Below are 250,755 nucleotides of genomic sequence, written 5' to 3' on the forward strand. Positions count from 1 at the left end.
TAATTTTAAGAGTTTTTAATTAGGTAATTAAATTTAGTCTGTTACAGATAGGCCAAGTAGATGCATAGACAGAATGTGTACTGTAACATATATACGCATGTGAAGATGAAGTATAGGGAAAAATGTGCTCGTGTTGCTATGAAGGCGTTATGTAATTTGAGAATGTTTTAGGAGTATGAGTCCCTCTCCAAACCCATAAAGATAAAAAAGAAATACACATGATCTGAAATTAAATGTGTGTCTAAAAAAATTAAAAACTATCATTTGAAGCCTCAATTGGAGTTTTATTTTGAAAGTCACAACCGGATGTTGTCGTGTTTACTGTGGCTAACTTGACGTTGCAGCAGTAAGCACCTAGCATACTGGCTATATGTGTAAACCTGGTTAATGGCACTTTTAAACTTAATTTTTGACTGCTTTTGCGATTACTTTGCTCGCTAGTATGACAACTCAGAGGAACGACAATACCTCTTGAGTCGATGAATTGTCGTGTCAAGATTAATTGATTTTTTTAAATTTAGTTTTTTCGCGTGGACATCACCTCTGCCTGGAGGAAATACAACTGGCTAGGTAGGTAACTGCTGATTTTGTGGTTTGAAGAGAGACCAAAATACAGTCTTCATCGATATATAAAGAAAATATTCCTCTTGGGGACTTGCATAAATATGTTTAGGAAGATAAAGGAGTTCAGTTATCAGGTTGAAATATATATATTTTTGACAGTAGCGCGACTGTTTCTTTGGACCAAAGCTGCCTGTTAACTTTCTCACCACCATCCTGTGTTTCGGTTAATTTAATGAAATGCTGCTGTTACGGAGCCCTGTCTTCAATAATGCTGCAGTACCATTGTGGCGAATAAATCATAATAATGTCGAGGTTGTCATATAGTAACCAGTATAAGCAAAAAAAAAAAAAAAAAAAATCATATATAGGTTCTGTAAAGTTGGAAAGATATTCACAGATTCAAACTTCCCGGATTCATAACTCATTAAAACACAAACGACGTCTCTCTTTTTTTTACCGTAGTAAGGTAGACAACGAGCTACAACCTAATTTTCACCGTCCTCCGAGCAAATATAATGGTCTCTCTGTACAGCCGGCTGTGAGTGCGCAGGGACCGTCTAAAAAGTGCAGCGCCGAAAAGAGATACTACAAAAATATTAAATAACTTCACTCTTGTACAGTGCAGTGTCCCCAAATTCACATCACACATCAGTGGTCTCCTGCTGGTCATACTACAACACTTATTTTATTTTTTTTGGGGGGGTGGGGGGCTTAAGTCAGAGCTGCTATTTTACACCAACCTGCAACAGAAGAGGCAGCAGGACAATTGGCCAGAATGCAATGCAGCAACAAGACAGCTTGCAAGGGGTAACGGGCAGTCTGGGGAAAGTGGGGAAATCGTGAAGTAAAATTAAAGAAAAAAGGGGGTGAACTCCTCTTTGCTAAATGTAACGGAAATAACCGAACATTTAAATGAAAGTAGTCTCAAGCTAACGGTCATTTTCATTATCCCAATCCCAAAATTTGAGAAACAGCAAACGGTTTGTTTGGCATCTTTCCTTCATGAATGACTTGAAAGATTAATGCATCAAATTATAGAGCTGAAACTGTGAGTTGCAGAATTGATTAATCAACAGAAAATTAATCTGTTTTTTTTGGTCACCTGTAATTAATAAATCATTTTCTTTGTGTTTTGGACTCACGATGAAGGATCAAACAAAGAATTTGAAGACGTCACTCTGGCCTGTAGAAAATTATACTGGGCATTTTGTCACTATTTTGTGACATTTTACATAAAAAAATATTACTTTTATAACTGAGAAAACAATCAGCAGGTTAATTGATAACGAAAACAAAATAAAAGTAGCTGCGCCCCTAATCAGTTATCTAATGAAAATTGCTGTCGATCAACTAATGGATTAATTTAACTGGTGCTTCTCCATCGCTGTATCCTGGGAGTCACCTCCATCATAGAGGTGAACAACACTGATATTAAAGCCCTTTCAGGCAGATTTCTGATTTTTTTATTTTAGGCTTTATAAATAAAATTTACTTCTATCTGATGTTGTAAGTTTCTCTCTCTGCTGCTTGCAGCTCCAGCCTGTAGTGCCAGAGGGGATGGATCCTCTGGGTGCTCGCTCTCAGTTTGTGGACATCCAAACGCTCTCGACGTGGCAGCAGCAGCTCGGGGAGGATGGTGAGGAGACGCCGCTGGACCAGAGCGACAGCCTGCTCAGCCAGCAAGCCTTCCCCTCGCCCTTCCCCTTCAGGCCAGACATCAACCGCAAGATCATCCTCTTGTGAGTCACACATGTGTTTCTTCACATTGTTGCTGTTGGGTGAAAACCACCTTTCTTTGAATTAACATCTTTTTCAGGATCTCACAATGTCGGTCTCAGTTTAAGTTTAACTGACTCATATTTTTGAGTTCGCCTCCTGCGTTCGGAAAGGGCTTGATAACGAAAGGCACGGTAGGATTTTCTCCACCAGAGAATCAAATAATCTTTTAAAGGAAGATACAACATATGGATAACCAAAACTTCAGTTACAGCGTTTTCACCTGGCTTCAACAGGTCAAAACATCTGTATTACAAATACCAACACACAATGTAAAATAAGGTTTGACCCAAGTGCCGGTAAGCCAAAACACTGGGCCGGTATTAATGTTTTTGGATATCTAATATGATGAAGTTCTTTCCTCAACGCAACTATGGAAAAACTGCATATTTTATAAATGTATTCAACCAATAAGATATGTCTTCATTAAAAAAGGTTTAATGTTTCCCATAGTTCTTCTGTGATACTCTGCTGAAAAAGCTGCTCACCACAGATTAATTTTGTGGGTTTTTGTGGAAAGTTTTGGGGTGCGTTCAAATTTAAATGCTGTTTCTTGCCCAATACTTTACTTCATCACCATAATTGTTCTAACTTTGGCATTTCTGTTGCATTTGTGCCTACATGTTGATGTTTTGGCTTTTTTTTTCTTTGTTTTTATTTAAACCTTCCCCCCCATCTTGTGGAATTATGGGATCCCCCTACTCAAGAAGTGTGAATTGACTTTAGTCCTGTTGGCACTTTCAGCCTTTCATCAGAATTAAACCCATGCAGTTAACGCTCATCAGACAATCATACAGTCGTCCTTTATAATGTGAAATAAATGTCTGAATGAACTAATCACATGTCCCAATCTCTGGCAAATTTTATTTGCACCTGTCAAAAACACAAAGTGGAGATGTTTCCAAACTAAGTCTCTACTCATGTTTCCCCGAGTTTTTATTTGTTTTCCTGGGATCAGACATCCCATCCAGATGTCGCTTTGAGTCAGAAGAGTTACAGATGCTGCAAAATGCTTCACGGATTGTTGTGACAGGAAAATCCATGAGACTGTGACTCTAACGCTTGAACTTGAAATTGCTGCTGATCGAAGCGGCTTGTCAAACTTGATGTTTCAGGAAAGAGGGATTTTTTCCTCAAGCCAAGCGCGCCTTTGATAAATCCTCTTTTCATACAGAGTATAGGATTAGATTTTTCACTTACTGAAGAGCCCTGTGAATAATCTCAGTCAGCCAGGTTTGTGTGCAGTTACATAGTAGTTATGAGCCGAAGGCAACTGGACTTGTTGTTCTTTTGACAAATACATCAGGTTTCAATAAAGCCAAATGTTAGAAGAAGAATTAGTCTCACGCGGAGGTCATGCTCTGTACTTTCATTACATTAGAAAAACATTTTCAGCCCACTTAAAGTCCTGATGTCTGTCTGTGAAAGGTTGGTTTATGGTGTCAGTGCAGTGAGCTCCTTTTTTGAATCATTGCTTTGTAATTTAAAACTTGAATCACCTGGTTCCACTGAACTGTTTGAAGAAGATTTGTTTACTCATTTAGTTATAAAATGATCCAGACTGGGCAATGATGTTTCACTGATGAGACTGAATTTGTCTGCTGTTTTTTTTTTTTTTACTTATTTCAAATTAGCTCAATAGAATATAAATAAATTCAGAGCGGCCCCGTGCTGAAACCGGTCAAATACCACATTTGATCTGACCGCTACACTACATGTTTTGTTTTTTGTTTTCGTGCCCCACTGCAGCACTGAAATCCCCCAAATCTTGGCATTTATTCAACCTACATGAAACTTGCATGGAAGCTTGAGGTAGAATTTGTCAGCTTTGCTATGAATAGAAATATTGTTAATTTACACCATTCACAGCACAGACACAGAAATGGTTGTGACAGTGTTTATTGTTACTCTACACATGCATGTGTTTTGGTCATCACTGTCAGTCATCACTGCCATTTTATAGTAGTATCAGATGTGAGTTACATCCTAGAAAATACAGGAGCAGTAATAAAAAAACTCAGGTATTTATAGTAGTTTTGAGTCTGTAGTGTGAACACCGCCTGTGTCTCTGCACGTACTGGGCTAGTCCAGAGTCCAGATCACCTTATAAATGCTCTTTGTGGAGGAACACATGACCATCCGGTGCCCAACTCGGCAACAGTTTCTCTGTAAGAGCCTTGTTGTTGTAGCGGCCCTCCCGTGCTCAGCCATCAGGAGCAAGCACATTCCTGCTGCACTAACACGACCAGAGAGCGCTCCACTCTGGTACCTTTTGGCTTGTGACCACTTCGTCACACATTTTCCCTTTTTACCTTGTATTTTGTTTGGTTTTGTTTGTTTTTTTTATTGGTGTGCTATCTTGGCCAGGTCTCCCTCGAAAAAGAGATTTTAATCTCAAGGGACTTTCTGGTTAAATAAAAAAATAAAATAAAAAATAGATTGTTGCATTTGAATATATTTTAGAAGAGATAAAACTATTCAGTATTTCTCACGAAAATGAATGTCATTTTATGAAACTGGACAGTTTTTTCTTCTTTCCTATCCTGGTAGTCATTTTACTGCGACCCCCACTTACCTAGAGGATGATGGTAGACATCGGAAACAGGATAGCAATGTCATAGTTTCCACTGAACCCAATGAAAATGTTACAGGAACGACATGCATTTACTTAAACGTGAGTGGGAGCGGCCAGTCTACATCATCATTAAAGGATGAAATTAGACGATTGAAAATATGAGAGGCTGTTATTGTCTTCCAGTAAAACCCATACCCCCCGAATACCGAACCAAATAAAGTGAAGTTTCCTTTTAGTTTTTATCTTGCACGCCTAATTGCTCTTTCTTGTTCTGTCTTTTTTTAAACTAGTCACACAGTTGGATACATACGTTTAATTTAGATGTCAATAACACTAAACAAAACTGACACTTCTAATCCAAATCTGATCTAAACGTAATGGACTGAAGCTTGATCATCCAGAACTGTATTTTTGTGTTTGTTGACTTTTGACATTTGTTTGAGGCATGTAAGAAGGCTTTTTTTTCCAGTTCATAGCTTCTACAGTACACGAGATGAAGGCTGCTTCACAGGTACAAATTCTTGGCCAAAGACTTGTTTGTTTATTTATCTGGTTTTCATTTTTGCTTCTGTTGATAACAGTATTTTTAATACTAATAGTAATTTTCTTCTAAAATTTCAGTCACAGTAATATCCTTCATCTGTAATTTTGGTAAAGAATAGTTGTACAACAAGTTACAAGGATCAGTTACTGTTACTACAACTAGGAGTGGGTGACATCACCTTAAAATTATGTATGTATGATATTGCAGGGTATTTTTGCAACGGCAGTTTATTTATTTTATACAACTTATTAATTGTATTATTGATTTACTGTATTATATTACTATATAGTGTTTGTCTTTATGCTTGTTTCAGACCTCACATCAGCTGTTGCGCTTGCTGGTATTCAACTAGGTATTTCTGCTTAAGATGATGAAGTTTCCTGTTTCCGTTTTGCTGTTACCATCTTCTTAAATCTTCTTACTGCTACATTTTACCATGGTTTGTTGTAGATCCGACCTTTTACAACCAAACCACTGCCACACTACCAAAATGCTCCTCCTCAGCAGAGCTGGCAGCATCACTTTCAAACATGCTTGTTGCTGCTTTAGTCATGACATAAATATCAACGTGTCACATTTTTTATCACATTAAAAATGATACCACTATTATCATGAACAATATGAGATAGCACACCCGTAATTGTAATTCATACACAAGTAATGCAAAGAATTCAGTTCCTACGATAAATGGAGGAGAGACAGACTGGAATGTTTTTGTTGACATAACCCAGCTTATATGAAGCTACTTGTCTGGCCAATTACTCGCACGTTGCCATTTTACTTCACAAGGATTTGTAACCGAACGATTTTGACCGATTCAGTAAAACTGGATCTGAGAGGCTTTGACTTGCCAACACGGTCTGTTTCTCAGTAAGAATTAGTTTCTGGCAGCATGGATGGCTAAAAGGGAGGATGGCTAATTTCAGCCCTTGAGGCTGAACTTGTCTTGTGACCAAATGCTTTCAACACATGCTTGAGTAGTTCCTCATTGTTCTTTCCAAACAAACCCTGGAGGGCTTCAGAGTGAAGAAATGACTTTACTGAAGCAAAAAAAAAGAAGCTTTTTACTTTGGCTACATTGCTAAATCTTCAAGGTTGTTTGGATAAATGTGCGCAGACTAATGGGTATGTGTGTGGCCACCCAATCACTGTTCCAGTGTTTTGAGGTAAGATTAAACTTGAATGACCCATTGTGCTGATATTTGGGGATTCACTGCAATAAATACTGAAGTAGGTATAAAACATTAATAAGAATATAGCAAACGGAGAGTGTTTTAGACAATGAATACTAGAAAAAAAGTGAATAAAGCAATTTGAGAGTGCTCACCAGCAGCAATATAACAAAAATAGTATGACAAAAACATAATTTAGTGTCTCTTTGAGATGAAATAAAATCAAAAAAATAGTTGTGATTTGTGAAGTGTACATAGTCCAGCCACCCCAGTTTTGGACAATCTAATTCAAAAATATATATATGAAAAGTTGTGGCTAGTCTGAAGCATATTATGCATACAGTACTCATTACTCAGAAGCATATTATGCATATGTGACTCGGGAAGGGGGCCAGAGGGGGGCAGCAAGGGCTCCCCCTTGGCGGCACCCCTGCACATAATGACTGCTGATGGATTTTTCTCCATGCTAAATGTGTGTGTGTGTGTGTGTGTAAGGTTGCCAACATCCACTAGTAGAAATACAGAACGGCCGCAAATGGATAATGGCGGGGTTGTTTTGTTGAAGCGTGTTTAGTAATAGTAACGTGTGTTTGGTTGTGTGAGGGACAGCTTAAACATTAAACAAATATTCACCGGTGCTTACGAGTGTCTTCGGGTTCACTTTCACCACATTTTCAAATTGAAACTCAGAGAAAAGGCCGTTTAATCAGCATTACTGGATCAACACTGGATATCTTAGATCATTGGCAACATTAAATGTGTGGCTTCACAGAGTAAGAAAGATTAAGAAAGCTTGCATTGACATAATTGCTGATCACTTTGAATCTTATTTCAGAAATCTGTTGGGAAACATCAAGGGGCATGCAGAAGGTTGAAACTGTATATTGTATATGTACCAGACATTTCTATTCAATACTTTACTCATGTGCCACAATAACGTAATGTTTTTGAGTTAAAATATCTTCATTTGGGGGCTTTTCCAAGTAAATATTGATATATGTGATTGTTTGCGATTAAATCAGCATATATATATATTTCTGCCACCCCTTAAAGTCTCCATGCCACCCTCTTGCCATCCCATGAATATTTCTCTAGAGCCGCCCCTGTTTGTGCCTACAGGTTTATGTTTATACATATCATATCGTTCATACATGTATAAATCTATTTGAAATTTTAGTAATTTTGAGTAACTTCTTCTTTCTTTCCACAACAGCACTGGTGATGTTGCCTTGCTGAACTGCACCTCCATCGTGAACACCAGCAACGAGTCGCTAAACGACAAGAACCCGGTGTCTGACAGCATCCATCAGCTGGCAGGGCCTGAGCTGCGAGACGAACTGCTCAAACTCAAAGGTAGAGTTGAGGGGGAAAAGCGGGAAAGATGAGCTCCAACTCCCAAGAAAAGTTTGATTTGAGCTTGCCTGCCCAGTGATGCTGCAAGCTCAAGTCTGGAGGCAGAAGACATAAATGTCAGTGGGAGAACACACAATACGAATGTGCATTCACTGGTGGTTTTTACATAGACATAACCAGCACATGAGGATCAGCTGAATTTAATAAAAAGGGTCGTAACTGCCATCGCTACTCTGATATACAGTATATCATCTCTTAGAAAGGCTCGATAGCTGCTCTCATGAAGAAATACAAAGTGAAGCACCGAGATAAAACTCAAATACAATTTCTCTAAAACTCCACCAGTAAAACATCAGTAATACATATTGTCTTTGGAAGAGAGTACATCATACCAGAAAGGAATCAAATTGACTTGTGTTGACAGTTGAAGAATTCTCAACACAAGGTACAAATTCCTTTTTATTTCCGAAACTTTCAACCGCATCTCGTGGTCTTCCTCGGTCGATGGAGTAGCTCACTGGTCATGGAGATGGTTTACTTGTTATCAGGTGACCTATGTATTTTATTTCAGTGGTTTTATATACAAAAATGTATATTTTTCCTCTTCTAGTTGTATCAGTGCATCCAGATAGTTTTGGTTTTATCTGCTGAGGTTTTGAGATTTTGGTTTTTAAGGTTTCTGCTGCCACACAAATACAAAGAGGTGAAAGCTATTTTGTTTGTGGTGTACAAAGCATTAAAAATTACAATGTAACAGTGGTTACTCAAAATAATCCACAGAACGCACTGTGAACATCTTTCATCCGGAACTACTTTCTACCGTTGAAATTGTCCCTATAAAAGTGATTTTTCATGGTGTGTTCTATTATCTAGAGTAACCAGCACATCGTTTCTGGAAAGAGATGTTGCTGTTGTAAATTGTATCACTGTGAGCACCAAAAATATGTCATTCACTGAAATTATATTGGGGCTGGCGACATGCTGCAAGTTTTAAAGGCATATATCTCAAGAGCTTGGCACTCTGAGAACACTGGAAATAGCTGCATGACTAGATACCAAATGTGTTCTTGTAATTTGAATAACTTTAAAAGCCTAGTATCCATACTTGAAAAGTCAAATTTGAAAAGAAAAAAGAAATCTGGATTTTATTTTTGATAATGCAGCAGTTGTAGAAGCCATAACGCACACATATTGATGGGTCAGTGCTTGGCCAACATCCTTTACAGCCATAACCATTTTTTTAATTGTAAGATTTCTTCTCAATCAACTTCATACTAAATGGTAAATCAGTTTTATTTGCATGTTTGTGTGCAGGATGTCGGACAGGGGAGGCGAAGCTGACCAAAGGCTTCAACCTGGCAGCGAGGTTCATCATCCACACAGTGGGACCAAAATACAAAACCAAGTACAAGACGGCGGCGGAGAGCTCACTGTACAGCTGCTACAGGAACATCATGCAGCTGGCCGCGTAAGGACCATCAAATCATCCAGTCATCAGTCAGTTAAACCAGGCATTATTGATTTAATCAAAGACATGTATAAACACACAGCCCTTCTCACAACTCCTAATTGTGTGTTCATCTGGCAAAGCAACATGTTAGATAAGTGATGTGAAATCCATTAATGCCTTGTAGAGTACAGCTGTCATGACAGAATTTTTCAGATTTCATCTTTTTCTTCTTTCCCCTCATATATTATAATTTTGTTTTATAAACAATACTTCTGCCCGACGGGTGCAAATAAACAATGATTTAATGAAAGCCACTCAGAGCTTCCCAGTTCTTCACAAAAACACAAGTTTGAAAGACTGTAGGAATAAACATCTCTAAAACACTGTTTGGAGCAAAGCTGCATCTGTCTTTGGGGCTGATAATAAAACCTGAAACCTAGCTAAATAAATTAACTCATTAAAGTTGTAATAATGTAAAAGGCAGTAATTCAGAAGTGAAAAATATAGGATCTGCACATTCAAAACTTTACAGCCTCTGCCCCAGACCACAACATAAAAGCTACTGAAGCCTCTCGCACCAGCTATGATTTGTTGTGATTTGTTATCTCGTATTTGCTTGACAGAGTGGAAGTTTTTGTGATATTATGGCTTTCTAATATAATAAGTACTTTATCATTTGGTATGCAATGGTATGTGTCACTGGTGTGCACGGTAAATGTGGCGAACAGTATGTGAGATTGTTCTTCTTGTCGCCTCAGAGAGCAGTCGATGGCGTCTGTTGGCCTCTGTGTGGTTAGCACAACCAAAAGAGGTTACCCACTGGAGGATGCTACGCACATCGCTTTCAGTAAGACACACACACACTATCTCACAGAAGAAAAGACACACACACAGCTTTTTATCAGCGAGGTACAGACATACACAGCTTGTGGTAAAATGCACAGTGACTTATCATGTCATATCTTGTTTTATATCTTATGTTTTGGATTTGATTTACTTGTAGTATTTGTTTTTATTGTAAAGCACGTTGTAACTTTGTTTTGAAAGGTGCTAAATAAGTAAAGTTGTTATTATATATCACACTCATTTTTGGTACAAACACACACATACTCTCAGATATTTGTCTTGGAACCTAAGTAATAACACAGCACTTAACTTCAGTCCCACAAAGACACACACATATGACTCGTGGCTCCAAATTAGGTCAACAAATTATACAGGCAGGCACACATTTAATTATAACACACACTGCAGTCCTTTATGGCTGGAATTCAACTTAATTGACATGTTCACTTAATCTCACATGATAATGTGATGAGATCATAATCTAATAATGGAAGCAACTAAAACATCCATTTTTCAGATGCACCCAAACACGTTACACATCCAGTGACCTAAACCACCTCTGGAGGTGATGCATCAGGCCACATAAACAATATGTTCAGTAAACATGTAGGGGCTGCTTCCTCAAAACGTTTCTGTATTTGCAAAGAAACACCTGTCAGTATAATGCAATATAATTCAACAGCACCACAAACTGCAGCCTCCAAAATGACCATAAAGTTGAATCAACATCTCTCTACAACAGTTTCAACAAAAACTGAACATTATAGCCTTCATGATGGTAGGAGTTGTTGCAGGACTGTATTAGACTGTCTTAGGTAGTTTATGAATACATACTGTATGTGTTTATTATCTTTCCAGTTTCCAAAGTATTTGTCCAAGTAATGCTGACAAGATTAGTCGATAACTTAAGCCACAGAAAAACACACATTTTCATGATCAATTAATAGTTTATGCCACTTAATAATCGTAAAAGCCAAACATTCAGGGGCACCTTTTTCTTTAATGTGCGGATTTGCAACTTTATATCTGTGAAAATCTTTGGGTTTTGGACTGTTGGAAAGGCAAAACAAGCAATTTGGAGAAATCGTCTGGGGTGTTTTTGTAGTTAATCAATCAAAAATCCTAATTTCTAATGTTGTTAAGTCTATGGCATGTCTTAATATGTAAGGTAACACCAGTGTGTGTGTGTGTGTGTGTGTGTGTTTATAGGAACAGTGCGCAGGTTCCTGGAGAATCATGGAAACAGCATAGAGGCGGTGGTGTTCACAGTGACAGACACAGAAGAGGTTTGTACGACTCTAGTCTGTGCTAATTTCACAGTAATAGTCACAGTATGGGTAACTGAAAAGTATATTCAGAAAAAAGCCAACTTGAAAGGAATTTATCGTTTGTGTCCAAATTCATCTTGAAATGAGTGAAAGGTGGGTTCACAGTGTGTTTGTGTCAGTCAGTGTCAGTGTCATGATTTCTGGGTAGTGATGTTAATCGGAATGTAAAAAAAAAAACATGCCCAGTATGTTTACCACTTATATTTACACTTTGTCTGCTGTTTGAGGGCACCTTCCTGATGAAATGTATAATGATGAGAAGCGCCCAAATGCACCATTAGTTTTGGTCAGTCTGGTCTTTGGGTCTTCTGAAGGACCCACCTTAATGGGCTGCATCCTTCAGACAAGTCAGCCCCTTAATTGGGACAGTGTTACAGTGTCAGTATACTCAAAGTGAACAAGTTCATATGACATGTCATCAAACCAGGTTTATAGCTGTTCCGAACAGTCTCGCTCAAAGGCAGGATGAAAAGCCTGCTGCCATAGAGTGAAGCAAGATAATGGAGTACACTTTTGTACTAGAGTTCCTCTAAGGCATTCATAGAGTTTCGCTCATTTGTACTGACGAGAAGTGACAGAAATAGTTGTGTAAAGAATGACAGAAGAGAGAAGTTCAAACCCTGCTTACTTTCTCATCTCTGTACACCTGGCCAATCGCTGCATGAAGAGGGCGTGCTTGTCAGACTGTTGGTTTTGGAAAGTTACAGAAATTGTGGCGGGAGGGGTTTTAGACACTGTTCGACACTTTTATTCTAGCTCAAGGCCAGTTCAGAAAGTTAAATACTGGTTATCACGAAAGACTGAACCCACACGTTCTTCTTATTTAAGGTCAGTCTTCCTTATGCTGCCCTGCTGTCTAATAAGCCAGTACGTATATTTTTGGGCATTTATATGAATACGAATGTGATGAATGTGTGTGTTCTTTCAGACGGTGTACAAGAAGTTACTGCCTCTGTACTACCCTCGCTCTGAGGAAGAGGAGAGGGCCTGCCTGCCTCTCATTCCAGCTGACATTGGCAACTCTGAGGGTGAACCCGTTGTCCCAGAGAGACAGATCCGCATCGCCGAGAAACCAGGCACCCTGGAAGGTATACAAGTTCAACACAAATCTTTTTTATATAATGTGATGAAATGTTTCCCGGCATTAGAAAGGACACACAATGTGCTTCACTTTCATGTCAGCAATCTATTTATAAGAGTAGGCATCATTTCTTTCTAGTGGTTGATGTTTAATTTTGGAATCAGACTATCTTCTTATTTCAGGAAGAAATAGTCCAAGATCAACTGATACAGTCAGTAAAATAAACACACACAGGCACAATTTAATATTTTATTCCTCTCCATTTCTGTCCTCACTCATCTGACACTGAGGAAAAGCAACCATTTATTGTTTTTTCCCCTCTAGTTTAATTTTGACCTCAGACAGATGTTATTTCAGTTTGAGGTACTTCTAAATTATCTGAGAAAGTGTCAACTGCACAATAAAGACAGAGCACCAATTTTTAATAGGTTTTATTTAAGGTGAAGCTTTTCACGTTTACAGTGTTTCTGTTTTTAATTTTGAAACAATGGAAACAAAATCACCCCCAGCTTTGATCTGTCATGGTGGACAGTCTATTATTTAAGGGTAGAGAGTTAATTAGTTGTTCGGTCAACAAACAACACAGTCATATAGCCAAGCGGCCATTTGGACAACCAGTCAGTGCCACAGTTGATTAGTCAACCACTCAGCAACGTGTCAGCCAAAAGTGAAGGTCTGGACAAGGATTAAATTCTGGTGAGGACAATGTGTTCGAGCTCAGTCAGTCAGTGAGCCAGTCAAAGGGCATGGAAGAGCAGTGTAGCAGTTTCGGTTTATTTCATTTATATAGCATTTTAAAAAGGAAAGAGGTTTTGCACCAAAGTGCTTCACAAAGACAGACATATGTATGTATACACATACAAGCATAAAGGCATATATGTGCATAACAGATGTTGTGGAAAGCAGGTTTTGTAACCGGGTCAGTGGAACATCTGGCTGCCTGGACCCTTTAGCCCACACTAGTACTTTCACGCACTCACACACACCTACTCGTTCAGCGAGCCATGCCTTTCTGGAGGACTTCATATTTTCCACAGAGTATCATCTGCGTATTACAAAGCGTTTAAGCTGGCAACCAGCAGGCCTGACTAACACAGAGCAGGTGTTTTTTGGTTGTTCAGAAGAAGCACAGAAAGTGAAAAAGCCTATTGGATTTTTGATGAGCTTCAAAGGAGAACATGTTTTCAGTACTCAAAACTTAATTTAGTCCATTTTAGTCTTATTTAGCGTGTTTTTAGACATGAGAGAAATCTATGAAGTCAGGTCATATGAAGGAGGTTTCATCGATGCATGTTAAAAGCTAGGAAACAAAAGTAGGACATCGGGCATGAATTTGATTCATTATTATTACTTTAAAACCTTGAAGCCCGCTTATTTCAGATGTCAGCATCATCTACTGCTCATGTGACAGGGTGAAGATAGGACTTTTGTTTGTTGTTGATGATGTTGTTTTAGGGAAAGTAGTGTGAAAAATGTGCAATGAAACCTACCATCAGGGGTGGAGCAGGACTCACTTTCAGTCAGAGTTAAACAATGTAGAGTGGCCCACTGAAATCGGGTGGTCAGGTGAGTTGCTACTGGCATCAAGTGACTACACTGAACTCTAACTCTGAAAAGTTTGCACTTACACTGATCACCTGCACAAAATATATCTGTTACTTGGCTGCAGCCTGCCAAAGGTGTTTATATCCTTTTTAATCAGTATTTTATTGGCATCGCTGCTTTCCTCTCATTTTATTTTCTCTTCAACCCGGTGTGCCAAAGTGCCAACTCGGCGAGACTGTCCAGACTTCAGATCAAGGTAGGGCTGTACCATTTAGGGAGGGGCTGCTCATTTATTCCCCTACTCTAGACTTGATCTGGCCATTAACAAAGAGATTGTGTGTGTTCGTGTAAGGACACAGAGTCCACGAATGCTCAACTTCATCAGCTCAGTCCACACCTGAGTCAACCCAAAGTAACCATCCCAAAATAATAGCAGGCCGCCGTCATTTCTCCCGAACCTTCTAACTTTCACTCCACCATTTCTTTCCCCAAGAAGAGAGAGAGATACAACAAAAGGTCTTGGCCACCAGTATGCTCCAAAATGACAGACAGTTAAAAATGGTCAACATGCCAGTATCCAGTAGAGTTCCATAAACTTGTAGACTCTATATCAAGGTTCACTGAAGCTGTTCTGGAGGCTCAGTGTGGCCCAACAACTTACTAAAACATTGTGTGCTTTTGTTTTTTACTTTTATTTGTCCTCCATCTATTTGTACTCCAAATTTTATTTGACTGAAAAGTTTTTGGTGTAGTCACGCAGGAACTGAGAAAGGGCCAACACTCAGGACTGCATGTACAGTAGTTGGCTCTGTTGCATAGTAAATAAGACATGCAAAAAAGAACAAATAGGGGAAACTGACCTGAATCTAAAAGTAGTCAAAATGTTTAAACTCCCTTTAAGACCTTAAACCCTCATATAAACTGTATTTTATATGACCTATTTAGTTTATCTAACCTAACCTAACTTAAGCTTTTGCTTGCACTTTGTCTAAATGTTAGTTTTTGGTGAAGAGGATTGTGAAAGTAACGCCAGCCCATATGTTAGCAAGTGTTTTCTGTGGTTTCTGCGTTGAGCCAGTCTGATGTCGGCTGTTAGCGTGACGCTTCAAAGGAGCAAGATGTGGCTTTGAGGTGTTGATCCAAAGCAAGCAGGCCGCCTGCTAGTAAAACCCAATAACAACAGGCTGATGTATACACACTGACAGACACACATGCCCATTTGGATGCACTACAATGCGTGGGCATGCATATGACCATACATGTGGTTGCAGAAAAACAAGCAGAGAAACAGACTTGAACCTGAGCCTGAATTCTGTCTTCCGAGTGTATGACCTCACTGGCAGCTTTTTCACAAACACACACACAAATAATGTCACGCTTGCAGATAAATTAGGATCAGTGAAATAAAATAAAGACAGGCAAGCAAGCACATCAGATTTATAACTCGAAAAATTCAAGCATACAGTAAATCTTGGGGGGGGATTATCATTTCAAAGATCTAAATGAAGCCAGATCTAGGATTATTTACTGGTTTCATTCTGTAAGAAGTATACTCAGGGTCTCATAGTATGTGTTGCATGTGGGAGCACTAATGTGTTTCATTGAATATGCTGCAATATCTGTCCTATGTGCATCTAACTTTACCATAACTCTTGCATATGGTTCTACTACCATAATAAATCCATTAAAGCTAGTAAAGTAAATAACCAGCCATCATATGTTTGTTTGTTTGTTTGTTTGTTTGTGTAGATGATTCTGAAGAGGAGAGTCTGGAGTCAGATCTGGGTCAGGTGGGGAATCACGCTTTCGCCCGGATGGAGGGTGATGTGGACAAACAGCGGAAACAGATCCTACAGGGCCAGTTGTCAGATGTGGCCATGCAGAAACAACACCAGAGGAAGTAAGAGTCCAACCAAATTTTATAATAACTGGAACATACTGTAAAAATGCACACTTTTTTATATGATAATATACATTGCTCCAAGTCTTAGTTGGAATCAGTTGAGTTGTGTCCCATGAACACTAGCATTAGCAACATTAGCACTAGAGACACTAGCATTGACATTTCTGCCACTTGACACTTTCTGAAACTTGAATTTCTAAATGAAATAGTTTTGATTTATTTCATGATCACACTTAGTTATTTATTTATTTATTTTTATAGCCATTTGACCATCAAAATGATTTTACGTCCCTACATGTCATAGCAGAGATTTACAGCTCCCACACATTAATTACTAACCCACAGGCAGCTTTCCTGCTTTACAATTTCACCAGATAAACAGTGTTTTTATTTTTGTTTTTATTATTTATGTTGTTACATAATAGTGACGTTTCTGGAGAGGCAACAGTTATAGTATTTCAGATACATGTCCAGCATGTAATCCATATTTTATGCTGCATGTTGCAGCCACTTAGCCATGAACTTGAACCATAAATTAAAGCCATTTCTGTGTTTCCCCCCTTACTGCAGTTACAATCGCTGGCTGTGTCGGGCGAGAGCAGAGGATCTGTCAGACATCGCTGCACTGAAAGCCTTATATCAAACTGGTATGTATTAATGTGTGTGTAGGCAGGGAGAGAGGGAGGTCATATATTGGAACCTTGCATTTTTCAGTGGGAATCTGTCACCTCTGTAATGTAAATGTCAAAGAAAACAGAAACAAAAGAAGGCCATTTACAGTCAAGCCAAGTGTGTGTTGTGTGCAAGGCTGCATACCTGTGTGTGTGTGTGTGTGTGTGTGTGTGTGTGTGTGTGTGTGTGTGTGTGTGTGTGTGTGTGTTGGGTGATCCTTCATCTGGTAAAATGTTTTCTTTCACCTCATTGAACACAGCACTGGTGGGGTACAGTCCTTCATTTTCCCAGTCTTTGTTGGATTAAAAAAGACCAGTAAATGAAATGTCAGCACCTCGATCTCCTTTCTGAGCTGTTATAAGACGCAATTGAATTTCATTACCAGTAGGAGGCATTGTTGTTATGCAGTTTAACCCTATTGTTACTGATTTAGTCATGGGGTTCACAGACCAATTTGCCCATGACCTCAGATTTAAAATGATATTTGAAAACTTCAGTGGCTTTGTTTAACTTGCTTGTCTCAAACCAGGGAAATGTTTAAACCCATATGAACTTACAGACTCTGCTTTTTTCTGATTTAAATCATAAAGATATTTAATTGAAATTAAACCCAATAAATACCATATTAACCACTAATGTAACTAATGTAAGGGGCTAATGTAATAATGCTTTTCTGAAAGCCAATCTCTGTTTTACAGGGAATTGGTTTTCCTTTTTGATATCAGGTGATGTGTGATGATTACCACTTTAAGTTCAAAATAGGCTGTGTGCAGAAAATTTCAAGGTTACGTTATCTTTCATTGCAGATGTAAATAATTCAGTTGAAATGAAATAATGTTTCTTTAGAACCAAAGCATAGGACTGACAAAACTGTTTGACAAAACACAAAAGCATCAAGACAAAAACATCTAATATGTAAGGGTGCAGGAAGACTTGAGTACAACAAAAGACATGAGTATGTTCGAGTAAAGTGCATATAGCAGACTAAAAAGATAATATATAAAGCTATCATAAATGATGACTGTGAATACACTGGCTTACAGCTGGTTTTTACATGAAGAAAATTTGTTTGTTTTTCATGGTCATGCTAGGATTGTATTGTATTCAGGAAAAGGACAAATACGGGATAAAAAACAGTAACTTGGGTACATTGGACACAGAGAACATGCATTAAAAAAATGGTTTAAACTAAACACAGCCCTCAGAAGAATTTCACATGCACCGCAGAATACAAACACAAAATCAAGAACTTCATCAGATACACATGCGAATGGGCTAAACTGCTGTAATGCCGACCACTTCTCCGTGTAATGTTGTCACTTCCTTTGTGGGGACAGGTTTTGATTTGGAAGGGGTGGCAGTACACCAAGTGCTAGAGAGGCAGGATGAGCTTTAGCAGAAGGCCTTTTACAGCCCAACTATTACTAATATTTTTGGAAAACACCAAAGTGATAACCGAGATAATGAGGGACTGTGTCATTATATCATTGCAAATAAAGTAGGGCTGCAACTAACTTTTATTTTCATTATTGATTAATCTAGCTTTTTTATTTTTATGAAGTGATTAATCGTTTAGTCTATAACATATCAGAAAATAGTGAAAAATGCACATCACAAGTTCCCAGGGCCCAATATTATGTTTTCAAATTACTTGTTTTGTCTGACCAATAGTCCACAAACAAAAGATACTCATTTTAGAATCATATATAACAGAGAAAAGCAGCAAATCCTGACATGTGAGAAGCGTGAACCAGAGAATGTTTGCAAACTTCAAGCAAACTTTGCTTGATAAATGACTTAAACGATTAACTGATCATCAAAATTGTTGATTATTGTTCTGATAATCGAATAATCAATTGACTACTCGTTGCAGCTCTAAATTTATATATGTTAATGTTGCAGATGTAAGTTGCCTGCATCTGCATGTTCAGATAAATAACTGTCCAGTTGTGATGTAACATATCAGGGATTTAACTTCTATTTCCGGTTGCTGGTCTAAATATTTTCATTCATCAATTAGTCTGTTATTATTATTATTATTATTATTTTTTTTTTATTTTTTTTTTTTTACAACTAATCCATTATTCATTGACATAAAATGTCAGAACATTGGGGGGGAAAGTTCTCAGAGCACAAAATTACATCTTAACATTTCCAATTAACTAACGAATGAATGTTTGGCACTTTTCCTTTTTATAAATTATTTAAATGAATGATTATCAAAAATTTCGATGATCAGTCATCTGTCAATCTATTAACTGACTAACTGTTTCAGCACTATGACACTGCTTGCCCTTTAGTTGGAAAATAAAAACAAACATTTGATTTGTGAAAATTTTACAGAACATTGTTGCCATGAGCAGTGATAACCATGATCGTGGCTGAACAGAAAAAGAAAAGAGCGGCACCTACAGAAAGTCAAAATGCATCAACAGAAAATGCAGTGAAGAAGATGTCATAATTACACCCTCTTTGTTGAACTGAGAGATGATCTTTGGGGATTTTAGTGGTGAAACACCGCAGCAATGAATGCTCTGCAGTTACCAAGCTGATCAATAGTCATAGTTCATCTGCCTGTGTTTTGTCTGTCTTAAGACTGAACCTGTTTGTGTTTGACCTTTTTAATATTGTGTGTGTGTCCAGGTGTGGATATGTGTGGCAGGACAGTAATGGTTTTGGTTGGACGAAACATCCCAGTGACCCTTATCGACATCGAAAAGGTAACAAAATAAAATGTTTTTTATTGACGTTACAGTCAGTCAGACTGGACTTCATCTGTGTATCTGTGAGCATTTCACATTAATCTGAGATACCAAGTTGTGTGTTTGTCCTTACATTCATGTGTTTGCATGCGTTTTGTGTGCATGTGCATCTGTTTCAGTAGATACGTCTTTGTGCATGTTTTGAGAATCTGTATGTGTCCTTTCATGCGTTCATCTGTATTCACATGTGCTCATGGCTGTGTGCAAACTGTGCAAATGTATTTTGTTTGTGTGCACATATGTTTGTATTCCTCAATACCTATTGCACACAAATACTGTAGACCTATTTAAAACTTCTGTTATCATACCTTAAAATGTACCACCACCTACCAAAAATACAAAAACGTGAACCAAAAGAAAATAAAACTTAGCTTGTGTGTATAAAATAAACACACAAGTGACCAAAAAGTGAAAGATTAAACCAAGTGAACTGAAATTTTAAAAAAGTAAAACTGTAAAAAAAAAAAAAAAAAAAAAAAATAAAAATAGAAAACTTACTATAAAAGTGTATGCACACTGATGTAGTCTCTGTTTGTGTGTGCAGGCCCTGCTGTACTTCATCCATGTGATGGACCACATCACAGTGAAGGAATATGTGATGGTTTACTTCCACACACTGACCGGCGAGCACAACCACCTGGACTCCGACTTCCTCAAGAACCTCTACGACATTGTTGACGCCAAGTCAGTCTGACATTTTACAGTCCTTGTTAAACTGAGCCAATAATTGCTATTCTCTGCTATTATTCCTCTGTCACACACATGACTGAATAAGAATCTCTGGAGACATTAAGTCTAGCCAGGTGCAATATCTTATAGCTAGGGTAGGTAATGTTGGATAAACTATCAAGAGACAGCTAGATTTTGAAAGTATCCAACCAAAAAAAAAATCCCTCCCCCTCCCTTGAGGCCACGCCCCCAACACATTTTCATGCACAATGACTGCATGGGCAGAGTGCATGCAGGTAGGCAGGTAGACAAGCAAGTAGGGAATTAAATTATTGGATGGGCTTATTACAGGCCTGCGACAGCCACAGATGCCGGATATTTTATTTTATTTTTTGATTGCTGTCGGGATGTAAAGACGATTTCAACAAATATAACAAAAAATGCTTCTGAAATACATTACCTACCCTAGCTTTAAAGCTGGAGTGCTCTCACTGCCCCTTCTGGCAGTGAGAGTAATTACACTGTTGACTCGTGCTTATGATGTATGCCAACAGTGAGCTCTCTCCAGGCTCATGTTCAGAAAAAATTACAAAAATACAGAGAAATTTCCACAGTTCCAAGAGAATAATCCATTATTTAGGTAGAGTAAATGTAAAAGCTACATAGCCTACTCCAAATATTTTACCAACCTCAGTCCCTTCTCTCAGCACTCTCCAACAAGGAAAAGCTAAAGCTAGGCCAATTGTTATCCGTGTTTGTCCTCGTCGTCAGTCGCTTTCTTTTTTTAACTGTAATCCTTCCTCTGAACACCGATTTTCTTTTTTTATCTGGAGCGTCAGAAACAGACACGTCTTAGGTTTTACTCCTAGTTGCTGTAGCTTACTCCGTCGCTACGGTTGCTCCAGAGCCACGTAGAGGGAGAGTTGCATCTCAATCTCTCCAATGGACCTTTTTTTAATTAATTTTTTTACAGCAATGCCGGGCAGAGCTCTCAACATGGCCCCCGCTTCCAATTAGCATTGTGTGAACTCGTTTGGCTTGAATGTAATGGACGTTCTTTTAAATGGAAAAGCTTTAAGAAATTATACAAAAAATCCTCCAGATGGAACAAAGGTCTCTCGCGTTTTTGTTGTTTCTGTGTTTATAGTAATAGGACATTAAGTCTAGACAGGTGCAACATCTTGATAAAATGTAAAAGTATATGAGAATCATCTCTTGCTTCCTCAGTGTCAAATCTATAGCTAGATATTATAATGTTTGCCAAATGCAACATCTTCTGTGAGGCTTGGCTGTCATTTGACCCTCGTTTGGCCTCCATTTGGCTCTCTCTCAGTCCTCATCTGATAATGCTGACTTCTGCAGTCGCATTGAAGTTCAGATACATTGTTCATGCTACAGTATGACACCGCCAAGGTTAGTGTTTAGACTTTAGGAAAAGCAGAACGAACTGTGAAACGCTTTTGTTTCACTGGAAATCTGGCGGCCATATTTGGAACAGGAAACCCAAACTTGGAGCGTGTTCTCGGGTTGATGTATTGGCTGTGACTCAGCATTAATCAGAGGGTTCAAAGTTTTGAAAAAGTATCCTTTTTCTGAACTAGCTCTGGATAGGCCTTTCAGAGGAATCACTGACAAAACTAAATGTTACACATTATAGTTGTTTGTGAAAGTGTTTGAGTTGAAGAAAGAAAAGAAGCAACAGCTTACTCACTTAAAATGAACTCACACGCAAGTTTTCTTGTCATATCGTGTCATATATTTGAAGACAAACTTGACAAATATTCCTACTTATCTGAAGAATAACATGTGGATGATAATACATCACTGAGACAGATGCAGCCCAGAAGTTAGACCTGGATCTAAATCAATGATTTTTTTAATTTAAGATTCTGATCATGCTGTGTCATCACATACACAGCATTATCACATCAAGTACTCTTCACATGTAGCCACATGTTGTATCAGTACCAGCCTAACATTGCATCTCTCTGTTTGCAGTCTGCTGTGAGGTTCACCATTGACGAATATATTCATTAAGCTAAATAGGAGCCACATCCTCCACATGAGAACCAGAATTGTTTACAGTTCCACCCAGCCGTCAGAGTAGAACCACAGTTCTGTGTTATCTACTTTAAAGTGATACTTTCAACCCTCACAGACTTGTTTTTAACATTGTTTTAACCTACTTTTAACTTTATTCGAGGACTTAAAATTTTCAACGATATCCAATATGTCAGGCTGAATTGCAGAAAAATATTTTTTAAATGATGCTTGAGATATCTTGTTTGATGCAACGGTGCAGTCATGGATAAATAGCATCTTATGTTTTAGAAGACATCTGACAGCGCAAGAAACACAAGCAGTCAGACGATCGATCAAACCCCGAAGTTAGAGTTATTTGGAAGAGAAAACAATAGTGAGTTGTTACCCAAACAGTGCAATGAGGCATTTTTATATTATAACAGAGAGATAATATAGTATGTATAGTATTTTAGGCTCCCTCACTTTCAGTTTTACCTCCAAATAAAGTGGTTTAGATAATCTAGTTGAACTGTTTTTTATAACCTGTCTGATGATTTCGACGTGTTTAATAAACAGGAATTATCCTTTAGTGTTTAATTCACTGTAAGTATCATATACTGTAGCTTTAATAAAGCATTTAAAGCAAATTTATTGTATGGCACCCTTCAACATCAACACAAAGGCATTAGGGCACAAAACAGAGAATAAAAATTTAATACACTGTCATAGGTTTGAAAAAATATGTATGTATTTTTCTAACTTGGAACCTACTAAAAGAAAAACTTAGAGAGAAACTTCAGAGCTCAATGGGTTGATTAAACCTTTATAGTTCTAGTCTCTTTGTTTCTAGTAACCACGACCAAACAAGCTTCCTGTGTCAGTGGGAAACTCCATGCAGTCATTATGCACCTTTCAACCCCCCACGTTACCCATTACTTTTCTGAGACTGGTCATTCAGTTGGTTTCACCACACCTTTCTTAACTCTTTTCTGACAACCACGTACAAGACTTGTAGGAACATATTCCTGATGTTTGCCGTTCATACAATCAACATTTAATATGAATGAAGACGCCTTTGCTCAGCTTCCCCTTCGATCGGAACAGGGAAACCCCACTCAGTCATAAATAATAACCATGACTGTTTCAGTACACTTTGCTGATTCATCACACAGAGTTGCAGCTCAGGGTGTAATGCTAATCACCTTAAAATGCCAAGATTATTTAAAGTTCTTTCAACCTTGTTATGAGACCATGGACTGGATAGACTGCACTTATGAATTGTTTGATAGCCACCAACCACCTGATTTAAATGTTTAAAAGCTGAAGTTGATGTTTTATTTATTTCTACAGCTTTTGACTTAGATTTTGCACTTGGGCTGCCTGTAGGGAACAACTTGAGTAGAAAAACACAGAACCTATTTCTTCTAAAAGGTTTGTCATTAAGCAGTGAGCTAGGCTCGGTAGCTCTCTATGATTTGGTGAGCTGTCATCTTTTTTTCTTTATTCCATGATTTTTTTTTTTTTTCATTAGGTTTTTCAGTGGATGGTTTACAGCATGGTGGGGCCAGGCAGTCCTAGTGGGAATCGAACCCTTTCCCCTGGTACTTGTGGTGCTTCTTCTACTCTGCAGGGCAAGCAGCACAAAGTTCTTTTCAAATCATGTTTAGGGATCACATTTCATATAAACACAACTTTCATCTGTAAATATTAGTAAAGGCTTACAGTTTCCACTCACACCTCAACTTCTAATTTTGAAGCAATTTTTCTTAGTTTCACTTTTTAAGCAGTTACTGCTCTTTTGGCTTTGCGAGGCAATGTTGATCTACACAGGCAATGGAACCACTAACCCTGGCCTGGCATGTCCAGTGTGTTCAACCCACTGAGCTATTGATTCGCGGCAGATGCATTTTGGCTCCAGACAACCTAACCAGCAGACTAAAGCCAAACATGAACACAAAAGTTTCCAAAACTGTCTGGCTAAGTGGGGAGATGTTTATTACATTCTCCAGGAGACAAATGAGCTTGTGAGGTTGATCATTATTTTTGTCCCCTTAGGGTCCGGCACTGGACCAGAGCAAAATACCCACGTCATGGTTTAGTACTCCTGATTCCCCTCTGAGTTAGTTTGTCAACCAAATGATGAAGTTCCTCCCTATCTTGGCCGACTGTTTTGTGTTATATGAACACAAATGTCATGCAGCTTACCCCAGCTAGACCACCACTATGTGTGTGTGGCATGACAATGCAAACTGTTGCAAATGTGGCGTGTTATTGTCAGTGTACTGCCATGAAATGAACTGCCAAGTCTCCACTACCAGTGCTGAGTAGATTAAATGTGGTAGATTAAAGATGACCTGTCTATTAAAGCTAGTCAGTCACTGAAATGTGAAAATAACGGCTCATATTTGTTTAGATGTTTGTTTGTGATTACAGTTTAGATTACTTCAGGTTTGTTGGTGTCAGAGATTCACCCTGAGGCGCTGCCATGGTTTCACTGTCACGTGGAAATCAGGGACAGTGACTCGCGACTGGCAGAAAGGGCTGGTGGCTCCCATCTTTAAAACAAGGAAGCTGAGAGTGTGCTATCAATTATTAGGGAATCACCGGCGTAGCTGGCTTATACTGATTTGTGACCTCAGGATTGCATTTCTGCTTTTTGCCAATGATGTGGTTTTCTTGCTTCATTGGACTGTGACCTCCAGCACACACTAGGGCGGTTTGCAGCCGAGGGTGAAGTGGTTGGGATGAGGGTCACCACCTCCAGTTCATGGTACTTTGCCAGATAATGGTGGATTGCTCCTTGCTGGTTGGGACTGAGTTGCTCCCCCCAAGTGAAGGAGTTCAAGCGTCTCGGGGTCCTTTTTCATGAGGTGTGTGAGACTGACAGGCAGATTGGTGTGCCATCTGTGGTTTTGGCTGCGTTGATCCAGACTGTTGTACTAAACACAGTTTGTCTGAAGGTGAAGTTCTCAATTTACAAGTCTATTCCAACTCTTACCTCTGGTCATGAGCTCAGTGTATGAGATCATGAAGACAAGTGACTGAAATTAGTTTCCTTTGCAGGCTGTTTGGGTTCACTCTCAGGGACAAGTTTAGGACTTCAGTTAGGTGGTTCTGACATCTGGTTAGTTTTGATCAATGTCGCATAGTACAATACTGTTCTACGGCAGCTGCGGTGACACTGTCCATTAACACATCCGTCCAATTAAAGCAATATTACAGAGACAATTGTAGAGAACTCAGACAAGCATTGACAATATAAAAAATTGGACATCCACATTTGAATTGATATTTTGAGACATCTGGTGTACAAAGTTGACAATCTGATCTGTGTGTGGTGGTGGACAAAAGGGCCAGGAGGAAATCCATGGAAATCCTGCTATTACTTACTATTTGCAATATCCTATCAAGAACCAAAATGTTGGACGAATGTTGCCAATCACAATGTCATGGTGGCACCAAAAGAAACGTCAAGGTAACTGGAAAACTATGGACCATGAATTTTAACGACAATCCATCCAATAATTGTTGAGATATTTAACTTTGGTATAATATATACTATATGATAAACTTTATGGACAGACATCACCATCCTGAAGCCCACCACTAAAGTCATGAATCAGCAGTTGGTTGAATAATAGCACTGTGAACTGATTGTTGGATACACTGACGTGTTGCATTAAATCCCCAAGTGCAGAGTTTGCCTATTTAATAACTGAACATATACAGAATGGATGGTTCGATCAAATGTAGTAATAAGTAATCTTTAAATGGAAATAATTTTTCTTCCCGTGGCAGCTACGGAGCAGCACCTGTGAGGATGATCAGAATTCTGTCAGTTGATCAATGCCAGTGCTCACTGGCATTGGGTTTAAACCCTGTCTCTCTCGTTAAAGGTGTCACTCCTTACTTTATGCCCCAAATATGTTTCATTTTTTATCTTACCTTCACTAACTGAATGATGTGACACAGCAGCCTTTCAACTTGTATCCAGTTCATGGATGTGTAAAAACAGAAATACAGGATTTAATTTGAAAAGAAGGCTAAATAATTTCCTAAAACAGCTGGGAACTGTAGTTTTTAGCAAATGTTAATAATAACAGGAATTTGTGGGGGACTATTTTCAGCTGCGGATTAATACGCATTTGTTGCGCTAGTGAGTATTTAGTGCAGCAGGACAGTGTGTGTGTTGGATTGACTCAAAATAAGCTACAGCGCCCATGTTCATGGGAATGAAGAAACACTGTGGCTGATTGATGTGTTTTTTAATAGTTTTTGGACAATAATGGGCCTCTATGGCGCAGAGGAATAACATACTGTGCATGTATATCAGGGTCTGCCAATAATATTTCTTAAGAAATATTAATATTAAGAAAGAAACAATTTATTGTTGGATTTGTTGAAAAGAAAAATAATAATAAACAATAAACTTTAACATTCACGGTCTGGTAGCTCTCACCTGGGAGTTGATGTGTAGTTACATTTTTATTTAGTTTGGAACAAACATAAGAACTGGATAATTTGCGTTAGCGGCGTCATCATGCACATACTAAAAGTCAAACTTCACACAGAATCTACGCCTGTCTGTGCATACCTTCTCCACACTATTAACGATCTACTGTACAAAGAGTTGTGTACATTGGCCTTGAACAGTGTCCACACACTGCACATGTATAAATGTTGGTGTACTGCATGAGAAGCAGAAGGGGATATGTATGTGTGTCTGTGGTAAATGTTTCCATGCTGATGGATGGGCTGGAACTGATTGTATGTGAAGTTGTGTTTTTTGGAACAGCAACTCGCACCTTTGGACACAACTACAGTGACTTCACACACTTCTTGTCTTCGATTTCAGAGGATTAATCTTCATCTTTGTCATAGTCCTCATTTTCACACAACTTCTGTTCATCTCTGTTGTATTTAAGAAATAGTGAGTCATTCCTTGCTGTAAAATGTTCTTGCTGAGGTTTTCTGTTTTATATATTACAGGTTTAAAAAGAATTTAAAGGCCTTCTACTTTGTACATCCAACATTTCGCTCCAAGGTAAGATTGTCTTATGCACTGATATTTGCAGTGTCAACAGAGCTTACTGTATATTGGGACTAGAGGATCATATCAGTGTATACATTGCTGTTACCAAGTACTAGAAATTTAAATATCAGTAGTAGTAATAGTAGTAGTGCACATTTTCATTCATACATTTCAACTGAATTTGTCACTGTGTGTTTCGGCTCATAACAGCGTAAAGGCAAAATAATTTCTTATATTCCTTGTTACACTCATTTCCATTGAGAGATATCTTCCAACATTTAAAATCTTTTCACCACTTTTGCCACATTTAAACCAATCTTAAACAAATTGGGTAAAACATTTGGGTGACTTTAAAACAAAACTGTCATTCATTTGTTCTTTGATATGTAATAGTGTTTTACTATACTTGGCTGGAATTATTTTTTTTCTAATTGTGTCCTACTTCACATAACCTGCCATGACTCGGTAAATGCATTGTGCAATTGTAACGAAACACATCAGCCCTGCAAAATTTGACTGCTACAGCAACATGATCATTTTAGATAACTCAGTGTTTATACCTTCACTTTTAAACAATTTTGTCCTAACATTCCCAAGATGAGGTATTATTCAGAATCAGCGTGATTGTCCATCACACTGTGTATTTAGATGCTAATCCTGATCCAGATGCAAAATCAAAATGTGTAAATATTTTTCTGTTATTAAAATAACATCTAGCGAATTGTACAGCCTTGGCGGAGATATGCGCTCTCAAAGTGCTTTCTGGTTTATATCTTTTTCTTTGTTGTTTACTGGAATTGCAGTAATTTTTGGTCCAATGGCCAAGTTTCCCCTTGGGGATAATTAAAGGTTCATTAGACTTAATCTAGTTCTGTTGTTTGCTTTAGAAAGTTGTGTTCAGTTTTGTCTTTGTAGGTTATGGCAAGATTAATATCTTGGAAACATAAAATCAAGATCAAATGCCATCTATAACTGATGAAGTGTTCTTTCTTATTTTTCCTCTCCTTCGTCTTTTCGCCGGCTCATTCCAGGTCTCAACGTGGTTCTTCACCACCTTCAGTGTTTCAGGGATGAAGGACAAGGTTCGCTACCTGGACAACCTGCAGCAGCTTTTCACCTGCATCAAACCTGAGCAGATCGACATCCCTCCGTTTGTCCTGGAGTATGACACACGGGTAAGCAGCAAGACACACACAAATACACAGAGAGTTAGATTAACCCATAACGCACACACAGATGCACACAGAGATGCTATAATATATTTCTAAAGGTGCGATTGAAATGAAATTTTCACCAGATGTTGGTAACAACTCATGAAATCCACACATGCAAAGAAATCAAACCATAGATATCCATAAATTAAGTTATGTGTTATAATGTTAAATGACACAGGGAAAAAGTATTGAACACATGAAGAAAGGGAGGTGCAAAAAGGCATGGAAAGCCAAGACAATCAGTAATTAGAAAGCATTCCAGCCCCTTGTCAGTGCAAATGAATATCAGCTGGTTCAGTCCCAACTGATGGCCTATAAAAAGGTGTCTCATTACCAAGGTGTCACAGAAGAAACATCTCATGATGGGCAAAGAGCTCTCTCAAGACCTTCACAACCTTATTGTTGCAAAACATACTGATGGCACTGGTTACAGAAGGATTTAAAAACTTCTGAATGCTCCAGCACTGTTGGGGCCATAATCCGGAATTGGAAAGAACATAATTTCACCATAAACCGGCCACGACCAGGTGCTCCTCGCAATGCTCCTCAGCCTATAACAGGTGGTGTAGCATACAATTTAGCTTGGGATACGAATTGTCTTGAATACCAGCCAGAATATCTAATTACTCTCTGGAAAACATCTTGAATTTGAAACAAATGATCCCGGTTACCCTGTGTTTTAACTTGAAAATGATGCATTTTGCTGCTTTTAAGGAGCTCTGGGGCCAGATGTATCAAACTCTGTGTAGATTCATGACTCAAATATAACTAAAAAGATTGATATAATATCATCACTAATCAATTATTTCAAATTAAGTTTAGAAATGCACATTTTAAAGAACGCTGTGTAGACTACAAAAATAAAAACACAATCAGTGAAATTGGCCAAAACAACCTAAACCAACATTATTTTTATTTATTTTTTCTGTAACAGGGCTCCTAACTAACTTGCGCCTAACTTTTTCATTTTGGTCCACTAGCACATAATTTAGGTGCACCCAATAATACATTTTAAGCATAGCCTTTTTTGTCAGTTCCCATACACATTGGTAATTTTTTAACACACTATATAAATGATGTAATGTATGTTGTAGCAGGAATAAAGGTGGAGATAAATGTTTTTTAATGGACTTAAATTTAGTAAAAGGCAGCTCTTTGGCTATATTATGAGCAGTGTTATTACTGCTTCGGCTTGCTGTAGCCAGGCGCTGAAACGCTGTGGGAAGGGGCGCTGCTCTGCCTGCCACGCACCTGTCACGCACAGGACATGTTACTTGGAGACATTGTGCTTTTTTAACATATCAGTTCGGAACGTCGATGCTCCGACAACAAAAGGTCTGTTCCCAGGCGTGCTTTGGCCGCAGTCTTTGCAATAAATGCATTGCATACCCAATTGGTGTGTGTTAAAAAAATATTTTTATACACTTTTCTTTAAATCAGATCTGCTAAATTTCAGGCGCACCTGTGCGACCAATGAAAATGTTTAGTCACACTTGGTAGATTTCTGTTTGCACCCTGGAGCCCTGTATAAGGTTACTTCTCTCACCTTTATATTTCATGTCCACCGCATCATGTCAACCACAGCATTCTTTAAAAACCACATTCTCACCGCACACTCTTCTTTTATAAATAGTTTATGTAGGGGAAATGCATGGTTTTTGTGCGTTCATTTATACATCTGGCCCCTAATGTTTAAATTTTAGTCAGTGACTGACATGTCCTCACATACTAAATCCAAACACTGAAACATGTTTACACCCAGTGTGTTTTATTCCGAGCGCTATTCATCAGCTGTTTTTGAAGGTAGAAAAGCAGAGCAGAGGGAATGAGGAAAAATAGTCTGTTTATCTCCATTCAATGTTTCTCTTCTTACTGATGTAAACCAGAGAAGGGGGAGGCAGAGTAACAATCCGCTAATAACTTGTTTATTGTGTATATTTGTGTGTGTGTGTGTGTGTGTGTACATTTCTAGAAATGACACCTATTAATCAGTTAGCCTACAAACTCAATTAAAATGAGATCGCCCAGGATCTCTGTGTTTATTTCCCTTTGAGTCAAGGGTATCAATAGCTTTGATGTAACAATTTTAGCGACTTGGACTGCACATGGGCAAATGGAAACAATACTTTTGAAAATCGATGTGCAAATCCACATCTTGGATCCATCTTACTGCTGTTAGTTGGCTTTGGCATGCACCAGAGTAAAATATTACACATAAAGGTGGGGTATGCGATTCTAATCCAATACTCGTCTTTTTGTCCAATTCAGCGAATAACTCCTCACGTTCCGCTAGCTGTCCGTTCAGTGTGTGCGCAAAAAAAAATAAAATCCGGTGTTTGTACACAGCCCTGGCTCTGTAAATGGGAAATAAACAAAGTGGCTCAGACTGGGCCACACAACACCATTCCAGCCATTCCAGCCATGATTTGTGTCAGGTAACGTTAAATGACTTGCTTGTGGACATTCAGCTTACTTTCTAGTTTGCCAAGATATGTTGTTGTGGTGATGTTAGCTACAGTAGCACGAGAGTTGTGAGCATCGCTGTCTGGAGCTGCTGTGCTGGCTCTGGGAAACCGTCTCGTCCTCTCTGGCTGTTAGCTTCGCAGCAGCAACTGTAGAGACAGTTTGCTAACACACAACCTAGCTAACGTTTCATTACTTGCTGTGTCTTCATTCGCTCTATATCATGGTATTTGGCATGGTACTGGATTTCTCCAGAATTGCATACCCCACCTTTAAGATTGAATTTTGGGTTGGATTTTGATATATAAATGTTTTTGACATATACAGGGACACAAGGTAACAACTCAAAAGAGGCGTGTTTCATTTCACGATGCCCATTCATAGTTTTATGCTCACTATGAATGTTACATAAACAAATGAACAGATTAGCTCTGTGTGTAGCAACCTGTTTTAAAATATACTTTGTCTGTTAGACCCTGATTTACATTTCGTAAGTTGGTTCAAGTCCCATAAACTATTTATTTAATACAAAAATATTGTTAGGTATTACATAAGTGGTTAAGATTATAAACATAACATTAAAATTGTCATATTAAGGTGAGATTGCAACTATTAGTATACTATTAGTATTAGCCATAGTAATGTTAGCAGTAAAGCTAGCAGGAAACTGGTCTGACCTCTGTCTGGGTACTATGGAAAAGATATAAATATCACTATAAATTAATAGTAAAACTAGCAGAAGATATAACAACCAGAGCTTTTGATTCAGATATACAGTGCAGTCAGAAATTGTTAGAAAAGGAACGTATTTTTCATATTTCAAGGCATTGGACTTTAAAAGGTTAGAGTGCAGGCTTTAAGGGTATTTAGGGGGTGTTAATATCCATATTGGTCCACATTCCTACAATTTTCATCTGATATGGATGCAAACACCATCAAATTAAAGCGGAGAGTCAGTATTTAAACCTCACAGTCACTGTTTCAGTTCACATCCAAACTGCTGGAGTACAGATACCAAAACAAGACTGTCCTAATACTTACAGACTGCACTGATTAGGGGAAAAATGTGGCAAAATGTGATTATAGATTATTTTAGTAGGAAAATAGTAATAAGTTGTAGTCAGATGCCATGCCTTAGTTTCTCTCTCTGTCTCAGTAGTCTTGAGATGCTACTCTCACTGCCGGTTTATTAGTGTTCTGTATGCCCTCACTTACTCATCAGGAACGTATTTGTAGGTCAACCTCAGTCTCCTGCGGGGAATTTAACAGTCAGTATGTGAACACAATGGGATGGCCTCCTCTAAGGCTGTATTACAGTATTTCCCCTTTTCAGCACTGCAGCCAGCCAATGAACTGGGCAATAACAATCACGTCAACACCTGTATGTTGCTGTTACCCAGAAATAGTTTCCTCTGCTGGGCTGAATTACAGTGCTGGTTGATTCCAGGAAATAATGATTCTTTTTGTTCACTAAAAATTTAGCCTGTTAGGAGAAACACTACAGTATTCACACTACATCAGACACAAGCTGTGAGCACAGATCACAGGTTATGTGAGAAAATATAGAATACATATGATTCTGCCTGACAGAGTGTAATATGATGATTGTAACGACCTTAAAGCAGCTATAATCGACAGCTATTATAAAAATATCAAATGATAATATGTAATGTGAGAGGCGTCGCTTGTAGTGATGAACCTACAGAGCATTATCACCTGAATCTGCAGCTCCCCTCAGCTTTACAGAGCTTTATAGTGAGTTAGCTGTGCAACTTTACTGCTTTGGTTCACTCTCGCCGCCCTCATAGTGTTGTTTTCGGCCGCAGCAGGCAGCTGTTTTCAGCGGAAAAACTCCTAAAAACCCACTGAACACTACCTGCTCAAACCCAAACAGCAGACAGACACAGTTAGCGTCTAGCTGGTGAACATAGTGGAGCATTTACACCACAAAACGTCAATAAACTTCAGCTGATTCAAAATGCCACAGCCAGACTCATAACCAGGTCCAGCCGGAGAGAACACATCTCACCAGTTTTAAAATCACTTAATTGGCTCCCAGTCTGTCTTAGAATAAATTTTAACATTTTTATGATCACTTTTAAGGCTCATAGAGGGTTAGCTCCAGAATACATAGCTGACCGCCTGCCCCCCTACGACCCTAAATGCAACCTGAGATCCTCTGGTTGTTAATAACTGTTTAACTGCTTAATGTCTTTTTTAAATTGTATGTAAAGTGCTTTGTAATTTGCTTTAAAAAGCACTATATAAATAAAGGTAGTATTATTATTATTATTATTATTGTTATTTTTATTTCGTAGCTAAAGTGCCACATATTTCCCTCAGGAGTTGTTAGAAACCAAAAACAGAGCTAAAAGACGAGTGAGTGTTGGACTTAAAATCACCAGGTGGCCAGAAACACAACTCCAAATGAAAATGTTGCTCCATAACTACTAGAATAAGCAACTGTTTAACAAGTTCACCATATCAACTTAAAAGGTGATGATAGGTCGATGTTGTGTTCACAGCTTGTTTACTCTGCCCTGAAGTGGCAAAACTCAATTATCAGTTTTATTTAAATGCGTTATTGCAAGTTTAAAGCTTCTGATGGGGGAAAAAGGTTGAATCTGTATGTTAAGGGCTTGAAAGTTCCTGAGCTTACAACAGCCCTCCATTACAAACACACACACCCTCAGTCCTATGGTATTTCACTATGATATAATACATCACCAGTAACACTGATAAGCAGCGTGAGAGAATAGCAGGTGAGCTTGAGTTACGTCCAAGCTCAGCTAATAATAGTAGCTTTCAAGTAAATTGAAAAGATAAAGACCACATTCAGTTCCACCTTACAGAAGGCCTCCCATTTAAAAAGGTACAAAACCTTGAAGATGATGTTTCATCAAAAAGAAAAAAAAACAGCCCATGCCCACCTCTTGCTTTGTTAGTTGAATAATTAGTTTCTTTCTGAACACTTTTGTCTCAAGTTAATCTGGTTGTCACGGTTACAGTCACTGGCACGGTGCCACAGTTATAACAGGATAGAAGAAGAAATCAAGCAAGAGGAGTAATAATGCAGACAGATCCAGCCAAAATTAACAGAAAACAATAGAGAATTGTTGTCTTTGGCACCTGTGATCATATTCAGATCGGTCACAACAATGCTGAGCCCCCCATCTCCCTCAGGGTCGACCACCACAAATAAATTATCAACCGGTTGGTCATGTTACTGCTGACATTTTTGTTACTGATTGGCCCAGAGGGGTCTTTCCTAAAGGGACATGTTCGCATTTTTCTTGAACAGTTGACTCTGTTACCATAGATTCTCAAATAGTGGCCTTAAAAAGCCAGGCCATTATTCAAAACAGGCTTATATAAGAGACATACCTTTATTTCTACTTTCCCCTTTTTTATAATTATATATTTAGTAGGAAGCCTCCCCGTTTTCCTGATCTGATCTTAAATTTCTGTCAATGCTTGCTGCCAATGCAAACTCACAACTTCCTCCATGTTTACCTTTTTGTCTTAATAAATTCAGTACAATGTACATTTTAGCAGCACGAGTTCCTCTTCTCTACTAGAAATACAGTTCATTCACTTAATTAGTGCTGTTGCAATGTACATTATGAAGGACCATACAGGTAATTCCACCTCTCCTTAATGTTTTTACCCAGCTTGTATTAATGACTGGCCTTTGTTGTTCTATTATTTGGATACCTTTACTGTTTTATTTGAGAATTTATGATATTTCACTCATTTGTATGTCTAGTCCGTTGTTTAATTATTTAGTTTGAAATTGACCACATGATGTACCAACTCTGGCTCCTGTGATCTGTGTTAACCTCGACTTTGTTTCTCCTCATCTCAGGTGAATGGACCCTACCTTCCCTCCCAGTCTTTCAGTCTGTGACAGGAGACCAATCAGACCTCCCTGCCGGGTTGATGAGGTAGTGTCGGCCTATCAAATGGACATTGTGTTGCCCGTATGGTCTGAACGCCTAACCTCCTCTTAAGGCTGTGAACCATAATGAGGAAACTCTCCTTTTGTTTTGTCCCTGCCAAAAGGACAAAATTAACAGTCGCAGCCCACATTTAGCAGCACGTGGCCTGGTGAACAGACATTTCTCACTCACCACAGACTATTTGTGGATCTGGTATGGTTTCTGGATTATGCCTTACACCAAGAGTTCTTATTCAGCAGTTTCCTCAAACATCCCTAAATATGAAGTATCATGTCAAGACTGACAGTTGCTCAAGGCCTTTTCCAATGTGTGGTCATACCAGACGTACTCGCCCATGTCTCAGAATATTGTCAGACTTTTCAAACGCTGGAGTAATACAGGGGAAGATGACATCTGTTTTTTTTTTTTTTGTTTTTTTTTCTGTACCGTGCCATGCAAGATGGCAGAAACTCTCGGTAAAGTAAAGACTAATGCTACGTTTCACTGAGGCGGAAGTTGGAAATTCCCACCCGGTACGATGTAAAAACGACCTCTGCGTTCTCCTGCAGTCACAATCGGAAAACTCCAGGGGAGAAAAATCAACGCCTGGGAGATTTTCTTGGATAGACAAACACTGCTCCTAGTGCAACAGCTAACGTCATTGTATGTTAGCTAGCTAGCTAGGTAGCATAGAACATTAACTTTATAGAACATTAACTTTATATCACAAAGTTATGTTTATCCATTTAGCAATTTAGGGATTAAGGGAATAGTTCGACATTTTGGAAAATACGCTTATTTGCTTTCTTGCCATGAGTTAGATGAGAAGATCGATACCACTCTCATATTTGTACACTAAATATGAAGCTACAGCCAGGGGACGGTTAGCTTAGTTTAGCATAAAGACTGGAAGCAACAGAAACAGCCCCTGAAAAACCACAACTTGTAATTTTTACACTTGGGTTTTTGTACAGATTACACATACAAGATATAGCGTGTTAGTTTGTGTGCTTTAAAAAAGGTGCTAGTAGGTGTATTTTCTTACCTTGAAAACAGAGCCAGGCTAGCTGTTAATATTAGAGTGGTATCCCTCTTTTCATCCAACGCCTGGCAGAAGAGCAAATAACCATATTTCCCCATAATGTTAACCTATTCCTTTAAGCTTTAAATCCACACAAAGTGTCACCTGGGCCTCTGGGAACCTTTGATGGGCATTTTTCACTATTTCTTGAAACTTTATAGATTGAACAATAAACACATTAATTTAAATAAATCAGTACATTAATTGTTAAAGAAAATTGTCGTGGCCATAATCACAAGGCTGCCAGTCAGAAAGTAGTGCCTGTGAGGATAGCTAGCCTTTGTTAAATCAGCCTAGTTGTTAAGCTGAAGGTCCTTGCTGTCTGCAGATGCCTTTTACAGCTTTATGATGACAGTTTTCAACCTGGGCGTCCAGAGATGATATATAGGATTACAAACAATATCCTCCACTGCACTAACTTATTGTCTCATGTATCTGCTTCCAAATTGTTTTACGATGCTAATTTGTCTGCAATGCTTTATCATTTTCAGCTGCTCTGCTTCCTCTGATGTTCACTCTCTTTAGTTGAACTGTTGAGGTTTCACTCATGAGAAGGCATCGCTTTGTTTTAAGGGTACACAAGCCAGAAAGGATGAGAATTGCTGTTTTCTAGCCAGTCTCCCCGTTGCATGATAATGGAAAGTAGAATTAGCTGATTTTTCTTTCACCCTTGCCAGTGGAGCTTGAAATATTTTGCATCTGTTTGTTACAATGAGCATTCTGTTCCTCAGTGATTGATTCCCCATTTTATTTGCACAGTTAGTTTATTTAACTTGGACTACCCTGGAGGGTTTACCTTATCAAGGCAATTGCAAATGTACTGAAATAAACTTTGAAAACATTCCTGTGATTTCCCAAACTTTTAAGCAATCATTATGTAGCAACCCCCATCTTTATGGCACCCCACGGAGTAACACTATCACAATAAATGTAGATTCTGTCTGACTAACGTCTGTCACTGTTGGGATGGGTTTTACCTGCATGTAGTTGTCTCTTCACCCGGTCTTGTGTTTCCACACACCGTCAAAACGTCAGGACTCTTTAAATAATTTAAGCTCTGTTGGCAAGAAACAGCCTCTCACACCAACTTGAGGCTTCTTAAATTGTAACTTACATGTTGAATTTTGTAGCAACGGGGAGATGTGCCTTGTCAGCTGTTCAAGGAAATTTCAGTGATTGCTGTACTCAGTTTTAAATCAATCAATCAATCATCCTGTAAAGAAAATTGAAGTAGATTTTAACAACTTTAATGTCTTTAATCAAATTTTTCTAAAAAGGATTAAGGGGAAAACATCCAGTGGGGTGAGATGATTTCACTTAGATTTGTATTTATAACTAATTAATTTCTTCACCTCATGCTTTTACAAAAATAAAGCTTTAAAGACTGAATGACAGAGTTGTTAAAAATATAAATACAAGAGCATTTGAGTTAATCTGGCGCCACTGACAGTTTTCCTTTCAGGCGTCCCCATTATGAAGAAACAAGCAGAAAATTGGTTTTAGATCAGTGAAGTCGTCAGTAAAGTACAAACTTTATTGTCAGAATGTATATAAATGATGAGCCAAATTTTGACTTGCTGGAATTTTTTTTTTTTTTTTAATGATTTCAAAGTGGCTGTCAACAACTTCTGAGATTTACAGGAAGTGACTTAATTGGTGTCCAACACTTCCTGTACTGATTTTTTTTTTATATGTATATTGATTAAAATGATTTCTCTGTAAAAGGGTTTTTAAGTTTGATAATTGAAGGCTCTGATTGTCCTTTTTAAAGAATAGTTGATCAAGACTGACAGTAAAGTTCATATCTATCATTTGCCACAATTACGGCGCTGTAGAAGACAAATTTTTTGTATCATGCTCTCAAGCATAAGTGTCGTCCACGCTGCAGGGAAGAACAGTTGCAGTTGAACCTGAGGACTTATTTTTACTGACATTCACAAATTGGCACTCTATTTTAAAAAGGTTAAAATCTCCCTTTATTCTTAGCATAAAGCACACTTCAACTCCACCTTGATTGAACAAGTGGATTTTTAGCTAATACTAAGACAAATGAAAAGTCATGTTATGCGTTTAAGAAATATGTTGTCTAAGTAATAAACACTGGAACTGTGCTGAATTTAAGCCAGCCACATAGGAAAAATAAAAATTACCTGCACCTGAAAGGTGATGAATGAAAAATAAGTCTGGTGAAATATTGTGTATGACAATCTAGCTGAATACTCCAAGGCCAAGACAGTCAGCTATTACGTGTTGGGGAGCTTAAGCATTTGCTGCAGCCAAACTTCTGTGGACTGAAAATCTTTCTTCAAACTTTTTACTTGTAGGACGTTTGATGGATACTTTACATTTCAGAGAACCTCCTGTAGCCTTGAGTTCAAGCATTTTAACATTTCAGGGAGGGTGTCTCAAAGGAGAAGCTGTAAAACTATAACCGCTGTCAGCTGCTTTGCCCTGATATGGGTGATGGTTTGACCTGACTTTATGAAAAGGTAAGGAGAAGGGAATTAAGTACTAATTCATGATTGTATTTAATTGATCATAATGGAGAAAATGATGTGGATGTTCCTCGCTTCACAACGCCATAAATACTAAAATTCTAAGTCTAGTTTGGCTACCGATTTTTCCCAGTGGTGAAAGAAGTATTCAGAGCCTTTACTTAAGTAATGACAGAATGAAAGTACTACATTACGAGTAAAAGTCCAGCATTCGTAAGTTTACTTGAAAAAGTACACCAGTATTAAAAGTAAGAGTAGTCATTATACAGGAGAATGGCCCCAGTTAGTTTAGTTATATATTTAGGATTATTACTACTGATGTGTTAATGTGTAAGCAGCATTTTAATGTTGGAGCTGGTCAAAGTGGAGCTAATTATACAATATTACAATACATTTAAAATATTTCCTTCTGAAATGCAGTGGAGTAGAAGTATAAAACAGTATAAAATTGAACTACTTAAGCATTAGTACCTGACAGTACTCGACTAAATGTACTTAGTTACATTCCACCACTTTTTCACTAAAGCTGATTACTAGCTTTAGCCTAAAAATCATGAAAATCTACTTCACTAAATGAGGAAACTGTGCAACAGTGTGGCTCACTGATATGTTTTTAATAGTTTTTGGAAAACAACAGAGCTCTGTGGCACAGAGGAATAAGATATCAGGCTTTGGCTACACAGATGAAACTAGTTGGGAGCAATCCGATGTTGGACGAGATTTGTTGGCAGTAAGTATACAATATCACCAGAATTATCCTTTAAGTGGGATAGGCTATTGTTGCACACAAATTTCTACATTTTGACGAATGAAACAGGATATCGAACCAACATGGTACAAGTTGTATCATGTCATGAGTTGTTTCAGTTAGAAACGATGATATAAGAATTTGTTACAGTTGTCACGCTCATTATATAATATATATCGTCGGCCTCATCACAGATGGGGAAGAGTAAAACTTTCATGCACACTCAGGCTCTCTGGGTTGGCGTCATCCAACAAACTGCCCATGTTGAAATTCATTGGAGCAGAATGATTCAGTTTCTTTTGGCACTGGAGGGCAATTTGAGCAAAGGCACCACCAGTCTGTGTGTTTGCTCTCGGTGGCTCAGGATCTGGAGATTCCCCGCCAGCCGTGTCCTGTTGCACGGCTAATGCAGCCGCAGCCTCTCTCCGCTGCATTTATAAATATTCATAAATAAATAGGGCTGAACATCCGAGTCAGCCAAAACACTGTAAAATGTATCCTCGTCCGTAATATCCTCGGCACTCATATTTTGGGATGCCATTTTCGTTGTTGGAAACGATGCTAGTTTGCAATACAAGTGAGGAGAACAAGTAAGTTTTGTTTTTGAGTCGCATCTAGAGCGCGCCTCCTGGCTACCCAGAGGCGGAAGCTAGAAATCCAAGCTGAAGTAGCCTGTAGTTCTTCCTTGCCTCCAACTACGTCACTGTTACATCAAATGATGGTGCTGGATGCAGGAAGAACTACTACTCAGCCTTCTCAGTCAATATAGCACGCACTGAGGAATTTATTGCTTCAATTGACTGTATTTACCATCAACACTGATTGGGTATCCACATAAAATGCACCGAATTTTCCCTTTAAAACAGACTGTTTAAGAAGGCCAGCTCTGTCCTGGGATGCCCCCCCCCGACCCAGTGGAGGTGGTGGGAGAAAGGGGAAGGATGACTAAGCTATCATCCCTGATGGAGAACATGTCCCACCCCATGCAGGACACTCTGGGGTGGGCAGCTCCTTCAGTGACAGGCTGCTTCACCCACGGTGTGTGAAGGCGCGATACCGCAGGTCCTTCCTTCTGCTGCTGTTGGACTTCACACTGCTCCCAGTAGACCACACACACCGAAACTGACAAATTCACTCTTGTGCAATATCAGTGTATATTAAACTGTGAAATATCACTATTTCCTATGTGCAATAATGTAAATTCAACAGTTGAATCTGTTTACTTATTTATTAAATATCTTGCTTTTTTATTGATGCTTCTTACTCTTGCGCTATTGCCATTGCTGTTGTAACACAGCAAATTTCGCCATTGTGGGATTAATGAATTATCTTATTTTGTCATTATGCCATGCATATATAGTTAAATGGTTTTTACAGATGTTAATTAATCTTTCTAAATTCATGTCTGATGTGTGTTTTCAAAAACACAGGAAAGATGGACACACATAAGTTGCTGAATAAAAAGGATAAACAGCAGGTGTTGCACTCAGTGTTTTTTTTTTTCCCCTAGCAGTCTCACCTTTCCTCCGCAGAAAACAGCATCATGTTCCAGGAAGTGAAGAAGTGGCCCTGTGCTGATTAAAAACCTCTAACCTGCACGTCTGCCCTCCTCTGTCCTCAACACCTCCTGTCTCTTCACCTGCCCACATCCTGCTGACCGCTGTGACTCTCTTTCATCATGTCCCATCTTCAGCTTCTTAATCTCTCTGACTAGATTAAAGTGCTGAGCAGGAGATGAGGATGTAAGGATGCTGCTGTCTGTTCTGTAAATAAAGGGCTGGTGGTGAGTGGAGGAGCAAATCCATCTTTTATGGACCGCCCTCCGTGACAGGCAGGGATTAGCTGGTCAACACAAAGAGGCAGACACAGCAGGAAAACAGGAAATTATCGATGGCCTTTGGCCAGTGTTGAATTATTTTTTTTTTAACTGCACTAAATGACAAAACAACATACTCACCTGCACCAAACAGAACCTGCTGTGGTCAATTCACATCCGCCTCACACAATATTCAGAAGCTCAGCTGCAGAGCTGAGGACTTGGAAGTGACAAAAATGAAGACTTGACGGACTTGAGACTTCAAGGCAAACACATTCAAGTCTCATTGGTCTTTATGTCTGTGATCCACTTGTATTGTTTTGTGCCGGTATTATTATTCATGTATATTCAACATGTATATGCATTTTTGATCATTCTTTAGGAGTTAAAACTGCTCATCATAAAAAGAAATTACTGATGACTATAAACTTCATATGTAGCACTTTTAATGAAACTCATCAATTAAAGTTATGGCCAATTTTTAAGATGAAAAAAAAAAAACCTTCAAGTCTCAAACTTTCTTTAATATTTAATTTTTAGGCCTATTCATGTATAATTTTAGGCAAGCATAAAAAAACGCTGTTAACAGCTTTAAAAAGGAAAATGTCCAAAGGCTGTGTCATTTTAACAGTCAGACTTCAGAAACCTGAAAGACTTGCAACTGACCTGTATTTGTTTGTAGACTTCGGACTTGACTTGGACTTGCCAATATTTGTATGTTAAATATAAGGCTACAGCTGTAGCCTTATATTTAACAATCTGAGCTTTAATGACAGACATGAGCTTTTAGCCACTAGGTCTCAGCATTTCCTTTGAAGCTCAGATTTCAACAGTACTGTTGGCTGCTTGATTACTGAAGCCAGGTCCGATCTCCAGATGATAAAAAAATTAAACACTGTCCATATTAGTAGCCTAATCAGTACCAGTACACAAAGCAAGAGGGGAATGTAGACGTGCATGTGGAAGCTGAGTGATGATGTGACCGGTTTGTGGAGCGTGTGTTCGGTCAAGATCACGGTCGCACCCACAAAAAGTGTGTGGGCGCACTAATGAGACCTCCTAGGGAATGCTGAGTCATTTCCAATGTCATTACCTCTTGTCGTGCTGGTAGGTTTCCCTATTTTATACTAAGATTTGAATGCTGATACTGCTGTTGAGAATGAGTCATTTTCTTTGGTTGTGCATTTTATTTACTGTCACCCATCCAATGTGGTGGTTTGTCCCTTTTAACCACTGGTAACCGCACTCCAAACGTTTGTGACCCCAAGTAAAGTCTGGATTGGTCTAAGATGTCTGGTCTTCGACATAATAAAAGGGAAGAAGAATACACACAAGAGTTAGAAAAAAAACAACTTGTCTACAGAGGCAAATAGCATAAAAACCAGAGGAAAATCTGATGCATAGCACACAGAGGTATCACAAAAGAGCAAGAAGAAACAAGACTAAGAGACTACAGCTATGCTGTTGGCTTTGTGAGGCTGTACTTCGGCATAGCAGTGCTTTAAAATAAATGGTCACATCAACATGCTCACAATGACAATGCTAACATGATCAAAGTTATTACATTTCATCCTGAGGGGACAATTAATGTCTGCACCAAATTTCACGGCAATCCATCCAGTAGTTTAAAGATTTTTCAATAAAAACCGAACATGTCAACCTCATGGTGGCACTATAGGAAAAGTCAGCGGATCACCAGAGTCATTAGTATTCATCCTCTGGGGACCATGGATGTCTGTACCAAATTTCATGACAATCCATCCAACAGTTGTAAGTATTTACAGTTGCAAAATATTTCCGTCTAGACCAAAGTGGTGGACTGATAAAAGCTTGGTTCCCAAGACAGGAGAAAGGTTTTGTAGCAAAAATAGCCCTACGATCCACCCATACACCTCAACTCAACATTAAAGACTTCAGTCCACCTCACCACTCCATAAAACACAAATTACATATGGAAAATAAACAAAAACAGATGTGATTTTAAGCTGCGTCTGGAGCCAATATTTTATCACAGAAAACAATTTCATGGAATATGTGAGTTGGGAGTTCAACTGGCTCCATGCTGTTATCTGTGTGTGTGAATGTGCCTTGGTCAGCTGAGTTGTCCATTCTGTCTTATATCACAGTCCAGATATGTGGCAGGGTTTCAAACTGAGCATGTGCTCGCTTGATTAAAACTGAATTCTGTGTAATGTTGAGGGGGGCAGGACAGGTTCAAAACACAATGAAGAGATGTGGCCACTAAGGGGACAAACTGGGCTGAAGTACAGAGTGGAGTGATTGTATCTGCAGGGGAAACTGAACAGAACGAGGGAAAATGTTCATTGACCCCATTTTTTGGTTAATTTAATGTCATTTAGATTTTATTGTATCTCTGCATCGTCTTGGTTTTATGTTCTTTTGTAAAGCACTATGTAACTTTTTTTGAAAAGTGCTACATAAAAGCTTTATTATCATAGTAAGAGATGTGTTGTGTACAAATGTTGACTGTGTCCTCATGCAAACAAGCACTCACTCAGGATACCCAGGCATGTTGTATCTGAATGCAACACACATACAGTAACAGTATCAATAGCGCAGATAAGCAGTTGTACATCTGTGGTTAGTTGATACTAGCTGAGACACTGAGGCACGTAAAGACCTTATCCCTGTTAATATCTGTTTTTAAGGAATGTGACACTTCAGTTATATTTGGAACATTTAAATACTATATATTTCTTTACTGTACATAAATATTGTAGGCAGCTGTTCCCAAATAACAAACAAGCTTAAAACGCCTACAGATACAGTCAGGGTTCAGACTCTATACGGTCTATGGTTCAAAACTGAATATTAATCATTTTTCTTAACATAGACATGCAGCAGCCCATGCATACAACAAAATAGTCTTTAAATTAAAATTATAAATAACCAACCAACTTCCTTTATGCAGCCATACTAGAATAAATCATAAAGAGCAAAAAACCCATGCACCTGAACAAAAATGACCATCAATAGAAAGGGTTACATGGACACCATGGTGACTGCAACATGCACAACTTCTGTCGAGGATGGTAACTAAGTACATTTACTCAAGTACAGTTTTGAGGTACTTAAGTATTTCCATTATACTTCTACTTCACTACATTTCAGAGGGAAATATTGTACGTTTTACTCCACTACATTTATCTGACAGCTACAATTACTACTTACTTTTCAGATTAAAAAACATTTATGTTTATGAAATACAACACACTGTCACAGATTAAATCAGTAGCTCCCAACTTTGTTAGCTTCTGATCCCTCACAAAGTGTCTGATTGGGGCCTCTTGTCATGTTTCAGACGAGTTGTTAACCAAAGAGATTATGTGCCACCAAAGACACATTTCCTCCCGTGAACTTGTCAGCTGGTTTTATTTAAATAACAGTTTCAGGCCCAAACATGTATAAGAATGCAATATTATACATAAAAAAAGCAAAGATTAAAGAAAAGTCCAAAAAATGAATACATACTTGTGTAGCAGGACTTTGTTTTCTCTGGATTAAACCGGCCAACTGTATATAAAAGTACACCTTGACCAGCTACAACAGTAAAATGTTACACATTGATGATCACTCTTAACCATGTAATAATGTATATCTAATGGGCCATTTTTCTGCAAACGAGTGCTTGTACTTTTGATACATACATTTGCTAATACTTCTTGCATACTTTTACTTAAGTAAGATTTTGAATGCAGGACTTTTACTTGTATTTTTGTGGTATTGCCAGTTTTACTTTGGATCCCAGTGCTTCTTCCACCGCTGCATCGCCAAGGCAAACAACACATTGCCACATAAACATCAGCAGTGGTAGAAGAAGCCCTCTGATATTTTACTTAACTAAAAGTAGCAATGCCACAGTGTAGAAATACTCTGTTGCAAGTAAAAATCCTGTAAAAAAAAAAAAAGTGAAAGTACAATAGTATCAGCATCAAAATATACAAAGTACCAAAAAGTTAAAGTACCCATTATATGCAGAATGGCCCATTTCAGGCATATATATTATTGGATTATAATTGTTGATGCATTAATGTGTAAATCACTTCACTGTTGGTAAAGTTGGAGCTAATTTGAATTACTTTAAATTCTGCTGGGTAACTTGTGAATGTGTAAAGTAACTAAAAGTAAAATGTAGTGGAGTAAAAAAGTGTCATATTTCCCTCTGAATGGCAGTGCAGTAGCAGAAAATGGAAATACTCATTAAAAGTACCTAAAGTACAGTGTTTGAGTAAATGTACTAAATGTACATTTTCTTACCCCGCCTCGTGCACACGCGTAAAGGTGCGCTGCTATGCAACGCGGTCACTGTCGACGTCCTTTTCTGGAAAGACTTTGTCTCCTTCTTGAATGAAATTCTGCAGGTTTTGCGCTCTGGAGTGAAGTTCTCCACAATCTGCTCCAGATTCAACTTCTTAGCTCGGTCACTTTCCGCCTCTCTGGTCTTAGATAAATGAAAGTAGCAGCAGCAGGTAGAAGTTACATCTGGATCATCCACCGTGGGCTTTCAGGCGGACCCATCATGCACCTGTTGGCAATTACTTTGTGGGTGTGTTAGATTTGGGTCACTTAGCTTCCTCGCTGGGTGGTGCAATAAGTAATGATCAATTAATACTGCACTTTTTTGCATTTTTATGTTAACAGTGGATCAAATGACTGTGTGTATTGTGAAAGTGGTCGCTCATATTGACAGAATTATCACCCAACTCTGCAGTTCCCCTCCATAAAGCTGAGGGGGGTTCAGCATCTTTTACCTCATTGTTTTGGTTATACTTTGCAGCTTACTGTTTTGGTTCACTCTCATTATCATCGCGCTCATTAGTGTCCTTTCCAGCTGCAGCAGGCAGCTGGTTTCAATAACAAAAAAACAGCTGTTTCCAACAAAAAAAAGCTCTGATGAACCCACCACTGGTGGAAGAAGTACTCAGATCTTTTACATAAGTTAAAGTAGCAATACCACAGTATTGAAATCCTCTTTACGTAAGTAAAAGTACAAAAGTATTTGCATCAAAATATATTTAAAGCACCAAAAGTAAAAGTACTCATTATGCAGAATAGCCTATTTCAGAATAATGAATATTACATTAATATTAATAATCTGAATCTACAAAGTAACTAGTAACTAAAGCTGTCAGATAAATGTAATGGAGTGAAAAGTACAATATTTGCCTTCAAAATGTAAATATGGAGTAGCAGTATAAAGTAACTGGAAATGGAAATACTCAAGTAAAGCACAAGTACCTCAAAATTATACTCAAGTACAGTATTGGAGTGAATGTACTTAGTTACATCCCACCACTGCTGTACACTACCTGCTTAGCCGGACAAAGTTAGCGACTACCTGGGGAACACAGTGGAGCATTTAGCAGCTAAAGAGTCAGATATTTTTCTCAGGAGGAGACTAAAACAGAGATAAAGTGAATAATGGACTTATATTCATCAGGGGAACACAAGCATAACTGCAAATAATGCTTAAGTTGTTCCGCATTTGCTGGACGTGTAAATAAGCAACATATCAATGTTACAAGGTCACAATATGTCAGTGATGTCAAAAATGTATTAATCAATTAATTAACATCCATGACAAACTTAAGCTGCTGGGGAAGCAATATAAATGTAGATATAAAGTTTACAGGCTTGAAGTAAACACTGAGTGTTTACTTCAAGCACAGCCGATGTTATGTTCAAAGGACGGCAGGCTTTATTTAACTTCTCATTTTTATTAGAAAGTGAGGTGATTCTAGTATTATATGCTGCAGTCTGATAAAGTTTCTAGAACTCCACTGTAATCCAAAAACTATTAACAACATTCAAATAAGCCATGCTGTTTCTTCATCACAGTGAACACAGCCAGGTTAACTTGTCTCTGAAATCATCATTTGTGAGCATGCTAAATTATTCATTGGAGCAAACTCTGTCCACAGTTGTTCAGGTTTTGTTTTCCATTATGTAAATACATGAGTTTTTTTGGGGGGGGCTCAGGGGACAACTGTTATTTTGAAGGTCTTTCACAGCAACAGCTGGGAGCAGGGACAGTGGCGATGCACTGTTCACTTCCCATAAATGACTGATCCAGCGGACATTAACTTTACCAGCTGTAGAACAGGGAAACTGCTGACCGGCTCAAGAACCCTGCAGTAAATGTCATAGTGTTGTGATTTCTCAAATAAACTAATGAAGCCCCTTCTTCCTTCATCAAGAAGAAATGCTCTGAGTGGTTGTTCAGACAGTTACAGACTGCATTCACCACACGGTCCCCCTTTCTTCAAACTCATCCCATATGGGCAGACAATATACATTCACAATACTTACTATACTTCAAACAAGGTTAAAAAGTACATTTGCGTAAAGGGGCGATTTTTACCAGGCAGGAAAGGGTTAAAGGAAGATGCTATTCATTTGCATTATAGGAAATGTAGGATGCAGGGTTGTTGGAGCTTGACCCATATTAGAGACCAAAAGTCAGGATAATTCGGCCTTTGCTGCTTTCGATTTTTCTCTCACAAGTCTGCCAACGTACTTACATTTTCAGGTACTTTACTTACTGCAAAAATTTTCTCATTGGATCAAAGTCCAGTGTGGAGCTTGTTTTGGTTGCAAACCTGCCAGTGAAAACATGCCAATTTAAATTTAATATTAAATGAACTATGCGCTTTACACCCCAATCGGTGATGTCACAACAGGTGTTCTCCAATCAGCTGTCAAAGGCAAAACACCTGCTGCGACATCACTGATTGTGGTGTGGCCACAAGTGAAACATGCAAAAGGTTTCAACCTTTCGAGCTCCCAGGAGTTATCTTCCTTGAAAAAAAAACACTGAAACTCATTTCAACTTCCTGTGCGAAAAGGGAAAAAAATTTAGCAAATGAACTTCAGAATTTCTTATTTATTTCATAATTTCAAAATTTCCAGTTGCCAGAGAAAAAACACAACTCAGCTTTGTCAGGTTAGTCAAGTTTCACTTTAGTGTATTTTCACATGAAAAAGAGAAAAGCAAAAAATATTGTTGAGGTGAAAGGAAACTCACAAACAAAGTGACTGTTAGAGACTGTGAAACCCAGTTGTTGGATTCAAGCCATCTCATATTTCCTGTCTGTTCTTTAAATTGAACCTGAACTCAGCAGATGCAACTGTAATGAAAATAATAACAAGAGGACTCAAATCATTTGGATGTCTTGGTTGCCTGGATGCTTGTGGAAAGTACTCAAGTAGGCCCACTGTACTGTTATTTTATGCTACTATATACTTCTACTCCTCTGCATTTATCTGACAGCTATAGTTACTAGTTACTTTTCAGTTTCAGTAGGTTGATAAAATACAACACACTGGAAAAGATTAAACCAGTGGTTCCCAATCTTTTTGGTTTATGACCTCTTATATGAAAAGCAGGGTCTAGTTGTCAATCCTCGTCAAGTTTCAGATGTCTATGAGTTGTTAGCTGTTCCACCAAAGAGAGAATTCTTGTCTAAACTTCTCACATGGTTTCTTTTCAATAACTTTTCAATAACCGTTCCTCGTTCCCTTCCCATTAATAATCTCACGACTCCTCGGATCAATCTAGTGACCCTTTGGAGGGGATCCAACCCCAAGGTTGGGAACCACTGGACTAAACTACCTGACTGTATATAAAGCAGTAAAAATTAGCTCCACCTCAACCAGTACAACAGAAAAATGCAATCTAATAATGTCATAGTATATCAGTCACTGCGGACATTTTACTGCAGAACAAGTACTTTTACTTATGATACTTTATGTACATTTTGCTGATAATACTTCTGTGAATGCAGGACTTGTACTTAATGGAGTATTTCAACAATGTAGTATTAGTACTTTTACTTAAGTAAAGTGCTTCTTCATCACTGGTCTCAGTTGATGTGAAGTTGATGTAATCGTCTTCTCCACTGTGATCCCATTTGAGGAGTTAGACTGGTGACGCGAGTGACTTATTGCATAAAGGTTTTGTGTTGTGCATTTTGACTTTTAAAAGAAAATTCACTTGTTGAACTTGAAGGTAAAAAGCATTGTTTAAAAAGATCCTCTTTGCCCTCTTTATGTAGCAACAGCCTGATAGTTTAAAGGCAGTCACAACCCTTTATGACCTCTGTTCTTCGCTCTGCAGTCCAGTCACGGTGTGAGAGACATGCTGTCTGACAGAACGCACAGAAAATGTTCTTACTCGCCTGGAAGGGGATCAGACATCCTGAAAGGAGAACGATCTATATGAAAGGAGTATAATGGGAACAATATGTACATTAAAAGTACAGAACAAACTCTTGGCCAACAACTGTTCACAGAGTTTAGAGGAGGACGCAAAGGTTCTTCATCATTTACAGCCAAACACATTCTGCTCTGGCCTCGCTCTGCTGGAAATGTGCAGGATGCACAGCTCGCGTATGTTATGTCACATGAATCTGGTGGTAAGATATACGTAAATCCTCAGGAGACTGACATGCAGGCCTGCCCATCCCTTTATGCTTGGCGCAGGATCTGTGAGGATGTGGGTGTATCTTTTACATAGATTGACGGATAGAAGGCGGTGTGTGTGTGTGTGTGCTGAAGGGGTTTATTGCAAGTCTTTCTGGGAAACAAACCACCGGTGCGTGGAAAGGTACATGAGAACATGCTGAATCCTCAATCTCTTTTATTTTTTCTTTCTCTGTTTCAGCCACAGCCAGCCGCCCTTCGCTCACCCTCCACACACCACCCATCCACCTGTTTCTCGGAACCTTAAAGTCCTCCTATATATGGTACTCCTCTGGGGCAACATGCTGGGGGAAGTGGCTGTTGATGTTTGCACAGCTTGCTTGATTCCTGAGAAGTATGGACAGTTTACACGAGCTGCTCAACTTCTCACACTATTTCTTTTTTTTAAATGTGTTTGTTTCCTTCACAGGTCAAAGTCCAGGCAGTCAGCACATGGAGAGAAAGTTTAATAGGTCTAATGGACCTTCAGGCTGTGATGGATAGTTCTTAGGTGGTGTTGCTTTTAAATCCTTGCACATTTCCATGAGGGGATCCTTAGTGTTTTCATGCAATGTAACACAGATTGTAAGGTGTTAAATCCAAGACATCATATATTCTTTGTTTCTGATTAAACTTTAGTAAAAGTGATCTTAGGAGAGTGAACCTGATCTTCCAACAAGGGTTAAATGGCACTTAAACTCGTCTTGAAGGACTAATTTTTACTGTTTTTTGGACACCCCTGTCCACATACTTTTGTATACTTTTGGTCTGAGGCTTTTTTTTATGGTTTGGAAAAGGCACTTAGCCTTTTTTTTTTTTTTTTTGCCCTCCCAGAAGAGTGGAAGCCGTTATAACAACGCATTAATGCCAATGGTTTTGGAATGAGACGCTCAACCATCAAATAGGACAGTAATGTTCGGGTGTCCACATACTTTTGGCCATGCAGTGTAATAGTAAGTTTAGTAAATTGAGTTGAGTAAACGTAGCTGTGTAAAGAACACCTTTACTCGAGACAAAGATTAGTTTGGACTAATACGTTTTTTATGATTCCAATTAAATTTAACTTAAGCAACTTTTCATGCAGGCAGCTGCAAATGATATTAGTTTTATTTAAAGGGTTAAATCTCAATACCCAGATATCCTATAAGGTTGTGTCAGTAAACTGCACACTCATCTTACCAGCCCAGCTGATCTTTGAGTCTTTATATCACAGACACCAATGGCAGGTTTGTACTTTGCTCTTTAGTTTTCATCTGTCATGTCCTGTGGGCAGAGGAATATACTTTCCATCTCGTGCACAGGGGCGTCGTTGTGTGTGTGTGGTGGGAGGGGGGAGTGATTAGAGGGAGGGCCCTCGAAAAGCCTGGAATGAAAAATTTGTGTTTGTTTGCAATTTTTTATTTCTAAGTAATTAGTGTCATAACTAAATTAAAACTGGCTGAATAAATTGATGGAGAGACTGAACTTTGTACCCCAAAAAAATAGTGAAGGCTCTCTTACAAAAGGAGCAAAACTGTTTAGTCCATCCTGCTCTAAGATTAGTTGTCAATCTGGAAGTAAACGTACAGTGTAGGTTAACGTTACAGTGTGTCAGTTATTAAATGCTGCAGCTTCTTAAGACCAAGCGAAGTCTCTCTGTTGTTTTCCACCGAGTGGCTGCTGATGCTGGAGCACCAAAGTGCTCTGTGAGTCATTTCTTCCCCAAGAAACAGAAATCAGGGTACCAAAAAAGACAAGAAAGAAAGGAAAAAGAAAGAAAGAAAGTAAACTGATGGAAAACTGCTCTTGGCTAATTTCTTTCCAAAGAAAGGTGAGCATCACTAACAATTTAAGAATGGTTTAAGCTAATATCATCAGCAGTTTAGATTGATGTCAGCCAGGAATCTAGCTTGGAGCATATTTGCATATATATTTGCAGAGTCCGCAACGGCCTTCAAAAGACAGTCATGTTAATGCCAGATGATCCACCATCATTTTCAGAGGGTTAAAAGTAAGCCAAGTAAACCAAGAACTGAGGAGGAGAATAATTCCAATTTTAAGATCATGGTGATTAATGAGGCAGATTCTAATTAAAATTCTAATTAGACTGGAGACAGTCAACCAGGATAGCTTGGAGCATATATTTTTGCACAACCTACATTAATCAGCATCATAGCAACAAAGTCATGTAACATTATCCATCAACATTACCTAGCAAAGCATAACATCATAAACCACATGGTTTCAGACACAGCCACAGAGAGTGCTGCAAACATTGCTGCGACAACCCGCTCCTTCAGATTCATCCTTCACAACATCAGGAGGATGCGTCTGTTCCTCGCCCAGGAGGCAGCGCAGGTTCTGGTCCAGGCCCTTGTCATCTCGCGCCTTGACTACTACAACTCGCTCCTGGCTGGTCTGCCTGCCCGCCTGGTCCGAACTCTTCAGCTCGTCCAGAGTGCAGCAGGTCAGCTGTTCTTTAACCTGCCCAGGTTCTCCCACACTACACCGCTCCTCCACATCCGGCTGCTCGAATCCGATTCAAGACACCGGTACTGGTACACTGGTAGAATGGCTCAGGCCCATTCTTCATCCAGGACTTGGTCAAACCATACACCCCAGCCCGTCCACTATGCTCTGCTACTGCCAATCGGCATGCTACTCCCTCACTGCCAGGGGGGCCCAGCTACTTCTCAACAAAATCACAACTGTTTGCTGTCCTGGCTCCGCCATGGTGGAACGAGCTCCCCATTGACATCAGGACAGCAGAAACTCTACACATCTTCCATTGCAGACAGATGTGTGTATTTTTATATATGTACATTAAAAACCTTTCTCTATCTCTTATTATTTCTAAAAGTAGCACTTGAAGCAGTTCAGCATATGTGAAGCTGATGTATTTGCATGATTCTCGCAGTTTTTGGATTATATCCACATGGTTGAAATGCACTTACTGTAAATCACTTTGGATAAAAGCTAAATAAATGTAATGCACACACAGTGAATCTAGAGTTTCAGTTTTTGGGGATTTGCAGCCACACACAGATTAGACAGGTGACTTTTTTAGCTTAAATTGGGGCTTGAAATACATTTTTTGAATACTAGATTTGAATCAAAGGCTCCTAATCTCCACTAGCCAAAACCAAATATAAACCAAATTACAGTCAACTTAACACTGAAAAGTTTGTTTCCACAAGAATAAAGCACAGCAATATAGTAAACATTTGGCTCTGACTTCATAACTCCCATAAGTAATCCTGCAGAGAAACAGCAATTCGTGAATATTCATAGACTCTAGTCTTCCTCTCGGGGGCTAGAGTCAGAGTCTACATGTGGACGCTGGTGTGGTGGTGGGGCTGGTCAAAGCTAAGCTAAGCTGCAGCAGTGAAGGTTGTGGAAATATTCACAGAGCAATGAAACAGCGACAGCATTTGCAGAGCTGGGCACTTACAGCTCACAGTATAGACCTCCAAGTTGGATGGGTTGTCTTAAAAATGTGTTTCAGACAGTGGGGCATGTCATGCCTGAATGTAGCAGCAGCCAGTACCTCCTACCTCCACTGGCTGAGACTCAAAACAATACACCAGTCACAGTTAAACTGTCACCACCACTGATATTGCACATGTATATACTGTATAAATAAACAGATTCGGTATAGGTGTATGTATATTTTTTGAACATTGCACATGTAGCCTATATACACACATACTTATTTATTGTATTGTATATTTTATTCCTATTTTATTTTAATTTATTCATATTTTTAACTACATTCTCCTGTGCTGCTGTGTCAAATTGAATTTCCCCTAAAAAATAAAATAGACAATATACATCTGTAACATGCTTTAAAAAGCCATAACCACGAGGTTTTAATAGAAACCAGTGGGTGTCTGGATGGTGGGCAATCAATGTAAAAGTAATGCAGAGTAAATTCAGTTTGTAGTTAACTACCAGAAGGGTCCTGTAAAGGATTTATACTCTGGGTAGTGAAACAACATGGCATGATAAAAAGGTTATGAGGTGAGCTTCAGCTGACAGGTAACCTGGGACGCTACCAGCTGGACGGGAGGCAAAGAGAAGGAAAAAAAATTGTAATTAATTTCAGACACCTAATCAACAGTTGAATGTTTGTCACACTGACGTTCAGTGCATAAATATGAACAAACCAACTGCTCGCGCTGCACTACACACTGACACTCACTGTCACATCACCAATTCATCCTGCTTATTTATTTTCCGCTCCATGGTTCACAGGCCCACAACGCTGCTTACCGGTCATATATGCAAGAAAATTACTAACAAATGGCTGATAAATTAAAGAAAAAACCTGAAGAATAAGTGTAGAAACATAACAAATACAAATAATTCAGGGCACAGAGCGTTGGAGAATCTCTGTTAAGGAGGTAAGGTACATCGCACTAAAACCTGTTATGTTGATATTTCCTTTAATTTGTCACCTATTCTGTGCGTTCTGCGTTAACTTAATATGCCAAAGATGATCAAAACCGGGACACTGTGCACGTGTAAGATTACTTACATGACAGCATGTTGTTGATGGCATGACATGGAGTAGAAGTTGAGTGGAGATGAATAAAATTGAATGAAACTAAGATATCATGATGGATGATGATGATTTTGGCTATGAAAAGATCAAAGCTCTCAAAGGCGCCGATGGATGTCTTGGAGGTCTGGTTCAGGGCAGAAACAGCTTTGGTTCTGAGTACATCCGCTCGTCCTGCTCAGTCAAAAGGACTCCAGGTGTTACGGCATTTTATCCTCAGCCTGGAGAACTAGACATGAGTAGGCAGGTTTGTCAACATGCTCCCCCGTCTGCACTGCAATTCACTAACTAAACTAAAACGCACACAACACATAATCAGCAAAATCATCATCCCAGAAAACAGATGCTATCAGTGCCACAGCTCATTACTCTTGGATCGTTCGCATGGATGCTGATGAGGTTTCTCGGGGATCTACAGTACATCAGCCTCAATCGAGCCAAGTACTAATTAATCTGCCCTGACCCTCAGTACCCCGCACAGTGGTCCTGAAAACAGGAAGGAACCAGATGATATGAAAGCATTTTTTAACATTAATTACCACACAAATGAGTTCCATTTAACTGGTGGCAACAAACCCCTGCGCTGCGAGGCCAATGTGAATGAGCAGCAGCTGTAGAACATTTTATGCCTGTTTGAGTGTTTCTAAACACAACACCCTGCTGAAATACTCCACATTGTTTCTGTTTCTCACAGCTTTTAGAGTACATTTGCTCACAATAGCATCACAGTTTGATGATTTCTGGAATACAGTCGCTTCTGGTAATGACTAATCATGACAACTTTGTTCTGCCCCACGCAGTCAAACAGCAGTGGGCGTTACACCTCTGTAAATATTGCTGCTAAACAAGGACACAGCTAAACTTTAGTCATCATGGCCTTTGATCTTTGAGAGACACAAAAAAATATGTTTTTCTGTTTAACTTTGCAGAGCAATGTTGTCAATAATGTTCCATTAAAATAGAAAATATAAGTTCCCACAGTAGCTGTAATGCCACTGTAGGTCAAGCTGCGTTCATGCACTCAGGAAATGTAGCTTTGGGAATAAAGAACTATCTGTATTTACCTGTCCTGCTGAACTGTTTGTGAAGCAATGCTGGTGTCCCTCCAGCCTTTAGTACCAATATTTATTGTTAAACCTCAGTGGGAGTCAAACCTCCCACTGAAGTAGCTGACTTAAACATCAGTCAAGCAGAAGTAAGATTAACTGTGCTAAAAAAAATAAAAGTAAAGTGTCAATTTACCCAAATTGCAAAAAACACATTTTTTCTCTTACTTTTAGCAACATGCGTTAACCATCCTGTCTCCTAGAAATCATATTTAGATGCTACCAATTTGTTTGGCCAAATACCTTTTGAAGGAAATTTAACTGTTGACTGAAACATTTTTTCCAGTCCACAAAGTACTAAGTTCTTGTACCGCAGAGATACCTGGCGGAGGTGAACTCGGGTGGATGGTGAAGAGCGCAGGACTTTGACAGAGTTTTCATTGGAACTACTTTCTCCCAAAAACAAAAACCAATAACAAATGTGTTGACAGTGCAGTCTGTAGATTATCTGGAGTAAAGTGAACCTCCATTGTATTGGGATGATAATAGAAAACCTGGACAAATAAAACCAAAACTATCTATATATCTGTATATCTATATAAACGTAAGTAATTACTGATTTTCTACTAATTTGAGTGAACCGATGCTTTAAGTTAAAGCACAGCAGAAGCTCCTCTGTGGTAACAGTTGAATGGACTCATGTGGCTGTAACCATTTCAAATAATTCATCTGCATTTCTTCTTTTCAGCAAAGTTTCTCTAAGCAAAATCAAATAGAAAATTCTTGTGATTACAGACCAATTCTTGCTTTCCCCCACAACAGCATGGCACTCTATCAAAAAATCAGGAATCACACAGTATAGGATATATAGTATATAGTCAGAATCAAGAACTGATATTGAACAAACAAGTGATAAAAGCAAAATGACTACAGTCAAACAATAAAAACTGAGAAAAGTGTGTGACCGATGGATTGAAAGATGGATGGTGACCCCCCCTCCCCCCACACGCTCTCTGCTCTGTGTTAACTGTCCATTGTCTGTCTCTCCCCTGCATACTTGTATCAGTATTTTTCCAGAAAACATGCATTGTTTGACATGGCCAAACACTGAGGGAGGGGTTTGTCTGGTGTGTGTGTGTGTGTGTGTGTGTGTGTGTGGGGGTGCATGTGGTTTTGTTGAAGCCCTGAAACCCCATAATGGAGACCAGTTGTCACTTCACTGTTTCCGCTTCCAAGAACTCAGGAAACGAGATGCTTAACTGTGACTTAGAAAAGGTGACAACTCAGTAAAGAGAAAAGGAAATGAGTTGACAAATATGCATCTACTTTTTACACTTGCTGCTCTGTATTGTTGATTTTTTGTATTTACACGGAGAAGAACAGCCGTTTGGCCTCTCTCGTCGACCTCACAGCAGAAACTGTAACATGTCAACAAATAAAAAGGATCTCTGAGGGAATATGCGTCAGTATGTGTGCTCACATTTATCCTCTCACTTAGTTTTTCAGTGATGCTCTAAATCTTTGTGAGAATAACATTTAAAAGCAAAATGACCCCCTGAACTTCAATGTGAACACAGGAAAATGATCATAAAAACCAGAGTGAACACAGTGTAAATAGCAATAACGTAGTTGATGCATTTACACAGATAAACAGAGAATGAATCGAATGCTGTGTTGTCCAGATGCAGAGATATTAACAATGCCTCCAAAACCATATACAACAACTACCATCACACACAAGGAGGGAGGGAGGAGGTACTCTCAACTGAACTTAGTCGGAGCTGAAAAATCGCCTGCCATGCCCTGCCTCTAAAAATCAACCTGCCCACCAGGAAGAAGATAACCTGCATGCCCGAAATTCTGTCCTGGATGTGAGAGATTGACCTGTCAACCAGGAAAAATCGACCTACTGGCCAGAAATTGTCGCCCTGCCTCCGACAAACCAAACTACAGACCAGGAAGAATTGACCTGCATACAACACACGTCTCCTGATGGTGAAAGATCGACCTGCTGATATCCAGAGCTACTTTAATATTGAAACAGACAAGAAAGCTTCAGACAGGTTGTCGGGATAGACTGGGGTTCAGTGTTTCAAGTAGTCCAACAGGTTCTTTTTTGAAAACTGTTGATAGCGTGTTCTGCGGATTATCCAGAGTAAATGGGACAATGCTGTCAGCACCGCAAAGAAAAACTCCATTCTTTCCCATTGTATTTCAGAAATCTCAGAGACTGAGATCTCAAAACCTGTGCAAATAAAACCAAAACTATCTGCATACATACCACTAGAGGTAAGTGAGACTACAGGTATGTTTTTATGTAATTTGGGTGACTGAAGATCAGTTGAAGAAGGGACAGAGGGAAGGAATAAAGACATTTTGAACCAAGCCATCTGTCAGTCTTGTGATCTCTCAGTACGCCAAGTCATCAAGTCATCAAGAGAGATTTACAGTTCGCGCTTACAGCTTCGATCTGGGATCATGTATCTTATGGGAAACATTTCAATGTTAAATGCTGCTGACCCCAACCTCGACCATGCACCAAACAGACAGCGCTGAAGGGAATCAGGCTGCTGGTGTGTGCGTGGCTTGCAGGGCAGAGGGTCTGGGCCAAAGGTCACTTTCACTTTACAACAGCTGTGTAAATGTGTTCAAAGATGTGTCAGACATTCAGCGAAATAAATGAGCTGCTGAGCAATTAGCTGCTTAACCCTCAGCTGACTGCCCAAGTACTGACTGAACAGGTGTTTGGACTCACTGGTGGGTTACGATACAGCATCAACATTTTTTGCTTTGATGGCATCACCGTGAATCTGCTCAGTTATGACAAAATGCTGGATGATCAAAATACAGAATTATAAAAGCCTGGTGAATCATAATAATTGCATTCAACGTGAGGCTGACTGATCCACATCCATCCGAAACAACAAGGCAGCAGCCTTTCATACACTAATTGTTTTGTTAAAGACTCTGGAGAAATCATGTCAGACTGCAAATTAGCATTTACATTATCTTAGTTGCTTAACCCTAACCATACCATAATCATGCATGAGCCTGCGCAGATGTTATAGAAATAAATAACCGAACAAACATTGCAAGTATGTTTTTCTGACGGTGAGCGCACAATACACAGTGAAAGCAGGTGCTAACATTCTAATAATTTAGAGGAACAGATTGTAAATAAGGAAAAGAAGTGTATCTTGTGACTGACTGTGGTATTAAGGCGATTAAAACCAGAACAGAAGAGAAATCATTGTCATCATGCCTGCCCTCAGACCGCCTCTGACATGATGATTGATTGTGATATTTAATTCATGTCACAGAAATGCCATAACACATCTTATTCAGAGTTACTTTCCCTTCAAATAGCACAATCAAGAACTGGCTCATCCAACTAAGTTGGTATTCTGCAACAAAGGAAATTACCTGTAAGTATTTTATTGTAAGGTGTTTTACACAGTGCTAACAGATAATGCTGCTGCAGTTTAGTCTCTGTTTCCTAATTAAACCAACAACCACGAAATGTAAAGTAGTTATTGACAATAAGAGAGGAATATTTGGAGTGCAGGAGATGATGGTTGCCATGAAGAAGCACAGACACGGGTAAAGCTTACACAGTGAAAGAGACTCTTGCACTTTAACCTCTTAAACTCTGACAGACTCACCAATGGCTCCAACTTTACAAACTCATGTATCATACTATGGTTCCAACACCATATCTATTTTTGGAACAGGTTCTTTGTTTTAGTTTGAAGGACCATGTGGTATAATTTAAAGGGAAATTCTTGAGTTTAAAAGGTTAAATTGGGTATATGTACTGTGCATAATCCTCAGAATATAGCAAATTATAAGTCATAACGATAAAATTGTTTATAAAACTCTTTATATGAACATAGTGGTCTAACTTGAATGTGGCTACCTGAAGAAAAATATGCTACTAAGGTAGGAAATCCTGCTGAATCTTAAAATGTAAAGGCTCTCTAAAAACATGCAAAACCACCAGTATGGCTCCCTAACTATCAGATCATTTGCTTGTGTCACTGCATTAGCTTATTACTTTTTATTCTGAACCTTCTTGCCTCCACATCAAAAGCAATGTTAACAGACTTTTACTGAAAAGATCTGGGTTCAACACTAAAGAAGACATATAGATTATTCCGGAGATCATCGGACAGCTCGTCAAAATGACTCTTACGGTTTTGGGACGTGCCGCGTGAACAAGAAAAAGAAAAAGTTGCATGTTGTGGCTCTGAATAATAGTTTCATAAAAAAACACTTAGAAGGGAGGTGTGACTGGCTGAATCACTGCAGCTTTGCCAGACAGGTAGAAGCACTGAGGGACCAGGTGCTGCTTTGCAAGTTAGAAAAAGAACTGCTGGTTGGGAAAAGAGTGTTTTCAGGTAACTGGTCCAGCTGAAGTGTTGTTAAAGACCGTGAGACCCTGACGCAGGCTTGGTGTACTGCATTTCAAGGATTAAATTCAAATTCAAACAAAGCAGTTACTTTACTGTGTTTCACAATAAGGGGGAATTCTCTAGAGGATGGAAGATGGCAGCTTTATTCACATGAAACCAGAACCCACTGTGGAGAGAGGGGGAGGAGGAGGAGGAGGAGGAGGAGGAATCAAGTGAGGCTTAGATGAAAAACTCAAAGGTTAATATGGTCTGCAGAGCAGCATCAGCACATGGACAGAGGGGAATGGAAAAAGAGGCTGGTGAGGGCAGCCTGCTGCGTCACCTAAGTCCACACAGTGAGTCATTCCCTGCAGATAAGTCAGTGCGTTTTATGAATGGCGGCTCCTGACTCGGGCTAGGGGTATTGCCCAAGCAGAAAAAATGACATAGCCATAGTCAACAAACGTTGACGACCTGCATCAGAGGTTGGATGAGCACACAAGGCCTGTGATGAGGGAAAACGCACACTTTCAACCACACACATAGCAATGTAAATGTAAATGTGTGGAGATGTAAATGTATGGTGAGGCCGAAGGACGATAGGCTTAAATGCTTTGAAGCGCTCCGAAAGTGCCATGTTCACAAAAGCAATGTCCAGGCTTTTATTACCCAATAAATGCTCTGGCAGGGGGAGAGTGTTTTCCACTGCACTCAGATCAGCAAGAACAGGATTTAAAGTTCTGAATGCTGAGCTGACTGATCTCCCCACTAACCGCTTCCCCAGTGATGGAGACGGAAAACATTTCTGGTTAAAGTCACCATCAGGATGCCCACAAGACTTGAAGTCAGGAAGTCAAAACTGTTTGGGTTGGTAAAAGTGGGAACTAAAGCTCTCAGAAAGATATTAATACCACTTTCTTTAAGTGCATACAGAGATTAATTATTCCTTCTAACTGGGTTAAAGCAATTAGGTTAATGTTTCAGTTATGTATAAGCCATTTTACTGTAGCATAAATGTATGGATCTACTGATAGAATATGATCAAGCAAGACCTTAAAGTGTCGGCTCACCCAAATACTGTACAAATGTTTTCTCATTTACCCTCATCACCAATTTCTATTGAATAATAGTGCTCATGAAATCTGTTGACAGAGTTAACAGGGTCAGTTTTTAAATGTAAATGTTTAAAGCTGTGAGCAGCGCGAACAAAACGGCATTCGCCTCCATTGTATTTTGGTGGAGGCAGAAAATCTTCAAAACTAAAGCGAGCACGGCTATTTTCCACTAAATGTGAGTGAGTTTAAATTTGGGTGAACTGACCCTTTAACAGCAAGCTTAGTGAGTTAGCCAGATATCAAGCTATTGCTATATCCATATGGACAGACTATGGGATGATGCCCCCCCCCCCCAGGTTGTTGTGACATTTTAAAAGTGAAGATGTTTAACAGCAGGAATGTTTACCGAGACGCTTGATTGTCCAACAAGAAAAGTTAAGAGTAAAGTGTCGCAGGAGCCGCTTGACCCCTTTCACAGGTCCAGCTTCTGCAGACTATGGTGCCACATTTTGTACTCTACTCTCTTTTATTGAGTCTGTAGTGCATTTGCCTTTATTTTTCCAGCTGCTTTACTGTATTTATTGTATTATTGCTGCACTGTTTCACACTTTAATGTAGTGCGACATGCTGTGCTCCTCATTGTTGTTGTTGTTGCACTGTGGTGCTGGAGGAAGTCAATTTCAGTTCACTGTATACGTGAACAGTATATGAATAGTTTCACAGTAAGAATATACTTGACTTAAAAAAAAAAAATTAAAAAAAAATCACATTCCTAAACCAAACAGACAAGTTTTGTTTAAGCAGTTTTTTTTAGAAATAAAATTGTATTTATATTTGTCCACCTTTCTAATCCTGCTTTGAAAATCTCTTCTGGCCTACTGATGTGGCCTCACTTTAAAAACATTAAGGCCACATAAGAACTATTTTGGACAGAATAAAATACCTAAAGTTGACCTGGAGTTAAGATTTATTTTTTATAAAAAAAAAAAAAAAAAAAAAAAAAAAAAGGTCAAAATAAACTCTTTACCTATTTTAGTTTGGCAGGTCTGGTTTAATGTTGGAAGGTGCGTTTTGAGTTTAAAAAAGGAAAATGCAGAATTACCTGCCAGACAAAACTTTTTTTTACACATAAATCCCTCTAAACGCTAGTTTGAAGACCCAGCTTGACGTGAGATTTCAGTCAACAGAAACAGCTGAAGCAGATATTGCATTTAAATCATCTTTATTCATTATTTCCTCTTCAAACACATTTTCCTGATGTACATTTCCATTCAAAAAGGAAAAACTCAAGTGAGGTAAAAGTGCTGAAAAATGAAATAGTATAATGGTTGTAACCAAACTCATCGTCACAATCACGAAGCTGACAAAAAAGCTCTTTTGCATTAACTATTTCAAACAAAATATATAGTGCGACAAATTTCATATTTTCCCCACTTTTTAAACTTGTATAGCCACAGGCATCTCTTCATACACACATGCAAACACGCACACACACCTTCACACATTAACGTAAACACAAATCTGCTGCAAAAAAAGTTCACAACTCTTCATATAGAAACTGTAGGAGAGCTTCCAGAGGGCCTCCATCACATTCCTATGGCGTAAGACTTGTACTTTAGACAAGCGTAACCACTAAATATCTAATCCACAGCTTGTTCCGCACCCCCTGCAGCAAAGAATACATCTACAGGTGTCATAAAATTAAAAACACGCTGTACTAATACACAAAGGCCCAAACAAGTTGGACGACCAAAGGCAGGGTGAGTGAGAGAAGCAACGGGATCAATAACACTGACAAGTTTACAGCAGAAAAAAAAGTGGGGGCCAGGAAATAAAAAAGGCAAAATACACTTTTTTCCCCCTACATCGCCCATCACAAAAAATTCATACATCGACATACGTACATCAACCCTGACGAAGGAAGTGATTTAGCATGAGCCCTGATGCACCCCACTCTCATCTAGTGGGGGAAGGTAAAGCTTTCATTAACAGGCACACATTTTTCAGTCGTCAGTAAAAAGACACAATAACCGTAAACACATGAAGGTAGGGTGGGCTCAAAAAACGCAGAGGATTTACATTCCAGGCTGCGTTCACCATCGAAAATGCAAGTTTGTGTTTGCTGCATTTTCTTTGACCTCGCTCGAAGCGAGGTCAACAAGGAGCCAAAGAAGAGACTAGTCCTTGCCACCCCCAGAAGACTTCAACCTGCAACTGTGAGCAGCTGCGTAACCGGGCTGCTGGTTTTCAGTGTCTCTCCAAGCTTTGATGAACCAATTTATAATCACTCAGAAGATGAACAAACTGGGGAGTGATTGAGGTTCTGGGCTGCCATTCCCTGAAAGGGATTTTAGCGCTAAAATCAACATTTTGTCCCCTAGCTTTCAAACAAGGCAAAGATCATCTTAGGGTTAAGAGTATGGTGCTAAATCTAGCTGTTAGCACTAAACTAGGAGGGGACAGTCCACTGAGTGATGATAAGGTTTCAGAGCAAATGGACGCACAGATAAAACCCAGTGCTGCTGTCATGCTAAGGCAAGCTGAAGTCTGCTGGCTACCTCCACCTTCAGGCATGATCTACGTCTAATACGAACCTGTTGTTTGGGTGACAAGAGGAGAGACAGAGTTACAATTAATGCAGAGAGGAAAAGACACAAAATGAAGGTGAGTATCAGGAGGGGACGTCTCAATGTCATGGGCAGATTATACCAATTTACCCATCCAGAATTAAAAAACAAAAACAAAAGAAAACCAAAAAAAAAAAAAAACACACCAGACATAAAGCCCTCAAAAACACATTATGTCCCTGAGAACCAGCTCAACTCCCTTCAGCAATTGGCCACATTAGCTTATTTACATTCCTCTCAGGTGGCTGGGTTTGGAGTAAAACAAGGCCTCTTTAAAGTGCTTCTGTTAGTATGGGGTCTCTGCTGGGTGACCTCCAGCCACTGTGCCACAGTATGGCTCGTCAGTGCACTTTAGGTATTGCTTTGGTTTGGATGGGGACAAAACTGTCAGCAAAACAAAGTCAGTCAGCTTGCTGTGGAGCAAGTGGAGCTACAATGCTAGGCAGTCCATTAAATTAGGGGTGTAAATATATAATGTCTGTTTAGAAAATCAGAATGAATCAAAAGTTGGATTTTTTAAAGGCATTCGGGCAATATTGACCTCAACATGGCTGCCAGTGACAACAAGGCCCAAACTATCAGTAAAAGACAAAGAAGGGAATAAAACTAAATGTCTGAGAAGAATGTGCCAGGAATGACTTTAGATGGGTTTCATGGAAAAGTATGGTTTGGACTGAAACTAAGCAGGAAAAAAAAAAAAAAAGAGGGGGGGGGACATTGTAAAATAAAAATACCAAAAACTCAAATTCAAACCAAAATAATGTATGTATTCTCCCATAAACTAGTATCTAATACAGCGATGATGACAGTCTTGTATGAATTAAGTTCCACAGGGTTTAAAGGGGCTGAAAAAAAATATATATATTTTTAATAATAATGCTAACCCTTTCCCTCCTGATCACCATTAAAAAAAAGAAACTTTAAAAAGCTAAATCACTCTCCGAAAAGTCAAGGGCACTTGAGTGATTCAGTTGCTGGTTGTAAAGCAGACTTTGGTCAGTCAGTGTGTGGCACCTCACTTGTTAAAAAAACAAAAACAAAAGACTATGGCAGTTCCCATACCAAAGTTCAGCCGCTGAGCCAGCAGAACATACCCTGACCCCGGGGTGTGATCTGCAGAAGAGGCCAAGCTGGCCTTACCCTAACAATACTCTAACCAGCCAGGAGTTGTCGGACAGCCAGATAAGAGACGTTCCTGTTTATCTGGTATAAACACGAGCTGCAGTGAGACGAGCAGCAGCAGCAGCAAGGCAGGGAACCGGAATAATTGAGGGCTTCTGAGGAACTGAGGGGCGAGAGGAACACAGCAGCTGCCACTTACGAAAGAGGTTTAAGGGCAACTTTTCTCCTCTCAAACCCGGATGCTATGTCAGGAGAGGGAAGAGGATAGATGACAGGTTTAAGTCACAGCTTAGCCATTTGCTAGTAATGCCACACTGCAAGTGTTCAAAACTAACAGCTAATAATAGGCTTGGCTAGAAATAGAAATTCATAGGTTGTTTTTTATTTGAGGGAGGGGGGGGGGGCATGCTGGCGTTTTTTTCTTAACATACCATTCACACTCACTGGTGTCTGTCCTCCCATGACCACAAAAGGGGTTCAAACACTGCGTGGTCGCAGCAGGCGCTGGATAGGAGAGGACCGGAAGTGACTCAGTTCCCACACATGTAAGGTGGCAGGGCTGCTGCTGCTGCTCGCACACCCATCCCCTGTTCCCTGCTTCCGACGACACCTCCCCCGGGAAAAAAGAAAAAGAGGATAATTATAGACGGCCTGTAGTTTGAGAGCCAGTCACTGAGCTGCGTCAGACGAGGATCCCATTTCAGAGGTGCTGTCGAGCCTGCAATATTTGTAAGGGACAACCATGCCGGCACGCCATGTGCTGCTCCTTTTAAGGGAAGGGACAGCCAGCCAGCCAGCCAGCGCTCGCTCCAGGCAACGAGGCCAGCCACATTCTCTCGACGGGCCCATGTCCACTCTGTCCTGTCAGTCAGCCTCCCACAATAGCCAGAGGATTGACATCTGGAGGTCACTGGTGAGGCTTTGGAAGTGACTTTAAAAAAAAAAAAAAAAAAAAAAAAAAAACAAAACAAAACAAAAAAAAAACAGGGGAAACTAAACTCCTCAGACACACAGGAGCCTGTCTTTCTGAGGCCTAAACTGTCTCACTGCAGATTTCCACTCAAAGCCGGTCTCGACAGAAAAGTACAGGGCTGAGTAAACTGGATAGAGGGGGAGGAGAGGAGCTCGTCCTACACTGAAATTCACAGTGGAAAATAAAAATACACACATTTTCTATTGCATTGTTTGCAAATCACAGGCACTGAGGGCATATTAAGGAGATCACAAGAGTCTATGAGAGCTAGTTACATGTCAAAATGAATTAAAACAAATCGACCCCTCTCGCTCCCCCTCCATTTCTGATGTGAACAAAGTTATTAGTGTACCACCTGTCTTCCCTCCCCAGTGAACTAAACTTTAACACTGGTGCTCTGCTTTTTTTTTCTTGGGCCGTCACCTATTATACTACCCATTCCCCAATATTACCATTTTCATTATTTTCCGTTTTTTTCTGCCTTTTCATTTTCTTTTTTTTTTTTCCTTTTTAAATCACAGGAGAAAACCAAATTTAAAGGCTATAAACATTTTCTTCTTCCCTTTCTTCAAAAAAATAGCCCATACTTAAATTATTGGGGAGTAAACCTGGAAGTTAAGGCACAAAACACAACTCCATTAAGAATAAGATTGATAAACAGGGAAACAACCAAACATGATGAGAAAGAAAAATCTAAACACTTAAAAATATCACTTTCTATTCAATGACCTAGACGCCTCTGTAGATAAGGAATGAGAAAGGATTTCAAAAAAAACAAAGCAAAACACTTGTCCACTTAAATATAATTGTGCCTTGAGAGGAACATAGCATTTATTGCCTCAATAATGATTTTTTTTTGGGGGGGGGACGTGTTTTTATTCCTTCTCTCTACTCAAAAGCAGCAGCAGCGGTGCCCTCTTGTACATCCTTCCACTTGTTTTGTCAGTTACATGGCAGCCATGTTGGAATGTTCTGGTTAGACACATAGTAGTTGCTGAAGTTGTGGTCTCGGACATAAGGCGCCGGCTGATAGTAGCAGGTGACGCAGGACGCATCAGGGATAGCGTTCTGCTCCGCCAGCACTCGGAAGGCCATCAGAGAGATGAGGTGGAGGGTCTGCCGCCGCTCGTGGCCCATGAGGCACACTGTGCTCTCGTTGACCACTCGCCGCAGGATCATGAGGTAGTCGTACTTGCTCTTCTCCTCACCTATAAAGTGGCTCTGGAGGTAGGCCTCCACCTTGCGCTGCTGCTCACCGATGTCAGGGAAGTCAATGAAGAAGCGAGAACACATGTACCGCTCCAGGCCCTTGAACTCCTCCTCGCTGGCTGGCCGAAAGTCCCGCACCAGCAGGTTGCAGTATTTCAGCAGGCCGCCACCTCGGATCTCCTCGGGCCGCTTGGTGGCGATGAGCTTGTCCCGCAGGTGGCTCAGTGCCATGCTGAAGTCCCCGTACACGCTCTCCCCACTCACAGTAGGGTGAAAGGCCTGTGACATGGGCGTCTGCGCCAGCTCGTAGTAGGAAAGCATGGAGTCCAGCACAATCTGAAATGAGTCCACACTGAACTCAAACTGCCGGCGTATCGAGTCCACAAACTTCAGCTCCACATTGCGGCCGTTATTGTTGGAGAGGGAGATGAGGCTCCAGCGGTCCTGCTCTGTGTTGACCTTCACCAGCTTCTGGACATAAGCCTCTTTGAGAGTCATGGGTGTAATTTTCTCTTTGTTCACACCCTCAGGCAGAAAGTCCAGCAGGGTACCCAGCACCACGTCCTTAATGAGCCTGAACTCTCCCTCATGGGGCAGGTCCACCCTGAAGATGACGTCCAGATCCTTGTAGCTCCAGCCAATATCCTGGACCAATACGTGGCTGGCTGTGGAGCCATTGAGCCGTATGTCCTTTACTTGGATACCACGCAGCTCCAGGCGGGCGCGCACCCGCGCCACAATGTCTTTCAGCCGTACCTCTAAGGTAGGGAAGTTCCCCCGTCCATGAACAGGCACAACCTCGGTCAGAACTTCATTCAGCCGGCTCACCTGCTCCCAGGTCAAGACACTGACAGAACAACTCTTTGATTCCTCCTTGTTATCCATCTTCTCACAAAGTTAAGATTAACTAAAAAAGGTAGGAGAGAAAAAAAAAGATGTTAATTATAGCTTTCAAATGAGACACAAACCGAGCAAAATCTACAAATCTGACTATTTTTAGCTCATTTTCTTTTACAATACAAAATACTAAAAATCAGATTTGGCTTAATTGTAACAATAACTGTTAAACACAATTCCAATATCAATACAATAAAATTAGAACTATTGGCTTGCTAGCTTTAAAGTAGCTCATGAATCAGTAGCAGCATCATGACCCCCTTCAGCACGAGCGCAGCAGAATGCGAGCACGAGACAGCCTGCTCGCTCTCAGCTACACGCGCAGTAGAGGACAGAGCCCGTGAGGCTTCTAGAACAGCTCACCGCGCGAGCCTGGCTTTTATTCCAGAACCGCTGAGAGACAAACACCAAGCTAGCTTAAAGTTCACTAAAACCGATGGTTTCCTAAATAAATAACCACCTCAGAAATCAACTGTAGCGACACAAATTACCGTTACACACACGTTTCGTTAAAACATCGCCAGTGATTATTTGCTCCAGCTGATTTATAAAATTTACCCGTGACGAATGCAACATATGAGTTTTGCGCTAACCGCTAACTTTACTCGGTGCTAACTGCTAACATAACCCTTTTAAACAAGTACCAGACTGGGCTTTAAAACTAATTAACTTTAATATTACGCCAGCTAGACAACGTTAAGTTCTCAATGCGAGTCCATGTGGCGAGGAATTCAGCAAAGTTACGTACGTTACAGTAAATTTGGACCGATCAAGAAAAAAAAACAACAACTACGTCTTACGCTAAAAAATATCCGAAATGATGTCACGTTTTTGAATCATCAGCTACGACTGGGTAAAATTTTTAATTTAGCGAAGTCTAACTGACATTACTTTCCTAACTGCGGAGTTAATACACAGTCTCCCCTGACAGAAATGGAGAACGAATGAAAAGCAGTTACGCTACATACATTTCCAAAAGCGTGCTTTGAAGGCATTCAACGTCCGAAAAAGAAGATGTCAACTTGGAACTCGTGCAGACACCTCCACATAATCCACTGCCTGAGAGAAACACAACTGCTACGTTACCGTCGAAAAGTCTGTGTTTGAACAACTCTCCTCGCTGAAGACACGCCTGTTTTATAAAGCTGAAGTACGACCCCTGAAACAGATGCACAGCCGTGGCACGACACAGTCCCTCTGACTATTTATCGTGGCTTTTACGATCTAAAAAGTGCAATATTAACAATATATAGCGTTGCGTAGTTAAAGTAAAACACTAACTTTATGTATTTACCCCAAAGTCCAACTTTCATCATCAGCAGATCACAAAGTCGTAAAATCGTCGAGTTTGATTGTACCAATGCGCCGAGCGAAGCGTCTGATTGGTCAGCGAGGTTTTTGCGTTGCCAAGTAACCAGGGCCGTCTCCAGGCAGGCGACGTTCTCTGACTGTTGCTGTGTCACAGTCCAGTTTAAAAGCAGCAGTTATCGGTTGTATTTGTTAACAGTTGAAACTCATTTGAGATTCTACTGATTCAATGGCGCGTTAAAATGCCCTTGTTAGATTCTACTCGTAATTTTGTTGCTTCCAAAATTGTATATATATATATATATATATATATATAAATAAAGATAGTAGAGAAAGTTTCAGTCGTAGTCATCTGGACAATGTTTTCAAATTCAAGACGTTTCGGCTCCTATCCGGAAGTCATTCTCAATTGTGAAATTTATTTATTTATTTATTTTTTTATTTGAATTTGAAAACATTGTCCAGATGACTACGACTGAAAGCTTTTCTACACTCCTGGACGAATGAGGGACTACACCGTCTATAAATAAAGATGTTTAAAAAAAAAAACAACAACAACTCTCACCACACATACTTCAGAGAAAGTTTTTTTTTATGTTTAAATTAGGTATGACCCATGATGTTTATCTTCAACACATGGTGGGCGGTGCATATTCCAGATGATATCAATTTATCATCAATGGTAAATGCACCCATAACACTGAATGCAGTAGTCACTTTATTGTATTGCGGCTCTCTTGTGCACTATGGCTCTTTCTAGCTGTTAAGGCCTTCTGGGATGTACTGTAGTTAGAGATGCACTTTGTAGCTCTATGTCCCGCTACATGCTTGCTGGGCATCCGGCCCAATGGTATTCACTGTACATCTGCACAAAAAATTGTAGCGTTAGCATGCCTTGCAACAAAAACGCATCATATTTTTAATTATGTTTTAATATAGGTTAAGCATGGAAGAAGCTGCATCATCTCTATTATATATGGATAGGGGAGGGAATGGCTTATGGGACACAATGTCGTAATTCCTGGACATCTTGCCCTCTTCTCTTTGTAATATAACAAGATCATTGTTAGACTCACATTATTCAATACTGGTCTCAACCATCTCGGCGGTTGTAATAAAGTAATGTTTATTTAAAAATATATATAAATAAAGGTATATTTATGTGTTGGAGCAAAGTATGTGTTGATGTAAGATCATGTGCACGCATGTGTTCCTATGGACACGCTAGGTGTTAAATAGAAACATAAAATAATTTAACACTTTAACCCTCCCCCTCCCTGCTTCCACCGGTTTGTTTTGTCTGTGCAATAGCAATGTCCTTGTATTGTCACATTGTCTTTCTTCTGTGTTTGTCTGTCATGGAAACTCTATAATAAAATCTTAATGGAAGTTTATTGCGCTTATAATAGTCTACCCTCTCTGATGTCAAATAAGCTCAAAATATTAGAAACACCTCTCAGTACAACACAACTCAAAAGCACCACAAACTATCTTTCTAAATTGATCCTAAAGTTGAACTAACACAGCTTCAAAACCAACCCAAACTGAACATTACAGCATAGCCTGCATAGACGGCAGTAGTTTTCGTTAGGTGTACCTAATAAACTGGCAACTTATTGTATATTTCCATATAACTTCCATGTATCTTTAACACCCTCTGACTAACAACATATCCAGGCTACTAAAAAAACAGCTACACCTTGCATTGATTTTTCTATTAGTCTAGTTCAAGTGATAGGCTATATTGCAGTGATTGATGATCACTTGATTAGAAATATTTGCTACACTGTGGTCACATGACATCTCCCAATTTCTCTCTCAGCTGTTTTATTTTAGATTACTTCTTGGTAGAAAATAGTTCTAATGAAAGCAGTAGCTAAGTGTGGCCTCGGACGTGTGGTCACTGGATATTATCTATTTAACTTGTACCAGAACTATCAAATGGTACTTGGTACTTCACACTTATTTTATCTTATACTTATACCCACCTGGTACTTAATTTATTTTCTGACCTGTTTTTATAGTTTTAGAGTGTATTGTATTATATTTTTTCGCTAGTACTTTCTCCTGTGTGCACTGACGTAAAGGCGAGCTGCTGTAACAAAGACTTTCCCTTCGGGGATCAATAAAGTATTTCTGATTCTGATTCTGAAATCATTATATGTCTGACTCAGACTTGACAAAACATATCTGAAACTCCTCTTTAAGCTGTCATCAAACAGCAGTGTGACTGTGTACGACTGTAATCAGTTGTTAAGTGTGCCATGCAGAGTCCTTTGCATGAGGTTAGGGTTGTAAAAATCCTGTGGTATGTTTTGGAAATGGAAGAACAGGCTGTTGTTTAATAGCAGAGGAAGCAAGAGACTCAGTCCCTCTGCTGATGGTCCTGACAGGCTTTTCTACTTCACAGGAAACGCTGCAGGCAGCTCTGGGTGGATGCCACTGACACAGCAGGGGGAAATCTCCCTCAGATTTCTACGGAAGAAAGTTATTTTTTAAAAAGTTCAGTTCATTTAGTCATTTCACTAGAACACATTAAACATTCCTCTGTAAATCTCTTTCTGCTGCACGCACACCTATTCCACAATGACAAACAGCACAGCTGTATTGTAAAACCTCCCTTTGACACACTCTGGAAGTGAGTTCTTCCCTCGCTAAGCCAGAGGTGTATTATTGTGAACGATGCAAGGAAACCACAAAAGATATATGAGTGTGATGGTTCTTTGGAAAGTAAAACGTGGGAATAGACCTCAGAACTTCCCTGCAACAGTAAGAGCTTTGTTGCCTTGTAAAAGTGATTTTATTTTGAAACAGAATATTTGATAATAGCTTAAAGTTAATGTACAGTACAAAGAAAAGCAGGTTATTGAAGAATTAAAGCGCAACCAGTGGAGTAGAAAGGGTGAAACATGTTCGTGAAAATTGCAAACACATAAAATGGTGTGTATGCGCTCATTAGTAAAAAAATCAACAAATCAAAGCAAGTTTATTGTCACATACACAGTACAACACGCAGTGAAATTTGTTCTCTGCATTTAACCCATCCTAAGTATTAGGAGCAGTAGCACCCGGGGACCAACTCCAGTTCTAAACCAGTGCCTTGGGTCAATGGCACTGACAGGGGAATTAACGTAACATCATTTTTTTGATGGTGGGGGAAACCGGAGCACCCGGAGGAAACCCACGCAAGCACTGGGAGAGCGTGCAAACACCCCCCTCCCCCCCAACCACAGGCACAATCTGATGGCAGCTAGTGGGCATATTGATAAAATCCTGTCACAGTATATGTAATTTCATATTGTGATATCCCAATATTGTCATTGTCATAGCGTACATTTTAAAATGCGAAACTCATTCACTCCCACTTTCTAACCTCAGCCATAGGGTTTACTTGCAGAAGCTGGTTTTGTCAGGTCCAAATGAAAACATGTTTGCAGAAAAAAAAACAATTCAGATTCTACAATGAGTGCAGGATTTTTGGGCCAACTCATCTATTAAGTGAACTCCTACTCCTTTCACCAAGACTTAAAGGTCCAGTGTGGAGGATTTAGTGGCGTCTAGCGGTGAAGTTTGCAACCATTTGAATACCGCTCGCCTCACCCTCCCCTTCCAAACGTGTAGGAGAAACTACGGTGGCCACGAAACTCACACAAAACATAACCGGCCCTATCTAGATCCAGTGTTTGGTTTGTCCGTTCTGAACTACTGCTACTACTGTAGTACAGTAGTACTACATGGCGGTGCAACATGGCGGCCTACGTGGAAGGGGACCCGCTCCCTCTGTAGATAAAAATGGCTTATTCTAAAGTAATGAAAACACAACTATTCTTATTTTCAGGTGATTATACACTAACGAAAACATACTTATAAGTATTATATTCTATTTCTGCCAATAGATCCTTCCAAATGTTACATACTGGACCTTTAAAGGTATAATTTTAAACTCACACCTTATGAAAATGATGAATTGTGCGTAGCATAAGTTTCTGCATCTATCAGTCAGATTGTTCCTGCACCACTATGAATGAGCAAAGATCTGGGTTGAAAGTCACTTATTGTTTGTGGCTCTTTGGAGTTACAAATGGCAGTTATTTATATTATTTCATATCAGAATACATAAAGTTGTGTATTTGGCATTTCTTACACTGAAAACGCACGCACACACACAGACACGCACATATCAGTAAGTGAGTCAGTGATTTAAGATGCAGTTTCTCACAAAAGAGGTGTTTCACTTTTTGCATTAGTGTTGGGAAAATGAGGAGGTGAGATGAAACCACTGATCAACTGTGTGGAGCTTGAGCTATGTCAGCTGTACAGTTGTGGTTATGTGCGTGTGTGTGTGTGTGTGTGTGTGTGTGTTGTGGTGGAGCCCCTAAGTGGGTTGTGCATCAGGTCGGTGGTGAATCAGCAGCAGCAATGATAGGAAACTGGTAGACCAGAGAGGGGATTTACTTTCTTTGCGTGTGTCTGCATCATACTTTCATTAAAACTGATAAGAAACATACATCTTTCATTACGTTATCATAACAAACAGCTGTAGAAACACCTACGAAGGACGGGGAGTCAGATTCGGACTTTTGCTGAGCATTTATGAATAAGCTTTCATCTGAGTAAACAGGAGGAAAGTGCAGAAAGTGTCAGCTGCCGAGGATGGGGGGGCTTTTCTTTATGGCTGCACATCTTATGTGATGAAGGATTTGTATATTTAAATCTCTCTTAGTACAGCTCTGAGATCAGGTCTCAATCATCGTTGTAGCTGAAAAAGCACACGTGCAGTAAACCAGAGCAGCAAATAAGAATTATTCTTTTCAAGGATCCATTAGTCTATAAAATATCAGCAAATATCTAACATCACAGACTTCAGTTTACAGTGATTTAATCCTCACATATGAGAAAGCTAGAACCAGCAAATGTTGGGCACTTTCACTTTCAGTCTGCTAATAACAGATTAACCAGCTAATCATTTCACCACTAAATCCTCTGAGCTGACAGTATTGGCCAGTTATAGCTTATCAATAACATGTCATATTGCCAAATATGTTTCCGATAAGTAACTGAAACGCCCTCAATATGTTTGAGGTAATTTAGAAACAGTGTCACTATCACATACTTTGACCAGTTTATTGATTTCCCACTCACATCTTGGTCACAACTTTAGTAACCAAATTTAAGGGCTCCTTATCAAATATGTTGAATATATATGTATGAATCTTATGTATTCACGGAAAAAGATCAAAAGATCAGTATCAGATTATTTAAACTCGCAAATACCAATGTTGATATTAGCCTCAGAGAACTACCTCCAGTATGGCTCAGGCTTCACAAGTAAAATGACTCAAAGGATATGAGTAGCTATAAATATACATATGATGATACAACATGAAATATATGTTCCCAATAAAACATCAAGTTATTTATAATTTTTCGGAGGTGTAACGTGTCCTCACAGGCCGATTTAGACAGAATCAAATTGTTTATGAATATGCAGTACATGCACTGGATTTTAGAAATGGGTTTCTGCTTATTCCCTGGCCTAGAGAGAGCATTGCTCAGACCAGGCGTTGTGTTAGACTGATGCTAACTGTCAACACGTGGCCTCGGGGTGTTTGGTGAACTGTCTGGATGTATATTGACCTTTGACTTTTTAGACCTCTGAACGCTGACCTGAGTGTGCTGACAGGCACAGAAAGCAACTGTCAGTAGGCTGTTCTGAAAGCAGCAGTGGCACAATCAGATATTAGTGGTAACACTGGTGACCGGCTTCCCACCCACAAATACGTGTGGGTTTGGTGGTAGTGCCACTGTTTACCACTGTGTTTACCTGTGGGACTGACTCAGTGTTGGTGCAGAAAACATATGCATCTAGAGTCTAAGCATTATAAATATAGCACTGTATATATTTAATAAACAGGACATCATCTGGTGAGACACAGCTGTGGCGGTTCAAGTGGAAAAACAGCTGAAAGACTTCTGAATCCAGGGCAGCACTTCAAACACACTTTATAATCCTATGTATAGATGACAAAACAATCTCAGCTTAAGGTCCATTTAGAAACTGGTCTGGAGCTTTCGATCATATTACACGATCTTCATCAGCAGATGGAAATTGCCCAGTTGTCATGGAAATGTTTCCATTTTTTCAGAGCACTTTGAGGATTTCTCGTTGAAGATAAGGATGCGAATCTACAGTTACAATGACAACTGGCAAACTCCATCTGCTGATAAACACCACGTGATATGATCAAAAGCTAAAGCTACAGCTATTTAAACAGATTACTTTGTCAACCGCTGTTTCAGTGGTCAAAAATGAACTTTGGACCTCATCCTAAGCACATTGTGCTGTGTGACTGTGTTGATGTGTTTCGCTGCGTCCTGTACTGTATGTGGTGGATGTATTAAATGATGCTGTTGTGGCGTTTGTGCTCCTCTGTCATGAATAATGGAAGAGAGACCAAACCATTTCTCTATGGACCTCCCAGGGGCACCGTCGTGTTGAAACAGGAAAGGGCCAAACACGAGCTGGAGACAAATGGAGCCCGTGGAGCCTCGTGAAAACCATAAACAGACCCAGACTGAAAGTACACAAAAGTATGTGGACAGTAGTGTAAGTAGCAGTACTGATGGCATCATGTACATTTGCATTTTATGTATTAAATCCCATAAGGAGAAAAAAACAAACGATAACGATAAAAAGATAAAAAAGCAACTTTGAATTTTTCATGTCTGTTTTTGCAAGCAGTCACCAGTGAGAAGACAACACTGCAGAAATTATCACTGTAAATCTGCTGCGATGGCTAAAAAACCTGAAGGTGTTTTAATGGCAGAGGAATGAAATGAGCAAGCCGATCTGGCCAGCTCAATATTTCTAAAAATATTAACAAAGTGTTTATAAATGGCCATAACTGCCCTGCACATGAAATGTGCAAGAAGTACTGTAAGTTGTTCCCAACATGATAGAATGACATGAAGGAAGCACAGGTAGAAACAGGTAGATGTGGGCTGATAAAGAATGAAAATTAAACATATTTTCTTCCTTACTCTACCGCTATGTAGCCATGCAGGTAGGTTTGGTTTTCTTTGTCCAGCTTTTGAGATATATGCTTCTACCCCCAAACAATGGATTTTGTTTGTGCTGCTCAAAGCATGGAAAAGTTACCTTTAAAAAAAAGCACAACAGCAGTGTGTGCTTTCAGAAACAACGTCCCAGTTACAGTGGATAATCCACAGAACACGGTGTCAACAGTTTTCATACGGACTATTTCTTCAGTAGAAAGTAGTTCTGTTCAGGTCTGTTGATTATCTAGATAAACACGGTAACGTTTAAATGCTGTGAGCACCACCAGCTAAAGTCTGTTCTCCTTATGTGTAATGGGGTGGAGGCAGACATCTCAAAACCTCATCCCACAAAACTGAAACATCCTGCATGGCTAGACACCACTGGAGGTTTAGTCAGGACTGTTTGTGTTTAGTAATGTGGAGCGAACTGATCCTTTAATGATTTGGCGAGTGCATTATGAGAGGCAGTGGAGTATTAAGGGGAGGATGGATGGAGCAAAGGACACAAAGATAACTAGAGATTGAGGACGTGGTGGGTTGGGTAGTTAGTTACTGCTGACACAGAAATTGAGTGTGAAGTTACAGACAGTTCATTATGTGTTTCTGATGAAGCACTCCTCTACAGCTGGGGGAGACCAGCTATCTATGAAATGGGCTACACTCTGAGTTACTGTATTACCGGCTCACTGTACTTGGTGAAAGAAATCATCAAGAAAAAGCTAAAATCAAGTAAAACTGTAACACTCCCTCTCTCTCTACAGGACATTTTCCCTGGGAATGAAACAGGCTGGAATGCAACAGTCATTTTAGTTTTATTTGGGAAGTGCTGTTTAGTTTGCTAGAACGTACACTAAGTTTTGCTACACTTGTGAGGACTTTGTATTGACTTGCCAGTGATTCCAAGGATAACTTATTCCTGCAAAAATAAAACTTTTTGCCACTTGGCAGCATTGCATTAAGCTGTAAACACAACATTATAAAGTAAAAAGTGGCTTATATACCCATCCAGGAGACACAAAGTAACATTAGCGTTCATTTGGAGTCATGTTTTTGGTCCAGTAATCACTCTAAACGCTCCACTATGTTCACCAGCTAGTCGCGAACTTTGTCTCTCTGCTGTTGCTGGTGCTGGGCAGGCAGCGTACTAGACACGTCAGTTTCTAGAGTGTGTTTGCTGAAAACAGCTGCCTGCTGCTGCTGAAAATGACGCTGATGAGGCCGGTGAGATTTTCACTCAGGCTTCTCTGTGCTGGACCGTCAGCCGTCCTGGGACCCTTCTCTCTCTCTCCTGGCTGTCGGTGCCTCATTCCAGATGTTTTGGATCCGGATCTTCGTCCTCCAGGAGATTCAGCCTCTCCTCTCATCTCTCTCTCTCCCTCTGCGTGTCTGGTTCTTTCTGCTACCTTTGTGAATAATGAGCTTGAGTTTTGCCTCTCGGAAGTTTGTGTAGTCCGTCCTCTTTCCAGGTCTCCGTGGCGGAGAGGAGCTCGTGTGGCTCAGGCCTCTGGCTTCATGTATGTTACAATCTATCTATAATTGTGTCATCCTGACTGCCCATACTGTAATTTCATTATGTCGGTCTATTCTGAAACACGTGACATCTATTGCATGTATGTCTGTCCGTCCTGGCAGAGGGATCCCTCCTCTGTTGCTCCTCCTGAGGTTTCTTCCATTTTTTCCCTGTTTTTCATATGACACCCTCAATTCCTCATCCGAATTGAGGGTGTCATATGCTGTTCAGATTATAAACCCGCTTGAGGCAAATTTGTGAGCTTTGTGGGCTATAAATACTATAAATTGACTCGACTTGACTTGATTCATTGTTAATATAAAAATACTGATTAGTGATGCAGGGGGTGTCAGAGCTTCCTGAACAGCATAATAAACTGTTATGGATAATTATGGACAAACTTGACACACACACACACTGACAGCCAGTAGTCAGATGTTGGGCAACTGTGGCTGCCAGCAGCTAATGGCAACTCAGCCATGTCAATAAATTGAACAGGCAGACATAATGTCTGAGAAAGATATTAAAGAAAGTAAGAAATATGTGTTTAAATTATACAAACTTGTTAGTTTGCTGTGCGTATTGTTATCAGCACATCTGGTTTGCACATTAGCTAACATCTACTAGACGATGGCACTGGTAGTAGTTAGTACTCTCACGGCACAGGTGGTACAGGTAAAATGACTTGTCGTTGGTTCTAGAGGATTTAACTACCACTGAGCCTTATGGCTGTAGCAGCTACTAACAGGCCACGACATACACTAAATGCAGTGACTGCCGCTCAACAAGAAAAGGATGGAGGTCTCGCTCCACTCGACTGTGTGGTTGAAGTAGTTGGTTTCAGTTCATTCGGGTTAACAAATAGACGCAGACAGAAACTTTGCCCGAAATGCTTCAGGGATGAGGGTTATCATTCATTGTCCATCATCGTCCTAACACTCACATGGCTTCGTATCTCTACTCTCTCTCCCTGGTGTCTGCCCTCACACAGGCTCATATTAGGTAAGACCCGCCTTCTTGAAAGTTGGCAACCAATCTAAAATGACCAATGTGACCGTGACGGTACATGTAAGTACATGTACTTGCATGTTGAACTTGCTAAATGAGCATATTGGCTAATTGTTAGCTAACAGTTTTCTAAGGTAACTGACAAACTGTAATGTTAAAGAACAAGATAAAACACGTGTTTCGGGGGAGAGGTCAGGGCTAAACACACACGTTACTGGTTCACATTAACTTTATTTTTCTTCTTACATTAACACACACACACACACACACACACCCACACCCACACACACAACAATCTAGACTCGTTGTAGTACATAATTTGACCACAGTGCAGACAACTCTCAGCTGGACCTCCACGATGGAACAAGATGTGTTTGCTGTTGCAAATGCAAGGCCTCTGTTGATAGAACAAAATATCCCTGTGTTTGTGTATGAGGTGTTATTTTAGCTGTTTGTGCCAAGCCATCTGCTTCCTGGCTGTGAAAATATCCAGTATGTATGGAACTACACCCTCAGGCACATATAGACACCCTGAATTAAGTATCGCTGAGGTGACACCGGAGTGCTATCATGATGCTCTTGTTTAGGGATGAACGGCAGCAGGTTTGTGAGGTGTGCGGTTTTCTGTGGTTGAGTACATGGTTCAGTCTACCTGAACCGTGCGTGCGTGCTCAAGCTGTTGTGCAGCTGGAGCCCTGCCACCTGCTTCTCTTAGGCGCCGCGCCATCTGAGTGACTCAGTGTATCCAGGCCACGCATGGGTAAGCAGCCCTGGCCATTAGCACATTAAACACACACTGAGACACACAAACACAATTGAATTGCATGTACCTGGATGCACATATTGTACTCATGTAAGCAAACACACACACACACAAGTGCCATTAAAGGTTCCACTATGTCTGCTGACGAGTACATGTGCTAATCTTTTCAGAATGACTGTCGGATGGCTGAAAGCCCTGCGCTTCCTCTGACATCGCTTAGTTGTTGTTGGTTATCAAAGGACACATTACCCCCCTCCATATGCTCATCATTACATGATCAAACCTCATATGAAGGTCAAATTCTGCTCCGTGACTGCATCTGGCTGGTGCACTTTTATGATGCTTACGCTAGCAGTTAAAAAGAAAAAGTTTCCCCTTCTTCCTCTCCTCACCAGTGATTTACTTTGCCCTGCAGAGTCACTTCCCAAATAATTTATTGTATAATAAAAAGAAGTTTTGGGACTGCCTCCAATGTGGAAAGACAGACCAGAATACTTAGTGTTTTTCCTCCCAGTGCAAACAGACTGTTCTGTTCTATGAAACATTTTGGGTAGATTTGATGTTTGGCTCTCATAAGAGGAAGAAATCTCTGCAGCAGAGTCGTTACACATCACCGGGCCAAACCTTATGGAGGGAAATCCCGTCTGTCTGCTGAGCGTAGCCATTGACAGATAGATTGTTTTCTACTGAAACCATAGCAGTCCAGAGAGTGCGAGAGAGAGAGAAATTGGGACAAAATTGGCAAAGGCGGCATGTGACAGAGAAAAAAGCATTTGCAGGTGATGAAATTTGTGGAGTGATTGACTGAAAGTCTGAGAGAAAGTGACACGAGAGAGACGATAAAGCTTTTAATGGTCTCAGTGCAATGTTACCTGTTAAGAGGAGTCGGCCTGTATGTTGGCAGGCTCGCTGTATTTACTTCAGCAACCCCCCCAAACAATCACTTTTTCCAATAACCTCACTGTCTGTCTGGACGACAAAGAGGGATCTGTCCCCAGAACAGATGACTGGAAACAGGACTGTGACTCAGTCATTATAATGTGTTTTTAATCATCAGTTAAATTAAACTGAAGAGAAGTCATGGAATCTAAACAATGAAAAAAATGCTTAAAAATTGAAACGGGCACATGAAAGCAGCATTATTAAGTTATCAATAGATATCAGTAGAATCAATAGATGTGTATTTTGGTATTTTCTATCACCAAAGTAAACCTAGTAACGTCTGTATGACTTTTATTACAGACCGAAGCAGACTGGGGCACAAAAAGTCACTCATGCACCTCATGACGGGTCCTCTAGTTCAACCTGCTTCTAGATACGTGTCGACCTTGTTGCGAGCCGTGCCAGATGCTACGACAGTTTTCAGACATGTTTGATTTTATTGTAGCCAAAACGAAGATGTGCTTACAGTTGGAGCACCTTGGAGACGAGTCTGAGATGGCAGATGAGCAGTTGTTAAATATCGCAATCATCCGCGCCAGTCAAGGATTTCTACAACTGGAATAAATGTCATCTGGGTTCATTGTGTAGTTTAAAAATGTTTTGAAAGTCTTGTAGTCTGCAACAGTGATTTAACTACTTCCAGTTCATGAAAGCTTGCTCTTCTAAATGCTTTGGAAAAAAATCCTCTATTAAAAACAAAACAAAAAAATTAAACACAGTGCAGGTGAGTTTTATTAAACTCAATACAACTGGCTTGTCCCAAATATCAAGATATTTTACCATTTTATACTGACAGGATGTCAGCTGTCAATCAAACTGACTTCGGAATGAAAATTAAACTTCACAAATACAAAACATTTAATCTTAATCAATTTTTCTTTGTTTTCCCAGATTTTTCTGGAGCAGTCTCACCACTATTCATAACTTATTTATATTTTTTATTAGCTGTGAGTAGCTCCTTCATTTCCTTTGTGCGTTGCATTGTGGGAGAATAGTTTCCATCGACAGCGCGCTCAAAAATCGACCTTATTTAGTCTGTCTGGTTTGTGTATACATTTTGTCACTTTTCCACAAACTACAGACTCAAAACCTGCTAAGAATTAGTATGTAGTGTGGATTTGCTCAGCAGCATTGTGCTCAGTGCTGCCATCAATGGCTGCAAGCATTTTGCAACAGTCAGTGTTTCTATATCAGTTACAGCTTTCAGCCACCAGCAATAAGAGGTGATGCTTCTGCACCAGAAAATTGTCATCATTTGTCAGTGTTGCATTCTTTCATTGCCATGCTTTTCTCCAAACATTAACAAAGTAGTTTTAGGGGCGTAAACCTAATCATAGAGGCATTGAATAAAAAAAAAAAGGTCAAACTTTTTTCCTTCCTGCCAATAGTGGCACCAGATGAGAAAACGCTTGTATAGATTAATTTGGAAGCAGACAAGAAATCACCTATTTCGTCGCTTAGCTTGGATGACTCGCTGGCATCAGGGCTAGGCAATACAGTGCAGAAACACCACAGCTAAATAAAATCCGAAACATCCCAATTTAATCGAGACATGAGGCACCCCTGACTCATCACCACATCACTCTCCTTTCACTCTCAGAGCTGCTGATTGTTCATTTCCCCCCGTTCAGATAATTCAGGATTACGATGAACTACTGTCTATTCCCTCTTTGCCTGAGCACACTGAGGCCATTCACTGCTAGCTGCTGCAGGGCCAAATAAAACAAGGGCATGAGTAATTTTATAAACAGAGCAGCTCTGGTTCAGCAGGCTAAAATGTCTGGAAATCAGCCGCGATGCTGTTAACAAAGCGAACGTGTGTTGAAATGACAAGGAATGGAGAGGATTACAGAGGCATGATGACACTGATTGCAAAAATAAAACCATGAATCACCACAGAAACAGTTTGAGTTATTAATGTTCTGCGTACATCACCATCACAGCTCTCATTTAGGGAATTCATAAAAAGAAGCTAATTATCAGAGAGGAAATAACTTCTTGTGTTTTGGTCACATCTAACAAATTGTGGTTAGTTTAAGAAATTTCCTGTGACTGATGGAAACCGTGTGGTTTCTCTGTGACACTTCCTGTGACAATTTTTAGAAGACTGATCGATATGGTTGTTATGTAAGTGCTAAATGCCAGTGATGCTACACAACTATGTGCTGGGGTAGCACAATGCACGTTAAGTTCTGCAGACGTTGTTTCCCTAAACAGAATAGTAAGCTATGTTCACACAATCTATCAACACACTAATGTGTTAGTGTAAAACTGTCCAAAAGTGTAGGACCTCTGATGTAGATTCTTCTTTTTTAAAAATTAGTGCACCAAAATGAGATGAAGCAGCTGCTTCCGGATTTACTTTTGCAACACAGCATTTCAACATCTTGAAAGTGTGGTGTTATGTGAAGACGGTGTGACTATTTAAACAGAACAGTGTTTGTTTTCAACCTGAGTAATGGATACAGTGGTGACAGATGGGAACTTAAGAGTGCATTAGTCTTCTCGGCCCTTCTGGTGGACACATTGCATCCACACCTGTATGTGTCCTGAATCTGAGAGTGAATTAATTGAAATGGGACTGTTACGTGCATTGTATGAGCATTGAATTAAGATGTAGTTTTAACCCCCATAAACTTTTCATAAACAGATTCTAAACTGTTTCTGTCTTGAAGAATTGAAAGTGTTACAGCAATACTCAGTCTCCCCCTTCCACAGCTACTATGGCTTTGACTCAGTCGAAAATGTGCTTGGCATGAGGATGATTTTAAATTTCAGTGGGGAAATCAGGTCACTGCAGCAGCAGAGCGAGTTAAATTCAGCAAAAACAAAAAAGCAAATACAAGAAATTAAACATTATATGGAAAGCAATAAAATTATTTGATATAATACATGCAATAAAACTCAACAGGGCAATTGAAGATAATGTTAACATATGTGTGGTAAGGTAAATGTAAGCTGGTGTCAATATGCACACCGTAAGCAGGCTGTGATAGCTGACAGTGAACAAGCGTGACACACTTTTACTTCTTACAGATGTTACTACCAGATTTCTAATTTTATGACTAGATTAGGAGCATGTGCTGTGCATATGTACATAATGTTATAAGAATGTAAAATAAAACTGTGGAACATTATGAGAAATGTTACTGTAGCCATAACCACGAGAGGCAAGTGGAAAATACAAGTGCAAATACTTACATTTATAGAAACGTGTCAAATTGAATGCCATTTCAATGACCTTCAGGTTTGGCTTGGCAAAGTTCAAGCACTCAGAACCAGCGCTACATGTTCAACCCCATTTTGGTCCAAGTATAAAAACAGTCGAGTGAAAGCATTGAAGGTCTGTTTAGATTCATAATCTTCTTTACTTATTTTTTGAGTATGTCGTTTCTGATTTAAATCCCATTTTGTCAGTTTTATCTAGGTAACGTTCCCGTATGGCTGCTTGTGTTTAGACAACAGTTGTCATTTGCCTTCTTTTGTTGAATGAAAAAAACCAAAACAAAGGTTTTGCAGAAAAGCAGACCTCAAAGTAAGGCATCATAGAAAGTAGCGTTTTGGATTCTGTGGTTAAACTCAGGAATTAAACTGGAACTAGTATAGAAACATTTCAAGACATTGTTTCGGCCCAACCTACAACAAAAGACTCCCGATCTTATCAAAACCAGAAATCCCTCTGAACTCATCTTAAATTTACAGAACTCCATCACAGACTTCTCCTCAAATCTGGCGATAGATGTGCAGCATACCGATGATGTTTCCGTTTCAGTGCCGATCAAAACTCACATTCGACTGGGCTACAGGCAGCCACATAACTGTATTTACTCATGTTTACTCAACACCCCGCGGCTCCCATCAACGTGTCTACCTGTTTAACACTCATGTAACATGCAAAAATACAGCGAGATGTAAAAGTTAATGTGACTGCAGTGTGTGTCTGGTGCAGGAGGAGCAACACTGTACTCCTCCACCTCCTGACGCTAACAAACTGCAGAGACAAACACACAGGCTAAAAGCAACACAGGAATTCTCACACACTCACGTAATGATCAATATTTTGTTCATGATACGCATGAACACTGAACTTATCAGGGACCTGTGTGTACTGGGATCACAGCCTTCCAGTTCACAGCAATCTTTGTAACAGGAAGCATCTGTTCGCTTTCCCTCTGACTATCTCAGACACACACCCACATGTGCCAAGAAAGTTTTCTAAACACAGAAAACCCGAAGGTGACCTTGACTTCCACACTTCAATTGTCCTCCAGGTCAAAGTTCAGTTTCTCTCAAACAGACACACACACACACAACTTGGGTGTGAAGTGTGAAGCTGCACAACAAAGCATGGCACTGGCACATGTACAAGCTAAATATTTGCAGGTATTAAACATATTCTGAAACATTCAAATACTTCCTTAGAACAGTGAATCAGCCCTGTCAGTATTTGTCTAAGCTCCACTGAACACACAGATGTCAAACAAATCAGCCCTGAGAGTCATGAAGGATGTAATTTACTGTTCAAGAACAACAGTGATGAAGCTTCAGTCCCAAATAAACTGCAAAATTATCCCTAGACCGTGACAAGCATCTGCTTTAAAATACTGATGTTTTTTTGTGCTTTGAGTTTGAGTCTTGAGTTTTGAAATGTTGCGGAGTCTCATTTTGACAAGTAAGACAGTTCACTGATGACTCAAACTTATCAACTGGCAACCTGAACCTGGGAATTGTTCGGCTCAGACAGTTTTACATCTTTTCAAGCAGCACGTCAGAAGTTAAATGATAGATATGGTGAACATTTTGTGAAGTGTGTTAGCATGCTAATGTTTACTCATTAGCATTAAACACAAAGTACAGCTGATGGGAATGTCATTAGTTTTGCAGGTATTTGGTCATAAACCAAGACATAAAGTATTGGACAAACCTAACTTTTGACCTGATGATGGCGCTAGAGGAAAAGTGAGGCATCGTCAAAGTCATTTGGATTTATCCACTAGGGACCATGAATGTCTGTACAAAATCTCTTGGCAATCCATAAAGTTGTTGAGATATTTCAGTCTGCCGACCTTGCCATCTCAAGGCAATAAACAACTGACAGATGTCGTACATTTTCCATAGTTAAATCTGAAACTTATAATATAAACAGCAGAAGAAACAGTATGACCCATATAATCGAGGATATTTAAACCTGCAACAAGCTCAACTGCTGCCGACCCAGTCAAAACTGCAAAACCGAAAACTTTAGGTGTTTTGGTCAACATGTTATTAATGATGCATCATGTTTCAGATACTGTAGATGTCCATCCTGTCTGTCCTCAGAATCAGCACCTGACAGCACTTTCTCTGTACAGAGCGTTTGTTTTTATCTCCTTACCTCCACGGGTCGATAGGCTTGAGAGGACACAGACATTACGTGTCAACAAAATAAGAAAACACTGGATTTACAGGCACAAAGCCCCCAGGAACTGTAAAATGCCTGTGGATGTACAGATAATATGCAGCCTCACTCTCTCCACTTTACGCCTTTCCATATAGCCTATTTAGTCTGGACTATTTAAAGTGAAAAAATATGCTATTTTATGTTATTTTCTGCACAATTAATTTGCTTTGGCCAGTTATGTTGAGCAGCTCCTCGAAACGCTTAGCTAAGGTGAAAGCATGCAGGGTACTTAAGTAGAAAACCTTTTATATGTTTATCCTTCAAATTTACCTTATTTTTCATACGTGAACTACAACAGAATAATGCATCCACAAGCACTTGAAGGAAACATAATTTTTTATCAGAGATATTTAAAAAGGTAGAATGATATTTCCACTGTGTTTCACTCTGGCCAGCAGGTCCCGCGCTGATGGGTTCATACCGGCCAAAGTATGAAAGTATGATGGAAAACCTGTGGGGACGATATGGCCTAGAATGATTCATTATTATTAAATAATATTGTTTCCAGTACGTTCCAGCAGTATATAACAATAATTCCAGATGATATAATGAATTTTGAGATCTTCAGGCAGGGGTCCTCTGTCTGTTCCTGAGTCCAGGATGAAAACTAAGGGGGACAGAGCTTTTGCTATCAGGGCCCCGAGGCTCTGGAACAACCTGCCCGAAGAATTTAGGTTGTCTGAGTCAGTGTCTTCGTTTAAGTCTCGTCTCAAAACACATTTTTATCTGAAAGCATATCCTGATTTGACCTGAACTGGCTGTTTATTTGATTGCTTTTGTGTATTTTATTTCTTTATATTTCATCATTCACTCTGGTATTTTATTTCTCTTGTTGTGAAGCACTTTGTACTTTGTTTTGATAAGCGTTCTATAAATAAAGTTTTATTATTATTTATTATTATTATTATTATTCAAATAAATGTGACCTGGACCTGGATAAGTAGCATAAAATGGATGGATGGATTAAGGAATTAAAAATGATTAATTCATTTAAGTCCATCTAAGTTTTTGCTAAAATTGACATTTGCCCATTATGAGACAATGAGCTGTACACCTTTACATCGCATCAATTTTCTGTCATAAATATAAGGAAGATAACTGTTTTGCCAGCTGGTTATGTCACATCCTTGATGCTCATATGGTCTGCATTTAAACCCAAACAGAACAGTCCTGGGAGTCACATATAGTGTCTACAAGTTACACAGAGATCATGGTATTAGGGAAGAGATTAGGTTTGATGTCTGTGGCTTCCTGAGTGGAACCGACGGTCACAAACAGACGTCACTTTCGTTTTGTGGTTGTGAGGGGGGGGAGAAACACTACAGAGATATCAAGCTCATGTTTCTTATAAATAATGCGTAAACACACACACACACGCACTCAAACACACTCCGAGGATGTAGGCTCGCAGCAGCACGGTACGTGACAGAACGACCTGTCAAGCCAAATATTTACCTCCATCAGTCTGTGTAGTGACTAACAGACTTACAGGCCTGCCACATTAAAAAAAAAAACAGTATGCACACAAACATTGTTAAGATCAAACCAAACATGCACACTACAATGTTTAGTCTTGAGATCTCTGGGGGAAATTTAGGTGATTAGTAGATTGTTTGGGAAAGAAATAAGAAAATATCAGTAAAGAAACTTTACATCTTTCCTGAAAATGTCCATTTTTGTTCATACTAGTAGTTGTGTATAGAGGATGCTTTCATCCAGAAAGTGTTATAGTTACTAAATTTAATGCTAAAATACAGACTCCTTATTAAACTTTGGTGCACTATATTCTTTAATTTTGTCCTCAGCTAACTGAAGGTGCAGCCTCTGCTTATCTTTTACAGACAGTGTCGGCAGCACTGTCCTTATTGGTTATTAGGGGGCTTTATTGCAATGCTCCATGGAGTAATACTGTGTGTAAGTAAGTATACAATGCTTGTTGTAGTTTTGTAAGATTAGGTGTTGACTGTTCAGTTTCTTTGCCATTGCCTATCCAAAACTGCTGTCAGCGGTAATTAAGCACCAACTTTTCAGCATTATGTGGGCGGGTCAAAGAAAACAGGCTTCCCCCGGAGTCCACAAGGTGCCTCTTCATGCCAACCATCATGAGGCCTCCACCGTTTAGGCCACGCCACCTCATTTACAACTCCAAAAGCAAAATGACATATGGAAACGAGTAAATGCAAAAGGAAAAAGAAGAAAAAAACAAAACAAAAACAAAACCCAGAACACACAGATGTGCTCGTTTCCATTTTAAGCTTTTCCACTGACACTTCTCAATTTTCACCTCAGATCATTGAGTTTGACTTTACATGTTTAACATGCCATTTAAGTATCAAACTGATTTCCACTGTTTTACGATTGAATCATGAGCTTATTAAAGCTAGCAGAAGAGAAACAGCTCTCAAGAGTCTACAGCCACGCTAGCAGCTCTGTGAGCCTGTGCTGTACAGTGGTGCTTTGAGCTAAATGCTAACATGCTGATGCTAAGCAGGTATGTTTGTGTATATATACTGTATATATGTAATTGCTCATTTTCAAACAACTGACTAGTTGTTAAGTTGTTAAAGTTAAACAATATTATGTATTGAGGAAGCAGGTTCAATGTAAAAAAAAAAAAAAAGAAGAAGACAGACGAATTCTTGGATGAATGAAATTAACCTTATGTAATGTTAATTCCACAGGTGCACTCCAACACCTCAGGATAAGTACAGTGAGTACAAAAAGTTAATTATACCTTGTGTTCACTCGAGTGCGAACATTGTGCGCCGAGGGGGAACCAGAGAATCGTGATGAACGTGAACGGATGCAGACTCAGCGTAAAAGAGTCATCTGTGAATAAACCAAACCTGCCACAAAGAAAGGTGCTTATTAGTATGTGAGCTGCCAACTTGGAAGAAGCTGCTGTGTGTTTGTCCAAATTGTTCAGCGGCTCTCTGCCAGCATCCTGGAGGGATGTGACAGCAGGCTGAGCAGCAGAAACCAGAACACATTTGTTCTTTCCAACATGTCTGAACAGCGCTGCCAGAGGACACCTCTTCAATTCAGAATGACATACAACATTGCATATATATCATATATATTACTGATATACAGGTCAGTGTTTAATCAAGATATTCAAAGTTGTTTTTCTTTAAATTTATAGTTTTGATTCTTTTTATTTGAATCAAGCAGTTTCTGTTGGACCTCATCTGGACTCCAGTCACTAAAGAATCACTGAAATCCCTCAGCGCCCTTATTTGACTCAGATGAGCTGCTGCTGTCAGCCAATCAATGTTATGATTTTCAAATTTAAAGATTCAAATTAATACTAAAACAAGAGTCTGCAGCCACGCTAGCAACTCTGTGAGGCTGTAATTTAGCGCAGCAGCGCTTTAAGCTAAATGCTACTGTTAGCATGCTAAGGCGCTCACAATTACAATGCTGACATGCTGACGCAAAGCAGGTATAATATTTACCATTTTCACCATCCGCCATCAAGTACAGCTGAGGTTGTTGGGAATAACATTAGTTTTGGAAGTATTTACTTCAACTACGGTGTTGGACAAATTAAAAAAAATGTACCTGATGATGGTGCTGGATGAAAAGTCAGGAGATCATCAAAGTGATTACAATTCATCCTGAAGGGGACATGAATGTGTGCACCAAATTTCAAGGCGCTCCATCCAATAATTGTTGAGATATTTCGGTCTGGACCAAAGTGGTGGACCGGCCGACCGACTGGCATTGCCATCCCCAGAACCACGCCATGGCCACAAACATTTTGAGCAAAACAGGAAATAAAACAAACAATAGATAGATAAAAAATTAAGAAAAACATGTCTTCTTTCAGTCGGAGTGTACTTTAAACTAAAGAAAGTGAAATATATGGGACATTTATAGCAAATAAACGTAAATTTCTGACTCTTCAGAAAGACAATTCATCTGCAATCTGAGTGTTTATACGTTCAACAATTTGAGTGTCATTTGTTTTGTTGATGTGTGTTCGGCGTGAAATAGTTTAAACTTCAATGAACTAAAATCTGCTGCCAAAACAAGATTTAAAGCAAACCTCAGTTTCATATAAACCAGATTCATGCTCAACTTCCAGGGTTGTAACACGACGACAAACCTCAACACTGTCCACTGTCGAAGCAACTGCTACTCAAAGCATCATATGATGAATATAAAACAAACAAAACACCGAATATACTTTACATTTCTGATCACTTTTCATAACATCTTTATTGAATTTGTGTCTGAGTTTAAACATATTTACAGATACTTTAATTTTTTTTTTTTGTTCAGTAAAAATACAAATACAGAACACTCAATTTTCAAAATCAACGTCGCTCCCAGCGACTCGATGGCCGCCCAGGTTTCGCCTGGACCTCCTCCCAATCAGAGACAGGTGGTGAAGATGTAAGCATGATGTCAGCGTGATGTCAGAGACTGGGGGACAGAGGCTGAGAGCCGAGACTGTGCTGCATCAACGGAAAGCTGAGGTCGACTGCCACCAGAGTTCAGATGAAAGAGAGGTGGAGATGATACTGGATGGATGGTGGAGAGAAATGTATGCAGGGAATAAAATGTGTTGAATGGGGGACTGGGCAGAGAAATATATCCTGTATGTACACTGATCGAAGCTGTAGAGGAATGTTGTGAGAGGTTCCCCTAAACTTTAAACCAAAAACCGAGGACGACTTGTTTCATTTATTTAAAAAAGGTGCGATTAAATATAAGCTCAGCCCAACATTGACCTGAACTTTGGCCAGGAATCTGGTCGAAGCCGTTCTGCTCTCTTAAACCCAACTAACGTTTTGATATTAAGACATTTTTCTAAAATGTCTGTAACTGCTGGCTACAGTGGTTTGACAAATCAGGACCTACATATTTATGAAATCAGGTGACGCCAATTTCCAAAGATGTTTAAAGTATAAAGCAGATTATCTGATAGTTTTACATTTCTTATTTCATGCTATATTATTGTCATCCAATCGAAAAGACCAAAACCAACAAACCGGAGGAAACGGTGCATTTGTCCGGGACTATTTTCAGATGCAGATTAATCCACATTTAGTGCTCTAGTGAGTATTTGTGGCAGCAGGACGGTGTGTGTGGGAGTGAGTCAAAATAAACTACAGTGTGTGTGTTCCTGATAATGAAGGAGCATGTCAGTCAGTGCACAGTGTGGCTCATTGATGTGTTTTTAATAATTTTTGGACAACAATGGAGCTATATGAGGATTAAGATACATACACAGACAAAACTTGTTATTGGGATCAATTCATTGGTGGTGTTGCTGTTTTCATGGGATTTGTTGACAATAAGAAACGAATATCTCCAACCTTATCCTTTAAATCTTAACTTTTACTGTGTCTTCGTGTTAGGCTGCGAAGGCAACATTTTGTGCTCACTTGAGATGAGCAGCAATTTGAGGCAAAGGGGAAGAGCAACCTAAAACTATGACTTAACATTTCTCAATCAGTCAGTCTCTACAGTCAGTCACACTGAGTAGAAGCTGTTGTTTTAGCAGTAGTGTATCATACTTTGCCTTCTGGATATACAGTATGGCTTCATTGATAGACGAGCAGCTGACCTACTGTCCAACAGGGGCAAACGACAGCAAACTGAGTTTCGGTCAAAAATGAAATGTCTGTGTTTTGTCAGGAGGACACGTGGGGATCTAGTAAGCGGCTGTTAGGTCAGCATATTTATACATTTTTGGAGAACATTTTAGTCATGTGGCTGGGCAGTAAACAAAATGTTAAAGCCTTTCTCTGAGCAGTTATCTTTCGCCCTTGTAGCCTGGTGTCAAGTCTGCTTTTAGGGCATCACAGTTCTGCATGTATCTGCACGTCAGAGGACAGACAATGTTTGTGCAAACAAAAACAATAATAGGGAATTTATATCATAATAATGTATTACAAAACACAAAGCAAAGAACGTGAAAGAGCACAGTATTGGCCAAGGCGTCACATTTGACAATAAGGCTTGAAAAGAGAAACAAACAGACGCACACACAAAAAAATTCTTCCTGGTTTAGTGCAATGCCTACTCTTCAACTTGAACGCCTGCATACAAATCATCTTTAGTAGTAAAACCCCGATCAGTTTCATCTCTTTACCTAAACCAGTCAGTCGATAAGCAGAGTTTGAACACATCAGAGGTTCATGTCACACAAACTGGTAGTCAACAGGCTTATTAATGAGCTCACAGAAAATATCAGAACACATGAAATTCTCTCTCTCTCTCTCACACGCCTTCCCTAGCCCCTTACCTTAACCATCACAACTAAATGCCTAACCTTAACCTAATTGTAACCTGGATGTAGTTTTTGACATTGGTGTTTCAGCAACAACACAAAGTAGTTTGACTGATTTCATACTAAAAACTTGGCTTCTAAAAGAAAATTGTAGTAGTATTATTGGATTATTTAACCTCAACAGGACTCCTGTGGTCCCACTCATTACAACTTTTTTTCTCCTGAAACCATCTGTACGCTTTTTGGTTTCATTTATGTATTATTTGCCTTCACCCAACATCACGTCCTCCCCTCTGCTGCTTACCGTTTCGTGTGGTTCAGCTACAAACTTAACGTGGCCCAGAGAAAAGGTCACAACTGCACTTCAATCATATTTTTAGAGATTACATCACTGTTATGTCCGTACAACATCTAAAAATGTTTTTTTTGTGTGTCTAATGCTGCAGTCATATTTTATATGCATATATAAAATGCAAACAATGACAATTTTCATTAAAATTATTTTTAACATCAAACAGAAACAGGAGCAGATCTGACGCTTGTGCACTGGCCGAACACGCGCAGTATACTCCCATATTCTAGGGGTTGAAATTATGTTTAATGAACGTGTTGAGGTTTGTGTTTGAGTTGCTAAATTTCAGGTTTTCTGCAGCCCCACTTTGGGCTATGAGTCGGTGCAGATTTTAGCATAAAATTCTTGCCCAGTGTCTTTCAGAGAGTTGTAGAGTAGCTGCTTCATACAGCAGGTCACCCTTCAGTCAATGTCCAGCATTCAGTAACTGTCTGTCTCCAGAGTCGAGTTGTTTTGGTTGTTTGCTGACATAATATTTTTTAACAGACTGTACTATCTATTATCTGAGCAACCCGGGCAGTAAATCCTTCACGCTGCTTTGGCTGTAACAGAGAGAGTTGTGTCAGGAGCGATAACTGGAGGCAGAACCAAGCTGCTAACTGAGCAGACAGCGTGGTGTGTGGTGGCTCTGACCTCTCTCAACAAGACCAAGCTCTTGATAAATCGCACCACACGAAGCGAGTTGTATGTTCTGACTATCAAACCCTTACAGAGAGGAGAAATTATAGCGACTCAGCAAAAGATGTGCATTTGAAATTTTACACAAACCAGCCAAAATGTCCTTGATTTGCTCTATTTCAGAATTTCTGACTTTCCACTGACCTCAATTTCTTCACAGATATTAAGACTTTGATGATATGATGTCGGCATTTAGCAGTTGGACAATATGATGAACAGGGTCGAATCAATCTGTATAGTGCATGGTCATGATTGTTTACTAAACAATTAACACAAAGCGGACAAGTTTGCAGCTTTTTCACATATTTCCACATTTTTATCCAAAGATTTTGTGATTCCCAAGCGATTTTTGAGAGATTATCCAAAACATGGACATTATAAAATAAAGGTTTCATACTTTGCCACACTTTTCAGAGTCATGTGGGAACCCTGAGACTAAAGGCCTCCAGGTTTTTAGAATTTTTATTGTGGACAGGAGAGGTAAAAATGGAGCAGAGTGGAGAAGGTACGACAAATTAAAGATAAAGCAGAAAATAAGAGAGGCATTGTGGGGGGAAAAAAGTGGTAAAGACAAATTATGGAGAATTTTAACACCACAATGAGAACAAGCAACTTACAGTTAGGTGGTCCAACTGGTGATTTGGGGTTGAACAGAGAAAATGTGGCATGGGAGCTCAGCAGGGAGACACAGGAGGGTCCTCATTTATTCAGCTCTTTCAGTGCTACACCTCTACTTTCCTCTTCTTCATAGTCTTCCCATACAAAGTGCAGAAATAAATGATTTACAGCAGAGGTATTTTAACCATCACACACACACACACACACACACACACATACACAAGCATGGTTGGGTTCTAGCCTCATCTCACAATGTATGACCTGAAAATGATTTGGAGTGTTTTATGCAAAGCTGGGAAATAAGAACGGAAGAGATGAGAGAAGGGTCGATAAGCTGGGGAGAAACTATGCGATGGTGTGATCAGAAAAAAGGTGAAGAGAGATAATAAAGCAACATCCAAACGAGTAGCAGCAGAATGTTTTATGGGAAAAGTTGTGGCCCGGTGACGTCTCTAACTGGAAGAGAAACTGAAAAGATGTTGAGGTGGGGAGTGGTGAAGATGGGGAGGCCTGCTGCTGTCCCCCTGTAATTACTGTTCCACTTACAATGGTTCACTTTTCTGAAAAAGGATTAGAGGAGGAGTTGGGGGCTGTTGCCACAACCGGCCCTCGCACTGATGATGTGACGAGCTGCAAACAGTTCCAGGTCAAAGTTCTTCGGATGAAGATTAAACAGGAAGTGGAGTGGGGAGGGGTTGGGTCAGAGAGAAGCGAAGGGCTTTGATTCAACCCTGTGTCCCCATTAACGATTTGTCCAAACAAAAAAACACATCCTATCAACAGACCCTGTAAAGTCAAGTCTGTCTTCCTTGAAAAATAACACTTCCATCAGTACAGTGTCAAACCGACTGTGTGATCCTTCACAAAACCCCATATGCACTCTCATTGCCTCAGCTTGAGTCTGTATGGGAGGAAAGTTTGGTCAAATCTCAAATAAACACTAAAAATAATAACAAAAAAACTAAATCAAGCCTCCAATTTTGGAGCTCGATCCTTCAGAGAAAAGAGTCAATTCAAGCCAGTCGTGAGGCTGAGCAGCAAACCCACCATCTTTCTGATTTAAGCAGAGAAGACAGAGAGATCAACAGAGAGAGTCAAAGAGTAAAACGTAGAAGAAGAGAGGGAGACTCAACGACCGAGTCCTCCCCACGCTGCAGTGGTCTGTGCGGGAGACTCTCTCTCCGTCTCCTCTGGTTTATGTCTGCAGTCCAAAAGCAGTTGAGAGTCTGTAGAGCTGAATGTAAGTTTGTCCAGTGTTGGTGGGTGGGTTTTTTGGGCAGGCAGGCGGGCAGACAGGTGGCGCCCCCTGGTGCTGTAGTGGAGGAAGAGGGTCTGACTGTCTACCGCTGAGCCGGCTCGCTGCCAGGCAGGGTGATGTTACCCAGGTGGAGGACAGGAAGTGGGTGAGCCTCAGTGTTGAAGACCCAACTCTCCAACGGCATCAGGTCGTCGCTGGAGAACAACAGGTACAGATATCTGAGGGGGGTGGGTGACAGGAGGGGAGGAAAAGTGTGTGAGGGCGAGAGGGATTGGGTAAGGAAAGTGAAGAAGAAGAAAGAAGTGAATTACATCACTGCCACGCAAAACTGCAAATAATGTCTGCAGGTTTGTTAAAGTAAAGCACGCAGTGTCAGCTTAAAAGGTACAACGAATGCTGTCTTCCCATCAGCTCCTGGAAACTTTGAGCAGCTACTGTTAATTGCTTCTATGTTGTTTGTTTACCTAAATACTTTAATCTTTACTTCCTGGTTCAGACTCTGGTTTGAAACCAGTTTGGTCTCAGAGAAAAAACGATCCAAATAGAGAATACTGCTCCACCTCTGATGCGTAATTGCGACGTGTGTCATTAGTCTAATTAGAGTTGACAGGAGGTGACTTCTCGACATCTGTGAAGCGTTGGACAGGTCACCACTATTGAAACATATACATTTGGATTTTTCACCGTAAAACTTCAACAGAGCTTACTGAAAGTGACGTACAGTTTATGGCTGTGGGAGTCCTTTGTTACCTGTACACAGTTTGCCACGTTTGTGTGTTGCCATAGGAACCAACGGCACAAGGCTTTGTTGTTTCTGCAGCAATCTTGATTTCATTTGCATCTAATCGTAATGCCCATACCATCCTGGTGTCTGGACTTCCGTGAGAAAAGTTATTTGATGTTTTCTGTATCTTGAAATTCTTTACACAGTATATCTCATGTATTCGTACATATACTGCAGATATGGAAGAAATGTGATTCTAAAATCAAGTTTTATACACCTTTAGTTTTGCCCAGCTGGACTAATCTGCAAAAAATCCTGTTTGATGCATTTTTGTGTACAGAAAAATTCAATAAAGTTAAGATTTAGAGTTTTAATTTAAAACCTGATCACTTGGTTTGCAATTTTTGTGAAATGTAATTAACATTAAAATAACACACACTGCCGAAGTAATCAGCTTTTACATTTTAACAATAATCATCAAGCGATCAAGTCTAACTCACGATCCACACAGCAGATCACAAGAAGTTCGGATGCTACATATTTGTGCAGATCGGTGTGACTGGCAGCCAATCAGCAGCCTGTTTGACACAGACTTGCTGTATTGCTTTGATGTGATTGGCTCACTGCCAGCAGGGACAAAGACGGAGAACAGATACGCACCAAAGGCTGCACAACACTGAGGCATTCAAATGTCATCGTTTCAGAGAGTTAGCAGCTAGTGTGGCGGGTGACCTTTAATGACTTTCACAGCAAAGACAAATTTCACTGGTATTTAACACTTTGTGGGTTTTAATTTCAGACAGTTAAAAATGGAGGTCTGATAAGTAGCTTCCTGCTAACACAAGGACTGACAGAGCAGCCAATACAGAGCAGTATGCTGTGTTTCATGATTATCTTTGACCTGCCACACTGTTTGATTGACCGTAACAACTGTGCACACTGAATTTTATCCGGTCAGTTTACATGTGCAGCCAGGAGAAGATAACATTCAAAGAGCTACCAGCAGGGGGAATCAGAGAGCCACATCAGACTTCACTTTTCCCTCTGGCTCACAGTCTGCATTCAGAGACGTTCTCCCTTCATCCATCATCAGAGCCGCCCTTTACATTAATCAGCCTTTATAATACTATGTGGCAAGGAATAGAAATGGAAAGAAATAACAACAGATGCCAGTGTGTTAACTTTCATTATTACCCTAGCAGGAGTAATGCTGACATGCAACAATTAGAAAGTAAGGGTTCTGTGGTCAGGTGACTGGCTCTATAATAACCATAATGAAAATGTAAACAATGAACAAATGATGAAGATAAACTACCTAGTAATATCATTTATAAAGCTTCTTTTAATTCTACCATTTCAGAGGCCTTAAACTGAAATAATGTAAAATGTTTTCACAGAGTGTGTTGGTGCTTCAGTAAATTTACCAGGACCATTTTTTACTTTGTGGAACTATTTCTTCAACAGTGTTTGGTACTGTATGTAAACAAAAGCCTGTGTAGGTAGCCAGCTTAATAAAAAAAATGACCCAAATCCACAGTGTACTGTGATGGGGTAACTGTAATTACCTCTCTATATAGTAGTTTTCATTGTTAGTGGCAGAGTCTGCCATTCCCACGTGGGGCACTCCTGCAGGTAACAGGCTGCACACCTACAACTCCTCAGCAACATAACCAGCTCCTTTCACTGTTCTGTGGAAAACTACTCGCACCGTGTGCAGCATGAAATTAGATCACGGTTTCTCATGTCATGATGGAAAAGCACCTAAGCAATTATTGACTGACTTCTTCTTCTTTTTTCTACAGAAATGTATTTGGCCGCGCTGTAAACAGATAAACCAACTTCTCAACAAGTGTTTGGTGGGGTATTAAACTTGCTGATACCACCAGTAATCACAGTATTGCCAAATCAACCAGGACTGAAATCTTAAGGATTATTACTTTAAACTAGAAGTTGGAAGTCATTTTACTTTTCCTTATTTGTTTAAAAAGGATGCCTGACTGCCTGCCTTGAAGGTCTGTGACAGACATGCTGCTGCTTTTATGTCTGCAAAGGATTTTTTTGCTCATTTATTCTAAAATATTGTATAAAATATGAGAAAGTAATTGTTGCAATCACTTTTCGCCTTTCAATTAGCCAACACACCACCACTTTGCATTAATCATAAAAGTGATTAATTAATCAGCAAACGTACTGATGAATCATAGATAAAATCAATTAATCAACCTATCAAATGTTGGCTTACTTGAGCGTCTCGGCCAGGAAGAAGCTCTGCTGCACGTCGTCGTAGGTCGGGTTGGAGGAGTAGACGTCCTTCACCCCCGAGAAACCTCCGCTCACCCTGCAGTATTTATCAATGGCCTGGAGGAGACAAGGAGAGAGGGAAGGAGGGGAGGGAAGGAAGAGACAGGAGGAGAAGAAAAAGGAAGGGAGAAAAGAAGAGGAATAAGAAAAGAGCAAAGGGAGTGGAAGGAAAAGGGAAGGAAGTTAGGGAGGTTAGTTAAGGAGATAGCAAAAAGATGGCGAGAAAGGGAAGGAAGAAAGAAGATAAAGAGGAATAGTCCAAGTAGTGAGGTAGAAATGGACAGAAATAGAAAAGGAAGACAGAAAAAGGAGGGAAGTTGGAACGAAAAAGATGAGAATGATGGAGGGATCACATGGAGGAAAAACAAAATGAGGAGAAGCAAAAAGAAAAAGGCCAAAGAGAAAAGGTGGGGGGATGAAGAGCACAATTTTAATAAGCTTACAAAAGAATGCTATAATTCATTTCTTTGCTTGTGACAGATTAGAGCGAGTACTGGGGAGACACATACAGGAAACAGCAGCTGTGGAAAACCGGAGGAAAAGAAGATTACCACAAAGGCCTCGCCTTGCCTCCCCTGCATTTACATTTTATTCTCTAAAATTCTTCTTTTCGATCCTCCTACACGAAGCAGCTTCTTAATGAGGGAACACACTCATCTGTTTCGTGTCATGCTGCATATGAGGGAGCTGCTACGTAATGGCAAAATAAAAGTTTTGTGGCAGGCTCTCAGGGGTCATTTTTACAATCTCCTGATCAGATTGTCTATGCACCTTTGTCTGCATTGGAAAAAGTGAGATGTTTCTTTCTAAACATGTCTTTGTTCTCAGTTTTTAGCTGTTCTCATTCCTTTTTACTAGCTGTCTGTGAAGAAAACAATTAGGAAAACAACAGCTTTTGAACATGTAATCTGTTTATGCGTGGATTTTAAGCTCCATTCAGGGCGAGGTTGAACTGATTTCTTTGTACATCAGATACGATTTGGATTTTCTTTAAGTCATAACAAAAAGACACATGTTGTCCAGTCTTTTCAGGACAACTTTTGTAGGTGGTTTGAACTGTGATGTAAATCCCCTCTCTGTCCATTCACTTTGGCTTTCGAGGGGTTTATCTCCGATACTCCAAACACGACAGATGTGATGTCAGTGTTTCAACAACAACAAAAACAATAAAGATGGAGGATAACAGCAGAGCCTGGACCATTTAAATGTTTTGATGCCTGCATTTTCTTCACTGCGATCGCAAAAACATCCAGAATAAGCGACAGTAAACAAAAGCCGGTTACTGGCCTGTTGCATCCAGTGTTGTTAGTCAGAAAAAAAACTCTGTCACCTCTGTGTTACTATGACAACAAACTCTGCTGTGACAGCAAATGAAGAGCTAATTTAACATCTACTGTAAAATAACTAACCTTAGATATCTAAAATGTCTGATAAATCGTGCTCCTCTGTATTCCTGTTTATTTCCCCAAAAGAGTGGCAAATCAAGCAAAAACCAAGAAAATGTCTTCACATAAAATGGCACGTTTTCCTCACAGAGCACCTTGATGATGCCCTACTGCAAATGTCGGGTGCTGTTTTGGATCTGAGGAGTAAAAATGTATCCTCTTCTTTAAAACAACTCCAGTTAGTGAGCAGCTGCAGCGGCAATACCTCATTAAAAATGCAGTGATTGTCCAGCTGGTGATACGGACGTAATACCTGTGTGCTCCATTGATTTACAATGAGGACGTGTTACAGTGAAATTGGTGCCTCCATAAAAATTCTGGCTGCGTTACACTCCTGCTCATACCTTATCGACTTTGACTATTAACGCATGTAATTGAAAGCATTATCTCTGTCCTTGTCTTTCAGTCTCTCTCTCTCTCACACACACACACACACAACACACACACACACATCTTCTCCCTCCATCCTGTCCTCGAGTGACCATTTTGCTGTCAGCAGACTTCCGTCGCAAGGAGTTTGGACAGTAATTCCTGTTATTAACGGGCTGCTGTGACCAATGTGCATTTGTCCTTCTGGATCCACACTGCAGTGTCGCTACAGCCTGTGCAACACACACACACACAAACCAATATCATGCTGAGTACATCCTTCATTATGTCTGGGTGCTTAAAAGATATTTAAAAACAAGTCACATTTGCACTCGAACAAACGCTCAACGAGCGAACTTCAAATCTTCTTACTGGGTTATACCCAGTATATTTGTAACTGTACCCATGAATGTAGAACACACACACACACACACACACACACACACACACCCCCACCACGGCCATCTGTGCTAAATAAATTATCTGATAAAAAGTCTACCTGTACGAGAAGGAGCAGTGCGTCTGCAGCTACTGAGGACACACTTCACATTATAGCAGCTGAGCTTCACCTTCACACACTGACACACATGGGTAAAAGCTGCATACGCAAACAAAAACACACAAGTGACACAGACATGGTCTATGTATGTGCACATACGCACACAAACGCACACACACGTTAAAGCCAGCAGAGTTTTAATGACTGCTGTGAAAAGAGGAAGTGTGATAAACAGGCAGATTTGGTGTACCAGATGGATGCAGCTGGGGTGCAGGGGAGTGTGTGTGTGTGTGTGTGTGTGTGTGTGTGTGTGTGTGTGTGTGTGTGTGTGTGTGTGTGTGGTGGTAGCTTTGAGGCAACATACAGAGAAGATCGCAGGTGCTTGAAAAAGTGTGTGTATGTGTATATGTGGGGAATAAAGAGACCAAGAGTAGCATGTTGAGCTTTCTGTGAACATGGAGAGAGCCTCAGGTGTTACTGTATGTGTGTGTGTGTGTGTGTGTGTGTGTGTGAGAGAAAGAAACGAGTAAGAAATATGAAAATAAATAATATGATACAGAAAGGAAAAGGGGAAGAGATGGAAAAAATGCAAAAGAGAGAAAGAGATCCAAGATGGCCTAAATCCATACTAAATACTAATTCTAGACAGGTTTTGAGTATTCATACTGGAAAAGTAACAAAATAAAAGTATACTTAAACAATATGCCTACTAAAAAACACTCACTTTTGAGTGTGGTGTTGATGGACACTATTCTCCCATAATGCAATACAAAAAAGTAACTTCATGCTGTACCAGAATCAGCTAATGCTAGTACATCTATGTTCAGTAAAAACAAGTGTAAAACAGGAAACTTTGCACTTGTACATAGATGGCAAAATGAAGGAAAAAAATATTTATTTTCTTTATTTTACCTTTTAACAAAAATAATAATAAGAAAATACATCAGCGTTTATGACAAAAGACAGTTTGCAGCATACTAAATCTGCAGAAATTAAAGGTGTTTTTTCTGTTCGACTGTATTTTGTTTTCTCTTCTTAGCTAAATAAGATGACAAGAACAAGATTAAATCGGAACAATATCCAACCCCAGTCAGACACATTCTTTTTATTTAATTTAAAATGTTACTTTAAAAACTTTAACATAGTGACTTCTAAATATCAATGTGGTAAACAAACATAAAACTACATATAAGCTAAATTAAATAAGATCAATACAACATATAAGATCTGTCATCTGCATTAGTATGCATGTATATACTGTATGCAATATTAAATAATACGAGAGGCAAAGATGAGCCCTTCAGCACCAGCTCTCTTTAGTGTCACTCATACTCAGTACAATCACACATCATAAACACACTTGCCAATGTATTTGCTTGGCACGAGTGCATATGCACTTACTCCTACTCAGAAAAACAAAGAAGTAGTTTCACTGCTTCAAGGCAAGAGAAAGACAAAAAGGAGAGTATGAAAATGATGGGAGAGGGGGAGATTTAGACATCGACTGTCGTATAGAAGACGAGCTCTTTAATCCTCCGTCAGGAGTGGAGCAGGGGAGTGAAAAGGAGAGAGAGGGCTTTCATTTCTGTTCTACTTTCATAAAGCATTTCATATTAAAACAAAAGGAGGAATAAATAACTAATAACACCTGAAAGACTCGCGTTCTCACATTCACCTACAGGTACGTGTTTCCACCACATGGAAACACACAAACATATAACAAAAGTGATTCTCTACATTGCTGGTCAATTGCACAAGCAGCCATCAACCATTCACAAGTGTGATTATTAGACAGAAATCTACTTTACTGTTAGGTCAAAACGTCTTATCCCTTATAACACCGCCACAGTCTATATGATACATTGACCTAAAGAGACAATACAAGAAACTGGGAGATACCACTTTTAATTCCCTTCATTTTGCCATCTGGAGCTGAGTGAGACCTGCACGACTCTGGTTTCACTACTTCAAATGAAGCTTTAAACAACCATCTGCCACTGGTTGACATAGGCACTTGGGAAATGGCATGAAACAGCAGCTCTTTATTTTGCTGGTGAGATGCTTTTAGCAGAGAGACATAATGAAGACTCATAATTACACATAGTCAAACCTTCTGACTCAAAAGTCAACGTTAAATCACAGTTTCTACTGCAGTAAAAAGAGCTCAGCTCACAGATTAAATACTTATGACAAAGCAGATAATAGAATATTCAAAAAATATATTTTGAGTTTTGACATTCTCTAAACTAAAACCAAAACGCCCAAATCAAATAAAGAAAAGGTAATTATTGGGAGTAAAAATTTGTACAATTATCTACCAAAATATTAAATGACAAATACTTCCTTTCTAACCAGAAAGCAGAGTTTAATGGTGCAAAGGAAATTAATTTTTTTATCTACAACTAGAATTGCTAAAGGGAAGGTTTGCAGAGCATAAACCTGCAATTGATGCCACCTGCTAAGATCATTTTACCTGACTGCATAAATATGCTTTTAATGCATCAGCTCATGCCACAAAGCATACTGAATGCTCTCATGTTTCAAGGTGCCCCCTGTCAAATTCACCAAAAGCTGAACTTCACTGACTGTACTTTCCTACCCCATTCATCTAGGTAATCATCACAAAAGCACTCTCTGCTTTGAACCTCATTGGTCCTATAAAAACTAGATCCATACTGTATCTTCCACTTTGGAAGATGGACTTTGGATCAGTACGAACATGTGTTATTAAAAAAAAAAAAGATTTTAGAAAGGAAGAATGGAGCTGAAGAAAGTCTGGGCTTAGTGATCTTCAGATTTCCCTTTAATAACACGGTTAAAGATGCAAAAAATACTACTTTTTAAAACGGCTCATCATCATACCTTCAGATTTTTATTTAAACGCTCATTTAATATCCACTGGCTTTGACTATTTGTAACCCCTCTCCCTCTCTGTTTTCAAGAGAAACATTAGAGCAGGAGCTGATGATTCATGGAGTGAACTTTTCCATCAGACTTTCCCCGTTTCATGGCTGTCCTCCATTTAACAATGCCAGCAACTGTGAAAGCTTTAGCTCCTTTTCGTTTTCGCTTATGCTGTACTTGTTTTGTGCTGCAAAGTAAATCCAACAGATGTCTTGCCAGATCCTTCCTGGTCGTTCAATTTGTACAAAGCAGCGCAGAGGTCTGTAAGCCATTAAAATGAACATGGGATTTATTTACTGATGTTAAAATGATGGCCTAAACCATGACTTAGTAGTTTTAAAGTTTATACACATGTATGTTATGTACCTGTGCTGCTTCCCAGCCCCACTGCCGATATTTGGGATCGTGGGTGAACCTCCACATGTACCAGTAGGTCTCGATGACCTCCGGCCGCAGGATGTAGTACTTCTCATTCTGCCGTACAGCCACCGCCTCCAGGCCGCTGTCGAACTTAAATGCCTCCGGGCCGAGCTTCAACACTTGAGGGAGGAAGAGAAAGGTGGAGAAGAGTATAAGAGGAAAAAATAAAAGCGAGGGAGAGGAGAGAACAGAAAAAAGGACAAAGATGAAGAATAGAAAGGAAGATAGGAGAGGAGGGAATTAAAGATGATGAGGAAAGAAAAAAGAAAGGACAAGAGGGAGAGAAGTTTAATGGAAACGGAAAGAAGCAAAGAGGAGGAGGAGGGGTGAGTTGGGGAGGAGAGTTGGAAGTAAAGATGGAAATGAAAGTGATTGGAGACACAAAGGAAAAAAATAGGGAAGGTAAAACAGGGAAAGTATGATTAAGAGAGGAAAAAAGGAGATAATAGATAAACATTATCTTTTGCTCCTTGTTTGTCTTTATGGTTCAGGTGCTGGTGTTTACAGGTCAGAGCTGATATGAATTAGTGCCTGTGTGTGTGTGATAAAGCATTAAAAAAAACCTCCAACCGCATTGATTTTACAGGGTTTTCATCTTTTTACAACATGTGTTTTCTGCCAATTAAGTGTGATAGGCATTCAGAGTCTGACTGTGGAAAATTACTGAGAAGCTGAAGAGGCGGTGACAGGACCGTCTCTGAAAGGATTAAAACACAGTGACACACACACACACACACGCAACACACATGCAATGGTTGCTGTGAATGACTGCTCATTAAGAACTAACAGGCCAACTTTAGACAGCCTGACCAATGCTATCAAACTCCCACCACCTAACCAGAAAGTTTCTCTCTCCCGCCCTCCCTCACGCGCTCTCTCCATCTTCATTTGTTACCACGGCAACCTCTTCTCTTTCTCAGAGCAACCTCACGATTTCTGACAACACACACACACACACACTTGCACATACAATCATGATGCAAGATCACACACTGGTGTTTCTTTGCTGACAACTATTGATCCTCTCGGGAAAACATCCCAAGCAGGTATTTTGAAAGGTCTCCTTCGAATGGATGATACATTTACGCTTCCAGCAATTGAAAAAGTAATACCTGCCAAAAAACCTCTACCAGTCTACGAGTCAAAACAACTATTATTCCGAAGACAGATACAGTGAATTTATTGTCCTTTAGGTAGTAACAGTATTTTATTGCTTGTGATCCTAAAAATCACTGCACCTGCTCCACAGATTACATTTAGTGTTTTTAAAAAACCCCCAAAATAAATCAAATAAAAATGAAAGTCTGGTTCGACATTGAAGCACTAGTTAATTTTGAGCTCAGAGATGTGCCTTTACTGAACATGATAGCAATAATGACTGGCTATCATGGATGAAACGTAAGAAACACCACTGTAATCAGGTTGTTAGTATTAATAGTTATTTCAAAACATATTATTTTACAGACAAATCTGTTCTGTGCTCTAATGCCAGTGTTATTCATACTATAAGTAGATGTGTGTGCCTATGTGTTCGTGTATGCAGGCCCCCCCGCCCTCCTCACCCGTCCTGTCGTAGGACTCGTGGCAGGTGTATGCGATCTCAGCTCCCAGCTGCAGGTAGTGTCCGGCCTTGTCGTCGGGCGAGCCGTCGGCGCCCAACGCAAACATGCCGCCGGCAAAGCAGGCCAGGTGGCCCATCTTCCTCTCCAGGTGGCCATTCTTCCACTCACCAATGAATGTCAGACCGCCATTAGATTTGCGTATCAGGTGGCGTTCGATGGCCTGGAGGGAGGGAGTGTGGAAGTGTGTGTGTGTGTGTGTGTGTGTAGGGGCAGTTGTGGAAACAGTGGATGAGGATATATGAGATGTATGCATTTAGAGGCAAGTGTGGATATTTGTGAGAAGATAAGGTCCAAAAAGTTGGAATGAAGCAGTGAGAATGTGGACAGAGGTTACAATTGGAATATTAAATGTACATATGTGTGTTTTAGTGTATTTGTATGCAGGTAGTGAGGGGGAATGACAGTATTTATTGAAGCAGGAATGCGGACGGAGGATATGAATGGAATATTAAGTGTGTGTGTGTGTGTGTGTGTGTGTGCGTGTGCGAGAGAGAGAGAATGTATTAATGGGGTTAAGTTGTGTGAATAGGGCATTGACATTGAGTGCATGTGTATGTGTTGGGAGGGTCAAACAGAAGAAAACACAACAAAAGTGGTGAGTGCAGAATTTAAAATCCAGCCACATCCCTCAAACTTCGCTCTGTAGCATCTGTTCTGCTCACTCTCTGACACTCTTAATGATTGAAAGACATCTTCATCAGCTACAGACCATTAACATCTGCTTCCTGCTAAATCCATTCTCACTTTATATGAAAACACAGTACAACATCTCTCTTTGGTAAAGACAGTTATTGAAAACTGTCAGCAGGGAGTGATGTTAATCCAATATATCAATGCTGGTTATTAAAAAAGAATAACTGGTAACAATTACTGTTAGATCTGTTATTGTTCTAGGTGGCACATGTTGGACTTGGACTAGAGATCTGAAACTGACGGATTTGTGGCTTTGCAGCTCAGTGATTCTAGCTGGACCCGGTTTTATATCTTTATTTCTTTTTGTCCTTTAATAAAAACAGTGACAGTGAAATGTTGTCCTAACCAACTGCTGTAAATAAAAAGACATGCATGTTTGTGGCATTACTTTCTGAAGGACATTATAATTAGTTTTTTAAATATATAAATAGATTTTTGTTTGTTTTTAAAGGGAGTGTCTCTTTGGTAACTGGTCAGCAGCTGGCATCTAAAGAAATAACTGCAGACACATTTCTGATTGCGCTGTACCTCGATGGCGTCATCATAGGTCTTGCGGGCTTCTGTATCGGTCTTGTCTGACATGAGCCATGCCTTCAGCAGGTACTCGTAAAAACTGTCCCCGAGTCCTCCAACTGAGGTGTGATCTGGAGAGAGGGAGGGAAAAGAAGAGTTAAAGAGCAGTGTGGAGGGAGACGAAGGGACAGAGTGTGACAGAGCAAGAGAGAGAAGGAAAAACTGCGAGAACGAACAAATGAGAAAGCCAAAAGGAATTATTCTTTTTTTTGACTTTGCCTCAAAGTCGCAGGCAGAGCACAACATACGGCATCAAAAGCATCTATCGAAGTCCTGGATGGCTTTTCTTTTCTACACCCACAATATATTGGCAGCAAGTTTTCTCTCATTTCCTGTTTTGTTTACCCTTTCCCTGATGTGCTCACATTTCAATGTCCCCAATCGTCCCCACGAACGTTTACACAGCTTTCATGGCTGTCCTAATTTGCAGGACACCACATAGAGAGGATGGGACGCAGCCAGCACTCATTCTGACCAGACTAAGACAATAACTTCTTTTCTCCAGAGGGAGTTTTGAGCCCAACTGATCTAATTTTCAGTGGCACTTTGGTCTATTTCAGGGGCAATTTCACTGACCTATAAAATATTATTATTATTATCATTATTACAATATTAGCAAAGAAAATAAATTTGTGCATCTAAGATTTGTGACAATTATGACTATATATTGATATATAATGTAAATTCTTAACTTCTCTGAAAATGACTTAAATAGCAAAGCTATTTTATAATTCGATCTTCTGTTAACTTGCTTTTGTGAATGACAACTAAATCATTTTCAGTAGTACAAATTAACGTTTTCCTGGAAGTGCAGGTATTCAGAGTTACTTTGAACTGAACAAATTAAGTAGATTGGTGGTAAAATTCTCCAGTTTATTCAGCTCTGACGTCACTGGGTGAAACTGGAATATTCCTCATCCTCATCGTATAACTATCTCCTCAGCTCTATGTAATCATATTCAATATCTGAGCAGATGCTTTGTGTCTCATCTAAAGAGATTCTTTTCTGTATGTGATTAACATGCCTGTAGGTAAATGGAGGGATACACAAAGACGTGGAACAAGAAAGATGAAGAAGCAATGAATTATTCATCTTTTGTCACACAGAGAGAGCGCAAATCTCGCCAATAACCTTGGAGACATTACTAAGGTTGCTGGTGTGTGTGTTCATCTACATGTGGGTGACTGACTGTATTTACACATCTAGTGACTGAGCACTAGCTGTGTATGAAACTACTTTAAAATAGGCACATTGAGAGACAGCTTGTCACTGATGTGTACCGATTTACATTTGGAAACAAAATTAATTAATCAATGAGTTTAAATCCTATAAAAACTGTTATTCTGAGGTTAGGTAAATAAGTCAGTTTAGTGGAATAAAATCATTTACTGTTGGCCAAACCAAGAGACCTTAATACAGTTATGATGGCAATAGCAAGTCTATGTGTCAGTTATTTTACAGCTTTTTAGGAATCATAGCACTGGCATTTCTCTGCAATAGATGTTGTACTTTCCACATGTTTTATGATATCCATAACAAAACTAGCATGCAGCATCAGCAGCACTAAAGCACTCACAATGACAGACTTTCTCTGCGGTGTTACGGCTTTTATTTGGCAGTTAACAATGCATGAGTACGAAAAGAAATGTTTTCTTCAATGTAGCATAAAGAATGATATTTTAATAATTCCCCTGCTCCAACTATGACACACTATTCACTCCTGGGTGGAAAATATCCACCAGACCTAGATATAAATGCTGGTGTATTTTGCATTAATCTGGATTATTACTGCTCTGCCAGCCCCTGGCAGGTCACCAGCCCTCTTCTGGTGGCTCTGTTCCATCTCAAATTATCATACTTGGTTGGTGAAGTACTGAAAGTGGCATATGGATATTTTTGAATCTGGTAGCTGATCTATACTGTATCTTCTTGAAGGAAAAGTCAACCTATACACGTTTTTTGTCCAAGTGCACAAATCACAGCATTTGCCGAATTTAATTTCTTTTAGGGTAAACACACAAAAGGGAAAGCTCCTACCAGGGTGCTGGAAAAGAGATTCTGACTGACTGTTGAGCCTCACATTCAGGAGGAACAATGAGGATTCAGTCCTGATAGCAGAACAGTGGACCAGCTCTTTGCTCTCGTAAGTGGGCACAAGTGGCTGAAATGATTTTAATCACAGAGTGTCTGGGTTCACCTTTAGTTAAATGGTGAGGAGCTCAGAAATCCCAAACCACTGGTATTTTGCTTAAAAAAGGAGCCATTTAAAGTGCTTCAGACATCTAAACAGGATGCTTTTGGACCCTTCCATGCAGAGGTTTTCTGTGCATGTCCAACTAGGAAGAGACCCAAGGGGAAAACGCTGGATGGATTTCATATTCCATTCAACATGTGAACCAAGGATAATGCTGCAGTATGTGGTTGGGAAGAAAGACATGTGAGCTACTTTATTTAGCCTGCTGCCATAGTGAACAGACCCAGAGAAGAAGCAGAAAATGAATGGACGGAGGGATGAATGCACTGTGCTGAATGCCATTATTATTATTTCTACTATGGTTAATGTCCATTCCTAGCAGAATGGGGAATTACCAGCAGCCCTTGGCCAAGTGCAGCTCATATTTTTCTGTGGAAGTTATATTTATAATTAAAATGTTAATTTGGCTGATAACATAGTGAACTTGGTTGGACAAATTACTAGATCTTGTAAATGATAGATGTACAATTTATTTTGCTATGGTGAAGCTCTCTTACTTGATCCTCTCTCTGCAAGTCAATAGCCTTGTGTTCATGCACAGAATGATTAATTAGTAGTAGAATGACAGTAAATCTCCTATCCGATAGTTTTAACCATAAAGACCGTGAAATGTGAGACTTACATACAACCTGATAATTGTAACAGAGCACATATTAGGTCAAACCAAAAATAAAATGGTCAGGTTAAGTAAAAACTGAATTTTTGACAATGCGACACTTAGCTAAGAAATCCCCAAATTTACAAGCTGCTTTCTCTATTTCACAAGATAGTGATTGATGGTTGTATGTTCTTTTCCAAGGCTCGTCTTATAAATTGAAATTATGTCTTTTGTTGAACCAGTGTGACAACACTGCAAAATGTCATAAATGTGAAGAGGTTGACTTTGTTTTAATTATTATGATCTTATTACTATGATAATAATCTCTTGCAAATACTCATAGTTTTCCAGACCTTTAACAAAGTCAATACAAGCAACAGAGTCCTGTGTGTGTGCATGCAAACACTCTTTACTCCAGTGTACATATTCACTCAAAGTTTGGGCACTTGAGAGATGACTGAAGGTTGACACGTGACATTTTCCTACTAATGTCCCTCTCGCTGTCACACTGTCCACAAGCTTTTGTCAGAAGTACTTTTACATTTAAGCCCGTAAATAACCAGACTTTCGTCTAGTTTAGAGGCTCTTAATACTTTCTTGCTGTGCTCATCTTGCATTGTCTCGCTATCTCTCTCTTATGTTTGCCCATTTTCTTTGACAGACGTTGTTTGATTTTTACAATAAAATTTGTGAAAACACATCTGAAGCGATGGCACATGAAAGCAAAACCACTTGTTTCAAACATGGACCCTGATGTATCACAGGGAGAACAACACAAATAACAAGAGTGAAATCACAGAAATTGGAAAACACAGCATCAGACCAGAATAAAGATATTACACCACCCACAGCTCCAACTGCCCTTTCACAAAACACAGTTTTTGATTGTAAAGAGGAAAATAACAAGGCAACGCAGATTAAAATACAAATTGGAACAGGAAGTGCTCACTCAAGTTCTGTCTGATCTGTTTTGTATTTTTCCCTTATCCTTCTACTTTTCTCTGTTTCACAATCACCTCCCACACTCCTTTAACTTACAATCTGCCCACACACACTCCACTAACCCCTCTCCTCTCCATTACTTTTATGCCAATCAAAGGATCAGGGTCATGCAGGGAGCACATGTCAATCAAAGGCAGGGTCTGCACACTAAACCACAGGCACAAAGACGCATGTACACAAGGAGACATCTTCACAAAGCTTCAAACACACTCCGATCAATAGCACAAGCTACTGAGGTAATACTAATACATTCTGTATGTTATTGAGTGAGACAGTACAATTAATTTCTATGCAGTACCAGATCCAATGAGGGACACAACAGCAAAGGCCAGACATGTTTTAGTGTCCATTTTCTAGATTAAGTTCATGCACCACACTAGTCATTTTGACCGACAACAAATCCTGTGCAGCTGTCAAATCTAGTTGGATGGCACAAAAGGGATAGTGCGTGTTAATTAATTTTAAGTGATGGCCAATATGGCCAAAAACAAAAACGTAATTTTCCACTGTGATAAACAATTGATTCAAAAGTATTGGAGAGTAAAGAACAGGGTTTATACCACCTGGAAAAGGCACCAAACAGGAGAAAAAAAAGACAGCAAAAATGCAAAAAGGCTAGATTTTTTTTCCAGCAATTCGGAAGTCTGGTGTTGTGCTCATTGACAGCTGTTTGCTGTCTGGACACAAGTGAGCAAATCAAAGCTTTGTAGACCGGATTAAGTGTGGGGATATAATTTTCCCGTGCCAGAGCCAGAAAAACGGCAACAGAAAAGTTGCCACAAAACTGGCAACAAGTGTGATTGACACAGCTACTGTATACTAATATCTCTTAAAAATTGGCAGAGTAACAGCCCCTCCCAAACAGAAAAGTTATACATCATTCTGACACGTCTGACGAAATAACGAAGGGAAACAAAATGGAAATTCTGATTATCAGGCTACAAAAAGACATCCATAGGCAACAAACACTTTTTTATTACTGCAAAGCATCTGGGGTCTTTTCTGATGTACAGTATGTTTGTGCCTAAATGACAACTGTTGGGAGACAGAAGGAATTAATTAAATCTTACCAACTTTAACGTTACCAAGATGTACATTAGCAAAGTTGAACCTCTGTAAAACACAATGATACAATTCAGATGTATTTCTGTTTAAGTAATAATTCATTTGGCTATATGGAAACCCAGTGATGGAGAAAGGAGTGTTTGACAGGCTGTCGTGTGTATATGTGTGAGCAAAGACGACTGTCGGTGAGTAGGTTAAAAAGAGGGAGTGCGTGGTGTGCGTGGTGTGTGTGTGTGTGTGTGTGTGTGTAGGCAACAAAGTGTTAAAGTAAGACAGAGGAGTGTGTGGTAATAAGGCTGTCAGTCACAGCAGGATCTCATTAAGACAGAGGAGCTCAGCCTCATTCCTCATTAGTCTGGCTTAACTACTGTCTACACACCTACACTCCGCAAATAAGGGACACACACACAAAAAAATTATACACAGTGAGACATTTGCACACACTCTCGACACATGCTTCCACCCTTCAAGCACTTCACACACCATCTCAAACACAGCCACACATTCACATATTATTTCTCACCCAATACTTACAACTACTCACAATACAAATTCATAATTCAAACACTCTCACATACACCCACGCACATCATAACCAGGGTGAAAGGCATTTTCTTTTGCTGGGTGCCTGGTTGAACAAATGCACTCTCAATTTTACTATTTCACAAACCAATTAGACTTTTTAACAAGATAACAAAACCTCTAAAAGGTGGTTGTTTACTTGCCACAGCAGCTGATAGAGTAGAAAAACACTGCAGCTGCAGACAGATTTTAGATGGTGGTTTGTGTTAATTTTGTGCCCAGATACCAGTGCACATAAATCTAACGTGAGACAGCCAAGCTGCCGTTCTTCAGTCCTGCTCAGTCTAAATGGTCCTGTAATGAATTTAAGTGGATGTGGCGTGTTCCTGTTTGACTCTGCAACAGTTACAGGTGTTCAAAAGTATGCACTTAACAAGCACGTTCCCACAACAACATATTCCACACATTGTGTATTTATCTGAAAAGAGACTTTTAATATACTGTAATTTTCTGCCTTCCTGAATCTGTGAACAGCGCCGTGAACAGCGACTGTTGAGGATCTTTGTTGTTGCTTTATTGATGCTTTCGTTGATTAAAAACATGTTGAACAAGACAAGTGATACAGTGATGTTTGTCTTTCTAGGTCTGAAGCCCTTCCTCTTACCAAATCTCTAATCCATCCCCTACTTTAGGAATTTGACTGGTGCAATATCTGTATGGGCAGGCACCTAGAAATAGTTTGTGAGACAACTTCAATCCAAATGTCTAAACAGTCAGTTAACCAGCAGGGAGGCCGACGTTGTTAGCAGTTGCTCAGGCCCATCTGTGATTTGAACACTCCCTATGGGACTCATTGATTCGAATAACAACACGGACGAGAGTGCTGAGGTTACACGACTACTCGTTGCTGTGAGTTTTGACAGTCTGGTCATTTGCCTCCACCACAACTGGACCAATTGGAAGCACATATTCATATTGTGGGAAGAACACTCACACTGTGGAGGACCTGCCGATGACTCAGCAGGTGTTGAAATAAAATGAACAAAAAGTAACATCTTGTGGGAATCAGTGCTAAAGTTAACCAACTTCCACTTTGCAAGCGGAATACAAACTCAGCAGCACAATGGGTCCTCCCAAATGTTAAATGTTGTAAAGGGACAGATGTGTTTAATCACAAATGGTACTTAACCAATGTTATCTGTGGCTGTTTTTTTGTTGTTTTTTTTTTGGAGGGGGGGGGCACACCACAGAAGTTGACGGCGTGTCTCCTAGCAACTCCAGCTATCACATGCTAGTCAACTGCTGCCATGGGAAATGCGCACCCAGAGGCTTGGAAGCTTCTAGACACCGTTTTCACAAATATGTCCAAAAATGATTTCATCCTCTTTGGAAAAATGTGGAAAGTAGTTGCAGTATGATTATAGTTTATATAGTCCTTACACCAAAGCTGAGGAGAATTCTAATGTCAGTTTGATTGTATGTTTAGTGACAATATGAACAAGATACAGAGAACACAAGAGAAAAAATGTCAATATATGTCACAATAATGCCAGAAAGTAATCCTCAACAAATCAAGGAGACTGCTTTGTTGTGGTGCAGTATATGTAGAAATTGAAGACAGAAAGAAAACAAACGAAAAACAGTTCTTTGCCCATTAGTTTCATTTTCAACAAGACAACATTACAACGTTTTAGATGTTGCTTTGCCTTTGTGAATACAATGTGAAGTCCAGTTACGTTGTTGGTCTGAACAAACCCTTAAAGAAACTGACAACCACATCAACTATTAATTTTCCTTTTAATTATTTCTCTGTTATTTGGTTGATGTAGCTGTTTGTGAGGATTCTGCACTTTCTTCTAGTGTAGTGCCAACATTTTCTCCCCGTGCCTCAGGCTGCTTTTTGATAAAAACAAAGAGTTGTCCAGCTAGAGACACCCACAAATAATCTACGGTGGACAAAAGGTACAGTAGTCGCATGTTTGCACGTGATTATTTCATAGCTCAGTGAATAAACTGGGAATGTGGTGAAATGAAGAAAAAAGTTTTCTAATCATCAGTGGCACCTTTGCAGAATATATCGACATTCAAGGGCATTTTTGCTCTGAGCCCCTTCCTCTCACCGACCTCCCTCCCACCTTCTAACTGTATCTTTTCATGCAGTGCTCAGGGGGCTTTGGAGTAGCTATGAGCTTTAATTAAACCAGTGCTGCTTTGCTGTAATCAGCTGAGCTGGTTAAGGCAACAAGGTGGTATGGCAGCTAATTAATGTGTCCATCCTTAAGACCACTACGCACATTAACATGCAAGTAGATCAATAGATATTGTAAGGTGGTATAGTGAATGTGCACAGAGACACTGTTCATGTGCTCACAAAGACACATGCAGACACATACCGACAAGCTCTTGCTGATGCACAAAAACAAATATGTGTGCAAACACTATATTTTTATGACTCAAATATATACACAGAGAAAGACTCACTCTCTGGCTCACACACACATAGAGAAACAAACATAAAACATCCGTCATCACCTGCCCAGTCATGCAAGTCGCCAGCTAACCATCCATCTGTTAATGTACTCATCCATCCATCCATCCATCAGTCAATCCGCCCTCCCTCCATCTTCCGTCCATTTATTTTTCCCTGCTTTTGGCCCAAAGTCTGTGCACTTACAAGTACATCAGTCTGACTGCCAAGCCACCTATCCATCCATTAATGAGCCCCTTCATTTATGCATCCATCCATGAGTGTTCTCCATTTGTTTTGTTGACAAGTGAAACAAATAAAACAGAGATTTCCTCTTGCTAGACCACAGTAGTTGTTAAAAATCTGTATTTTGCTTAAGAGCGGTATCATCATCTGTTTTGTTTACTCCACTGTGCATAGTCTATCAATGTATATTGCCTATATCCCATTTACTTGGGAGTGCCGTGAAATTGAATAGACTTAATATGGCACTCTCTTACGTAGTAACTCATTCCCCTGGACAAATGAAAACAACACAATATATTCAATTTTAAACAGATTTCATCCTTTCATTTCCTTTTACTGAACTAAAGAGCAAACCCAAGCAGACAGTCATATCTGATCGACAGGAAAAATTACAGCGCTCAGTTAAAAAAAAGCATACTTCTAAGGCAAGTGTGCACACAAAAAGGAATATTTTAATACCCACAATGTTTTAATATTCTGTTGGAACACTAAGATAACAAACCACGATCCTCTACATATCTGTCGTCCAGCATCTTAGTCTCTGTTAAATGCCTTCTCAGGTTCAAAACGCTCCCTACTGAAATGTTGAAAAATAAACAAAAAGGAATATTTAATATTCCCTTGAGAATGCTTGGATGATAACTTGAAATACCCCCAAGTAATGTTAGGGGAAAAGCACAAACATTCAGACTGCATTTATAAATGTAGTTTATTCTGAATAAATGTTTGGAAGATGAATCAAAGCCTGAAAAATTACGCAAACAATTAATCAATTGACAAAAAGGTCGATTTAATCAACTAATTGTTTCAGCTTTACTTCCAAAGTTGTTTTTTTTTTTAGTACAAACTCCCCTCTTTGTGTTTTTCTATAAAGTGTTTCCTTGCTGTAACTGGAGGAAACCAACTTGATTTCTCCAACTCAAACTGCTAAAGCCTCGTATTAACTTCAGATCAAATTTAAAATGCATTTCTGCACAGAACGAGGACTTCTAATTTTGTCCCAAATCACTTATATTCAAAACATATTAGGAAGGATTTTTTTCACGGACAAGAGAAACAATAACAGCTACCAAAAACTCTTCAAATGTACATTAGAGCATGTGAGTATTGTTTTAAGACAGATTTGAAAAAGGTGAACCCAACCTTTAACAAAAAGTCTGAAAACTTAATAATTCCACTGGTTTTCACATTTTTGTATAGGTTGTGTCTTCCTCTCTTTTCAATTATCATTGGAAATTCCTCAATGTGACCCCATTTACACTGTTTGTGTTTCCATCACCATGTGTCAAGCTAGACAAAATAGTAAATTATTGTAGGTGTAGCTAACCAACACATGTGGTGTCTCACCAGCTTTAATTAAGTATTTGTTGAAAATTACTTTAACCGGAAATGACAGGTTTTAGAGCAAGAGTTGTGTGTCATTGCACATCTAACTTCACAGAGTGAGCTGTTAATTTCCCTGGGCAGACCGCCAAAATGTAATCAATATCCCGGGAATACTGTGTCCCCTCTCTTCCATCTTCCTCTACTCGCTTTAATTTGTTCTCATTACAGAAGATCCATTCTGCTCCTTTCTCCTTCACTTACTGTTGATTTCTCCTTTTTCTGAATGACCATCTGAATCAGAATCAGAAATACTTTATTGATCCCAGAGGGGAAACACTTTCGTTACAGCTGCTCACTGTCACGTGAAAAGCACACAGGAATAGAAGTATTAAGCAAATCAAAATATAATACACTATAATACAGCTAAGATAAATTAAGTACAAAGAGGATATAAAGTATAAAAGCTAAACTAAGTGTAAGTACAAAAGTGGATTTACAGGTTGATATGTACGGTATAATACAATGTAATAATATAAGTAATAAGTAATAGTGCAATAATGAGTACTGTCAAGTTAAGTGTAGCAGATTAACCCGTGGATGACGTGGATGTTCCACAGCAGTAATATAAGTATGAATAAATATCAACAAATAGGGAATATTAAACTGAAAACAGAGTATATTGCACAGGAGTATTAAACAGAGAATATTTCACAATATTTCAACTATTGAAGTGATGTTGAAGTGATGTTAAAGAGTTTGATGGCCACAGGCAGGAATGACTTCCTGTGGCACTCTGTGGTGCTTTTTGGGGGATGAGTCTTCCGCTGAAGGTGCTCCTTTGCTTGACCAGCACGTCATGGAGCGGGTGGGAGACACTGTCCAAGATGGCGTGTAGTTTGGCCAGCATCCTCCTCTCTGACACCACCGCCAGAGAGTCCAGCTCCACCCCCACAATGTCACTGGCCTTACGGATCAGTGTGTTGAGCCTGTTAGCGTCCGCTACCTTCAACCTGCTGCCCCAGCATGCAACAGCATACAGGATAGTCAGCATTGTCCGGCAGATGTTGAAGGACCTCATCCTCTTCAGAAAATAAAGGCGGCTATGGTCCTTCCTGTAAACAGCTTCAGTGTTCTTGGCCCAGTCCAGTTTATTGTCCAAGTGTACTCCCAGGTACTTGTAATCCTCTACAATGTCCATCCCCTGAATGGAAACCGGAGTCACTGGTGCCTTGGCCCTTCGTAGATCCACAACCAGCTCCTTAGACTTTGTTGCACTGAGCTGCAGATGGTTTTGCTCACACCATGAGACAAAGTTACCCACCACAGCCCTGTACTCATCACCACTGCTGATCAGAATCAGAAATACTTTATTGATCCCCGAGGAGAAACTCTTTTGTTAAAGCTGCTCACTATCACGTAAATGCACACAAAATATCAAAATATAATACACTATAATACAGGTAAGATAAAATTAAGTACAAAGTGGATATAAGTATAAAAGCTAAAGTACGTTTAAGTACCAAAATGGATACATCCCACCACAGCAGAGTCATCAGAAAACTTCTGAAGGTGGCAGGACTCTGTGTGGTGGCTGAAGTCCGTGGTGTAGATGGTGAAGAGGAAGGGAGAGAGGACAGTCCCCTGAGGGGCCCCAGTGTTGCTGACCATGCTGTCTGACACACAGTGCTGCAGACGCACGTGCTGTGGTCTGCCAGTCAGGTAGTCCACAATCCAGGACACAAGGGGGGCATCCACCTGCATCGCTGCCAGCTTCTCACCCAGCAGGGCTGGCCGGATGGTGTTGAAAGCACTGGAGAAATCAAAAAACATGATCCTCACCGTGCTTGCCGGTTTGTCCAGGTGGGTGTGGATGCTGTTAAGCAGGAAGATGATGGCGTCCTCAACTCACAGCTGGTAGGCGAACTGAAGGGGGTCCAGGAGGGGTCTGACCATGGGCCGTAGCTGTTCCAGCACTAGTCTCTCCAGGGTCTTCATTATGTGGCAGGTCAGTGCCACCGGTCTGTAGTCCTTGGAGCCACTGGGACACGGCGTCTTTGGCGCAGGACCGAGGCAAGATATCTTCCACAGAACAGGGACCCTTTGAAGACTCAGGCTCAGGTTGAAGACATGTTGAAGGACTCCACATAGCTGGGGGGCGCAGGCTTTCAGCACCCTGGGGTAAACGGCATTGGGTCCTGCAGCCTTGTTTGAGTGGAGTTTCATCAGCTGTCCTCTCACCTGGTCAGCAGTGAGGCACACAGCAGAAGTTACAGGCGGAGGAGGGGGGGGGGGAGTCATCAGTCTGAAGAGGCCTGTTAGCCTGAGAGCCAGTTGAGGGGGGAGTAGGACTCTCGCTCCAGACCTCTCTCATGTTGTTCTGCTGTATTCGTCCTTAACGTTAGCATACAGCAGGTCCAGTGTCCTCTCCTCTCTAGTAGGACAATTCACATACTGGGTGAAATTAGTCAGTGTTGTTGAAACACTGGCATGGTTGAAGTCACCCGAGATTAAAATGAGTGCACTCGGGTGTTGAGTCTGGAGATGTGCTATGGCGGTGTGAATGGCGTTGCACGCCGATGCCGGGTTAGCAGAGGGGGGGATGTAAACAGCCACAACAATGGCATGGGAGAATTCACGTGGCAGATAATATGGCCGGAGTCCCACAGCTAACAGTTCAATGTCCGGGCTACAGATACTCTGCTTGATAGTAACGTGACCAGGGTTACACCATCTGTTGTTAACTAGAACAGCAAGCCCGCCACCTTTCCGCTTCCCGCTCCCGGTGTGATCCCTGTCGGCATGAACAGTCTGAAAGCCGTTGATAGAAACGTTATGGTCCGGGATATCCTGGTGTAGCCATGTCTCTGAGAAGCACATCAAACTACACTCATGGAACTCCGTCTGACTCCGGGCTAACGCCGTTAGCTCATCCATTTTACTCGCCAGTGATCTCACGTTGCCCATGACGAGAGAAGGCAGACACGGCTTAAATCTCTTGTTCTTAAGTCTCTTTTGTCTGCACCCCTCTCTCTTCCCTCACCGCTTCGTTCCACCTCTGCATCCTTGGTGTGTCCTCCTCCAGATCTCAGTGGGGACATCGGTTGTCCTGGGCGCCATGCCGCTCGGCTTCAGCGCGATCAGCTGTTCCCTGGTGTAAACAATGCGGCCAAACAGCTGATCTGCAGCGGTGCCCTGACCGAGTAGCAGGAGAAGAAGTTTCACGGCGAAAGAAAATACCAAAAAACTCTCTACTCTCATTTTCATAAAGAGCGTAGTTTAAATTACACTTACACAAAGTTACTCAAATTTTAAAGAAAAGAGAAAGCTAAAAGTTGGAAAAAGTAAGACGACGAGACGGAGCAACGGCAACAGGCAGCATGCACGTTGGCGCATGCGCACTTACAAGCTCACAAGAAAATGTTCACACTTCTCCCAATTGGCTGCTTGTAAATCAGTGATCCAGGTATATTTTCTTTAAATGAAATGTTGAAAACAAAAAGGCATTCACAACTGAAATTACTTATTTTTCTTTTAACTTTAAATATCTGAAAATGTACAATTCCCTTACAACCACAAAAGGGCATAACGTACATGTAAAAATTTTTGTTATTAACCATTTGTGTGTGCTTGTGTCAACACTTTAATGTGAAGGAGTGATTTCATTCCAACGTGACTGCTGAATAAAATGTTTTGATGCAAACCCTGCAGTTTTCTGCTCGTCAACCTAAACCCAAAGGTGAACTTACGTTGGCCCCAGCGGCCCGTGCGGGGATTCAGGTAGTTTGGGTAGAGCCCGTTGGGTCTGTCCATTTTGGCTAGCAGCTTTCGGATGTGCATCACCTGTGATCAACACCAGATACAGTGGAAGTTTGACACTGGTATTACAAAGCAAGGAAAATCTGCAAACTGTGCAAATGTAAGCATTCCCACATACAACGCATACATTTATAGACACTATTACTTCAAAGTTCTACCTTCTGGTAGTAGGCAGGGTTCCCTGTCAGGTAGGTGAGGTGAACAAACTCCATGTGGAGAGTTCCAAACTCAGCCAGGATGCTGCTGCCCGCCGACGCCCAACCCCAGTTACGACCAACACCACTGGAAGAGGAGGAGGAGGGAGGGGTGAGGAGATGGTGAAGACAGAAAAAGAAGATAGTCATGGAAGGTGAGAGATTGATGTGATGGAGAGTAAGACAGGAAAAAACAGAGGGAGAGAGAGTGGGTTGGACAAAGAAAGAACAATTATAATTCTATACATCAAATATAAAGTTAGTAAGTAATAAATCAAATTAGTAAGTAATAAAGGATTTAACTGGTCCATAGAACAAAATGACCATAATGCATCTGCCTGGGCTGACGGGGTTTTCGATATAGACAGATGACTCAACACATACTTTGTCAGGTTGTGAGATTTCTGGATGTCATAACCCTGTTTCTAGCCTGTAGTCTATTTTGGTACAAAAACTCTTCAGCCACTGGAACTTCAGGCAAACAAATTTGAATGACTAAGTTTGAATAATAATTTTGACTAATAATTCACTGGGTCATAATAATTTAGGGAAGAGCAATGCTAAAAATAATAAAATAAATATTAAAAAAATCCCCAAATATGAGCTTCTAATGGAAACAAATGTAAAATGAAGAAAAAAGATCAAATGCACTAATCTTGACGATTACAACTATAAGTCATTTTCTTGTAAATAATGGATAGAAAACTTAATCTCTGTAAATAATACAGATTGAACAAGGATTTACTTACTCATACTCACTATCTTTACAACACCACCAAATAAGAAAATATATTTTTCTACTGAAACACGGCAGCAATGGAGTTAGATTGACTGCTGCCTGTACAACAGGTTCCTACCTGTTGAGGAGTTTGTCTCAGTCACAGCGGGCAATATTACATTTACACATGACCATATGTGACACAGGAAGCATCTCAAACTGCTTCAATTTTACATGAGTGCACGTAACATTAATAGGTTGCAACTTGTACATGTGTGTGAGGAGGAAGTGTGTGTGTACAATTATTCCTGGTGGCATTTGCGTTTGTGTAAACACGTGTACCTGCGTTTTCTCCAGTGTGTGTTTGTCAAGTGGGAGATTAAGACAAAACATAAAGCGTCCACTCTCCAACGAATTAGAATTACCTTGAGAAAAGGAGGCCCTCTCTTGGGCTACACACATCCTTAACAACCTGCCAGCGCATATAAAAGGGTGCTGATCTCTCTCACACACACACCAAGTGAGGGTGCTTAGCAACAAAGTAGCCCGCGGGTTAATATAGCAATTTTATTTCATTTCATTGTTTCATTCAATGAATAAGTAAATTGATAATACAGAGAGCAGTGGGGAATGGAGGGAGATAGAAAGAGCACACACACACATGCAGGCACACACAGACACACACAGACAGACACACACACACACACACACACACACACACACTTTCCCACTCTCCACACAGGTAAAATGAATGAAAAAAGAAAAGAAAAAGGCAGTAGAAACCAATAAGAGGAACAGAAAGGGATGGAAATGTTATGGCAATGTTACACTTCAGGCTGAGGAACAGGAAAGTAGACCACCGTTAGCAGCTGTAGGTTAACAGGGTGACTGCAGGTTTCAAAAAAGTTCAATTTAACACTTTTAGACTTTTTTTGCCGCCTGTTCACACAGGTTCCAAAAACTACTCTGAAGACTCAAATCCCTGCTCATACACACACACACACACACACACACACACACACACACACATTTTCAGTTATTCAAACCGATTAGACTCATTTTCAGGTTGAGTGCAGTAACTTTGGGAATAACACTAGGTCACCAAATTATGTAATAATAAGAATGATAAAGGTGTAAGTTGTCCTGCCCTTACAGCACAGTTTGTACACGCCCACCCAGTCCTGAGAAGAGGTCTAATCAGGCAACAAAAGTGAAAACACCTGTGTGGGTAGACTGGATGCGTGGGGGCTTTAAAGTGTGCCAGGGCTATCTGAAATTACTGCAGTTTGAAGACCTCCAAAAAATTAATTCAAGACTCAAATATAACATTTAACAACATTAAAAGCCCTAACTTTCACTAATAAAATAAAAAAATGAAGGATGTGAAGGACATGTAGAAACCCTGGTGGACACTGTAGACTATCTGCTATGACTATGAATGTGAGTGTTAAAGTGTAAAAGCCAGGGTAGTCTTGATCACTGCTGAGAAGCAAATGTGTGAGTGTGTGTTTGTGTTTTAGACGTTCAGAGTTAAGGTCTAAAACTGCTCATCACTTTTTCAGGAGTTGAGTTTAGATGAACTTTAAAGTTGTAATGGTGAGGGCTTAGTTAAAGATCCTCACAGGTATTGTAAAACAAACATGCAGTGTCTATGTTCACTGGAAAGCTCTACATACAGCAGCTAAAGGTACCCTGCAGAGTATGAAGCTGTTTTTCTAAGGGCTCTTTCACACTTACATCGTTTGGTCCGGACTTTTCCCCCAAGAGTGGGCCCCCGTTTGTTTGTCATGTGCATGATGGGTGACGTGACAGACAGTCCTGCCAATGGTTTCACACTTTTCCACTGATCTACAGATTGCTGTAATGTGCCAAGACACACAACAATGTGCCAGCAAAGGCAGGGAAGAAGAAGACTGCAAGCTAGTGAACACAGATGTAAACGATGCTGGATTTAAAATCCTAAAAAAATATATATAATATATATATATATATATATCCTTCCTTCCTCCTAATATTATAGGAGGAAGGAAAATCATCAGAGACTTTTGTTAGACCTCAAGGATACACATGATGCGTTTTGGTGAGTAACTCTTAATGTAAATGTAACTTTTGTTTGTTTACAAGAAAACGCCACAAGGCTGCTTTAAACAAGGTTTCAATCGGAATCAATCATGATGGAAAAAAGATGAAGAGTAGTGTCAAGATCATGAAGGACGAATTACTCTGTAAGACCAATTTTAAAAAAAGACAATTCGAAATTCGAGTTGTTGGAGTAGAAATGTGCAGTATAGTAAGATGAAGAATGTATTTGGTAAGGGACTTTGAGTACTTCCATTTGTGAGGCAAATATACAGTATAAAAATATTTTCCATAATAACAATAACATAACAGTATCAATACAAGGTGATATAATGTCAGTGTTGCGTTCATTTCTAGTTTCCCCTGCCCTCAAGTGGCCAAAAAAAATAAATAAATCTATTATTGCAGGTTTAATTATTATAACATATATTTTTCAGTCTACTGAAAAATCTTTAGGAAGAAAGAGTAAAGAGAAAAAAGCTAAAACTGACACAGCATTTGTGCAAGGACCAATCTGTCAATCAAGTCACACCAGAGTTTGTTCCAGGCTGCTCGGTCAACTGTCAGTGATTTTGAGTGGCACATCTCACTTTATATTCATGTCAGGTTGGCTACTGGATGAAGGGGGTGGTTTTCAGTGGCAGTGTCACTGACCTCTTAAGATTGACCATGGCCCAAGGGATTCCTGTGGGGGTGTTAAAGGCAGGAAGCAGCTTCTCAGCTAGCTGGACCGCCTTCAGCTTGAATACCTGGAGAGAAAGAGAGAGGGAGGAAGAGAGGAAAAGAAAGGGTAAACTTTAAGATTCCCTTTTATTATATTCACTTGGAATATTCTGCAGTCCATCAACTTTCTCTGCTTAATATTCTTCTCAAACAGCTGACAGGTACAAGCATAAAACAAGTGCCGACAACCAAAACAAATGCAGGATGAAATAAGGCAGAGCGAGATGTCAGGAGGCAAACGACTGCTAAATAATGGCCACAAAGTGTCAGAGCTGGACAGATTTATGGAGAAGACTGGCAGACTAATATATGCAACAAAAAAAACCCTTCAAACTGTGGTGCAGTAATATGAAATGCTGCAGAGTACCACTGAGATGTCTACAAGAAAAGCTTGGAGGTCAAACTACATTGACTGAGCAGAGTGAGATACCAAAGTACACAGTCAGAGTTGGATTTCCATTATCATGACTGGCGTCTAATTTATACAGACTGATGTAGAAAAATGGATGTGTTCATTTTGAGATTACACAAGTTCTTGCACTCGTCTGACAGATGAAGGCCTAGAAAAATCTGCTGAAGCCCTTGTTCTTTTCTCAGCATGCCAATCAAAGAGATAAAAGAAAACTAAGGTTATTCTGCTGCTGAACTCACTGCATATAAGCATATGCTGAAAGCTGACAATATAACTGTGGTGTAAAACTGCTTAGAGGACAGACAACTCACGACAAGATTCAAAGCAAACAGTCAAATAAGTCTAAATCTTACTAATGGTAAATGGACTGTACTTATATAGCGCCTTTCTAGTCTTTCTGACTACTCAAAGCGCTTTAACTACATATCACATTTCACCCCATTCACACACATTCATACACTGATGGCAGGTGCCAGTAAGTTGAAATCACTCACACACACTCACACACCGAGGATTTGCAATTTGGGGTTCAGTGTCTTGCCAAAGGACACTTCGACATGTAGGCTGGGGGAAGCTGGGATTGATTTTAAGTTCAATGCTCCTAAAACTCACATTGCCCTATAAGACAACAGGAGTCCAGACTTCGTGATGGAACATCTTTTGTAGCACAGTAAACATATTTTCTTTCATTCATGGATAGTTCATTTTCTCACATGACTATCAAAGAACACCTAACACAATTTTTTTATGTTTTCTTCCCTTGTTACCATTTCTTTGCCTGAAAATACTGAATTTATTAACAATTTGTGTTATTCAAGCTAAATTTTCATTTGAGGGACACTTCTAGAGTGTAACAAACCCACAGAAATATGTTGCCTTACAAAGGCATCACATTTATGTCCAAACAAAACATGAAAGCAAGCCTTAATTTAAGTAAACTAGACATGGACTGTCACTGTACAGTATGAGCTGCCAGTTCTGCATTCTAAACCTTACTAAGGTATAAGTATTATAGCAACATTTACTTAAAGTACTCATTGCGCAGTAAAATGGTCCCTGTCAGTGTTTTACTGTTATATATGATGTTTTTGGATTAATATTACTGCTGCATTAATGTGTATGTTGCATTTACTGCTGTAGATGTTTAAGGTTGAGTTAATTTTAACTACTTTATATACTGTTGGGTAGTTCTACAAGATCATCATATGTTTGCGCTATGAGAATTTACGGTATGTTATTCTAGAGAAAATGTGTATATCGAGATATATATTGCATATTCACGGCATATTAGCCTAAAAATATCAAGATATTCTTTACAAGTCATATCGCCCAGCCCTAACTGTACGCGGACCAATCATGCTTAGTGTTGTAATCACCCCCCAAAGGCCCAGTCTGAGCCAGGAAAAACCCTGGCTGCATTCTGGTTTTTGACAGTTGACAAGCACAAAGCAGTCACACAGATGAAAACATGAACCATGTGCTGAAGAAAACCTTAATCCAACTAAAACAATTAACACAATTAACACAAGTGGCACCGAGGGACAAAAATGGAACCCTTTACTCACAGAGCTGACAATAACAAAAGTGCATAGCTGGCAAACTTCTGCTGCACTAGTGTTTTAGAAAAATAAAATCTGGTGTTGCTCTCTTACAAAATGACCATGATATATGCGAGCTGGTTGAGGGACAATGAAATTTGGTATTACAAATCTAATTTTACTGAACAGCGTTCAAGAAAAGGCTGACTACATTCTAAATACCAGACTGCCAGCAGCTGCCAGATAAGTCTATCAAAGAGGTCCTACCACTTTACAACCTGCCTGCATGGACACCTAAATTTGGATCCAGGTTGTCCAGAAAAAACGCTGAAAAGCAAATGACTCAAGACTGTCAGTCCCTGTCTTTTTAAGATGTTTACTTTCCAGTTTTGCAATATATTTTTTACTTCTGAAGGACAGTTGTGGGATAAACGCACAGAGAGGGAGTTGTAGAACTTGCAGACAGCAGTCAGGAAAAGCAACGCCATAGAGAAAAGCACTTCAACACGGGGCAGACGGAGGCGGATTCATCAGCACAATCTGTCAGGGCTGAGCAGTTTTATAGAGAGACCAGATCTATGGAAAATTCCTGCTGTCTCACAAAGTAAGAGGGAGCAATAACACATGCTGGTGTTTGCAGAATACTTAAGCAGCCAGTGGGACATCTTACACAAGAATTGGAGGTCAAACTGTGGAGTTAAACATGGGACAAACACTACAGACACAGACAAGGGGAGGGAGAGAGAGAGAACAATGCAGTCAAACAGATGTAGACACAGGCCTGCAAATGAGGGGGATATGAAGCACATGACAGAGACAAGACAGAGAGAGTGACTAGGGCTGGGCAATCTTGTTTATTTTATTTTTTTAAGCTTAGGGACAATGTCTGATTTAAATAATGTTTATGCACAAATGCAAAAAAATGCACTTGCAAGGCTATCCTCGGTATGCACATTTTTATATATACGAGTTATCCTTTACAATAATAGAATGTCACCTCCAAATACTTCAACTAAGTAGAGCCCGGGCATCCACTTCAATAATCAGTTTAGGCACAACCAGGGTAGAAACTCAAAGCCCGCTCACTAATTCATCTGCTCTTGCTGGTAGTGCTTCTTAACAAGACATCAGCCTGGTATCTGCAGACAGCTGGCTAGCTAGCGTTAGCTACCTGGCTATGGGTAGGGACAGACCAAAAATAGTAGAATCTGCACACTGGTCCTCTCTCATGGCTTCACCTCAGACTGACAATGTCTATATAGATATTTGAAGAAGGCGTTTGCTATCACCATCTGCATCTCGAGTTTAAGTGCATGTGCCTGGCTTGTAAGCTTGTGTGTGTGTGTACTTGTATTTGCTACATAGTGAGGACTGAAACACGTTTTTTTAACCTACAGACTGAGGACATTTCTGGAAAGTGAGGACATTTTGGCCGGTCCTCACAACTTCAAAGGGCTGTTTGAAAGTTAAGAGTTGGTTTTAAGGGTTAGGTTAGAATTAGGTTAGGGTTAGGCATTTAGTTGTGATGGTTAGGGTAAGGGGCTAGGGAAAGCATTATGTCAATGACGGTCCTCCCAAAGATAGAAGTACAAGGATGTGTGTGTGTGTGTGTGTGTTTGTGTGTACTCATGTTTGCCCAGTCATCATAAACCTCTCCACTGATTCGTGGCCTGTCTGCTGGCCGCACTGAGGCCCTTAACAAACTCCAGTGCATTTTATTGGCAAGCCTGCTGCTGATGTCATCAAGCAGGGACCGGATCCAAACGACCCATCAGAGGAGACGGCCAGCCGCCTTCACAGATAAAACTCTACAGTTTATGATAATCATCTTCCTCCACTGCTTTCATCTACAGGCGGGGATGAAAGGCAAGGCTGCTCTCAGAGAAAAGCAACCAGGCCTTCTAAAGAAACAAGGGTGGTATTGTTCGTTGTTAAAGGAAGTAAACCTGCTGAGAGAAGGAGAGGAGGATAAAGAGTCTGCTTAATTAGTGCCTGTGCATTTTCCTTATCTTGTTTATAATACTATGGAGCATTATCACACTTGAGACAAGTGGTGCTCTGTAGGTTTTCACTTGTGTAGCTGAACTCAGTGTTCAGCATCTGCTGTGAACTGACAGTGGATATACAATAATATGCTGCCAGCTACACCACATACATGTGGGTAAGATTTACTCAGGCACTGTTGGTAAGTGGTATTTTTTAAGTACAATGCTATGCAAATGTTTGGCCTCTCACTGACAGTTTAATGCACTTTGTCGTGAAACAAAAAAAAAAAATCTTAAAATCAGAGGATTTGATTTTCTTTAGATGTGTGCAATGTTAGATGTTAGAAATGAGCAGATATGCGTACAGCTATGTGTAACAAACATGAATAATTCTTTCTGTAGCACAGAGTAACTGTCAAGTACCGAAATGCCATCAGCTGTCTAGTCAGAATTATAATCTTGTTTACTAGGATAGTTCCAGATTTAAATGTCCATTTTCGACTATAATATTAAGGAAAAGTTCTTGCATGACTGCTCGTGTTTTCTTTCATCACATGTATCATTTTGGTAATGGGAACTGAAACTCAGCTATGGTATCGGCACCAGTATAAAAAAAATTACAATACCCTGCCCTACAAAAGAGTATTAAGAAAACTATACTTTTCTAAAGCTGATAAAATTCGCAGGAACAAAACTGTGGAGAACAGAAGTGTGAACACCCCTTGTCTCATTAGGACTTGCAGTAGGAGAAATGTTTCAAAATTCAATCTTATGCTGCTTCAAATCTCATAATCAGGTTGCAGCGACAGGTTTTTAACAGAAATAATTAAAAAATGCCTTAAAATCGACAACATCGGACATGGGCTACCATCAAACAGGCTGGGGAGAGATTTGGCACTGAGTAGTTCCACAAGCACATTCTCATTTTGCAATCTTCATATTGAATGCAAGTGTTTCCGCCTTCACTTTGACATTTTGTCCTATTGTACCAATGACCACAGTGAAGTTTGTGTCCTCTTCCTCCTTGACACATCTCCAAGTCATTGCAGCTAAATAACCACATGGCCTATGTGCATCTATCCTGTTGACATATTTACTGTAGCAAGAAGACAAGATTAGGATATTGAGAGCTTTGAGGTAAAAATCCTTGGGGGCTACAAGCCCAGACAGTTCTTTGTCGGGTGTTTCTAACAGTCCCCCTCCAGGTCTGACAGCTTTAGTGTTCAGCCTTTTAAAATGCATTACAGCACACTTGAAAATCAATCACTGAAGGATGTACTCCCTCAGTGAACACATACACACATACATAAAGATTTGAAACACACAACTGGGAAACAAGACAAGGTTAGGCAATAAATTTGGTCTGACACGTCTTTTGAGAGCACACAAAAAACACAAACATCACATTGGTGAAAGGCTCGGATGACATTCAATCTTAACTTACATCTGTATGAGCATATATGTTGATTAATAACAGGACATTGCAGTACAGAAATGTCAAAGATATGTTTGAGGTAATCTGGAAACAGTTTCACCATTACATAGTTTGTCCACCAGAGAGCACTGACAAGCTTATTTTTCATTACTTTAAAAAGCAAATTTAAGGGATCTTTAAAAATTCTTCTTATGTTTGTTAACTGAATATCAGCCAATATATTTTTTATCAGATTACTGAAATATCATTTCCAGTATTTGTCTAAAAGTCCATTATCCATTGAGCCCTAATACTTACATACTATCAGAGAGAAAAACAGAACACACAGCCCTCTTCCTTCCTCCATTTTTCTTCTGCCTCTTTTCTTTATTAACCTATTAGTTGTGTCCTCTCTCCCCATCTTTCAACACTCTCCCGATTTAATTTCTCTTTTCTGCATTCTCTCCCTCTTTCAGGATTAGTAGTGGCCCGAGGCCGCTGGGTTGTTTGTTTCGATGGGCCAAATTCCCAGACAGCAGATTTAGAGTATGGCAGGGAAGGGTGATGAGGTTAGAGGGGGACACAGGCTGGTTTTGTGGCCCTCATGGTGTAGAATGACTTCTACCCTGGCGGGGTGAGAGGTTTGACTCCTACTGGGACCAGCCGTGCTGAAAATGTGTGCAACGGTCCTGTAAGGAGCTTTGGATGAAATTGTCTGCCAAATGGTACATCAATGTTACATCCCAGGGACAGGGAGAGCTGTAATCCGCCACTCAAACAAGTCCTAAACTCAGCCAATGATCCAGTTATTACACATGAGTATATCATTTGCAAACTGTGAGCAGCTGTGAGAGAATGAAATCGCTGTAAAGCAGAGCAGGCTCTGATAGATATGACAGATAGACAGGAACACACACAACAAAGTCTGTACACATACAAAAAGTCACATATAGAAATTACAAAAACACACACACACACACACACACACACACAAGTAGCCAATTGCAAACTGTATTCTGCATTGAAAAGGTAGATGTAGCTATTAGATGCAAGAGTGGGAGAGCGGACAACACCTTCAAATGAACTAGTAGTGATCAGGTCCATCTTCTCTAACACATGCTCACATTATGTTTATGCATAGACATCCTGAACTGTCAACTCCATCCTGTCTGCAGTGTTTAGGTGTTCCTTGTATTCAATCTTGAATAATCAGATTTCATCATAGCTGCTGTTTAACCAATCATCTCCCTTCAGTTAGATGCTTCCAGCTGTCTGCTCTGTGCTGCTGTTCTACATCCAAACTCGACCCCACCATCAACAGAAATCCTACTCCAAGTAAAATCCATCCTGCCCTTCAGGTGAAGAGCAAAAACACAAATAGGTCTCTTTGCTCACCAGAAGCTATATCTTTGTGTGTGTGTGTGTGCTTTAAATCCATCTGAAGAATGAATGTATTGGTGTAACGACCCTGTGAAGATAATTGGGTTATTTTGCCAAAAAATAAAATCTGTATGTCTGTTACTACACTAGAACGAATATACTAAAATATAATACTAATTTCTACCATTCAATAAATACAGGTCATATTAATTATTCTAATCACTAAATTCGTCTCTCCTGACCGAAAAGTCTCCATAATAAATACACTGTGTGAAAAGAACTAAGTACTTGACTAAATTACTTAATAAGATCATTTTTCACACTGCAATGAAGAATATTTGAATACATACAAAACATTGCGCACGCACACACACACACACACACACACACACACACACACACACACACTGTACATAAGCAGACACACACAGTCTCTGGTGTAAGCAGTAGGCCACTGTTGACATGTAATGGAGCCTCCTAAAGGGATTAAGGGGTAGACTGTGAAATGTGCTGAATGCGCCTGCTTGGTAAGAAGGGCCCAGAGGGCCAGCAGGAGAGACAGGATTAAGTCACCCGCTGTGTGTGTGTGGTTACTGTGTGTCATTTCCATACTTTGTCATGCCACTTCACCATCAGCTGATCCATTTGCTCATATTGTTTAGCATCCAGTGGCCCTGCATCAAAGGCAGGAGGCACAAAGATGAGCTCCCGTGGAGAAAACTCAAAGACCATCATCAAATGAGCTCTATGATCCCTTCGTTTGTTGCCATCACACTGCATCACACTGACTGCTGTCAGCTGTGACAGATATTTTGCATCGAGCATTAATAGAAATGGTGCACTTGTGAAGCCTTGAAAAGGATATGACTGATGAGTTATTCTGCCTTCAGCATCCAATCTCCTAACTGTTACACAAATGTGGCTTGTTGTTCTGCTGTGGAAGTCCCCCTGATGTGCTTATATAGTCTGTTATTGTATTTGGCATTAGTCCTCTAGACTATCCTTTCTTGAATGTTACCATCTTTTCCCCTGAGGACAGCTGAAAATAGAACAAGGCTGAGGTTTTTTTTTCCTCATAAGAAAATATTAAATTAAATTAAAATGTGGGACTTCCACAAAAGTAAAATGCAGGACGGCTAGAAGAGCTGCAATTGGAAGTTATGATTACATGGTGTTAAGTTGAAGTTTATCTGTGTAATTCTATTATGTTTCATCATTAATGCAGAGTTTGCTGATCAATTCCTCTTGGGGATGGAGACCAAGTGCAGCAATACTTGAGCAAATGAAAAGTAGAACTTTTACATGAGCTATTACTGCATGTGTTCACTATTAATTCTTATGGAGATATCTTTTCCTTCATTTCCCACTCTACATTATTCTCTTCTTTCCATCATTAACTTAATTCGCTTAGCCTTTATCTCCTCTCTTTTCCTGTATTCAGTGCATGGTCCATTTCCTCACATCTTTCTGCTTGTCATCTCCGTTACAAAAATCTCTCACTCTTGTTCTGTCCTTTTCCCTCTTTGTCTTTTAACCCCTTTGTCCTTCCAACTCTTACTCACCTTATGTGAGTTTGTAATTTGCAATGTAGTTGAATCAAATTATTACATTTTAAGTAAGATAGATGCCTTGTAATTTTCCCCCAGTTTGTATGGGCATGGTAAGTCATTTGTTTGCAGAGTGGAATTCATAAAGCTGTGATGAAAATAATATTTCTCTCCTCTTTGTTAGACCATCTTGGTTTTCCTCGTTCTCTCAGTGTGTGTGCCTGCCTGCTGGCACAGCAGCAGCCAGTTACTGAGCATGTCATCACAGCAATATCTGCAAAGGGGAAAAGGATTCCCAGGGGAAGCTAGACGACTGTTGCTAGAAACAACTGGGGTGGCCGCAATATGTGCTGCTCTCTTATTGGCAAGAATGTCAAAACATTAAGGTTTGCCCATTTAACGCTGCTATCTCATCAACAAAGACTTTGCACAAATTATATTTATATTGTCAATTCACCTTTTTAAAAATCTCTCAACGGTTGTCTATTTCATATGTCACTACAGATTCATTGTTTTCACACAAGCATATGTCATTTCGCACACTGTACTGTACATACACTATATAGCCAAAATTATGTACATAATTGCGTACTTTTGGTCTAGGGCTGTTTGTCATGGATAATCTTAATGCTGCAGCATGCAGTGATATTTTAGAAAATATGAGACATTTGTCCCCAGTGCACAAAGCCAGGTCCATAGAAAAAGGGTTTGCCCTGTTTGGTGTGGAGGAACTTGACTGGCCTGCCCAGAGTGCTGACCTCAACCCCATCCAACACCTTTGGGATGAACTGGAACGCCAACTGCAAGCCAGACTTTATATCCAAACATCACTGATGCTCTTGTGTCCGAATGAAAGTAAATCCCTGCAAGCCAGGTTCAAAACACTTGTGAAAAGTCTTCAATGAAGAGTGGAGGCAGTTACAGCAGCAGATTAATGCCCACGGTTGGAATGAGATGTTCAACAATCACATGGGGCACCCAAACATTATACCTGAATAATGGTCCACATAGTAGTAGCCATGTGGTGAATGCTCGTATCTTATACAGTATATTCATGCATAACATGAAATGTTACAGTACACGTGAAAGGTGTGTCCAGCAACCTAATTTTTGAAGCAATTGCAGAATTAAGCATGGATGAAATGCTGCCCTTAAGCCAAAACATTTCATAAATTAAATGTTTACAGTTATTACAGGCTGACTTAGCTGCTGATCCTTTTGGCTTAAAACCATCCATTCAATATGTCAGCAACTGAACTGTGCACTACAAATTACTATTTGGAGCAGCAGTCACTTCAGAAACCAGTGTATACTAAAAATCACAAGCTAATAGGGACAGTAATATGGGGGCCTAGTAACTGCAGAAAATTAGAGGATAACAGGAAGCTACTAGATCAAGTTACGTAACAGCCATTGTCAACACAAATATATGTGCTTCAGGAAGGAACTGAAATTTTAATTGTGCACTCTTAAATTCCTAATGCCAAAATTATACATTTTGACTGTAATATGACCCTGTGGTCAGATCGACATTGGCCTGCTGTATTCTTCTATAAAGGGAGAGATCATGAGGCATCCTTGAAACTGTTCTTCACACTGCACCCTAAAAGCAAGCATAGCCAGCAAGTGTTGACAACAAAACCAGAAAACTCTCATTATACTCAACACAGCTGTCCTTACAAGCATCGGGGGAGCAATGCAGTCCTTTTTCCCTGAGCATTAACAAACTCCCTCTTTCTATTTCTGCCATGTGCAGCTACTCCCACCCTTCATGTTCAAAACTAATGAATGGAGTTCTGATTTGTTTACATTTTGACTTCACTCACAAACCTGCTAGATCCAGAATGGAAAGCCTCAAGTTGGTTGCACAGAGGCGGTTTGGACACAGTGACAATTTTATATTTATTCTATGTCTGACTTGGTTTAATTTCCCCAGAGAAAATCTTGTTCACCTCCTTACAAGTTTGCACAGTCTCAAATTATTTGTGTTGCATCTCAGTGTAGAGTAACATTTAGGATCACTAAGCCAGTTCATTCATAGTGAATGCTAGCCAATCCCACTCTTTCCATTTATCCCACGTGTGTGTCTCTGCCTCTCGCTGCAGTGGCGTAGCGGTAGTCAGTCAGAGGGAGTACGATGCCCTGAATTTGTTTGACCGTTTCAGTGTGACAAAAAATGAGAGGGCATCAAATGCTCCCTGGTGAGTTCAAACAGACCGCCAGTGCATTTACTGCAGCCTGCAGTCACCAATCCCTGGACAACAGACAGCTAAGCTCTATATCACAGTGCAGACAGACAGAAAGTGAGGGGGAAAAAAAGGTAAAGTATGGGGTAATGAAAGAGATACAGGGAGAGGGAACTGAGAGGATGAAGTAAGAGTAAGACTGACATGAATCTGAGGAAAGGAGCAAAAGAAAAATACAGGATGTCTTTGGAGAGATGCTTCAAATCAGGATTCTTGGTGGCAGAGACAAAAGTTATGTAGACAGACTTGTTATTTTCTTGCCATTTATCAAAACACTTTTTCTTTCACCATTTGTCTTCTGTCATCATGTCTCTCTCCACCTCTATCTCCTTGCCTTCCTTTTCTCTCTGCTTTGCCTCTAAAACTAACCTTTTCCCTTCATCTCTGCTTCCCACCTCTTTCCTGCTCTCCTCCCAACATGGCCCCTTAAGGTCTTCCTTCTATTCAACCCACTCTCCCTCTAATTTCTTCCCTTCCTCTCTGGTTATTCTTCCATCACCATCATTATCTCTGTCCCCCTGTGTCTCTACCACCGTTCCCCTCATTTGCTGTTCCATTTTTTTGTCATTCTCCATCTCTTTATCTCCTTCCATCCCTCTCTCCATCCATCCACAGGGTAGTTGTGCTGTAGCATTTATGCCTGCAGAGTCTGCAGCTTTTCTTTAGATGCTCTCATCTCATTATCTTACATTACAGGGCTCAGCTTGCTCCCCTGACCTTCTCCCTTCACCGCGCAAACTGCTGTTCCTCGCTCAAATCATCCCTGTAGTTCCAGTCCTATTTTTGTTTGCGGGAAGAAGGAGGAAAAAGTCCAGGACAGTTTTTTTTCCTCCTCACATGCATAATGTATGTTAGCCAGAAAAGGAAAACTTTAAACCACTGGGTGTCCAAACTTGGGGCTACATGGAGCAAAAAGCATATAGTCCTGGGCCATGAGCCTTTTAAGAGACTATCTTAATAAACGAGTTTTAAGAACTTTGTGTGGCACTTGTAATGGAACCGGTATCGAAGTGAAGGTATCAGTACTGGTACCAATATTGAACATTTTTGAATGATACCCAGCCCTAATCTTGGTACTGCCACCATGTCTAGTGTCTGTGACTGGCAAAGCCTCTTTGGTATAGAAAGAGCATGCAAGCAATCTACACATACAGTGTTCATAATAGGAACTGCATTTTAATATAGTCAGCGGGCCAAATATAATATCAATTTTAAAATAACTCACGGGACATATTGTTAAAGGTGTCGGGCTGCAAATGGCCCGCAGGCTGTTTGGACACCCCTACTTCAAGCCTCACTTCACGCTCACCTTTTCACTTCCATCTGTCCTAGGATGGTGAATAAAAACCTAATGGAAGAACAGTAAAATTATTGTCCTAAGGAATCAGTAGAAACCTTGTTTTGACTGGTAGCTGTGGTGTCCCGCAATCAAGCGGTCAATGCAGCTTTAAAAATGCAGTAACACAAAGATTTGTAATTTTTAGGTTTTGTCCAAATTCAAAACACTGTCTAATATTATGCCTGTGACTGACAGATCGAGGGATGGAGATCAATCTCATAAACATCAGCAATGACTTTCCTTACTTATCACTCCCTTCCTTGATCCCTGCTTCATCCTCTCCTCCTTTTTTATCTTCCTTTCTTCCTCTCCCTTCTTTCCATCTCATGGACAATCTGGTAGTTGTCCTCTTTGGGTTTTAGATTTATAGAAGTAGTAGTCAACTTTTAACCTTCTGTCTGCACCTACCTGTCCTTCTCTCAGCAGGAAAACTGACTGAGGGACACTTCAGAGTCTGACCCCACTATGTCAAATCCATACATATCTATGGTACATATAAACTATATATGAGTCTTAGTTTGTCAGGTGGCCAGAATGCTGTCTTGAGTGTACCTTTTATACTGCATGCTCTCTGAACTACTGCTGCACTTTGGCTGCAACAGGACCCATCCTGACAATGAGAAAGAGTGAAAGAGTTTTGTAAGAGGAGTGATAAAAAGAAATGAGCCATGAAGTGAATAAATGTAAAAAGGGGAAAGAAAAGAATAATGAAGAGGAGAATGGGTAAAAGAAAGAAACAAAGACATTTCAATATTCAAAGGATGAGTAACAGCAGTGAAATACAATTGTAGCCTTCTAACAGTCCCAAACCACTGTTACATTGGTGCTTCCACCCGCAGGCAAACTGGTAGGACAATTTAAATTTAAAAGTGCACTCCAGCGATTTAGTATTGCACCTCAATATGTTGGGGGAGTCATGAGAGACAAATTAAATTGAATGGGTCAAGCTCCAAAAACACACAGACTGCTAAATGCCCAGGTCTCAAACTCCACACCCCAGTCTATAAAAGGCTTTCTGTTAAAAACATGTAGTCTCCAAGCCCAAGCCAAGATAACCCTGATGACATCACCAGGGTTATCTCCTCAAACGTTCTTACCAGTAGACAGGATCCAAAATTAACACCAAACACCCAAACGCAGGTAAATTTTGGGTTTGGCGGAAAAATTATTTGGAATCACAGTGTAGGGCCAGGTTTACATCCCTGTCGAATTTATACATACCGGCTGAGACTAACGTGACCCTCGCTGTCCGTGACATCAGCAAATTCTCTAATCGTGACTCAGAGGTAGACTATATTTCATACCAGCTGTCGCCAAGTATAAATATCAGAACATTGGCTAACTGTAGCCTGTAACATTAACATGATAAACAGCAGGGCTACGGCTACGTACTGACACTCCCACACAGACACACACAGACACACACACACACACACACACACACACACACACACACACACACACAGGAGAGCCTGTGAGATGCTAGCTCAGCTGCAACACTCGTAGCCTAATGTTACCACACAGAAAAGTCCAAATGGGCATAAATATACGTCTAGTGACGGTCAAAGCTCGGAGAGTCTGACAGCCACTGCTCATGGCTGGTTAGCTCTGACTGCCAGCTCTATATGGCTCTTCCTGCTACACTGAGCAATGTTCAGTCTGTCGGTGGTCGGTGCCTCATTACCTCCCGCGTCACACACTACGAAGTGATTGTACTTACCAGGGTTTTGAGAACAGGGCAGACAAAGACATGTCTGACGATGAGGTGCAGGAACAGTATGAGGTAAAGAGCAACAATGTAATTCATTGATATTGAAAAAGTCCAGAATAAAAGTTGCAAATCCTATGTTTTCTATTCATAATTGTCTCTTTAAAGTGATGCATAAGATGACTTGAGGTAATTACTTTTAGTCAGATAATGCATAATGCAGTTTTATGGCCGGTAAAAATATTTTGAGGAATATTTTCTCAGTTTACCTGCAGTTGGCAGATGAGCCAAAAAGTTCATTCTGGACCCTGCCAGTAGATCATAGAGATGTGGTCTAGATGCGTGCCACTGTCAATTCATTGTGTAAAGTGGATTTTATTCACCTTAAGGTTTATAGCTAACATGTCATGTTTAGCATGAGCTCCTCGTCTGTACCAAGGGCTCAAACAGAGCCTGGTAAAAGACATGTAGGAGGCTCCTTCTTCTTGGAATAAACAATGAAGTACTAAAGAAAAGCCTATTAGTAAGCTACTGTGCATCAAAGAGTCACCTGGGTTTTGTTCAGAGTTATATGACAAGTGTCCAAGGCTGGCAACTTCACTAGGAAATAAAGGACTTCAAGAGCTGCTGGTCTGAGCTGGTTTTGGTTAAGAAATAACTTTGATGCACAAGCTAACAGCTGCCAAAGCATAATATCTGATTTTCTGTTTCTAAATGTTTTAAACACACAAAATAAAATGCATTCTGCAAACAAAACAGCTGTGGAGTTTTTGTAATGTTCACTGTTTCACAGTGTTACATATATAATCCATTTAATTGACACTGGTGGCCAGAATACCTGCCCGTATATAGAATACCTGCCTGTATATATGTGTTACAGCCTACAGTCCTCGAAGCATAAATTGCCAAATTAGTTGTGACAACCAGAGAATAGTGTGTCAGGCTGGAAGGGTAACACCAAACACATGTGGGTATTCTGTGACTACAGCTGCTAAGTTTCTATACTTAAAAAAAAGGAAGGCAAACACACCAGTGTGCTAATGAGGTGCAGGTATAGGCAGAACAAACTCGAGAAGAGAGAAAAAAAACACAACACACCAAAATAGCTGCAAGAAGAAAAAGCAATACGGACAAAACATTGTGTTTGATTAAAAGAGTTTTTTGGTGTTGGAGCTGTTTATCTTTCTTTTTTGTCATGTCTCTCTACCTGCCAGTGAAAGAAGCTGATGGCTTTGTAGATTCATCAATCACTGTACACAGTAGAGGAATAAGTTATCCTCAAGCTCTCCTCTACGCCCCACTGCTCTGAAAGGGAATGGTGGGCTAACTAGCTCCACAAAACAAAGGTGTGATTAAAGACACAAAAAAAACATCACACATTCCTCCAAACATTGTACTGGAAAACCCAAAATTCTCAAAGTTACACCTTTGGACTTTTTCTGCTCTTTCATGACCCTAAGCTCTCCAAGTTTACATTTACATTATCCAGAGAGACATGAAATATATGCAAGTAGAATACAACACTCATTTTCTATTTCCAACATTTGAAAAGTCAATGGAAATAGAAAGGTTGATATTCTACTAATATAACTACTTTACAGTGTTACGTATACACTCTGAAAAGTGGACTGTGAGTCACACAGTTTCCTCAGAATCCCTGACTAAAAATATTTTATACAATTTGTTTTACTCTCTACATAGACATTCAGCAGTATTTGTCTAAAACTGACCAACCAGCTCTAACTCTAGTGTATCTTCCCATCACAGAATGTTACTAACTATCAGAGAAACAACAACCAAAACTGGGGTTGTGAAGAAAGTGAAGAAACCACCAAGAAGAGGATGAAGAGAAGGAACAGTGGGGCAAAAACCAGAGGAGAAAAATAGTGGAGAGGAGGAAAAAGGACAAGCAGTGATAAAGTTCTCAAGGAAAAAGAGGAGGGCAGAGCAGGAGAGCTGAGAGGAGAAGCTGGAAAAAAAGACTAGTGGGAAAGAAAGGAGGGAGGAAGAGAGCAGTTTACTGTTTTTACGATTAACAGAGGTAAATGATTAAAGGGTGTGAGAGAGCAAATTATCTGACCACAGAAAAAATGTCTAAATTAAGAAAAGTCCTTAATATGTACAGACTCAGCGAGCACGCTCTCGCTATAGAGAAGGGTGGGCACAGACAGAGCTGGCGGCCAGAGGAGGAGAGACTCTGCTCTCAGCGTAACAGACAGGAGGAGGAGAGTCAGAACTACACTTCCTCACATCATGGCCCAAATACCAGGCTCTGAGAAAAGAAACATTTTTCCAATATAATAAAAATATACCCTGAATTTGAAAACATACCAGACACAGAGAAACGCCCATATTTCCTTGGAGAAATTCCCAAATGTGAGATGACTGCAGCAAAATTTATCACCTCATGTCACAACCTGAGGACAGCATGTGGAACCTGAGAAACACAAGTATATCACTTCTTTTTTAATTGTTTATTATTATTTGGATAATTTTTGTATATATCAGTCAACCTGGTTGGTAGGCCCATAATTTATCTGGTTTATTAAAACCTGACTAATATTTGATTTGTAAATAATTTAATGATTGCATTTTTCTATTATAACCAGGTTATATACATGTTGCTATATATAATGTAGTTAATTATAATTCTATTAATACTTTTATTACTTGATAATCTTGAATAATTCCTTGCTCTTATACTGATACTGATACTCACTGTGTGATGGAGAGTCTAATGTAGGAGCTAAATACACAACCACCCAGACCATTCACTGTCCAGGTACTGACACACACACACACACACACACACACACACAAACATCAACACACACTTCCACAGTCTGTCACAAACACACAGAGCAAATGTTCATTGTTTTGTTTTTTGTTTGTTTGTTTTTTTTGTGCTATTTTCCTGATTTTATGAATTGTACTTTTTGTTCTTTTTGTTTTAATCTAATTATTACGTGACAGAATATTGTCTTTGTTACACTCATGCTAATAAAGCATACTGAACTGAATTGAATTATGAAAGAAGGGATGTAATGGAGAGATGAGATAAAAGTGAAAAAAGAGAAGAGGGACAAATGGAGAGGAGAATATAGCAAGAGGGAAGTGGGGAGGAAGTGAAAGACAAGGAAAACAGACAAAAGCAGGAGGTAGAAGAAAAAGTTGGGGGAGAAGAGTGAATTTTTTAGAGAGGAGAAGGATAAAAACTTAATGCAGCAATTAGTACAGAAGAGGAGAAAGAAAATGTGTGGAGTATAGAGGACAAAAGACAAATCTGAGAAAGAGATACATAGACAGGAACATAGACGACAGTCTAAAATGCTTTATATAAAGCTTTATATAATGCTTTAGATAAAGGAGAAAAAAGAAGAAAGAGAGAAAGAGTAAGGAGACTAAAAATAAGAAGGCAAAGAGAAGAAAGGGGGAAAGACAAGGAGAAGAAAATTAGGGAAAGAAGGGGAATTAGGACAAAGGAAAATAAAAATGAAGGACAGATGATAATGGAGTAAAGAATGAGAAAGCACAATAGCAAAATAAAGGACAGAAGAAGACAAAGGAGCAGAGGAATGAGGAGAAAGACAAAGATTAAAAACAAGCTCAGTGAAGAAAAGGGAGAACATAGGAATGAGAGGAGGAGAGCTGAGAAACACAAGATAATAAGCATAGATGAGAGAAAAGGAAGGAGGAGAGGACGAGATGAAATGAAATCGGGAAGGAGGAACATAGGGAGAGGAAATAAGAAGAAGGAGAGAAGAGTGGAATAGAGAAGAGAATTAGCGGCATGGAGATGAGAGGAAAAGAGGAGATGATCCAATTAGGATTAGAAATTGGCCAGAGTGCAAAACAGAAGACAAAGTGTGAAAAGAGAGGAGAAGGTGGTGAGGACATCCAAGAAACCAAGAAAAAGGTAGAAACAGAAGGAGAGACTTAAAGAATAAAGCTGGGGGCAGACAGAGGAGTAAACACAATCCATCACTGCTGCTCTGCCTCGACTCTCCCAGACCAACACCTCCTCCTCCTGAATGCTGATCTCCAACTCTTCTTTTTCTCTGAATCAGTCTTTCTCTTCGTTCTTCTGTTCTTCTATTTCACGTCTGTATTTCCCTCCATCTCTATCTCCTTGTATTTAGTCTTGCATCATTCTCCTCCTGTTTGTCCTTTAGTCAATCTCATTGTTCAATGATCTCTCATTTTTCTCTCTCTCTCTCTCTCTTTTCATTCTGTGTTTGCTTGTGTTTTTGGTGTTGATGGTGACTGACGCAGCAAAAGACATCAAATGACTAGAAAACCTCATCAGATGAGGTTGTCCTTGGCACACTTTATCGGTGTGCCTTGCCTTGGAAAGCAACATCTTTTATTACTTCCACTGCTTTGTCATTTACAGCAGCTTTCTACTAGAGGCGTCTGTAGGTCTGAAAATTTGTGCCTAAGCTGACGAGCCTGTCAACTTGCTGATGCATGGCCTCCATTTTCTTTTAAGTCTTCATAAAGAGCTTGTTTCTGATATTCAACTCTGAACCAGCAGGGAAATCGGATTAAAATGACCTAAACTGGTCCTACATTCAAAACGATCATTTCCCAGTTCACTTCAATATTGCAGAAGCATACTGTAGAAATTCTCTCTTGGAAGAGTGACACCTTTTAAATTTTTATTTAAATGGCAATTCAGCACAGAGAGCACAGAAATATGAATAAAGAGGCCAACAGTGAAATTCACAGATGGTTTCGAACTCAGGGAAGAGTAGCCAGCATGGGTCACTCCTGGACAGACACCATTTCCAACACAACCATTTCTGTCCGGTAATTAGTTGCATACTGGTTGGCAGCCTAAAGCTGCAGCATGTGTTTCTCATGTTAGTCAGGTCCTCTCTGGTCGTGTCAGGTCCAGTCTAATATCCCACAGACCCACAACAGTTTAAGTCAGACTCGACCTAAAGCTGTGATGGACTAAAAAGCGTGGGCATGAGACCTGGAGGACAAGCTTTGGTACATGTGTTGTCTGCTACAGTGACTCTCCATGGCTGCAGCTGAGTACATTTAAAGGCACAAAAAAAATCCCTGTTATTATCAAGTTTTGGGAGTATACCATCTCTGTGTTTGTGCATGTAAATATCTGCCCTTATTCTGGTTTCTATTCTGGTTCAACTAATGTCACATAATAGTCAGCACAACAACAGACATGATAATAAACAGTTTAATGATCTACATCCACTCTAGGGTTCATGTTTATGTATTATGATATTAGACATATCAGTGAGAGGGATAGAGATGTTTTTTTGTTTTACAGAAGCAAGTGAAAATAACTCACTTATTAGTTCAATAGAGTTCAGATGTGAGAGTTACAGTATCTAGTTGTGGTAAGTTACCTTGGGAATTCTGCTGGTGCTGTAGTTCTGCTTGATTATCTAATAGTTTGGGCTCAGGGTAGTTCAAGAAGCAACAAATATATAAAGTAGCTCCATTAGTCTTTCGATCCATGTGTTTTTGTCTTTCTTCCATCTCGCTCGATTATGTTTCTCTCGTGTTTACTTCCACCTTTCACTCTCTCCTTTTACCTGTAGGTCACCCCCTGCTCTAATCTCTCCCTTCCTCACCCTTAGTCTCCCACACGACCGCTCCTTCTCTCGGTTTTTTTGTAAACCTTTATCTATGCAGTGAGTGGGCACTGCTTCATATTCATGCAGTTATATATAATTTCCCCCAGGGAGCTGTCCATTAACAACCATTTCTTCTGCTGCTGGTTGACAGGAGCAGTTGAGGGGTTAAGTGCCTTGCTCAAGGACATGTCCAATGAGAGTGAAGAATGAGTCTCACTTGCTTTTCTATCCCCTCGGCCATTCATCATCCTCATTCTCCACTCCCATCTCTTTATCTATAACCACCACCTTCACACACCCTCCACTCATCCTCACTGTCCCGTTGCAGTTGTTCCTCCACCCTCTCCTCCATCACTGTCTCTCCTCTGAGCCCTCCCATGCTCCATCTCCCTCCTTTCCCACCACCCACTGCTTCTATCATTGCTCGAGTGTGCTCTGATGAATGGCCGAGTTTGATTTGGGGAGAGGAGGTGGAATAGAGAAAGGAAATGGGAGGGAAAGAGTGGAGAATAAGAGTGACATTACGTTTTGCATGTGAGGCACTTTAGCTTATGTTGCTGTTCAGAGTGATTTAGAAAAATCAAAAAGCTAAACCACAACCTTTGTGTTACTCACTGTGGTCAGGCAAGGGTTAATGGACATTTTCAATGTTAAGGGCGTTATTCGTGAGAGGATTGTAGGGAATTAAATCAGCTTTTACTGTTTTTTTCTTTTTTTACTGTTTTTACCAAGTGACAGATGACTAATAAGTTGTTGTTATATCACCTGGCGAGGCAAAGGTGTCATTTACTAAGCCGTTATTGATCTTTGCTTCTGATTTTCAAATTAGAAAAACTGCAGTTATCCTGAGACTTATTTTTTATGTTTATTTGTTTTCTTCTTTTCCTCAGGAAAAACCCTGAATGCTCATACAACTGTGAAGGAAAAAAATCCAAAGCTTCTTTTGAACACTGTGCCAAGCCTATATTATTATTTATTCCTCTCTTAATTAATCAAGATAAACTGTTTCACTTTGATTGTGAGAATATTTTGTTTCTTAGGAAACACTGTTCAAGTCTGCAATTTCTAATTATCTTTTTATTTTATGAATCATGACCGGCAAGAAAATACCTATGAATTCTGCTTCTATTATGAAATTAAGTTGAATGGGATGATTTGAAGTGAGTACATTTGACAAACTATATTCTTTAGAGAAACAATGCGCAGAAGAATTAGTAGAAAGCAGTCCAAGGGCCAAAGCCGCAGAACCATGACAGGAATCAAGACAACACTAACTGATGAAGGTTTTTAAGATTCTAAGATTTTGGGATGTCCGGATCACTTTTTTTGTCCTCATTACAAATATGAGAAATATATTAGTGTCAGTTCAGCGAGGCTGCAGAGCCTCGCCACTCGACTGACAAAATGCGAATCGACTCGGGTTCTTCTTGACTCGAATCATCGACTTTTAAGGGGGCAGCCCTAATTGACACTGCTGTTTATTTTGTGCACTCCGCAATACACTAGCTGTTCACTTGCTCACAATGCTGCATAGTTTCAGTATTTTAAGAGTGCACTATGTGGCATTTTTGACAGCTGTGGTACCCAGAATAAAGATACAAAGGAAAGGAAATGGATCAGGCTTCTGATTCTGAAAATCTATGAATGTGTTTTCAGGCAGTATTTTAGGTAAATGTCTGACTACAAAGAATAGGTTTCCTCAGAGATCTGTTGGCCAGTACATGCAAAAACCACATAAAAATATAATAGAGAGCACAGTGGATGTGGGCGTTGTACTGAACACATATTTGATGTATTTGCTCCCATTACAGAGGGAGCACTGCTTGGCTGGGCATGAAAGCTGGAGTGGATGGGAAGGAGAGAGAGGGAAATAGAACAGAAGAAGAGAGATATATAGCTGGATTTAACTTCCACCAGCTCCTTAAGCAAGAAGCAAAATCTGCCTGCTGGCCTTTATGGGAACAGAGGAGAGAATGGATGAGAGAGGGAAGGAAAAAAAAGGTGGAAGAAAGATACAACATGGAGGAGAGGAGAAGAGAGGATGGACGAAAAGCCTCTTTGCTTCTCTTTCTGTATCCCTTCTTCCTTCAACTCCTACTGTTTGGCTAATAAAAAAAAACAGAGCAATCCCCCAACCCCAGTTTTTTCTGCATCACTCTTTTTTCTTCCTTAATCCAACTCCTTGTGCCTTCTCTGTGCTCTTCAGGACGAACAACTGAGGTTCGTCCAGTGGCTGCCAACTCCAAAACACTCACAATCTCACAAACACACAGAGGTGAGTACTTACTTCCTGTCCAGAGAGGTAGTAGGCGGCCAGCAGTCCTCCTATGAAACGAATATTGACCTCAAACACGGACACCTCGGCATTCTGGGAAAACAAGAGACCACAGACAAAAAGATAGAAAAACACAAACAATTTACTTAATTTGTTATTTATGTTTTCATATAGACATTCTGTTGGTTTTGTACCGTTCTCTCTCATGGGGAGTTTTAATTTCATTTGTTTCACTGTCAGTCTTTTTTGAAGTTAGGTTTTATGAGCTCCTTAGGGGTTTCTGTACCACCAGCACAGATTGTGTTTTGTCTCATCTCTTTTCCTACAGTGTTTATGTCACCTTCCAAAAAATTCTGAAATACACAAGTAGAGAAGGGAGAGACTTAAATTCTTCAAGAAACCCAAAGAAATAAGCCAAATCACAAGTAATCACACACCTTTACAGCTTATTATTTAATAACTCAGGTTCCCACAGACTCTTCCTATTAAATCAGAAAGCATATTACTTCAGAAAAAAGGCATTAAGTAACCTATGACTTCCAGCAACAACTAATGCAAAAATAAATAAATGCCCCCATACCTCCTGTTCTTTTTAGCTACAGTGGTCTGCCATTTACGCAAACAACAGGGTTTGTGTTTTATAGCAGAGGTCGGCAGCCTTGCCTAAAAGCAAGACAGCCAATTCTGTAACCTGCCAACAGATGTGGAATTGCACAAAATGTGTGATAGCCATTGCAGAGCCTTAAAAGTTGCCTTCAGAGCGCGTAAGAATGAAATAACTTTAATCTAAAGCCAGACATTTACTACAAGTCGAGTATGTGTAGATAAACACTGCACACAAAGTTTATGCATATTTCTTCCACTAATTAAGCCCACAGTTGTCACCCTGGCTATTATTTTGTAGCTTGGGGTGCTACGAGGGAGGGGAGAGAGAGCATGCTGGTGTTCACCCCAATTTCATTGTTTGCAAAGCACGGCTTAATTAGGGCTAAATCATCAACATATTCTATTTCTTCCCACTCTACTCCTACTCTTACAGCTTTCCCAGAAACCACAGTAGCCTCGGTGGCCTCGGGTGAGCATTTTCTTAAGACAACTAAGTGCAAAAATACTTTAGACTATCACAGTCAAGTAATTCATGTGAAATTAGTACATTTCTCTATGATTGACAACTTGCAACCCTGATGCAGTAAGACCACTCACGTGGAACACCTTGCAGCCCCGCACAATCAAAATGCTGAGAGATACTTGCATATTACAATGTGACCTTGCTCTGATATTTTCACAGAAGGAATAAAAACATACAAGAGAAGAGGACTTTACCTGCGCATCTCTCTAAAGGGCATTCTGAATGACCTCGATTTACATTAAATGCACTCCAGAGGGGATAGAGAGAGAGAAGTAGAGGAGGAGAACAGGAACACTGTCTGAATTTTAAAAATGGGGCTTTAACATGCTGAACTCTCTACTAGGATGGAAAAAATGTTCATGATTGCGGCTTACACACTGATTGGTGCTTTTTGCTGTTACCAGATGAGGTAAATGTAGTCTTTAGTCAGGAGCAGGTGTCGACAGACAACATTCATAACCCGTTTTGATGCTCAACCACAACCCCCTCCAGTTTCAGGTCAGTGGTGGTGGCCAAATCACTGCCTATTTCCCCGTGACTTCCAGCTACCCTCCACTAACCTACTCTTAATCCATACCGTAGGCTCTCTCTGCTTCTTGCCCTTTCAGTCAGTGTCTAGAACTGTCATAAATTGTCATATTGCTGCTGCTGGGCAGCCTTTGCAATAGAACTATATGGGGAACGGCCAGTCTTCTGGGCAACCCTCCTCCTGCAGGAGTATTATTTCCACTAGAAAGTTGTTTTTTTATCTACTGGGGATCACAGCATTATGTCTAGGCGTAGAGCATGTGTGGAAATTGGAGCTTCCTTCCAACGTAGAACCTCTTATCTCATGATCTGTGAGCCGTTTTTGTATTTTGGCCTCTTAGTCATAACAGGTCTGACCCCCTCCTGAATCAAAGGGGACTGCTCTACCTGCATCTTAATAAACTGGTCACCTTTTTCTGCCTTTCACTCTAGTGACAGCAAAAGACAGCAAGAGTGTAGCGGCACCTACAATTGACCTTAGAATTAAAATGGTTTTGCACACTGTCAGAACGTGTGATAATGTACCAGTGTCACTTACAGCTGGGTCCTCCCCTCAGATCCCATGTGTGCAGTAGTGCTGGCAAGGAGAGAGTGTCGAATACTGACTGTAAAAGGAATGAGGTAAAGAGTGGCTCTCATCTCCACCACTCCACCTCCATTTTTTTAATCTTGAGTAGATCCCACTTTGTCCAAGACCCCTGAGTGGTTATCTCAACTGTTCCTGCTTTATTGTTTCCTCCTCAAGTCTTTTGTTTGCATACTTTTTGAATTTGCTATAAAGGTCATTACAAATAATTACATATGCATTTATCTTATATTTATCTTAAATTCATACTGCAGAGGGTTCTGTCTTGAAATTGAAAAGGTGGAGCAAAATTAGCATATGTTCCATAAAACGATGCCTAATTGTCTCAATAATGAACCCAGTACAAAATGTTCACACTATATTATAGCGGGCAAATAATCATATTAAAGGGACAGTTCACCCCAAAATCTAAAATATATGCTTTTCCTCTTACCTGTAGTGCTATTTATCCATCTAGATTGTTTTGGTGTGAGTTACAGAGTTTTGGAGATATCAGCCGTAGAGATGTCTGCATTTTTTTAATATAATGGGACTATATGGCACTCGGCTGTGCTCAAAGTGCCAAAAAAATACATTTGAAAACCACAACAGCAATGTCTCTTTCCAGAAATAAAGAGGAAAAATATGTATTTTTGATTGAACTGTCGCTTTAAAGAGCTACATTAAACTGATTACAGATATATATTACAAGATATTTAGGCCTGGATTTTTTAAATGATGCATGTAGCAGCAATGGACGGCCAGACACTTTTCAACCACCATTCATTTCAACATCGGTATAAAAACCTCTATTCAACTTACAAGTGCGTACTGGGAGACAAGTCACATTGAATTCCTTTTAATATCTAATGATGTCAAAGTGAAACAACTTAATTTTTTTTGCTCACAATTAATCTTAAGAATGAAAGAGAAATAGCACAATAGGAAGCATGCAGCGAAGCAACAGGGGCTGCTACTCATGGGGTGGATGCAGCACTGAGTGGATGTTGAACTGAGTGATGAAAGGATGGGAAACTTTCATAGAGCTCAAGGCCAGCTTTGTTTGGCAGCATCCATCTATCTAACTCTGTGTCTATCAGTCAGCCTTACTTGTTAGCCATTTACAAGTGTAGCTTACCCCAATGGGCAGAAGAGCTATAAAACAGCCCTGATTTAAAAATGCCTGCAGTGAACACGGATAGGACAGCAAGGAATCGCATAGGTTGTGCAATGACGCATGAGGGCAGCACAAGAATAGAAGTTTTGATTTAAATTAATTGTTTTGTTCTGAAACTACAAAATAGGACAGCAGAGTCACTTCCTTCTCTGATTTTCTATCATAAGATAGCTCTTAATGACATACTGTAGTCGCTCTCCCCTGTGAATTACATCCACTTTCCAACCTTTTCTACTTTCTCTATTAATATCCACCACGCATCAGTATAAAAAGAAATATGTCAACCCATCTGATGAGACATTTCTTTTTATGCAGTTTCCTGTCATAGATAATCACTATTGTTTATTTTAAATGGATCCTGTTTCTTCTGATTACTGTAAAAGTGCCGCTTCCTGGGGTCCACACTCACAGGGATATTTTAGTTGCGGCTCTGACTATTGCTCTCCTTACTACTAGTTACAAATTTTCATCATTTGAAGCATCATTTGAAGCTTATCCTTTTATAATTCACCTTGGTAAGAGTGTGAATCAGAAATGTAATCAGCAACAATTTTAATAATGAATTAATCGTTTTGAGTCATGCCAAAATTATCTGGTTCCAGCTTCTCAAATGTTAATATTTGCTGGTTTCAATAGTTGTCTACGATGGTAAAATCTTTGGGTTTTGGACTGTTGGTCAGACAGAACATGACATTTGAAGACATTACCTTGGGCTTTGGGAAATTGGAATGAGCATTTTATACCATTCTATGACATTTTACAGGCCAAACAATTGAGAAAATAATCCAAAAAAAAAACCCTTCAGCATTCATCCTTCATAGAGCGGTGTTATTCCCTTCTGTTTGATGCAGTATATCCTGCATCTGTCTTGCATTTTCACAATAGAAAGTTGTACTTGAACACAAAAGCCTATTGAATAAGTGAAAGGCGCTGCATACATTTAACATGATTACTTTTTTTTTTTTTTTCCCCATTCACAGTATGAAGCCTGACACACGGTTTGGCACATAGCTTTCACTTAAGCATGAAAAAAGGTGATGATAGTCTTTGAAGTTTGAAGGCAAACAATAGAATAACATGTCATCCAATGTAACTCGGCTAAAATATTAAATTCTGCAATGACTTGAAACTCCAGGTGACAAGAGAGAGGAACACACAGAGCTGGGGAAGTCACTCAAATGTCTTTCACCTTCAGCAAAAGGCTAAGGAGGAAGAGGAAAGGATGGGAGAGGGGGCGTTTAATCCCGACAAACACGACAGCTTTCACCGTGTGGGACCATTAAAGCTCAGCAGTGTCATGAAAAATACATAGCAGAATTTAACTTATGGGTCCTTTTTTTTTTTGCTTCTCCAAAAGACTGTGAAAGACAGCTCTGCTTTTCTTCATGTCTGAAAGAACACAGTGTCACATTTAACATTTAAGTGCTGACGTTTTCATTATCTAAACTGCAATAAAAAAAATTTGACACAGGAACTCTTGCTCCTTTATAATTAAATCTGGTTAATCAAACTGGACTGGAACGTACTCTTTGACAGCTAGCATTAATTTATCTCTCCGTCTCTGCTGCATAGTCTCCGATCAAATCCTCAATTTAACCAGGGTTATTAATGCGTCAGTTAACAGAGTCCATTAATTTGGTGGATCTTTGAGCCTGGTGATGGGATGCAGACCTCACGCCAACACATCCATCATCTGAGGGCAAGCTGCAGTGCGGGGGCCCCACCAGGACACTGGAGACTCCAACAATGACTCACTGCTTGGCTCAACCTGACATGGCAGCTACTTAATCATTCATTACTTGTGGAGCTGGTGGATGTGGTGGTGGTAGGTGGGTGGCTGAATTGAGAGGTGGTGGAGGGAGGGTGTGACACACACAATAAAAATGTGCATACATTTGTTAAAAGCATGTGAGAGCCAGAAAATTATGAGTTTAAACACGGACTATTTGACACACACTTGAAAACTTGACAACAGACAACATGTACTTTATTGCATTTATGCGAGATCGAGCTAAGGAAAATTTTGTTAAAACCTCGCACTCATACTCTCACATTCACAGACACAAACTTTGAGGACCTTACACCTTTTTACTGTAGCTGAAATGTCTCACAACAGTGGTCGCTGGCTTGTGTAGAGTAAATGTCTTGAATTTCACTAGGAGTTTGCTTAAAGCATAATTCCAGTTTATTACAACTTGGATCTTGGTTTCTATTGGTCATGGTAACATTTGGGCTCTGGGAACAAAGCATCATCACTAATAAAAAGTCAGACGGGTCAAGAAAGACAAGCGGTCAGGCAATCATACAGGTTGGAAAGCTCACAAAGGTGAGCTGTAAAATTATAACCCAAACTGTCCAGTGACAGACACTCATATATGCATGCACAGGTGAGTGATAAAACTTCACTAAAAGTGACGTCTTTAATCTCCTAAATGGAAATCCAGACTATGCCCTTATTTCTGCCTCAGAGCTCTGACTAGAGAGGCTGGGTGTGGCTGCAGCCTTTGGGTTAAACAAATCTTTGATTTTCACAAGGGCCAAACTTAATAACACTTTTGCTGCCAATTATGCTGCCAGGCCACTGCAGGCTTGAAAAATATTGCTCCCTATGAGCCGGGGAATTACCTGTTTTGTAAAAGGCCTGAGCAAAAGCCAGAGTAATGCCATGGCCATATTGCTAAGATTCAGCCTAAGCTATCTTAACCTTTCATGTTACAGTAGCTGGAAGCTAATGCCTGAATCCTTTGCCAAATGCATGCAGGTATAAGAGCATCAAACCAAGCCGTTAATGAAAACATAGCAACACACCTCCCTTCTTCCCTCGCTCATTAACAGGAGCTTCAAGTCTCATCCTCTCGTCTCTTCTCCTCCCTCTCCACCCTCTAATCTCTCCTCTCCATCCTCCGCCTGTGTAACTAAAGGGCTTCTCCTCTTCTCTCCTGCCTCTGATTCTTATTACTCAATTCAAACACATTTGCAAATGTTTCCTCATTGTCTCATATTCCTGTCATTGTTATTGCATTTGTTAGACATTTTATAATTCTCCACCTTTTTCATGAGGCACGAATCTCATATTGTCAGATGAGGTTGTACAGTTGATAATACTCCACTCGTTTTTGGTGCCTCCGCTGCCTCACTTGTTTGTAGCTAGCAGGTGAGCTCTGAGATTTGTTGTCGTCATAGAGTAAGGCAGCTGCTTTTAACAAAGTCAGCTAACTAAATTTTGCCATCTACCGTGTAGAACCCAAAATACTTGCACACACTGCTTCTCAGATCCTTCGGTGTGGTGATTAACCAATCAGCACGGCTTTGCTCGCTAGTGTCCTCTTCCATTTTAATTTATTAGCTTAGTTTACTGATAGGTCAACACCTTCTGCTGGACCACAAGGCAAACTACTTCAAATGGTCTAGGCAAAAACATACAGGCAGAAACCTCGAACAATTTCAAATTGTATAAAACCTTTTTGCAAACTGATGGCATTTCTCAGTAAGTGATTCTTTTAAAAGCTTTTCAATAATGGGAGGAAAACGAAAGAGTCTGGGGTTCAAAGGTTCAATTGACCCCTCTCTTTCACCTTACCAAATTGCCTTTTCTTTTCCTCTATTTCTGTCCTCCTTCTCATAGCCATCTCCACTGCCCATTTGTAACCCCCTCAATCTGTCTTCACTGCTGATCTTTCTTCCTGCTTCTCTTTCTTGGTCTATCCATCCAATCCCCTACCTCCCCAGTCTGTGATTGATCTTCACTAGTCTCCCTCTTTCTCTTTCTTTCCTCCCTCTCTTTCTCTATCCCCAATGCCTCTTCCTCCACATTTCTCTTACTGCCTTGTCTGTTCTCTACCCTCCATCTCTTCAGACCCAATTTCTTCCCGTATCCCTCTTTCCACTGCTCCACCACATTGATCCTGAGGTTAATTAGCCCTCCAAGTGTCAGACTGTTAGATCCCCTCTGCCTACCTGCTAGCTACCCTGTGATTGCCTCAGTAGGGGGACTAACAAGCTCGGGCGTCAGACATTGGAGCAGACAGAAAGTGAGGGGAAAAAAAGAGAGGAGGCTGAGAAAGGAGAAGGCATGGACAGAATAATGATTTAAAGGGAAATTAATGGGAGACAGATCTGAGAAAAGGGGAAGACAGGAGGGATGACAGATTGGCCATAATGGGAAAGCAGAGAAAAAAAGGGAAGAAACGATAAGAGATAACATACAGCAAAGGATGGGGGATTTGTAAGGATAGTGAAAGGATAGAAGACAGAATGAGAGCAATGACAGGTGTACAAATAAATGACAAGAAGCCTAGTTAGGTGTGAATAAAAGTGAGTAAACCAACTGAAGGATAGAAAGAAAAAATAAATGGCAGGAGAGAAAGACATGATGAAATTTGGTAACAAGTAGACAGAAGACAGAAAACAGGCTGAAGAATGATGGAGGGGTGGACAAAGAGGGATAGTGAAGGGTTAGAAGATACAGGGCAAGAAATAAATGCAAAAGAACAGTGAAAATTATGGAGGAAAAAAGGCAAGGATAAAGGAAAAATTAAATAGGAAGCTTGACAGAGGGTCAGCTGGATAAAAATAAGTGATAGACATGGCAGATGATGGATAAAGGGACAGATAAAAATTGTGATTGTCAAATGTAATGAAAGAGGCGAGATTGAAGACAATAAACTGGTCAAGTCCAGAGACTACAAAGAGGTTATAAAACAGAGGGAAAGAGTGACAGTAAAGACAAAATACGGAAGAAAAAAATGGATAATAAAAAGGTAAGGCAAGACAAGGGTGGTAAGAGCATGCAGGGAACACAGTAAAAAAATAACAGAAGGGTGGATGGAGGTGACTGACAGGTAAAACAGAGGAGAAGGAAGCTGGTAATGGGAGAGGACGACTGAAACAGAGAAATAAATGAGGAGAGCTGCAGAGAGACAGAAAAGAGGAGGTCGTTAACAGAAGAGTGTGAGGAGAGAGAAGGGAATGTAAAATAGACAGAAAGATGAGGGATGAAAATGTTAGTTTATATAGTTTTCACTTATTATCTTACTTATCTGTATATATTTTAATAGTGCATTTCTTCTGTTATATGTATATGTTTTTATTTCACACTTGCTTTGGCAACGTCTATTTTCCATGCCAGTAAAGCCCCATTGAATTCAAATGAATTGAATTGATGATGATGGTAATGAGTGTACAGACACTGAGCAGGGAATCAAAAGAGGTAGCACTGAAATAATAACTGTTTGAAATTAAGTGTTGTTATATAAGGTATTCTAAATATAAGGAAACTTGCCAATACTGAAAATATGAATATATTATATGATGCTTCTTTGTAGCAACACCACACGCACAAGTAATTGTGCAACCTTAAAAAAAATCGTGAGAAAGGGAACCCAAGAAAGGGTTGCGTGTGTGTCACACCGATGACAAGAGAAACATATACTTAGGTGAAAATGTAGGTGATTGATTTTTTAAAATCCAAATCAAAACAATAATTTTGACCTATACAGATAGCATTGCAAGAGAATGACGTACAAATAGTGATTTAGGTGCAGCTTCACTTTGTATTTTGATAGGATTAGACTCATCCAGGTCAGCTCATTGGTGACAATATGGTGTCTCTCTTATTATATACTCAGTGCTAATTTATCAGCCATGGCTCAAAATTAAGCATTTTGCTATTGACCTCGATAAGAAATTATTATTTTTGATTCCTAAAGTCTTTCTTCAAAGTGTGTTTTCACACCAGGAGCAGGTAATCAAACTATAAAGTGTTCAGTCCTTACGGGAGGTTAAATTAGCCAAGCAGCAACAGCAAATCTCAGTGCCACTCAAGTGAGACCGAGATTTATTAAAATGTGAATCTCTGTCCTCTTCAAACTCTAGTGCAGTTTGTCCAGAGTGGGAACATTCAGTATTTGGACCATCAACAGAACAGAACCTCAAATCTAAAGAATTCCTGTGCATGTTGTTATTTTTCAATAATTGTTCAATACATTTATGTGTGTATAAAAGGAAGGTAGGTACACACCACGCCAAAGTCCAGATTCTGTTCGATCCACTCCTGGCCGTCCTTGAACTCATCGTGTAGACCCATGATGTAGAGGGTGTCTAAGGCATCCACAATGGTCGCCCCTAGTTGGGAATTGCCTGCACAAGACAATGGTAAAACAAATAGGAAAATTGGATTAATTTGTCTAGTCACGCAATAAACAATCTGCTTCATAAAAAACCTTGCACCTCTGGGAAGTATGAGTGGAAAACAAATGAATCACAAAACACAATGGGCCTAATTTGTGAAGAAGAAACTAAGACATTTGTTGCATTGAAAAATAAGAATTTTTTCTGATGAATTTTAATATATGCAATTAAAACTTGGCATTAGCTGCACGTCCATCAAAGACACACCCATGCAAACACAGGAAGCAAATGCAAATTCCATACAGAAAGATTCCATACATTCTTCCAAGCAATGAAATCTTTGCAATGTTATCCCCGACCAGTATTAGGCGCTGTGACATGAGGTGACCGTATGAACACTGAGCACATACTGTAAATTCATCTGTTCAGTCCCTTCTGAACTAATCACCCGTTTCTCCTTCTTACACATTCATTCCAGTCCTATTTCTGTTTCTTCCACTCTCAATTTTTGTATATTCTTTCTTCCCCTTCCTCTATGGCTGTACAAAAGAGGAGGAAGACACAGTGGTGTGTTGGGATGATTCATTAAGTTACAGCTGACCAGAAAATCACTCCTCTCCTCTTCCCTACCCTCCATCCAATGCTCTCAGTATCCCCGAGGACCAGCAGAGAGCTGGTGAATAAGGAGACCAGTGTTTGTCGTGAGAACAAGAGTAAGAAAGTATTGGTATAAGGTAAAGAAAAGAAAAGAGAAATATGGAGAGTGTAGAGAACAAAAACAGGGTCGTAGACAGAAAGTGGGCGAACAAGAGGGAGGACAAAATAGAACGACAAAAAACATTGTTGTGCCGCAACCAATGTACATTCCCTTAATTAAAGTAGTCTGCAACTGACACAATTGGGTCAAGTTAAGAAATCAAGCTAATTAGCGATAGAGATAAAATATCAAAAGTGTCATATCATCATAAAATGATTATTTGCCTCATTCGCTTGAGTCATGGTTTGGATATTGTGGAAAAAGTCGTGTGATTTTGTTCATGTAACATAGTTCTCTGTCAATAGGAGAGACAAGCACTCCAAATTTGAGTACAAGCCAGTTTTGAAAGCCAGAAATGTCAGAGAGTGGCAAAGTACAGTAACTGCTGTTTCACTCTCATTGATCAACCATTCCATAAACCCCTGCAAATATACTTATTTTAAACTTATACTTATCGCCCCTTTAGTTAGTAAGTTGCAACTCATCAAGTACTGTTGGTTCTACTCACTGTTGTATCTTCACTCTTAATACTGTCCATCATTGTAATATTACTACAGCTGAGGTTAGCAACTCTCCAGCTTTGGGACTGCTATCTCCTAATAATCCACGGCCATTAATATTGTGCTTTTTAAATACTGCAGGCTTTGAAGGTATTGTCACAATCACATCCCCTATGGATAGGGGATTTAACCATAGTAAAAATGCAAACAGGGTCAGTCCGTTTTTGTCCTTTAGCCTGAGCAGTATTTTTAAATCCATATTGTTTTCTACTTTTCTTTATCTGTGGTGATGCCCACTAGCTGGAAAAGTGAATACAGTGAATATAAATCATTTCATCATGCTGCTTTAAAAGGTTTATCAAATGTATCACTTTGTGCTATTCATCTTTATTGTCCTGCATGTTTTTGTTTCCACATTAGAGTAAACACCGCTGCAGCAGAGAGTCATGTCATCACATAGTTATCATGATATATTAAGAGTTATGCTAATGAGATCAATAATTAAAGAGATACTCATCTTATTACTGCAGATGTTGTGACAATCAGGAAGGTTATCTGTACAGAAGCCAACTGTGCAGTCACTGTGAATGCTGCGTTGCACTACACCACCCAGCTACAGTCAACAACTAACAGCATGTTAATGGTTATGATGAAGCATGCACTTTGTATAGTGAGTATAGGAAAAATACCACACAAAAATACCTAAAATCTCAGATGGGCTGCCAGTTAGTGCTGTATGTCGGTGTTTAATGGGTTCATATCCATCAGGTTAACCAAAAACTTGAGTTCTTCAATTAGACTCCACAGAACTCAGATTGCAGGTGAAGGTTAATTATATTATCGTAAGGATATTTATTATTAATTGATTATATTGTCTTGATTCTACTCTGACTACAGATTAGGGTCGGGCGACACAACGGTATATACTGTGCCATGGTAGAAATGTGTCCTCCGGTAGAGATTTGGCAATACCGTTTCCACCGCGGGAGCTATCCCTTAGTGTCTCCGCTATATATTCAGGGCAGGCTATGTAGCAAATCAGGGCTGGATTTTGGCGTGATCTCGCAAATCTAGCTGCCTCACAAGGTAATGTGATTTGGGCAGCAGGGTTAACACGTGCTCACGTGGCATGAGAGTGACCGTTGGTGGCAGTAATGCTGATCTAAGCTGGTTTGTCTAAGCTGGAGAGTGAAATTATAAAGACAGAGCAGGAGGAGTTGTTTTTGTTTTTATGGAAGAAAAATTATTAAATGTGATAAGTATGGCGCTGCATGGTCATTTTAAACCATTTCTTAATTGAATATACAGAACAATCTGGTATTGTGATATATACTGTTACCACGTTATAAAATTACATATACCATGATAGAAGATTGTGGCCACATCGCCCACCCCTACTACAGATGAAAATGTACTACTGCTGAAAATCGACACATGGCAAACATGTTAAAGCACTTCTTGGGCATCATTTCATAGTCACAGACAGAATCGCTCAGCGTTATAATGTTAATAAGGCATTAGCACATTTATTATGTAGACATAAAAGTGTCTTAAAGCATTAAGGAGTTACAGCAGATTCAAGGAAATCTCATTAAAATGTAAAACAATGCAGCAAGGTGTTTCAAGATCTCATCAGATCATCTTGAACCCCCTCTACTACTGCTCGCTGTGTTTGGTTCAGGTCGATGAACATATTGCCACAGCATATTTCACTGGTAAAAGTCAGTGGCACTGCCCTTTAAATCCTTCCTCATTTCATATCAGCTACAGCGTGTGCTGCTGGAATTCCTGAGCCTCCCCACCATCCCTTCTTATCTATGACTCCATTCAAAAGGAGAGCGTCTGGCTTCATGCAGGAGCTGCAGTGTTATTATCATTATAGACAAGAACCTCTAAATTTCTCTGAAAATACACTGCAGTCAGGCAGGCAGGGCTGATAGCAAGATGCCCTGGCCGCCTGCCGGATCTTGACAGATTGGCCCGAATGTTGGTGGAGCAGAGCCCCTCTGGTGCACCACACAACCCCCATCTCCCTCCCTTCTGTCACTTTCATCACCTACAGGTATGCTTTAGGCAGTCATAGCAATGTGACACCATTGAGGCAAAGACAGAGGCCTGTCAAAGTTCATGAGTCAGAGAATATTCCTTTGATGTCAAGGTTTTGTGTAACAGCTCCTGAATGCAATGCTTCCTGTGTGTTCACAACAATGATACACCACAGTGAGTAATCACCATCACTGCTACAGTATGAAGAAAATGAAAATGTGACACTGACATTATGTAATTTAGCCATGTCTTCCATTTAGTGCTTCGCACAGTCTATGTGTTAGATGTTTTAAATGCGTGATGTGAAATTTAGAGACGTTGTGTTTACTGAACTTTCAGAGCAGAGAGATATGAAATACTGTTAATGTTAATAAAAAAAAACAGTGTTAGGGTTTTCAATTCATAGATTGTTTATTCAATGAAATATCAACAAAACAAAATGTGTAAAAAAAAAATGGCCATCAACTTCTGAGAACCCATGGGGAAGTCTTCAAATGTCAAAACTCGAATCTTACTTCTGCGCAATTTAGTCAGTTTGTAGGGATATAAGAATTTCCATGTAGTACTTTAAACACAGTTTTGAGATTTTTAGCCAATAAAAATATTCTGAAAGTTATGCAAGGTCCTCAAAAATTACAAATGCTCTTAACCAATTTATGGTTGTGGTTTAGCCTACTCTTAATATTAACCAAATCTATCTGTAACAACTTATCCACTGACACCTGGTTCTCATTTATCAAATGTATCACCTTCCCCAATTTGTAATTTCAGTTAAAACTTCAAAGCAAAAGAGAATTTCAATTTGCCGTTTACTGATGTTTCTCTGACTTATGTGGGGAATGTTTTTCCCAACCTTGCGAAGTTCAGCTCACTTTCATGTTTGGACATAACCTTGTGATCACCCTGAACAGTCACCCCTCTCCATTTCCTTTCTGCTCCATCACACCCTCCATCTTTTCATCTGCCCCTCCTTCTTCTACCTAACCATCTGTTTGTTCTCATTCATCACTGTCTTGCTGTGTTTTTCCTAATCTTTCAGTGATCGTTCCATACAAACCCTGATGCACCAATACTCCTTTCACCCTTCAGTCGGTGCATTTCTCTGTTGCCAGTTCACTTTCATTGAGCATTCTCCCCGTGTTAAACCTCATTTTTTCTCCTGTTAATCTGGCTCAACCCTGCCTTTACCTGTCTTCATATCTCGGCTTGTATTGTTTCACTGCTGTTTTCCTCCATCCTCCCTGCATCTGAGTGCGGTGCAGCCTTTCATACAACGCCAACTGCATCAAATGAAGCTGAATTGGAACTTCCAAGAGGTTGGTTTAGGGTTGCCAGACACTGCTTATCTGAGACAAATTGGCCAGGATGAGGTTTATTTATTTGGGGAATTATCACTATTGCCTCATGCACATATACAGACACCCTCAGCTGAAGACCCTAACACACACTCTCAATCTAACTCTCTTCCTCTCTTAACATAGATGCACGTACGCCCCTTTTCCTTTGATTTAATTCACACCATACCTTCTTTCTACCTCAACTGAACTCTCTCACACTCTCCAACGTCCGCTCTCCATCTATCACAATCTCACACATCCCTGTCTCCCTCTCCTCTTCCAATCTCTCCCTCTCAAACACTCACACTCCCTGTCTCTGTCCCTATGCCAGTTTCATTAGACGACGGTTTTCAGAGGTCTCTGGTATGAATTCACACAAGGCAAGAAAACGGGATGTCATTATTCAGTCTCTTTGTCTTGTAAACTGTCGGTGGGAGATGATGGAGAGCTCAGGTGTTTGTGTGTCGGGGGGGGGATTGCCAGAGAAGATGGTTGTTTATGTGCGTTTAGTCTTTGCATGTTGCTAATTTCATTTGTTTTTGAAATAAACAAAATAAGAATTTAGAACGTATAGGAAAGGTGTCTGGATGTATATGTGGAGCGTTTGTAGTTTATGCATGTGTGTGCTTGTCCCTGTTTTTTTGTGTGTGTGTGTGTGTGTGTGTGTGTGTGTGTGTGTGTGTGTGTGTGTGTGTGTGCGTGTGTGTGTTTGTGTGTGTGTGTGTGTGTGGGGGGGGTCTCGACAGGATCAGATTCAGAAGCGAGACTGGAAGTGAAGGTTTTACTTGACAAAAACACTGAGGTGGACTGAGCTCCAGAGTTGTTGCATTTCTAGGACTCCCGCTCTTCTATTCACATTACATCTAGTAGCCTCTCTGGTTTTGTTTCACCCACCTCCTCCATCCTATTCAGTCTCTAGTCTTTACTATTGAGCTCCTTCTGATGCCCTCTACACAACCTTCTGCACTGGCATCTCCACATTTGCGCCTCTTCCTTCTGCCTACATTCTCTGACTGTAACATCCAACACAACTGTAATTGTAAAGTTGAGCAGAGACTCTAGTAAAGAGCACAACTATCTTTATAGTGCCTAGTTTAGTTATAGAATTATTAATACTTTTATAAACTGGGCAAATGAAACCAAACAATCTGCATGACTAGATACTACTAGAGGTGAGTGAGAAAATACACTTTTTTTTAGTAATTTGGGTGAAGTGGCCCTTTAAATTGACAGGCGATATACCATTTTTTAACAGGGAACCCTCAAATTTGGTTATGAAACAGCTTCTCTGCCAACTCAGCTGGTACAGATTACTGTAAACAATGAAGTCTGCTGGAAAAATTATGTAAAACTGACATTGTTTCTACATTATCTCAACTTTTTAGGCATCTGTAAGAACACAAAATCAGCTGACAATATCAGTCGTTTGATATATCAGTTGGGCTCTTATATTAAATTACTTTGTTCTCAAAATCACAAAGATTAATTACCATTATTAATAATCATGAAAACAACTTTTATCTAAAAAGTGAAAATTACCATGTTCTTTTGTATTCAGCCCCAACCTTTAAGCCTTTGTTCCGCCATGTTAGCCCTTGTCAGATTAAAGAGTACTTACACTCACTGTCACAGCCTGCTACACAATTTTGTAAAAATTGTATTGCAGGCTTCAACCCCATCTCCTCCTCCTCTGTTGCTCCAGGTCCACTGTGGCATTTCAGCCTGTTTTGTAATGAGCCTAGCGGCGGTAAACAAAGCCAACCCGAGGCCAATTCAGACCAGTTTGGCTGGCAGTGGACAACTGGTTACCAACTTATTTGGCACCAGACTGAAACATCTGCTGTGTTCTGTTTTCTGCCTCAGAGGGTTACTGGTCAGACTGGGCTTTCCGCTCAACATGCGCTCCCTGAGTAAACCCCAGCCCGAATGTCTGTCTCCAGGCAGGGAGCCAAAGGGCTGCAGTCTGCACTGGTTTTACTGTAGAGTCATTTCATGGCATTCCCTTGTCCGTACAAAGAAAAGGAAATTAATAACTTTTCAGCTAACTGTGACACATGTAGCTTGTGTTAAAGCTATGTGTAAAGAATATATGTGAATAGTTGAAGCATCAACCCAAGTTGAAGCATTACCCCAACTGAGTTCTGAATTTCAGTGCCATATTTGGTAGACCTACATTATATACAATATGTGCAACTAAATGCCAGTGCTACAAGCCAAGCTGGGATTAGACTGAATCACACAGCACAAATCCACAGGCTGTATGGACTGTGGGTAAATCCCCATAATACTCATACAATATTTCTACAGGATGCATACAGTGCATCTACTGGGAAATATAGTTATTCACTGTAGAGTTTACATTGAATGCACAGATATAATAAACCTGGTGGCACTATTATCTTCTGTGATTTGGCCTAGTTTATTTTGGCAAGAAGAGCTGCTAATAATAATAAATGCTAATGCTAATAAATAAATTGTAACACCATGAGGGTCAATGATTCACAAATGTCTTGGTGAGAACCACTGCACTCTTAACTGACACGCTTAAATGACCCAAACTGCCAAAATAGATAATAGATAAAAAGATGTTTGCTTTTTTTTTTTTTTTTTAAAAAGGGAAATAAATATTCAACAAAAACAGATTCTGAAAATTTGACTTCCGATAAATTTTACATATCTCTTAATCTGACGGCAAATCAGAAATAAGACAAACAGATGAAGAGAAGTACCTTGATGAGTACCTTACGTCACAATATTTATTGATATAATTCTATATATATTAATTATATATATATTAATTATATATATATCAAAAGGTTACTATAAAATAGTGTAAAAAAATTATAGTATATAGGATTTTAACAAGGTAAAGTAGCATCGCCATCAACTGAAAATCTTATACTGCTTCAAGGCAACAGTCAAGGACAAGGACACAAGGAAAAGAATTCTAGCAAGAATACTTTTCGTCATGCACTCCATCTCTTTACCTCCTAATGAAAAAGAAACCAAAAAAGTAATCTCAATTATCCATCTACCCAACTGTGAGAGAGAATATGTGGGCTTTGAGCTGGTAACTGGGGAAGTAATTGCCTTCTTGTTTTCTTTTGTACTCTGTGTTACTGGAATATAGCCTTTGAAATGTCCAATTTGTGTCTCCCCTTACATGTACCAGATCTGCTTTGATTAAACTATCTAGAACAGTGAAAGTTGGTCAAGTTGTGAAGTGTGGGAGATGAAGTGGAGAGGACAAGGTGGGGTTTAATGCATTTACCAGCTTAGCCAGAGTAAGGTCGTCTGACTGGCATATTCAGAACTCTGAACCAAATAAATATCAAAATGTTAAAAAAACATCCAAAAGTCCAGCTGCAAAATGGATGACTGTTGTAGTCTACCAATTGATTTGGTGTTCATCATATTATCCCTTTAACTCAGCTATTCTCTCTCTCTCTATATATATATATATGAAGTAACTCACAGTCCCAGAATGTACTGTGATAACACTGCATGTAAATCTACGTTCACACACTATAACATGGCATTAAATAAATATGTCACCCAGCCCTGTTCTTGAATTTGCATCATGTTATGTCAATGGTGACATAAACATGAGGCAGGTAGGAGGACCAACCAGGTGAACAAGCGAACCCCTTTTTCATAGCATGGCTCAGCTCCCTTGAGTCTGTAACAGGCTAGTTATATCAATATTAATAGAAATCCTAACAGCTTCAGAGTTATGTAGGGCTGCATTGTGGGTAATGGTCCAAAGTGACTGATCCAATTACTAAGTGGCACTACTTTGTAGACTCCAGTCTTTATCATCATCTGGTCACATAGATGGTAGACAATAAAAAAAAAACTAAAGCCTGTGGGTATGAATTTAGAAGGTAATGTTTTTCATAAAACTTCCCCCTTTTTTCTACTCTGTTTGAAGGGCTTATGCACATTCCTGCTGGACTCAGCAGCAGGCAAATCCTCCTGTTTCCTGCTGTCCAATTTGGCACCGACAGCCCTGTTGAAAGTTTAATCTGAAAGGAAAGAGTAAGGGAGGGCCAAATCGAAGAGTTCTGAAGGAAATTTGATGTCTTGTTGGGAGCAGAATTCAATTGTCTCCTCAGTCTCTTTTTGCACTGCAAATGTGCCAACCAAAGTCTGCAAAGCTAGAAATAATGTAGTAGGCTCACCCATCCAAATTGGAGATATACCAATTACCACTAACAGGATCAAATAAGGCCTGAACTGGGTTTAGAGGGTTCTGATAACGTGGAAAATACCATAAAAAGGGAATAATTGTCTAAGACACACATTTGTGTATGTTTCAAATGATAAGAGCCTAATTCGTCTAATAGCATGCCACATGTAAATATTCTCCATGTGTTCAAACTTTGATTCTGGCTAGCAAGTTTTGATCAATGTGGCGTACTGGATACTGAGAAGGGAGTTTTCTCTGCCATGACTGCTCCATACTAATTCACCATACTATAATACTAGGGCTAACTAGCTGTGCCCTGCAATACAGAAACAATGCTGCTCCTTTATTTCCATGTCTTCTACATGGACCATCAACGTGTGAGGATTTTGACTTTTTACATAGGACCTGTAACCTTTTATGTCCTTCAGTCATTTTAACAGCATTGCACGGCGATGAGTTGTCATAATATTATATCACTTGTGCCAACTGACTTAGAGGGCTTCACAATCTGTAAAACATATGACATCCTCTATCCTAAGTCCCTTGATTTGAATGAGGGGAAAACAAAAAACCCTTTAACATGAAAAAAGGGAGAAACTTCAGGAAGAGCAACAGAGGATGGACCCCTCTTCCAGTACAGACTGACATGCAATAAATGTTTTTAAATAAAGTGACAGTTGTCAAGTTTGTAGCCTGCTTTTGCCTGAAATCAAGGACCCATCGTTGCAAAAATCATCACAAATATAGACTAGTAAAACTGCCAACATTATCACTGTAAAATCCATACGTACAGTGATAGATTGGAAAGCATGGTAAGCACGGTACTACTAACTAAAAGGGACCGGCGAAGGGTCAATTTAATACCAGCATTTATAAACAGACGTACTAAGCTGAGCTACTGTATTTCTTTCTTTCTTCTCTTTCTCCAAACACTTATCTCTGCTTCCCTCTCTTCCCCTTCTTCTCCCATATAGAAAGCAGCTTTGGTCCATCAGGCAGTCAAGTGATCATCAGTTAAACCTCTCACCCCACTCGGGATCTGTGAGGTGCTTTGGATATAAGCATCCATCTGACAGCATGCTGTATTCATAAACTAAGATAATCACTGCAGAAGTACTTTAGGATTACTGTTTGCAGGTTATTCAGTATTTTACCTTGTAATCAATCCATCCTGACAGTGCACACAGTGAGCACTTTATTTCAATATGGACTAACATCTTAGCTTTTAAGAATTTCACTGAACTACTGATTTGCAAATAAGCAGAGCAACACCTCAGTGTCTCTGCAGACTCCACATTTTTTCACTTTCTTTTTTTCTCACTCATAACTCATTCTCCAACATAATAACTGAGAGAAATCAACTCTTTCCATCCAACTCCAACTCACTCACAGCCTTTTGCATCTTGTTTATTCACTTTCCGTCAAAATAGTGAGAGCTTCAGAAGGGGGTTACAAACGGACCATGCACACCAAGAAAAACACCACTACCCAACTAAGGCCACAGAAATCACAGGGACATGACAGGACAGGACAGGACAGGAAAGGAAAACAGCCGTGGGATTTCATGTTCTGTACATCCCCCGTTGGGATGTTGTCCAGCTGAGCAGCTGCTAAATGAACCAAAATGAACCAAAATGTGGCTACCATCCAGTGGACAGAAGACACAATTTCACTAAATTAGCAATCTTTGTAGTGGCATAACTGATTTGGCAATGTACTAGGTATTACAATTGCAGCAATGTTTTGTATCCAGCACCTATCCCTCTGAGGTTTTGTGGATGTGCACACGACTACTCCAACTCATCATGCATTAGGTGTACCAGTCCACTGGTCACACAGTAAATACATAGTGGTGCAAGACCATAGAAAAGGTCTTAGTTTATGGTACTAGATTTGGATATTGAATTCTGGACTGCCTGACTCTATAGCCACACACACACACACACACATATATATATATATATATATATATATATATGTCATTTCTGTTTCACTGGTCTTCACCCATGGGTGCATTGCCATGGTGCTGCTACGCAACCCTTTTCCAGGATGCAATGCACAGTTTCGCCTTGGGAGCCAATCATGTGTTATGGTTATCACAGTATCCACATGAACCTTGCAGAGATATTGCAAGAAGGAACGAATATCCAATAGTTCTACAGAGGATTACGCTCCTCAGTGAGTATTGATTAGAAAAGCTGGAAATCAAAGCAGTATTTGATCTGGTATTGTGGTTTTATGGGATTCTGGATGAGGCATTACACCGAACATAATCTATATTGAGCTGCCTCCCTTAATCACCAGAGTAACAAGTTTTGTAAATGATCAGAAAGAGGTAAAATTTTGCCAACAAAATAATGGCTCATGGCAATAATGGTATTTCTGCTCAGGTCCAACATGTTGCGTTTTAGGGTTTTGCTGCAATTTAACGACAGTGTGTTCCAATGAGTAAAGACACTAAAATAAACATTCAAAAAGAAAATAGGGAGAACATTTAAATTGCATAGTATAATTTCTGAAAAGTTTACAAAGCAGTGACACAAAGTTTTCACCTTACAATAACATGTGAACGTTACTTTAAACTGGGTATAAGAAGAGCAAAGCGTCATCTCTATGGGCAAGATGATGCACAAACACCCAAAGTAATCTTATAATGGACAAAGCAGATGCTCCAGTACTGGGCTGACAGAGGGGCCTGGTGTCATGGGGCCTGCATAATCTCCATCGCCTCCTACCGAACAGGCCTCTAGCAACTGCATGCCTGAGGCAGTCTGTGATACCATTTACTGTGAGCATGTCAAACTGCCTGTGGCAGAAGCATGTGGCTGAGAAGTGAGAGATTCTCCACTTGCAAGTTTAGATTAAAACCATCAGACAGCAAGCTTGCAGGGGAAACCAATAAAGCAGTAACAATCACTCGGTTGAGTATGCAGGGCAGGCCTCAGACCCACCAGTAGATTCCCTCGTGTGCAGAAAAGATTAAATCCACTAAAATGACTCCAATAAGGTCACTCAAAGCCACAAATGAAATCCACAGAGAGAAGCAACTTGGGAAACTGACAACATTCCTGATCCGCTATTGTTGACTATAAAATATTTCTTAAGCAGAACCTCAAGTCATCCTCCATCCACTAAATAATAATTCGCTGAGACAAAACCCTACCTACTACCAAGCAAGCTTCTCTCTCTATCCTATCGTTTAATTGTCCAATAAACAGGGGAATACCACAAAAAGTATTCAGCTATAACATAAATTACTTACATCATTTATCAATTATCAAAATTGTTATCATTTAAATGGTAATTTTGGTAATTTTAAACCTGGGCCCTATTTTCACATATTTTAGGTCTAAATGACTAATAGGCAAAAAAGTTTTGGAATTGGTCCAGTAGATTGCCTCAGCCGGCAGGCAAGAAACGGGCTACAATGGCTGCAACGTAATCCTTGGGGGCGTTTGCGGGCCCAGGTTTAAAAATACCAAAATTACCCTTTAATACCCTAATTAAGGTAGAGACACGTCTCATTCAACTTAAGGATATATCCAGAATTACATCTGTCCCGCCTTAATAAGGTGAATCATGCTTTATTTAATCTCGCCTAAACTACTGCAACTCTGAAAATGGGAGGAACCTTGGGTTTGTAAACTACTCTGACCACAGACGGATGGAGAGACAGTGGTGTGGACTTACACTCACACTGAAGTCCTGATCAATGGAAAGTGACCTGCGTCCCCTGAGAGCAGTTTCCAGCAAACAATGACGAGTGTGTTTAAAGATCAGATCTTGTGCTGTCCGTTTACAATAAACAAGGCCACTTCAGCTGCTGGTGAAGCCTGGCCTTTGCTTTGATTGACCCACAACCTGAACAAGGGTCAAATGCTTTCAGGCTGAATCAATGGTGGCTGATATGGCCTTATACAATTACCCATGGGTATTATTGCCCTGTGTGTGTGTGTGTGTGTGTGTGTGTATGTGTGGGGGGGGGGGTCGATCGACCTATCGTTGCAGCTCTTTAGTTTATACAGTAGCATACAGTAGAACTGCACTGGCATGCCAGTACTTCATGGTATATGCCACTTACAAAAATCTCAAATATGTTGAAGCACTTTCAGAAAGTTTGAGACAGATTTTTGTAGGTTGTATTTTCATGGTGGTGCTTTTTTTTTTAAACTTTTACTACTGTTTATTGCATTTGTAAATAATAATATTAATGGATATAATGCGTTACAAAATCATTGATTCTTCATTTAAAAAGACATAGATTCAGCCTTATTCTAAAATTGACAGTGCAAGTAGAGAACAAAATGCAAGAGCCAGTTTTGGCTTTATGTACTGACATAAGAACAGTTAGAACAGTTTAAAATGAGCCTCAGTCTTTGCTTCTTCTTTGTCAGTATGGAGTCTTTGCCATTAACTCCATCTAAGTGTGTGCATGTGTGCGTGTGTGTGAGAGAGTGAGTTTAAAGGTAGCTTGCTGGCTGTGTCTGACACTGCCTGAACCGTGCTTTTCTTAACCCAGCTTGAACTGTGTTTCCTTTACAAGGCCATGCAGTATCCTTGCTTGAACCGCTCACCCTAGAGACAAAGGCTGTGTTTGTATCTGTACTCAAAATCAGCTCTCCTCATTCGCCACAGAGGTTAGAAAAAAAAGAAAGACAAAAACAGGGCCAGGCAGTGAACTCAAGGTTATCAGAGCTTGGTGCCACATTGAGAGCCCCAGTCCTCTTGTTACCATTCTGGCCTCTCGTCTTCTCTCTGGACAGATTAAGGCTGAGCTGTAAGACGTGGAGCGAGCACACACAGCTTTACCATTTGTCTCTTTAACAACTACATGGAAGGCATGTTTAATCAGAGGCAAATTGTACGCAAACTGCTGTGTTCATGTAATGCTTGTGTCAGACAGGAAGACTGTCAATACTGTGCGAACTTGGTCAGGAAAGGGTAATCTTTCCACATTTCCCTTTAGTTCATGAGGTCAGTTGAAAACTCAAGTTAAAATGCCTATAATGTTTGTCTTGAATTGGCTTTACCATCAAAGTATATTGCAGCAGGGTTCACTTTAAATGACAAAACATCAAAGTGATTTGAATACACAATTCACAGTCGATCACCAATCTCTGTGTCCATCCAATCACCCAGCCTTTGTGCATGTGTGTGTCCCTTTGGTACAAGCTGTCAATGCTCCTAACAGTAACAGCAACAAGAGTCTGCTGCATCTCCAATATATTGCTTTCTCTTTTCTGTGCAACTCTCTCTTTCAAAGACACTTACACACACATACACACATACATAATCAATATAGCCAAGTTCCGTAGGAGGACAGGATACACCTCATCAATAATGGAAGTGTGTTTTGTGAAGAGTGTGAGGGTTGACTCTTTGCCTTTGTGTTTTACTTGTGTTTAACCGGCCACCCTGTGACTAATAACCTGCAGACACCCAGACTCAGCCATTACAAGGAAGCAGGACAAAACACACACACACACACACACAGACAGACATTGAGAAACACACAAATACATGCTGCAGATGAACAGTCAAAACACACAAGAACACCAACAAATGGAAACACACACACACAAACAGCATCTATCTACCAGCAGCTCATAAAATAACACAGGCGCCGACGGCCAATGTTCCCAGCTGGAACATTCCAATTGGACACAAAAGCCTCATGAGCTTGCATCCTCACACACACACACACACACACACACACACACACACACACACACACACATATGCAGGAACCTAAGGTACAAACACACAAGCAGAAAACCAGGAAAACACAAGTCAAACTGGCATCTCATAAACACTCAGATAAACAAGCATAAAGCAACATCATCACACGTATAAATTCACACTAAGCAAAAGACCAATATGGGATTTTGGACATCAATATCAGCACTGATTATTCAGAATTAGAATTTTCAAGAACCAATGCATTTATTGATATGTATATATTGATACCATCATCAATTTAAGTTTAAATAATTCAATCATGAGAAGAGAAGAATATTCAAAGGCAAAGATGAGCACACACAACAAGCAACAGAAGACAGTAAGTCAAAAACACACAGCCACCGCATATGATGGCCATCATTCTGTAGCACACACAGCCATCCCATCCAGCTTTTGCTCAAAGGAAAAGTGTTTATGAATATTATCTTTATAAAGCTGGAACTGTGGGCTGTAGATCTCTGGATATTTTACACCTTCCTTATCCACTGTGACAGCTACAAGACCACAGAAGAAGACATGCTATCGCCCGACAAGAGAAGACGGTATAGTAGCAGCGTAGGCCAAGGAGATGAGCAAGTGTGGGAAAAAAAAATGCAGCTTTTCTGGAGTGCCATGTCGACACTGGGGAAAAAAGGCTGGGGAAAAAGCCAGTGGTATATTCTAGTGTGGTGTCCACCACCTGCCAACGTGTACCTCTCCAGTGCTGGTTAGTGGGTACAAAAAATAATAGGGAGGTGCCTTAAAGGGGAGCTGTGGAGTTTGCAAAGCCAATATTTTAAGCATTTTAAAGCCACCATTGTTTACATCCATGTTTACTAGCTTCCAGTCTTCTTCTTCCCTGCCTTTGCTGGCACATTGCTGCATATCTTGGCGTTACCACTAGGGCTGTAACTAAATCAGAATTGCCAGAGTAGGCTAAATATTCCACTTTGCGGGGGAAATGTTTGTAGCCTGCCATTATGTTATCCTGCCTTTCTCTGTGTACAATAACACAGCTAAAAAAAGTGCAGTGATGTGACTGACAAAATGAGCTTCGTACTTCTGGACTGATGATTCGAATCATCGATGTTTGGAGGACAGCCCTGGTCTACACTCACTTTAACAATAAATATTCAGTTTATTTTTCCATTAAGCCATCTTTTGCTTATTTATTAAGTCATCATTTGATCATTTTAAAAACTTCTATGTGTGAAATGTTTCTGTGAAAAACATTTAATTTGACCGCAATGTCACGTCATATGTCTTGGCCAAAGCAAACAGAAGAGTTATTTAAAAGTCAGTAACACTGTTATTGTTCTGGGACAACTTGCAAAGGTGTGAAAAGTCTCCCACCGCAACATGTGCAGTCCAAGTTGTGTGATCTGTGTTATCATAGACGGCAGCTGCAGGGGTGGATGCAGAAAAACAGCCTCATAAACACAAATCACAGATGATGAGAGGCTGCATTGGACTGACCTCTCTGTGGGAAATATGGTCACTGCCAACGGCAAGGTTTCTCTCTCCACAAACAGGAATTTTGTGACTTATGACTGGACCCTGTCAAAGACCAAGTGTTTGTATTTCTACTGTCTATTTCTACTGTCTAACATTTTACTGGGTGACAGATTTATTCAGGTTTAAATATTAGAGTGTTAACCTGAGAATGGGATTATTTAAATTATTGGCATTAGTGTGGTTGACATTGTACTAACTATAATTAACACAATTTCATTGTGTGCTTACAACACTGCTTAATAGTTTAACAAAATGACTGCTCCAGAGATGTATACACTGGATAAGAACTAGTGAAATATTACCAATACTTCAAATACATTTTCTGTTCTGTTTTGTTTTTTATCTGTGTGTTCTCTGCTTGTGGTTTCAGTAATCTTGTGCTTCTGTTCGTAAACACTCTTCCCAAAGTGATATGCATCCTGCTGGAGGCATTATCACATAACCTTGTCCACAAGAGAGAAGACAGGGCGTGTGAGCAAGACGGAGTGTGTGTGCATTCATGCATGAATCCATGTGTGATTTACAACTGTGTGAGCAAACTGCCAATGGGCACAGCCAGCAGTGGGAGAGAGGGGTTTGTCTGGCTTACCAAAGATATTTGTGGAGTGTCCTTTCTTGGCGAGGGGCTTCAGCTCGTTGTGACCCCAGCCGTACTGTCTGTAGCTGTCCCATGCATGCTTCGTCATCTGAAAAAACAAAACAAAAAACAAAAAAAGGCAACAAAACAGCACATTAGAAGAGTCTCCGGTCTTGGCAAGGCAAAAGTGTGACATCACAGCCACAAATCCTGCAACTCTTATGATTGTACCTCCAAATAATGGCTTGGTACTGATGGCTGGAAAATGATGTTTAAATTTGCATCATTACTTTACATTGACATAATTAGAATTTCGGTATAATGTGATTTCACTTACAACAGCTGCTGTCCCTGGAATTATTCAAGCTGCCACTAAAACTAGTTAGGGCCCCAAACAAATTATAAAACCAAAAACAATTATATAATGTTGTTTCTCAATCATCAAGAAGAATTAAAGTAACAGTATGTGATCACAGATTCTTGCCAAATAACCCAAATAATACATTAAGGCATAATCAATAAGCCTTGCTGGTGAGTGATTTCCTCTCCTGTTAAAAAACCCTTTCTTTGGCTTTCTTTTAATCTTAAAATCGATCTGCACATCAGGGCAGAGCTATTAATTAATCAATTAATCAATCAACTGCTACATGTATTGTATTGTATTTACATGTTAATGTAATCCAATAACAGGTGAACTGAAGTGAAATAACAGGAGAAAAAACAGAAAACAAATTCACATACAAATTTCTAGAAAAAAAACAGAAAAACCCACACCACCACACACACACACCCCAATCACTGGCGGATTGGCAGGGCTGAAGGAAGGGCTTGACCCCAAAGACTTTAATCTGGAAGATGATGCCGTTGAATCAAAGTTCACCGTTTTGCTCCCAGCGTGACGCAGGGACAAGTTTGCCTTCTACTAGGGTTGGGCGATTGGATAAATGTATCAGTTGGTTTTTGGGGGAAGATTTTTGTCATTTTATTTTGAGAGCCACTGCTCAAGGACAGTCTCTCGTTCAGCAAGCTAACCCAGTAGCACAAAGAGGCCAGCAACAGCAGAGAGAGGCAGCGGGCAAAAACTGGTCTAGAGCCAGAGCATTTTCACATCTAACTCTAACTGAATCTAACTGAATTATGGATTTATTTCGTCCAAACCACAGTAGGTGATTGTTGGAACAGTAGAAAGACAATGATGGTTTTGGTGAGTTTTATTTAGTTTTTTGAGTTTGAATGAAGTGCGTTTTACGATATGCAATTAAGCTAGTCTTAGTTCGGTGAAAGAGAGAAACTTGAATTCAGAAGGTGTACAGTTGTGTTTTTCTGTTTAATAAGGAAAACAGGTGTAACAATATTTCCTTTCTTGACATTTTGTGAGTTCACTGGATAGAACAAAATAAGATTCTATTCTTCATATGACCTTTGAAAGGAGGCTGAAAGAGATCGGAAAGGGGGATGAGGATAAAAAGAGAGATTATGAGATGAGCCCTGACATGGAGGCTGATGCTGAGAAGAGGCGCTCCAGGGCAAACAGAGAAGATGACACAGCCAAGGAAGGAAAAAGTGCCAGCTTTTACTGAAGCACTGCTGCTCGTTTTCAATTTCAAACCTTTTTTCCTCGTCTACAGCCCTTACTCAAGTGGCATCGACAAACTCAGAAAAGTACATCTCCTGTCTATGTGGTTGTGTCAGTCACTGTCTGGTTCTATGGACATCTGTTGATCTTTCTCTATATTGTCTGTCTACCTGGCAGCTTTCCTATCTGTCCACCTGCCTGCCTAGCTGTCTCTACATGCCTGTCAGCTTATCACAGCATAAATACGATGACCTTGATGATGATGATAATGACTAAGTTGGCACTGATGCCCTGCATCCTACATCATGCAATTGTTCTTATTGTGTTTATGTTGTTTTATTAAAGCTCTCGATAGCTATTGATGTTTTATCATTATTTGGCTACTGTAGGCCCTCTTTTCATGCCTGACAGTCCTGAAAGGGGATCCCTCTATGAAGCTCCTGCTGAACTTTATCAGGTTTAGCGACCTAGGAGCGACATGTGCGCGTGTGTGGTAAGAGTATGGCATAACTACAAAGGGTGCACTCTTAGTGATTTACTTAATGGGGATTACTTACTTAGCATATTAAGAGAGAGGAGTGGAGAATCAGTGGAGAATCAGTGGCACGTCTGTTTTAGTTTATCTGAGTGTGTGCTACCTGCAGTTAGTGACACAACTCTGTCACAGGGGTCAAATTTAATTTATGAGGTGCTCGGGTAGCAAGAGATCCCTAAAAGCTCAGTATAAGAGAAAATCTGTGAGTGCTGCACCAGGCTAGTAGAAACTAAACAAGCTTTCAGCAACACACACAGGGCTAGTGTCTCGGAAGTAACTTGGTGACAACCTACCTACCGATCAGCCACCTTGTATTTCTCTCCTACCAAACTATGCCAGTTTCTCTACCTGCCAGCATGTCTGCCTGTCAAACTGCTTGCATCTTTTTGTCACCATGTAAGGATGAATATCCAGATCCTTCACCATCTTTCTCTCTCTCCTTGGAGAGGCAGCCAAGCTGATAAAGACAAGGGCCAGGAGCTTCATTGTGATCTTGGCCTCATGGCTTTCCATGACGCACTCCATGCACACACAGAGGATTATAAATCAAATGAATACACACCGTGACATGGACACTTAAGCACTGGCTGTCTCCCTGTGATCTGTGTTGATTGGATGCTTCATCAAATTTTGATTGGCCCATATGCCAAGGACAAGCGCAACAGTGCAGGGAGCTCGACAATGTTGACAAACTGCTTATTTAATGGACCTTGGAATACTAATTGGACATTAAGCTACAAAATTCTGTGATTGATACTGACAGCTACCTCTTGCCATCCCAGCATCTTGGGAGCCACAAGGTGGGGGTGGGGGGGATTGGTTTGCATTGGCCAAAGTGGCTGGTTCATTCCATAATTAGAACTCAACCAAATCAGAAATGACTCCAAAAGCGGTTACAGAGGCAGCACAGAAAAACTTAGGAGCCAAACCCAACATTTTTGTGATTAAACCTACATCAATCAATATTTCTAATATTAACACTGAATCAAATGGCTCTGTGTAATGTCAAAAGGTCGCTGGTAAATCATAGACAATTATCACACAACTGTTTTAGCTATTTGCCTGCTGTATGGTTAAATCTGAGCAGTGATGAAATTCTGTTAAATGATGCATCTTCTTGTTCAGCACTTTGAGATACAAGCTATAAATTAAAGTAATAATTTATGCTAAAAAGTGTTACCCTGAGACAAGCTTATGACAGAAGCAATGACAATGAGGGAATGGTTCGTGGATCACTTTCAAAGTGGATAAAACACCTCAAAATGTGACACCAACACAGTAAGATGAACTTTCTAATAACATTTATTTCAAAACACTAATTACTGTGGCTAGGATTTTCTTTTCAAGTGGCATATGTTACCATGACTGCCCAAATAAAAGTATCGCAAACCACAATGTTAAGTTAGCCCACACACAGCTACTAAGACCTAGACAGAACTATGGGGTGTGTATTCTTGGCAACAGATGATCTTGACTCAAGGCAATAAATGGCAAACTGGCACATTGTTATGATTGTTTTAAGGCATACTATCACATTCAATTACTTGTTAGAATGGGCTGCATTCGCAGTGTAGGAATAACTTAATATGCAGTGGTTTTGGTTATGAGTCCGTCAAATGCCCAAGCCTGGAGGTGTTGTGGGCCTGTTCCATCATTTGTCATACAACATGTTTAATTGAACATTTCAATGACAGACCCGCTCTCACTTCTATTACACTGAAATCATGTTTCTACATTGGTGCAGCCCCAAAAAGCACAACTCAAGATCATGTATTCTGTGGAAAATGACTCCCTTTGAGCAATTTCCAACCTGCTGAAGAACAGTTCTTTGGAAAATATTGCAGCTCCCACGAGACTGTGCAACCATCATTATCTCCAGCTCCATACAAGAAAAATACTCTCAAGCTATGCCTTTAAACTAAACCAAATACAAATCCCTTGCCCCTATCAAAACCAGTGCAGGAAGGGTATTTGCATTTAATAAACCATGCTCCACCCACATCATGTCAAAGGTTCCCATCCTGCATCCTTGCTTCTCCGTCACACTCAGCTGTTACTCCCAGTGAGTCCTGGTGGTGGTTAGTCCTCTTGTCAGTTAGAACCCACTGTGAATTACTACATCTGGGACTGTGGAGCATGACGACAAGCAGCTTGTGGTGTAGGATGAAGAGAGGCTGTTCAACCCTGACAACTCTCCAAAGTAACACAGACAGACAAACACAGTCTGTTCCTTTGCATGATTCATCATCTTTTCTGTGGCAGCTGCTTGGTAAGGCTGGAAGTCACTGTAATCCTTTCCACAAATATATACTTTATGAGGGTGCTGCGATTGATTGGCCACCGATGCCGCAATGCCGCCCAGGTATATTAACGGCCGGCGGCCCATTTTAGCATTTTGCAGAGAAACACAGAGAGAGAGTGAGACGATAAACGATGCGAACACGTCGTGACTTTATAAAACATACTGCTGATGAGCGAAACAGAAATAGGCAGGGCGGGGCAAGCCGGTGTATGTGCAGACCAGAGGTGTAGGTGTGTGCCTGTGTGTGGGAAAAGAGAACTGAAGGGAAAAGCAGAGTGAGCAGATTAAAGTTGTGAGTAAACACTAAAATATGGTGGAGAATTAATTAGTATTAAAATGGTGAAATAAGAAATAACCTACGAGTAATAGAAATATACATACAGACAATACATTTCTCTACTTTTCACATCCTTTCAATGACTTTATATTAATTAGGCACTACAGTAAAATACTTTTTTTTTTTTACTTCCAAATCCGATCTCAACAATTTGCTATAGCATGGGCTCCTATATATTGTTAATAAGTTTAGCATTAATTAATTGATTGATTAATTAATTAAGCATTTTTGCCATTACCAATGCTGAGATAAAGAGGTTTTATCCAAATACCACCCTGCGAGTAGTTTCTCCTTTGGGGTTTACTGTTTTTACTGCAACAGTCTAACTTGGTGCAGTCTTGCTGCAAGTCTTGTGGCACAACTCTGTGGAATAGCTATGGTTTATTGCAGGGGGTTAAAGTTATTGTCAATCTGTTAATGACTTATTTTCCTTTTTAGGCCACAACAATTTCCACCTCTGGTAAAATCTGTCACCCTGCAAAGTCTGCTGATTTGGTATCTGCAGATGCAATTATCTGTAACATGGAACTATGGATGAAGCACACCTTTCCTTCCCTTTGAAGCCAAAAATCATGGGGTATCGTTGCTGGTTTGCCATTCATAACAGTTACTATATTCCATACCTGATACCAATAACTTATTGTGTGATATATATTTTGCAGTTACTACAGAACACCTGCATGGTAACTGTGTGACAATCATTGGTCCTCTGTCTTATGCCTGTTTATTCAAACTGATCAGAAAGAAAGTAAAAAGCTCATACCATCAAGTGGGTCATCAGTACATTATCCTATGCTAGCCTTATTGGTTAATGTAGTCCTGCTAGCTAGAATTTGTTGGATTGACTCAAAAAGAGACACATCACCATTTTTATCTGTCATTCAAGGCCAGGCCATCTTTGGCGTCTGGAGGTGACCCCAGAGTCGTACACTGTATCATCATCAATCAGCAGTATCTCACTCGGTCCTGTCCCCAGTTCATAAACATATATACACACACTCACAATCACATGTGGTATCTGTGTCTGAGGACCATAGCACAACTTAATAAATCATGCCATGTCTTATTCTGTGCCTGAGAGGATTGGGAAGACTGTCGTTGTAGATGTCCATTATCTCCTTCTACGGTGATCTGCTTATTTCTATGTGGCCCAGTCTCTATATTGCCGCCGTAAATTTATTAATCATGCCACGTTATACGCTCAAACTCGCTTTGGAACAAACTGGCAGCCCAGGAGTGGCCCTGTGTTATTAAGGTCAGAGTCTGAGGGAGATTAAAAACCGCTCTTCCCCTCCCTTGCCCTACTGAATGACGAGCTTGAGCGTGAACAGTGAAGTCTACAATATGGTGCTGGGTTTGATGAGAAAGGCAGCAGTGTTTCTCATTTGATGATTTTATTTGGCCAGTTCACCCAAAATAACTGATTTTCATTGATTCAAAAATGTCAAAATGCAGTCCAAAGTGCAGACTGATTTAAAAGTCTGCCAAAATGGTGTAATAATGTGCAAGTGTGAGATAGATCATCTATTTACTGGTGCTGTGCAGAAATACCTCAATGCTTAATCCTGCCCCAGGGTCAACCACAACAAATAAAAACTCAACCTGTGATAAATACACTGACAGAGTTTGACAACATATTCTAAAATAAGACGGTGTAGTCCCTCATTCGTCCAGGAGTGTTCTATCGTAGAAACGGTTTCAGTCGTAGTCATCTGGCCACAGTTTTCAGAATCAAGGCGTTTGGCTCCCATCCGGAAGTCATTCTCAACTCAACTCAATTGAGAATGACTTCCGGATGGGAGCCGAAACGTCTTGATTCTGAAAACAGTGTCCAGATGACTACGACCTTTTCTACGATTCTAATATACACAAGAACCTGTAATTGAAATTGTGTATTAATGCAAATTAAATTAAATAGTGCTTTCTCGTATATATTTTATGCAAAGCACTCAGATCTTTAATATGACTTAAATACAAATCTGAGTTTTTCCAGAAGAGGCAGGTTGCCCTCTCTCTTGATGTCCAACAAGATTGCAATCTATTAGGAGCTGTGACCTTCACAATGGCAGCCAATTGCCCGCTTGCTGCCTGCTCTAGAAAAGAAGCACAATCTGCCCCCAGCCATCGCTTTCCCAAAGGACCAACAGCTGTGATTCATGCACCCTTATCCCTGCGCCACGGTCTCATACACACACACAATTACAATGTACGGACACAGACAACCACAGGGCGGTGAAATATTCATAAATCCCCTTAGACTGAGAGCAAGGCCATTACTTTTGCCATTGTTTGGGGGGGAAAAAAAATAAAAAAATCAGCTTAGCTCCCACAGAAGAGGCACATAGTGACAAGCTTTTGGAGGTTTGGGGAGCTGGAGAGCTGAGCTGGAGTTATGTGCTGCTCTGAGTGACCTCCAGAGTCAGTTTGACTGATTTAAAGCACTCGTCTTTCTCATCTCCTTCCAACTCACCCCATGGAGGCTTCCTATCTGGCTTAACGGAAGGCCTTTCAGAAGATGCACAAGGGTGGCAAGAATGTGACATCTGAATTGCTTCTTGCAGTAAATACATTCATGGCACTTAGGCAGAGGGTGGCAATAAATTCCCCATGAAATCGAGACAGTAAAAGAGTCTAGATAGGCTGTTTTTATACAGCTCCCAAGCCAAGAGTTCAAAGAGATAATGGCTTACGATACGGTTACCACAGTGTATTGTGTGGATCCTATATACAATTCACTACTCTCATCATGATGTCAGTTCTATCCATTTTTGGATCTAAAATGTGTTTAAATGTTTTTTCAGGAGACAATGAACATGTCTAAAAAGCCATATTTTAATCTAAGTGATGATGATAAGTAACCAAAGACATTTGTCAAACAGCAGAGATTTTGCTGAACTGTTTATAGGTAGCTATCGTTTTAATACAGTATCAAATGGGAGAGCAGAACCACTCCCAAAAAACATGAATTTTTACATTACATAAATAATTACTGATGAATAATGGCCTATGATTGATTTAAAAAATTACTGCACCCACTGTTTTGACAATATCACAGGAAGGTTTTTAACACAGCATGTTGACATTCTCTGGTCATCAAAGAACCTACATGGTCTTTACAGATTTCATAGGAACAGATCCCTCCATCCTTTTTATCTGAGCTGAAAGGGGTTTAAATGAGTCATCCTATCCCTGTGTAATATCACAATTACCTTGCTTGGAACCTAAAATAACCTATTTTCCCAGTGAGCCAATTTGAAAGGTAGAGGATCTTAAGTAGTAGGTGCAGAGTAATGTAATACTCATTGATACTCATGTATATCACAGGTATCTTTTTGTGTGCATCGTGTTGCTTTGAGTGGTTTCATCTATGTACTGGGTTATAAATGTTTTTAAGATCTCAACTAGTGCTTAAGGTGGAAAATAGTTGTTTTTGTACATTAGCTAATGTCACTATTCACTAAGTAACCAGCCAGCTAGGTTTGGAGGGATCAAGCAATTATTTACTAATTTGAAGTTTAAGTGTGTCTTTTCACATTTATTTTAGTTTCACAAAAAACTAGGTGCACTGTATTGAAAATATGTTTACAAGTGGTGGAAAAAGTATGCAGTTTACTTTTCACAATAGCTTCACACGTTTCCTATACTGAAAACAGTTTAATCAATACATATGGGAACAGGATATAAAAGATTACATGGACCGACTTCTTCAAACTCAAAAAGACAATGACCTTTGTTGCATGTCATACCCCTCTCTCTCCCCGTTTCCTGTCTACCTCTTCACCTGTCACTATCAAATAAAGGCAAAAAAAGCCCAAAAAATTATCTTAAAAAAAAAAAATTATACTGTGAAAAATTTCCTGACATGAGCTTTTTAAATAACGAATGCTGCAATACTTCTGCTTTATTAATCTTCATGTGTCTTCAATCTTTCAACACTTAGATTACTACTTCCACTTGGGCAAGAATGGATGCTGTAAGAGTTTGAATGTGCTAAACTCCCTGGCGGCCACTTTGGTCAACATGTTTTGCAAATTGAATATGTACCTTTTTTAACAAGTCCAATATCCAAAACACTGCTGATATAAGGTGTTTCCCTGATGGCTACAAGGCTGAGATGTTGTCTCTTCTCCCTTGATAAATACATGCCAATAGCAAAGGCCATGCAAACGACATACTTTTTGCCAAAGACAATGCCTGTCACAATTTTTGGCGAAAGCAACAAGTCGGAAAGCAACAAGTCGGAAAGCAACGGCGAAAGCAACAGCATTTTCAAAGCTGTTTATAAGTACATTTAATGATGATCAGTTGATCGTGCATTTCTAGAGCACTGTAATTGACACAAATAGAGTCAAAAAAGCTAGAGAACAGACTGACCAGGAATATCTTGTGAAGAGATACTATTTCACTTTTCAAAACATTTTAATAACTTTGGTTGTCAGTTGCTTTTTTTCACACTTTTGGGTCATGAACATGGGTCATGACCCATGTTCAACATGGGTCTCTTGCACTCCATCATCCATTACACATTATCTCTTCATCATTATCAGCAGATGAACACGAACAGAGGAGTCTTTCAAAGTCAGTGTTGTGTTGCGTTGCTTAGGAAGAACACACTTTGCAAGGCAACTGTCGAGTCACCAACATTTAAATGCAGTGCTTACAATGTGTTGTTATACAGCAGAACTGCTGAATAAATATCAAATGGGTACTCTACATCCACGTACTGTAAGCAGATGTCTGCAGGATGCAGTGTGGACCATGCATACAACACCACATGCATACCATATTATGACAACCACTTAGCTGATGGCTTCTCCTATCCCTCTTCTATCTGGCCATTGATTGATTTAAATTTGGCATGGTGACCACTGTTTTTACAAAATGTTGATAAATGTGAACTGTCATTGTAAAGCATAATAGATTAAATATTTATATTACCAAATAAAAACCCTTCTACCCTTCTGTAGAAGGGTTTTTGCAGAAAACTAATGTTTTTTTTCAACACTTTTCTTCAATGGAGCAGTTGGGGGGCAGAGTCTCACTTAAAGTCCCTCGCTGAGCATACTGTTTAAGCCCAAATCACCCACACCTAGGGTGCCAATAGGGCTGGGTATAGAGACCAGTTCTGAATTGAAACTGGTTCCAAATTTGTAGGAATTTCAGTAAATATGTAGCCTATAGTGTTTACAGTATGAAAGACCTAATCTTGGCCTGCAAAAGTGTGGTAAAGAAATTTCAACACAACAGAAATAGTAAAAAGTGTGTTACCATGATGATATGTTGGAGGTTTAATGTTTATCCGCACTCTTCCACTGCTATTTTTATGCACCGAAAAGCAAGAAGTCACTAACATTGCTCACAAAGGCCAGATGAAGCTACAGCTGCTTCACAATAAAGGCCTTAAAATGGAATGGCGAGTGGAAACATTAGTTGTGAAGTAGCAACAAGGAAGCTTTATGTTTGCATTAGTATAAATGCAGACTTGATTACAGCTGCCACCAGAGTGGGAAAGAAAACAGTGGGTTTGACTCCTGTATTCATGTTTCCTGACCGCTGATGGAGAATGGAGATAAAGAATTACAAAATATGCCTTTATTAATGCTGAAAATAAACATTTTGCTTTCAACACATTTTGGCTTCTTTTAATTTCACTTGTTAATGCGGGTGCAAACATCAACTGTCTTAGCTACTAGTCGGCCTGCGCAAACAGGTTACGACAATGACAAATGATACCTTATGTTAAATTTAGTTTTTAATCCTATGTTCTCCCCTAGTTACGCTAATTGCACACTCCCACCACATATAAATTAAAGCATTCTACACATGCAACATTTCTGTTGGGTCCCTGAGGAACTGCAATTGCAGCCCTCCACCTTGCTCTTTAGCAGCCAATTTTGAAATGTCAGACATCAGTTATCAGAGTTATTGAAAGCATAAAGTTTTCTTCCCTGCCTGCTCACTCGCAAAAAAAAAAAAAAAAATGTAGGTTGATCTTAGACGCCCTTGCATGCAGGTTGCTTCTTCATCTCTTGCAGTGTTGCAAAGTTAATATGACAAAGCTGTCAGGCAGAATATCCTATTACTTCATGATATACAGACAAAAGACATACACATGTTCACACTCAGATGAACACATACATACACAGGAAGACATTTTGCAAACAGAAAAGATAAGGGGAAAAAACTGTGAAAACTTATCTCCCTGTCAGTCCTGCAATCTTGCTCACTCATCCAGGCGGAGAAAGGATGACCCTGGTTTTATTTGGTCTTTTCTGTATTAGTGGTTGAAAAGGAAACAAAGCTGAAGATAGAGCTGTTCTTCTGCAGCAGCAGCCCAGAGGGAAAGAGAGCCATTGTAGGGTGATCTTGTCCTGCCAGCTTCACTATCACTCTCTCTCCATCACCTGAGATTTAATTGATGAGGCTTATTATGCGTCTCCGATACAGTTGCTGATTAACTGTGAGTTAATGCTGCTGGTTAGCCCCACTGATAACCTTGTAGTTACGCCAATTAAAAATGTGAAACCAGATACAAACAAACAGGGTGCAGCTCCCTTTTATTGTTTTAGTGTTAGTATTGGATTTTATTTAAATATAACTGCCAGCGATGGTGGTTTTGCTGCCATTTTGCAACAGGTCTGTGGACACTGCTAGAGTTCTTTCCTGATATATATCCTGGTAGCTGTACTGTAATCATACTTACGATGTAAAAATGGGCCACTAAACAGCGGTACCTTATGTACCAATACTGTAGCATAATGGCAACAATGCACAACACCTGTATAGATCACATATCCCCTTTCTTAAAAGGTTAATACCAGTGTTCAGGAATACGTGTAGAAGCTGGGAGCCCTGTTGATATATAGAACCATGCATAATATAGACATACATAATGTCTTCTGCAGAGGGGATGGGTTGTCAAATATCACCACCCTACTACATCAAGCATTACACGACCAAACATGATTGCCTCACAATATATAATTTGTAGCCCAGCTGCAATCCATGTTTAAAAGGAAGTAAAACATAAACAACACCACAACACGCCCCTTTACATTCTTCAGAAAGCTTTTTTTTTTTTTTTTACCACTGCCCATTCTGTTAGACTCAAATGATATACTGTGTTGTCTGCGGATGAGAAGTGTTCAATGTTCAGCACAAATCAATACAGCAATCCTTATGAAAACAGATGTTTTTATGTGCCTTGTAAGAGTGGCTGGATGAGGGAGATTCAAGGAGTCTGCCAAATGACACTGAGCTGAGCTAGAAAGGGAGACAGACGGGAAGAGACTGGGGGGTATAGTCGGGAAGAGATATTTAGGTAAAAACATTAAAGACAACTGAAAAGAGTGATAACAAAAAGAGCAAGCACAAGGGAGACAAAGGGTTAAATACAAAGATAGGAGAAAAAGCAAGAGAGGAGGGAGAATTATAAAGAGACAGAGTGCAGGGGAATGATGAAAGCTGAGCTGTGCCCTACCCCTGAGGCGATTGTGCTAGAAACACACACACAGTATAGGCCTGGTGCGCAATCAACATACAAGGCCATCTGCCAAGCACTGTCAAGGCTTCGAACACATTGAGTGAGAGAGGATGTTAGAGAGAAAAAGAGAGAGTTAAGTACAAGAGACGGTGGAGGGGATACTCATTGCCATCTCTGCAGATATTCCACGTCTTCTTCAGAAACCTTCGCCGTCTCTTTATGGACCAATACATCTGGATAGCAGCACCATTTAGATTGCACTTTAAGAAGATTGCTTTGGCCATCGATTTATCTGGGCTTTACAGCCACAGTCCACGGTTCTGTAGGGAAACACACACAAGCTCTCTCCATTGCCAGCCACAAATCTGTAATCGTTTGCTTATCACTCAACAGTCACAGCTGAGTGACTAGCGAGCCAAGTCGGCAGTCAGATCTACGGCCTTCAAACATTGTACTGCCTCCCGACAAGCCAAAGTAGGCCATGAGACTTAGCTCAGAGAGATTCTTCTGTGGTGATTCTGCTCCCCAATTACCAGCAATCAGCTGTCAGTTGAAGGCAGTTTGCACTATTTCCCTGCAATACGTCATTAATGATGTTTGAGTTTCTGACGGGGGTCGCCCGGTTTTATGCTTCGTTCACACAAACAGATAGAAAGTAGTAAGCAGTCTCTGGCAGCTGTGTGTGTTGCACTGAGCTTGTAATTTACATACTGTGCTCTAAATGGACAGTTGCGTTGTGACGTATCCACCGTACTACACACAAGGACGTTCATTTCTTGTTGTACAGTTTGTTACCCGAGTACAGAATAGCTTTTTTGTCTTTTTTTTTTTTTAAATGCAGTACGCATCGTCGAAACAGTTTTATACACAATGGTGCATTGCAGTATGTGCGCTGGAAGCAATCCCCACTACAAAAAAAATAAAAGCTTTCGTTTCTGTGGGCATTAATATAAACGCTATTGGCTCTTAACTGGTTGTTGCTAGCATTGCATCAGAGGTGCCGCTGGGCGCCTTTTAAATCTCTGCAGCTCACCGAGCAGTGCCAGGCTGCAATGCCAGGTCCCATTCACAATATAAAAAATATAATACGTTATACGTAAGACGCACAGAAAGCAAGGTTTGCGTCAATTTCACTATCACTGGGATCACAATACACAGAAAATAAGCATATAACCAACAGAATGCCTATAATGTTAGTACGACGGTAGTTTTAAAAGTGATCAACCAACCACTAAAAATTTCTAAACCATTTCTTCAAAATACAAAAAGACAATGAAGCATCAATTGAGTGTTTTCAATAAGCAATCTAACATCTAATTTCAAGAGGTTATGCATTTATACTAAAACAGGAACAAAGTTTACTAGATTCCAAATCTTTAGAAAGGATAGAACATAAATAATTATGTTATATTAAGAATTCTTAATTGAAGTAATGAAAACCTGGGGGGGAATACCTTCTACTATTAGATTAAATGTTCTTTTGATTTCCACATTATGGACACTACAAATTGTCTAGACTAACTAGTGTTTTTCTAACATTATCGATGAACAAACCTTATTGAAAGTAAACTGTGCCTTTGTATCACGGCCCATTAACTCCAAAAGCCAGCTTATTTCAACAGCTCTGGGCCAACAATACCTCAAGATGTGACAGGTGAACAGTACCGGAACAGTTAATAGTCAAATTCATTCCATTCTTTTCCTTTTATTTCCCTAAAGCTCTCTCTATCTCCAGACAAAGGTTTAATGGCCACTAATGTCCAGGTTGCATAATTACCAGAATAGCAAAAGAGCACAGAGCTCTGAGCTAATGGAAGTGGTGGAAAAGGAGGGGTTTTGCGTTCTGTACAGTCAATGAAATATGTATTTGGAAGGCATAAAAATGAGGGCCATTTCTATTTCTGGAGGAACAAAGGGCCTGAGTGGCATGACTGAACCACAGAGCAGCAAAAGTGCCCTGCTGGATCTGATCGATTTCCCTGATTTCCACACCCTCAGCTGGACTGAAGAAGTTCAAAATTGTAGTCACCACAGTTAAGATAACCAGCAACCAGCAGTAATTTCATTTACAAATCCCAGTGCAGGCAAAGACTAAAAAGACGAGCCGGGTAAACGAAACAGCCGCATCACGTCAGTTTCTGAGAATCAAACTGGGAAATATTAAAAATATTGCAGGAAGAACTCCTGAAGAAGTCTATGTCTTTGTTCATACACCAAAGGTCTGTCAACCAACGGACAGCAAATACACAATGCAACACATAGTGTGGGCCCAATATGGGTTTTCTAAACCAGCAACAGCGCTGCACAGTCAAAATCATTAACTGAAATCACTATATACTGTATGCTCAAAAAAAGAAGAGGAGTTAATAGCTTTTATTGGGTTTATTTTGAGTTGGCCGATTTTCAATTTTTACTAAATGTTCTTTTAAAAAAGCAGCGATGTTTCTAGGCACGCGTCCTGCGTCTCTGACGCATTAAAATCATTATCGGCGCGTTCCAGGGGACACACCCTATTTTTCCCTGACAATGCTACATTGTAAACAACAAATAGGTTGAAATCATAAGAATAACAAGTTGATGACAACTACACTCGTTACCGTAAGTAAGTGCAATTAAACCTTCGCACGTAAAAATCCTATCAAAACACCTGTTCAACAAGCATAAACGTGAACATATAGATAGCGATATTTTAATTTAATCTGCTCTGTCCGCAGTCTGATCCACACTATGCTTACACAAGCACTGCCCTCCCAGCAATAAAAATGGAAAAATAATCAAAACAGATCATTTAACCTCACTCCAATCATTATAACCAGAAGCAAATATTGCAACCATTGATCCTTCACAGCTATGAACTGTGCATGGGACCAAATTTTGAATCAAATCAAAATAACCCTCAAAAGTAATGCAGTAAAGACAGACAGACAGATGTTATAATCACATGTAAAGTAATGTGGTAGTCTCGCATACCCAGACCTAGCTGCACACTTAATTTTTCTATGCCAGCGCTGGAGAAAGGTCTGGCTGAACCCATTATCATTCTGGTATAGGGGAAAACACTCTGGCTTGTTTGTATTTCTTCAAACCAATCACAATCATCTTGGGCGGCGCTAAGCCCAGGATGCAGCGACGGTGCCCTTGCAAAATGGTAACTGCAGATAGCGGAAGGGGAGGAGGATTCCGACTGAAATAGTCAGCCAATGGCAGACTTATACCCGCAGCCTACTTCCTGTGAGTCAGACTAGTAACGTGGTAACAGACTGGCTAAACACCTTCCACTGCCTGGATTACGGTCTACATGAAACATAAACGATGGATGCTGATACTCCTGCCTGGACTTTACAACTTTAAAATGCAGGCCAAATGGCTGCCTGTAGCCAGGATTTAACAAAAAAAATAAAAAAAAAAATAAAAAGCTCCAGTCTTTTAGTCACAATTGTATGGCAGTGTGCGATGATGATTTCTCCTTGGAATCACAAGGCAATCAGGAAAAGGAGAGTGTGCTGTGCTGTGCTGTGCTATAGCCCATACAGCTGCTACTTTCTTGCTCATTTGGGAGTATATGGCATTCTCTCTGAATGGTAATTATGTAGGGAACAAAAGGGGCATTTTGAGACAAAGGTGGGTTTGGAGTGAATGGGCCAGCTCCCATGCGTGGCGAGCGTTCTGACTCCAAGTGCTGTTTCAAGAGAGACGATATGAGGTAATTATGCAGGAGAACTTGCAGGGGAGAAAAAGGAATGAGAGGAGTAGAGAAAGGGAGATAGGCTGGGGTTGGCTTAGTGTCTATAGAGAGCGGGACCAGATAGCACCATCTGCATTCTGCACAGGCACTGTCCGTCTGGCTCGCTGTTGCCTTTAATAAAAGCTGGCGCCAAGACAGACATTAGGCTAAAGAAATGTATTCAGAAGTACAGTATAGTCAAGCACAAACTGGCCGTCACAAACACATGCTGGGATTTAAATTTCACCAAACACCACTCCTGTGGCTACAACTTTTCACCACAGTCTATTGCAAATTGGTCTTCATAGGATTCAATGTGAATGGGGAGCTGATGGCATTGATGTAGGGTCCAAATCCCGTGTGGCCCACATGTCCCACACTGAAATACATACACTGACTGTACAAAATATCATTGGCCCTTGCTTTTCTCGTGAGAGCCACAAAGTATTAGAAGCACTTTGTGTCTAATAAAAGCCATTAATTCTGATTAATTACAGTTTCCCACATTAGATGTTTTGCTCAACATGCAGATATGTAAATAAGTACACAAAATTAGTTAAGAGAGGGAGTTTAAAGATTTAAAGGGTATTAAGTTCAGATGAGTTGTACTCCAAAGGAGGAGATCCTTCTTATATGGTAAAATGAGGAACTCATCACTGACAGAAAAAAACTGTAGCTAGTTCCTAATATCAATATACTTTATTATTGTCAATAAATCTGAGTAAGTCTATAAGTACAGTTTTAGCAGTGTTTGTTTGATTGCTCTTGCTGTACTCCTACTACTAAGAGTACCTAGAGTGTGTAGCTGGCCCCATCAGAAAGAAACAGTGAAATAACCTGCATCAATCCAATGATAGGTTCCCATGTACATGGTCCAAATTGACACCACAGAGGTAAATCCCAGTACAAATTGAATCAAACCTGGTAATCAACTTAAACTATAACTGTTCAAAGGACATCTTACCTCTCTGATCTTGTCGCGTTTCTCTTTGACATCAGGCTCTGGTGGCTCACCATCACTGACGCCCACCACTTTGGGCATGGGGACTGGTGGCAAGGGTTTGGGCCCTGCATCCTTCTTTTTCAGGTCCTCCATTACTTTGTTCTTCTCTGTCTGAATCTCAGCCTGCAGCTCCTCACGTGACTTTCTCAGCTTCTCCTTTGCCTCCTGCAGTGCTCGCTCATGGTCTGCCCGAATCTTGTCCCGCAGGCTCTCCTCCTCCTCCCTGTAAGAGGCAGAAAAAAGGCAGGAGGTAAGTCAAAGTAACTTTTTTTTATTCTTTATATCTTTCTTTGGATCCCCATTAGTGGTTGCTAGTCTGAACATACAAAGAGTGATTTTAACCAAGTCTGACACAAAAAAAGACAAGAAAGTAAGGTGTGCAGAGGGGTTTCTTTTTGAAATTAATTAAACTTCAAGAACAAACACTGACTCTCTGGGAAATAGATGTGTGAGAGTATTGGAGATGAAAACAAGGACAAGTTACATGTTTGCTGTGTGAAATAGCACCTCTGTCCATTTTGTCCCCTGAAGGTATATAAGGTGTTACTTAATAAAAGAATGTTAAATTATTACGATGTTAGTAGAGGTGGTCACCAAACGAGCAGGTTAAGAAGCCTCCGCAATAAACAGATGCAGACTAAAACTCACCCATCTCTAATTCAGATCATTATGGGAAAGACAAAACCATCAGTTTCTAATGGGAAACCAACCACCCACCCCACTACTCTGCAGTTATATAAGCTCCAGGAAATAGAACAGGTGTAGAGGAATACAATGAGGAGGCAAGCAGTGCCAGAATGAGAAACATCATCTTTGGTTTCACATAGTGGTACAAGCCCCAGGGTGTTGACACAACTCTACCCCATGAGGATGTGGGTCAGTAATGAAAAACAAACACAGCGGGACGCTGTAGCAAAGGTGACAGGAGGACAATGACACTGTACTGTTCTTCTGCTGTTACTGAAGGAAGACAATTTTAAAATAATCCTCTTTGAATCTCGCCTGGCTGTTATGTGGACTTACACAAATACAATCACAGCCAAATAATACACAATTTCAGCTGTGCTCCAGGTTGATAAGTGGCACCTTACTGTAGGGCAGGAGGTGGCATTTTGTGATACATCACCCTATGTCTTTTACATGAGGACACAAATATTAGATGACAAATCTTTTTGTGTTTCCACTGGGCAATACTGTACCATTAATTAATCATTACATGTATAGGTCATACACTTTGCATTAATCATATTCAGGAGATGGGTGCAGTGTGGGAGGAAGGATGTGAATTTAAACATGGCTTATATTTGTTCAAAGGTGAATCTGTTTTACATTTGAAATTATATAATGTTGGTCTTAGCAGTAAACTGTGGAAATTGCGCTTTGTTTAGGCTTTAAATACATTTTAAATCAACGTGAATATTTTTTGCTCCTTTGTGGGTTACCCTATTTGATGTCTTGCACTAGGCTACATAATAAATTACCAAATATCAACATGATATTAACAGAATAGGGAAGAAAGAAAGAAACAAAAAAAAAAGAGGACACAAACAGAAGATGATTTTCCCTTGACATTTGAGTCAGTCCCTAATGTTTTCATCAACCTGTTGAAATATCGAATGTATTAGATGTGAGTTGCCGAGTTCAATAAATATGAGAAATCTTGAAATAACTGTGTGGCATCTGAGTGCAAAAATGCGAGTCTGTTTTCTTCCGTGTGATAAACGCAGGAAATGTGGGAAGAACTAACAACCTGCTGTGATCTGTGTGGACTCAGGTGTAAGCCTCCACAGAGCTACACAGCTCAACATCTCTGAGAAAATAAGAAGTAGAAAGAAAAGTGTATGTGAGTGTGTGTGTGTTTGCGTTTGTACACACATGTGTTTCAGTGATGGATTTTCTCCTTTGCTTCAGTTTGTTTGCACAAGGCAGGTGTATGTAAAAAAATAAATAAACAAAATAAACAATGTGTTATGCATGTGACTAAGTATTGGTGTCTGTGGAGCAAAAAGAGATTCTCTGAACTGCTCATTAAGTGCTATTTATCTATTAACTCCCACACATGATGTTTTATCACCCTCCTCTTAGCCTGCGTGGGTTCCTGTTTTTAACTAGACTTTTTTCCTGTACAACGTCAATTTAAGGTCAGGATTTATACATTTTTCCCTCTGCTCAGGTGTTTTACATGCACACATGTACATTCATACACAGTATACGACTAAAATGACTGCTGATCAGAAAAAAGGTAGGAGGGTGAAGAAGAGTGAGGTGTGAGTCACCCTACATTAGAGCAGATGTCTTTATTGTCTACCTGGTTGATAAGACTATATGGTACAACCTGAGCCAACTTCAGGAGGCAAAGCATGAAAGTGTTTGGGAGTGTTTGGTGGTATAACAGAGGCACATATGTTGTAACATACCTGTCACCTTCAAATGGCTGTAAAGGGAGTTTATCAACTCAAAGTAAAGGTCTTCATGCATGTAAGCTATTGTAGACTTATCTTTTAAAGAGTTTCCCTACGGGGATCAATAAAGTATTTCTGATTCTGATTCTGATTCTTTGAGTGCATGTATCACTGCTGTAACAGTGACTGTGTTTCAGAATTTTGCAGAAATTAGAATATAATAGAGTAAAAGGACTAGCATTAAAGTTGCAAGAAAAGCAGGGAGAGGAATGGAGGCAATAAAGAGCTAAAAATAGAGGGAAAATATGTATAAAAGAGGAGAGAAGATTACATAGGACAAAGAATGGGCTACTAGAGGAAGAGAGCCGGAAAAGACAATGTTTGAGAAGCATGCATCAACCATCCATTTTCTATAACCGCTTATCCTGTTTAGGTTCAACTGGGGCTGCAGCCTTTCCCAGCATGCAGTGAGGAAGTGACAGGGTAAACCCAGGCCATTTCACCAGTTTATCACAGTGTGTGAGCAAGAGTGGAAAAAAATGTGAAAAAGACATGTGGAATAACGAGGAAATAGAATGTGAAAGAAAGTGATGAGATAAAGAACTGAGACTGTGACACAAAGCCGATGAGACAGAAACGAATGTGCAAGACAAACAGGAAAGAGACAGACGTTTTATACTAATTATCCTTCACACAACACAATGTGCATCCATTTTATAATTCTATCATGACGCTGAATGTGGGGCCAACAGAGACTAAAATAAACAGCTTCCGAGTTACGCAACATCGCCCTGGAAACAACTCATAAATATTCATATCGTAACTCAGTGTGTCTGAGTTTAATTGATAGAAAACATATTTTGCAACACCAATATGGCAATTACTGTGTATATGCTAGTGCCAGTGAATGCATGCATTTGTAAAAAAAATTCAAATGTACTCCATTTACTTGGTCAGGATTTCATGCTTATGTATAGTACATGTGTGTGTATTGTACTTCCCAGTTTGTGATACAGCTTGTGTGTGTGTGTGTAATACATCTTTCCACTCTGTTGAATGTGTGTGCATGCATTTTTGTGTCTTCTATTTCAAGGTCTGTGATGAGGTTTCTGTGTGCTAGTGACTGCTATCTTGCAATTTGCATGTGTGTGTGTGAGTGTGTGTCTACACCCAGGGGGTGTCACGCCTCCTTTGTATGGCATCCTCTGCGCCTCTGAGTGAGTGTGCCCTCAGCAACATGCATTTAAATGTGACATTTAGATGTTTAATGTCGCCCATTAATTACCTCGCCACAATTTCAAAATGAACAGAAAATATTTTTACACTTTTCATAATAACATAAAAGATCTAACGTTGTTTTGCACCTTTGCTCCAGCAAAGCATCTCTCACTTACAGTCAGACTGCCTCTCTCCCCTCCCTGATGTAAACGCACACACACACACACACACACACACACACACACACACACAGCGGACAGCAGAGCAGAGAGGCCACAGTTGAGACAGCGAACCAGGTGAAGTGAAAAAGTAGAAAAGCGACATTTGTCCGCAGTTGTTGTTTTACTCAACCACAGCGCGCTTGTTAAGCTAATGGCTAAATGTTAAGAACAAACTAAAACAAAAGCTGTCTGTGTGTAGCCTAACTGTTTCTTAATTTGCCACGAATCTTAAAATTTGAAAAATTCTTGTAAATATACAAACCAGCCCCTCCTCCCTCTACAAGCCTGCAGGCAGTGAATCACACTGGTACTGACTGACGTCTGTGTTCTTCATTCTTTCTAAACTTCACTCATTATTTTGATGTCAGGAATATTAGGCTTTTAGATTTGTTTCCAGTGAAATATTATTGAGTTTATATAGTGACTTTGCTGTTGTGAACTTTACTGTTGCTGCTCTAGAAACAATAATTAAAAAATAAAGCAATTCTAATCCTGTTCTGAATTTATTCTTTTTTTTTTTTTTAATAATAATAATTTTAAAAGCATTCTTTAGTAATTAAAAAGAACCAGTAAGAGTATTCATAAAGAACCAGGCCGATAAGAGTATGGATAAAATAAAGATACAATCCTAACGATACCCACCCCTACAGCTGGTTATGGCTTCATGCTGATTTCAAATCCCTTCACTATAAGCCTTGTTATTTTGTGATTATTATAGCATAATGCATAATGTGTTTATGATTAAATTGTTTACTAGAGCACCAAGTTTTTCATAGATCTAGTCTCTTAATTTTGCTCTCAAAGTGCACCACATTTAACTTTAAAATGTACAAAATTTTCTAGAGGGTCTGAGGTCCACCCACCACAGTCTCACGAAATCCTGTGGGAAACACTTGCATGACAAAAGAAAATGAGGAGGTTAAGCTGACACCATCATCTCAAATGGGTGCTGATTCTGCTCCATATATGTGTATATACGGTTTAGTCAGCACGTTGTCATGGAAACAAAACACCATCATACAAATTACACACATGCAGGTAAACATCAACAATTGTGATGAAAACTCATTCCCACACAAACATGCATTAGCCTTCTGCACCCTCTTCTCTCTCCCTGTGCATGCACCTCCTCCTCCCCTCATCTGCCTTTAATCTCACGTCACTCTTTTCTCTTCCTCCGAGCCATTATCATACTCACTCTAGCATCGCCAAGGATTCCCTTCGAGTCTCATATAATGTCAAACATGCAATTAAGAGCACATCAACAGCTGCCTGACTCAATTACCTTGACAAAGACAAACGTGGGCCGCAACTATCGAGAACCCAGGTGACCACGCAAAGCCTCGCCTACGCCTTTTGCTTACTTACATCTTCTCATGTCCCCCGCCCCGCATCCCCAAAATTGACTGAAGCAAGAACAACCCCACCTCCCTCATTAGTTGTTTCAGTCATGTCAGGCCTCCAGCAATAATGTCCTCATTTTATCAGCCTTCCTGTCTGTCACTGGAATTTCTTCTTCAGTGGCGTAATGAAATCTGCCGTTCAGCAAAAGCCGGCCCTTTCCATGGCAACAGGAGAGAAGCAGCAGTTGTCCGGCTGCCTGGTGGGGTATCTAAGAGAAGGGGTTTTTTTAAGCCGTGGAAACACAAGGCTCTGGGGAGAGCAGCACAGGCTAGATGCCATGTAACCATAGCAACAAACAGAGACGCACACACATAGAGGTCATAAACAGCAAGTCAAGTCATTTATGCAAGGGAATAAGACCGCTGGGCTATTAGTAACTGCACAATATTTGACTGTAGTGGTACTCTGCCTTTCAGACTAAATCTGAGTTACCAGGCAAAGTGTTGGACTATGGTATTTTAAGCAAATCAAGTTTTACCTTGGCAACAACCAGATTATGCATAGAAAATGTGAATTATTCTAATCATGTGTTGTTTATGTGCATTTAAGTAATTAAAGCTGAAAAAGCACCCACAACTGCACCACATGTAAATAATGAGGCCACATCTTCTGGCAAAACCCCTACACTGCGGGGATGATCGAAACTCTCTCAGCTGGAGCGCCATCATCTCCTCGCCTCATGGCTACCTCGAGTAACAGTAACTCATTTCACACACTGAGCAGACAGAGTTTTGCCCCTTTCACAGTGAGACCCAAGTGTGACACGCTCTACACCAACTCGTGTTAAACCCACGTTGAACCTATTTCATTTGACACTGCTGTCACAGGTTAATCTCTGGTTGTCACCGTTGACAGAGACTGGAGTCTGCAACTGTAGTTCCGTACAAACCCCTGCTAAAACTCAGAATTACATGAGATAAAATGAGACTCAAATAAAGAGTAGAGGAGGCAGTTTCAGAGTCTGATATTATTTAGGAGTTGTAAGGCCAATCTCTTGAACCTTCAGCATCGGAGGTGTCAGCAGCAGAGCAGCATGCAGATGGTGAAGGAAGCAAACCTTTGCAGCCTGCCTTTGCTCTTATCCTGTGTTGTGTAGTTTTGCAATGACGCAACGAAAGAAAGCGTGACATTTCAACTAACACAAGATTCAACACGGGACCCGACTTTTAGGTGCCTGCTCCCCCACAAAAGCCTTACATATTTTAACCCAGTATTGCTTAGTTGACTCACCGGCACCACCTGGTGGCAGAGGCAACATTAAAATACCCACCAAGGACTGAAATTTACTACATTACACTGAATTGAAGACCTTTACATCTAAAGAAACAAATGTGAAATGTGTTAAACCAGACAAATCAGAATGTAGGTATTATTCAAAGAAAGAGCTACATTTGTATTAAAATAAAATGCAAATCCAAATTTGTAAAAGAACATTGTGGGGTCACTCATAAACAAGAAACACAAACAATTTTGTAAATGTAAATTATGCCTCTGAATATATCCAACTACAACCGACTGTCATTACAACCGTATCACAAAAGGTCCTTCTCATGCTCTTCAGCAGCACCTTGTCCCCTTGTTGCTTATGATATATTTCTTCCCCTCTTCAACCCGACTCATAAGGCGACTACACTGGGGTAGGGTTTCTTCTTCACTCAGAATGTGTTAAAGATAATTGTCTTGCAATATATCACGCAGAACTTGATTATACTGTCATTATCACAGGCAACGCATTAAGGTAGTATTGCGAGTTGCCCAAAGAATAGAATACTTCCACAACAATTTATATAAAGTTAATTAGCTATTAGATATTTTCCCACATGCATTACATGAATCTAAGTTGTCCAGTCAAAACATGAATCGCCTTATTGAAACACATGGAATAACATGTCCCAGGATCACAAAGGCTTGTGTACATTTAAGTTTAAGTTAACAAATCGCCTCCATGTTACACAAGTGTTCATCTCCTTGACAAACCTATGAAAAACAAAATCAACCACTGATTTCTAAGAGCTCATCAGAGGTTTCACAATTGTAGCTCAACACATCACTCTTCTGTCTTTTGTGCGCAAAAGGTAGAGTGGTCTTGGTGCAATCTGCACACATTAACACTCAGATCTACTCTTGATTGGAGAATATATGAATAAAAACTAGTGGTGGGGAGGGGCGTTTTAAAAATGCTGAGAGGTGCTCTGCAGGCTAATCGGTGTCCACTTCTCAGCAGATGGAAATTAGGATGGAGCAAAATGGTGCAAAGACATCACATGCGTCACAATCCATTTAGAAGATGTTTATTTTTTCATTTTCTGAGGTGCCTGCCTGAAAATGCAGACCACTCCAACATACCCCAGTTAACTCTCAAACAAATAACTTGCTGTAATTTCCCTCTTGTGCTTGCCCTATTGTGCTGTGGAGGTGTAACATTAGTCCTAGATGTAAGAAAATGTCCAATTACCAGATGCTTGAAAAAAGCCAGATTACATTTTTAGAAAAGCAACTGTAATGTTAAGTGTTTATCGATTAAAGGTGTGTGAACAAACAAGGCATTTCCTTGGAGCTACCCTCTTTAATGTAGTAGTGCTCTTTTAGAATGACAATGTCAGGTGAAACATCCAAGACCACCAGCCAAGATTGTCCAGATTAGATTAACGATTGACTAATTTAGATTGACTAATATGACAATGTGCACATGTATTAAACTGGCACTACAAACGGCGATTAGCTATGCGAAGGGATTGGCTATGATAACTGTCCATAACAAACACTCACCTGTCAATCACTGCTACACACGGCACGATGATGATCAAACTGCTTAGGATTGCCACATGGCATTCAACATAAATGAAAAACATTTGAATCCCATTCTACAATACTCTGATAAAAAAAACATTGAAGTCTATTTGTTGAGAAGCATATTTCTTAATTTCTCCAGGATGAAAGAACATAAGTAGGTGAAACAAATGTTGCTGCTATCTCATTACAAAAGAGTCTGCGGTACTAATGAAGATCAGATAAAGTCTAAGTCCTTGATAGGAGAACTGCATACAGCTATCACTGTACTGTATACAGTCTTAATGCAGCATAAATGCATGAAGGTGGGTTAGTGGAAACATTTCCGCTGTATACATCCTACTCAGGACAAGTGCATGAAGGTGGGCTTATATAAAAGGTTATCCCTGTGTGAGGGCAATTCATGTCAAGAATCATTTTGTTTTTCTTGTGAAGTGTCTCCATAGTCCATCTGATGGTTTGCTTCTTGTCAAGCAAGAGCTCTCATGGGAACAGTCCCCCTGAGTTTCAAGTGATGTGGACAAGTCTGCCTCCTGCTAGCCCATAAACACCCTAAGTGGAGAGAGGAGGAGCATGTTGGAGGTTGGTAAGGCAGCAGAGTTTTTGTTTCTTGTGAGCTGTAGCTCCCGGGGTTCCCTTCAACATCAACTATCAGACAGCTTCCATGTCCTGTTTTTTTTACCATGACCCACTTGGCTCAAATGGAAGCTGCATTGCTGTATGTGTAACGGCTCTCCCAAGCTTAACTGTGGGTGTGTAATGGTATACTATCTCTCTTATTCTTTCAGTTCTTTCTCTGCCCTAACAACTTCCTCCCACTAGCCTCTCTATGACAAACACACACACACACACACCCCTTTCTCTCAAATATATTCACAGCTTCATTTATTTTCTCCTGCTTGTAGCTGTCTCATCCATCTTTGCATTATCCCAGCAACCCCTCCTCCTCTCTCTTTTTCTAATTATTTGTCCAAAACTCCTTCCTCCCACTTATCAAGTGTTGTGTGTAACGTGGTGATAAGTTACTTTCTGCTTATCAGTCTGAATACTGTCAAAGCAGTTTAAATGTAAACAAAACTAAGCTGAATTACTTGTACTATACTACAGTACACAATCCTTAGTATCATTAATAGTGAAAAATGTTATGTGAATACATCTCCCACAGAGGAGAGATGTCCTTGTTCTCTTTTCCCTCATCATTTCTGTGTACCTCTCTCTCACATATGTAGAAAAACACATTAATTCCATCTTTCTTGCTGTGTGTTTCAGGTGAACACCTGAGCCCCGACAGCCCTCGGTCTGTACCCATGTTTATATCCAGCCCTTCTGACCTACATCATGGCTGGCTGACTTATGCCTTCATACACCAGAGTCCATCTCCTGCAGCTAGAACAGACCGGCCATAAAACAAATAAGCACTAAGCCTGGTTGGTTGCTGCCCAGCTAGATAAGGTTTTTCCAAGTGTGAAAAAGAGCCTGACGATTGAGAGGTCCAATCACCAAACGTTTAGAGAGGAACATCCTTAAAGATGCTCCCATTTCTACATTTTTGCCCTGACAAAAACAATGCACAAGAGCATTTTTTTTCTACAATTTTCTTAGAACTTTCTTTGAATTTTTTGTTTTGCTGTTTATAGTCCACTAAAAGGTAACAGTGGTTGTAGGGTTGAGCCAGGACAACCTAAAAAGTGACTGAAAAACTGAATTCTGTTATCTTAATGGTGAGCTATGGAGCATCTGCAGCCTCTGCCTCCGCTACCCAAGCTGTGGCAAGGAGCTTTTTCCCCTGGTTATATCCTGTAACTTCTTACTGCACTAAAAAGTGATCTTTTTGCAGACAGTTGTGTATAATCACAATGCAATTTTAAACATACAAAACATACACAATTATTTTAGCAGATATTATTCAGAACAAATGTGAAAATGGTGCAAAAAAGCTTTGCACCCAAAAGTGTTGACAACTAACTGACACAATATTAAGCCAAAATCATGGCGCTCAACTATTTTATTCCCATTGATTCTGTCCTAGTTTAGAACAATCACCATCATGCAGGCATTCCTGAGGATCTTTGTTGCCTCAAAAGGTTGCCCAAGTGTCATGATACTGAGAGAAAAAAAAATCATAAGAACAGAGATCCCATTTCATAAATCCAACAGCCGGCGTGTTACAGCTCCGGTACAAGGCACATTTATTATCAGGCCTGTATGGCTCAGATACAGCTTGTGTGATTGTGCTGGTTATGGAGAAGGGGGTCTGAATTCGCCTGTGAACTCAGAAAGGTTTATTGGAAATTCAAGCCTTGGAAACCTGAGGGCCATTTCTTAATTTGGCGTTGAGCGATTTCACTTTGATCCCATTGCTTTAACTGACAGGGAGCCATTGTGGAGCAAGGCTGCAGCTCCAGTGTTTGGCAGGGATGGGATTTGGTGACATTGTCCCTGAGTACTGCCTCTCTCTCTGATTCTCTTTCCATTTTCTTGTTCTTGGTTTTGTCTCTTTTTTTGGGCAGCGTCTCTCCTTGTCCTTCTGTCATTAAAAACCTACTGTGCTGCACTCATGCAAACCAATTCAAACAAGTGTCGCTCTTTTTTTCTGGCTTTCAAGAGGTCTTGTCGCTGCTGCACTCCAGAGAGATGGCAAATGGGAGACACAGTCAGGCCTACTCTAATACTACTGATTTGTTTCCCACACTTTCTCTTACACAAACAAAGGGCTTGCAACAAAGATGACACTCGCTTGTACTCGCTTTTTTATTCTTTCAATTAATTTGTAATAATAAATTGATGATAATAGCAAATCACTAGTCTTAACACTAATCCTGGACACCATAGTCCTTCATCCCCACCTCCCGCCTTCCTTCACTTCATTCCTAGGGGTTATAGGGTAATCAGTGGTCAGAAATGGTGCACCAATTCAATCTCAAGAGCTGCAGTGATTATTAGGGATGCTGGTTTTAGGGTCAATGCCAATCACTAATCTGGATTTGTTCTTAAACTATTTTTACATATAGTTCCCACTTAAGAAAATGTGTAAAAGCCACCACGTCTGACTAATGTCAAGTAGGGGTGTGACGATACAGCTCACGAGACGAGACAATACTGGGTTCATGAGAACAAGACAAGATGATATTTTAACATTACTTGTAGGAACTTCAATGATGAAATATATGACTGGAAAAATCGCCTTTTATTTGACTGAGTCTCTAAACAATGCAGGTGCATTTTGAAATGTTTTATAACTGTGCATGCATGAACTACAGAAAATGGCCTCATATCAGCTGCAATGAATATGCCGATGGCTCTCGTTATTTATTGCCATGGCTCTAGGACTTGATTGTGGAAGTTGAGGGGCAAAGGCATTAGTCAGCGTTGCCTGGCCTTTCAGTGTTTTCTTCACGGGCGCAGCTGATTTTAGTATAGAACTATGGTATTTCTGTAGGTGTCTTTGCATAGTGCTCGTGTGTGCCGCGGTGTATGGCAATGTTTTCTTACAGTGCTTACATATTGTTCGTGTCTTGTCTGTTACTCTTTCGCCATTTATTATTTCCACTACCCAAAACGCTGCCACACAAATGATTTAAAAGTGGCGACGGCATCTTCAACGCCAAGATGAATGGGCTACTACTCTGCAAGACAGCTTTTCAGCTCAACAAGAAATATCGTCATGCTTTAATATCGCGAGATCTCGTGGCACGTCACACCCCTAATATTAAGGTGCTACCCATGCAGTTTCCTTCCTCAGTAACAATTTAAAAAGTAATTTTACCAGGAGCAGTGATTCATTTCATCTTGTTCTATCCTGTTACGCCTTGCAAATTCTGCAATTACCTTCAGAATTCTGAATACAACTCCCTCTGCCTCTTTGAGTGATCACAGAGCAGCTTCAAAGATAAAATGATATTGCAAACAGACATTTCTACTCTCTCTTTTTCACACAGTACAGCCAAACAGGAGATGACATCACAGTTGCTGCTGTCACAGCAGTAATACAGGACCACACTTGCTCCATGTTCAGTCCAACATACAAAAATCAAAGCCCATTTCTGTCTCGAAAACGTCATTTTAGCTCTGATTAGCTCATTGTGAACTATCACAAACCTCCAGCTTTCACCAGACAGCCCAACCTGCCTGATCATCTACCACTTCATGAGTTAAAGGACGTTTAATTCAAGCCCTCCCATTCAAGGCTCCTATTTTTCACTGTGTCATTTATCATAAATGGTGGTGCAGCTGCATGGCTTGCTGAATGAACTGGGTTTTCTATACATAGTTAAATGACAATAGAGACAGTGTGAGGAAAGTTGTACTGGTAAAATCACTGTATAGGTCCGGTGACACCATTCATTGCGTCAAGCCTAGACATGCCAATGGTCATGATTGTAAAGGTTCATTTTTTAATCATCATCTTATTAAGTCAGGAAATCCTGCTAAAATTAATTACAGGGTTATCATCTGTGTTAGCAAGGGTTGTGAGAGTCACAAGCTCTTGGTTCCTGTTCTTATATTTATTTTGACAAACTTTGAAGCCCCTGAACCCTGAAAAACTGTATTCCAAAATGGCCCAATTTTATCTTTTGTGGGAAGAGATGCAGTGTCTTTATTGTTGCCATTTTCAATCACATTCCTTAATTAATAAAACTATTTCATGGCAAGAAATTAATTAAAGTGATAAAATACTGTATTCCTCATCTCTATTCAGGGAAAGTCTGCATGCAGGTATACATGATAAGTCTTTTTGATCTTCTGCTGCACTAATATGACTGCTGGGCACTGTCAAAGATGTTCAATTTGATCAGGAAAAAGAGCTGTACTGTTTGTCATTCAACATTACTAAAACATCAAGCAGTCAATCTAGACAAGCATAACAATTTAATCACCCGAACACCCTAAGCTACTATAATTATTTCCATATTTCCCATAAAAATCTGAACCAACCAATCTATTTTCCCCTACTGTTTGTCCAACTGCAGTTTTGCCTGACCTCCTGGAAGTCATAAGCTTCTACTGTTTTCAAAAGTACATCTTCCTTATGATGGTTACTGCAAAAAGGCACAGCTTTTGATACAACTGCAACAGCACACCAATTGCAGAGGTTAAAAAAAAGGTTTGGTGTCATGTGGATGGTTCAGAATCCTCAGAGCCGTCCCATAGTGCAGTGCTCTGACACGTCATCACTCACTCTTGTCAATTCAAAAATAATTCAAACACATATACCGGAGTTTCACAACGAGGCATAAATACATGGTGCTGCAGTGGTCACACAAAAGGCAAAAAAGCTGGAATTAAAGGTGTGCATGTGTTTTCAAAAGATCATTGGTATCAGAACTTGTCCAAAAGGTGAATACTGTCCACAAAATTTGAGACTCTCTTGTTATCTATCTTTTTGATGACAGTCAAAGGTGTCTTTTTGTAAAACTGGAAGCTGTGCCCTCAGCACACTCTGGGACAGGCTTGAAGGACAAAGTAAACAAGAAGATGTCAAAGTGTCCTCATAAGATTTTGTTAAAAAAAAAAAAAAAAAAAAAAATTTCCACTTATCTATTATAATTTTAGAACAATCAAATGAGTTTATATAGGGATGATCAACCCCAAACATTACAGATAGTGTTACTACACAAACAGCAGCTAACACACCCACAGATTGCCATTCCCATTGATTCTTATTATATTCTCTTTGACTGGGAATCTAGAGTAGTTTTCCACCAATAATTTTCTGTAGAAAAAATCCAGCACAGCAGTATTTCTTGTGTTTATATATCTATGTGTCTATTTTTCAGTACCTCGTATCCTGTTGTAACATGGCTTTTGATTTTTTTTTTTTTTTTTTTTTTTACTGACTGACTGACATCTGATATCATCTCTGGTGTGTGGGAAATACAGCACGACCTTGTGACTAACCACAGATAATGAACTGTGACATGCTCATACAATACATAGTTATCAGAAAGGATGACCTTCTGGAGATATAATGATGCAGCACTGACATTTTTCTACTTACTCCACTCTGTTTTTGGTCACTTTCTGCCTCATTATTTCTTTAAATTAAATGTAATACAGCAAAATATACAGGCTATGCTTCAGTTTTTGAGCACAAATCAAACTAACTAAAATGCACAAATCATTATTGTTAAATTACATCTTCATTTGTATGTATGTTTTATATGTATGTATGTTTATATACATGGGCCATCATGGAAACAATTAGGTCAGTTTCAGGTGAAACTAGCTAGAGTAATCAACAGATACTCAGGTAGACTCCTTCCTGAGGGCAGGGCTTATGTAACACAGAGTAGCTTAAATTTCTAGTTCCCGTCCCATTTTTTCACAATTGAGAATGACTTCTGGATGGGAGCCGAATCGTCTTGAATCTGAAAACAGTGTCCAGATGACTACGACTGAAACCTTTTCTACGATATATACTTGTTTCTATTTCACAATTGCTTTGGCAATGTAAATGTCTGTTTCCCATGCCAATAAAGCCCCACTGAATTGAATGTATATATCACTTAATATTATTATTAGTTGTATGTTAGAATTGGCTGCCACTGCTGTCATGCTCGACAGGTGATATTAAGGCCTGTTGTACTCTTGACCTGACTTTATAAGCAGAGGATGTAGCCCTTGTGGTGGACTTGAGAGCCATGCCCACAACACACAAGATTTAAACGTATACAAATACACACCAAGATTTAAACGTGTCATGACCTGAAAGCATGTTGTAAGTATCATAAATTATTGTAGTTTAGTTATTGTATTGTAGTTAGTGAATAGGATTATATTGGTGTTTACCATTTTAAATGCGCAGTTGACAAAAAACTGATAAATATCAATATGTGTTCTTTTTGCTTCTATTAATTGAGGCATCAGTGATCATTTCTTTCAAGGGAACAGGGCCTCCAAATGATGGTCGGTTGCTTGCTAACGTGACTGGTGAGCTCATTTGAACAAAGGCTATTTCAGCCCAAACTTATTGCTTTTTACACTAAAGCTTTTTTATTTATTATTTATACACCATGGTGGGGCAACATGAAGTGAAAAACACAAAATTTCTTCCACAACTACTCTGTCCTTGCACAAGGTTAAGAGACTTGTTCAGGCAAGCTGGGCCTGTGTTAGGTCTAGGACTCTGCGTGATCTTTCTGTGTGTGTGTGTGTGTGTGTGTGTGTGTGTGTGTGTGTGTGTGTGTGTGTGTGTGTGTGTGTGTGTGTGGTATCTTGATCAAATGACAAAAATATTTTATCATTCTGGCTAATGACTAAATTTCAAAAAGTTATGTTTTATGTTAAATCATCACCATGGCCCAAAACATTGGCCTAACAGTGTCACCTTGATGACATCCTTCACCAGCACACCCTTACTTGTAGGAAGGGCTTGGTATTGTTTTTCAATACTCCAATATGATATCCGGGTTTTGGTACAGATATCAAATATACTCTTTTTGATGTCTCCGTCTGCAGAGACAAATTCCTTTTTGTGTTCATTTATGAATAAAAGTCAAAACTCAAAAATGCATCAATGTTAAAAGTTATCTTAATTCAAACTTCTTGAATAAAGTTGTACACTGTATTATTAAAATAAATAATATATATTCTATAATATCCCTCCTGTTTACTTAATGGAAGCTAATCAGTGAACCCAGAAACTGTATTCTTTGGCATGCAAACACATCCATTTCTCCCTCTCTCTCCCTCCCTCCCTCTCTCTCTCTCTCCCTCAAGCCAATCTGAGAGGCTGCAGCTGTGTTCTTCAGAGAACAACATCATGATCACATGAAAAAGATGGAAACAAAACAACAGACAGAAAGACAGGAAATGAGACACACACAGAGCAGATCTGATAAAAAAAATAAAAAAGCAGCAGTGTTAATGAGGAGATTATGCTTGATGGAAGTCCACTCCTTATTCTGCAGGCTGTTCACTCTAATACCAACTGTACTAGATGAAATCTCCTGACAACAGACAAATTAATTAGGATGAGTCTTAGTGAAATTACTATGAACACGGATCTGAAAGATGAATTTATATTGATATCTTATTCTGCATGTAGTATATCTATTCTGAAACCAAAAGAACAAAGAGTTTAAATGGGCACAGTAACAAGGACTGGTAAAATTAGAAAAAAGGCCTTGCAGTAATAGTGATTCTTTTCTTTTTATAATTACTCTTTATACCCTCAAAGGTGGACTTGACGCTGTAAGTTTTAAACTCAGTAATTATGTTTTAAAATGTCACTTCCTATGCACCAAGAGGATCTGTTTAGAATATATCATATCTAAAGACAGTCACTAAAATGAAACATTTCTAGTATACTTAAAATGTTTTGACAACAAGTGACAATTTGTGGGCATTTGTTGGCAAAGTTTGAGTTATTGGAAATCAACACACTGGCCGCAAGTCAGAAAGTACTGCTGTGAACACTACTTTTGAAAAATACAGTAAAACAACACCAGAATGAGAAAAAAACTACCTCATGCCAAGTCCTTGTTTCAGCTGGAAATTTAGTGTCCCCTGCCAGCCACTTGGCAAGCAACCAAGCAAATCATTTGGAGGGACTATACTCTTCTAAAACTCTAGGTGGCAGGTAAAACAGCAAAAAAAGGACAATGCATTTTATAGTTTACCAGCCCAGCGGGAAAAATGTATTTGTTTCATGGCCTGCCCAATGAACTATTGTGAACTATAAATGTGGGTATGGAGATGGTCTTCACAGTTATAGCAATCAGGCCTAGCAGCATCTACATGCTGTGTCAAGGCAGAAGTATGATGTTGTTAATCTATTTTTTGGGAAACAACAGGTGCCTTTGATTTTCAGAATGGAAGACAAACCTGCAGCTGAACTTCTGACTGTGGCAAAGGCACCGCTATCGTTAGACTGGGACAAGGCTGAAATTGCAGTGATGTTATCCTTTAAAGCCCCATTTTAGGTTCACAACAATCCAACCCCAAGCTTGATACATTCAGCCCCATAGCCTGGCTTTAGATGTAAAATTGAAAATAGCTCAACAGTGATGATGGATGTGTGAAAAGCCTCTTTTATGTAGGTGAGGTACATTCACTCCTCCATTACCCCTGTTGGACCTACAAACCAGTATGGATGGTTTCATGAGCCCTCTGCACTGACTGCAGCGCCTTGGTATTCTTTCCAGTATGAGCAAGCTTGACAGGCTGTGATTGTGTGTGTGATGGGGCGAGGTGCACGTACAAGCTGGTGCTCCGGTATTAGCACAGAGGTTCTTACACAAATACACACACCAGACACAAACACACCCCAACCTAGATTTACTTTGCATCTGACAGGCGAATGAAGCGTGAAGACACAGAAATGAAATCTAAGATCACACTAAATATGATAAATAAGTGCACTTTGATGTTGGCCCAGGGCTTAAATATGATCTGTGGGGCTTTGATGCTGATTTATGGCCCTATCAGAGCGCAAAAGCAAAGCTATTGCCCTGCAAACCTAACAATAACTGGCAAGGCAAAAAGTGGTGAAACCAGGTTACTTGTGGTCACAGCACTAAATTCCATTATGAAAGGGATGCAGTGTGAAAAAGTTGTGCTTGTACATTTTCCTCTACCTTTGGCTGAATGCTTCTCATCACAAGCAAAACAACACACACTTAAAACATGGGTCATCACAGCAGAAAATGTAACCCCTAATACTGATATTATGGGTATGAATGCTACAGAAGCAGATGTACGATACCACTTAATGTTCCAGTAGCATGGGTGCACAGACACTGCAGAAGCACAATAATATAATGACTCTGTGTCACCAGCAATGGTTCTACTTGTCTCTTCTAATGGTGCTGCTCACTCGCAAAACGTTCATTGACAGTAATATCAAATTGCCTACTAAAGCTAAAAGTGCCATCAGCTTTTAATCAAAATGTTAAACTCCTTTTCTAGTATCAAATGCTAAACTGCTCAAAGCCAGTTTTCCCAAATTGGTCATCTAATAGCATGAAGTCTGGGCTTCGAGAGTCTTTCTTGCCAGCAGCCAGGTGTTGGGTGTCATGTGGGCAGAACCCATATGATGTGAGGGGTTAAGACCTGTGGGTAAAGATTGTGACACCTTTGTACAAAAAAGTTTTGGGTGGAATAATTGAAAGGTTCACGGGGGATGGGAATAGTCTTCACAAAATGTACTCTCAAACCTTCCAGACACAGGAGTCTCCATCAGTATCTTATTATTTTTCAGATAGCATTTAAGAAAAAAAAAAAAAAAGACAGGAAGGAGCAGAGAGGAGACTGTTGCATCTTATATGAGCTATTCATACTCATGCAGATGCCCAGGCAAGTTCACTCAGCCAGTGGAAGACCCACTGGTAGATGATCTGATATTTACTGGACCATGGAGCCAAATAATCATTCAGAATTGCAGTATTGAGCAATCCCTAAACTGCAAGAGGCTGTTTTTCCCCTCAATAGAGAAGATGATCCAGACAGAATCCTAAAATTGGTACTCCAGTGCTGTATCAAATCCCTGGCCTACAAATGAAGAGAAAAACTTCATTACAATGGAACTGCCTATTTTCCTGTGCTTGTGAAAGAGGTAATGTGGGTAACGCGTTGCCCTAACAAAACACACACATAATGATATATAATATGATTTTCCTCAAGATTGCGCAGCACTAACTGATAACTGTATATTCACTAAAAAGCACAATCATAGCCAAATTGTGGTTCATTTTGGTGGCAGATGGCAAGCCTGTCAAACCTACTGGGCACTTTGGCAAGTACCCAGCATGAATGCTCATGTCGTCATTTCCAAACTCAGACAGAAATATAGCCGCAGGCGGCAATGGGCAGGTTCAAACCCTTTTTCACTCAATGGAAGGAAGCAGCTAGATCGGCCAAAAATTAAAGTTGCAGGCAGCAACGAGCAAAGTTACTTCAGCTTACTTAATTCAGTTTGAAAGAAGGAGTGACACCAATCACACACTTGTTCCATCATCACAAAGCATTTCAATAATTGCACATTCCAAGTGCCGCTAATCGCCCCCTCTTCATCGGATTTAAACAAAACTGGGTATGTATACGCAATGCTGTATAAAAAAAATGTCGATAGAGTAAAAATTCAAAAAGTTGTATTCATTTTACTGTTTTTGACATTATGCAAATTAGCAAACAATCCATCATTGCAGACTTTCATGGTCCCAGAGGCTTTTTGCGAAATTTCAAGTCAATCTGACTCGCGGTGTTAGAGGCGTGGCCTTTCGAAAATTGCATTTTTGGGCCTTAATTATAGCGCCACCATGTGGCTGATTGGGCTCAAATTTCTGTGGAAGCATTTGCACATCATTTCCAGTCACTGGGCCAAGTTTCGTGTTTCTAGCTCATTCCAGGTCATGGCAATTTGAGCTGCGGCATAAGACAAATAATAATAATAAAACAGCACAAATTCAATAGGGTTCTACCGCTTCGTAGTTTGAACCTAATACCTAATACTTCATTACAATGCTGTTTTGTCAAACACTGACAAAAAATTGCAGCTTCTGCGATTTGGATATTGCACTTAGCCATATTGCGATTTCGATAATATTTCGATTAATTGTGCAGCCCTAGTAGGGATCATATGACATTCGAGGACTGGACGTATATGTATTCACAACAGCAGAGTGAAAAGTATCAGCTCTTGTACTTTGACAGAGCTTTGTATCTGTCTGAAGTGCATCTGCCAGAGTTTGTCAGTCCCAGAAGTCCAGTAAAACCAGTTTAACCCACAACCCATCTTGCTGGCTCATGTTATGTAACAGTCACAAAAGGAAAAAACTTTCCAAGTTAGCATATAGATTTAAAAATACTAACAGCCAGACAAAATGTTTCCTTGGTTGTAAACCTGACAGGATCATGGGTGAGTATGTGACTGACAAACAGAATGACTGAATGACTTTCTGAGCTGGAAGGAGAAATTGTCTTATAATCAGGGTCATTGTCTATATAGAATATAAGATTATCCTGATATACTATATATTCTATAATGATAATAATACATATAAAATCTTCTAAGAAATTACGACGTGATGAGTAGTGTTAAAGGATCTTTGTAAAGACACAGCTCATGTTTAGGACATAACAATAAACATTGTATCAGCGAGAGTAAACAGCAAAGCACATGCAACTGCTTCACAAATCTACTGCTTACAGTTCTTCCTCAGTGTTGTTAAAAACAAACACCCATAACCGACAAAGATGGTCAAAATGAGAATATAGTACAGTACTGCCAAACAGCACAGGCCAGATGTGTGCAAAGCCCTTTAACCATATTCTCGGGCATTTTAAATGATTGTCAATATCTCAACAATTCACTAGAACAAATGGATTACCCCATGGCAAATAGAATAATAACATTTGCTCTCTCAAAAGCTTTTATACTGTAAGACTATTAACAGGGTGAACTTGTGAAAAGAGAACTGGTTCTGTGGGGTTTTCTGTGGCCAAATAAAGTAAAGGTGAAATTATTATGAGACTGCCTGTGCTCCTGAGGGTCTCTTTAAATGGTAGCACGCCTCATTTTCCAGGGGCTGTTTGAACCCTGGTCCTCTGGAGCACACAATGATGATTTTAAGAAGAGCTAAGCTGCTATACGCAGAGAAATGAACATGACAACAGAACGGACATGAATGCTTATGCAAGGTTAAATTCACAGGGAGCATTTTTGAGACTTTAAATTTGCATTAAACTAATTTAAAAGAGATCTCAAAAGGTATTATTCTCCCTCCTCAAAACCTAAAATTGTCATCCTCGGGACATCTCAGTCACTTCTTCTTTTATCTCACTTCAACAAGCCACTTTGGCCCATAACTCTTAAATTCAATCAAACATGTACTGAGATATTTGTTATATCTAGTTGTATTCTTGAAAACTGAACTCAATGAACATGTTCATAAATGTACATCATTATACTATTTTAATAAAGCAGTATTAATTTATTTTTAATTTTGAAGGCTGAATTCCATGATACCCTTGTCATAAAGTCCAAGGTGGTGAGCTTTAGCTGCAATTAAAAATACACAAAGTAGATCACAAAGCTGAAAGGGGCTTTAAAATCAGTCACATCCAGCTTCCTTAACATTATGCTGTTGATCATAGAGGAAGAAGAATCTTCTGCTACCTGTCCCTGCTCCCTGAGGAACATCTCTGTGCCAAAATCTATGGGTACATCATTTAAACAAATATGGATGCATTAGCCAAGAACAATGACAGCTCACTTGACAATGCAAAGGACATTGTATGTGTTTTGTTTCTTTTTTTTAACAGACAACAGACCTGGATCATGTAAAAAAAAATCATCGTCACACTCCCTAACATCAAAAGTGCCCAGACATGCAACCTAGTCACGTTTTGCTCCAAAAACTCCTGTAACCCATCACTGAGTCCCTTCTCATCCCTGCTATAAACTGCCACCTCTGGAGAAGCATGAACATCTCCAAGCCTCCTACCTTTATGTTTCAAAAAATCCATTGTGGTTCCGACTATGACACACAGCAGCACCTGAGCCCAGTACTGTCTGCTCCTTCCGAGTCGCTGGACACCAATAATTACGTTATTTCCAGCAGGCAGAATCCCAAGCTCTAGATGGCTTTCAGGAAGGAAAAATGAGGGCACCACAGGGGACAAGGAGGCAACACTCAATGGTCCCCACTGTGAAACTGTTTGAGAAATTGCTTTTAACACCTTGCCCAGCACCTTGCCCACATTAATAAAACTAATGACCTCCTAGACCAGCATGAAGGAGACCTTTCCTATAAAATTATACTTTCCACCTACTGTTTGGTATTTTGTGCATTTTATTTCAGCCATAAGTCTTTTGTCATCACAAAATAATACATATGTAAGGATGCAGCATGATTCATATATGTATGCATTATGCCAATCAAATGGTACTGTATATGTAATTACAAAGAAAATAACTGCTTCAGTTTGCAGGTACTGAACTGCTTATAAATAAATAGAGGCTCTGAAAACCCACAGAGCCTGACATTCAAAATGCAATCAATCAGAAAACATAAAAACAAGGTGCCTCGGTAGCTCACCTGGTAGACCGCATGCCATTAAGGCTGAGTCCTTACTGCAGCGGCCAGGGTTCGATTCCATGGCATTGCATGGCATCCCCTCTCTCTATCCCACCTTTCCTGTCCCTCACTGCAGCTGTCACTATCCAATAAAGGCAAAAATGCCTGAAAAAATCATCTTAAGAAAGAAAATGTCTAAAAATATCAGTTTAACTTGACAGCGTCTCGGAAAACATCTCGAAAAAACACTGCATGATTCCTAAATATGAGGTTACCATTTTGTTAGAGCATCCTGAAAATTAAAGCTATGTAGCTTTTACATTACAAAACAGCCTCCAGTACTGATTTGCTTGCTTACAGTTAGTAATTAAAAAAATGTATTGAAATGTAATATAATTCCTTTTAACGTGGCTTGAGTCAGTTGGGAATAACAATTGGTAGCAGGGCATGAAACTTGTCCAGCACAGTGGATTCCAAATAGCACAAGACACTTAGAGTAGCCAAATATGAATTTGATTTAGGAGGGGGAAAAAAGCCTCAAAATGATGGATGGCAACCAGCCAAAGAGGCTGGACAAACCACACGACAAATATAAAAGCTGCAGCCAAAATTTACCAGCATTTGGCTCATAGCAGGCCGTAATTTCCGAGCCTGTTTAAGCAGTTACTAAAGCTTTTCAAACAGCCTGTGTTCTAGCTCATCATGTTCAACCACGTCTCCCCGTGGGACAGTAAGACAACACTGTGGCCAAGGTGATAAAATTTCTCCTGTATAAGAACTTAAACATTTACACTGAATGGAAACACAAAGCGTGAGAGTATTTAGAGCAACCCTAGCTGCACAAAAGGACGAGGGGAAAAAAGGAGGAGGAGGAAGGAACACCTGAGCTGACGTGTATCTTAACGTTCAGAAGAGTGTATCACTTTACAAACTCTGCAATGCCCCTGGGTGTCACAAGACTCACAACAGACTGCTGAAGTGATGAGTGTCAGTCATTACACCTGCTTTCGAGGCCTAGAGGAAATATCTGTGTGTGATGTAACTTGGGTAAAGAACCAAAAATAAACCTAGTAATTACTAATATTTAAGAAATATTGTTGCAAAAGTTTCTTCTCTTAATCTGTCATAAGAAAATAAAAAATCTCCTTAAGATGTGACTGGGCAGTTTGTGTCACACACCAGATATACAAAAAAAACAAATACAAACACTTCCATTGTTGGTCCTTACCTGTGTCTGTGCTCGTCATGTCCTCCCTGTCCATGTATGATCACCTGTCCAGAAGCGTGCTTCCCCTCTTTGGGCGAGTCAATATGAGGGATGAGCACATCTTCCAAGCCCAGGTCAAAGCGCTTGTGCTTGGAATTGTCCGGGAGGAAGAAGAAGGCCCCGAAGCATAAGGTGATGAAGGCACTGAGAATGAGGAGGAGGATGAACTTCTCTGAGAGCCTCAACGTAGCCCTGTGGTGCGGGAAAGAGGAGGCACCCGGCGACAGAGTGGGTATCCTGCGGCCCGACAGCGGCAGGAGAGCCGGAGTCGTCATGTTTTGACTGTTGAAATGAACTTAGCTTGGGGAGGAGTTAGGGGGGCAGGGTGGGGTGGGTTTACAAGTGCCACAGGTATTGTTGTAGCAGCATGCACGAGCTGGGTGACTTTATTATCTCATCCCTGCATTGATAAGTCCAGAAACCAAAAAAGGCAGCGGTCCCTCAGTGAAGGAATGACTGGTCAGCAGGAAAATGGTCATGACAATTCTGAAAAAAGGGAGATTACAGGCAAAGAGTTAGCATTGAATAGAGTTGACGAGTTACAACTAAGTCATAGAAACCCATTTACAGCGTAGTTACCAGAGACTTGCCACCATTTTAGAAAGATCTGATCTGTCCCTCCCTGCATTTTAACCGCCCTACCTCAACACAGTCAGTATTCTCTGTGTTCTGTCAGGATAGAAGAGCTGATACCCTTTATATTCTTTCCTTTAGTTGTCATTTCTCCACCTTGGCAGCATGTCCCCTGTAACCACTAGTATCATGTCTGGCTTCTATTGAGCCTAACAGCGCTGAATTACGATCAAACACATAGTGACAACTCAAGAAACTGGTATGTCATATATCAAGTGATAGCTGAAATACTAGAGTAATAAACAATCCTCTCGCATGCTATGGTGAATTTAACAACATGTCATCTCAAAAATAAATACCTCAGAATCGCTCACACACACAAAACACTTAATCCTTTGGCCATGAGAAAAATGACAAACATATTTTCCAGAGGCTTAAGGTATCAAGAGGCGGTGCAATATCTGAGACCATCACCTGCCCTCTGCGCATAGTGGCATCTCTGCCAGGACTAAAATTACAGAATGGAAACCAGCTTTCTGTTTTATTCCATTGCCGTATAGCTTGCTATCAGACATTAATCGTGATAAAATGACAAACAATGACAGAGATGAAGAGCAAGATCAGCTGACATACAAATCCTCGTGCCATTCGCATCCATCGGAGTCGACTGGAATGACAATTCACAGTTGTGTGGCGACCCTTTGCAAGGGGGGCAGGACATGCAAGGTAAAAAAAAATACACTGCATGCACGTATCCTGTGCCGTATTAACTTTACATCTAAACTTCAATCCTTCTGGCAGATCCCCATGTGGCTGCATTTTAAAAAGGCACGGGCTTTATTCCTCCGTGACCGCATATGTGGAAAGAAGACGTGCAGCAAATGTTCTATTTCGCTCGGCAACTGCTCCAAGTGCTAATGTGAAGGATGGATGGAAATCAAGCGAGTAGCCCCTTAAAACACTAACATAAGCGGTCGTATTAATGGGGGAGGTCAAGCCAGCTAATGTAAAATAAGTGTTTATCTGAGCCTATGTATTTTATCCAGTAGTTTTCCATCGGGTCTGTATGGAGCTACGATGCCTCGGAGTCTCTACACAGAATACCAAGTTCATTCTCTGACAGTGCCAGCCTGTGTGAGCTGATTAGCCGATTCAGAATGCTAGCTAACAAGCGAACGAGAGGCTAACTTATCCAGCTAACGTTGGCTAGCAGAAAAAAAAAGAAAACGAACAGCGGAAAATAAACTGCCAGCCAATGCTCAGGAAGAAACATGCATAAGTATAAGTATTCCGACATACGCGTTTGGGCTCGCTGACATTTTAGCTACCCCGTGGGTGGTAAAGCCTGAGCTTTGAAACCAATAGCCTACTGAGGTGCTAGCTATTTGGCTAGGTTGCTAACGCTAGCTAGCTGGTTATCAACTGACAGAGGCGGTCTCTTGTGTAGACGCCGCTGTGTGCTGCATCACCACCTTTCTCATTTGCTCGGTGAAAATCGATGCCAGTCGGGATTCCCGGTCCGCCTTTTGGAAGAAGTCGCTGTAGCAGGTGTCCTCATGTCCACGAATGTGGTAACAGTCGTAACCTGCTCCGGTTGAACCGTTCACCGTCAGTTCAGAGCCACATAGCGTTACAGCTCCGCGGACGTTGAGAGGATGTTGATGACTGGCCGCTCTATCGGACTGCAGCGACGGACTGACTGACTGAGCTGCTGCTGCTGCTGGTGCTCGGCGATCCAGCATCAACGACTCAGCCTGCCCGAGTTAGGGACCGTCTGACAATTTCGTTAGGCTGAATTACTGTATAATATGATTTCTAACAAGGCAACCTTAAAGTTAAAAAAAAGTCACATCCCCAGTCTGCTGTGGGACCAACTGTACTTCCCCTTGAATCAGTGATAGTAATTTGTAATGCTTTAATGCAGCTGTGCGATGCATAATTTCACTAAATTTGCTAAAACGATGTAACCCCCCCCCACACACACACACACACACACACACACACTCAGATTTTGTAAAATCCCAAATATAGGCTACTTTGTGAAAATTATTCAGTAACGGGAAAAGGTATTCATATATTTAAGTTAAGTAAAAAATGAGTAAAAATACTCAATTACAAATTAAAGTCCTGCATTCAGAATTTAATTTCAGTAAAAGTGTAGAAGTATTAACACAAAATGTACTTCAAGTATCAAAGTAAAAGTACTAATTATACAGCAGAGTGACCTCTGCCAGTATTACATTAGTATATATTAAATTAATTGATTATTTTGCTGATGTATACACTATTGTAATAATATTGTAGCTGATCAAAGCAGAGCTAGTAAAATACTCAAGTAAAATAGTAAAATACTATTAATAATATTAATTTAATATACTACAAGTAAAGTACAGTTACCTCAAAACTGTACTTAAGTAAAGTACTTCAGTATATTTACCTAATTACTTTACACCACTGGAATTACTGATGTCTGAAATGTTGCGCATGACTACAATCAAACTACTGTATTGTTGTGGCGCCTAGAGCTAGTCAACAGAAAACTAATATGCAACTATTTTTAAATGATAGGCCTACGTTTTCAGGCAAAAAACCCCCAAACATTTTCTGGTTCTAGCTAGTTTGTTTATTTGATTTTTGCTATTTTTTAGACCAAACAAATTTAAAATTGTTAGTTGCAGCTCCAGTAGTGCCGCCAATCTCAGGCTTCCAAGATATTGTGCATGACAGAGGGATGGATGGATTTCATAATTTCATTGTGGGGAACAAAACATGGCTATAACCTACACTGTCGCTGTCCTAAATCACTTTGAAAAATATGTGTGAAAAGGGGGTGGCCGGTGTCATTAGATCAGATGGGGGACTTTAAGAAGGTCCCAAGCCAGAGGGACCCCTCAGATGCAGGGTGACTATATCAGTGACAAATATTCCACTCATTTTGACCTGAATTGTAGTCCCCTTAGATGACAAATAGCAAAATAATTCTGCCAAGATTTGTCAAAATTCAATCAATGATGTATTAGATATTGTATGTGATATGGATCTGAGCAAACAAACAGAGCGGAAAGATAGTGGCCTTCCCCACTAGATGGATCAAGTGGGGTGGGAGTTTGGGGGCCAGTGTCAGATATCTCAGCGCTGGCCTCTTACACACTTAAAGAGATTTTATGGAACAACAGAAAACAAGATGTCCTCTGGCTCTGTCCTCAACCTTCTGAGCTCGTATGTGACTGAGCTCTAAAGATGAACAACTTCATTATGCAGACAGTAATGAGAAGAGTTTAATGTGAACTTTCGTTTGACCCAAGTCCAAACTTTATTTGTAAAACAATTAAACAAAAGAATGTACATCATGTTTACTATCTCTGGCATGCAATTTGCCTAACTAGTTATCCTTGTATTTAAACAGATAGTCTCAGTGAGATCAGAGATCATAGATAACAGATGTCTGTGTCAAAAACATATGAAGTATACAGTATAAAAACATGAGACAAACAAGCATTATTCAAAAGCACAATTAACATACACAATAGAAAACTGAGTCAAACATTAAACAATTACAAATAACGCTCAGAAGGTGCGAACTGAATGTTTTGAATAACAATTTTACACCTGAAGGTTAATTTATTCGTCATGTTCAGTGCTACTCACAGCTGTATAATGTCTTCTGTGGCTCTTGAGGATCTTTGTCAATTGTGAGAAAATAACGATGATGTCATTGGGGTTATCTCAGTTTAGGCTTGAAGACTTCAAATTTACAACAGAAAGCCTGCGTTACAACTGGAGATGTGGAGTTTGAAAGATGTGTGTGTTCTCCAGGCAGGGAGGCTCTAATAAAAATTTACTGTCAAGTTGCATTATGGGAAATTTAGGATCCAGTGTTTCCAGAGCTTAACAAACACTAGAGACTAAAAGTTCAAGTATCTCGGCCTCTGCTGCTTCGATTTTGACCATTCTTTTTCAAATTTGTCTCTTTTGAGTCCCCCGACTTTATGAAAGTGCAATAATAAATCACTCACCCCTTTTAAGTTTTGTTATTTTTCTAAGTCATTGTATTTGTAAGAATCATAGTATTTAAAACAGATTTTATCAAGTCCAGAATAAGCATAGGTGTGTTAAAGTCAAAACTACATCCTGTGATCTTTTCACTTTGTTTTGACGTGAGCAGAGAGCAATTTTCTTCTTAGTTAAAGAGGACAATCCCATCTTTACATACAAGATACACAGTGAGTGAGGATTTACTGTAACCACCATGTTGAAGTGGAAGGCATGCATACACAGTATCATTACACTAAGTACAGACATAACTGTTGACCTTACGATGGTCTTGAGACTTGCATAAATATAACCCTATAAGAAAATGAGACATCAGATAGAGACAATCAGCTGATGTCTTAGTCATGTTTTGGCAGCTATGCAGCAGCACACTACTCTATTCACTACACTGCCTGGATCTATACATCATAAATGGTCGCCGCAAAAAATTGAATAATCTTATCAAATGCACTCTCCTTTATCAAATGCAGCATGAGCTGCATTGCCAGGAAGGACACAGTTTATCATATTAGTCCCCTCGTGTATGCCGAGAACTTTTTTTCCTTTCTTGGCCCTGACAACGTGTGCTCTGTCTTCTTTTTCAGCAGAGAGACACCGCTGAATATGAGACAGGTGTCACTTTGCTTTCAGGAGCGTTTCTTCCACTCTCAGGGATGTTTTCCCTTCGCCCTGGCCAAGAACACACTCCTAGCCAAGAGCTCGCTCTGCGCTCTCTGCAAGTGAAGGGTGTAATTTGTTATAAACCTGAGCGATGACACTTCTCCTGCTGCTGAATAGCTGGCTTTCCTGTGGTGTGATTTGGGTGAGGGCCACAAACCTGGCTGAACCACAAACTCTCAAAGTCATGCCACCAACAAAGGTGACCATGATTTGTTCCACTGTGTTGAGTCGTAGAGCACCGAACTTCAGTCTCTCATTTCGGCAGAGCAAGACGTGAATACAAGTAACCACATAAACATACAACCCACCATTTCAACATAAGTACATATTATACAAAAACTGACGATTGAAAGCATGAGAAGGCATTTAGGCCTTGAGCAGCGTTAAGTGGGTGTGCAAAAAAGCACTGCTGTAGCACCACAGTGATAATCTTTTTTCAAAACAGTTTTCAAAGGGACTATTTCTTTGGTAGAAAGTAATTCTAGTGAAAACGTTTCACAGCAAAGTCTGTCAGAGTAGCTTTGACACTTTCTGTAATGAGATGTTGCCATTATTAATTTTAAGCAAGACATACTAGCATTGTGGCTCTAGGAATGGCAGTGTTGGTGAGTGAACCACTTTGGTCCCGACTGAAATATCTCAACAAGTATTGGATCGATTGCCATAATTATTTGTACACACATTCATGGATGCATGGATGGATGCATCCTATCAACACTTTTGATACAGGAACCCACGGTGCCTAGAGGATGATTCATAAAAACTTGATCCCCTGACGTTTGAATTTTGTCCAATTGGTTTAAAATCAAATACCTGCAAAACTAATGGCATTCCCGTCAGCCTCAGCTGTACTTTGTGTGTAGTGCTAATTAGCAAACGTTAGCATGCTAACACTCTTAACTAAGATGGTGAACATGGTAAACATTATACCTGCTGAACACCATGTTGACATGGTCACTGTGAGCATGTTAGCATGCTCACATTAGCATCTAGCTCAAACCAGTGCTGTGCCCAGGTACAGTCTCATAGAGCTGCTAGCATGGCTGTAGACTCTTAGTCTTGTTTAAATGTAATTTTTTAATGCTATGAGGACAACAAACAAAATTCCTTTCACCTCAGTTGTATTGGGGTGGACAAATGAAACAAAAACTATCTGCTTGATTAGCTGCGACTAGAGATAAGTAAGATGTTTTATGTTATACATTTTTATGTTTTTTGTAATTTGGGTAGACTGATAGATAGCTCCCTGCATATATCTCCCAATCAGTTTGAGACTATATGCTAACTCATGAAAATACTCCACCGCTCACTTCAGCAACAGGACTCTGTGTTTGAAAAGGAGGACTGTATTTTTTTATCCCTTTGTGTTTCACTGTGAATGCTCCATATTGAAGTAGAGCTTAGCAGGCAGTTAGTCTGCATTGTGACACTGTCAGCCCACATACCAAAGTGAGCTTTTCTCTGACAGGTAATCTATCCATGTATAAAGTTCAACCATAAAGACAGTGTGCGGAGCCAGCCAGCCGCTGAGTCCATCAGCTGGTCCTTGAGCTGCCACCGGCTGCAGCCTCCCTCTCAGCAGCAACAACAGGGCCAATGGGACGTCTAATTTACAGGACACCCCTCAGTGAGTGAATTAGTGGCAGTGCTGCGGCGTGCAGTGTAGTAATCACGGTGAAGTCCTCCCTTCGGAGAGGCGTCACTATGAGTCACCCTCTCCGCTTAGCGAGGAGGGCCATTTGGGTTTGACGCCAGGGCCGGTGGGGGTGCAAGGAGACACAGAAACCCAAAAGAGCTGAGCAGACACAAAAAGGCTGACAGTTTCCAAATCACAGCCAAGTTGCAGAGAAGGAGGTGCATGGTAGTGAGAGAAGGGAGGGTGTCCTTTGCTTCAATGCATCTTTGATTATCATTGTCAGAGGGATGGATTGCTGGACTGGGAAGGATTTATCACACATTTCACACCCACAAAGAACAATGTTTGCAAAGACAAAACACTCATTCTATACCCTTTGTGGAAAGGAGGAAGAATAAGCAGAAAACAAAACAAAAGGAACACAAAATGTTTACAGGAGGCCTTGGCATGACATGAGATGCTGTATTCAAGCTGGTAAACACAACCAAAAGCCATATTCCTTCTGCTCCTTGCTTGACAGGATGAAATGGACAGTTTCAACCATGTGAATGACGTGCCGGACTAGAGCACCTGAGGAAACCCGCCTGTCAATGCTCGGGCAAGGTCAACTGCAACTTTTGGCTCTGGTGGACAGCAGCATGTGTGTGTGTGTGTGTGTGTGTGTGTCTGAAGTGTCAATCCCACGCTCTAGTGGCAATAACTGCATATAGAGCTGAGAGGGACTCTACAACACTCTTGATTTTTGACATTCCAGTTAATGGTGCGACGCAGCGCCTTCCCACACTGTCAAGAATAGTGATCATGAGTCCCTGCAGAGAGTGTGGCATGATGGGTAGATAAACAGAGATTTGTCCACATGATTGTGCAAAGCACATCTTCTTTATGCTGTAGCAAACCTCCAATCTGAATTGTTACAATTTAGGTTTAGGTTTAACTGAAACAATGACTTTTTAACCACCCAAATTCAATGATTCCAATATTCTTGTTAAATTCCCATTAAGTGACTTGGAATTTGTTTTCACATTTCACTGTAGATTTCATGGAAGCATTGTATGCATGAACTATTGCATTAACTGGAAAACACGTTCCCTATGTAATTTTTTCCTAAATATTTGGAAAACTTCACTTGAATTTTAAAATAAAGTCTCTAAAAGCGACAACTCTAAAATAAAAACATATCAATATATATATCGACATTATGAAGCCGTAAAAAAACAACACAAAAACTTGCAGTGCATTTGCTGTAATCCTGCAATTTCGTAAGCTCCAAGAAGTCAGTGACTTCAATTACATTCAAAAGTGAATTGTACCTTCATACCATAATTGCCATAATTTTGTGAGAATAGATATTTAATTTTTCAGTTGATAGCAGCCACATTTTGCAATAAAACTCTTCAAATGCAATCTGTGCAGATGAGATGAGACACAGAGACCCCAAAGTGGCTTGCAAACGTACGAAATATAAAAGGAGAGAAAATTAAGATGGTTGGCAGAGATTCAGGTGAGCTGGCAAAAGAAACCAAAACATCTAAATGAATTCAAACAGCTGAGACACAGTGACAGTGAGAGTGTGTGTCCTCACCTTCACTTCTATCATACAGGCTTCAGCTCTTGCTAAAAAGTTTTATTTTTCAAGTTTCAAGTAGTGGGCTGTATGCCCTCGTCAATGTATCATCTTATGAGAGAAAGTGCGATGACTCAGAGGAGAGACGACAAAATCCAGTTCAAAAAGACGGGACAGCAGACTCTGCATCCTGCTCTGCTGCTCCGAGAGGGCGTGATCAATCATTTCTGTTGCACAAGAGTTGTATTGGAAGACGATACATATCCATTTGAAAACACATCCTCACCCATAATATCATCATTCAGTATCTTTAAAACAGAGAATCCGGTTTGAGTCAGTGATGTATGGCTGGCAAAGGTGGAATGACAAATTACACTTAATCTCATTAGACTGAGTAGCTTTCTGTTTACTTGCGCTTTTTGGAGTTGTCTTTTCTAAGTCAGTGAGTTTACTTTGCATTCAGTGGAATATTTAAACTCACATTATTTTGTAGACTCTCCATAATTATTGCTGCAGAGACTAGCCAGTAGTAAATGAACATTTGAATCATACTTGCACAAAAATGTCAAACTTATCCAAGATTGCATCTTTAGACAAAAAGCTGCACCCCTGTCTAGCTGGTTAAGTAGCTAATCTCACAGGAAACCTTTTATTCTGTACCAAGACTCGTCAGGTCTGACAACCAAAAAGTTAAAAGTTCTGTGGCTCAGGACAAAGGCTGATGGTGACTGTTAGCTTCAACACTGTAAAACTAGGTCAGTGCCACTCAGGCTGAGTCAGCGCCACATTTTATAAAGCTTTTTAAAACCCATTTGTACCAACTGGCATTTTTATAACTTATTACTTCAATGGTTTTATGTTGTCTGTAGTTTATTTAGTTTTAATTCTTTACGTTTGGCCATTCCCAATGATTATTTTGTTGTATTTTATGGTATTGTATTTTTATGTGTACCTGTGAGGCACTTTGTAAATGGGTTTGAAAGTTGCTATAGAAATAAAGTCTACTTGCGTTTCGATTTAATCAAATCAATGAGTTTGTAACATTTAAGACTCAAAGTACACAGAAGAAAAAGATACAAGCGGATAAAACAGACAACCACCAATATTAAAGATAACCAACATCCACATAAAACCTTATCATCACTATCTGTAATCCATTTTGAAAAAAGACAAATAAACACAAGAGTCACACGACAGCATCTTCAAGTATAGTTTATTTTGTATGGTGCAGGCATAAAAGGTTTCTTTTTATACCTGCACCAGGTGAGGAGTTTACCATCAGGCACTTTCACAACATTCATACGTCGAATTGACATGTCACAGTCAGAATTTATACTCATGGCCAAGGTGAAGGTAATTTCTGAGGTTGTATTTATTGGATTGCACTATGGTTCAGTAGCTGTATGTAGCGATGTAGTTACTTAGATGGTGGATGTCCAATTTGAAAACCAAGGTCCTCATATTGCTCCATCAGCAGTGTGTCCATGAACCTAGACAGCAGCAGCTCCAAACAAACAAGCTTTATTGGCTTTTACCAACTCCACTACTTTCCAGTGGGAGCTGGTTAGGCTCCATTTAGAGCCCAGTAAGTATATTACTGTCATTACTGTGGCCTATCCTCTTTGTCTGTAATGAGGTTACACAGTGTTCAAACTGAATGACCTGCACTCTCTCAGCCTCTGTTGATCACACACCCATGTATGTACACATGCATGCAAGGTTATTCTGAGGGAAGTTGTCTTAGACACAAACAGGTATGTATCTGATTTTATAAGCATTTCTGTGTCTGCAGTATTGAGGCCAATAGAATAGCAGTAGAATGGCCTTTGTCAGATCTTCATTGCTTTTGGTGACCACGTCTTAAGTGCTGGCGGGGTTTGCTTCATTTGTTACATAACTTGCTATGGAAACTAGACTCTGCGATGCCTATGAATTATTGACACCACACTAATTTTAACAAATCAAGATGAATTATTCACAACTCAACACAAAGGGATTCTCCAGCAGGGAGTTCTGTAACAGTGAGTTCATATTCTTAGAGTGGCCTTTCCCAGAGTGCATTTCAAGTGACCTTCAATGTACAGTGTGGATGCGTGTGTGTGTCCCATCTTGACAATGATAGAAGCCAGTGCTGCTCTCTTGCAGTCCAGAGATAAAGTGTCTCTCAGAGAAGGATGTCAGGTGTTGTCACAAAACTGGATTTGAGGTGACATGATGCTGTGGTAGGTTACCTGCATCTCCGTCATCGACAGGATGTATTTCTCTTTCTGTTCTTCTCTTTATATGCACTGTGTCCTTGTCGCAGAAAGTTAAGTCATGTTTTGGATTTTATAATGAGAGGAGGACAACACCACTGAGTTCGAACTAACATTTTGACCAAGGAGAGTTTTACATAAATATCAGCTGCAGCGTTAAATAAACATACACCACCTGGTGTCCATCTGCAATCAGAGACATCATCAACAAATTAAAGGTACACCTGACCCATTTCTCAGATTTTGTCATTTGCACATGAACTCAGCAAAAAATCAAAACACTTTCTGTTTCACACCTCAGTTCCTTCAATCGTACACAAATGAAAATAGTGCAATTTACTGGCAAAATTGCACTTAAGGGAGCTACAGTGTGCGGATCCTTTTTCATGTTATCATTGCTGTCTCATAGTAGTCCAGCACCTGCCATAAACGGTATTTGGATGTGCGCGACTACTATGTGTGGTTAAATCTTACATAAACCTTAAACTGGCACACTTGCCCAAAAACTGTAAACCCAGTGTAAAAACTCTTGGGAAAATCAGACCCCTCTGGAGAAAGTCATCCATGCTTATCACATCACACTGCGACTTCTATAACGTCTCGTTCACCTGCCTCAGCAAATCTTCCCTATATCGACTCCAACTGGTCCAGAACTCTGCAGCATCAAAAAGTAAACATAAATCCCACATTACAACAGTTGTAACTTCTCTCTTTTGGCTCCTGGGCACTTTTAGGATTGGTTACTGTGTCCTCTGACCAACCGCAGGAGCCTCAGGTCTTCTGGATGTTCCAAGGACAAGGCTAAAAAAAATTAAAGGTGATTATGCTTTTGCTGTTGTTGCTCCTCAACTCTGGGACGGCCTCATGCAAAGTCTCAGAGAACCAATATCAGCGCAAATCATTTCAAGTCTTTTTAAAACCCTCTTTTTTATGGGCTTTTCTTAATTTTATAACTTAATATATGGTTGTTTGTACACTTTATCTCCTTGATTTATGTATTCATATTTATTGTCTCTTTTATTTCCCCCTTCACCTTTCTTTCTCCTGTAAGGCACTCCTTAACTTCTGTTTTGAAAAGTGATATATAAATAATGTGTGCTTGCTTGTTTGCTCAGTTTTCAAGAGACAAAAGACAAAAATGAATAAATTAATTAATAAATAACATTTCATGTGGAATATCAAATTTTCAAAACGTCCAAAAAACACATGTGCCTATTTCATGCAAGTTTTAATCACATGTGAATTCATGTGAAATACTGTTTTGCATATGATAAACCACATGTATATTTTTTGTCTTGTAAATATGAGTATATATTCAGATATGTCTTCCCAAATTATTTGAATTTACCACATGTGAAATGTCCAAAAATACCCAAAAAACTAATGTGCTTCTTTGTAATTTTTTCACATGTGAAATGGTGTTACACCTGTGATAAATTCACAAGTGTTTTATTATGATTATTATTAGATGTTGTGATATGCTTTGTATCCCTGCACTCTTTCCTTTTGGTTGCCTGTTAGGATGATGAAAGCCAAATTTAGGCTCTCCTGCAGCTGAGCTTTCTATAACTCTCTCTGGATAAGCGGAACAGGCAAACCATAAAAACATAAAACGCACCAAATGTAAAAGATTAAATATAAGAAAGATGTCTCTCGCCTGTGAGACAATATTGTATCATGATCGTTGGTTCTCTCAATTACAAGGTACATTAGTTGAGAGCTCAATGGCGGGTGAAGGAGGTTTATGAAGTCTGGCATAAGTCCTTCTCTCTGGGGAGTCCTTCCCAGCCACGGTGAGCATCCTGCCATTTGCAGTGCACTGCCATTGTTCAATTTTGTGTGCGTGAGTGTTAGCAGGCTTAGTTTCTGCTGGGCTGACTTCAATGAAAGAAGGGAGAGAGTGAGAAATCAATGATAAAGGCAGGTTTTGAACCACTCCTTCATTTTTAACCCACAGGCAGTGGGTTAAAAATGTGTGTGTAACCCCTCTCCTCCCAGCGTCGGCTGCCATTTGGATGGTCGTCGTCAGTTAATCACTCATTTCCAATTTGCTGTAACTGAACAATGCACTGTGTTTGATTAAGCAGTGTCACCGCTGACATTGCTGACTTCCTCTTCCTCTGTGATGGGTTTTAGTGGAACAGGTCCCCATTCATCAAACATTCATATTAAGAGAGTCAATCTTAAACTGCTTAAGACATTTTTCATGATAATGCAGTATTCATCAGGAGCCTCTTAGCTCGGAATGGCTCTAGTAAAGAGGCTTTTGAGAACGCTGATTATGAATGATTTGTAGGAACAAGCACAGAAAACTTGTCACAGGCAGAGCGACATGATCATTAGTTCTGGAAGAGCAGGCAAAAAAAAAAGTAGCTCTCTCCTGCCACCTCGTGGTTTGGAGAGGTATTATCAAGCTCAATGAACTGTAAAAAGCTTCCATGAAGCATTAAAATATGCAGTAACTGAGGGTATGAATAAAGTATATTCTGGGGAATATATACTGGGGAAAACTCCTCACTTTTCAAAATCCTATTTTTGTCTGATTTACTCACTAAAAAATGTGACACATTTTTTCCCTCAATTTAGATATAATCACTTACTTCAAAATAAGACGGTGTAGTCCCTCATTCGTCCAGGAGTGTTCTATCGTAGAAAGGGTTTCAGTCGTAGTCATCTGGACACTGTTTTCAGAATCAAGACTTTTCGGCTCCCATCCGGAAGTCATTCTCAATTGTGGGAATGACTTCCGGATGGGAGCCGAAACGTCTTGATTCTGAAAACAGTGTCCAGATGACTACGACTGAAACCTTTTCTACGATAATCACTTACTAACTGATGTACAGATGGAAACAATGGCTTGAGGAAAATGACTTTGTCCTTAATAAAATTAATATTTGGTATTAACGTAAAAAGATAAGTTCATATTTGTATGAATGTTTCTAAAATAGTATGATTTGATTCAAATTTCATATAAATTTCAGCTTCTTTGGTAAGAAATGTATGAATTTACATTAGGAGGCAGGTGTATGACCTGATTTGTAATTCTCTCTCAGATACCAGGGCTCGATATTTACAATTACAAATTTTATATAAAGATCCTTCCAACAATTTAATTTTATTTATATAGCGCCAATTCAAAGCAGAAGATCTCATTGCACTTTTCCTATAGAGCAGGTCTAGTCCGTACTCTTTATAATATTAACAGGAATAATGTTTTTCAGATGGAGGAAAAGAAAATGAGCTAAATGTTTTCGTAATGGTGACACTGAGGCTATGATGTATGTTTGGTTTTGTTCTCATGTTGTTGCATTGTGGTCGGATATCAAGAGACGGCTACCTTTGTATTATTTCACTGAGTACGTGCCCACAGACAAAAACCCATATAAAAACATCTTTTTTGATGTGAAGACAACAGAAAGTCCGACTTGCGTGGATTTGTGTTCGCTTGTGAGGCAAGAGACACCTGTTAATACAGTTTCAAAGCACAAGACCGTACGATTACTGAGAAATAAGTGTTTATTTTGATTGTACAGGCTTAAAATGTTAGTAATGTCAGTAAAAAGTTGTGAAGCAGAAAAAAGTACTGTGTAATACTCAGATGAACGTATAGTCAGTTTGAAATGGAAACATTTCACAGTGTGAACAGCAGCAACATACTCAGTGTTAGAGAAGTTCTGTCATTGTGAAGATCTTGGACCACAAATCAAAAAGATTAGTCCTCATGTCAAGTTCAGTTCATGTCAGTACAATCAGCAGATCCTAAGTAAAAAAACAAAACATATCTATTTGCACTCACTCAACATAAGTCATATTCAGAAAAGGTATTAAGTAGTTAATTATGAGTTCCGCATTTGTGGTTTCAAGTCAGTGCTGTGACACAGCCTCCGGAGAGGAACAAATTTGTATTCTAAGAAGAGGCTGACTGCACCTTCTAGGTCACAGTGTTTCCCAGATAAAGCTCTTCACCAGAAGGCATGGTGGAGATGAGTTGCTAATGAAACTGAAGGAAAAAACACGATTCTGTGCAGATTTGACGGACTTTCTCCTCATTAAAAACAACAAGCACTCGAGATTGATATGTAAAGCACAGAGCAAAAGCCAAATGTTGTGGTTTACAAAAACAAGAATGCGTTTCACATTATGAACAGTCACAGAATAATCCTGGGTGAAATTACAGGCACAGTATTCCAGCTCAGTGCTTCTGTCTTGATTCAGGTCACATTCACAACATGACTATGGAAACAGTATTCATAAACAGAGCAGGGAAATTAATTTGCCCTGACGTTTGTAAACAGCATATGGCACCACAATATCGCATCAACGGATGATAATTGTCGAGTTGTATTTACTAGGTATTGGTTATTTATTTTGTAACCAAATGTACCTTCCTGTAGTTAGTACTATGAAATAATCTTACATTAGGTGCAGTAAATATGTAGTATTGGTTCGTATATGGCAATTCTATGTGGGTAATTGTCCATTATTGCATACGCACAAAAAAGTACCTGTTGTTAATAATTATCAAGTGTGTACTAGTGAATATTGTTCCAAAAAAGTAATTACCTGAAGTGAGCATAAAGAAATAATACAGTAATTACTTTGTATTTATTGGGAAAATATGCTAATCAATCCATAATTTAGTTTGTAACCTATTAGTGAGAATCATAAAATAACAGTAAATAGTACATTTATTTCATGGTACTCAGAACAGATAAAAACAGTACTTAAAAGACTATTGTTTGTTTAACATCACTGTTATTTCTTGAACACATATTTTGATAAGGTTCCCTTAAATTTGGTCATTAAAGATATGAACAAGATATGAACTAAGCAGGACATTTTACAGTTGGACCTTGTCAGGGCTCTCTGGTAGACAAACTATGTAATGTTTGTAAATGACCTCAAAACACATTCGCATTTCAGTACTGCAATTTATTGTTACTGACTGACATATATGCCGATACAATGTATCTTCAATTAGCGAAATATTGGCTGATAATATCTGCCTGCTGATGTATCTGTCACGCTCTATTTTGTTCCAGTAATGACTTCAGAATTACTTGATTACTGTACTTTACCGTTCAAAATAAAATCATAATTCATCAAAATGTAAATGCAAACTATCGACTTCGTGTGTCAGGATCACAGCTCTTCTGTGTACTTTCAACAGTGATCAGTGCAGATAAATAAGAATTAGTGGTCTTTCAGCATCGCAGTTGTTTTTGGAGGCACTTCATTTCAAAAGATATTTTCCTTGATATAAAGGATATAAAAAATACAAAATGTTCAACAGTCTGGTGATTTGCATTGTTTCTCTTAATGAGTTTTACATTTAAGATAAAAAAAAACCCAACTAATTTCAGCACCTTTGAAATCAACAGCAGCTTCAAGGTTTAAAAACAAACAAAAAAAGACCAGAAGATGGCTGGTGAAAGAAAAGTAACAATGATGAATGATCTTCTCTAAGGCGCCCTTCAGCAAGGATTTTAACACATTTGATTTAAGAGGAGACAGGCTGTTGTGTTTGGAACATTTCATGGCATGTCTTGTCATAGGTAGGCAGACTTAGACACAAAAGGCACTTTACAACATAGATTCAGAGCCTTTAGCTCACACTTGGGTGTTTGTCTTAGTCTCTGATGGAAGCTGGCTACTGTTTCACAATAAAAAGGTTACCAGAATGTCTGGCAGAGGTGAGCACTCTCAAGACGCAGAGACTTTGATGTCCCGCCTCAGTCATTGTGTCTTCATTTTCCTTTTCTGACCTTTTCAAGTCTGCTGATGAATTACACTAACCACCTTAAGCTAACTCCCCCGCTCTGCTCTAACCTTTTGGCTGCTGCCATCCTTCATTAACTTGAATCATCTCGACAGGTCTCGTCTCCGTGTCACCTCAGAGCTCCACAGTGCGCAGGTGGCTGCGGGGGGAAACTGCAGCCAACACGCTCGGAGGCAAACACTCAGACTGCTCCACGGTGCTGCCACAACAAGACCAGTGGGGCTTCCCGGGGTGTCCTTTATGACTGTGACCGCAACCTTTAAATCCTCCTGCAGGCAGACGGACAGGTAGGAAGGCAGACAGACATGAGATCAGGAACAACTCTGGGGTTTGAAAGTCATTCCAGGGCAGGAGAGTGTTGATGAGATGAAACTTGAATTGTTTAAGTCAGAGTTGTTTAATATCAAAGCCATAAGTGCCTTGTTTTACGTCATAAGTGAAGTCAGTATGCTAATGGGATATGCAGTGAGAAAGTAGACACAAGTGCCAGTAAACAAGACAAGTCTTACACAACACACAAAGAAAAATTTGAAATCTTGATATACTTAACTCTCCAAGACATACAGCTCATATTTTGTAATATACTACTCTATATATTAACAAAGCTATATACACACACACAACTTCATATCCACTACACAGGATTGCACAGGAAGACATATGACATTTGTGTCAGTGTTGCGAGACTATCCGAAGAATTCTTCTAGAGGTGGACAGAAACCAAAATGAAGGCAGATGTGAACAGAGTTACTTCTACAGTCGAGTGATTACACCTGAAGGGAAAATTTCATTCAAATATTCTTACAACGTTGTATATCATCATCCTCCTACCATTTTCAATACATTCTTCCTTTTCTACCTTTGTGGACATGTTGGGTTTAGATGGAGAGAGTAATGGATGTTTGCGATAGTGACAGTAAGGTACAATTGAGAAAAATTGTGCCTCATTTCTCAAAACATGTCCTGTGGCTGCATGATTCATAAAAAAAATAGACAAAAAAACAACTTGTGACACTAGTGTTATTGTATCTTAAGCATTTCTGATGTTTGTATAAATAAAACAAACTAATATGACTGCATGTGGAGAGTAAAGAGATCAGATTACTACATGACATCAAAACCTGTTTCTCTCAAAAACAGAAGCCATTCCACTCAAAAAGCACAGACGATAGTGGCGTCTAATAATGCAGTAAAAGCCCTGGTTCCAAATTGTTCCTCCATCTGCTCTCTCTCCATGTCCGTCTTAAAAACAAAGTACCATTTTTGGTGTTTTTGTTCATTGTGAATGAAACTGAATGAAAACTGTCCTGAGCGGACATTTTAAAAGATCTCTTCTGCGTACCTGGCATGGTTCCTGGGCAGCCACAGCGAGCCTCTTTGGCTCCTCCACTGGAGCAGAAGGAGCAGCAGTGAAACGTCCCACTGTGGCGCCTCACCTTTCTCTTCACATTCAGAATAAACGGTGAACCCTGCAGGACGAGACAGGAAAGAGTGAGTCTGTGCGTCTGGGTCGACACAAGCCAACAATACATTAAAAAACTGAAAAGTGACCTCATTCTGATAGCTCAGGATGTCAAACGGTTTTTTACTCATCAAGCATCCCAGTGGGTAAATTTAACATCAGAGGCCGCCTGTTTAATCTGTTGCCTTTAGAGAATTTTGTCCGCATTGATTTAATTTGTCAGGATGATGTTAACAGCCCTGTGAGCTGCTGGCAACACCGCAGCTCAGTCCAACATATTTTAACACGCCATTCTCAGCTGCAAAACATAATTGTTTTGATTGGTAAAAAAATAAAAATAATAAATAAATCTATTTATGCTAATAAATTCCCTGCATTCTTCAATTTTGTTGCGACAAACTCCTTGAGTTGGCTTCGTACCTTGACATGTTGAGCTTTGACACAAACCCACACTGAGTATGTTCCTGGCTCTTCAGGTGTGTATGAAACGCTGTAGGATCCATCGTTGTTGTCAACCACTGTCGTCTCCACTGTGCTGAAGGACAAACAAAAATAATCTTGTTAATACTATAGAATATCAGTTGCATTTAATCAGTGATAATCAATTCTGTTACATAGAAATTAATATTAGAGCATCGATTTCTTGCATTTTATCTCCTCTCATCAAATTTCCTTCTCACAATTCAAGGTTGGACAACAACACTCGGCAGAGCACGTAAACAACGAACAATTCTTCAACTTGCAAAGTGTGTTTCTTGTTTGTATTTGCGTTTCAAATGATCACCACTCTCTGATTCTGAATCAGCTGATTCTTAGATTGAGGGTGATTTGTCCACTAAGCTTTAGCTAAATTCTTCTCAGACAGACAAATAGATCAAAACATAAATTCCTTGGCAGAGGAAACATTTTGATCTTGATCTCTGCACAGCAATTCAAGTTCTGAAATTGAATTCATAAATCAAATTACAGACTGTATATGGAATACACATGCCGCCTTTACGTGGCTGTCAGAGTTAAACTAAAAAGGCAGGCATTCACACATGCAAGCTGTTGTGGATAAGGCGTGATGGTAAGAATCAGATATCACATGAGTCTCCCTGGCATTGCTAGCATACAACAGACATGCAAAACATGACTACATGTTGTTTGGTTGGAGGAGCTGCACCCTTATAGACCTCTCCAAAATCCCACAAAGTGACAAAAATAGCACAGTACACAGGTGCTCTGTTGACCTGAGCAGGTGGGGGGGCAGACAGTGAAAAACCGGATCACTCTCGACACCAAAACTGTGTGCTGTTGGATTGTCACTAGCTGTGTTTCTATAAACGTATTTTTATGCATACTTTTGAAGTATCTCATTAGAAAAAGGTTAATGGAAATGACAAAATTTCCTCAATTTCGCAAAAAAGTTTTTATGCTTGCTTGAGGCGGTTTTTGCCTTTCAAAAAAAAAAAAAAAGAGTTAATGTGTTGTCCAAAACACCTTTTCCGAATAAGTTCTGACATACATTCTGCAAACATTTAACTCACATGACTGATCAGCTGTTTCCGCTCCAGGAGGAGAAGACATAGTGGGCAAACCGTGGAATTACAACTTCCGGGTCCATCACGTGATGCACAGGGGCCCCAAGAGACTTTTCCCCCCCATAGACTTACAGCGGCTTTTTTCACAATGTAAAACGGTGGATACATTTTTTGAGCGTCACAATCCCTGCGACTCATTTCACTCTCATAATTTGATCTATTTGGTCCGATAACGTTTGGATAGTCTAAAAGACTTGCACGATTAAATTATTTTTTCTCCCCTTCAAGTTAGCGGAGGGCTAAACCGGAAGTTGGCTGGCTCGGCCGGCGGAAGTCTCTGGTGCGCTTGCTCTATGGGCCGCCATGGGGCTGCACGATGCGGAAGATCTGGGTAATTTTAAGGCCGGAAGTTGAACTTTTTTGGATTCATGCATCACTGAGCAGCTTTCATAGGAATGAACGGGGCCCCTATTCCAATGCTGTGTCCAGTTCTCTTGATACATCCATGGTAGCAACAGGTACGTCTTCATCTCTATGAGATTTATTGGCAGTTTGCAACCTCTACTTCTTCTACTCTGTTTATTACAGCCATGCGTAATGTAGCCTATACCGCCAACTTCTGACAAAACTGTAGCAGAGTTTATTTGCTCCAAACAGTTGATGGAAATGCACATAAATCACATTCTCTTTTTTTTGGCGACACCCTTACTGAGAGATTAAAACCTCACTGTGCCTCATGAAAATGCCACTTCACCATTGCAAAAGGTGCCTGCAGAAAAATAGAGCCATCAGTGTCCTGGAGAACTAAAATGTTGACACAGTATGCCAGACTCTGTGACACTCACCAGTTTTTCTTCTCCTTGTGAATGACACTGACAAGGACATGCTCTCCACCTCGTGCCATCTGCTCCCCAGCTGAGTCTCGGCACACCAGGGTGAAGTGGCCCTGCTGACCCTCCCTGCCCATCTGCAGACCTGTGACCGGGGGGTTAGAGGTCATAATGCTGCGCTGACAAACACAAAGTACATACGTCAATGCACAATGTCGATCTGTTTGCATGCATGGACAGAGACTGACACACACAAAAAAAAAATATTTTAAAGAAAAGCAGAAATGTCACTTTTACACAAGCAACTGACATCTAAAAAAAGGCATAAAAACCTCACTCTTTATACAAGTATACATGCACAGACTTGGCAAACACTCAGACAAGAGGCAGAAATATAGTCCTGCATACACACAAACTAAGAAAGACAGAACGACTTGTCTCTCCAAGTTTCCCAAGTGATCCTGCATGGGCACATCACATTAAAAGAGGCACTTCATCATTCAGACACACCACAACATTGAGACATTTGGCTAAAGACTACAGTCTCACACACACACACACACACCATCTCACCCACAAAACAAGCCCCTACTGAGTGCTTACGTAAGCCACTTTCCCCCAAAGCATATGGTGGTTGCACCAAAGTGTGACTCCAGGCACAGCCGGGCTTCAGTGCTGCTGACCACATCATTATTTTGTGTTTCATTTACTTGTTCTGCTCTGGAGATATTCATCACCTATTGTGGCGTTGTTGTGTTAAGTCCAACATCATTTGTGTTCATATCAATGATTAATGTTGCTTTGCATTTTCTTGTCAGACTATTAGCTGCTCGATAACTAATGATGGTACACTGTATTCATCTGCTATTATTCAGTGTTTTCCAGTAGCTGCAGGGGGATCTGTTCAGATGCTGGTGGAATTGCCACTTTTGCTAATCAAACTACTTCTAATTCTGTTTCTACTCTCTCTATAACTACAAATATTACTCTTATTGTTACTGAAGCTATTGCTGCTAATATTTGCTTTATACAGCACTTTTCAAAACTAAATTACAAAGTGGTTTAAATTGTGGTTCAACCCTGTAAACATTTCAGAACTGCAATTAGGCAAAAAAAACTAATCAGACAAATCAAAAATACAAAAAACAAAAAATGGAGTAAAATACTCAACAACAAGACGAGATAACATTAATAACAACCATAATAAAAACACTATAAGGCAGTGTGCCAGCATTAATGAAACATAAGTTTTGAGAAGTGATTCTGTAACTGCTGCTAGCATTACTGGTATCACTATTGCCATATCTGCCAATACGTGTTCCACCTGTCTTATCTCACTCTTGGACAGAAATGTCTTTATTTCCCAAAATGTTGAACTGTTGTATTCCTCAAAAAACAAAACTACTATTACAAGTACTGCTGTAACTACTAGAGATGGAAGTACGTATATTAAATTAAAGTACTGTACAAATCTGAGCTGAACTAGAACTTCTCAGTTTTGAGAGACTGCAGAGATAAGCTCATAAGCTATGAAGCACTGTTAAGGGAAACTAACTTTTTAAAAAGAAAAAAAAATTATTCTACAAATGAAAAGTTGAATTCATAAATAAAAAACACACCCTTGCTCAATTCAGTACCCTTAGGGGTTTTGCTGTTACAGCCTCATTTGGTCTAGTTTGACCAGTAGCTTATGGTGGCTAATTGTAGCTAATGTTTGCTAACTTTAGACAAACATTGTATAACAAACGCCGCTGAGTCAGCTGACTCACTGACTTTGACACTTCTGTACTTTAACTGTCACGACGGCTGCCTCGGTCGTCTTTATTTTACCCACTCTGCCCGTCTCTCTAGCCTTAGGAACTCTCCAGACTTGTCATTTCATCCATGCACCAGATGCCCTCAAGACTTTCCCACAGTCCCAGTCACCAGACTCCTACAGCCACCTGCTCACCTGTTCTTCATTCCCCAATTACCATTCAACGAACATCAGTTCATGAAAAGAACAGTAATGGCTTTAAACAGTGCTTTTCCACTACGAAGTAAAAATTGTATTTTCCTGTGCACCTGAACCTAAACCCTAATCAGTACCGGCCTGCACCTTGGACCAGCCCCATTCCTGTTTACCTGTGGATTCTCTGCTACTTCTGTACAGACTTGCTGCCTTTGCTTGGAAGCTCATGTGTCTTCATTTTACCAATAATTCACTGAACTGTTTCTGTGTGCCCAGTTGTTTGCATGCGGGTCCTTCCTTGCTGCCTCGTACACACCCCGTGACACTAACGCCATGCTTAAGCATGCACAGTATTATTATTATTCTAAAAATTGTCCATTGTGGCCACTGTGGTTGGTGTTCAGCAAAAGATACATAGACTCGATTTAAAGTTGTAGTCTTGTTCATATTCTGCAATTAGAGATAAAATTGTTATTTGATAGACAGAAAAAAATTTCTGATAATCAAATAGTTTGGAATGTTTATCAAGCAACGTTCTTTGTTTTATCATTATCCTTTTGGTACATGGAGTCCGCTGACCTTATATCATTCCTGCATAGCTTCAACCTGAGGTATAATCAGCCCAAGTAGCTGAAACCACCTGGGTGAGTGTGGAGGGCCTGTTAGATTTGAAAACTTTTATGTATAAAAAAGGAGGATTTTTCCCTTTACGTTCTTGCTACTTTTGCTCAAATATAGGATTGGGTGCAGTAATTACTACCACTGCCATCGCTAGAAATCTCCTTCTGCTACTACTACAATTACTATCATTTGAACCACTAGTTCTATTAGTGCTATCACTGCTGCTGGTAATGGGTGCGAATTATCTGTGAATTTATGCGTGTGTGCTTGCTAAGCCGAGTACCCAGCAGCTGTCACCATTACAGACACAGCTGTTCTGGCCCACATTACACCTGTGCCGTGCAGCCTCGTGGTCCAAATCCAACACTTCAAACCCTCTTATCACACAGAGAGGGGACAATCATCACTAAGCCGCTGCGATTTCTGCTTTCTAACAGTCAAAGAAATCTTTATCCTTTATCCGCCCCCTTTCAATGAAAGAGTGACATTGCATAAGGCTGTTGACATTTAACTTGGGAGGGACAAACAACTTACAGGTAGAAAAAGCTGTTTTAGTGGATGTAGTGATACTGTGGATTTCTACAGCCCAATCCCAAATAAAAACAGAGAAGCCTTAACCACACATCCTAAAAAGTCAATTTGAAAAGGAAGTGTGGATAAATGAAAAGGTCACCGCTTGGCAAAGTGCTGCATATGGCACACAGTCCAATACAGACACAAGCAAGCACCCAAACAAATGCTTGACACGATACACGGATTGACCTTTTGGCAAACATGACGCTTGTTCTTTGACACCAAGAGGACTCTGCAAAGAAGTCCCTATTTGCTGAGGTTTTCCATTTCCCACACAGGCAAACACTACCTAAAGCTAAGCCTTTCAGTGTGTGTGTGTGTGTGTTCAAAGGATGTGATCTGTGGAGGCACAACAGAGGACGACTACATATTACTACTATATTTCTATGTGCCCTTGTGAGTAATTTCTTAGGGCTACAACTTAATTTCACTTTCATTATCAATTATTTTTTTAATAACCAAGTTATAGTTCAGTCTATAAAATGTCAGAAAAAAGTGAAAATGCAGCCGAAGGTTACGTCTTCAAATTGCCGGTTTTGTCCAACCAACAGTCCAAATCCCAAAAATATTCAATTTACAACAATATAACAAGAGTAAAGCAGTAGATCCACACCTTTGAGAAGCTGGAACTAGCAAATGTTTGGTAATTTTGCTTGAAAAATAACTAAAAAGATTAATCAATTATCAAAATGGTTGTGGATTACCTTTCTACTAACTGACTAAGTATATCAGCACTATATCATCTCATTGTGTTATCTGTTTATATCTGTAATGCACACTCTGAATTTGTTTTTGCTATATAAATGATATACACACTTCTGTATAATATTGTATTGTTTTTTCGGGGGGAAATAACTGTACGTAGCAGGAGTGGCAGTAGAAAAAGTTATTCTACATGTTGCCCGCTGAGTGAGTGTGTGTGATTTTCTTCCATTATGAAACCCTGGAGGTTGAACTACGTGTCCATTTCCAATGTCACTTGTAAGTTTTACGTTCCCCTTCTCTCTTTTCCAGTGTGTGTGAGCGCGTTATGTTTGGGTGTAAACATCCCCTCAGTGCACTTTCAGGCCTGTTGAGTCACCGCAACATTCCTTCAGTCCCACAGGAATTTCTGTCTTTGAACCAAAGCACCCAGGAAGGTAACAATAGTCTTTAACTGAATAAAGCCCCCCCGCCCCAAAAAAATAACTTTACCCGATCCCCTCCACAACCCCACCAGCCTGCCTGCAACTACTCCCACAGGGTGATCTCTAGAAATGGTTTTAGTATTCTTGCCAGGCTAAATAGCACTTTAAAAACAAATATCCAGCAAAATAGGTGCTCTGGGTAACAAATGCATCCACAGCATTTAAAACGAAAACATAACTGAATTGATGACACACCTATTAAAACCGTGGATACTGTATTGACGAGGAAAAGGGAGCAGATCAGCAATTTAAAAAGGACTATTCCAAGGATATTCTATATTTTTCTTACTGTCAACAATGTGTTAGTCAATGCTTTTCGACTTCTCTACCCTGTCTGTGGATCTCCGCCCCAAGCCAATTGGTTCCTACTGAATCTCAAACAGTTTTCATGTTTAAAAAAAGTTAAGTCATTTCTAAAACAGCCAGGCACTGCAGTTTTTAAACAAATAAAGAATTTGTTGGAACTATTTTCAGATGCGAATTAACACACATTTGTTGCACTAGTGAATATTTACAGCACCACTATGGCATATGTGGGATTGACTTAAAACTACAGTGTGTGTGTGTTCATGGTAATAAAAAAATAAATAAAAAAACACCATGTCAGTTAGTGTGACTCATTGATGTGTTTATAATAGTGTTTGGACAATAACAGGCTTTGGCTACACAGACAAAACTTATTAGCAGGATCAATTCATTGTTGGTTTTGGTCTTTTCATGGGATTCATTGACAATAGCAATAATATAAAAACAACCTGTTCTTTAAAGAAGCAGAAAATTATTTGGCATTAGAAGTGGTTTACCTTCACCTTCGATGGTGCACTTGCTGAGGTCCACTGTCTTAGAGTTGATCACCCCGACCAGCGGATAGCCCTCCAGCTCCCCTGCTGGCTCCATGGCCATAAAGCTGATGCTACTGCCGTCATCGGGGGCGACGGTTGCTGGGTGGGGGTCGTAGCTGCTCTCTGCCAGGCTGGTCAGTCTCCTCAGGGTCACTCCTTTGGCGCTGAGGATCTCGGCGTCTGAGCCGCAGCTCAGCAGTCTCTCTGCGAACTCCACACCGCCTCGGACGTCCGACAGAGCCTGCTGCAGCTGCGCCCTCTGCAGGTGGAGCTGGTTCCTGTTGGACGAAGACAGTGCGGATAACAAGTAGCATCTCCCATGTGTTCGACGAGAGCTTTGTCTGCACTGTAAACCATGGTGGCTTGTTTATATATATTAAAGTGAAATATGCAGTATCTTTTTCTGTGGAAAAACAGTGTGCCTAATGTTCCTTGAAATAAAATCAGAGCAGGTGGTGTAGTAATTGTCTCAACACGTTCCTCTCACACCACTCTGTGTGGCAATAAATAAGCACTGATGATTCTTAACATGCTCCCTAGTCACTACACATTCTTCCTTTTCGAAATTGCATTACTTTGACTGAATTATTAGTCTTTCATTAATGAATATGTCCAGGCAATGTGGCTTTCAGCATGAATGTATTATTTTATGGCTAATTCACAACAGCTAATTGTTAAATAGAGCATGAAAGTTCATGTTTTTTACCTCAGAAATAATAGTAATCACATCCCACGTATAAAGCGGATAAAGTTTGCTCAGTTGTCATGGACTATCTGCTTAAGAAGACCCAGAGATGCACTTGAAAGCTGCAGGAAGCTAGTAAGTGGACCATGAGTTAAGATTGTCCATTTTCAAACTCTTAGTTGACAGCAAGCCAACCTTTGTCTTGGACTCAGTGCTTCTGCTGTTAAGAAAAATTAAACAGGCTTGTAGACAATATATTATAGTGCAAGACAACAAAACAACAACATCAATATCAAAAGATGCTGACAGCAGAAATCTAGTGCTCTGCTTTTTACACAACATATTGGAGTCCTGCACACTCGCCAGAAGGAAGTAGCTTATTTTCTGGGTGAAGAGTATCAGACTGTCTTTGACTCTGACTTTCTGAGCCGACCACTGACACATTAGGTGGCTGGCGACAGTAAACGAGAAGAAAGATCTGCAGCTTAAACACAGCTGTTCCACAACTTTTGTGACTTTCTATCTGCCAAAGAAGAAATGTGTGTTTTTTCTTTCCTTGCTCCACAGGGAGGTCAGAGGTCAGGAACAGCTACTGCAAAATAATCTTAGAATTGGTGTGGACCCAGAATCTGAATCAGTAAAAACTACCCAAACTTAGGGGTGGTCAGTCTCAATCGAGAACTTTTATTTATTTTTTTAAAATACAATGTTTAGAAATTTTACCCCCCCATAAAAAAGATACATTACAATCAATACAAACATCAAATCCTCCCTCCCCCCTCCAAAATGTCCATAGTGAGCAAGTAAACAACAAAAAGATAAAATAAAATAATAGCAATAATAGCTCTAACAATATCAAATGACTTTTACTCAGAACTGACAGTGAGTAGGGAGCTTCAAGAATTACTCTGCTCTTACTTTGAGGTATTATTTTTTGTCCTAGTTTAACTTTTAGCCAGAACCCTCAGAGTTGCTTAAATCTTACACTTCATTCATTTCCCAAAAGAATATTGATAACATTACTTAGCCCACTCCACAGGAACTGTGTTGGTTGTGCCATACCTGCGTTGGACACGGAGCTCCTCCAGGCGATGCAGCAGAGACAAGCAGTGGGCCTCCACAGCGCTGGCGTAGCCTCGTGCAAACGTCCTCACCTCGTTCGCTGTTGCATCCACCCGTGCCTGCAAAGCCTCCTGGGATACTTCCACCTGTAACAGTGCGTAAAGAAAGAATTTCGTCGTAAAATAAAGATACTTGACGTTTGAAAAAAGTCACATCTTAAATGTTACGATAGGTCTTGAGAATGATTTTGTGTCTTCAAAACTTTAAGAAGGTGGTTTGTGAGAATGTTTTGTGGAATTACAGTATGTCACGAGTAGCATTATGCTAAAACAACAACAGAGAGGCCAATGTTTAATCCATAGTGTTAAAACATGGACATAGTGGTAGGTTTCTTAAGGTTGTTATAAAGCCTGAAGTTGGGATTAAAAGTTGCCACAATACTATCTGCATAAAACCCAAATATGTGCAATGTCGAGCTTGTTTGGAGCTGAAATGGGTCAAGCAGGCACAACATACTTCGCTTAATATATTCGCAATAGAAACATAAATGTCAAATCAGACTGTTGCACCTTCTGCAGCGAGTCTGTCAGACGCTCCAGGCGAGGACGCAGGCGCACCGAGACCAGCTCTCGGATGCGGTCTCCATGACGATCAATAACATCCCGGGTGGGGCAGCAGCGGTGGTCACGGTGCAGTGTGGCGGCACACTCCAGGCAGACGGGTAGGTCGCAGGGCTGACAGAAGAGCCGGAGCTCCTGGCCGGGGTGGAGGGAGCAGAGGACGGGGCGGCAGAGACGACCGCGAGTCTTCAGCTCCTCCAGACACTGAACAGAGTGAGATGCTGTTCGCTTCTGCCGCCTGCAGACAGGAGAGAGAGCAGATACAGACATGTCTGCATGTCAGAATAAACATCCAATTCAGCCTCAGATCTGGTAAAAATATAGCCGGAGATCAGACGTTACCTGCTACTGGCTGGAAGAGAATACAACTGAACATAATATAACTTAAACATAAACTTAAAATAGAACTTCACACGTGCTCTCTGTACCTGTGTCAGCACAAAATAGAATAGAGTAGAACTTAGCTCTGAGCTTGACAGAGTAGAAATGAATTAAGCTTTTAAGTGTGAAAGCTCAAAAGAGTTTCTATTCTTCTATTTTCCAGCAAAAATACCAAACACTCGCTGGTTAAGTGTGAAGAGTTGAAGCTTTTCTTTCTCATGTGATAGCAAACAATGTCACTGGATTTTAGACTGATGGTTGGATAAAGACGAGCAAATTCAAAACACAAAAAAAAATTAATTAACCAAGTCAATGAGCTGCAGATTTATTGATGATGAAAATCATCGTTAGTTGAAGCCCTACAACAGAACCTCACCTATCTGAGCATCACAGCATCAGATAGAATAAATTAAAACAAAACCTACCTGCGAGCTTGACAGTGGTAGAAGTACTAATCACACTGAAAATACTCCAGTGCATGTAAAAGTCCTGCATTCAAAACCTTACTTATGTCAAAGTAAGTATTATCAGCAACATTTAAGTATTGAAAGAAGTTATACTATTACATGTTGTGTTTCTGGATTAATATTACTGCTGCGTTAGTGTGTATGTTGCATTTTATTGCTGTAGATGTTTAAGGTTGAGCTAATTGTAAACTACTTTAGTTACTGTTGGGTAGTTTAATCTACAGCAATGCATCATATTCCACTGCATGCAGCGGTGGAAGCCGGACAGACTCTACCTGTGCGCCTGACAGCAGAACTCGCACAGGTTGACGCAGCAGACCTCGCAGCGGCTCTCGGCGCCTCCTTCGCCGCACAGGTCGCATCCCAGCGGGCCGTCCGTCACCAGGGTCTCCAGGAACACTTCGTCCAGCGCCAGGTGGTCGGTGCTCAGCCCATCCGGTCCCGACGGAGGGATGTCTACCTCGGAGTCACAGTCGGGACAGAGCACCGTGACGGTGACGGCGACGGCGGGTCGGTCCTCCTCCACCGCTTCGCCTCTGCGCGAAGACACCGAGAACGGCTCCAGCTGGCCGATACAGTCGGAGCAGAAGGTGTGCAGACATGGGAGGATTTTAGGGTCCCGGAACAAGCGTTTACAAACGTTACAAACCGCCCTCGGGTTCACCGAGACTCCGCTGTGCTCATGTTCCGAGACTAACGTTGGCTGCTCCGCGTTTTCTTTTTGGTCAGACTGCGACATGGTCTGCTTTCGGTGACTTGTGGTGCCAAAAACAAAACCAGTAAATACCACTCTGAACCCCACCGAGCTCCACAAACCTGCCAGAACTGAAAGAAAACTTTTCTCGAACTTTCTTCTGCATTAAAACCGCTAATATGAAACTAAACATCCAGTTGTTGCACTGTGATGACAAACAAATATTTTAATTTCACCTCACTGATTAAAATCCCACTTTTCTTCGGGAGAAGCAGGCTCCGTTCACTGCTCCATGAGCCATATGCCACCTCACTCACTACCGGGCCAATAGGAAGCCTCTCACGGACTATCAGGGGTGGTCCAAGGACTCTTTATTCCAGTCTGGGACTCCGACTGCTCCCATCTACTGGCAGGACAGAACATGTTTTCACTAGGACACTTCAGTATTTTTGTTTACTACAAAGCTGCTCGATAGCAGAAATAATCTTATTTTTGTATACTAATGCTGAGGTCAAGTTTAGATTTTTTTCCCCCTCTAATATTAACTTTAGAAAAAAAAAAGCACACCAGCACATTAGTGGTAATTAGATTAGCTACTTATATATATATATATATATAAAAAAAAATCGATAGTTGTTTTTTGTGGTGTGAACTAATAAAAATATGCAATTTAAAAAATATATATATATATTTTTAATTTTAATTCCCCCCCTCCTTACCTGTAGTGCTGTTTATCCAATTGCCCAGTTTTGAAGTTATCAGCTTTAGAGATGTCTGCATTTTTGGAATATAATGACTGGATGGCACTCTGCTTGTGGGGCTCAAAGCACTAAAATATATAAATAAATGAATAAATAAAAAAAATATAAAAACTTTTAAGATTTGTTGAGCAGTTTCATGTATGAACTATCAGTAGAAAGACAATTCCTACATGAAACTGCTCAACAAATCTGTGGCTTATCTTGAGTAATCTTGCTGACACTGTTTCATTTTCTCCACAAGGATGAGCGTTCATCCTATTTTATGTTGTACAGAAAGACAAATAAAAAAAAAAAAACCCAGCTCAAGCTAATTGGAATTAAGAAACGTTTACTGACAAATAATCTAGATGGAGCCTTCACTGAAAACATGATGTACATCTGAGAAAAGTAAAAAAGAAAAAGTAAACATTGACTGAGAAAATGCACCACAGAGTTAAATGGTGTTACATGGCAACAACACCCACTGTAATATATTAAAAAACAAATAATATAATCTTCGGAAATGACTTATGTAGCTACTTTGAATCATCACTCCTGTCGAATTCTGAAAAAAAAAAAAAAAATCCTGTCACTGAATGCAACGCAGGCACACCCAGGTGCAGAGTTTGTGTGTGTGTGTGCGATTAGGTGAGATGATAGATGCAAAGGACGCTGGTCATCATGCTCAGGTAAGTTGATGCCAGCAGAGATGATGCAGCACTGTAGGTGAAGTATGTGTTCCCCGGAACAGCAGAGCCTGGAAGATATGAAAGGTATGTAATACAATCTGCTTATTATTAATTATAATAATTATTATTATTATTATAAAAAAATCTTGTATTTTATTATAATTTTTGTCTAGATTTGTTTGGATTGTGAATTTTGATTGTTTATATCAGTGAATATAATTTAAAGTTTTCCACCCATTTAGTGTTACACTTCCATAAGTTGAGGGACTTGTCAGAGAAACATTAATTAAGACAGGCTCAAAATCAAAGCAGCAGAGTTCGAGATATTCTGACTTTTAGTCCCTAATATGGGTCATACAAGGGACTTTTAATAATGCAACTCTGTAGTGTCTCATTATACCCTCCCTGCCTGGTAAATAACAAACGAATAACAAATCTGAAACTAACCTTGAAGATGTCATCAGAGTTATTTTCTCAGACTTTAGAAAGCTCCTTCAGACCCACAGAAGACATTATACAACTGTTCTCACAGGCTGAGCAGTACTCCTCGTGATGACTAAACTGTAAAATCAGTGAGGTGCCCCTTTAAGTTTCTCTAGCATACCCTGCTTTGGCTTTTTTTGACATTGAGATCCACAGATATCCATGTAAAAACAAGTTTTCATAAAAGAATACCTGTTATAGTTGCCTTGGAGATGGCAGTCACCAAGTTATTTTCAATCCTGTAGGTGTAGGTATCGCTGACACTGACATTGACTGACTGTAGTGTGCTGACTACACTGAATATCCCTGCAGAGTTTTGTGTGAAGTTCGTGTTTCCCTGCAGGATGTTCCCATCAGGGCCCGACCACGTCACGTTTGGTTTAGGGAGCCACCTGCTCGCCTCAGCAGCCAGGATGCCATTTGAGAACTTAAATGTGGGGGCTGAAAAGGCTGAGACAATGGAAAGTGGTAAGTTTAAAAAAATAAAATAAAATCCATGCGGCAATGTAAATTTTCCAAGGCCAGCTTCAGTCAGCTGTCACATCGTGTAACTTTGCAATCGGTTGTAAAAACAAGATTATAAAGTCCCAAAAAAGAAAATTAATTAAGTCGAAGGAGCAGCAATACGGTTAAAGAGAACAGTGGAAGGAACGCTTTTCATATCCGGCCTCAGCCTGTGATGTAGTCTGACTCAACATATAACTCCTCCTGTGAGCACCCATAAGGGAAGGCTGCTGTATAAACAGATAATTGATGACAACATAGTAAAACAGTTTCAGTAATATGAATCTTCATTGGAGACATAAATGTTAATACTGCACATAAATAAATAATGTCTGTATCTGCTTATAACTACATTATAGTGCGTTATGAACCATTCATCAAATGTTAATATACTGCTTGTAAATGCTAAATAGGGAGCAAACACACAGTGAAACTGGAAAGACGGTCATCCTACCTGCTGTTCTGAGGTGAATGTTGACCTTTCCCCCTGCATCAGACGAGCTGATGCTGCAGGTGTACTCCCCCTCGTCACTACTTCTCACAGTCCTCAGCAGCAGAGAGGCGTTCCCTGTGACTACAGCATCAGGGAAGAGCTGAGTTCTCACTTTGAACTGCGAGTTCTGGTCTCCAAGATCCGGAGCTCCGTTCTTATACTTGTAAACAAGTCCCGTCAGCCCCTTCTTCTCCCAGGTGACTGACACTTGTTGGAGTGTCGCTTGTGCACTTTGTGTGTAAAGATAACAGCTGAGAAGCTCATCCTCGCCGAGGTTGCCAACGGGCAATGTGTTGGTACTCATCACCGTGGACGACGAGCCTGTAGGATGAAGACACAGGCACAGACTCATAATGGAGAATTATTAGCTTTAACATGGGGGTTGTTATTTTAGTCATGTTTCTCGAGAGATTAAATGTAGAACAACAATTTAAGATTTCAATGACATTTAGTGGCAAGTGGTTGTTTTTTGGCACAAATCTAAGAACTTTTAAAGGATTTCTTAAAAAGGATAGATTCACATTTTTTTTTCAAATCTGTCATAAAGCAAAGCTCTCCTTGCCAGAGATTTACTAGTCACTGTGAATGTTCCTCCTGCTCCATACTGGCTGTGAGGAGATCCCTTCCCAAAGTGACTCCGATGTGTCTTTTCTTTACTGTGCCTGCGGCTCAACAAGGAAACACTGTTGAGCTAAAAACAGCCATAACTTTGGAAGATACCGATTTGTGTCAAGCGCACAAAACAGGCAAAGGACCCAAACACAGACAGGTGCAGTCAATGATTTAATATGGCTTACTGGCAGGTACACTGGTTGGCAGGCAGGCAGCAACAGGTAAGACAGGCAGCAAGATAGTCACCAGTAACAGGCAGGCAGATAATAGACCAAATGACAGGAAACAAAAACGGCAGAAGCCAACATAGCACTTGACACGAACTGACAAAAAAGAGGCCAAGCAGAAGACCTCAGGCAGACGGCCTGGAGGCAAGGCAGGTCCGGAGGATGACCAGATGTGTGGAGCAACTCAGGAGGCCGGCAGCAAGGGCGGAACCCCTTGGGAAGCCGGTGACATGGCTGAACCAGACACCAGTCGCTGGGCAGCTGAGTCTCTGAGGCGCCGGGCAGCAGGGAGGACAAAGAGCTGGCTCGAGTAGGCCTGGACAAGACAGATATTGTGGCAAGGTGACCCAAGGAGCGGTTTTGTCGTCTGTCATGAAAACCGGAAAACTGGCTGATTACTACGAGGGGCTGGAACTGGCTCAGGACCTGCAATGCATGCTCACAAAGCCGAGCCTAATTGACTGGAGTGCAGGGTGATTGCTAGCAGGCCGGAGTGAAGGTTGGCTAGCAGGCAGGAATGACAGCTGAAGGCTAGCATGCTGGGAGTTAGCTGGCTGAAGATTAGCAGGCCATGAAGCAGGCTGGAGGCTAGCAGGCAGGGATACAGGTTGTGGGTCAGGGGTGTCAAGGAAGTCTTTTGACTCCTCAACCAAGAGAGGACGCTTCCCTGCGTGCCATATTCAGAGCAGCCTGTCCTGTACTCATTACAAGGGGCCCTCCTCCAACAGTCTTTGATGTGCAAGAGGTTAAGAAAGGTGCAGTCAATGATTTAATATGGCTTACTGGCAGGTACACTGGTTGGTAAAACAAAATAATCCAAACGACAGGAAACAAAATGGCAGAAGCCAACATAGAAGTTGAGACAAACTGAGAAAGGAATCAATGAGACTGTATTCACAGGTGAGGGCAGGATAACTAAACACAGGTGAACTTAATTAGGGCAGAGCAAACAATTCAAACTGCTGGGAAGAGCAAACACACATGGGAAGTAAAACTACCAGACACATGAGGCAAGGAGAATATTTCAAAATAAAACTGGAACTAACCAAACACAGACCCTCAAACCATGACAATTTGATTTGACTAACTGTTCTTTGGAATGCATTGATTTTGGATTTACATTGGATTACCATTAGGAAAGGTCTCTTCATGGCAAATATGGAAAAGAGGAGGAATTATTACAGCGACCAATAGCACCTTCAAATTTACATATAGAGAAATGAATATTGTATCCAAACAGACTTGAAAAAATGTGAGCCTTTTCTTCAGCTACTACTACACTTAGTACTTAAGCAGAAACTAAATCTGAAACATGTCTCCCATGATTGTCATCGAGTGTATTCTGATGCCTGATCTGGGGCCAGATGCAAATAAAAACATTTTTTTTTACTGTGCAGCCATAGTTGAAGTATGGGCTCTGAGTGTTTTCTAGCTGTTTCTAACTGTTACTTTAATGTAGGAGGTGCATATTGCAATTGAACTTGCTCTCCAAGAGGCACACAAATATCCTTGAAATTCTTTGCAGGTGCTGAGTAGCAAATATCTACACTGAAAGATTAAAAAATACACCAACACTGCTTGTTCATTCCCGAATCTTTTTAATTCTATGTAGATATGATTGATAAACCCGATAAATGATAACATGATTAATAGTCCTCTGCAGGTGGGGTAAACTAACCCTCCTAACTCCACCTGAAACCTGAACCCTACCATCTGTGGTCAAAACATTGTCAACCATGTCATCAAGCGGTGTGCAGCTATTTTTTCCATCTTCCTTACACAAAAGTTCCCATGGATGTCTCTACAAAAATAATTTATCTTAGATGGAAATTCAACTACACATTCAAATGCACTGAGAACATCACACGTAAAACTTGACAGACATACAGATGGTTTTAAATACTTGGTGGTGTGTTTCATCAACAAGAATAAATGCTTTTAGATATAGACAAACACAGCATGTGCTGAACACACCCATGTATCCCCTCAGGCCTGACAGAGCCATCACCAATGAAAGCAGGATCTCACAAGGATCAGTGGGTCTTACTTGAGAATGCCAAGGCTAAGATGAGGATGATGATGGCCGAGAAAAAGATGATGAGGGTAATCATGCTACACACAAAGAGAAACACAAACACAGGAAAGAGTAAGGAAACAGGCACACTGCCAACTTGGGCTAAAAACAACTTGCAAATCAACTTCACAGCAACCAGGACAGAAAGTTCTTATATAAATATGTAGACACCCAGTGGTGGAAGAAGTATGCATATGATTTACTTAAGTAAAAGCATCATTACAACAATCTAAAACTTCTCATTTAGAAGTAGAAGTTTCGTATCTAAGTAAAAGTACAGAAGTATTATCAGCAAAATGTACTTAAAGCATCAAAAGTAAATGTAGTCATTCTGCAGAAAAATGACCCCTGTGATCAGATATATTTACTATATATTACATTATTATTAATGTAATTAGTTACTTAATTGTTACTGATGCATCAATGCATAAGTAGCATTTTACTTTTGTAGCTACGAGGAGGAGCTAGTTTTAACTACTTCATATAAAGTTTAACAGTGTAGTCCAGTGGTTCCCAACCTAGGGGAAGGGGCCCCTTTGGAGGGTCACAAAATAAATCTGTGGGGGCGTGAGAAGGTTAATGGGAGAGGACGAATAAATATGTTCTGCTAAAGAAATTTGTATTCTTATTTTGGACTTTTCTCTCATCTTTTCATTTTTATATATATATATATATATATATATATATATATATATATATATATATATATATATATATATATATATATAAAATAACTGAAATGTGACAAGAGGCCCCTATTAGACATTGCTTTTTGTACGGGCCAAAAAAGTTGAGAACCACTGGTTTAATATTTAACAGTGCATTGTATTTTATAATCTAAAATCGGAAAACTAAGTAGTACAGTACAGGAAGTATTGTACAATAGTACAATATTTCCCTATAAAGTAGCATAAGACAGAAATACTCAAGCACTGAAGAACAGTTCTTGAGTAAATGTACTTTCCACCATTGTAGACAATGTTTTCCCAATTTTAAAAACCATCAGCAGAGAACACATTTAAACCTTATGACCTCACCTGTAGAAAATGATCTGCCCGATGGACGCCATGGCTGCTGACAAAACCTCTTGAGAAGAACAAATGATTCGATCCTGTTGCTCAAGTCAAAGGTCCAGTCATACCATTCCTCCTAAATATCCACAGACGTCTACTTCCACAGAATGGCAGTCTGCTGTTTTGCCTATTTGGCCTCCCCACTGCACTTTAAAAACAACACCATGAGTAAATATTACCTTTAAGGCGTGTGCTTCATACATGACTTGTCACAGAAGCTCATTCATCCTATCAAGATAAAGGTGCTTGGTAGTAATTTAAATATCGGCTCTAATTCAGCAGCTTGTGTCTCAGAATGACATTTGGTAAGTTTGATATACTGTAAAAAATGTGATGTTTGAAGTGCAAACTTGATTGTAGCTATGAAATGGGTTAGGTTATTTATGTGACTGTAGTATTGGCTGCTGCGGGCTAACAATTTGAGATAATCAGTATACGTAAAGGCAAAAGAATGACAAGTACCCTGGGTTTCCTCCAACGATTTAATCAAGGTGGAGTGAATTTCAATGTGTCAAGGTGGAAAAGCCTCAGAAACGGCAGAAACAGCATGCATTTAACAATTAAACTCCTCACTGAAACCCAAAATGTAATTCTTTTAAGTTTAGCAGCTTTTTTTGTGGAAAATGTCCCACCACATACAGTCAGTGATGGAAAATAACTACGTACATTTACTCAAGTACTGTACTTAAGTACACTTTTGAGGTACTTGTACTTTACTTGAATATTTCCATTCACTACATTTCAGAGGGAAATACTGTACTTTTTACTCCACTACATTTATTTAAAAACTTTAGTTACTAGTTACTTTGCAGATTCACATTATTAATACAAAATATAATCAAGAAATTGTATTACTATGGATACAGATGAGACGTTATTGAGCCCTAGTGAAATTCATAAGCTACCCAGCAGTATATATAGTAAATAAAGCCCACCTTTACCAGCTGCAACATTAAAGGTGATGCTTACACATTGAACTTTTACGTAAGTAATTTTTTGAACACAGGACTTTTACTTGTAACGGCATATTTCCACACTGTGGTATACTTTTACTTAAGTAAAAGTTCTGAGTACTTCTTCCACCACTGCATACAGTATATATCTGGCACAAGAAAATAGAAATACATATCTTAAACAGTGGGGTGCACGGTGGCAGAGCGGCTACAGCTCCTGCCTCCCAATAAGGAGATCGTGGGTTCGTGGGTTCGATTCCCGGACCGGACCAACATCACACAATCTCTCTGGGTGGAGTCTGCATGTCCTCCCCGTGTTACCGTGGGTTCTCTCCGGGTTCTCCGGCTTCCTCCCACCGTCCAAAGACATGCATGTGTAGGTTAATTGATAACTCTAAATTGCCCGTATTGAATGAATGTGTGAGTGAATGGTTGTCTGTCCTTGTCTGTGTCTGTGTTCGCCCTGCGACGAGTTGGCCACTGTCCAGGGTGTGCCCTGCCTAAGGCCCGAAGTCACTGGGATAGGCTCCAGTCACCCGCGACCCCCTAACGGGGACCAAGCGGTAGAAAATGGATGGATGGATGGATCTTAAACAGTTACATTACATAACTAAATAAAAGACGTAAAGCAAAGAAATCATGTCTGTTTTTCTGTATCTGTGTAGGCTGATGGCCAATATCTGGTATTTCACAAAGGCCATAACCTCATTGTGTTCGATCCCTTTAGATTAAACTAGCTGTATTTTTTTTCACCCAGAGATGTCATGGTAAATGAAAAAACATGTGGAGAAAAAAAGGGCGAGTTCAGAGAGTTTTTGCCAGTATATATATGAAATAAAATTACTTCAAATATGTTCAACTCCAGGGTTTAGTACAGTCTAGTTTGACTGCAAATACACTGAATATGTACCAGGAGAGAAACGAGACAAACACCATCATCATGGGAAAGCACAAAGAAGCGAAAGAAACCTGGCATGTCCGCTGAAAAATTCTGCCAACCTCAAAGTCTGCATGTGACAGATGCTATGATATATGCACGAGCAACCACATGAAATAAGAAATAGTAGTATCAGTTTCCATATTATAAACTCAAACATGTGAGAAAAATTTAATGCAAAGCTAATTTCCAGCACTGGAATCCACTTCTGTTGTCACAGAAGTGGAGAAGGCATTTAGCAGTACATGTTTCTTATCTGTATGGTTGTTACCCTGTTTTTGCTGGCTTTACATCTTCATAAACCGTTAAATCACATAAAGTACATAGTTTCTGCTGTTTGCTTTGTAGCACACTCACACATATTCTGAGTGTGCGACAGTGAAATCATTCTCAGTTAGATGTGTGACACAATGAATCAAGAATTTCTTATTTCTTTTTAACATACAGTAGATACCGGATGCAGCATTGCAAAACAAGCCTTTTCATTTAATTTTGAGCTCAGGTTTAGATAAAACCTGCTTGAATCCAGTCCATTTTCCCAGTTATTACATATTAAATAGCTCAAGTAAAACATAAAAGTCAATTATGTTACTACTTGTCAATTGAATTCATTCATTATTCTCTGCATCCCACAGTGTTGAGAGTAAACTACCAGTTTTGGAAAATGATACTGCAAAAAAAGTCAGAAGGACCACAGCAACAGAACAACTATAACCATATTTTTCTTTTTAGAAGTCATTCAAAATAAAACACTTTCTGCTGATCTAACATTGGCAGACCAAGCTAGCATGGTTGCTGTGATGATACGTGTTTTGAAGATTATATTCTAGCATCATTTGTACAACACAGTGATGCACGTGTATGTCATGTACTGTTGTGTATAATTGTATGTGTCTTGTCCTTCTTTAGTGTTGTTCCATCATTGTGTGTATGTTTTAACTTTGACCTGCCAAAGGACTGCAGATGGAAATTAGCTTTCAGCTAACTCAATTCATAAATGGCAACATTTATGTTTAAAGGAATATTTTCCAAGGGCGTAGGTTTAGTCTCGACATTGGTAGGGACACAACAACCCACCCCTTACATAATTTGACGTAGCCTCTGGGAGGGCATATCGAAGTTATCTAATATGTCTTCACTCCAAAGATAATACAAATATTGGTAAGGACAATTCTGTCCTCCCAAAATATTGGTAAGGACATGTCCCTACCGTCCATATGCAAACCTACACCCTTATAGGAAACAGGCCTGCTTTCCTTTTGGGGGTGACAAAAGTTGACACCACTCTTTTGTCTGTGCATTAAGTACGGAGCTAGAGCCAGAAGGCGGTTAGCTTAGCTTAGCATAAAAATCAGAAGCAGCGGGAAAAAGTGAAATGATATAAATTATTGATACTATCAACCATGATAATTTGCTTCTTCTTGAACGATTTGGATCCCAAGCTTGAAAATGTATTGTGAAAATGACTGGTGGTCAAAATGAGGATCTCTTTGCTTTCTATGACATTTGTCTGGGAAAATCCTCTTT

The 250,755-nt window shown here is 39.9% G+C and overlaps 5 protein-coding genes across 16 annotated transcripts; 1 reads left to right on the forward strand and 4 right to left on the reverse strand.

The window, feature by feature from the left end:
* Window positions 1-309: 309 nt before the first annotated feature.
* Window positions 310-37,714, forward strand: gdap2 (ganglioside induced differentiation associated protein 2). The gene is made up of 14 exons (XM_044215658.1): window positions 310-570; window positions 2,098-2,303; window positions 7,845-7,984; window positions 9,299-9,452; window positions 10,193-10,281; window positions 11,490-11,566; window positions 12,537-12,696; window positions 15,984-16,134; window positions 16,708-16,784; window positions 19,453-19,529; window positions 20,116-20,255; window positions 27,252-27,306; window positions 28,326-28,469; window positions 34,837-37,714. The coding sequence occupies exons 2-14, from the start codon at window positions 2,122-2,124 to the stop codon at window positions 34,876-34,878; spliced, it is 1,488 nt and encodes a 495-aa protein (XP_044071593.1). The 5' UTR covers window positions 310-570; window positions 2,098-2,121; the 3' UTR covers window positions 34,879-37,714.
* A 24,053-nt stretch (window positions 37,715-61,767) lies between these two features.
* Window positions 61,768-68,836, reverse strand: tent5c (terminal nucleotidyltransferase 5C). 4 transcript variants are annotated; one of them, XM_044215660.1, is made up of 2 exons: window positions 68,685-68,836; window positions 61,768-67,400 (listed from the first exon to the last, which is right to left on the reverse strand). In XM_044215660.1, the coding sequence occupies exon 2, from the start codon at window positions 67,376-67,378 to the stop codon at window positions 66,227-66,229; it is 1,152 nt and encodes a 383-aa protein (XP_044071595.1). In that variant the 5' UTR covers window positions 67,379-67,400; window positions 68,685-68,836; the 3' UTR covers window positions 61,768-66,226. The 4 variants fall into 4 exon arrangements, with proteins under 4 accessions (XP_044071595.1, XP_044071596.1, XP_044071597.1 ...); XM_044215661.1 differs by having other exon boundaries at window positions 68,672-68,815; XM_044215662.1 differs by lacking the exon at window positions 68,685-68,836 and adding an exon at window positions 68,477-68,615.
* Window positions 68,837-89,606: 20,770 nt separating this feature from the next.
* On the reverse strand, window positions 89,607-213,372 carry man1a2 (mannosidase, alpha, class 1A, member 2). Of its 4 annotated transcripts, none has more exons than XM_044216115.1 (14): window positions 213,071-213,371; window positions 210,987-211,511; window positions 187,667-187,928; window positions 170,758-170,854; window positions 153,997-154,115; window positions 144,591-144,671; window positions 123,060-123,154; window positions 119,573-119,696; window positions 119,345-119,438; window positions 106,073-106,188; window positions 104,792-105,011; window positions 103,176-103,348; window positions 97,534-97,649; window positions 89,607-94,785 (listed from the first exon to the last, which is right to left on the reverse strand). In XM_044216115.1, exons 2-14 carry the CDS (start codon window positions 211,298-211,300, stop codon window positions 94,650-94,652), a joined length of 1,947 nt encoding a protein of 648 aa, XP_044072050.1. In that variant the 5' UTR covers window positions 211,301-211,511; window positions 213,071-213,371; the 3' UTR covers window positions 89,607-94,649. The 4 variants fall into 4 exon arrangements, with proteins under 4 accessions (XP_044072050.1, XP_044072053.1, XP_044072052.1 ...); XM_044216118.1 differs by lacking the exon at window positions 213,071-213,371 and adding an exon at window positions 212,898-212,916; XM_044216117.1 differs by lacking the exon at window positions 213,071-213,371 and adding an exon at window positions 212,232-212,838.
* An 11,896-nt stretch (window positions 213,373-225,268) lies between these two features.
* On the reverse strand, window positions 225,269-241,365 carry trim45 (tripartite motif containing 45). 3 transcript variants are annotated; one of them, XM_044217301.1, is made up of 10 exons: window positions 241,163-241,365; window positions 240,680-240,849; window positions 240,025-240,574; window positions 238,851-239,139; window positions 238,282-238,427; window positions 236,496-236,812; window positions 231,376-231,505; window positions 229,428-229,542; window positions 228,888-229,014; window positions 225,269-227,814 (listed from the first exon to the last, which is right to left on the reverse strand). In XM_044217301.1, the coding sequence occupies exons 3-10, from the start codon at window positions 240,486-240,488 to the stop codon at window positions 227,660-227,662; spliced, it is 1,743 nt and encodes a 580-aa protein (XP_044073236.1). In that variant the 5' UTR covers window positions 240,489-240,574; window positions 240,680-240,849; window positions 241,163-241,365; the 3' UTR covers window positions 225,269-227,659. The 3 variants fall into 3 exon arrangements, with proteins under 3 accessions (XP_044073236.1, XP_044073234.1, XP_044073237.1); XM_044217299.1 differs by having other exon boundaries at window positions 240,025-240,846; XM_044217302.1 differs by having other exon boundaries at window positions 236,502-236,812; window positions 240,025-240,849.
* Window positions 241,366-241,519: 154 nt separating this feature from the next.
* vtcn1 (V-set domain containing T cell activation inhibitor 1) lies at window positions 241,520-247,475 on the reverse strand. Of its 4 annotated transcripts, XM_044217303.1 has the most exons (5): window positions 247,303-247,475; window positions 246,239-246,303; window positions 243,314-243,673; window positions 242,548-242,805; window positions 241,520-241,940 (listed from the first exon to the last, which is right to left on the reverse strand). In XM_044217303.1, exons 1-5 carry the CDS (start codon window positions 247,332-247,334, stop codon window positions 241,828-241,830), a joined length of 828 nt encoding a protein of 275 aa, XP_044073238.1. In that variant the 5' UTR covers window positions 247,335-247,475; the 3' UTR covers window positions 241,520-241,827. The 4 variants fall into 4 exon arrangements, with proteins under 4 accessions (XP_044073238.1, XP_044073241.1, XP_044073240.1 ...); XM_044217306.1 differs by lacking the exon at window positions 246,239-246,303 and having other exon boundaries at window positions 247,303-247,456; XM_044217305.1 differs by lacking the exons at window positions 246,239-246,303; window positions 247,303-247,475 and adding an exon at window positions 244,316-245,181.
* Window positions 247,476-250,755: the final 3,280 nt, after the last annotated feature.

Source organism: Siniperca chuatsi, linkage group LG12 (genome assembly GCF_020085105.1).
Source record: "Siniperca chuatsi isolate FFG_IHB_CAS linkage group LG12, ASM2008510v1, whole genome shotgun sequence".
Classification (NCBI taxonomy): Eukaryota; Metazoa; Chordata; class Actinopteri; order Centrarchiformes; family Sinipercidae; genus Siniperca; species Siniperca chuatsi.

What these genes read in the sequence shown, in the direction of transcription:
- trim45 (XM_044217299.1), bottom strand. Translation starts at nt 240,488, where the DNA reads ATGTCGCAGTCTGACCAAAAAGAAAACGCGGAGCAGCCAACGTTAGTC. An exon ending in CACAAGGAGAAGAAAAACTG is followed by an intron (nt 229,543 to 231,375) that starts GTGAGTGTCACA and finishes TTTGTCCTTCAG; the next exon opens with CACAGTGGAGACGACAGTGG. An exon ending in CTGCCCAGGAACCATGCCAG is followed by an intron (nt 227,815 to 228,887) that starts GTACGCAGAAGA and finishes GTCTGCCTGCAG; the next exon opens with GAGGATTTAAAGGTTGCGGT.
- man1a2 (XM_044216115.1), bottom strand. Translation starts at nt 211,300, where the DNA reads ATGACGACTCCGGCTCTCCTGCCGCTGTCGGGCCGCAGGATACCCACT. An exon ending in CCTATGATGACGCCATCGAG is followed by an intron (nt 105,012 to 106,072) that starts GTACAGCGCAAT and finishes CCCTCCCTCCAG; the next exon opens with GCCATCGAACGCCACCTGAT. An exon ending in GGGGCTGGGAAGCAGCACAG is followed by an intron (nt 97,650 to 103,175) that starts GTACATAACATA and finishes TGTCTCCTCCAG; the next exon opens with GCCATTGATAAATACTGCAG.
- gdap2 (XM_044215658.1), top strand. Translation starts at nt 2,122, where the DNA reads ATGGATCCTCTGGGTGCTCGCTCTCAGTTTGTGGACATCCAAACGCTC. An exon ending in AACATCATGCAGCTGGCCGC is followed by an intron (nt 9,453 to 10,192) that starts GTAAGGACCATC and finishes TTGTCGCCTCAG; the next exon opens with AGAGCAGTCGATGGCGTCTG. An exon ending in GAAACCAGGCACCCTGGAAG is followed by an intron (nt 12,697 to 15,983) that starts GTATACAAGTTC and finishes TTGTTTGTGTAG; the next exon opens with ATGATTCTGAAGAGGAGAGT.
- tent5c (XM_044215660.1), bottom strand. Translation starts at nt 67,378, where the DNA reads ATGGATAACAAGGAGGAATCAAAGAGTTGTTCTGTCAGTGTCTTGACC.
- vtcn1 (XM_044217303.1), bottom strand. Translation starts at nt 247,334, where the DNA reads ATGGCGTCCATCGGGCAGATCATTTTCTACAG. An exon ending in CATTCACCTCAGAACAGCAG is followed by an intron (nt 242,806 to 243,313) that starts GTAGGATGACCG and finishes CCATTGTCTCAG; the next exon opens with CCTTTTCAGCCCCCACATTT. An exon ending in CTCCAAGGCAACTATAACAG is followed by an intron (nt 241,941 to 242,547) that starts GTATTCTTTTAT and finishes CATATCTTCCAG; the next exon opens with GCTCTGCTGTTCCGGGGAAC.